Source organism: Plasmodium knowlesi, assembly GCF_000006355.2.
Source record: "Plasmodium knowlesi strain H genome assembly, chromosome: 13".
Taxonomy (NCBI): domain Eukaryota; phylum Apicomplexa; class Aconoidasida; order Haemosporida; family Plasmodiidae; genus Plasmodium; species Plasmodium knowlesi.
The window spans coordinates 1,388,364-1,609,432 of NC_011914.2; the positions used below are offsets into that span (position 1 = coordinate 1,388,364).

Here is a 221,069-nt window from a genome sequence, read left to right on the forward strand (position 1 = left end):
TGTTAGAATAATGTTGTATGGGTGTTAGAATGGGGTGTCCGGGTATAGGAGTAATACTGTATGGGTGTTAGAAGTGAGATTCCGGGTTTAGGGTGGTGACTGTTTTGAGTGTACACAGGACCAAAGTTTTGATAATTGCGAAATTAACACAAATGGCCAGGGCACCACAGGTGAAAATGTAAATAGCAAATTGCAGACAATGTTTGAGGACGAAGAAGATAAGACAGGACTGAAGGAATCTTTGGACAAAATATGTAAGTAGACACCCCAATCACAATAACCAACCAAACCCCCCAACCAAAAAAAAAGAAAAGTAAAAAAGAAAAAAAAAAAAAAAAAAAAAAAAAAAAAAAAAAAAAGAAAAAAAAGAAAAAAAAGGAAAAAAAGGAAAAAAAAAAAACTATAAGGTGGGGGGAGGGAGTGTATGATGAGGAGGAAGAAGGAGATGAGAAGGTTTTCGGGGTGTTAGAATTCAGATTCCGGGTTCAGAAATTCAGATTCCGGGTTCAGGAATAAGGTTGTAGGGGTGTTCATAGTCCGATTCCGGGTTTAGGAGAGAGGTTGTAGGGGTGTCAGAATAAGGTTTTACGGGTATTAGAAGTCAGATTCCGGGTTTAGGAATAAGGTTTTAGGGGTGTTAGAACAATGTCGTATGGGTGTTAGAATGGGGTTTCCGGGTATAGGAGTAATACTGTATGGGTGTTAGAAGTGAGATTCCGGGTTTAGGGTGAAGATTGTAAGGGTGTTAGAAGTCGGATTCCGGGTGTAGGAGTAGGGTTGTAGGTTTGTTGGAAGTCAGATTCCAGGTTTAGGAGTGAGGTGTCAGGGTGTAAGAACTTAGATTCGGGTTTTAGGAGGAAGCTGTCGGGGTGTAAAAACTTAGATTCCGCCTTTAGGACAAAGGTGTCAGGGTGTTAAGACTTAGATTCCGGGTTTAGGAGGAAGGTTGTAGGGGTGTTAGAACTCAGATTCCGTGTTTAGTATGCTGGTTGTAGGGGTGTTAGAACTCAGATTCCGTGTTTAGTAGGCTGGTTGTAGGGGTGTTAGAACTTAGATTCCGGGTTTAGGGGGAAGGTTGTAGGGATGTTAGAAGTCAGATTCCGGGTTTAGGACAAAGGTGTAAGGGTGTTTGGACTTAGATTCCTGGTTTAGGAATAATGTTTTAGGGGTGTCAGAATTCAGATTCCGGGTTTAGGACGAAGGTTTCAGGGTGTTAGACTGAAGTTTCAGGGTGTTAGACTGAAGTTTCAGGGGTTAGCTTCACCTGCTTTAGGGGGGGGGGGAGGAAAGACTCCTCGCAGACAGGGACTATATGCAACGACGACCGTATGGTATGAACCGGATGGTAGTGACCGGATGGTAGTGACCGGATGGTAGTGACCGGATGGTAGTGACCGGATGGTAGTGACCGGATAGTATGAACCGGATGGTAGGGAACCGGATGGTGGGAACTGGATGGTAGTAACCGGATGGTAGTGACCGGATGGTAGGGAAGCATCCCAGCATCCCTCCCGGGAGGGGTAGGAAAAAACTCCTCGAAGACAAAGACCGGATACTACACAGTAAACGGATGGTGGGAACCGGATGGTATGAACCGGATGGTAGAAACCGGATGGTATGAACCGGATGGTAGAAACCGGATGGTATGAACCGGATGGTAGAAACCGGATGGTAGAAACCGGATGGTATGAACCGGATGGTAGAAACCGGATGGTAGAAACCGGATGGTAGAAAGCGGATGGTAGTAAGCGGATGGTAGAAACCGGATGGTAGAAACCGGATGGTATGAACCGGATGGTAGAAACCGGATGGTAGAAACCGGATGGTAGTAAGCGGATGGTAGTAACCGGATGGTATGAACCGGATGGTAGAAACCGGATGGTATGAAGCGGATACTACACACTAACCTGATGGTACGAACCGGATGGTATTAACCGGATGGTATGAACTGGATGGTATGAACCGGATGGTAGGAACCGGATGTTAGGAACGGGATGGTATGAGCCGGATGGTACGAACTGGATACTACACACTAACCTGATGGTATGAACCGGATGGTAGTAACCGGACGGTAGGTACCGGATTGTATGAACCGGATGGTAGGAACAGGATGGTAGACGCGGGATGGTAGTAACCCTATGGTGGGAAGTGGATAGTGGGAACTGGATGGTAGAAACCGGATGGTAGGAAACCGGATGGTAGGAATCGGATGGTAGGTACCGGTTGGTAGGTGCCGGATGGTAGGTACCGGATGGTATGAACCCCATGGTATGAACCGGATGGTAGGAACCGCATGGTATGAATCGGATGGTATGGACGGGATGGCAGGGGCGCATCCCAGCATCCCTCCCGGGAGGGGTAGGTAAAACTCCTCGCAGACAAACCAAACCGGATACGACACAACAACCGGACGGTAGAAACCGGATGATAGGAACCCGATGGTATGAACTGGATGGTAGGAACAGGATGGTATGAACTGGATGGTATGAACTGGATGATAGAAATCGGATGGTGGGAACCGGATGGTGGAAACTGCATGGTGGAAACTGGATGTTGGAGACTGGATGGTATGAACCGGATGGTAGGAAGCGGATGGTAAGAACTGGATGGTAGGAATTGGATGGTAGGAACTGGATGGTGGAGACTGGATGGTGGAGACTGGATGGTGGGTACTGGATGGTGGGTACTGGATGTATGGGAACTGGATGGTATGAACGGGATGGTAGAAACCGGATGGCAGGGAAGCATCCCAGCATCCCTCCCGGGAGGGGTAGGTAAAACTCCTCGAAGACGAAAAACCGGATACTATACATCAACCACATGGTGGGGACTGGATGGTAGGTACCGGATGGTAGGAACAGGATGGTAGAGAACGGATGGTGGAAACTGTATGGTGAGAACTGGATGGTGGGAACTGGATGGTGGGAACCGGATGGTAGGAACCGGATGGTATGAACCGGATGGTATGTATCGGATGGTATGAAGCGGATGGTTATGAACCGGATGGTATGAACCGGATGGTATGAACAGGATAGTGGGAACTGGATGGTGGAAAGTGGATGGTGGGAACAGGATGGTGGGAACAGGATGATGGGAACTGGATGGTGTTAACTGGATGGTGGGAACTGGATGGTAGAAACCGGATGGTAGTAACCTGATATGGTAGTAACTGGATGGTGGAGACTGGATGGTAGGAACCGGATGGTATGAACCGGATGGTATGAACAGGATGGTGGGAACCGGATGGTATGAACCGGATGGTATGAACAGGATGGTGGGAACCGGATGGTATGAATCGGATGGTATGAACCGGATGGTATGAATCGGATGGTATGAACTGGATGGTAGTAACCGGATGGTATGAACCGGATGGTAGTAACCCGATGGTATGAACCGGATGGTGTAGTAACCCGATGGTATGAACCGGATGGTGGGAATCGGATGGTATGAACCTGATGGTATGAGCCGGATAGTATGAACCGGATGGTAGTAACCGGATGGCATGGAAGCATCCCAGCATCCCTCCCGGGAAGGGTAGGTAAAACTCCTCGAAGACGAAAACCCGGATACGATGCAACAACCGGATGGTAGTGGCCGGCTGGTAGTCGCCGGATGGTAGTAACCGGGTGGTAGTAACCCCATGGTAGTTGCCGGATGGTAGAAACCGGAAGGTAGTAACCGGATGGCGAAGAAAGCGGATACTACAGAACCGATCTACCAATATTTACTATAGGACTCTGTGTTGATTGGGGGAAAGTAGACAACATCACATCACCGACTACATAGACAACCATCGTCACCATATCATCATATTACTCATCCTTTGTATATTGTTCTTTCCTCTTATAGGTTTAGAATGTCTAGATAAGCAAAACCTATGTGAGCGTGCAGAATGTGTAGCTGGTAGATGGGTAGAAAACGGTAAAGTACAGGGTGGCGGAAGCGGGGCAACACGTACTTGGGTAAGGGAATAACCATTATACATATATACGTGTACATGTATACATATACACATACGTATTTACATCTATACATTTATGTAAATACATATTTGTATATGTATATGTATGTACATATACATATGTATATGTATATATGCATATGCATATATATATCTTTTACTTGTAGGATGATTTATGGAAGGAGAATGATGGTTTAGGGAAGGAATTGAAGGAACTCTCTGGAAACATGATAAATAAGAATGGGGAGGATGAAAAGCACTGTAAGGACCTTTCGAGTGAAGAAGAGAAGACAGTATGCAAGTTCATTGCTTCAGGTTTAAAGAGTATTTATGAAATTAAGGCAAAACCTAATGGAGGAAAGAGTACGAAGAAAGATTTAGAGGATCAATTATTTAAACGTACCATGCAATGTGTTTTATTAAATGCTTTTGCTGATAAATTAGAACAACTTCCATGTAAGGACGAAAAGAAAGTAAAGGAGGCTGTAAATGCAGCATTTGAGAAGAACGATCAAATTATGAAGGAAACTGCTCCCTGCAACAGTGATGGAGATAAGTGTTTTACGTGTAGTAGGTTTAACGACTATAAAGATTGCACAATTAAAGAAAATGGCAGCAGCGCAGGCGCAGAAGAGGAGTTAAAGAAAAAAATTGACCCTATGTTCAACAGCGGTGGTCAGGAAGAAATGAAGAAAATTCAGGAGGAAGCTCTGAGGAAAATATGTAAGTAGACACCACCATAAAATTGTGGTACGACCATAATAACTAATTCATCCACCTCTCATCCAACTTCCACCCATTTGCAAAACAGAACAAAACAAAAACAAAAACAGAAACAATTTGTTCTATATATATATATATATATATATATATATATATATATATATATATATATATTTATTATAGACGTATATATGTATATGCATATATGTATAGATGCATATATGTATATGCATATGTGTATAGATGTATATATATGTATAAATATATATGTGCATATGTATGTATATATATATATGTATATATGTATATGTATATATATGTATGTACGTGTCCATGTCTGCGTCTGCTTATAGGTAAACCTTGTGAGGAGGAGACTGGTAACAAATGTGGACGCTTAGAGTGTATTGTGAAGAAATGGGAAGGAAGGAATAAGGTATCAACCGGAACGGCTACCTGGGTAAGGAATGTGTGCTCGTGCTCTTGATCGTGGTCTGTTGTGCTGTGCTGATGTTGGAATGGAAATAACCATAACAACATCAACAACATCCATAACAATAATAATAACATCAATAACATCTACAACATATATGCTTATATATACATATGTATATATATATGTAACATATATATATATGTATATACATATATGTATACGTATGTGTATACGCATGTGTATACGTATATGTATATGTATGTATATGTATGTACATGTAAGTGTATATATATATATATATATATATATTCTTCAACTGCAGGAGCACATGAAGACTGACTTCGGGAATGACTTAACGAAGCTGTTGAAGCATATGGAGGAGAAGGCGCAGGAAACGGATTTAACGAAACACTGCAACAACAGCGACTGGAAAGATGGCGACGCCCATGGCTTCGCTAACAAGACCGCCTGCAAACTCGTCACTGCAGGATTACATCATATATCCAATATTCGACATGAATATAATCCGGATCCCAATAACGGGGATAAGAACCCTTATGATAACCAAGAGTTTAAACAAATCGTTTCTTGTTTAATGTTAAAGGCCGTCGTACAAAAAATGAAAGAGGACAGCAAAATTTGCGACATAGACCAAGGGATTAGGGTCGGCTTTTTACAGGCTTCCAAAATTAAAGGAACTTATTGCCAGAATGGTAAACCTTGCATTGTTTGCACGTGGGATGGCAGAACTAAGGACGAACTTGACACTTGCCAAATTGGCAGCAATGCCACTGACAAAGTAAAACCTAATTTAGATTCATTGCTCCAAGAGAATCAGGCCACTGTCAATGACACCCTCCAGGACGTACTTAAAACGGACCAGAAAGATGCATCCTTATGTCAACGTTTACAATGTTTAGCATCTCGAGTTCAGCTGACCCAGGGCAAGCACAATGCGGTAAGTAGAATAGAAGGAAAAGAAAAGGGAAAGGAAAGGAATAAAAATAAAAGGAATAAAAGAAAAGGAAAAAAAAAAAGAAAGAAAACTTCAGATTCCGGGTTCAGCAGTAAAGGTTTCAGGGGTGTCAGTAGCCAGGTTCCTGGTTTAGAAATAAGGTTCTTACGGGTATTAGAATAAGGTTGTTAGGGTGTTAGAATAAGGTTTTAAGGGTATAAGAGTAAGGTTTCGGGGTATAGGAGTAAGGTTTCAGGGTTTAGGAGTAAGGTTCCGGGGTTAGCTTTAGCTACTTTAGGGGGGGAAAGGAAAGACTCCTCGCCGACAGAGACCGGATACTATACACCAACCGGATGGCAGGGACCGGATGGCAGGGACCGGATGGCAGGGACCGGATGGCAGGGACCGGATGGCAGGGACCGGATGGCAGAAAACAGGATGGAAGAAGAGAAAAAGGAGAAAGAATGTATACTTGTACATATACATGTATGTATATGTATATATGCATATGCATTTATGCATATGCATATATATATATATATATATATATATATATATATATATATATTTTTTATCAACACCTTATACAGGACGACTTCTGGAACAGGAACACTGGCGAAGTCGCCACACTATGGAAAGAATTGGCAAAAGCAATGGAGGACAGTAATGGAAACGGAGGCACGGAATGTGATCAAATGGATGATAATAATAGAACACCCACCAACCCTGAAAAGACGGCATGCAATTATTTGCATGCCGGTCTAAAGGCATTGTACAATGGTTCTACGACGGCGGCGACGACGTCGGCACCGGCGTCGTCGTCAACAGGAACCAACATCTTGTCTCAACACCCATCGTTTAGACAAACGATGGGTTGTTTATTACTTCACGCCTATGCAAAAAAAATGAAAGAAGACTCAAAATGTGTCATTGATTCTGGTATAAAGAAGGCATTTAAGGCATGGAATGCAAGTATTACTAATGGTAATTGCAATGGCAAGGGACCTTGTGTCCCTTGCCAATGGAATGAAGACATCCTTGAAAGTTGCAAAATTAACACAACTGGCACAGGTGGCACCACAACCCCAACGCCAGTGAAGGAGAAGTTAACACAAGTTCAGCCCCAAATTGGTAATGACGCAACTACCACCCTAAAGAAAATAAATGATATGTCCACTTTATGCGATTACATTAGATGTGCCGGACCCAAATGGTTCAAAAACCAAATGAAAGGGACTGGTAATCCTACAATGAATTGGGTAAGTATTACTAAAAACAACACAACACTTAGTGGGAATGGAATGAATATTTAAAAAAAAAAAAAAAATTCATATTCCGGGTTTAGGAAGAAGGTTTGAGGGTACAGGAGTGAGGCTGTAGGGTATAGGAATAAGGTTTTTAGCACTATAGAAATAAGGTTTTAGGTGTATTAGAACTCAGATTCCGGATATAGAAATGACGTTGTAGGGGTGCTGGAGTAAGGTTGTTGGGGTGTTGGAATGATGTTGTTGGGGTGTTAGAATAAGGTTGTAGGAGTGCTAGAATAAGGTTGTTGGGGTATAAGAATAAGGTTTGAGGGGTGTTGAAAGTCAGGGTTCAGGGTTTAAGAGTAAGGTTGTAGGGGTATAAGAAGAAGGTTGCAGGGTATAAGATGAAGATTGTTGGGGAGTTGGAATGATGTTGTTGTGGTGTTGGAATGATGTTGTTGTGGTGTTGGAATGATGTTGTTGTGGTGTTGGAATGATGTTGTTGTGGTGTTGGAATGATGTTGTTGTGGTGTTGGAATGATGTTGTTGTGGTGTTGGAATGATGTTGTTGTGGTGTTGGAATGATGTTGTTGGGGTGTTGGAATGATGCTGTTTGGGGTGTTGGAATGATGTTGTTGGGGTGTTGGAATGATGTTGTTGTGGTGTTGGAATGATGTTTTTGGGGTGTTGGAATAAGGTTGTAAAGGTATTGGAATAAGGTTGTATGGGTGTTGGAATTAAGGTTTTAGGGGTATTAGAATAAGGTTTTAGGGTATAAGAGGAAGGTTTTAGGGTATAGGAATAAGGTTTTAGTGGTATAGGAATGAGTTTTCAGGGTTTAGGAGTGAGGTTCCGGGGTTAGCTTCAGTTACTTTAGGGGGGGGAGAGGAAAAACTCCTCGCAGACAGGAACCGGATACTACACCAACTTGATGGCTCACTAATCGGATACTACATACTAACCGGATGGCACAGCAACCGGATACTACACAACGAATTATATATATATATAACCTTTTTCTTTTTTTTTTTTTAACAGTGTAACTTTTGGGAGGAGGAAGGCGTCAAACCAACATTGCTAACAATGTTCCAGGAAATCGAGACGAAGGGAAAGGATAATGCAACCAACACTAATGATGTTGTATGCAATGATTTTGGTGATGGTAATGAACATAGTGTTGAAAGAAAAGCTTGTAATCATATCGCGGCGGGACTAAAACAAATTTCTGAGGTTAAAGGGGAGGCTAATGGTAGTTCCCATCGGAATGCCCAGGTTGATGACAAATTTTTTAAACAAACTATGATGTGCGCAGCACTTAACCTTTATGCAACTGAAATAGTTAACGAGTCGAATGATAAATGTCCCATTGATGAGACAAAAATAAATGAAATGTTCGATAAATGGAATGAAACATATAATAATAAATCTTTGTGTAATGGTGTTGGTAGTGGTAGTAATAATGTTTGTTTTAAGTGTCAAAGGGAAGAAAAAATTTTGGACGATTGCCAGCTGAGCGTCGCAGACGCTCTGGTGGCAACACAATCACAAAGTGGAACTTGCGATAAAAGCAATGCTGACGCAATTAAAGTCAAAGAACAAATGACCAAACTCCTCAACGAAGACAACGACCAATCCCAATCCAACACCAACACCATTAAATCCAACATAACAACCACCTTATCTTTTATCACTGAAATGACCTCCTCTTTCTGTACTCAACTCCAATGCGCAGCAAAAAAATACTACGTAAAAAATAACACTGGTGCAAAAAGCAGCGATGTGTCTTGGGTAAGAAAACGAACATCAATAACAACTACATATATACATATATATACACATATACATATATGTATATGTATGTATATATATATATGTACATATGTATATATGTATGTACATGTATATATGTATATGTATATGTCTATGTATGTATATATGTATGTATGTATATATGTATACACATATGTGTATACATATATACATATATATTTTTTCTTTTCTTACTTTCTTTTTCTTTTGTTCTATGTTTAGGATGCCTTGATGGATAAGATCGGAAAGGAATTAACGGCACTTTTAAATAATATGAACAACGCTAAAAAGCAGTCGGACGCTGCCAAATATTGCAAAGACGACAACCCCCCGTGGAGTGATAAGGGCCATACAGAAAGGCGAACAAATAGAGCAGCTTGTTTACATTTTGCTTCAGGATTGCAGCACATTTATACCCACGGTAATGGCCGTGTTAACGGCCCATCGTTTGGACAAACGATGGGTTGTTTATTTCTTAAAGAATATGCAAAGCAATTAATAGATTTGGCAGATAAAGAAAAAAAGTATAAGGTACATCCTGATTGTAGTGTAGATTCGGGCATAGAATATGCTTTTAGCAAAAGTAATGCCATTATGGAAGGAACACCTCCATGTGACAAAAGTAGTAATTCTTGTTTTGAATGCAAAATTGACAAAGATTATAATGATTGCAAAATTGGCAATGACAAAGTAGGAAGTGAAGTTAATAAATTGTTCGAAGACCCATCGAACAAAAACCATATGCAACAAACATTAGAGAATACAGTCTGTCCCATCCTTCTTACGGATATCCTCACCCCTTTTCTTCCTTTGGCTCCTGTCTCTATTGGCCTTTCTGCTATGGCTTATTATCTTTGGAAGGTAAGATAAAAAAATTAATGAAAAAAAAAAAAAAAATATAAAAAAAAATTAATGAAAAAAAAAAATTTAATGGACAAAATTAATGGTTAAAAGGAAGAAAAAATTTTTTAATGGTTAAAAAAAAAAAATTTTTTTAATGGTTAAAAGAAAAAAAAAATTTTAATGTGTAAGAAGAACATTTCACAATCTTCTTAACAAAAATATCTTCTCATTTTTTTTTTTTTTTTTTTTTTTGTGTAGTATTTTGGTCCTCTTGGTAAAGGAGGACCACGTTTCAGAAGATCTCCTGCTGAAATTCCTGGTTCATCGGTACAGGAACAAGTCCTCGATCATGTGGAAGAAGCCGGTTCACATGAATATCGATTGGTGAAGGAACGAAAACCTCGTTCTGTTCCAACGAGAACAAAACGTTCCGATCGGGCGAATCGCCGCACAATTATTGAAATTCATTTTGAAGTGTTGGACGAATGTCAAAAAGGGGACACACAATTGAACCAGAAGGATTTTCTGGAACTTTTGGTTCAAGAGTTCATGGGATCCGAATTTATGGAAGAAGAACAGGTTCCTAAGGAAAATGTTCTTATGGAAGGTGTTCCTATGGAAAGTGTTCCTATTAAAGAGGTTCCAAGTTTAGGTTCCGGGCTTATGGTTTAGGGTTCATGGTCTCAGGTTCACAGTTTAGGGTTCACAGTTTAGGGTTCACAGTTTAGGGTTCACAGTTTGGGATTCACAGTTTAGGATTCACAGTTTAGGGTTCACAGTTTGGGGTTCACAGTTTAGGATTCACAGTTTAGGGTTCACAATTTAGGGTTCACAGTTTAGGGTTCAGGGTTTAGGGTTCAGTGTTTAGGGTTTAGGGTTTAGGGTTAAGGTTTTAGGGTTCAGGGTTTAGGATTTAGGGTTTAGGATTTAGGGTTTAGGGTTCAGGGTTTAGGGTTCAGGGTTTAGGGTTCAGGGTTTAGGGTTCAGGGTTTAGGGTTCAGGGTTTAGGGTTCATGGTCTCAGGTTCACGGTTCAGGGTTTAGAGTTCACAGTTTAGGGTTTATTGTTTAAGATGAAGGATATTGGTTTCACACCTTTTGTCCTTTTTTTTTTTTCCTTTTTTTCCTTTTTATATTTTCTTGAAAAGAAAAAAAAAGAAAAAGAAGAAGATTTTTTCTTTCACATTTATTCCTTATTTTGTTTGTAACTTTATTTTTTTTTTTTTTTTGGTGAAAGGACAACTTTTGTTTATAGAAAAAAAAAACAAAAAACATTCTTCTTTTTTTAAGAACATTCTTCTTTTTTTTTTTAAGAACACACATTCTTTTTTTTTTTTTCCGTTTGCGAAAAATATATTTTTTTTTCTTTTTTCTTTTTCCGCTTGCGAAAAATATATTTTTTTCGTTTTTCTTTTTCTGTTTGCGAAAAATATATTTTTTCTTCTTTTTTTCCTTTTTTTTTTTGCGGAAAGCAGGAGGTTAAGCGCGCGAATAAATGATGTATGCTGATAGCGCACACCAAAGAAAAAAAAAGAAGAAAAGGACGGTGGATGATGAAATATATTACAGTTGCAAAAGGTTGCAAAATATAAAGGAATAACACACACTTATCCCGCACAAGAAAAAATTGTGTGTACATACGTGTAGGCACAAACAACCTTATAGAAATACACATACATTTTACACGAAAAATTTATACAGAATAACGAGAATATGCGGAAATGGCTTGGTTATGTGTTCCGCGGTTAAGGATAAAGTGAGTTCCGGGTTAAAAGTAAAGTTGGTTCCGGGTTAAAAGTAAAGTTGGTTCCGGGTTAAAAGTATGGTTGGTTCCGGGTTAAAAGTGAAGTGTGTTCCGGGTTAAGAGTAAAGGTGGGTTCCCGGTTAAGGATAAGACGGGTTCCAGGTTAAGGGTAAAAGTAGGTTCCGGGTTAAAAATAAGGTCGGTTCCGGGTTAAGGGTAAGGTAGGTTCCGGGTTAAAAGTATGGTTGGTTCCGGGTTAAAAGTAAAGTTGGTTCCGGGTTAAAAGTATGGTTGGCACCGAGTTAGGGATAAGGTAGGTTCCTGGTTAAAAGTATGGTTGGTTCCGGGTTAAAGGTAAAAGTGGGTTCCGGGTTAAAGGTAAAAGTGGGTTCCGGGTTAAAGGTAAAAGTGGGTTCCGGGTTAAGGATAAATGTGGGTTCCGGGTTAAGGATTAAAGTGGGTTCCGGGTTAAGGGTAAAAGTGGGTTCCGGGTTAAGGGTAAAAGTGGGTTCCGGGTTAAGAGTAAAGTTAGTTCCGGGTTAAGGAAAAGGTAGGTTCCGGGTTAAGGATCAAAGTGGGTTCTGGGTTAAGTATAAGGTAGGTTCCGGGTTAAGGGTAAAAGTGGGTTCCGGGTTAAGGGTAAAAGTGGGTTCCGGGTTAAGGGTAAAAGTGGGTTCCGGGTTAAGGGTAAAAGTGGGTTCAGGGTTTAGGGTTTAGGGTTCAGGGTTAAGAGTAAAGTTGGTTCCGGGTGAAGGGTAAAGTTGGTTCCGGGTGAAGGGTAAAGTTGGTTCCGGGTTAAGGATAAAAGTGGGTTCCGGGTTAAGGATAAATGTAGGTTCCGGGTTAAGGATAAAAGTAGGTTCCGGATTAAGGGTAAGGTAGGTTCCGGGTTAAGGATAAGGTAGGTTCCGGGTTAAGGATAAAAGTGGGTTCAGGGTTAAGGATAAAAGTGGGTTCCGGGTTAAGGATAAATGTAGGTTCCGGGTTAAACATAAGGTAGGTTCCGGGTTAAGGGTTAATTTGGGTTCCCGGTTAAGGATGAAAGTAGGTTCCGGGTTAAGGATAAAAGTAGGTTGCGGGTTAAGGGTACAGTAGGTTCCGGGTTAAAAGTAAAGTTGGTTCCGGATTAAGGGTAAAAGTTGGTTCCGGGTTAAGGGTAAAAGTTGGTTCCGGGTTAAGCATAAGATAGGTTCCTGGGTAAGGGTAAAAGTGGGTTCCGGGTTAAGGATAAAAGTGGGTTCCGGGTTTAGGATAAAAGTGGGTTCAGGGTTTAGGATAAAAGTGGGTTCCGGGTTAAGGATAAAAGTGGGTTCCTGGGTAAGGGTAAAAGTGGGTTCCGGGTTAAGGATAAAAGTGGGTTCCGGGTTTAGGATAAAAGTGGGTTCAGGGTTTAGGATAAAAGTGGGTTCCGGGTTAAGGATAAAAGTGGGTTCCGGGTTAAAGATAAAAGTGGGTTCAGGGTTTAGGATAAAAGTGGGTTCAGGGTTTAGGATAAAAGTGGGTTCCGGGTTAAAGATAAAAGTGGGTTCCGGGTTAAGGATAAAGTGGGTTCCGGGTTAAGGATAAAAATGGGTTCCGGGTTTAGGATAAAAATGGGTTCCGGGTTTAGGATAAAAATGGGTTCCGGGTTTAGGATAAAAATGGGTTCCGGGTTTAGGATAAAAATGGGTTCCGGGTTTAGGATAAAAATGGGTTCCGGGTTTAGGGTTCAGGTTTTAGGGTTCAGGTTTTAGGGTTCAGGGTATAGGAATAAGGATTATGGTTATAAGAATAAGTATTCATGTTATATGAATAAGAATTCAGGGAATAGGGATATGTATTCAAGGGGATAAGAATAAAGGTTTCAGAGTAAAGGAATTAGATTTTAGGGTTATAGGAAGAAGTTTTCAGGGTATAGGAATAAGGATTTAGTATATAGGAATAAGGATTTAGGGTATAGAAATAAGCATTCAGAGATATAGGAATAAGCATTTAAAGGTATAGGAATAAGCATTCAGAGGTATGGGAATAAGCATTCAGAGGTATAGGAATAAGCATTCAGAGGTATAGGAATAAGCATTCAGAGGTATAGGAATAAGCATTCAGAGGTATAGGAAGAAGGTTTCAGGTTATAGGAAGAAGGTTTCAGGGTATAGGAATAAGGATTTAGGGTATAGGAATAAGGATCAAGGGTATAGGAATAAGGATCAAGGGTATAGGAATAAGGATCAAGGGTATAGGAATAAGGATGCAGGATATAGGAATAAAGTTGTATGTGTGTTAGAATAAGGTTTACGGTTTATTTGTTTCAATGAGGAGGAGGAGAAGGATGGAGTGCCATTATAATTTGTGGAGTGATATTAATTGTTCGAAAAGGGGGATTATGTGGAGTATGGAATATATAGTGAATGCATATATATATGCATTCACCTGATAATTATTTTATATAATTCCTTTGATATGAGATATATATTTAGAAATAACTTATTGTGTTTTTAATCCACCTTTCGTTCACTGAAACATATGAATAAATGACATTTTTGTTTTAGGGGAGATGAGGGATCCTTCGTTATATGGAGTGCACTACATACATTTTTTGTAATTCAGTGTATATTTCTGTTAATGAATTATAATAGTTCTTATAGAAAGAAAAAAACATTTTTTTTTTTTTTTTTTTTTTGTTCTACTTCGGAATATAATGGTTCGACTATATTTGGACTAATGAACATTCTCAAATAGGAACATAGTCTTCGAAAGAATAGGAAAGGGAATAAAGGAAAAGGAAAAGAAAAATAAGGGATAAGAAAGGGTTTAAGGAATAAGAAGAAAAGGAATGAAAAGAAAAGTTATGAAAAAAGTATAGAATAAAGAAGGAGAAAAAGAAGAAAGAAATGTAAAAGAAAGGGTTTAAGGAAAGAAGGAAAAGAGAAAGAAAATGGGAAGAAACTTATTTTTTCTGTATAAATGAATAAATAAATGTATGCATTTATTATGTATGGAAGTTATAGAAAATATATAATAGTCAAAGGAAGAGGAGGAGGGGGTGGGGGAAAAGTTCTCCATTTCGATTGATAGGTTTATGGTTGTTGGATAAGAAAAAATTAATCTATATATCACATTATGTTTATATTATCATGAGGATAAAGATACATATACATAAACATAGACATACATATACGTATATATATATATATATATATATATATATATATATATATATATATATATATGTATATATGTATACATGTATATGTATTTTTTGAATGAAAATTTAGAGGATTAAATTTCAAAGAATTAACTTTTAGGAAAATATGAGTGGAAGTAGTGAAGAGGGGAAGAAACTTCAATGTAATAAGACGCTGGGTGATCTGCAAAGTTACAAGAGTCAACTGGGACAAAGAATAGAGAAAATTTCCTCAAACGAAAAAAATGCCGCGGAGGGTGTTGCCCCCGTCTGGTGTTGTTTATCTAACATATATAATTCAAGTAACGATAAGTTTGGACCTTGTCACCTTATATATTATACTGTAGGAAGCATGATATATAAAAAATTGAAGGATAAAAATAAGTTTGATGAAATTATGAAAGAAGTATACGATATATTGAAACCTCAGTTGAAGACGAGTGAATGTAACATACGGGGAAACAGTGACAGTGGGAAAAAGTTGTTCGAGTTAATGGAAAAATTCTCCTATTACAATTTGGACCGCAGGAATGTTTGGAAAGAAAGCGAAGGAGATTCTCAGAAAGTCAATTGTGAGGGATGTGCTGATTATTTAAGGGAAGTATCCAGTGCATGTAAGGTGGTGGAAGCATATTGTAAGGAGGAGCAGAATAATAAGAAGTGTGGGGTAATTGAACTGGATGAAGGTGATGAAAGCAGCCCAGGGTATGTGGCACAGTTGATAGATAGCTTCATTCCAAAAACCGAAAATGGAAAAATTACGGAGGAGGAACTACAGAGGCTGAAGGTACACTTACTCCCCTTATTTTTTTTTTTCCCCTCTTCTCAATTTAAATCTATATATAGAATGCATTATATTCACACTCCATATACATATATATACAGATATATATATATATAACACTTTATATGTATATAGAGAGCATATTATGTGAATGCAGAGTGGACAATGCGTGTATATATGTATAGGGGAATATAAATGGGAAGAACATATACATATACATATGTAAATATGTATATGTATACATTCTATTCCTCTCCATATATATATTCCATTTTATATTCCATTCCCCTTTTCCCCTCTCTATTTACATTTATAGGAAAAGCAGGAATGTTTGAAGGAGTTACCTTCAGACATGAAGCATAGGACATTCAGTGATATCAAAAATCAGTGTAGTGATGGTAATGGACGTTTTGCCGGGGTAATGAAGGAAAGGTTAAGGACATCACTGAATGAATCTGGATGTGGTGCGAACTGCGCCAATCAAATTATAAGAGGTGCATGTTCTGCACGCGGAACGCACGAAAGCAGTTCTCCCAATGGTGATCATTGCACGTCCCTATATTATTATATAGGAAGTGTAATATCTACCGTACCAGGAAGTGTCACATTGTTCAAAGACTTTATGAATTCAGTTTACGAAAAATTAGGGGAGTTCGGAATTAGTGGCGAATGTACTAATATACACCCCAAATTGGACGACAAAACCACCTTCGATAACATGAAATCAGTATATTATTACACTCGAGACTACACTACTATAAGGCCATATATACAGGTTCCCGGGGCCGGAGGATTTTCCTGTACTGATATAATTCGTGGTTATTTGGACAACGTCCTTTCAGCCTATAAATATATGGAGCAAGAGTGCCCACAGGGGGACGAATATGGGAGTAGAAATAATAAACAATGGTGCAAGAATTTTAAGAGCATGACTGCTACACGTAGTCTTACGGAGTTATTACAATTAAAGTCTTCCTTAGAACATATATCCTCCCTGTCCACCGCGGACTCTACCACCGCGGTCACCACGGGCTCCGCCGTGGGTGGTACATTATTCACGTTAGGATTACCATTAGCTGCTTTCCTTTCTTACAAGGTAAAACTACAACTACATAATTATAGGTACATAATTACAACTACATAATTATAACTACATAATTACAACTGCAATTGCATAATTACATAATTACAACTACAACTACATAACTATAATTGTAATTCTAAATGCTAATTACAAAGTACAAAGTGTAATTGTTATTGTAATAACAATAATTGTTCATTATAATTGTTCACTATAATTATAGTGTAATAATATAAATAATAATAGTATTTTATTATTTATTTTCTTCCTCTTTACCTTCAAAAAAAAACAAACAAAAAAAAAAAAAATAATAATAAATTAAGAGAAAAAAAAAAAATTTAATTTAAAAAAAAAAAAACAAAAAAAAAAAAATTAAAAATATATGTAATAGACTGTATTAATTATATACACATCTATATATACCATATTATGCCTACATATATACACATATATACATACATATACATATACACACATATATATGTAAGTATATATATGTATACACATATATGTGTATATATGTATATGTATGTATATATGTATATGTATATATGATACATATTTTTACATTCCCTTCTTTTTTTTATTCACAATTTTCTTCAGTATGATCTTTTACCATCTGGAATACGTAAATTCTTCCATAATGGCAGAAGTGGAACCAGAATGAGAAGATCAGCATTCGAACCGAATTCTGACGCAGAAATGGAAAATTTCACTGAATATTACACAGAAAACGGCTCAACAACAACAGATCCAACAGAATATTCCACAGTAGCAGGTTCATCATCTAATTTAACAACAACTTCAACAGAGGACAGTTCTATTTTATATGATGAAGATGGACCATCGCGATCACCACCATTACCGAGAAAAAAAAGGGGAGGAGGAAATAATCGAAGGGGCCAAAATATTAGTTATCATAGTATGGAACGTTGAATGTAACATTAAATAGGGTGTCCCAAAAAACCCCTTCCTGAAGGGAAGGCATACAGAACCACGCACAATTTATAAAATATAAAGAACAAAAGGACGATTCCTTTCTTCTTATTTTATTATTATTTTTTTTTTTTTTTTTTTCTGTACTAAATTGTTTATGTTCATGTGTAACCAATATAAGTGAAAGAAAACGAAAAAAAAGGAAGATTCTTTTTTCCACATTTATTTCTTATTTTGTTTGCAACTTTCTTTTTTTTTTTTTTTTTTTCTGCTGAAAGGACAACTTCTGTTTATAGAAAAAAAAAAGAACATTCTTCTTCTTTTTTGAAGAACACACATTTTTTTTTTTTTCTTTTCCTTTTTATTTTTTCTTAAAAAAAAAAAAAGAGAAGAAGAAAAAGAAGGATTCTTTCTTCCACATTTATTTCTTATTTTGTTTGCAACTTTCTTTTTTTTTTTTTTTTTTTCTGCTGAAAGGACAACTTCTGTTTATAGAAAAAAAAAAGAACATTCTTCTTCTTTTTTGAAGAACACACATTTTTTTTTTTTTCTTTTCCTTTTTATTTTTTCTTAAAAAAAAAAAAAGAGAAGAAGAAAAAGAAGGATTCTTTCTTCCACATTTATTTCTTATTTTGTTTGTAACTTCTTTACTGAACATTCAAAGTGTTCATTAAAATTTCTTTTGTTACAAAAACTTTTGTCCTAATAATTTTTTATAATTTTTTCCCGCCATTTTTTTTGTAAATATGTAAATATATCTTTGAAAAGGGTAAGGACTTTTCCTTTCTTTTTTTTTTTTTCTTCTTTCTCCTTCCGCGTCGCCTCGTTTGGGATTGTTCTTTTCCTTTCATGCAGCGTTATTCACACGTACACAAATGGAAGAAAAAAAAAAAAAAAGGGAAAAAGGAAAAGGAAGAAAAAAGAATAGATGGAAGGAAAGAAGGAAAGAAAGGAAATGAAAAAAAAAAAAAATGAAAAAAGAAAGGAATGAAAAAAAAGGGGAAAAAAAAAAAAAAAAAAAAAAAATGGAATACCGCTGCAGAAGAGTATTATATGTAGCATCACAGTAATGATGAAAAAACTTCCAGGTGGGACGAAAAATAAAAATAAATAAAAGGGGGGGAATGCATGGTCAGCTTAAAAGCGTATAATTACTCGTTTGGATGTGCCTATGTAAATGATGGTACACTTATTCGTGTCACGTAGGCACATGCCCACCTTATTGACTTTTGCTTACATGAAGGCAACACCGTTACGGTGAGAGAAAAAAAAAAAAAAAAAAGGGGATACAAAATGGGGACGCAAAGGGTAGCTGAAGAAGCGTACAAAAAAAATTTGCAGGTCGAATAAAGCATAGCGCCAAGGGGAAAAAAAAAAAAAAAAATACCACGACTGTTGCTCAACTGCGGTGCGTGTCGCCTGGGGGAGTACTCAGTTAAAAGCTCTGCATTACAAGGAAAAGCTGAAAATGAAAACGCAGCCAAAAAAACAAATAAGAACGCGCAAAAATGCAAAGTTGCTAATATTTTTGGGAGAAACGTTAAAAACATATGCTACGCAAAAATAATAATGAAAACTTTTTGAGGAGTACCACCTTCTTTGTATTATCGCGGTGCGCGCTTGAGGCAACTTTCGTGAATTGAACTTGGGCAATTACGACTTTGCTTGTTCGTTCCTCCTGTGTTCAGCATACAGCGCACAACGTTACAGTGTATGATGTACATATGCGTTTTTTTTTTTTTTTTTCTCTTTTTTTCCTTTCCACGCGCCCTCAACCTTCTGTAAGGTGTTTCCATCACTCCATTCGACGTATAGCGTACGGCACATACCGTGTAGCGCATAACGCAAGGAGCAACTTCCTTTTCGTTTATCCATTGCCCTACAATAGGCGTACATTTTTGAAACCTATCTTTAGGGGAAGTAATCACTGATCTGACCCTATACGTGCTTACGGGCAACGAAGCGTGCATTTGGATTTGCCGGTGAAAGCCCCTCTGGTGTTCCGAAGTACCGCGCCTACACGTACTTCCCCGTTTAGCCGAAGCGTCACCTCTTTCTTTAACCCCTGTCGCCCCGCGTAACGGCTCCGTCCTCTCCACGTAAAAAAAAAAAAAAAAAAATTAACCAAAAGAAATATGGAACAAACACCAGACGCTAAAGCTGAAGAGATCGACCTGGAGAAGTACACCCATTCTGGGTCCATCGCGAACACCACATTGAAGAAGATTATCGAGAAGTGTGTAGAAGGTAAGTACAGAACGTATAGCTAAGGAAGGGGAAGGAGCTCATACATTTTCTATGCGAAATTTATCCTTGTTGCATCATACTCTCCTTTTTTTTCTCCTTCTGATGACTCCACTCTCATACGTTAACCACTCCCTGTCTGTAGGTGCGAAGATCTGCGAGCTATGTGACTTTGGAGAGAAGGTCCTGAAGGAGGAGCTGGACAAAGTGTACACAAAAAAAGAAAAAGGAAATAAAGTGGAAAAGGGGATTAGTTTCCCTGTGACGATTAACGTTAACGAAGTGTGCAACAATTACTCCCCCGCACCTTCCGATAATGAAGAGACCATAAAAAGTGGAGACATTGTTAAGATATGCCTGGGTTGCCATATAGATGGGCACATCAGTATGGTTGGGCACACCATCTACGTCGGCAAAGAAAATGAAGTCATCGAAGGTCCCAAGGCGGAAGTATTAAAGAACGCGCATACTATCTCGCAGCTATTTTTGAAAAGTCTAAAGGTTGGAGTAAACGCCAGTGACATAACCAAAAATATACAGAAGGCATGTGAAGAATTAAAATGTACTGTAATTCCAAACTGTGTAACTTATCAGATTAAGAAGTACATCTTGGAAGGAAGCAAATTTATTTCGCTAAAGGAGAACCCTGAAAATAAAATTGAGGACTTCCAGATAGAATCTGACGATATATACATCATCGACGTGATGGTCACCACAGGGGATGGAAAAATAAAAGAGAGTGATCATAAGACAACCATTTATAAACGGGAGGTGCAAAAGAATTATCACTTGAAAACGAATTTGGGTAGATCCTTCATCAACGAGGTTAATAAAAAATTCCCCGTCCTTCCTTTTCATGTGAAGCATGTAGAAGATCAGCGAGCCGCTCTCATCGGTATCCCCGAAGCCTTAAGGCATGACCTAATCAAACCGTACAATGTCTATACGGAGAAGAAAAAAGAATTTGTGTCTCAGTTTAAGTACACCGTTATGGTTAAGGAAGAAGGAATTAAGCAGCTCACTGGTATCAAGTGTTCTCAACTGAATAACTGCAAAACGGTGAATGAAATCCAGGACGAGACGATCAAGGCCATTCTGGCTACGTCCCTGACGGCCAAGAAGAAGAAGTCTAAGGGGAAGCCCAACGGGGAAACGCCCCAGGATAACTGAGCCCCCCTTCCGTTAGCCCCGCCGGACCTGCAGTGCGACACCAAAAGGAGAGAAACATCTCTGGGGAGGCAATTGTAATGATAACTGAATAGCAAGTGCACGAGGAACACTCCCCTTTATCCCTTTTGACATCACGCGAGTGATAGACAATCGCTCGGTCCATTCAGCGAATAGGCAACGGAAATGGCAACAGTGGTATCCACCTTCGGTGGGAACTTCCATCTGCCCCCGACCGCAAAAATTACCAGCATATAATTAAAGCAAAACGAAAAGGGTACGTTTGTTTTATTTTGTTAATTTATGTGTGCGTATCATTATTAACTTTTTCTGCTGTTTTTTTTTTTTTTTTTTAAACTGCACATTTTTTAAAACAACAGAATTTTATAAGTTTTTCCTGAATGGAAATATTAACAAAAGTGACATAAACATATTTGTGGGGACATTTTTTTTTTTTTTTGTTCCACCCTAAAGGGTGGCCTCAAATTTGAATGCGCCTAGAGGGGGGGGCACTTGGGCACTGTGGCAACATGGACATAAGCATATACGCATACACCTGTACGTGCATGTATATGTACGCGTATGTGTGTATACGTGTATGTATTTGTGCACCCACTTCCCGGCATCTGAAATCGTGCAGACGGCCGTGTGGCAAGGCAAACTGGCGAGTGCGAGTTGACAAAAGAATGCCGCGGGGGCCACATGATTGATTGACTGATGACTAATTGACTGATGACTGATTGACTGATGACTAATTGACTGATGACTGATTGACTGATGACTGATTGACTGATGACTGATTGACTGATGACTGATTGACTGATGACTGATTGACTGATTGACTGATGACTGATTGACTGATTGACTGATGACTAATTGACTGATGACTGATTGACTGATGACTAATTGCACAGAAAAAATAAAAGGGGGTGAAAAAGAAGAGAAAAAATGGAGCAACCGGTCGGCGGTCTCTTCACATTTTTTCTTCTTCTCTTTCTGTTGTTTTTTTTTTCCCCCCCGTTGGCTAGCTGAAAAAAAAAAAAAAATTCCCCCTCTGATGCTGCAGAACACCGCGCCCCCCTAAAACAAATTGTTGTACAGCTTATCCTTCTTGTAGGTAAACTTGAGCACGTAGAGGAGGCAGAAAGATATCAACCAGGGGAAGCAAGTCAAGATTAGCAGGACGTCGGATAAAACATGGACATTGTGTTTGTTGACATTAACGTGCACGCTGTTGACATTCACGTGGACACTACCGACCTTCCTCTTGTCGATATAGTTATATCGATTGAGAAGGAAGGAAAGGAAAAAAGTGCCAATGATGGAAGACCCAATGTTCTCGAAAGCACTCATCAACGCCATGACGAAAGCAGTGTGTCTCTGTTTGACAATGTCAATTATGATAGGTTTATGTGTGCCTATATTTATCCACCCACTTAAAATACCCATAAGAAGAGAAATTATAACAAAATATATAAAAGAATCCGCTTCCTTGGGCACAAAAAAAAACATCGTAAACATTAAGATGATCCTTAAGCAGTGCGTACACATTCCTATCCGTTGTCGATTGATGTCTTTGTTTAATTTATAAATATAATCACTGATAATCCCAATGAAGGGAGAAATTAAACTCGCACAAAGCCAACTTAAGGATATTATTAAGCCACTTCTGAAATCCGATATATTACAATACTGAAAAAAATAAATCATTAAACTGAGGACATGCTTCGGGATTCCATTTAACATTCCCATCGTGATCATTAACCAGAAACTGTAATTTTTAAAAACGTATTTAATTTCGTATAGGTATGAAAATTCATACTTCATCTTTTTATCTTTTTCCTTTTCGTCATCTTCTAGTAGATTGTCCAATTCTTCTCTATGTTCGTATTTTTCTCTTTCTTCATTTCGCTTTGCAAAAATGGAGGAGGGGGACGAGGCAGAGTTTGTTCCCTTCCCTGTCATTTCATTCGCATCATCTTCCAGAGAAGTTTTTTTTTTTTTCTTCTTTTTATCTGCGTCTTCCATATGATTCTTTCTCCATTTGGAGTAGTTCCCCTTTCCCACAGTTGTACAGTCTCCCTCCCCGCTAACTGCACTTTCCCCGCTGCTACTTCTACTGGCGTCTACATTTAGCGCGGTACCCTTCAGGGAACTCCCCTTCTTCAAAGCCATGTGGCAAAGGGATCGCTTAATAAGATTACTATTTATCCTTTCGCTCGCCGATATTAAACTAATGGTGTTCAAATCATCATTCGTACTTGCGCTGTGCCTTACACTCAATTTGCTCGAATTATGCAAATAGGCTGTGTCGTCGCACGCTTTGGATATATTGGCCAGTCCTTCCCTATGTAACACATACTTGCTGTCGTAACTTTTACTCGTTCCAAGGGGTAGATGGCGATGCCCCTCTTCCTGATGCTGATGTTTCTGCTCCTCCACCTTTTCACTGACTTCTCCACAATTGCCCTCCATGGAGGGTTTACCCTGTTCTGCATTAAAAAGTAAAATTTCTTCCTCCTCTTTCTTCTTCTTCTTCTTTTTCTTCTGGTCTGCCCTTTCCTTGCTTGCACCCTGGAGATTCTCCAATTTGTTGTTTTCCCTCTTGAAGCAATTTTCCTCCTTCTCGCTCTCCTGACAGATATCCGTCATGTGGTCCAAGGAGACCAAATAACTAAAGCTGTAGTTTTTGCTTCTGCTACTTTGGAATTTTTTTTGCTTGATTAACCCTAGCAGGTATATGCAGACGAGTATCGGAAAGAAGGATATTACGAAGTAGCATATTCGCCATCCATTAAACCCCAAGTAGAACTTATTACTCAGATTGGTGTTTATCGAAATGGACACCATGTGCGAAATGGACGAGAAAAAATGAAGGAAGCCAAAAATGGTACTTCGGTTTTCACTAAAAACGTTGTTTGTGTAAATTTTCTGAATTAAGATGTATATACATGAATTGTTGATTCCCATAATAAACATAAAAAAAAAAAAGTACAGGAAGTTATTTGACAGCATGATGCCAAAAATGACTACCACGTAGACGATGGAAGAGACCACTAAAATGTTAAGTGTGTATCTGTACTCACTCCAAATTACTTCGTCGCTGACATACGTGCTATTATGCCTCTTTTTTTCCCCATTGGTTGTTTTTTCCTCTTCCACTACCTTCACACCGCTATTTACGCAGGCCGCCTTGTTTGTGCCGCTCTCCTGCTCTCCCTTGAATTGTATTTCGTATTGGGTGTCACTCACACCGCTATCCACGCCTCCAACCCTGTCCTCCTTGACCCCGTCGTTTCTCTCTCCATTGGCGTTTCCACTCGTGCTGCTGATGATGTTCTTCCCTGCGCTGGCCTCCTCATACTTCTCCAAAAATATCTTCTTAAAGGAGTAATCGAAAAAAAGCGCAAAAAAAAAATTGAAGGCAGAGTACGCCAACTTGTACATGGTGTTCATGTAGTACAATGTTTTCACATCAATGTTGAAGTCATTTTCAATGGACTTGTACAAGGAGGGAAGAGTCTGATCCAGATACTTATGTATAAAGGTAAAAAGCAGACACAATATAAATGTGTTTATGTAGGTATACTGCAGATTACTTTGGGGGAATAATTTTTTTTGGTTTTGAATCATGTTCCTGATTATTGACATGCCCCCTTTCCACCATTTCCCCGCACCCTCGTTGGTGCTTGTCTCCGTTTTTTCCATTTATTCAATTGTGTTGAAAAATGAAAATTTGTTAAAGGCTATTCTAGGGGGATGGAGGTTGGTTGCCCTGGGCTCTGAGCTCTTCCTATGGCATCTGTGACAAGGGCTTTAGGGGGCACGCATACATGTGCGTGTGCGTCCATGGAAACGTATATTTGTTCCTACACCCTCGTATGTATGTTCTTGTGTACGCTTTTCCCCTTTTGTTGCCGCAGTGGTGGAGGGGTTGCAGCTAAACTGGTCATGCCTCTTTAAGATACTGGTGTTCGCGAAACTAAGCGGTTTCCAACAGCCTGCTCCACTTACTTGTGATCAGCGCTACGTCGTGCGCATCGAATGAGTGTAACATAAGTGTAAGTGGTGAGGTATGCACAAATACGTATTCATGAGGATTGACTATACACACAGAGACGGATACGTGCAGCCATGGTCACTTCAGAACCCACCAATTATGTCCGTTCAGGCAACCTTGTGAACAGACCCATATGGCGCTATCTGTGCCAGGACTGCCTCTTCCCCAAAAATAAGGTGAACCAACTAGTTGCACATAAAATATCTTCACACTGTATACACATGAATGTATAGCAAACGGAAGTTCGTTACATGACAACGAAGTAAAAATGTAAATATCAAACGAGTAATACATAAAGGGGGGAGAGATTTCATAGAACTTCGATTTTCCCTCCCCCCTTTATGTATTACTCCATAAAGGGGATATTATATTTTACAAAAAAAAAGAAAAAAAAAAAAAATTAACAAAGGGAAAAATAAGAATACCAAATGGGGACATAAAAATGGTGTTTACAAAAAAGTTGCCAACAAATTAAAAGTACTTGGATTAACCTGAAACGAATCGACGAATTGTTATTCACCAGACGTGTAGTTAAAACAATGTCGTCTTAATCGACCAAAGTGGCAGTTGCATACTTGTGCAATGCGTACAATAGCAGTTTGAAAAAAGTCTGCTGCGCTGGGGCGGTTCATCGGATTAGGCATTTAGCAAATATAGGAAATTAACGAAATAACAAAATAACAAATTAACAAATATAACCATGTAGCCATTGTAACTCTTTCGCGTTTTTTTTTTTTTTTTTTTTTTTTTTTTTCCAAATGTTGTGCCCTGTTCAGGCTAAAAAATTAGCACCCAGTTGGAAGCATATACATTCATGTGGGGATATATATATATATATATATGTGTATACCCACTACACGTAAAAATGTGTCTCCCTGGTATGCAATAATTTGCATATATTTGTACGTAAGAATTGCCTACTTGCATGCGCATACACGCAACGTGGATGAACGGAACAATGTAAGCAGCGTTCATACGCTCAACTCTTAGTATACATCCCTACGCACGGGCGTACTTCGCAAACGCACCCATATGGAACGTACAAATTGACGAAGAGAAAAAAAAAAAATTAGTGACCCCACATTGGGTAAAAGTCCCACGCAACAGAGAGATGCCCACTGAAGAAGAACAGTTACCCATAGCGTACAGAGCTCCATAAATAAGCACGAAAAAAAAAAAAAAAAAAAAAAAAAAAATACTTCTATCCATTTATATATCTTTTTAACAAACCAATTGAGGAAAACTTGTGGAACTAGTTATTACTCTCAAATTTTTGCGTCTCCAATTTTTTTTTTTTTTTTTTTTTTTTTTTTTCAACTCCCGCCTCTCCCGTTGTTACGCATAATCTCAATTGCAGCCTCAGTACGAGATGCGTACTGCCGGTTTTATTTGATTTTTTGAAAATCCCAAGATAGGGGGGAAACATCGCACGTGAAGACTTATGTACGTGTAACCCTCCTGCACGCTTGTGGGTGTGCCATAAGACGGCAATTTGTGTCTCTTAACGTTGAAATTAATACGAAAGCTCATACGTAGGTACCATCACACGGCCGTGCCGTATGCATGGTTATGTTCGCATATAGCTCCTCCCTTCAATTGTCATGACAGATGAAAAGGCGCATAGAAAGTAGTGTGCCATCGTGAGAACGCTTCTTGGTGTACCCCCTCTTCCTGCAAAGATGAAGCGCAGCCAAATGCTCAAAGACACGCTTAAAAAAAGCAAAATTCCAACGGATGCCTACAGAAAGCAACAAAAGAAGAAAGAGAGGAAAAAAAAAAAACAGGAGTGGTCCGAACAACTGGAAAAACTTGTGAGAACAAAGAACCCACATGACGTCAAGGAAAAGTTAGATTCTCTCAGGATAAAGGAGCAGCAAGGGAAGCTCCTTCACGTGGAAAAAAAAAAACTAAAGCAGTATGAAACTTTGTGGAATTTGATAAAGGAAAAGGTGAAGGATGGGAGCTACTTCTACAGTAACAATGGGGTGGTGTTTAGTATGAGTGAACAGCACGGGGAGGGCGCTGCAGACGGTGCAGTCGGAGGTGACAGTGAACGTAACTCTGTTGGTAAAGACAACTTTTCTACCAAACAGTGCGAGGATAGCGCAGCTGACAGCGAAAGCGACTACGCCAGCTCAGATATCCAAGTGAGTTCGGAATCATCCCATGAGAATGATGGCTCAAGCAGCGTGCAAAGTGATGACCTAAGCAGCTCGCAGGGTAATGATTTAGAAGGCCCAGGGGAGAACGATCAGGAGGAAGACTTCTTCCTGGAGTCCCTACCCTCCTTACCAAAAGGACTCCCCGATGAATTTATCATACCTAACATGAATGCACACCCGAATGGGAGTTATTATCCCAATGTGAATTTAAATAGTTACCCATGTTCAAATACCTACCCAAGTTATCAGGCACCCATCCCTTTTAACGCCACAGGCCAGAACAGTTCGTGCTATGCGTACGGAAATAGTGGGTATTATGGTGGCTACCCAAATGGACTAAATTTTTATTTCGGCTCTGGGTACCCTGCCACGTATGTACATGGGGTCGAGAACAAAAGTTGTCTGGACAGACAAGATAAGAAAGAGAAAACCATTCCAACAGATGATAAGGAGCAACACGAGAACAGCGAAAATTGCAGCAAGGACAAATTTTACCCCAGTGGTGAAGACAAAGCTGATCCAAGTTCTCCAAAATTGAGTTATAATATAACTAACGTTTCGAACAATGAAAGGCAGTTACTCCCCGAGGGAGATACTACTTTATCCATTGATGGAACAAAGGATGTTAACGCTTCCATGAACGCTCATGGGGATTGCCCTGCGGTTTGTGCTAACCCTGACCATGATGAAGGGGAGAAAAATTCTACCCATGATGGTGTGGGAAACCACCTCAGCGATGCCGAAATTGATTCCAAAGCATCAGAAGAAAAGGGTGGCATAGCACAACCGCCTCCACCGGGTGCTCCACCTAGTGGTTACGGGAACAATGGCACGAATAACTCTTTTATCGCTCCCAGTTATGGTACCAACTACTACTACAATTACGCACACATGTATGGAAATTTTAATATGGGCCAAATGAATGGAGGGAATTATTTCATCCCCACAAATAACAGCATGGCCATGTGGGGCACTCCTAATTTAAGGGGGGGGCACGGGTATGTTGGCCCTTCAAGGAACTACGGAGATAGGGGAAAGAGGCATAGCAACCATAATAGGGGTAGGGGAGGGAATCCCGCATCAAAGAAGGCTCGAATGGGGGCAAACGGGGCGAACTATGGTTTCCCCGTGAGTCAGCCAGATGATTATGATCAGAGTGGGCGTAGGGGGAATGTCGACGTAGGTGCTTATGGTAAACGTGGTCAGGGGGGAAGGCGAACTCATCAGCGCCAAAGGCATCAAGAGGACCGGATAACGGAATCAAGCCATGGAAAGAAAGAGGACCCGCAGCCAAGCGCACAGTATTTCGTGCCCATCAATTTAAGACTAAAGAACAAACTAAACGATCTGTGCGAAACAAAAATTAACGAAGTCAAGAAGGAAACAAATGCCAACGACAAAAATATTAACCTAGACGTAGAATATAGTAAGTTCATAAAAGAGGTAAATTTGGGATAGAGAAAAGACCTGCCCCCTCCCTTTTTTTTTTTTTTTTTTCTTTTTTTTTTAAAGTACAAACGAATTGCAGCTTAAGTGAGACATTCATTTGGGGCCTACTGTACCAGTCGTATGTAGGTGTTTGTGCAGCTCCACATTTATACGCAGAATGTTTGTCTCCATCTACACATATATCTGTGTGTGTTTGTTTTTGTTTTTAATCTGAGAACTGCGTTGAAATGGAGCGAATACTTTTTCTGCGCAAATTTCACGCCTAGTTTTTGCGTTAGCAAGGAATTGCATTTTTTTTTTTTTTGTGGACGTAACCCAGCGTTGTTAGAAAAGGCCGGCGCAGAAGTGTACGAAAAATAGGCAAGGCGAATACCGCCGTGGTAAATTTAAATCCCAATTTTGTTTAAGAAGAATAGGAGGAGCATATTAAGCGGGATTCCGGGGAAGATGTTCTTCGCCTGCGATCGGGGGAGGGACAAACTCTTGCGTCAAAAAGGGTTATAAAAGGTAGCACATCGTCGCAAATCGCAACAGAACGAGCGCTACGCGGGGCCTAGGCACAACCCTCCTCCGGAATTACCAAGTAGGTACTTGTCGCTATCAAGTTAATGGACATCAGGAGCATTATCAGGTACTTGAGGTTTTCTGAAATGAAAATAAATTACATCACGGATGGGACGGGAAACACACAAAAAAAAAAAAAAAAAAAAAAAGGTAGCATGTTGTGGTAGTACGTAAAAGGGTCCAAATGATGTTCCACCTCCGCATTTTTTTTTTTAAATACACTCAAAAAGGAACTCCCTCTTTTACTCTCTTACTGTTAGTCCTGGTTAGAAGGATGTAGGGGATCCAAAAGAAGCAAATTTTTGTCACCAAATAGTTGAATGGTATTCCTGCAGAAAAGAGAGACAAAGATAATGACATCGATGAAATGCCTCCCCGATGAGCTTTTTTTTTTTTTTTTTTTTTTTTTTTGTTGTTGTTCAGATCGTGTTAATCTCCGTTGTGAAATTTTACTCGAAAGGACGTTGAAGTTGTGGAGAGAAATGTTGTTTTTAAACTCGTTGCTGCGTGTGGAGGAAGGGGGAGAAATAGGACTTCGTCAGTTGATCTCAAGTGGAATTTTCTTGGGACAGGGAAAGACAAGCATGTACACATATGCACGTATGTGGGCCTGCCGTTGAATGCATGCTTCCAACCGTAAGAGATCCACGACATCATAATGGAACAGTTTGGTGAAGGTGAAATTTCCGGAAAACGCGAAGGGCACGTAGTTGTTAACAAAGTAGTACGCTGCAAGCCAGATGATCTTGACGAATGTGTGCACCTGGGGAAAAATGGGGGTAGTAGAAAATAACGTGCCCAAAAGGGAAGTGAATTATCACAGCAAAAATGCGATGGAGAGGCGGTGATGGAATGACAGCGCAGCGAGGTGGACTCCTGTCCAAACCCTGTATTGTTCCTTCCCCGCCTGAGCATACCTGGAAGCTCTCTATGGCTTGCGGCAAAAATACAATCGCAGATATGATCACCGCCACGAGCGCCTTGACTTCGTAAAATTTCCCCTCATAGGTCAAATATTTCACAAAGAAGAGGAGGTGAATGTACAGCCGCAGTTCCGTGCCGTGGTAAGGATGCAAACTTCTGTCATTGTATTGAAAAACACTTAAGTAAGGATTAGTTTTGTATAAAAAGATTAAAAACAGGAAGGAAAAAATTTCTTCACCAGAATGGTCATACTCAACATTTAGAACTTTTTTTAAAAAGAACACTGGAATGAATCCCGATAGAACTGTACTTGCCAGAATGCTGATTATGAAGACGACCTGCAGTAGGGGGGTGAGGTAAGGGACAGGACCAATCGTGTAAATATTCTCGTAATTACTGCACAGATGTATTCAACTTGGGGCGCTGAAAAATGATGTTATGGGAAGACAACATTTTCGGCGCTAACTAAGCACCGAGATGGAGGGAAACAAACAGGATTCCTCGTCCCCCCCCTTCCACTTTGCAGACCTTACCCGACTGACTTGCTTCGCGTATAGAGACAAAAGCACAAATACTATGAAGGAGGTAAACACAATTTGGATCAAACTGGCATCATTTAAAAAAAATATGTTAAAAAAAAACTTAAATGAGTATAAAAGGTTAACCAAGTAATTTTTTTCGCTAATGCTGTTTTGAAACAGAGACTTGATACTTATGTCCTTGAATTTGTAGCTAAGAATCTTGTCATAGTAGTCGTAGTTGACACAGAAAAGAGACCACACCTTTTCATACTTTAACACATGCAAAATGTAATGTGATAGAAAAAAGAAGGAACAAAATATAAGAGCAAAGAAGTTGATGTTGGTAAAAATATCTTTTAATTCCCACAAAAATATCTTACTTTTAAAAAAAATACTCCTAATAAGTAAGTGTGCAGGATTATCTGTACTTATAATCATATACAAGCAGATAAATAGCACGCTGATTGTTATTGCCGGCTCCAGGAAATCTATATTAACATTCTTCCCAATGTTGAAGCTTTCCATTTTTTTTTTTTTTTTTTTTTTTTTCTTTTCTCAATTTATGACCTATTATGTCCTCATAAGTGAAATTACTGTCATGATAACAGGGGAATCAGTTGCACACAATTTTCGTCCAGTTTATTTTTTACATGTAGTGGTGAAATTTTCTCTTTATATATATATATATATATGTATGTATAGTAGCCTTTTCATGGACATTCTTTAAAAAGGAAAAAACGAAGGGGAACTATTCCACCAAAAATGAGAAAAGGGAACACCTTCCGGTCGATTTACTCCCACGCGTAATTGTACTCAGAAAGGGGGAGGTGCGGTTAACTTGCTGATCGAGTTTTTGTTTGCTTTCGCGGGTTACATCCCCCCTCCTCTCTGGGGGAAGGTGCACAAATGGGGTGCACTTACCGCGAAGATTCGTTTGACCCCCTACAATAGGGCAACTGACATTAAAAAGTGCGCCATTTTTTACGCGGTGAAATCCTTCAGGAGTGTGGAGCACAAACGAACATTCATACACATTTGCTCATTCCGCGACAGCTTACAAACGGCGTGGTTATTCGGTTATTTCTCTCCACATTTACGCTAAGGCAATATTACCCTTTATTTGGCATTTCTGATTTTACGACTACACTTCCAACGCGCCATATGGGGCTCCTCTTCGCCCTAGTACTTTTAAAAAATGGCGCTGATTTAATGCCGTTGAAATAATTTAAATGGGTGTACAGGAAATGGTGCGCAGTATTGTCCGGATGTAGAACTTTAAAATAAAAAGGGTCATACGGCTGAGCGGGTCCAAACGCGCATATGAACGCTTGGACGCTCCCACGATAGGTGTGTGGGCGTACGTTTCGCCATACTTCAGAACATGTAAGCCCCCGATTCCGCGCAGTGGTCTGTATTCGCACACACGTACATGGAAATGGGTGATACATAGATGGGTGCCTACGCAAAATGTATGGATAAAGGACGATACGTGGGGATGATCAAGTAAACACCGTGTGAACCCGCGTGCCTTTCCACTTGACGACATTTTAAAAGCTTATTAAATGGCGAGAAAAAAAAAAAAAAAAAAAAAAAAAAAAAAAAAACACGTACGGGTGTATTCACGTGGTAAGCATGTATACATGTGTGTATGTGTGCCCAGGAAAAAATCAATCAACGTGCAACGGATGAAGTGCACACATTTTGCCATTGTTCATAAAAAGGAGTAGTCGAACAAATTTAGCCATTTCGTCAAGGGGTAAAGGATTATTTTTCTTCCCTTCCCTCCATGCGGCACACCTGCTACTATGTGGTGGTGTAACACACCATGACACACTTTTCATAGGTGGACCTAAAAGGATCAACACACGTCTACTCAATTTTTGTCTTCTTGGCATCCGTTTCATCAGTAGTTTCCACAGCGCTTTGTTTTCTCTTATTCGTTTTTTCTTCCTTCTGAGGATCTTCAGTATCTTTTGTCTCCACATCTAAATCCTCCTTATCTAAATCTTCTTTCCCTAAATCATCCAACTCTTCATCCTCCAAGTCATCATCCAGTTCATCATCTTCTTCATCTTCATTGTCATTAGGAACAAATTCTTCATCTTCCTCTTCATCTTCTTCCTTAAAATCAGCTTCATAAAAATTTTTGAGTGTATTGTCTTCTTCATATTCTTCATCTTCTTCTTCATCGGAGCTTAAAACTTCCACTCCTTCCTTGTTGTAACAGTCTATTATTTTAATGTCTGGTAGGAAGGTAAATAATTCTTTGCGATAGTTGGGGTCATCTGCAAATGGGTTAAACTGCACACCTAAACGACTTAAGCTTTTTAAATCCTTCAAGACTTCAAAATCTTTTATATTTTTAAAGTGGTTTCCTCCAATTTCTAGTGTTTTTATATTAGGGAATGTCTCCACAATGTACTTCAAAACATCTACTGTGCTTAGGTGGTTGTCCGTTAACTCTAACACATTCAGGGTTTCCATTTTTGGTAGATTCTCCAAGGTTTGTATTCCCGTTTGATTCAGACTTAGTTTTTCTAGATGAGTAAATTTGTTTAGCAACTCTACGTCTTCGCTTTTTATTGCACTAAACTTTTTTCCGTCCAGGATTAGCTCCGTCAGGTTCTCATATGCGTTTTCGTTCGTCGCCTCCTTTCCATCAGCGGAGTTTTCCTTTTTCCATTTCTCGACGCGTTCTTTAATTGCCTTCTCCATGGTTCAAAGGGGGGGGGATCGTAATGTTTGATAGCGGAATCGGGGTGATGGAAAACCAGTGCTGCACAAAAAGGGAAGGGGCGGGGCATGAATAAGTTAATGGATCTCCCTTCTGAGTGGAAAAAAAGAAAATGAGCAAGTGGTACTCCACTGATGAATTTCACACGTGAACGTATAAAAACACATATATGCATATGTATGTAGGTGTGCGTCGTTGAAGTGACCAAATCCAAACGCCACGCATGCAACTATCTGCGCGCTCGAACTCTCTGAAGAACTAGCTCAAAAAAAAAAAAAAAAAAAAAAAAAAAAAAAAAAACGGTCACACGCAGAGGGCGTAATTGGGGGAACTAAAGTAGGATACTTAACATGGGTATGGACCAATCTTTCCACATTCACATTTCGTTGTGCACACATGGTCGTTTGTGATTCTATTTCTCCACAACCGTTTTAATGCTCGCTGGGAATAAACAGAAGGGTACATCTAACATTATGAACAAAATCATCCAAAAGGTGAGCACTTCCTATTCCAAGTCCAGCTTGGACGGCATCCACGTTTGGGTAATTCACTGGATGAAACGAAATGCAAGCACATAGGCACACACAAGTGGCACATCTGCGCGTCATGTGATAACACAAGGAGAATCTCTTTAAAACTGTACACTACTTAACACATGTGAACGGCGTGACCTCATAATTGCACAAACGATTATTCACGGGGATTAACGCTATGAGATGTAAAACACGGGCATGAACATAAGTTACCCTTTTGTACTTTCCCACATTGGGGTTTTCCCCTGTGCCTGTTTAGGGTACTTCGCTGAAGAATATCAGTGGTGTTTTTTACCCAACCATTCCTCTTTACAGGAGAAAATAATACGCTCATACACACATGGGAATGTATTGTGTCGCTAATGTGTACATGAGCCTATTATTTTTTCACGCGCTGCAGGCATTCAGATATTTGCCACGTAGAAGGGTACCCATCCATGCAGAGGGCGAGCTCGCGTAGGGATGCGTGAGTGCCGTAGAAAACGCGTTACACGCGAAGGTATACAGGAATATAACACGTACACAAATGTACACAAATGAACATATATGTACGCACATGTTTATATGTACGCATATGCACAATCTGCGCTGCTTACGTGTTACTGCTGTAGCCCTGGCGAAAGGTAAAGTGAGACTGGCGAGCTCCTTGGTAAGGGGTTCTCTCCTTTACGTAATAACTGTACTCTGTACTTTATTAAGCTTTAAAACTTAGCAAGCAATCAATTATTCAGTTCTGTGAAAATAAAATGTGATGTATGTGGGTATATCATTCAATAAAGCTGAATGAATTGGGAGGGTGGAAAAAAAGTCAAAAAAAAAAAAGGAACTTGTAGATATAAATTTAAAGGCGAAATTATTGCATAAGGGCATTATGTGTTATTTTTTTTTCTCCAAAAGAGCGTTTTTTATTTTAGGTACGCAGGCACGCGGATTCGCAGATACGCAAATACACAAATATGAAGGTACGAAGATGTGCACATACGAAAATACGCAGATGCATAGGTACGCAGGGGTACGCGAAATGCACGCATGCACGAGTGCACGCAGGTAGTACCATTCACATATAATAAAAGTACGGTGTGCTATTTTTTTTTTTTTTTTTTTTTTTTTTTGGGGGGGGGGAGCCCAATAAGTATTCTAGCTTTGAAGTTTTGCTTATAACTTCTCCGCCTTATAACGAAGTGCGTATTAATGTGCATCAGTTTATTCATGCATGTATGTTTGTTTTTATGTGTTCAACTTTTTAAGCGAAATTTCTAATGCGAGCAAATGTGCCTTTGTTTTTTTTGTTTTTTTGTTTTTTCCCATTCCCTTTGTTTATACTGCGCCAGCCTTTTATCCCTTACCTTCGTGCAAACTTATGTGTACCGGGAGGGGCAGAATGCCAGAGAGAAAATATCGTAAAGTCACACACGTTGAAATTTAGCTTGGGCCGGAGATGAAAAATGGATGGTACTTCTTTTCAGGCATATGTGTGGTTGGAGGAACTTTGCTTATTTTCTTATTCTTTCTCCATTTGAAGTTGAAATGAAATTTCGTTCTCACACTTTTGAGGAGCGTTATATGGATAAAGGGATGTCCCTTTTTTTTTTTTTTTTTTTTTTTTTTACGTAAAAGTTTCACTCTGTATAAAAAAAAAAAAAAAAAAAAAAAACTACGGGGGAATGCCGAATTTTTTATGGATTTAAAAATATAATTTCCCGTTTTTTCCCCATTTGAGTTTTCCCATTTTAGCTGACTGACATAGTTTGGTTTGTCTCCCCATGTAAAGTATGTCAATGACTGAGGAAATCACACACACATGTGCGAAGTACATGTGACACATAATGTGTTACACCCCTCCCTCAGGATAACTTGTTTTTATTTCACATTCAATTGCTCTTATAAGGTTATCCGTTAATGCCCCACATGTCTACCATTTTTACTTTGGCGTGCATGCATAACCTGTTGGAGTAGATACCCGTGCTTATTCACCAATTAATACGCCAATATGTGTACATAAAAAAAAGGGGGTTCTCTTCCCCTCCATCGATGAAGTGAAAGATATAAAGGGGACAAACAAAGATACGCATGATCAACCTTTATCGCATTTTGCAAACAATCTCTTTGGAGAAGCACTGCACTAAAATGATGGGATCACCCCACTTGTGTGTTTCTCTCCAGTTTTTGCCATTCATCGGTTGTCGTTCAACTTATAACTTGGGGGTGTTTTTTTTTTGTGCGTTGCCTGGATAAACGTAATTAGGCATTGCTCCTGTTTCTTTACGAGTAAAAACGCATCCCCATCCGCATGTTCTCCATTGTACAAAGAGGTCGGATGCTCTCCTGTGAAGAGTTAATCCATCGACCAAAGAATGGGTTAGTAATGGAATTCGCTACGTGCGTTCCCCCCACTTTAAGGCTATAGGAGAATTTTCCCACCCATTTAAAATCAGGGGTTCATATTTCACCATTTTGGAATCGCTTACCAATTTTGACCTTCCCACTTTTGTTCCTCCCTCTGGTGAACAGAACCAAATGCGAAGGTTTGTTTCACACCTGTTTCTGCTAAACGTGCATGCGCTCCACCGTAAATTGGCCAACCTGCGAAGGGGCTCCGTGGAGCGGTCGCTACAACTCGGCGAATATCCTCCACGCATGGTGTTTTTTTCGAATAGGAAATGATACCCTGGAGTTGTAAAAATATATATATATAATATAAAGATTCTTTTTTTCTTCTCCTTTTTTTTCCCGTTGCAAAGGAATCCAAAAGGGTCATCATCATCCATAATATGCTGCATTTGCGGGCCCCATTTTTTAAGTCAACAAAAAAAAGGGTCCTCCATAAAAAGCGCGATTCATATATATACACCATTATTGATCGCAGGGGAAAAAGCCACTTTTCTTTCCCCATTATTCCTGACTCATTTTTTTTTCTCCCCATAATAAACACGTACATGTCGGTATGCCGCTTGTGGAGTACGTCAATGAGGAGGGGTACAGACTTGACGGGAGAAAGGAAGACGAATGCAGGTTGATAAAAATCAACGTGGGGAACGAAAATATATTCACGGATGCAGACGGATTTGCATTTTACGAAATAGGGAACACAAAACTCTTGTCGTACATACAAGGACCAACTGAATTAAAGAAGTCGGAAGAAAAGTGCTCCATAAAATGTGAAGTATTCCTCTCTCCATTTAATGTGTATGAAAAAAAAAAAAAAAAAACCAAAGATAGTGTAACAAATGAAATAAGTGCGTATATAAGAAATATCTGTGAAAATATTATCCTCCTCGATTTATATAAAAATTCAGAAATAAACATTTTCCTTTACATAATAGAGCGTGATGGAGGGGTGAAACATGCTGCCATAAACACCTGCATCCTAGCATTAATAGACGCAGGTATAGCTATTAAGTACTTTATATCTGCCTGCTCAGTTCTGTACTTACAAAATCGTATCCTTGTGGATGGGAACCAGTTAGAAATAAACTCCGGTGCCCCCGAACTGACTATGGTCATTGAACTCAACACTCATAAAATTATTTTGCTAGAATTTGATGCGGAAGTCCCTATTGATATTTTCGAAGCCATGGTTCGCACTTGCATGGACTGTTGTGTCAATTTGGGCAACGTCATGAAATTAACTGTAAAGGAAAACGCCATCAAGCTTTTGTGTTTGAATAATATGTTAAATGCCTGACCGGAAATCAGGCAAAATGACATTCGTTGCACTTTGTACCAACCCCTGCGGATAAGACGCATAGCCACATGTGATGGTCTATGCCAAACCGCCGGAAATTCATTCGCACCCTCCTTCCGGGTGATGATGTTTCCACCGTATTCATTCGCATGTGTATACATTTTTTATTTTTATTTTTATTTTTTTTTTTTTTTTTATTTTTTATTTATTTTTTTTTTTTCCTGTAATTGCATGGCCTAAACTGCCTTAAATCTACCCCCAAAAGAAACGGTATTTCGCCGATCCATTTGAACCAATAAATAAAAAAAATAAAATGGAACATAATACAGTATTACATGCAGAGCGTCGCCCCTTTGCAGGATACTCCACCTGTGCGAAAGGCAAAACTTTCAGCATTCCAGCAGTAGACGGACCACCCCGTTTTGTTTCACCTGCAAGGGCAATTGCCCCCCCAAAAAAAAATAAAATAAAATAAACCCTCTCGTGGATTATTTTAAATCACATATAAAGGAAATAACACTTATTGTGCTTGGTCTTTATTTCAATGGAAAAATATGCCAATAGTAAATTGCACAAAATGCCATTTTAATAATTTCCTCTGCGTTGCATACCAAACCAAGCAAGCATCACCATTTCCCTGCTGTTTAACCGTTAGGGAAAACGAAGCGAGAGACTTACACCTCATTTCATCTGCACACGCACACGTGTATGCCACACATATGTACACCACACACACAACTGAACAAGAGGAAATGACCAACTCGCAGCAAACATCATTCTTTTTTTCTTTTTTTTTCCTTTAATATATGCCATCTCCGCATAACCTCAAACGCCTAGTGAAAACACGTTGCAAACATTTGGCCAATCATATGCTCAGTACTTTTTCGCAAATTTCTTGTGCACTCCTTTGTTGTGATCCCAAAAGAGTCAAGTTAGGATACCCTATTTGTTACCGCTCAGGGTTTCATCATAACACACGGTGTAGCAAGCCATCTTTTCCATTTTTTTTTTTTTTTTTTTTTTTTTTTTTCTTTTTAGCTACCTGAGGTTTAAGTAGGCAAGAAAAAAGTCACTCTCCCAATGAACGGCGAATACGCACAGAAGCCACCAACGTACGCATGGGATGTAGGCGTTGGCCTGGATGCTTTAAGACAAAACATTATCGATTTTATTATTTTTTGCGGCTTCATAGCAAGTATTTTGGGCTCCTTTTATTTTTTTTACTGGCTGAAAACTCGCGAAATGAGAAATATGTGCAGCAAAAATTATTAGGGGAAAAAAGTTCTGCACACACAAAATGTCTGTACGTGTAGGGGTGGTGATTACTGTGAACTTTTAAGACCACCTGGTTTTCTGATCCACGTTTTTACGGGGCAACTATAAGCGTGCGGCCGCGTCTATGATGCCAGCACACACAAACTCGTGCATGCATATGTGCGTACATACAAGTGTAGGCACATTTTGTGGAATGCATGCCTCTCCACATAAAATTTTTCACTTATTTTGTAAAAAAAAAAAAAATAAAATAAAATAAAGCACATCGCTCACACACACGTATATGCATATGCAATATGCATGTGCATAATTTTTTTTTCACCTTTTTACCAGTCGAACGACGATACAAACTCAGCTTGCGTAACACGCGAGGTGCTATGACCGATAAAACGCTCACATAAACATATGTCACAAAGTCACGAAAGAGGAAAATGAAACACAAAATTGGGACTGTCCCATATGGTTATTTTCTGCTGTTTATGTGAACCACATCGACAGCAGTCTTTCCCCACGGTGTCCACATAGTAACTTCTTTTGTTCAAAATTGAAAGCCATTTGCAACACAAATATGTACGTGTGCACATATGTGTGGGGAGGGGCCCCTAATTGGTGAACTCCCCCCCCTCCCTTTACAGGACGCACACACAGGAAAGCAAGGAAAAACTAAACGGAACGAAACAAAAGAGATGCTCGCGTTTAATGTACGCTTAAAAGGTGCCTCTAGACATGGCAATGTCCATGGCGCTAAATGTTGACCCGCTTAAAAGACATGATGACATAAAACAAGCAAAACACCGTTATGAGCATGAGCGAAAAAGCGAGCGTCCAGAATACGTACTGGTCGCTTTCAAAGCCGTTTTTCAAGTTCATCCCAAAAATTGATGCAACAGTACCAACAACGGTTATAATGATGCCATATATTTTCAACCCTAGCTCTAATTTTAGCACATTATTTCTTGCGTCGTCTAAATTGAGCTCTACCATTTGGAGTACATCATCTAAAGATTCATCAGTTCTACGAATGATTTTTAAAAATTCATCAATTTCGTGCGAGTAATATTCTAGTAACATTTCCGTGTCCTCATTATTAGGAGTAGGATCACATTTTTCCCATAATTCTGGTTTATCTCCAAAATAGGAAACCTCTAATCTTCGAACATCTTCATCATTATTTAACACTGTATGTATGGCTTTATATACACTCTGTACTTTCTCATCAATAATTTTGATCTTTCTCCGCATTTCTGTCAATTTATTTATACATTTGTATATGCTTAAATTGTTACTTATAATTTGGAATAGCTTTTCTGCTTCACATATTACGGGTTCTATTTCGTTCTTCAGTTCTTCACATATATCAACAAAGATGGCTTCTAAAATTAGTATCTCGAAAGGTAAAGAATCTTTAATTAACGAAATGACTTTTGCATTTTCAATAAAGTATTTACACATTTTTTCTTCCTTCTCTGCAACTTCAGGAATTGGATTGTTTGTGAATGTCGGAATGTACAGTAGGAAATCTTTAAATATGATGCATTTTCTATAGGGCAAATTGATAAGGACACAGTTTCTCTTTGGGGATATATCGAATCTGGTGTTGCTATTGCTCGAGAGTAATTGTCTTATATCTCTGTATTGGGCTAGACCGCTAGAATTTATCGGAGTGTTTTCTCCTTTTATTTGGTGCACTATCTTTAACAATTCATGTGTCTGTAGTGAGTACTGTACTGTTTCTCCGCTACTTATTTTATGAACATAGTGTTTTAAATATCTATTAAAGCATTTAATGCGTAACTTGCAGTCCTCATTTTTTGCATATTCCTCCATCTCTTTGCCAGAACTTCCTTTGTTTTCTTTCGAGTAGGGAAATATTTTTCTACCAAAATGGGCATCTTTACACTCGCTGCTTTCCCTTCCGTTTTCGTCCAGTGCACTCCCATACTTGGTAAATTCCTCCCTGCCGTTCCTTTTAAACCTCGTTTTGAGGTAATCCATATATATATTTTCACTTCTTATTTTCTTTTCATTCCTTCTCATTAAATTTTTCATATCGTGATGTTGGCCTCCGTGATACTTGGGCATCCCCCCTAGCGTGCTGATCTCCTCTCCGTCCTCATTAGCATTTCCCTTAACTTCCCCATCATTGTCACTCATGTTGAGCAGGGGTTTGTTCAGTTTCTTCTCTTCAGGCATCATTTATGAAAACGGCAAAGGTGAGGGACATTTGGGCAGTGTATATATATATGTATGGCATATATTTACGTGCACATGTGCTCAGGGGGTCGACGTACACCCATGTACATACGTATGTTTATATGCCATATATATATATATATACACTGGTGGCGGTAACACGCTTAACACGAATGCGTGATCACGCCGCGTAGTGACAACTCCACCTTTAAGGCGAAGGAAAAAAAAAAAATACACTCTGAAAGCAGCGCCGGGGAAAATTCACGCACATACGACCCAACTCCCTCCACTCATTTATCCCCAATGCTACACTTCTTCACAATGTAGATATGCATACATATACGTACGCTGTAACAAATGGCACCAAATTATTTGCCAACCTTTGGTACCTTTCAAAACTGAAAGAATCAATTTTGTTTAAGATTTATCATAACAAATTACCGTTAACAATGCATTTTTTTTTTTTTTTTTCTTTCTCTTTTAACCTTAATTTTTGTGTAAAACTGAGAAGTGGAGTTCAAAAAAAAAAAAAAAAAAAAAAAAAAACTGCTTCATTTAAATGTAAAACCCAAACAATATAACGCGTTTTATCGGAACTCTGTCCTAACCTTTCATAATTGTTCAGTAAATTTGCGTTAAACTTTCATAACTACACCGTTGGTTTTTAAAACGAGGGGGGGTGAAAAGCAAAAAAAGAATATGTACATATATATATAACGAAGTCGAGCGCGATAGGTCCGGGCACCTAACTACGCAACGCAACGTGCGCAATTTTGAAATTTATAAAACAAGGCAATATAGTGTAAAAAACTGAAACGCTCGGGCACCCGCCCCTGTGCAAAAATGGATAAATTTATACATACCTATATATATATATATATATCAGGGAACCCACAGGATACTCATTTATGTAAATTTAGCTTACTATTCAAATTCAAAAAGGTTCACAAAATATATATATAGCCATAATTACCACTGAGGAAGTGGAAAAGAGGAAATATCCAAGGAGAAAGGGAAAAAAAATGAAAAGGTGCCTTATAACAGAACACAAAATTAATACCTTCTTAGACACCACTCCCCAGGGAAAGTTCACAACAGGTGACAAATAAGTAAAGGGGCACAATATGAAAAAATTACCACAGCATACGTTGTTACACATATGTATTATATGTTTATATGCATACCCATGGCGAAAGGAAACTTTTCTCCTCGGACAAAAAGGCCGAATCGACCACAGCGACTGACGTTACTGTAATTCGCTTAGTGTGTCTACAAAGTTTTTTTAATCTTTTATATTGTTACTTAAATGGTGCAGAACAACGAGCAGGTTATTCGTTAAAGACTCAAACGAGCAAAATATGTGCCATGTTTTACTGTGCACATGGCCGATATACACATGTAAGGTGCCGAAAAATGACACTTGATAGAAATGACCGATGCGCCCCTTTTCTTTCTCACTAAACATAAAAAAAAAAAAAAAAAAAAAAAAAAAAATATAGAAGGCACTAGAAGCGTCAGCTTTTTAGCATTCTATGCATAATAATTATCACTGCTTTTTTTTATTATTATTATTTATTTTTTCATTCTTTTCCTAAAGAACACTTTGAAGTGCTTTTCCCTTAGTCTGCCCTTGCTCCCTCATGTGCGATGCACTTTACAGTTGGCTAAATTTTTCTTTTTTTATTAAAAATAATTTATCCAATTTCTTTTTTTTTTTTTTTCTTTCTTTTGCCTGTCTTTGTACTCTCCTACATTTTGAACCTCGCGTGGAAAACTTGAGGTCTCTTTACGCCGCGTTATATTTTCCGGGGCTCTCGAACAAAGGGGTTCACACTAAACTTGCAACAATTACACATTTCGCCATTTAACATGCAAGAAGGTGAATAAAACAATGTTAGCCACAAATTGTTGCAGTGGGCCCCTTTTCAGGGAAGAAAAAAAAAGACAACAATGTTAAAAAGTTCGGTTGAATATATTAGGCAATTTATGTGTCCTTTTTTGTTTCTTTCAAAAATGCATACTTTCAAAATGGGAAGGCAGATATTCTTCCGAACAGAATAAGTGCGCAGGGGAAGTTACGCAAAAATTGTACATTTGTATCTACACCGGGGTTGAGAGGAGGAGCAGACAAAGTGCCTCCCCCCCCCTCGATATAAGTTTGCGCCAAATACTACTAATCAAAATTTAAAAAAAAAAAGGGGGTTCACGTACAAACCGCACAGATTTTTTTTTTTTTTATGCAAATGCACGGAAATGCACGTGAACAGTTACACATATACAATTAATGGACCCACTCAACAATGCAACACATGGGAGGGGTCTTTCTCCCCCCCCCCCCCCCCCCGAACCCCCAATGGTATTTTCAGAATAACCATAAGCGCTTTAAATGGCTAGCTCCTTCAAGTAATTCTTCTTCGACATGAATCTGTCCATAAACTCACTCTCACTGGAGGAAGAAAAGAGGTAATTAATTTCTTCCTTAATTTTCATATAGTTGGAAATTTTATTTTTGTAATTTTCATTAATACTGGAGGATGTGTCAATGTTTAGCTTTTCCTTGAGGTAGTATTTATTTTCCGCTGACTCCAGTTCTTCTACTTTTTCGTAGGCCTTTTCAATCACGTCTTTTGGTAACTTGGCTATTTCAGCAACATTGACACCATAGCTTTTGTTCGATGCGCCATCCTTAATTTCGTACAAGAAGCAGATTTTTTTTTGCTTCTGATCAATGGTGGTTTCGACATGTCTGTTGATGACTCCCTCACACTGATAAGCAATGTTTGAAATTTCATGAAAATGTGTAGCAAATAAACAGAAGCATTTTATGTGGTCCAAAATGTATTTGCCAATGGACCAACTGATGCCTAGCCCTTCATAGGTAGATGTCCCCCTTCCCAATTCATCCACAATGATGAAGGAATTTTGGTCTGCATTTTTAACAATAGCAGATGCTTCTATCATTTCGGACAGGAAGGTCGATATACCCTTTAACTGAAAATCAGAAGCACCTACTCTACACATGACTTGACTAAAAACAGGAACTTCACAAACATCGCAAGGCACAAACATACCTATTTGAGCCAGGATACAAATTATAGCTGTCTGCCTGATGTACGTACTTTTCCCTCCCATGTTCGGCCCAGTAACTATTATCAATCTGCTTTCTTTTTTATTCATGTGAATATCATTTGGAATGAAGTTACTCAAGTTGTGTTGTAGTTCTAACAAAGGGTGTCTTGATTTTTTCATAATTACATTCTCCCCGCCTTCTACTACAGTTGGCCTTACATACGGAAAGGGGGAATTATAACAAACAACAGCGAAGGATACTAACACATCCAAGGTGGATACAATATCTATAAATTTTTCGATCACAGGTGTGTAGGTCGACACGGCACATATAGTCTTTTTGACAATTTCCAGTTGCAACGTGTTGTATATATTTAAACAATGTTCATACTCTTTACATAGACCTTTTAAAGTTTTCGTTGTGAAGAGGAGCTCGTTTTTATTCATGCGAACTGATATGCATTTTTTTTGGTGCTGAATTAGGGAGAAATCCTTTTTAGATACTCTAAATAGGAATACGTTTGTGTTACAATCTACCAGTCGGATGTCCTCCCTGTTGGTCCTCTTATAACGTCTGTCACATACGTCTGAAAATAAATCCTCTTCGACTTCCTCCTTATGTCTTTTAATTTTTTTCATTAAAGCATTTTTTTCGTTTGATATTTGTTCCAATTCTTCATCAAAATTTTTAGAAATTAAGTAAACTTTATTTTCTTCAATTTCTTTCAGATCTATGGTCATTTCGATCATGTCTAACAATTTGGAGAAGTTATTTAATACTTCATGCAGGGGGTTCACAACCATTTCAATTATCGTTTGCTTGTGTTTTCCTTGAATTGATACTAAGGAAAAGTATATTTCCTTAAAGTCCAAAATAGCATAATACAGCTTGACAATATCTTTTAGAATCATTTCTTCATTATATTTGGAGTTCCCCTTTAGTTCGTTATTTTGATTAATCTCCTTTAAGTAATGGTTTAGTTTATCCAACTCGGGGATCCTTTTCAGGTAATTACAATACACGTTGTTCCGCAAATCATCATCTTCTATGAATGTTTCAACGATATTTAATCGTTTATTAATTTCGGCAACACTTGTCAAAGGCTGCGTTAACCAAGACACTAACTTCTTATACCCGATGGTTGTGTTACACTTATTTAAAAATTTTAGCAAACTAGTATTGTTACTGTAACTGTTTGTGTTCTTTTTGTTGGGAAGTATATTTAGTGCGCTAATAGCCGCCTTGTCCAATCTCATGTAGAGATCCATGTTGTGTATGTTAATTCTGCACTGGTTGTGTATGTCTTTATTTTCTTTAACTTTCAAATGGTTTATTAAAACCATTAAGCACCTACATGCGTTTTGTAACTCTAAATGTTTATCGTAATTTCGAACATCGTCATTTTGTGGAATTATTAATTTTAACTCCTCTTGCAAATTTGATACATCGTATTTTTTCCTCTCCAGGGTAGAAGCCTCTATGTTGCACATTTTAAATAAATTTAGAAGCCTCTCGTCATCAACCACATCATTCATGCTGTTAAAAAAGCACTTGTATGGCCTCTTCTGTATCAACAAGGATTCCAAGGCCGTGAAGTATCCATTGTCAATAAATTCGGTCATCAAAAATTCGTACTTTAAATAGTTATAGAAGCATACACCTACTGTTTTCTGGTACTTCTTCGTGTCAATATACAGACACAATATTTGTTCATCGTTTAGTTCTACACCCTCGTGGTTTTCCATTTTGTCTTTTCTGCTTATTCAAGGGAACTGAAACTCCAGAGTTATGCAAAAGGTTTTTCTCTCGCGCGTTACGCTAAATTGCGTAATACTGTAGATGGGGATAGATATGCTAGATACGCGAATGTGCACATACGTAGTAACTACGCTTGCTTACGTTCACACTATGTATGTACTTGTGCATTTCACGTAACTACATCCGTGTGGACACAAATTGCTAAATTCCGCTTTTATGATGACACAGCACAGTGCGCCTCTTAATCCATTTATCCTCCTTACAAACGAACAATTGGAATATGTATGTAGGGGAAAGACACCCTATTCACAAGGTTCACAATGACGTGAAAGCTTTAAAGGCAAAATTGGGGGATTTAGTTTATCTCAAATTGGGGAAAAACGAAACTCCACAAATTTGATAAAAATCGAAATGGAGAAAAAAAGGAAAAGGCAGAACAAAGACCGATTTTTGTTCTCCTCAAATGTCCTTTTGGCCTTAGCACCTCACGATATTAGGATACGTGACGTGGACGAATAAACGTACAAAAAGGTGTACGTGCATATTTCACCACTGTTAACATATCCGTACAGATATACAAATATATGATTTTTGTGCACGTGGGTAGGCGTACCGTCAATTATAAACGCATTTGACATTTCTATTTATATATTTTTCCCCCCTTTTTGATGCGCGCGGAGAACCTATGTGAAAGCTCTCCCTGGGTAGTTTCACTCTTTCGAGTTGGTATTGTACAACATTATATATATATTTATTTTTATGGGTATACCTTTGAACAAAAATGCCTCCAGCGCACTTTCATAAATATTGTTTTCACAAGGTGACACTCTTTAGCTATTCAACTTTTATGTACCATAGCTAAGTCGCACTTGAGAAGTAACTTTGCAACGTAAGATGTATAAGAATATACAGCACAAAATTTGATTTTTCCTGTTAACTGAAAAAAGGATAAATGGCGAAATGAGTAATTTCAAAATTGATTATGAAAAAAATTATTTAGGATTTTTCAATTTTTTGAAAAATTCACAATGTTAAAAAGGTGTGTACGAATTTACTTATCTGCCCTCTTTAGTTGGGCTTTGTTTTTTTTTTTTTTTTTTCTTATGTCAAAATGGTACACGAAAAGTGTAATTTGCGCCAAAATTTTTAAAGAATTCATGTGTGAAAGACAATTTTGATTACAAAAAAAAAAAATAAGCAGGAAATCTCTCTTTCGAAACTCTCTAAACATATTTGCTTGATCAATTTTCATACATATGATGAATGATGCTACTCGTAATCCGAAAAAAGGTGAACATGTTAAGTACATATAACGCAGGGTGTGCATATGTACTGATCCAAACTGATATATCAAAAGGGCATAACGAATTACGCACAAAAAAAAAATCATTCTGAAATTTCTTTCATTTTTATACACTTTAAAAAACAAATGTTCCAACCCTCAAAAGGTGAATTAATGTTTGAAATTGAATTTATCAGTTCCATGGCTTACAAAAAAAAATTGTGAACTTCGGGCTCCACACTTTTTTTTTTTTTTTTTTTCTTTTGTGTATTTAAAATAAAATAGTGCTATTTTACATATGTACAAATGTTGGGGTTCTCCCTTATTTAAAGCTTTTTCGAGGAACTGTGATGCAAAAATGAAATTACCACGTAAGCCCTTAAAATTTATACGCTAAAACGAAGCTTACCTTTTCTCTTAAGCGATGTACATTTGCAACATTTTTAAAAAAGTTTATTATTACACGCAGGCAGTGTAAGAAAAATTTTCGTTTTCCGCGCTTGCTGCACTTGACAAGTATTGCAATTAATCTTTGTGCGCTGGTAAATTTAGGCTCGCATACATAAATATATGTATGTATATATATATGTATATAATATAGCGATATTTTTCCCCACGCCTTTGTTTTCGCCTTTTAAATGATTTTTTTCCCTTGCCAATTTTTTATACAATAATATATACTCCCTTGTTTTGTTAAAAATTGTATGTAACAGTATATGAAACCTTTTAAAGGATTTACATTTTACAATTTTCAACTTAAGCAAAAAAAAAAAATATATGAGCGCATAGTTTATAAGTGTACAATATCCCATTATGTGAACTATGTCATATTCGCTTTTTTCTCAAACAAAATAGAGGCGCTTTTATAAGAACAACAAAAGAGGGGAGAAGCATAAATGCGAAGAACTATTACGTTTTGTTAAGAATAATGTTTTGAGGTATTCTAATGACAAATGAAATATGTAAAAATATAGAACATACGCAATTTTTTATTTTTTTTATGCGATCTTATACGACCGTTGTTCGTTAAAGCATCACTTAATTTTTGAAAAAAAAAAATTTTTTTTTCTTCTTCTACATAATGATTTTCTTGGGATTAAATAGTGATTACAATGCTAGAATAACTTTTAAAATAAAATTTATTGTAAAATCAATAATAAAAGTTTTAACTAAGCATTTAGTATTAATAAGCATTTTAAATCTGATCATCTCACTATGCTACAACTATATTATAAATGCAGACAGTAATCGTAAGTGTCGGGAAGAGGAAAATTAAACACCTCTTTGTGCATACGCGCATGCACATATGTGTATGCATGTACAGAGTGACACTCCCACCACCTGTCAGTCTTTTGTGTCTGTCTTCTAAGGAGTGTAATTCAAATTAAATGCAAACTCCCTTATTTAACTCCATGTTAACATCCCATTTCCCCCACCCCCCTTTTTTTTTTTTTATTTAAAGACCAGCTAAATATTGTAGCACATTTATTAAGAGGAACGTTTGTTAGCTCCGTGCCATCATGTTTAACCCTATCATTATTAATATTTTTTAAGGAGCACAGCTTAAACAGTAATTACCATTTTGAGATGTTTCCATCGATGGAGATTATTTCGTCATGTCATGTTGAAATATGCCCATGCATACACATGTGTGTATATGTACACATGTGGTCAACGGCTCTTTGTTTTCTTTCCCACACAGATTACAAGTACAAGGAATGGAATTTGATAAACGTATTATGCGTAGTATTAACCTTTTATAGCATATTTTACACGAAGACTGTTTTTTCAAAGGACTATGGGAACAACATATACGATATCCTCTACGTGGCATCTATATCGTAAGTGCATAACAATCGTTAACTATTTTTAGTACATATTTTAGAAGCACATTTCGTCAGTGCATACCTATGGGGAGAAAATAAAAATGTTCATTTGCTAAAATGTGCACAAGTACCATTATTGAAAGTTTTCCCCTATTGAGCACAACAATGACACAAAATAAAACTTTGTCTTAGACAAGAACAAAACAAAACAATGTATGTTTCCAGTGGTTACCACATTCACTTTGCGCAACGCAGTAATTTAAATCCGTTCATATGTACTACACACATATGTTTGTTTACGCCACCCCCCTCCCCATCTTAGGTATATATTGCAGAAAAGGTTCAATACCAGGAAGTTGAGCATTCATAATTTCCAACAATGCATGAACACGGAAACGAAGAACATAATCGACCTCATTCAGAAGGTAACACATTTAAATGAATTTTCCATTATTTTTATTTTTTTCTGCGCCCACTCGAATTTTCAAGTGCATATGAAGTTTACGTCGCACGCAATTTGAATAAACAGCCCTATGCGCATGAACACATATAACATTTTCTTCTTTTGCAGGGAATAATTTTAAATATAATGCCACTTATTTGCTCATACGTACTGAGTTTCATTGTCGACATATTATTAACAATAATTAACAGCATTAGTTTTAATATTATCGTAAGTATACTGACCCACCCATTTGATGTGATATTGAGTTTGCCAAAAATATACAACTTATCAAATATCTACGTTCTTACGAATTTTTCTTATTGCGTTTCGATACTTTCATCAATATGGATAACGGCAATATTGGAATATCATTTTATAATTTTCAATTTTATATTTAATAAATATGACTGTAAAATACTGACGTCGCTAGATAAATTCCCAATGCATAACCAGTGTTCCTATCATGATGAATTCTTCGTTGTTACGTGCATCTACAACTACTTGAAAGATATAAGCTACAGAATAAAAGGGAATAACATTGAGATAACAAATATGGACAAGAAGACCAAGTTGAAACTACTGTTATTTAAAAAATTAATATTAATTAATGCAAGTTTGAAATATAAAGATGAAATAAGCATCTTAAGTCACTTAAGTAACCCTATAAACACAATATTATTTGAGGACAACAAATTTTGGAACGCTTACATAGATTCATGTATACTATGCATTGAAGATTTAATTGGTCAATTAAAAAAATATATAAATATTTTAAATCATAACCAAACTATTTATTCTGTTGAAGAAAAGGCAGAACTGAAGAGTGTATTAGAAAAGAACAGAATAAATAAATTAAAAGATACCATAGTATTAACATGTATATATTTAAAAGGAGTTGCCTTATGGTCAATTGCGATAAGCATTATCTGCAAAAATGTGATAGTATCAGTTATTAGGAAATTATCCTCCATCATAGTTTCCTTATCCTATGTTTTATTTGACTTCTTAAATTTCATCAAAATAAATGAATTATATGACCCACTGCACCATCTACTTTATGGTAAGCCCTCAGTTGATTTTAGCTCGTGCCCTGCGCCCCACCGCTTCCCACAGTTTTAATAAGCATAAATATAGACATGTATGTAATATATATACATATTTACCTGCGTATTTTTTTCCCCCTTTTCAGAAATGAATTCCATTGTGGACATTTTTAAATTTTATAAAGAAGATATTTTAGACAACAAGTATCAGTATTCCTACAACTTATATAAGGGATTATCGTATCTGTTCAGAAATAAATCCCTAAGATATTAATTGTTTTTCGTGGGAACAAGAGAAAGCACTTAATACTTTTTATCCGTTGTTAAAGTATGTTAAAAAATTTCCTAACATTAAACATGCTATATCAACGTGTTTATTTTTCTTTTTAGAAACATACTTTTTAAAAAGACAATTTTCTAAAAAGAAAAAAAAAAGTCTGCTGCAGCATTTTTCATGACTCTATTTTTTTAGTTTTATTTGTCTAAATATATACAAAATTTGTTCAAGCTTTTGTGTATTCTGTAAAAATAACCATGTTTTTTCTATTAATGTACATTTAGAAAAAAACAAATTAAATGAATTAAGTCGTTTAACTCTGTTTAAGTGAAAACAATTCTTATATGAAATTATCATTATGCACAAGTTTTTACATTAAAAAAAATGTATGCATATTTTTACTGTTCTTTTAAAAATGAAAACTTTCTAAAGAAAACTCTAATATTCTTAAATTTTGAATTACATTTTTTTGTAAATGCAGCCTCGTATGTTTTGTCACAAATTTAGCACAAATTGTCCCGAACTTTACATTATGTATAAGAGACAGTTATATTATCCTTTACTTCCCATTGAACGGTTGTGATAATTATATCTACTTTATTAGACTACATAAAATTATAAAAAAAATGAATTCTCCACTTAAACGTTTTGGTGTTATTCTTTTACCCCTTATTATATATTCTTTAATTTCTCTATTCATAGTATTTCTCACTATTTTTCATTTCTTACCCTTTATGGGGTTCTTACGCGTACGCTCACGATTAAAATAACAAGATTCAACATTTTTTGTTACTTAATATGCCATAGTAAAATTTTGTTCTTTACGCACGGGTACAAACAATCTTAATGTATTGCACGATTGCAAAAAATTTATATTCCCAAAATGTCTCATAAATTATGCAAAAGGCAGTAAACACTATAAAAATGCTGTAGACTTCAAATTACGCTGCAGCTCTTTTGTGAAACCTATAACACACAGTTTGTATTGATTTAATTCGAATAAGTAAAGAAAAGTAAGTGTTGTTTCTATATTTGAGAAAGGTAAATTTTGCCACATTTTATCACGCGTAATTTTAGCAAAGCTTTCTCATCCGTAATTTAGTTAATATCCTCGTCTTGAATAAAAATAAAATCTTAAAAATATTTAGGCTTATTCAATTTACAAACAAGGAATGCCTATGCATTACAAGACAAAATTACCATAATTCCGGCTTTACATAAATTAAAATTGAATTCTGTTATGATATTCGGGGGCTAATTTTACATTCTTGTACAGTTGGTGTCCCTAATATTCTAAACAAAAAAATAAATGTTGTTTGACAAATAAATTTTTTTTTTAAAGCCATTTCAGTATAATCTAAAAATAGAACATATTTTTAATATATATAGTGGTTTCTGTTCCATGTCTACAGGGTAGGTACACATCTACAGGATAAAAAATTTTTTGTTCTTAATGCTCACATGTATGTTAGTAAAAAAATTGTTTTACACTTATATGTGCGAGCATTATATTTGTTTTAAATTATCACATCATCTCTGTTATTTCTACAATATTTCCTTCTTTCGGCCTTAATCGTGAACCAGGTAATTACATATGAACTAAAATACTAAAAATAGTTAAATAAAACATAGTCCATATTCAAATGTGCTTTTATGTAAATAACTTGAGGAATAGACAATTTCAGAAATATTATGAACTTTTGCATAAGTTATCCTTGAGGTCACAACAAATATCTGTCTAGTGATAATTGGAGAGGCTCACCTGTGTGAAGACTCAAAGGTTAGCTATTTTAAGTGAAAAAGAAAAATATATCAATGGTGTGATTCTTCTATTTTTATGCGCTCATTATTAACATTTAACATGTAGTATGTATTTATACAGATGATACTGTCCATGTGCATAATATGATATTTGTAATGAACATCTATGGATTCTTATAAAATATTTCAACCCATTATTTAGTTTTTTTTTCCTTAAATGACCTCCCGTTATTCATGCTTCATTCATGTTTATATTCATTACTATTACCTGCAACTTTATTGCCCCTTTCTTATAGAGAAAAAATGTAAATTCCCTTTAAAACGGGCATAAGCTTTAAAAATATTTTATTTGTCCAAATAACATTATTCCCCTTTTTACAACAGAAAAGGAGATGCGTTTCATATGAACATAAAGTTTTAAAATAAAAGAAGACACAGATTTTCGCTACTAGAATGATTTCTGCATCTTCTAAAAATATAAAACTTTGCAGAATATTTGTAATTTCATTTTTCCTTGATTTCATAAAGAAAAAATTAATTTCTGTTTATAAACAAAGATTTGTTACTTTGTAGGATAGGGCAAAATAATGATTTTAATTTTAAGGGTCCCACATAACGAAGCAATTTATAAATCAAATTTTATGATAAACTGTCTACTTAGGAGTGAAAACGCATTTTTATATTTCAAACTATTTTGCAATATAAATATTTTTTTTAAAATATAGTTGTCTTTTTCTAATTAATTATTCAAAACATGAATAATATTCTGAAGGTATGTAAACATGAAAAAACTACTCATTCTGAGAGAATATCTTACTGTTTTAGAATTCAATATTTTTGTGCATAACTACTTGAACTTTTTTCAGGGAATAACTAATATGTCACAATGCATGTATATTCATATATATATATGTTTTCTTTTTTTTCCCCTAAAATCATTCACATTTCATCATACTTTTCATCATTATCTATGAATAAAGACTCTTTCTGTACTCATTTAAAAATTCGTCAGTATATACTATATTACCATATATAAAATATACACAAATGCACATTACTAATACAATATATATAATATACACATTCTCCATTTATTCAACAAAAACATTCTGAATTATATTTGAAGAAAATCCAGGGAATAACTTTTAAGATAATATGATATACATTCATATAAAAAGAATAAAAGTGGTACACAATATATACACATAATTAATACGTTATATAGGGAAAAAAAATTATTCATATCTTCTTTTAAAAATAAATATATTCGAATTTTAGAAAACACGAGATAAAATAATATTGAAAAGTGTATAACCCCTTATCCTTATTGTATTACTCATTTCAGAACTCAAGGTAAAATATATTTAGAATAAAACATAGGTAATAAAAAGGTCCAATCTAATATATATAAACATTAGTTCAAAAACAAAAATATTAAATTAAAAATTAAACTAAATTGACAAACTTAATATATATAATAAATATATTTTAAATAATGAACAAATTAAAATAAATAACTTTAAATATAAATAAAAATTGAAATATACTAAATATATTATTAATACATATTAATAGTAATTAAAGTAATTATAAATTAAATGAAATAAAATAAATACAGAACAACAAATCTAACAAATAAATTAAATAAACACAAAAACATAAATAAAAATAAATTAATTATTAAACATATTATTTTCATTCATTATTAATATTAATATAAATTAATATATATAAATAAATTTAATTAAATATATTAAAAAAAGAATGTTATATTAATTATTAATATAAAATATATTACAATTAAATAAAATAAAAATAAATTTTACAAATTAATTAAAATTATTATTTAATAAGAAACAAATAAGAAATATTTAAATATTATTACTAAACATAAAATAAATGTAAAATTATTAACAGGAATTATAACTTATTTAAGGCATATATAATATTTTTTAAAATAAATAATTAAAATAATTTTTTAAATATATATTTAATTATAAAAATTGAATTAATAAATAATATGTGTAGTTAATTTAGAGGTTAAATAAAAATATACTATACTAATATTAATTGTCATATAAGTTAATATAACTATTAAGAATTAAGAATATATAATTACATATTACATAAACAATATATTACATATAAATTACTTATAAATTAACAATTTATTAATCATTAAATTATGAAATCAATATAATAAAAATAAACTGCTTATATACTAATTTAATTATAATAGTTATTTTAAAATAAATAAAAACAATTAAAATAAATATTTTAATAATATAATTAATTAATAAATAATAATATACATCATATTAATAAAATAATAAATATTAAATTGTTTTATGTTAATTCGAAATAGTACATTAATATAGTAAATTAATTAAATTATAAAACAATTTAATTTATTATTAATTAACAAAAGGAATTAATTGATAACTAATATATTTTAAATTAAATGAATTGTTTCGAAATATATAAATATATTTGCTTAATAATTTTATTTCATAAATAATTACATTATAATAATATATATTTATTTAATTTATTTAACTTTAAAATATTAATATTTAATTAGAAAAATAAATATAAAAAATAATTAAATTATTATTCTATATAACAAATATACAATAATTAATAATTATATACATATATATTTAATATATTTATTTTAAATAATTTAAATTAAATTAAAAAAAAAAAAAAAAAGTTAAATAACATACAAACATGATTAACATTATAAATAATTTTCAATATATATAGTATATCATTTATATATTATTAGGCTACGAATATAATACTTAGGTATAAATAAAATGGGCATAATTAAAATTATAAATATTTAATAGGTGAATTATTTTTTAATATTATAAAATTAAATTTAATAATTAATTTAAATGTAATATATGGTACGTTAAATATATAATTAAATTTTTTTTTGATTAAAATGAACTTAAATACATTAATTATTTTATTAGAATTAATTAAATAAATAATTAATTATTGTATAAAATTTAAATGAATCAAATAATTCACTAATTTATTAAAATGTTAATACATATATATTTATTTTAACATATTAATTTTATTAAATAAATATTTATCGATTAAAATAATTTTAATAAAAATTAACTAATTAATATAATTTATAATATATATGTTAAAATAATTAATACATAATTAATTGTATTATATAAATTAATATATGTGTCTTTTGATAAAATATAAAAATGAACTACCATTATTAAATTAATTGTTTTGCTTTATACTGAAAAAAAATAATTATTTTTTTAAAATAATATATTTAATTTTTTTATGATTAATTTAATAATAAATAATTAGTATTATTTAAATTAAATTATTATTATTTTTTTATTGTATTTTAATAAAAATTGAAGGATTATTTAATAAATATATATATATATATATATATATATATATATTTTAATAATAATTTAAATTAAATAATTAACCTTAATAACAATAATTATAAAAGGTCGAAACAAAATTATATTTTTAACATAATTAAATATATAAAGTATTAAGAAATAAAATTAAAATAATGAAGTGAATAGTAAATTACCTAATTAAGACAATTATTTCCATTAACTAATTTATTTAACACATATAACTATTATTTCATATAATCATTATCTAAATGATAAATACATAACTAAATATACATATATCATCAAGTTTATTATAATATTCATGTGATATAAGCCATATTCAGATAATTTCTAATATGACTGAAAATGCAATGAAAAGGAAGAATAGGTATTATTATTTGTTCGGGGGCATAATGAAATTTGTTTGTACCATAGCAAAAGCTTCCCTCATGTCCCTTTTGTTTTTGAATATATTTTATTTTTAAAAATATTTTATTTACTTTAAATGACATAACCTCTTTTACTATAGTCCAACACTGTTGTATTTACATAATGATAAACCTTGTTTTTTTCTTTTTTTAGCTAATAAATTTTATTATGTAGTGTAACTTTTGTGCATAATAAAATATATTTTTAAAGTCTTAATTTACAATTATCTTCTGCAGAATAAACAAAACGCCATTTAATGCTTGTGCCTGCTGTTTTTAAAAAAAATCATCACAATTTTGCTGTTGTTTTAAAAGCTATATATGCAGGCTTTCAAGCTAGGTGAATATTAACGTGTAGAGGAACCTTCCGTAAACACACAAAGAATACGATTATGGAAAAGTTACATCCTTTTCTTTTTAGGGAAAATTATTTATGAATTAACCTCATAAACGTTTTGCTCCCAAAGAAATAATTTACAGTAGTAGGAATGTGTAATTGAACTCATGGTAGCTTAGATTTATGTAACGTTTTTCTTTTTTGTAATCAATTATTAAAGCACAATGTTTTTTCGCGTATAGAACTATGTGATCAGTGTGCTATTCTACATCATACTGTTGCCACATTATTAAATGAATTTATAAATTTATTTATATCCACGAAACAAAGAAATATGAGCATTATGTAACTTATATATAGAATAATTTACAATGAGACAGAATATAAGATATTTCTTTGTAGAAAATGTATAGTTATCAATTTAAAAACGAGTAAAAGACAAATATATTTCTACGTAAAATTTTATATTGATCATGATAAATACGATGTGCATTAATCATGGAACACAGTTATAATATTATGAGCTCATACAAATTTTGTTTTTCATGTAAAATCACTTCAAAGACATGCGCTATAAAGGTACTTGAACAAATTTTTATCACCTATGAATACAATGAATCAATCTTATTTTAATATATTACGCTCTGAATTCATGGAAAAACTAAATACTTCATATAAGAATGAGGCAACAACTTCATAAATTTCTACAATACTTATAAAGGGATAAGGAAAAATATATAAAATTCATGACTGCTATAATGGTAATATTTTCTCATTATTTCACAATAAGCCACATTAGTATACTGTGAAAGCCCTAAAAATTTGTTAGTTTTAAAATTTATCCAGAATAAAAAACTTCTTCATTTCATCACTCACCTAAATGATTATAAGAAAAAATCTTTACTTTTAAGTAGGAGCACATATAGAACGATTATAGATTGATATACTAAAAAGGGTATTATTATTCTATGGTTTCAATAGTTTTTCCAGAAATAGAGAAGGGTAAATGAGCTCGCTCGCGTTATTATATTTATGTATGCGGAGCGCTTTATTTTTTTCTCTTTTATATTTTATAAACATTATGTTCTCAGTGTAACACTCATAAATCAGACATTTAAAGATGTTATATCAGTTCACACACTGCAATATATTTCCTTTGTATGAACAGAATAGAAAAGAGAATATACCACAATTTACACTCAGAAAACAAATAACATTCATGTCCCCTTTTCAACTTGAGGGACACATAAAGTATTACAATTTTTTCATACAGCCTTAATCTTCCTATTAAAATAGAACTCCGTAAAAAGAGAACAGTTTTATTTCTTTGTTTTTCTTAAAGCAGTGTAGAAACAGAGTTTCCATTCTTCTGTATGTTGTGTTGCACACTATAAGATTAACTTTTGTTAGTATTTTCCTTTTACCGTAAGTCGTATATTTCTTTTAAAATACATTTTAAACTGTTGAATACATTTTCATTTTATGAACCTCATCTTAGAGATGTGTAAAAGAAGATGATCAATCAAAATGATAGTTGTGGCACTTGTAACGTTAGGGAAAAGTACATTTACCAGAATTCCTGTATTCTCTTAAAATAGATATAAAATAGGGTTATCGAAAGACATGTTCTAAAAAGTTATATCTTAGGTTATATGACTCTGCTCTTTTAAGGATTCTCTCAACTGAAAAGAAAACCTATAATTTGCAAACATTTCACAAAATATTATAGAGTACACAATATTAGTACAAATAGAAAGCCTTACCTTTTTCATCTAAAGCATGTTTCAAAAGTATATGATACGTGTTGAGCAAATTAAAATATGGAAAGTCATTCATAATATAGGATGTAATACCGAAGGAAAAAAAATACGTAGTTTGATGCAATAAAATTGCAAATAAAAGCAATATAATGGTGCTAGACATCGTCCAAAACATAAATTAAAGTAAATAAAGCAACAAAACAATTTCCTTACAATCTTTGAATAGTTGAAGGACAAACATCGTTTTAATGTGTACGACACATACTAAAGAAATGTACTATTTTGGAACGCTATATAATAAAGATTCACTCTTCACTATGGTGTGTAGAAGCCCAAATTACAAATGAGCGGCAGTTATTTTTATCTACCCTCATTTTACAAACTCTCAATTAGTAATTTTAAAATGTTTTTATTTAGGGTTTGTATTTCGTCATGAATATAATAGCTATTGCATGTAAATAGGCAAATTTTAAGAAAGGCCTAAAAGCGTAGTTATTTATGAGTTTCTTTCCGTTCTAATTTAGCGAAAGAACAAGATTAACACTACGTTCTTAAAAATACATATATTACTGAACCTTCAAAATGTCTTTTTCTTTTTAATAATAACATATAAGACCCTAAATTATAAGTTTTTCCAAATTTATAAAGTATTGAAACGTTTTTTTTATAAAAACATTTTGACAAACAAATGCATCAATGCATGTAATAATAATAAAAAAAAAAAAGTTAAACAAACAAAAAAAAAAAAAAAAATGTTTATTCATATATACAAAAGTTTTTATATTTGTATATTAATAAAAAGACTAATTGATGATAACTGATGCTATTTTCTTAAGCTGTATGTCTTTATCGGATAATTCCTGTAAAATAAAAAAAGGGTTACAAAAGCATTAGAACAGTAAAATGTGTAGAATATCTATGAATTTGATTAATATATTTATGCATGTAAATTTCAATTGTTGGGTGCAACAAAATGTATATTAAGTACAAAAACATGTTAACCTTTTCTTTGAGAATTAGCTTTTGAGTTTTTATTTCACATTCTTCATTTTTTTCGTATAGTTCTTTTTCCAGCTTCATTATTCTACTTTTCATTTCCTCTTCATTCCTGAAATAGCCGAAAAGGTGCGTATGTGTACGATTGTGTTAGTGTAATTAAAAAGGTACAAACGAATAATAAGTGCAAATTATCTGTTTCTTTATTTTTATAGTGTTAAAAATGTTCATGTATATAGTTTTTTTTTCTTATCACTTTTCATAATTCATAATGTATCTCTTTGATATTTCCAAATTCTTGTTGGCGTTATTTAATTCCTCGCTTAGGTTTTTATTCAGCCCTGTGAAGTTTTCAATTATTAATGCTTGTTCCTGTAAAAAAAAGAGTGCACATAAGTAAAATTTAATGGAACTGTTTGCATTATATTGTACGTTAAAGTAATTCCACTTGTCCATTACATATAATTACATCTACATGCGTGTCACTTTGTAAACTATAAAACGGGTTAATGTATTTTTGAAGAAGTTACCTTCAAGTCATTGTCACTTTTGTTTATTATGCTTTTCAGTTCTTGTATGTCATTGCTATATTTTTTAATATTTTTATCCTTATCATCCAGTTCTTTCTTTTTGTCACTTAACTCTTTAACGACAACAATTAGTTTCCTGTTGAAAATGTGAAGAAAAAGGAGAATGTAATTATAACAAAGAAACTACTTATTTCAGTGTGGGTGAAAAAATAAAAGAGCGTTTACTTGAATGTCCCTTCCAGTTCATTGTTTTGGTTTTCTTCTATGGTTTTCAACTTCTCATTTTCACTCTGTATTTAAAAAAAAAAAAAAAGGTGAAATAATAAAATCAAAAGTAAAAATAGCTCAAATGAAGCATAAGCCTTTATAATGCTTTTTTTTTTTTATTTATTTCATTACAGTAAGCGAGTTAATGACGTTTATTCCCTCATTAATTCTATTTGTCTGATCTGTCAATTTGTTATTTAGTGCTTTGTTTTGCGTCTGTATTTGTGTGTATTTTGTCTGAAGTGATTTTAATAAAGATTCCATTGAAACAGTTCTGTTTTTTATATTCACATTTTCTTCCTCTGCTTCCTTCTTTTGTAGGTATACCTCTTCATATTTTCTTTGGAGTCTGCAAAAGAAGAAGAAAAAAAAAGTAATGTTGTTTTTCCCCATTTATCTTTTACTGCCACAATGCGATGCATTTCTTTTATTGTAGTTCCTTTTTTGGTTGCCTACTCATCTATTATGTCATTCTTCTGCGAAATGATATTCTCGAGGTTGTTATTTTCTTGTAGTTTTCTATTAATTTCCAACTCGTTTTCTTTTCTAATTTTTTGAATTAAGGTATTGTGAGCATTTTGTTTCTCTTCTATTTCTTTGTTTAACACATTTATGACATCTTTATACCTCTCGAGGTCTTGCTTGTAGAGCTCTAACCTTGATTGCGATTCGTTAAATTGCGAATTTAGGTTTTTTATTTTATTCGAATAAAAACTAATGTCAGATGATCTCGTTATGTTATTGTGCAGTAAAATGTTTAGCAAATACTTTTTGGAATATTCATCCGCGTCCTTCGAATAAAACAGAAAATTGTGTAACAAGAAATTAAATAAATACTGTGTGTTGTATATTGTGTCAAAATAAAAGTTGAAGGAGCTCTTTCTGTTTTTTATCGTTTCGAAGAATATTTTGTCGAAATTAAGAAAAAAGGAATTTTCGTAATTTGCGCTTGCGTATTGATACTTTAAGGATGGGAACATATTTTTACTTCCTATATGTTCACTGCTGGTAATATTTTTACTTAAATTTTGGGAATAATTCGAGTTCATATGATTTGGTAAATAATTGTCATTCTTTTCGTTTAGCAAATACCTGTTCTCCTCTTCATACAGGTATTTTTTATTCATGTCTTCACATTCGTATGAATTTCTTTTATTTAATTTGTTTAGTAGTGTGTTGTAATTATCATCTTCGTGTAGTGCTAGATTTTTCTTGGCATTTCCCTTCAAGAAGCCTTTATAATCAATAAAATTCTCTGTGTAATTTTCCAAATAGCTGTCTAAATTGTAATAATGTCTAACTATGTTTAAAATGGCTATTTTCATATTTGAAAGTTCAATATTTTTGTCAAAATCTAGGATGGACTTTTTATACAATAGAAAAGATATTGAATAAACACAGTTATAAATTATTAGAGAATCTTTAGATTCGTATAGAGACGATATCAAAAAGGTTAGCGCTCCTGATTCGTACAAAGCCTTGTGTATTTTAATAATATTCGGCTGGTTGTTATAATGAATATTTTTTATAAATATACTGGACTTCAAATCTGCTGTTTCATTTAAATTATTGCTTTTTTTATTTAATGAATAATTTAACAGAAGAGATATATATCCACAAACTAATTTTATATTTTTCATATTGACACTTTTTTTCAGTTCCTCAATGAAAAAATCTATATATTCAAAAGTATTTTCATGTATCGTTTCGTAAAATTTGGTTCTCATTAGTGTAAACAGGAAATTAATAATGACAATGATATACCTTGTTTTTTCGATATTTTCTTCTACCGGAAAAACGGCACTCGACGAATAGACATCTGGAATTATATGCAGATTAATCAGTATAGCTTTGATAACGGTGTTCCTTTCATTTGTTTTTATATTGTCAAATGTCCTACAGAATATTTCTTTCTGTAATTTGCTTCCCTCGTTATCGTTATTCGACGCATAGGAATAATTCAAGTTGTTTACATTTTTCGCTAAATTGCCTACGCCTGTTGCTACATTCGCATTCTGTCCATTTGCATTGATATAAGAACTGTTTAAATTTCTTAAGCTGTAGTTATTTGTATTTAGATGCGTTCCATATGCGGAGAAATGAGTATTCGCGTTATTCTGGACATTGTCTAATTGGTTATTTTTTTTGGCGCAAAATTGACAATATAAATGTATCAGCTTGGAAAATATGAGAGAAATCACTGTAGCCAAATTTTTGTTTTTATGTATAGTTGATAAGAATAGCATGTTTATGTGTTCATTTATGTTACTAAAAATGGAATTGAATTTTTTGTCTTCATTATACTTCATAATGTAATCATTATTTTCATTTAAAATATGAAATATGGTTATGGAAACATTTGGAAATTTAATTAAGATAATGTAAAAGAGGAAGGATATGTTTGCTATTAGTTCGTATTGTTTATTCGTTAACAATCTGGACGAGTACGTGACAAAAATGAAAAGGACTTTGGTTATGTTTATGTTTTCTTCAAAAAAATAGACAAATTTTTTATCATTAAAACAGAATATAAGTGTGTCTACAATGGTTCTCATTCTTATTAAATTTCCATTATTTACGATATTCTCAAAAAGGAGCATGGGAGAAAAGTAGTTTTCTTTTTCCAATTCCTCCGGGAAAATGAATATATACGTCTTGTACAAGCTGATATAGAAATTTTTATACACCTCAATATCTTCATATTCATTTAAATACTTGTAATATTTCGATAAAAATATTTTTAACTCATTTAGATCGTTGCTTGAATTCATAATTTTCTCTCTCAGGGCGTCTAAGTTCATTAAATTGTTAATTATGTTTAAGCACTTAAGCAAAATGGTACTGTAGGTTATTCTGTTTTTTCCCAAAAACAATAGTTCTTCTTTGCTGTCAATAAAGGATGATAAATTGCTATTTGGCGTTCCATTTAGCACGTGAGAAGATGTAAGCATTTGCTCCTTTCGATTCCTGCGAACGTTACTTTCTGCGTGCATTTTCAGCATATCAGAGTATAGCAGGGATCCGTCTTTTATCATATCTTCAAGGTAAAAGTTTAAGAAATTTAAAACGTAAAAAAATACTTTGTAAAAATAAACATTATTATTGAATATTTTGAAAGAGTTATACTCCCTTGTCGTGTTTCTAACATAATTTGTCGTATTGTGAACTGTGCTATTTTGATGGAAATTTGTATTCATCTCATTTGGTGAAGGATGATTTCTGAAATTCGATGTGGAGTACTTCCTTTTGATGTTGTTTTGAAAGCTATTCATCTTTACAGGATTCGAATATGCGTAGCCATTTTTTTCATTCCCTGCTACATTTAGCTCTTCATATTCCATCTGCCGAATGTCAAATGTGACTATATTACTTGTTATATTTTCCAAACAGTGTAAGCACAGGGTTAATAAATAAATGTTATTATAATAGTTTTCATTAACATTGTCACGAAAGAAATATATTTTAAGAGAATTATAAAAGGAGGACAAATTTCCGCTTTCTGAACTTAGGGAGTATTCAATTGATCTAATAAGGTAAAACAAATATTTGATTATATCGAATTCTTCTTCTCGCTTTATATCATTGGAGGATAAGTCATCATTTGTGTACATTTTCTGGTTCTTATCAGCGTATGGGCCTTTATTCGGCAGATCGCCAAGGTTTCTATCACTAATGTTTCGATCAGAGAGATTCCCATTTGGCTTTATTCCCTGATTCGTGAATAAGTTTTTCTTAAGTGTCCTGCTTTCACTGCTCCTTTCTGGGTGATCTGGACCAATTTTATCATCATCATCATCATTCGTGTCTTTGCTTTTTTTTACCGCCCCTCGCAGCATATAAAATTTGAGTTTATCTGAAATACTTAAAATGCTGATGTTGTACAGAGCCTCTACATGTCTCTTGTTCAATAAGTCCAGCTTTACGGCATAGTTTTCATTTCCATACGCCTTCTCGCTAGGGTTGTTACTCTCAAAGGCGTTTATGACATTTTCGTAATAATTCCTGTACAGGTAATTATAATAATTTACCAACTCTCGCATACATTCTTCATTTTCGTTTATTAAGTCTAAATCGTATATGTTATTTTTGTACTCCTCCAGGCACAAATTCAAATATTCTGAGTAGTCATAGCTGAAATTTTCCTTTTTGTGAGAGAACCTTCTTGTTTCTTTGCTGTGAAGGTTTGACAGGCTGTCTCTTTTGAGCATCTTTTACTTCCGGCACATTTACAAGGGAGCGTGCGCGTGTGTACGTACGTGAGAATGTATGTACCTGCGTATGTCACGTGGTGTATGTATAAACATATACATTAACATGTACATGTGCACATATATACGCATGTACTGGCACGTACTTTTTTACAATAGGTGTGTCCCCTTTTCTTTGGGTAAAGTAAGCACGCAGGATGAATGCGTATTACACAACAAGATACATTTTGGTTTTACAAACATGGACCCCCTCACCATGTGTCTACGGTTGAGATCGAAATGGAAAGTGAAAGGTTAAGTTGTAAAATTTACAAAGAAACTCATATCGAATGTGCGAGTCGAAAATTTAACAGAAAAAATAATCGAACATTTAACCGAAAAATCACATGGAAAATTTAAATGGACCATTTAAATGGAACATAAAATAGCGCCTTTCGCTTTCCTTTTCTTTCACAGCAGAAGTGAACACACCATTTACTACGTATATAATGGCATCAATATCAGCATATGTTAAAAATTAAGGATAATTATGGAAAAGAAAAAAACAGGGCATGCATAAAATGCGCAAAGTGCTTAAAACACAAAGAGGGAAGAATAAGTACAAAGTCAGAAAATAAAGCCCTTTTTTCTTTCTTCCTTTTTTTTACTTTGTCAAATATATAATGAAGTTATACTCAAATTAAAATATATAATTTTTAAAAAGGAACTTGACAAATGGGTATTTTCACAAAAAAAAAAAAAAAAAAAAAAATGTAAATGTAAGATCAAAATATACGTGTAAACTTTTTAGATGTAAGCTAAATGCCATTAAACATTACATGTATTTTTTCCCTTAAAAAAGGATTTAAATAAAAAAAAAAAAAAAAATTTTTTTTTTTTTTTTTTGTCCCTTTTGACTTTTGCGGGTTTATAGTATGCTGTGTTTTACATATGTATAATTCCTTTTTTTTTTTTTTTTTTTTTTTTAAGTGTGTGCAATGTTCTATTTCATTTTAAAGCGCCTCTTCAGTGTATAACCCTTCATGATGCTGAAACATAGGGTGAATATATTGTTTAGGAAACGCTTCTTTAACCCAATTTTTATTAATCCTCTTTGGCATTAACTTCAAGCAGAAAAGTGGCACACGGAAAATGTGAAAATAGTTAAAAAAGTGGAAAAACCGGAAATGAAATGAATTAACCAGTTTTATGTGGACACTTGCAACATTCGCCAAGGCGATGTATTTTTTTTTTTTTTTTTCCTACACATTATCTTATGACCCTTTCCGGCTTGACAATTATAATGCGACATACTGTCAAAAAGAAGAAACAACAAAATGAAGCATTTATCACACGATGATATGATTAACTTTTTTTTTTTTTTTCCCTTCTTATTTGTACGTAATTTTAAAGTCAATTTTCTGCTTCGTAAAAAGCATTACGGAAAGAGTTGTTAAGCGTAACTGCGCATGGGAATGTATAAACAACACATTACGTATAAGCGGTTCTGCATGGCACATAAAAAATTAGTAAAATGGGGCCTCTTTCGTAGGATGCCCAAATTTTCACATGGTAGCTAAATAAAAACGTCTCATTATTCATGAATTCCGTGAAGAATTTTATCAATGAACAAATCATTAGTTTTTATTATTCTACTAAATGGGGGAATATGCGGGAGCGCGTTGCCATAGGGACGTATATGGGCATGCATATTTTCCCCTTTTCTGTATTATTTGGACGCGAATATAGTACACAGGATGAATTATTGAGCATAAAAATTTGTAGGAATAGGCGTACAGCACATGTTAATGATGCTAAAGGTGGAAATGCTCTTGTTGAGGAACGCCTGAATGGTTTTCCTTCTCTCTCCTACTTTATTTTATTATTTTTTTTATGCTCTTTAATTCATCCAAGCTATCGTCAGGAGGTTGAATTTTTGTACCTACCAAGGGGGAAAAATATAAATGGGGAAATACATGTAAATTCATATGTATATGTATGTGTATGTGTATGTGCATGTGTATGTGTATGTGCATGTGTATGTGTATGTGTATGTGTGTGTAGACTATTGAGCAAGCATGCCTGCACATATGCGTGTGCACATGTGCACTCCAGGAGGGAGAAACATCATATTTCATGTCAAAGCTTTTCGCATAACCTATTTCTTATTGACGGCCTGTAGTAATTTGATAAATCCCTAAAATGGCTGAACGACGAATTATCCTTGGAATCTGGTTTTGCTTTGTCTGAGTCTAGTGCTTTATCTTTTTTGTCATTTCCCTTGTTCATTTGTTCTCTCATTTTTTCTTTATTAACGATCATTTCTTTTTCCAATTCTTGCAGCCTTTTTTCCCTTGACATTTTCATCTTTTCATCTATTTTGTTTTTCCTCTCAAACTCTGAAACTTTCTTTCGATATTTCATGAACTTATAAATAAGTATAAAAGATGTAACGCCCAACACTAGCAGGATCACATTTTTCACGCTCAGTAAATCCACTCCCTTTGTGGGAGCATTGTTGCCCTCCCTGTCCATTTTTATCACACATTAACACAGCGAAAAAAAAAAAAGAAAAAAGAAGCATCAACATACGTGCGTCGGCATAAACGAACATATTTAATTTACAATAAAGGATACAATAAAACCATTGACACTTTTACTTTTTATATTATTGTTATGCAACATAGAGAGTAGGTTTGCCCTTTTCAATGTTCGCAGTTGTTTTTATTAGGAGAGTTTATAACTGCCTTAAAATATTTTCAGCTTTGCCATACCCATCTGTAGTTGCGAATTAACAAAAAAAAAAAAAAAAGAAGAGAAAAGGAAGAAAGTTCATATAACATACTCGAATTAAGTTTAAAAATGCAAAAGGATAAGATGTTTTATCAATGAAAAATGGCTTCACATGAAAGATTCGAATTTTTTTTTTTTTTTTTTTTTTTTTTTTTGAGGAACTTGTTCCATTTGTTAAATTTCCAAGCAGTTTTACACATGCATCACCGTTATTATAGTATTACCGTTTTAGCAATTTTTAATTTTTTGTTACGCCTTTTGCATTTATGTGTGCCTCTTTTTTTTTTTTCTTTTTTTTTTTTCTTTTTTTTTTTTTATTGCTTTATATGTACATAGGGGAACATATATATGACCTTTCAGTGTAAACACCCCTCCTTTAACCTGCACGGCATCCCCAGAATTAAGGGGAAATGCTCCCCCCCCTGATTTTATTAAAAAGCAAAAAGGAAAAGGAGAGCCTTTTAGTTAACCCTTAAGTGTTACCTGTTATTGCACAAGTGCCATCTTAAAAATTTTCAACGTAGCTGAACAAGTGTGCCCATTTTATACACACATGAGGCAAAAGTATGTGACTTCTAACACACCTTTTCCTTTCTAATGAGAACGATGCAACTATGGTGAATTGCGCACCGGTCTTTAACAAAACAAGAACAAGTCTCAAGGAGGCATAAAGCATGCCTTCGTAGGTACATTATACTTGCGTGAAAAATAGAAATTTGTTTCATTAATAAAAAAGAAGAAGCATTATTTCTGGTTCGCTTATTTTTGTGCACCCTTTGACTGCCAGTGGGAGAAAAAAGAAGTCCACCTCGTAAGTTGCCATGGGACAATCTCAAAGCACGTTGCGCAGTTATATTCGCCACTATCAGTGTAGATGAAATGGGGCCAACTAAAACCTACGCCCACATGTTATCATACATAAATAGCTCGTGCGTCTCCTTAACAGTGCCGCAATATGTACACTTTATTCTTTTTCTACCCAGTTTGGCAATATTTCTCGCTCCCTCGGGGTGTGCAATTGAAGACTTTCTTTTTAAAAATAAAATAAAAGAAATTTTTTTTTTTTTAAATTGTGCATTGGTTGTTGCCAAAAAGTAATGGAAACAAATTGTTTGTTCAGATAGGGGGCTCAAGATTGGTTATTGAAAAGGTAACTAAAAATCACTGTGTAGAACAGCGAGGGTGAGGGGTGATTATTATAAATTATACTAAAAATTATACAAATTATGCAAACTGTGCACACTGTGCAAGCGCAAAATGCGCAAATTATAAGAACTACATAAATTATATTGGTAAATGAAATGTACAAATGGGATACGGGGATGGCTTTTGAAAAAAAAAAAATAATAAATCCATAAAAAAAGGATTTGCATCCATAGATCACAGACCTGTATCTGTGAAGCACGGATATACACTTTTTTACACTTCAAGAAAAAAAAAAAAATTTTATGCCATTAAAAATTGATCAGGTGCTAAATACGACAAGTAAAATACAAAATACGGGGCTGAGGGGCATCACATAATCATCTTCTCCCCCGTAATGCTACTTGTATATACACATATATATATACTTGTATGCATACACGCGCGATGCACAGGGGACCCCGTATTTTCAGCGGCACCTAGACTACTTCTTAATGCTAATACTTCTATTCTTCTGGCTGCTCTGCAATTTTTTCATTAAATCTTCTCTATACTTTTTGTAAACCTCTTTCGACTTGATCATGATTTCGCTATGCGTGAAATCAATAATGTCAAAAAGGAAAAATGGGATCAGGAAGAAAGTTCCCCATTCTGCCTCATTAGCCCATCCAGACAGGAGAGTTAAAAACACATAATAAAAAAAGTAGTGCGTCTGTGAAATGTGTAACTCTCCTAACTCAAGAAAAACATTATTGTTAAAGATATATTTTACAAGGAGGTGTATCATAGAACGAGTTTGATTCCTTTCGTGATGAAACAGTTCATTTCCGTTGAAAATATTATCACCAAAATCATGATTTAAGGTCTTCAAGTCATTAACCTTCAAAATAATGGACAATTTTTTTTCTTCATCTGGGTCCTTAAAATCGTTCAGTGCAGGAATTGCCATAGTGAATGGTACGGGGTCATAATCAATACTGATGTTGTTACTAATGACACCACTTTTTCGGAAGTCTTCGGAAAACTGATCATCATAAAACATGGGCATGCCGAAAGTCATCGAGAGCACCTTGACTTTGGGATTATTTTTAGCCTTCAAAATTTTGGCTAAATAAAAGGAGCTCAAATGGGCCATGGCTGCACCAAAGGAGTGACCAGTGAATATAATGACATATGGATTCTCTTTGGTATACTTGGATTTTTCATCCTTTATTTCATTTAAAATATTTTTCTTTAATACGTGCAAGTATGGCTTCACTACTCGTTTGAAAATGAATAAATACGCCTTGTGCACTTTTCCCTTCGTCAAAAAAGGGTACGAAGATAGTTCGTATATCACATTCAGCATCCACATAAATGGGCTAGCTGTTCCTTGAAAAGCTACAATATTTTCCACCAAGTGAAAATTGTTCTTGTCATAATTTGGTAAGGGGTATTTTTTGCTTCTTTTGAACGATACAAAAAATTGAAGAGAATCAATATACCTGAAAAACACATACTTATCTTCCTCCAGGTGATGTAAATTCATTATTTCAGGAACTAAGGCACTTCCTACATGATCTATGTACCATGGATTGGGAATAAATTTTGATGCTTCCCATTTTTTTATCACATTCCACATTTTATTTATTAAATATACTTTATGGGTAAATAAATAGCACACATACCAAGTTTGATACAATTTCTTCTTATCTTCAGGTGCATCTGTAATGTCTTTGAGCAGGTCGATTTCAATTTGTGTTTGAATATTGGTGGGGATAAAAATGTCAATGACGTTTGAGTTCAGATATTCAAATATGGGTAAATCTACAATCTGGTCGGTAGTTATTAATTCGTTTCTTTCTTGCTCGGTTAGGAAATAATGTTCCTTCATGTACGTTATACAACCAAATATAATCATAACTATAAAGTTGATTAAATCGTACCATTCACGATTTCGAGCCATTATATTATTTAGACATTTCGCTATGTTCAGTTCTTTTTTCGATTCCTTTACAAGTTCTTCATTGAGGAGAAAAAGAACATCAAGTAAATTTGATTCTTCCACATCTTTAATGCACTGTTTTAGGGGTAACTTTTTAAACTTTTTAACTATATTCAAAAACAGACGATACAAAATAGATTTCTTCTTTCTAATTTTTATTCTGTTAATAGAGGGTTCTTTCTTCAAATGGTGTGATAAGAAACATATCTTTTCCACCAAATTACTTTTCAAAGATAAGTATTCCCCATTACATATACTAGTCCTTATGTAAAACTCTTTAAACATAATGGGATCTACATCTATTTTTGTAAAGTCAGCAAAATAATTGACATCTTGAAATGTTGCATTGTCTTCCTCATCACTGGTTGCTACAAAATTGGAATAAAAATGTTCACTTGCCTTTTGTTCATTTACAATATGTAAATTATGTAACGAAAAATCGTATCCTTTATGGTACTTCATCTTCAAAGCATATTCATTTTTGTAATTTATATCTATTAAATCTCTATTTCTTATTATTCCTTTGTAAAACTCATTTAGCTCATTTTCTTTCACCATTTCGCTGTACAATATCAAGTCCTTTTTATAATTTTGGTACACATTCACATTTTTCGATTTGTATAAGTATCGGTCTCTCTTCCCCAATTCTTTTTCTTCCTGCAAATCTTCATCATTTCCATTTACGTTCGTGTTCGCATTTACGATACTCTCCGTGCCTGTGTTGTCAGACTTGTTGCCTTCCGAGGGGGTAGTCACGTTGACGGTTTCAGTAGCACCATCTTTTTCTGCAAGCCCCAAAGACAGTTCAATTTGCTCTACTTCGTACAGGTACTGATTTATTACCTCATCGATGTCCTCCGCTTCATCATCCTCATCTTCTTCATTTTCTTCGTCTTCTTCTTCTTCTTCTTCTTCAACTTCTTCACCATCCTCCTCATCATCATCATCGTCTTCCTCGTACAGTTTGTCTTCCAAATGTACCATGTCCCCAGGATCGTTAAGAACCTTCTCCACCTGTTTGTTCTGTGTGTTGTCTCTGTCTATGACGCTATTTTCTGTGCAGGGATCTTCCTTTTTCGTACAGTCATTTTCTCCTTTCACTTCTTCCTCCTCCCTTTTCGCGTCGCCCGTTTTCTTTTTCGTATCGTCATCTTCTCCTTTCACTTCTTCCCCCTCCCTTTTCGCGTCGTCCGTTTTCTTTTTCGCCCCTCCTCTCTTTCTCTTCAACTTTGAGTCTTTCTTTTTCACTTGATTCTCCTCTCTGAATACCATATTATTCTCCACTACTATTGGCACTTGATTTTCATCACTCTTCTGTATCGTAATACAAGGCCCCATTGCCTCCCATTTTCGCACGACTTGCCCACTCAAGATGTTTAAATATTTTCCTGATTCTGAATCATCCCTCCCCATGGGTTCGTGTTCTTCTGTATTAATTATACCTTCTCCTACCAAATAAGAATTGTTTGAGCTCGTAAGAAAATCGAAGATTTCTCTTCCCGTAGTTTTCTCTTCATCTTTTATTTCCTTTTCTGTTTTGTTGTAGTCTATGGGTTGGATCATTGGGCAACTTTCGTCTATTCCTTTTATCATCCCCTCATTCTCAAATGATATTTCATTTTCTAAATTTTTCCTTTCACACATATCTAAATCACTGTTAATAATTTCCATCACGGAACATTTCCGTTCATTTAACTTCAAGTCTTCATCATCTCCTATATTAGTCTTTTTATTGATTAATGGAATTAAAATTGTTTTTTTCATTTTCCCTTTTTTCTCAACAGGTGGTGGTTTGCTTGGTTTACTTTTTTTTGAACTTCGATCCCAGTAATTGCTAAGCCAACCCTTTTTATTGTTTTCTTTTTTTTCGCTCCATTTTTCTTCCTCCAAGGTCTCTTGTGTTACGTTTCCGTAGTTATGAGTGTGTGCCTCCTCCAATGTGTTCTCATTTGATTCTTCATATGATTCATCGTTTGATTCTTCGTTTGACTCTTCGTTTGACTTTTCGTTTGACTTTTCGTTTGACTTTTCGTTTGACTTTTCGTTTGACTTTTCGTTTGACTTTTCGTTTGACTCTTCGTTTGACTTTTCGTTTGACTTTTCGTTTGACTTTTCGTTTGACTTTTCGTTTAATTCTTCCTTTGCATCCTCTTTTATCTCCCCCCCTGCGCTCCTTTTTGTTTCATCACTTGATTCTTCGATTGATTCCTCTTTTGTATCCTCCTTTGTGTCTTCTTTTTTTTTCCATCTCGCAATTCGATGCAACTTGTTTGTATATTTCCTTAAGCTCCACGATCCCACAGGTGTGGCTATATACTCTTTGGGTTCTTTTTGGTTAACCCCTTGGCTGGATGCACATTCTCCTAAATCCTTTTGATTAGCCCTTTCCATTCTTCCGTGAGAGTATTCCGACTGAACGCTCCGACTTGGTACTTCGCTTAGCACACTAGTTGATACCATGCTCTGATTATCTACTTTGGAGTATATATAGTCTGCGAGCGTCATTCGATCATCTACTTGATCCGTTAGATGATCTGATGAAACCATTTGGTGCACATTTAGGTTCGGCACGGGGATTGCCTGAACCACTTCGCCAACTTCTTGGCTGGGCGCATGGTCTTCTTTGACATTTTCGTGATTTTTTCTTTCGATCTTCTTCCCTACTACGAGTCCTCCTTCGGGTTGCAATTTGGATTCCGCATGGAATCTAAATTTCTGTCCAGATTTCTTCACCACGTTCCCTTCCTCCACCGTTGGCCCCTCTACCGTTGGCCCCTCCACCGTTGGCCCCTCCACCGTTGGCCCCTCCTCCGTTGGCCCCTCCTTCCCTGCCTTTACGCCCCCCTCAGCACCATTAACCGCACCATCAACTGCATCTGCATTCCCCTCGGGCAAACTGCTGTCCCCAGTGGGAATGACGCCATCAGGATACTCGGGGTTTGACTCTTCTAAAGCACTAATGTACTCGGACGAGCTATTGAAAGCAAAGGACGGGGCATTTTTTCGGTTAACGGTTATATTACACGAAGAACATGACACTTCTAACAGGTAGGCTAAAAACAGGAGGTTAAAAAAGCACAACAATAAGCATGGTATCATTTTTCTTTAAAAAAAAAAATATATATTAAATTCATGTTCAAATGATGACATTTTTTGGGGGTGAAAAAAAAATGTATAATTTGAACATGAATTTAATATATATATTTTTTTCCCTTGTTGGAAATTTCAGTGTGATCAAACATTCTCGCGTCTGTCATTATCTGGTACATCCTCAGCGAGAGATTATTAAACTGTACAATAGAGCGTGGTTTTACAGTGTGGTACAAAGCAGGTGTGCCGCGTACAGCGTAAGGGAGGTGCACAGAAACACCCAGGCACTTAGTAGGTATACATTGCATTCCCCAATCTCTTTAAAAGTATTTGTAATATAAGAGAAGTAAAGGCGCACAAGGCAATAACAGCTGTGACGACGATTGCAAGAGACGGGTGAAGAAAGAAACATATACACTACTCTCTACGTGGCGTGAGAAAAGTTGCAATATGGTAAACACGGCATAGCAGTGCCAAAATAACTTTACTTCCTATAATTGGTATTATGTGTTACGGAGTGCAACCACATGGAGAAAAAAAAAATAAAAAAGTAGAAAAGGTTATTATAAAGTTAGGATGATGTTAAGATAATGTTATTGCGAAGCTCACATAACATCAACGTGATGTTGGGGTGATGCTGAAATCGCGTTGACATGGAGCGAGGAACAAATAACGAAATAATACGTTTTATTACATATTATACAAAGTCACAACCATCCCACGAAGCATAAAAAAAAAAAAAAAAAAAAGAAAAAAAGAAAAAAAGTGTGAAAAATAATAATAAAAAAGAACGAAAAGGTAACTTAAAAAAATTAGGCAGGCAGAGGGGGGGGGTCCACTGCTTTTGAAAAAGGTCGTGGGTAAAAAAATATTACAAAAAAAAAAAAAAAAAAAAAAAAAAAAAAAAAAATTAAGAGAAACCGACTATACAAAAATATATATTTAAATGAACTTGCTCTATATTTGTACATCTATGTTCCTATTTTTATTCGCGTATAATACATTCGTATATATATTATATATATATATATTTATATAGTACCATATTATATGTATATAATTATACATGTACATATAATACAAGTAGTTAATAAAAACGGTTAAACGCGCAAAATGACCAACTAGTAGTTTTTTCAATGAGTCAACAAATAAGCCTATATGCTGAAAAAAAAAAAAAAAAAAAATCGAAAAAATTTGAGCTATTTCTGCAAAATGATTTCAAAACCAAGAAGACATTTTTCCATTTTGACGAAATAAAATTTGCTTGTAAAACGAATTGAAAATCGAGAACAATTATTAACCGTTGAGGATGCACCCAATTAAGTCGGTTTAATTTTGCGCTTGCAGTTAAAAAAGGCGAAAATGTTATTTTCCTTATCTGCTCATCTGTTTATTTGTTCATCTGTTTATCTTCGCATACCAATCTTTTTACCTTTCCGCGATATGCACAAACGGGTGCCATAGAATATATCCCTTCGATTTCGCTTTTTTCTGGTTCCTCTACTACAAATAGAATAGGGCCAAGGGGCGCACCAAGATGCAACGGTTGCTTTTATCTGTACGCAAATGGGTCCATATGCACCTGCGAGGCATATGCTCAAGATGAATGCGGTGCCGTGCGCCATCGCACAAGCGCTGCGCGTGGACCTACGCGCATGTATATATATAAATATATGTATCTAATATATATATACATATGTGCATAATATTTAAATGTATATGTGCACCCCTGCCTTGCGCAACAGACTTAGTTTTTCACGAAGAGGGGGGGGGGGATCACAAATTCATTTTCCCCAAAATATGTCGATGGGGCGATTCTAAATGTTGTGACCTTAATGCAAAGGGGAATCCATGGAGATACACCAAATGAGGGGGGAGAATATCTCCACCCCCTTTCCCCGAAGCTTCTTTTTCTGCTTTATATTCCTCGCTTTTTTCATTTTTTTTTATATTTTTCTTCAAAATATTTGGTATAATTTGCACCCTTTTTAAAGGTAAAATATTCCAGCTCCACTTGTTCACTATTTTCCTTCTTGTTTTCCACTACGAAATTGGATTCCTCCGTAAAGTTAAAAATTTTCAGTTTCCCCTTTTGCTGTTCCCCATTTGGTGTGTTCTCACATGTCTCATTTTTTCCCACCCTTCCTTCACTATAAAGGGAGGATTCCTGCGATGCTGATGGGCATGGTGATACCTCCCCTGTTTGTGGACCTGCTTGGGCATCCTCCAACGACTTGTCTGCATTTAGGAATTCCTCCTTTGTGTAGTCAGATCCCTTTTTCATGGTGACTGAAAAATTGACAGACGACTTGTTATTCGTTGCGAAAGAAATATCACCATTCAGAGACACAAAATCCAGCACACATTGTGCCTGGTAAATGGTATGAATTTTCTTTATTAACGACTTCACATTATTCGTTGGCGTTTTAAGTAGCGTTTTTAATACATCCTTTATCACGTCGTCGTAATTTACCTTTAACTTTGCATTTTGGAAAATTGTTTTAACAATAAACGAAAATTTCACTTGATCATAAATTTCTTTCTGTGATTTGTTCATGAATTCTTCAAAACTTAACACTTTTTCGTTTTTATCATTTTCGCTACTTTGCATTTTTTTCTTTTTCAAATAACTGCTGTACAATATTTTTCCTTGCGCGTGAAACAACGTTGTGGGTACATTTAATGATGATATTTCCATTAATTTTTTATAAGCTTCCATTCTCCTCTGGTCTACGCATTTGTTTTGTATGTCCTTCATGGCTCTCTCTTCAACTTCATCATGAAGCTCATCCATCGTTTTGTTGTACTTTTTTTTCACATAATCATTTATATCTTGTTCATTCCTTTTTCTCGACTTGATGTCTAACACGTGCACCTCCAATATACATTTCACTAAATCGCACTTTCCAAGTATATAATCATTTATCGTTTCATCATCACCTGATTCTTCACCTATGCCCCCTTTTCCATTTCCTTCTTCACATTTCTCGTACTCACTGGGGTCGTAAACGTTTAGTAGAATATCCTCCGTCTTTGAAGTTGCTCCTTTCCCGTGTATCTTCTCGTCCAAGGAATTGATATCATCCTTGAGCAGTTCCTCTAGATACTTGTCGAAATTTTTGTTGAACTGGGCTTCTTCCTCCTTCTCGCCTTCGTCTCTCCCTGGGTAGTCCTGCTCTCCGGAGACCTCCCCCTCGGGCGGCGTCTGTAGCGACTGCGGATGCGATCGCGCTTCTTCTTCTTCTTCTTCCTCGTCATCATTATCATACAAAGGGCTCTTATCGTTTAGGATAAATTCGATGTCCTCCATCCCGGGGGTTCGTCGGGAGGGGCCTTGACAACTCCCCTCCCCATTGGTAGCTTCACCAGTTGTCACCTCACCGGTAGTTCCCAAACCGTCCTGTGCCTCCCGGTCAAAGAACTTTTCCTGGTTGCTCTTCAGAATATCCTCGAGCGCCCGAAAGAAACTGCGGCTCTTAAGTTTCTTAATTTCTGTGTAAATAACTTCCCTAAACTTGCTTATGCTCTCCTTATCGATGTCCTTAACCTTGGGAGCTTCTTCGCAATTCATTTGGTTCTCCACATGGGGGGAGGAGTCAAAGTGCGCCTTAAACAGATCCACAGGGAGGTAGGCGGTTACGTTCTTTTTTTCATTTCTGGACATTCCAATAAGAGACTCGTTAAGCCCCAAGGGGTTGTAATTCTCCTTCACCGTGATAACTTCCCCATTCATGGAAATGACATCCCTCGGTAGCTGATACCCTTCTTTGAAATATTTTGTAAATTTAGAGCTTTGCAAAAATTCATCATAGTACTTACACTCATCCATACCTTTCATATTTTTATCATTAAAAAAATTTTCATCATTTTGAAGGGTATATTTCTCTGCCTTTTTTTCATCACACTTTTCTGTGCTATTAATAAATTCTTCCTCCGTTTTCTCTATATCGATGAGGTCTTTAATTTTTTCTCCGCTGTTCTTTGCTTCATTTAGTATTGTATCATCGGATATTTCTTCTTTGCTACTTTCTTCTCCGCGTCGTTCCAATTTGTTTGTGTCTTCCTTCTCAATGCCACACACATGGTTGTGGTATTCGTTACTCGCACTGTGGACCCAACCTCTGCACACATTAACATAAATATCATCATTCCAATCCACCTTATGATTTTCATCCACATTTATTATAACTTCATTTTCTTTTTCCATTTCATTTTTTATTACTTTTAGGAATTCCTTGAAAGTGCTTCCTTTTGCATATGGAGGAATTTCTACCTTCATAGGTAACCTGATATATGATTTGTTAAATTTTATTTTTGGAAATTTATCAACTGAGAAGGTTAAATACACGTCGTTAAATTTGCTAATGCTTAAGTGATTAATATTGTTTGTAAGTCTTGGTGATCCAATCAAATGTAGATTGTTCATTTTTTGATAAACCATAATTATATCCTCATTCACATGTTTTAGAAAAATATCTAGGTAGTCCTCTTTCTTAATATAATTAATTAAGTTGTTAATGGGTACGTCTTTCAAATATGAATATTCGTATTTATTTTCCTTCACTTTCTTTTCCCTATATTTTTTTACGCACATATCATAGTACTGTTCCCTCAGACTACCCTTGATGTGCACTTTCATCTGAACTTCACTGCGTTCATTTTCATCATCCACATATTCGATGCTTAGCAGTTCTTTTTGCATGTATTCCTTTAACCTTTGTCTTTTTTCATTTTCTCCAATGGACCCATCTTGATTTTTCTGGGTGGTCACATGTTTCCCATCTTCCTTATTTTCATGAATGTCCATCTGTACACCTTCCTCAGTGGGAGTATCTTCCTTGTCCTGTTCCACTGTCCCGATCTTCGATCCAAACTTCCGCTTTTTCTCCCATATCTCCCCTGTGCAGAAACGCCATTTTGTTCTCTTCCCATTTTGTTTCTCCAAATGAGTAGTTAAAAAAAATAAATTCCTTGTCAACACAGAATTCCCTACATTGCATAGGAAATGTTTAACAAATTCATTCAAGGGGCGTCCCATACAGTAAATGCTTCGACGATATGTTTTTCTTTTTCCTTTGAGAGAGAGGAAATCCATCGATGGAGTATCAACCTTTGCGTATTTCTGTCGCCTTGCACTGAATCTACTACTACTACTACTACTTCTTCTTCTTTTCCCCGTAACGAGGTCGTCCCTTCCCTTCAAACTCATACTAAGCTTACTTGTTCCCTTTTTATTATTTACGTGGAGATTTTTACTCAGGTGAAGAATTGCGTCCATGTGCTGGAGGATGAAGCATACCAGGAGGAACACCTTGGGGAGTCCTCCCAGTTTCATAACCATGTTGCTAATGGGCTTGAACAGATTTTATATAACTTTTGCGGAAGGGTGAAAGTGCCTATGTGCCGTTGCGACTGTGCATTCACCTCAGTATCTTTCCTTCCAATGGCAAGCGCATTAACATATTCGCTTGTGCATGTATGTACTTATACACCCTACTGATACATCGCATTGTTCCTGTTGGAAATGCCCCAGTAGACTACAGACCAACTGCAGTTGCGCTTCTTCCTTTGAACAAAAACAGAAATTTTCAAGGGGCCCTACACATGAGCACATACATACATACGTGCATATGCACTTAAGGAGCATACCGCTGTGCCTGATCATTTGGTGTCTGTGGTTCCACTCGTGTCGTTTTTGCAACACTCCCTCTACCTCTGAGAACAGCGTTTCGGCCAACTCTTGTGCCACCAAGCGTCTTCCACTTATGCGACTTTTCTCCCAAGTAGCTATTTTCCTCCTAATTATGGTGACGGGGTTCCCTTTCTTATATTCTACTCGAATCCCCATGTGCCTTCCCCTTCCTCTTCCCCGTGAGGTAGCCTACGACATGGCTTGCAGGAATGCACTGCTAATTCATCTCATTTTAGCTTTTCGACGCGATACAACTTGGGTTGACTTCACTCGATTTGATCCTTCTTTTAAAAAAAAAAAAATAATTTTCCATTTGCAATTTCTTCCCAGGAAGAGGGCCAAGGGTGCGTCCGCGCAAAAGAAGAGGACACTCGGTGTACACTTTGGGGGTCTGAGCAAAAGCTACGCAGTTTTGTTGGCGTGCACGTCAACACGGTTTCACCCTTTTTGCTTCGATTATAGTGCGTCCCATTTTTCTGTGTTCATTGCAATTTTTTATTTTTTGTATTTTTTTTTTTTTTATTTTATTTTTTGTATTTTATTTTTTTATTTTATTTTTTTTTTTTTATTTTTTTATTTTATTTTTTTTAGTTTTCCTTTCGCCTCTTCTTTTCTCCCCTTCTTTTCGCTTTTCAATTTACCTTTTCTTTCTGCCAGTCCATTTTTCTACCCCACCGTAGTTCACCCCCTTCTCGAAGTCACCCCAATTGCGCATCCCCAATTTACCAGCGATATCGCACAAAAAGTTGGCACACTCGTTTAAGTCACACTAGGAGACACTGTTATCAAAAGTTGGCCCCGCGGCAGATGTACACGCGCGCAACCGACGAAAGTCCAAGAGCCCCTTCTTTATTCAGTTAACCAGAGTTCCCGTCACGCAAGCGCATACAAATAAAAAAAAAGTTACAGCTGAGGAAATCGCGCAGGCACAGCCACAGACGAGCAATACCATCGTTCGAAGGGTATATACCTCCCCCCGCCGAGACAATGTCATACCCATATTACACCGAGTTTTTTGTACGATTTCCCAAGTTTAAAGAGAGGGAAGAAAGCCAAAGGACCGTGGACCCCAGGATCGAATTGGAAAAAAAGTGCCAGGCAAAATGCGTTCGACCTGTCCATGAGTATCAGAGTTGCGTAAGCAGAGTACAGGCCAAGCCAGAAATGAAGGGAAATTGTCTTGGGCAACATGAAGAAATGTATATTTGTATAGACCACTGTGTGGCCAAGGATCTGTTTAATTATCTTGCATAGCATATAGTCCCCTCCTACGGAGGGTTTACTCTTCTGCGTTCTTTACAAAGCGGGTATTTCCCCGTCCTTTCGCTGCGCCTGTTGGGCGTTTTTCCGAGCGATTTTGATTTTTTTTTTTTTTTTTTTTTTTTTTTTTTTTCACTTGGCCATTTGGTCACATTTCGTACATTTGGCTACATTTTATACCATGTGCCAACACATTTTAATTTCTTCCTCCATGTCACCAACGCACACACAAATGTTTCTTTAAATACATAATCCATAAGACCTCACGAGCGTTGGGAGAACACGGCGCACACGCACGTGTGTACGGATAAGCGGCCGCCGAAGAGATCATCGTTCGAACGGAACGGCTACAATAGTTGTGGAGAACTCGCGGACAAAAGTGCACACGAAAAAAAGAAAAAAAAAAAAAAAAAAAAAAAAAAAAAAAAAAAAGTTACGTAAACAAATGGACGGACTGCTAATGCGTAAGGAAATTCAAACATGGGTTAACATGAAGCGGGCGTGGTGCCCAATCGGTCTAACTGCCACAGGAGCATTAAGCCTCCAATAAAACGCAGTCACAAAATGGAAGTTGTTTTAACAAACGAAACGGTCGTGTCGACCGGGTTCACACTGCAGTACATGCGCGCGGGGGGGTTGTAGAGGGGGTCTCCAAAACTATGGTCGACAAAATCAATAATGCACTCCTGAATATTTTGTTCTTTATTGTACGAATGCAACAGGAGGGATAGCTTGTCTTTGTTGATAATATTTTTTTCGTCACTCGCCGTTTGGTAAGGCTGTGAATCACTCTTCTTTACTTTTACAGACACTCCCAAATTTTGATAGGGGTTATTAATCACGGGGTTCTTTGCACTACTCCCGATGTTGTCATTTTTTTCGCTTTTCTCATTCTTTTCATTCTTTTCGTTCCTTTCGTTCCTTTCGTTCCTTTCGTTTCGTTCGCTCCGTTCGTTTTTCGACATGAACGTTTTATTTAAATTTTTGGAAGTAATGGATTTGTTTATTTTGTGGAACTTGGAGGCACTGCTGCTCCACTTCTTTTCCAACGCGCTATTCTTGTTGTTTTCATTTAGGCAAATATTTTTAATAAAGTCGTAAAAGTATTTCTGGTCTTTAGGGTTAATGACAATTTCTTTTTCTTCCGACTCCAGGATGGTATTTATCAAAGAGAAAATCCTTTTTTCATTATAATTGTTATTAAATATTTGATATAGCCACGCTGCTTTGTTAAACATTTGTTCGCATGTTTCAAATAGGAGAAATAATTTTTCGTTAAAAATAATTTGATACCTTTTTCTGCATGTCCTTTTAATTTCCCTGGAAAAGTTGCTATCGCTGTATGTATTTTTTTTCTTCTTCTTTTCTGAATTGACAGAGAAATTTTTAAAATAATTTTCCTCCTTGTTAATGTTGAAGTTATTTTTGTATCCTTTCTTCTGTTCGCTACTGTCACAGAAATCTACACTGTCACTGCTGTTTCTGTCTGAGTCGTTCATATTTTCTTGTGACTTAACATGGGCAGGATTATCCCTTGACGGAGTACTCCCTGAGTGGTTTGGACTGTTTCCATTAGGAGCTCCAACGGCAAAGAGTTCCTCATTGCTTCGGTTGCTATCACTCGAGGGGGTGTTTCTTCCTCCTTGGTTACCCCTCCTTGAAACAGAAGGAAAATTTCCATCGTTACTCTTCCCTTTCTGCGCTAGGTTATCACTATAAAGGGGGTTGACACGAAGAGGGCAAAGATTTACGTGATTTTTTCTCAAGTTATGGAGGTTGTCATCATCAGTATCCTTCAAATTGGAATTGCGATCCTTCCTCCTTGCGTCATCACGAGGATGGTTCGTTGCAACGCTGTCACTGTCATGATCCTTCTTATCATCATTTCGACTATCTTTCCCATCGTGGTTTCTCTCCCCCTTTTCCTTCTTCTTCTTTTTCCTTTTCTTTTTCCTACTCCTCCTTTTGCCCCTCCTGTGAATACCTTTTATAATGGTAAACATATTGTCTAGAATATCTTGAATCTTCCGTACATAAATCAACTTGGAGTTCATCACGGAGTTTAAATAAGAAATGAAAAAAACCTTAAATGCACAATCGAGCAAATCGATAATATTTAAATTTAGGAGGTTATCGAGGTTTAGCTCTCCCACGAAGAAGGTATTGAATGGGCATTTTATTTTTTTTATATAATCATAGTTGTTCTTTACGTAATGGAACATCTTCTTTAGGTAATCATCATTCCCTTTTCTGTTAAAGGAATCATTTCTATTTCTCCTGTAGTATTTTTCATCTATTTCTTTGCATTTCTCCTTTATATAACCTACATCTACATTCACAAAGTAGCTATCCTTTATGCTCTTGTAGCATTGTTTTAAAACATTCTGAGAGGTGTATCTAAATTTCCCTATGTTGCTTCTATACCATTTTTTGAAATCGCAGTAGGTATAGGTGTCTTTGTTGTTGTTTTTTAAAATTTCATGTATGAGGGTGATCATGTCGTCTTGGTCATTCACTTCCTTTGCTCCTCCGTTGTTCTTCGTTATGAAGAGTTCCATGTTGTTTAATGGATAAGGGAAAAAGTTGGATATCATTAAGTTGCTTTTTTTGTTCGTCTTTTTTTTTTCCGTTCCGGGGTACGCGCTGTTACACATGGACAATTTGCAGGCATCTCCATTTCCGTTGCTTTCACCCATGTTGCTACTGGGGTTGTTACTGGGATTGCCACTGGCATTTCCACTAGCATTTCCACTAGCATTTCCACTGGCATTTCCACTGGCGTCGTTACTGTTATTTCTACTAACGTTGTTACTGATGCTGATGGAGGAGAGCACGGGCACGGGTGGCACCTGAGAGCCCATACGTGCAATCGACTCGGTACTCCCATTATATTCCTGTTCAAGATTTGCCGAAGTGCTTCCATTACGCACCCCGTAAAATTTCCTATTACACACACTGCTACTGCTATCGTTCATTTCACAAGAATAAAACACGCTTTCCTCAAATGTACTTTTCTTAAAAAAGTTGGTAAAGCTATTGCTACTCTTAGTCTGTGAAATACTTACAAAAGGTTCACTTCCATTTATGTTGGAAAGACTCCCATTATTTGAGCTTTCCTTTCCTAAATCATTATGGCTATGGTTGCAAAAGATACTTAGCGTTTTTTTTAATTTCATATGATTCTTCATTTCGTTTATTTTAAATTGTTGCGTTGAAATGTTTAACGCTTTTATGTACTGCGAGAGGATGGAACATCTATATGAATAAACATTCAAGGGACCATAGGACAGGAACATATGGTCGTTGAAAATGTATTCGTTGTTCTCGTACTTATTCCTTATATTATCGAAGAACTGGTTCCATATGTAGTAAAATGTTTTTAAGTTGCTTGAATGGCTGATGAGGTAAAAGAATAAGATGGTTATCCTTTCCTCGTGCTGACACAGAAAGTACTTTTCCTTAATTTTTAGAAAATCCTTCACCAATTGTTCTACTTTTCTTCCACTTCCTTGCGACATCTTCCTCCTTCCACTGCGATCACTCGCACCATTATCATCGCTCTGTTCAATATTTTCATTTTGGCTGCTCTCGTCGTCCTCCCTTTGTTGCCCCTTCTTTTGAACCTTTTCTCCTCTTACACCCACATTACACCGGAGATTCCTCCACCTTCTTTCATACATTGAGAAACCCCTCTTCTTGGGGGAGTAGTCTCCCTTCTTTAAAATGAAGTGAACCTCCTTGGCATCCTTCTGGTATAGGCTGTGATACCCTCGATTACTCCTCCGCGGAAACAGCTCTCCGTCAATTTTGCTTACGAAGAGGTTTGCCCCGATGACACTCTGATTGGCCCACGCCACACCGTTCTGATTCCTCCCTGCGTCATTATTCAAGTAGTTCTCTCCGATGATCTGTGCCTCCTCCGCACTGAAGCACTCATTGTGGGTATTTCTCCTTGGTCGCAGTTTCCCTCTAGCCCCCCGTCCCCGAGGCCATTCATAAACTTTTTTTTTGCTACTACTAAACATGTTGTTAAGAACCTTGTCGATATAGTAGCGGGTGGAGTCCTCCTCTATGTTGAAGCAACTGTAAGTACCAATTTCCCGGTCCTTCACCCACTCCTTGTTTTTAAGTGACATGAACTCCATCAAATAGTGTTGCACAGAAGATATCATATCGTTACTGCACTCCTTTCCGCTACCGTTCTTTCTTTTCTTTAATTCTAACAATTCATTGTAATATAGCCTAAGTATGTTCTTTAGGAGGAAGCTGTTCTTTCCTTTGTATTTATCGTTGTTGATGAATCTGATTTTCCAAACATTCGTCACTCGTTTTTTTCTTTTTCTCCTGTCCTGTTCTACGCCTCGCGCATTCCCGTGGGGGTTCACGTGAACGGGGCTACCACTCAAGGGGGAAATGCTATCGCTGTGAGAGCAGACTAACCCATCCAATATCTTATACTCCATGTTGTTGATAAAATTCAAGATATAAATGGAAACGAAAGGACCGCTCTCACTTTTAGAGAAATTCTTGTGATTTCTCAAATTATGGTACAGTCTATTGATTTCTTCGAAGGTGGATTTCCTTCTGGATTTCACATTTTCGTAATTTGCCTCGTAACTGCTGTTTTGGGTGACAGATGGACACGGATAAAACAGAAGAGATGAATCAGAATAATCGGGAGGGGTATTTTCATTATTCTCTCCTTCTTCATCATCTTCATTATCATCATCCTCCTTCTCCGCGTTGTCCTTCTCTTCCATCTTCGCGTCTTCAGACAAGATATCCACTAATTTTACTTTCTTTAAATCACCAAATGGATAATAAGTTGGTTTACCAAAAAGGTTATTTCTCATGCTAAACATGTAGTTCCGAATAGCTATTCTTCGTTCTTCTTCTCCTGTACGATTAACAATCAACCAATGGAGGGGAGTTGTCTCACTATTATGGTCCCTACTACCGAGGGATCCATTCCTCTCCTTCACGAAGCAACAAAGAAATATTCTTCGCCCATAAAATTTTTTTTTCTTAATATAATTATAAATATGGTTTAGGTACATGTACCGCAGAACATCTTTCCTATAGCAGTTCCTTTTGTACGTGTCCTTAAAAATGTAGATTTGTTTACTCTTCTCATATGTTTGTTTTTCTCTTTTCCATCCTCCTCCCGCACCTATTGCACTTATTGCACTTCTCGCATCTCCTTCTTTTCTCCTGATCAACCTTTTCAGAAGGTTGAATTCTTTGTTCCTCAGGCTTGTGGCCCTGAACACATGGCTGCAATTTGGCTTGTCAATCAGGTATATATTTTTAATGTACACATTTATTTTATAAATGTTTTTTCCCCTCACGTTGGACAGATAAATGAAAAGCGAGAAGAGGGCCACCAGTTGGTCGTAAGAGAAGCACTTGAAGTAGTTGAAGAATTTGAAGGAGTTGTAATTCACTTCAAACCCTGTGCCTTTGTATAGAGATACGTAGTTAGCCTTTTCCGGTACACCAGAGGGCGGGCTTCCTACCCTGTCGGTAGTTGCGTTGGTAGACCCGTTGGCAGTTACCGTTGCAGTTGCCTTGGTCGTGCCACATGCAGCCCCGGAGTCCTTCCGGTGCACCGTTATGTACGGGTGCACGCACTTAAAGTAGGTATAGTCGCTCGTGTAAAAGTGCCCGTGGTATATGTAGTAGTTCTTGTCCACAGCGATGAAGGTGGGCAGACAAATCTCCAACTCATTCAGGGCTTGCTTCAACGCATTTAACATTAAGATACTCACGGACTGGCTCTCGACAACGATGTACTGCTCTTCCTCGGGGGCGCTCCTGTCTATGAGTTCGAGTTCCACGTACTCGTTCACTGCGTAACGGGGGAGGAAGACACATCAATGAAAGGAAAAGACACATCAACGAGAGGAAAATACACGTCAATACGAGAGATGCCGCACGATATAGTCAACTGTGCAACGCTGATAAGAAAAAACGGAAAAAAAAAAAAAAATTACCGAAAAAAAAACGCTGTATAGGGAAGGTCCTCGCGGGGAAAAGCACAATCTCGGGGCAATTCAAATTCCCATGCAAACAATAAAAGGAGTTCTGCGTTTTCACATTTTCTTTATAAAGGTACGAATTTTCATTCACATTAAAGGGGATGACATTTTGGCATTTATTATGAGGGTAATATATATAATTTAACTTTATACAGTAATCCTTCTTTATGATAAATTTTTTTAAAAAATTACATGTGTCGTCCACCGTGATGAACAGGGAAAGAGGGGCCAGAGGTTTGTCCCTCAGCTCAGCGTTAGCAAATGCATACTTTTTTTCATACTTCCTCTTGGTCTCCAGAATATTTAGTTTCTTTAGGCTGACTAGGATATCCTTGGTGAAAATTTCAAAATCGCTAAGTCTCGTGAAATCTGTATAGTCGTCCTTATAAATCGTTTCGATTTTGTTCCTCTCTATATAATTCATTTTTTTACGTGTTTTGGTCAGGGGGGCTTGGCGTCTGCATAAGGTATAAGTGTGTAATAGCGCATTCCTTGTGCGAGCGTTATGATCGTATGGACTGAATCTGCGTGTTCCACCTGGTGATCGCTTCTTCTCTCTTCTATTATGCACTTCCTGCCACTGGCCTCCTCAGAGTGTGACGTGGTCTGCAGAGGGACCAACTCGTAGATGCTCAAGTTGGGCATGCACGTTGCGGTGGCCATGTGCCGACTCACAGCATTTTCTCTTCATGTTTTTAGCCAAGTGGGCAGACGCATCAATGGGAGGAAGAACAAACGGGAAGAAAAAATACAGAGGAGTGAAACAGAAATAAGTCCAAATGAAAAAAAACATACGAAACAAATGTGGCAAAAATAGCCATGCGATTAAAGAAAAAAAAAAAAAAAAAAAAAAAAAACAGTAAACTTCAAAAAAAAGAAGAAATGAATTTTCAAACTTTTGGTGAAATCAACGCCCAAGGGAAAAGGTATGGCATACCATCCAAAAATTTGTGTATGTATCTTCCTGGGGTGTGGATGGAAGGAGCCAATGAACTAAGGGCAAACACGCAAACAAGGAACATACATATATGTACATATGCCATGTCAATCAATTCTTCACCAATGGCTAAGCGAGTTATGCAGAATTTGGTGAAATACCCCTTGGAAGGATAAAAAAAAAAAAAAAAAAAAAAAAAAAAAAAATATAAATAAATAAAATAAAAAGTCGACCAAAAATTGCGAAACGTTTCACGGCAAGTGGGGATGGGTAACGAAGTTATTCATTTTTGTGTCATTTCACGGCATTTTTCATTCTCACTTTGGCGATTATTTATTTATTTTTTTATATAATTTTATTTTATTTTTTTTTTTTTTTGCTTCATTTTTGATACATGTAATAGCAACATGTAGGATGAAACGAGAAAAGCAGAAATTCTCTGCTTCATGTGCAATGAACGAATGGACGAATGCGAAAAGACCAGTTAACATTTCTTCACTTTCTCCCCTTCGTTTTGTATCCATTGCATCCATGTCTACAGGTATATGTTCATACGCTCCACAGAGAGAGAGTCCCCCTTCCAAAAATGGGCACAGCCTCCGAACCTCCAAAGAACGAATACAGCGCCATACCTGCAAGGGGGTAAATGTTATATCGCAGGTGGGGATTTGCCCAGTTCGGGTGATGAACTGCACTTTTCGTTTTTCCTCTTCCTGGACAACTAACGTACACTTCTTCCTACATGAACACATGTGTTGTAAGTGTCCTTCACCAAGCTTGGCGCGGTAGATAAATTGGCCATCCTCCTTTCCTGACACATACCCCGAAATGGCTCACTCACACCAAACAAAAGAGTAGCCACTCCATTTACGCACAAAGTCTAAAGAGCTATTTGAAAAAAAAAAAAAATTGTCGTCACAACTGGCACAGCTGCACACATTTGTTCTGTGTACACAATTCAACTGTACGTGAGAAAGACGCTACTCGCAAAAAAACTATTGACATGAAGAGGGATTTTAAAAAAAATGAGAAACGACCCCAATTTCACAACACAACAGGGTTATACCCCCCCCCTTCTCTTTCTTTTTTTTGCGTTGCAAAGTTGAAGGAGGGCCATATGCAGTAGACGAGTAGAAGGAAGCCTTTACAGCTTCACTATATTTCTAACAGGAAAAAATAAAATACCTTTGGGTGATATGCCCATCCCTTTTTTTTTCTTAACTTATCTTCCTGTGTGTATTTTCTCCCCTCCGTTTATTCATCTTCTTTTTATTTGTCTGCACATTTTCTCATTTTTATCTTGCTCTATTTTCTCTTACCTGCACGAGGGTTGTTAGGGTGCCAAACGTAGGGGGGGGGAGGGACACTGAGGGGTTAAGTACCCTTTCGTGTTAACTTGAAAAACAGTTGGGGCATGCGTACAAGTGCTCTGGACACACTTGGTTGGGGATTCTGTCTGCGCACCTCGGATAGGTAAATTCGCAACTCCGCTTAAACTTATGCAATAAAGTTGACCTTAGGTAATTGTCTTCTTTCGATATTCCGATATAGTTCGTCCGCAAAAAGGTTAATTCCCGTTCGTTAAACTTCATCTTGGGGATGTGAATGGGCATCTCGAAGGGATGCACAAATGTTACTTCTACGTAATGCGCCACAAAGAGCACAGTTTACTTTCGACGTTGTTTTTTTTTGAAATTACTATATAGTCCTATCAAGACAGCAAGATGGATGGTCGATTGTACACTTCGCACGATGGACGTAGTTTTTTTTTTTTTTTTTTTTTTTTTTTTTTTTTTTTTTTTTCTCTCTCTTTCCCTTTCGCACACATATCCTTGAGTGAGTTGGTTTAATTCAACTTAAGGCGGTAAAAAAATGGTAGAAAGGAAAGTTGGAAAAAGAGTTGACACAAAAAGGCCGAATGAACAGATCAACCGATGCTCTCTAACACCTTTGGGAGCATGCGCAAGGCGAAGTCGTGGAGAAAAAGAAGAGACAGAGAAAGGTACCGAGTGTAGGTGAACAAAGTGAGATAATAAAGTGGCCCCGTACAGGTGGCAACCAAAATAAACTTCGTGACCAAACCAAAGATCGGAAAAAAAAAAAAAAAAAAAAAAAAGGGTAAGAAAAAATAACCCCTCTGGCCATGGTACACCCCTCCGATGATGGTACGCCTCCTTCTGGTGGCATGTGTCCAGAACGAGTTAGACAGAACTGAAGGGAATTCCGACCCTACCTTTCACACAATAATGATAAAGATTTGGAAACTAATGATGACTTGTTCATGCGGGTTATGTCTGTACCGAGCGAATGATTTTAAGGACATATGTCCCCAACCTGAGAGAATAGCTCTCGTAAAATGAAAAGGGTATTATTAATATGTGCGTGGAGAAAGGCAGTTAACAAAAAAAAAAAAAAAAAAATTATATACATATGTACATGCCAATATGTGCGAGGAAAGAATTGAAACTCTTCCTTGGCAACATGACGAAACGACGATTCATCTCCACTAGCCTCGATGGAAATTCCAACCGTGGTGTAAAAAATAAGGGCGTCTTATATGCCTACATATAATATATAACATTTTCCTTCCTCTTCGGGTCTGTAAGTTCTGTCCATTTTACTTCCATTTGGATTGTCTCACATGTGCAGGAAAAAAAAAAAAAAAAAAAAAAAAAAAAAAACGCCAAAAGAACACATGGACATTTTACCAAAACGGTTTATCCTGCAAAAAAGGGGAGGTTTTTTTTTTTTTTTTTTTCGTCTGTTACACTTTTACTATAGGTGTGGATCTCCTGGTCTGTTTTTTTTTTTTGTTAACTGCTTTTCTCCACAACACCGATGGAGGTGCTTCTACCTCTTTAATTTTTGCCTCTCCGCCTTGTTGTGCCCTACGCCATATGGGCCCCCTCCTGTCACAACGTGTGTGCCGCATTTCCATTTTGGGGGATCACCCTTGACTTGGTAACTTCCTGAGTGCTGAGTTTTCCCTCTCCCCCCCTTTCTGATGACGAAAAGGAACTAGTTCCTTTCTGCTAATACGACATGCATTACCCAATGTAAGAAGAGAAAAGGTGCCCTCCTTCAGCATCTCCGCTCCGACAAAAGGGAGAGAAAATATCACACAATGTGCACCCACTGCATCCACCTCCTTACGATGTACTAGCGTCATTTTCCCCATTCAACACATTCACCGCATTTTTCTTGTTCCTTTCTCCTTCTCCTTTGCACAGCTGACAAAATGTGTGTGGGTGAGTATACATACATTTCAGGAGGAGACCCCCATTTTTATTTTCCCCCCCCCTTCCTTTCGTTAATTTACCCCTCCTGCAAGTTTTTCCACCCGGGTAGGAATATCATTTTCCACCTGTATTGGTAAAGCTCAGTGAAAACCTTTTGTGCTTTTCCGAATTGTTGGTGGTTTGAAAATCTATGCGAGTGTCCCATTTTGGGGTTCCACGTGAGTATCCCATTCTGGAGAACTCTTCGAACACATCCCGTCAAGAGAGCCCCCTTTTTTCTTCCTCCATTAACCTTTTTGCGCGAACGCTTTCCTCTTTTTAAGGCGTTCCCCTGTACGTAACTTAACCGTTCCGCATTACACATTTGGCGTTTCCCTAAGGAAGGGGAGCGCACACCGCAATAGGGGAACTCGGCACAAATGGAGGATGAGGCGAATGTCAAGGGGAAATGCACACAAGGGGATAGCCATGGTAGGAACGATAACCCGCAACATGATGTGCAACATGGCCCGAAGGATGACCATTTGAATGACCATTTGAATGATCGTTCGGATGAACGTTTGGATGATGCATGGTACCAGGTCGAGGGGGGAGACCGCTCCGGGGAGAGGAAGCTGAAGTTCCTCATCGAAGGAAAAATGGTGGAGACGAAAAATGCAGTAGATTTCATAAAGCCCCTGAAGGACGACATCAAGGCACTAGACTTCCTCCTGTTCGACATGCTCAAAGATAACTTGCCGAATAAGTTGTTCGAAACCTTATGTACCATCCACGACTTATCCGAAAAATATAGCGAAAATCAAACACAGGAAAATTTCAACTCCTTAAAAAGTTCTATATACAATTTAGATGATGAATATCTAGGAACAATTGTGAATGCCTTTGGGCACATGTGTATTTTATCGAACTTTGCAGAATGGGCTCATAGAGGAAGGAGGAGAAAAGCCTTCGACATGTCATTCACCCCGAATGAAAGAATATATGGGTCGGTGTATGAGACACTAAAAGGAACATTCCATATGTTGATGAAGAGTGGTTTTGATATTAACGAAATTTATGAGCAACTATGTAATCAGACAATAGATTTTGTATTGACTACTCATCCAACACAAGCCATTCGAACATCACTTTTAAAAAACTACATACAGCTAGCTGAACTGCTACTAAAGTTGGATAACACAGATAAAGAATTGTACAAGAAAAAAATCTTGTATGATAATTTGAAAACATATTTACTAGCCGCATGGAAAACAGATGTAATCCGAAGGATTAAGCCCACACCCATAGATGAAGCCATTTCGTTAGTCGACATAGTGGAGAATTGTATCTTCTACAGAATTCCTAACATTATCAGGTATATAGATAATGTCTTTTACGAATATAATTTGCCCCCACTAAAGTTGGAATCAAAAATTTGTCTTTTCTCCTCATGGGCAGGAGGTGACAGAGATGGAAATCCATTCGTTCTACCAGAAACTACTAGATACGTTTGCTACATGAACAAAATAAGGGGATGTGAGTTGTTCATTCCAATGGTAGAAAAACTTATCAGAGATTTAACTCTCCATCATTGCACTGAACATTTTAAAACATATGTGAAGCTCCTTGAAGATGAAGTCTCTCAATATATTTTTGATAAAGATAAGAAGTACCTAGCGCAGAAATTCCTGTGGTTTTCTCCCTTCTCCAAAACTAACAAAAACGAAATATATAGGAGCGCTCTTCTAGTCGTCTGGGCTAAACTCAAAAGTACCGTACAAGTGTACAAGGCTCTCATTTCCCACCAACCCGTGGATACAAATTTTGAAAAATTAATGTTTCATAGTTCAGAGGAGTTTGAGGAAATACTCATGGAGTGCTACAAGAGTCTGACCGATTCTGGAAATGCTCTCATTGCTGAAGGGTATCTAAAAGATGTTATTCGGAATGTTAAAATATTTGGTCTGCATCTAATGAAGTTGGACATTAGACAAGAATCAAAGAAACACGTTGAAGCCATGGATTACATCTGTGAGAAGCTACAAACTGCAAAGTACTCCCTCCTATCTGAGGAGGAAAAAATAGATTTCCTTACAAAGATACTTCAATCCAACAGACCATTAATACCGAAAAATATAGAACAGGAGGAAGATGTTCCAAACGATTTCCTAAACGTGATAAAAACATTTGATGTATGTTCGCAAATTGAGGAAAGCGCACTAGGTGCATACATTGTGTCCATGTGTAACCACGCATCGGATATCCTACTAGTGGAAGTTTTTCAAAAGGAACTGAAAAAAAATGCAAAGAGAAAAACACAAAGAGTTGTTCCTCTGTTGGAAACTATCCAGTCTCTCCAGATGTCTTGTACCATATTGGAAAACTTAATTCAGAACCCATGGTATAGAACCCATTTGAGAACCCATTTTGATAACAAGCAAGAAGTTATGATTGGCTACTCCGATTCTGGAAAAGATGGAGGCAGATTCACATCTGCTTGGGAATTATTTAAAGCACAGGAAAAACTTGTACAAATAGGAAAGCAGTACTCTGTGGAGGTGCGCTTTTTTCATGGCAGAGGAGGTAGCGTCAGTAGAGGAGGAGGACCACAACATTTAGCTATTCTTTCACAACCAATCAATACTATAAAAAACTACCTTAGAGTAACTATACAAGGGGAAGTAATCACCCAAAATTTCTGCCTAAAGGGAATGATGTTACGCTCCATAGAAACTTATATCAGTGCACTCCTCAAATGCTCTCTCTTAAAAAATACAGTTTCGGTAAAGGACGAATGGAGAGAACTCATGGATGAAATGAGTGAAATCACCACAAAAGAGTACAGACAGGTAGTGTATGAAAATAAAGATTTTGTGAACTACTTCAGATGTGCAACCCCACAGATAGAAATAGGAAAACTGAATTTAGGATCAAGACCATCGAAGAGAAAACAAGGAAATGTAGAATCACTCAGAGCAATTCCTTGGGTTTTCTCTTGGACACAGAACCGAATGCATCTACCTGTATGGCTTGGCATAGAAAAATTATATGACCATCTCATAAAAAAAGAAAAATTGTGGCTCATCCAAGATATGTACAAGAACTGGCCTTTCTGCACTAGTTTCTTTAACCTTATCAGTATGGTTATGGCAAAGGCAAGTTTGCAAATAACGGAGGAGTATGACATTCTGGTTCCTGAGGAATTAAAATACATTGGTATCATGCTTAGGGAGAAATTGAAGAAGGCAATGGAACTAACTGCTCTCGTTACGAATGAGAAGATATTCTGTGACAACGACATACTTACCAAGCGTTCCATAGAGAGCAGAACCAAATGGGTTGTGGTCTGCAATTTGATTCAGATACAGGCTCTTAAGCGACTTCGGGAGAGGCAGCGCGAGTGGGAGTTGGCACAGGGGAAGGATCTCTCTAAAAAGAATAGTGACACGCCCACAGGAGAAGAACAACAAATACCTATCCAAAGCGCCCACCCGAACAATGACCCCATCGCACCAGACGATAGTCCACTTACCCCGATACAGGGACACACGAACGATGAAGAACACAAGTTAAACAATTCATTGACGAAGGATGAGATGGATAACCAATATGGAGGTGCCATCAGTCGAAAAAAAAGTAAGCGCATTCATTCATACTTGAGCAGGAAAAAAAGCAAATTAATTAAAAACCCCAAGTACCATCCTTTGCTTGAACCATACTCCTCCGCCTACATACAAAGTGAGGGAGACAATGACTTCTTTTTAGAGGATCTAGGGGATATGGATCTGTCCTATGGAAGGCCCTCCTCCAAATCGAACGATAGTACATATGATGAGGTTACGAAAACCTACATTGATTACACCTCCCTGAATGATGCCCTCATAGTGTCCATCAAGGCCATAGCCGCGGGCATGCAGAACACGGGCTAGTATGGCAGGTCCACCCCCAACACCTACATCTTCTAGTCAGATAAACACACGTTTACCGCCTGTACCCACGTTTAGCCTGCATACAAGTACTTCGTTGCACCTACCCAAACATCCCTTATGTGTCTGCTAAATTTTTTTACACGTATGGTAGGTGGTAGTTTCGCCACGAGGAGCACTCTACTGCGGATAACCAGTTGGGGGGAAAATGAAACGTGGAAAGATTCTTTTTTTTTTTTTTTTTTTTTTGCATCGTGGAAAGATGCGATAGAGTTCCCTGTGTATATAGCAGCCCCATGCACATGCGCCTGCGTGTCGAAAAGGTTGCAACGCTTTTGCAAGAATAACGCGGCGTTTGCGTTGGCGTTTGTGTTGATGTTTACCCTGGCGCTCCCCGTTTTTTTATAAAAAAAACACCAATTTGGAGCGCACCACTCAAACCTGAACGCATAATCGTCAAAAAAAAAAAAAAAAAAAAAAAAAAAAAAAAAAAAAAAAAAAAAACAGGGTGTGTCAAAAGTTGCCTAAAAGGCTAGCCATTTCTATTACCCGCGTTGAAATCGGTATGCCCTTGGAAAACACAGAGGAGAAAAAAAAAAAAAAAATAAAAATAAGTGAAGTGCCCTAACGCATAATTCACTTACAGGTAGTATATGCCCATGTTGGTCAGGTACCTACACATATAGGAGGGTTGGTTGCGGTCCAAACCCCCAAGCAGCTTGAAAGAACGCTTTAAAAAAAGGAGCAATTGAAAGGATGGCACTGAAATGATGAACCTAGAGAAGGATAAACAGGTGCTCAAGGACAGGTTACGAGAAGAACTGCAAAGACTGAGGGGGTACTCATTAGTCCAACATGTATTCTCCTCCCTCGTACAAGCACAGGAAGAGACAAACGGAGGAGTGAAAAAAAAAAAAAAAAAAAAGGGAATTTTATACAGCCAAATCGAATCGAAATATATAGGAAAAGTAGTGTATGATACTTTCGTTCATTCCAAGGGTGCAAGAAGGTATGATAAATGTCATCCCTTCCCACTCTGTTGTGTAAAAAGGAGAATTGACATTTGGAAAGGAACCAAAGAACTCATCGTCAGGTGGACTGATGGAGACATTCCATCGGAAACGGAATTCCAACTGATTAGCAAAGAGAAGGATTTTTTTATTTTCCTAAAAATTACGCATTATGTGAAGAAAGATTCACCGCGCAGGACACAAGATGAGTCACTTTCACCGCTCTTAGTGTTTCTCTACGATGTGGCGGTACCAGGAAGGGATAGCAAAAACAAACTAGAGACGGAAAGACACGGTAGAAGGTGCACAGGTCTACTTCCCACCAAATTGGGGCGTCAGAATGGAGGGAATTCTTCCTTCACTCAGTTGGCTAACGTGCAGGGGGAAGTAGCGAACAGGAAGAGGGAATCCCCTCCAAAAGGTAACTACAAAAAGTTCGTGGATCGGTACCTATTCTTAGTTCATTACAGGAACTATCTCAAGTTGAGTCTTTCCTTATTTTTGAACTCTCTAGTGACTGCAATATTTAAGCATTCGGAAAATGGTTTTCATCCAAAGTGGATTTCTACCCAGGAGAAGCACAGGGGTAACGATGAGAGGGGAGACAGATCCTCTTTGGCTACTCCCCATGGAAGGATTAGAAAAAATAGAGGGACAAAAGGCATAAGTGAAAATTCTCAAATGAGGAGAAGGCTCAATACCGTTAAAATGAAGAACGATATAGCAGGTAAGGTGTGCCAATTGAAAAGGGATTTCCCTCCGGAAAACATGTATGATCATCCGAACAAATACGCTGATGAAGATAATGAGGGGGGTCAGGTGAAATCGTGGATCCCTCCCCTCTTCGGAAGGCAAGAAAGATGGCTCAATTTTTGTCACCTCAAAAAAGGAATGAACTTCTCAGAACAGATCTACCACTTGTTAAGGGAGCCAAATTACCACATAAATATTTTTACATCCAAAATCGAAAAAGGGAAGGAAATTTTTTTAACCTTCCACAAAATAAGTAAATGCTTCTTTTTTTTTGTTTCTCCCGTTTTGGGAATCCTTAACAGAGACTACTACCAATTTGTGTGTCTATCGAATGACCAGCGCAAGTGCACTACACCAACTGCATATGGTTTCTCCAAGGAGGGGGCTATGCCCACCGAAGTGATAACTCACTTCCTGGAGGAATTGTCCCACTCAATTCGAGCTATGTATTATCAGAAGAAAAAGTTGATAAGAAAGCTCCAAAAATATCTGGCCAACAGGACTCTGGAGGGGTACATAAACTTCCGTCGGTTCGACAAACAGGTACAGAAGAAAGAACAGATTTACTCCTACACATTCTATGATATTAGGGATAATTCTTTCCTGACAAATGGAGAGTATTCTCCAGAAGTGATCGAAGAAGGTCCCGAAAGAAGGCGCCCAAAGAATTGCACAAAGGAAATTCCCAAACTGCTTCAAAAAATAGAACCCATTTTAACTCAGTGTAGATACTTTAACCCTAAAGTAGATGTACATTTAGCTAAAAGGAAACTAGAAAAGGTGTGCACAAATGTCACTGATATGCTAACCTGGTGTAGACAATTTAGGATATCCATAAAGTGGAAGAAAAGGAGAGAGTGCATATATGTGTACTTCGTTAGGAGAAAATTCCCACCGGTAATTAACACCAAGCGGAATGGTACAAATGGTCTCTTAATGGAAAGCCCAACTGGGTTTACTGAACCCTCCCCCTTGCATAGCAATGATAAAAATACAGGAACAAGCACCCAGAAGTACAACCCTCTTCAAAGAGTTCAGTTAGTTTGTGCCTTCCAAATTTTATCCACCAGAGGAAGAATCTACAAAATGACCAAGAGAGTATGCTTTCTTCTGTTTAGCCTTATTCATAAAATGGAGAAAATTCCAAACTTGGAACTCTTGCATATGTTAAGACATATCCATCATATTGTTGTAGCTTTTCCATACCTTTACGTTTCTTATGCACAGGAGGGGGGATCCATCGGTGGGGATAACTCCACTCGGGAGAAGGACAATATTCTGGGTAAACATTCCCGTGTACACATCCCTCTACACACGGAAGGGCTGAAACGATCAAAAAGGAGAAGGAAGAAAGCCCTACGGAGGATCTTGTTGAAAGAGGGAGAATTTCCCTTTCTCCTAAAGATGCACAAATTGATTCTATATTTTTACCTTTACGTGATTGGAACATTGTGCCCGACGTGGCTGAACGGCGATAGAGGAAGAAGGGGGGCGCCCAGACAGGGGGGAAAGGTGACACGGAAAAAAACGGCATGGGAAGAAGCGGTATGCAAAGAAGCGGAATGCAAAGAAGCGGCATGCGAAGAGGCGACATGCAAAGAGGTGACATGCAAAGAAGTGATGACACCCCCCGAAGCGCTTCTGCGGAGCCGGTTCGACGAATTCATCAAACAAATTAAAAGAGAAAAGTGGAAAAAAAAAATTTATCTCCATCTTCGAAACTGCATAGGGGACTTCCTCAAGCGCGACAAAAAGAATGCCCATACGGGTGAAGAAATGAGTAACGGATCGCACACTTTGGAAGGAGGAACGAGAGGGACAAAGGGAACGCTCATAAATTCGTTTATTTTGAGGCCCATATGCATGGATGGGTATTTCTCAGCGGATGAAGAAGCCACCCCTGAGGAGGTTCGAAGAGGTAGGGGAGTGAACTACGAGGAGGATCTTTCTGTTGGCAGAACGACATCCTCTAACGCTGATAACCATGTTAACCATGCTAACCCCGCCAACTGTGCCAATATGGCCACACCCCTTAATAGCCGTAGCAACTCACCTACAGCAACAGACGATTACGTCAACTTCTTCAAACTGCGAAACATGAAAAAGACGGCCCGCATGTTGGGTCCAGCCCTGATGGACAGAATGGCTAACAGACTCTACATCGGAAGGAATGCCTTTTTGAATATGAACGCACACAGGGTAGAACTACTGAGCATAGTGAGCCAATTCGAGGAAGATGCAAAGGGTATTCTATGTGCTGTAAGGAAATCATTATCCCACCGGGGAGACATAATAACTACCAGTAAGCGTGATCAGGGTGATCCCCTACCCAACCTCAACGGAGAAGAAGAGCAAAGATTGTTACACCACATATGCAAAAAGAAGCGAATTAATAAAAATTTATCTATTTTTAACATTCGCAGTGGGTGCATGGGAAGAGGAAAACTGCGGCATGTTCGGAGGGCGAAAGTGAATAACAAAGTGGTGAAAAGTTTCTTCCGACTGGAAAAGTTCCCATGTGAAAAATTGCCCCCTGAGGAGTCACTTGGATGGGGGAGTCGAAGCGGTACCCACAAAGTTTCCCTGAAATATCTGGTCCATTTGGTGAATGGCCACATAACCTTCGCTGTGAATATTTTTTCGAAGGATCATCAAAAATGGGGGCACTCAAAAAGTCGGGTGTACTTTCTGAACGTGTGCAAAAATGATGTAATTAAAAATATGTTAATAGAAAGAACAATTCACTTTTTGGAGGATCTCCTAACCTATGTGCAGGAAAATCTCCCCTTCCTGGAGAGCGAAAAGACGCGTGATACAAAAGCCCACCACTATTTCTCCTACAATGTATGCAAAATATTTTGTTACGAATTGAAGCAAGGTAAATGTGAGATGAAAAAAATATATCAGGTCAAACCGGGGGGGGAATTTTGCGTGCACCTTTTTACCTTAACAAGTCAGGCAACTGTCTTTCTTTATTCCACAGGGGGGGGAGGTGGTTTGTGTAACCCTTTTTTTGTGAAGTTTTTTGAGCCAAGTAAATTTTACGACGCTTTTTTAGAATGTGCGAATGGAGCGATTTGAGAAGAAGTGAAGAAAAGTATCGTAGCGGTGAATGGACAAGGGGCGATGAACTCCTTGGGGGGAAATATTCTGAACGGGTCATAATTTTTCAAAAAAAAAAAAAAAAAAACAGCCATTTATTATTACTATCTTTTTTCATCATTACTATTTTTGTTGTATTATATTTTCCTTTTTTTTTTTTTTTTTTTTTTCCCGTTTGGCTACCTGCTCTGCTGCTCACGCACACATGCAGCATTGCAACGGTCCCAGTTTGCAGCTCATCGTAGGTGACATAGGGGATCCTGTTTTTCCCGAATATGTGAGGTATACATGGCGCCACGACATAAGAACAGGGAAAAAGTGGGCGAAACGTTCTTTGAGCGATGAAAAAAGAAAAAGGAAAAAAAACGTCCATAAGTTTTGTATGCATATGAAAAAGCAAATGCATACTGCTTTTTTCTTTACCTTTACGCAAATTTGCGAATGTAGAACTGTGAAGCTCTTTCGCAATTTTTTTCATCCCCAGAAATTGCTTACCACTATGTCGCAGTTAAGACAGTTTTCTTTTTTTGGTCATTTTTTTTTGGGAAACCTCACAGTAGCTATTGGTCGGTTTTGACATGTATGTGTAATTGGGGAGGTAAAAAAAAAAAAAAAAAAAAAAAAAAAAGAAGAAAAAATTGACCCTTTCGTTTTGTTCACCTACTGACGTTTCGTTTGCCGAAATAGGTGTACGTACATGCGTCTGCGTGGGGGTACTTGTCGGTAGGGGTAGACCGCGGAGGGGGTGTGTGTAACGTAAGAGCGCGCACTCCGTATACATGTGCAAAAGTAGGTGCAAGAATAGCCACAGGCACATGTATTCACGGTGAAAAGAATGTACAGCGTAACACTGTTCAGTGGAGAAAATTTAACAGTTGTGACAGAGAACAAAAGGTCAAGTAAACTTAAGGCCGAAATTTTCACCCCTCCCCCCCAAAGAAAAAAGGGGGGCGCCCCGAGAAGAGGAAAAACATAACTTGTATTTGCGTATTTTCGTGGAAGACCCAACATCCGCAACACAAGCAGATAGTACATATCAACACGCGGCGACATAGAAGGTGAGTGGAAGCGCGTCGGACAGATAAAAAGAACACGTAACGGGGGAAAGGACAGACAGGTGCCAAGCGCTTGGGGGAGGGGCACGTAAGAGCGAAACGAAAAGCAAAATTGAAAGCAGAAAGGGGAGAAAGAATTGCCCACCAGGAAGATCACCTCTGAGGGAAAAAGAGGGCACTACCGCTGTAAGAACAGTTAAGGAGCTTCAACCCCCAAGATGGAGGCCCCGACGAAGGATGTCCCAACGAAGGATGTCCCAACGAAGGATGTCCCAACGAAGGATGTCCCAACGAAGGATGTACCCACGAAGAATGTACCCACGAAGGATGTACCCACTCCGTACGACAAAATAAAGTACGAGTTTTCCGACGTGAAGTACACTGTTGATCATGGGAAGTTGGAAATTCTTCACGGAATAAAGGGCATCCTCCTTCCCCAAACGATCACAGTGATAATGGGCCCCAGTGGAAGCGGGAAGACAACTCTGCTGAATATTCTGTCAATGAAAGTGACGGAGGGCGTGGAAGGAAAATTCCTTATTAACGACAGCAACAGGAGCAAGAGTATAAAGAGCTATATGGGATACGTTCTGCAGGATGATTACTTCTTCTCAAGATTAACAGTATACGAAACGATAGAGTTTACCGCCAAACTGAAATTAGACATTAGAGATAAGGGAAAGTTACGGGAATTGGTTCACTCGGTGTTGGATATAATGAGCCTAACCCATGTAAAGGATACCATAGTAGGGGATGCCTTTGTAAGAGGAATAAGTGGAGGACAAAGAAAAAGGCTCTCCATTGCAAATGAAATTTTGTCGAACCCACCTTTACTCCTCATGGATGAACCAACAAGTGGACTAGACTCATCATCAGCTTTATCCTTAGTAGAGTGCATTCAGAGAATAGCTACCATTTCGAATACAACCATCATATCGTCTCTTCATCAGCCAAGTAGTCAAGTATTCGGGAAATTCGATAGGCTCATCGCAATAACTAATGGGTACATAATATATCATGGGAAGACAACACATTTAAGTAAGTATTTAAAAAAGGTTGGCTTCATCTGTCCTTACGGGTGGAATATCGCAGACTACCTCATGGACGTATTATGCAACATAAAATACGAATCCATCTTGTTGGAGAATTATAATAAGTATCTTCGTTATGACAAGGAAGTAGGTTACTACATGGACATCGACTCCATTGATAATCAAGTTATCCATGATGATTACGATTCCTTATTAGCTAAGGAAGGAAATGAGAGTAAGGATCTACAAAGCAACAACAAATCACCACTCTTGATACGGAAAAACACTTCAAAAATTTCTATACAAGAAATAAACAACGCAAGGGAACAGGATTTGGAAAAGCTGAAAGCAGTAGAAGTGTTAATCTCTTTGCAAGAAAAAAAAACGCCATATATTAGACAGAACTTTTTTCTGTTCACAAGAGGATTGAAAAAAATAATAATTGATGAAATAACGATAGTGAAGGTTATCGACTTGGTTGTTATTCTAACCTTGTTTGGTTTTCTATGGTCAAAAACATTTAAGAAGGATACAGAAGATGGAATCATTGATACTATTGGGGCCATTTTCTTTATTCTATCTTACTGGACATTCTACCCGGCTTATCTATCCTTGTACTCCTTCCCTTCAGAGAGAGAAGTCATAGCCAAAGAGAGGAATATGAAAACGTTCCAAGTGAGCAACTATTTTTTTTCCAAACTGTTTGTAGAATTTATTTTTTTCTTCACACTAATTGCCTTTTGGATTTTAATTACACATCTCATTTTATACGGGACGCTGAAATTAGGTGTGTATGTAAGTTATGTGCTGGTAACATTATTGAATGCACTCATCAGTAGTTCACTGGGGTACTTTATATCTACTCTTTTTGATAATTTTAGCAAGGCTGTTAGTTTTCTTTCTGTTGTTTTACTAACCATGACACTTACGAATGGGTTTTATGTAGAGATAGCGAAATTGCAAGTACCGTTTAGATACCTCCAATGGTTGTCTTACCAAACATACTCCGCCTCAGTGCTAGCTAAAATCAAGTTCGATAACGCACTTATTCAATGCTCGGAGGATAACCTTTCCACTGTCTGCCAAACGGTGGGATCTTTTCCAGGCAACGTCATCATAGAGAAGCGGTTTGCTACGTTGCACATTTCGTATTCCGTCTTCATGCTCATCAGCTTCTACGTGGTGATCAAGGCGGCAACGTACGCGTCGTTGCGTTGGTCGCATGCTCTCAGGATGAAGTGACATTACTGCACCGATTGGAGTGATAATCTTTGCGGAGAATACTTTCGAGAAAAATGGAAAGAGGGTGCTTCGTTATTTTTTTTTTTTTTTCCCCTTTTTGAAGGTGCGGGTTTATTTCTCCATTTCGCGGCCTCGCGTGGCGACGATGCGTAGCTCTTTTGTGTGATTTCCATCACAGCGCCCTGCTAAGCCCACTTCTCCTTTTTTGTATGTAAAGCGGGGTTCTTCCGCACCCCCTATTTATGTGTTATGCACACGGCACGAATTTCCCTACGCACTTGTAGCGTGTCCCCATTTTATTTATCTCTCTCCCCCCCCCCTCATGTACCACTCCCTTGGGGAATTCAGATAACTTAATCGCCAGGGCGTTTTTAAGAAAAGACACCCGGTGTGCGACGAACTTGCCATAAAAAGGGGGACGACATATATAGACATGTGATCCTCCCCACCCACCCCTTGGGAATTTCTCCGTTTTTTCACTTAAAAAGGAAGTGCATCGTAGTGAGACGTGATTCTTGAAATTCATCAAAAAGAAGAACCATACACAGGGAAAAGTACATACAAATGAGTTGGCACAGGGAGTAATGGAAAAAAAAATTTCCTCAACCCCGCTAACCGGTGAGAAGGATTTTTTTTTTTTTTTTTTTTTTTTTTTTTTTGCAAAGACGGAATAAACATGGGAAAGTGATAATAGTATCGCTTTGTCCAACTTCGGTGTGTATTTTTTTTTCTCTCTCCTCTTCTGCCCATTTTCCACCTCACGCATGTCGCAAATCGTATACTTGGACGAGAAGAAAACGAGGGGGAGGTATACCTACCCGAATGGAAACGTGTACATCGGCGAATTTAAGAATGAGAAGTTTCATGGACAAGGTGGGCCATAAATCTGTGGGGAGGGGGTGCCATGTCCCTCTTGAAAGGCAAACATAGAAAAAGTGGTTAACTTCCACTTGGTTCATTTATAATGTATCCTTGGATTTTTCTCCCCCACACACTAAACCGTACTACTTTTCACTTTACCACTGTTCCCATGGAAAATAGGTACCTTAGCCTTTAAAGACAAGGGGGAATACAGAGGGACCTGGGCTAACGGAAAACTTGTCCGGGGCCAGTACTACTATAGCGACGGATTGGAGTATGAGGAGAGGTGGAAATACCTCGTGGACTCTCCCTATTTTTTCAACGAAGAAATTAACAAGGACGAAATTATTTTAAAAGAAGAAAAAACGAATGCCTTCTTGGATGATATTTACGACATTGGTACGAATGCCTCCGCTTGGGGGAAACACTGGTTGTGCTTCGTCCATTAGTTCTCCTTTCATTTGTGTGTATGTTTGTATGTTTGTATGTTTGTATGTTTGTATGTTTGTATGTTTGTATGTTTGTATGTTTGTATGTTTGTATGTTTGTATGTTTGTATGTTTGTATGTTTGTATGTTTGTATGTTTGTATTTTTTTTTTTTTTTTTTTTTTTTTTTTTTGTCTAGCCATTCGTTTATATGTTCATGAAAAAAAGCTAGCTCGTGTGTGTGTGTGTGTTTTTTTTTTTTTTTTTTTCTTTTTATAACCATTCGCCATTCGCTGATACGTGTGCACACACACTCCTGCATATAGGTACATGTAAGTACTTATACCTACACCATTGTTCTTTGTTCTTTTTTTTTTCCGTTTTCACCTGCGGTCTCCTCCCTCCCCCCCTAGGCGACGGGTACTGCAAAGTTAAGGAGAGTCTCGTGTACAGGTTTTCAGATGACAAGCTAGTCAGGCAGGTGAACGCGCGGGAGAAGAGCTGGATCGAAAACCACTGCTCGAAGTGTTAGAAGGGTGCGTGACTGCAGGTAGAGGGAAAGAAACCCTTTTTTTCTCCTTGTGCCGTGACATTATAACCATTACCCCGTCGCACCTCACCGAGATGATCGACTACTACCATTGCTACACGAAAAAAAGGAGCGACATCGGGCAGGCATGCGGGTTCACCAAGTCCAAGAGCCAAGTAATCGGGCGAATAGAGCCAAACAGAGAGCTCCAGAAGAAATACATGTTCAAGGAAAATATATACTACAGTGATGAAAATGTAAAAAAACGCAGTGAGTGTTACGTAAACATAGAAAGCGTGAAACTACAAAACAAATTCTTCTACCACAACGAAGGAGGATGGACCAAAGACATAGATATCAGTGACCAGCAGAACAAAATAAAATATGTGAAAAGATTAGACAAAGACATAAACACAATTAACAGTGTAAAAATCTTAATGAATGAAACGACAAGAATTATTAACAAAAATAATAGCATAGGTATTTACAAAGAATATTTTCAAGATGAGGACGAAGCGGAGGAAGAATTTAAAATAAAATCTATGCTAGTCATTAAAGACAAAGCTAGAAAATACTCCAGGTATGTTACCTCCATCAAATGGCCAACAGACAGTAGCCATAAATTAGCTATCTCCTACTGTGTAAATAATTATAAAGAAATTTTAAATGACTCTCCAAAAAATTGTCTACTATATAATTTAAATGAAATAAATAATCCATACCAAATATTATTCTCCAAAACGTTTATAAAATGTTTGAGGTTTAACCACAAGAATTCAGATCTCCTTCTTGCTGGGTCATACGATGGTACAGTGAATCTGTGGGATTTACGAAAGAAGAATACGTTATGTGAATCCTCTTCCAATCATGCTAGTCACAAAAATATCGTGCAAGATGTTATCTGGTTACAGACGAAGACAAATAACCACTGCTTATCTGTATCCAATGATGGGCTCTGTTTGATATGGGACATACGAAATTTTAATGAGCATATCGAATCATTTTCCTTGCACAAAGACAGCGGAGAGGTTTGTCACCTCGTGGAGACCACCAACTTGGACGCCTCATCGATGAAGAATTCCCATGGAGGTGTAGACATCAACCAGTTCGTTACTCAAACGGCGAATCTTCCAGGGATGGGTGAAAATGGGGTGATAAATAAATCGCTCCCCACGACAGACACGGGTATTGCAGATGGTGCAGGAAACTCAATTACCCTCTCCCCTCCCTCTGCTAGCCTTTGCTACAGCGCGAACTGTCTGGAATGGAACTTGGAGGCGGGTCCATCGAAAATACTCGTTGGCACGGATGAAGGATATGTTCTCTCCCTTTCCAAGAGACAAGCAAAAAATCTAGAGATGCTCCAAAAGTATGGAGCGTCAAATGAAAAACATTTGTCCAGCATTACCAGTATCAAACGAATTCCAATAAATTTAAAATATTTTCTTTCCACAGATAAGTGGGGTTTTAATATATGGTCAGAAGATATTAAGTTCCCAATAATTTCGAATTATTACGATGAGTGCGTTATTAATAAAGGATTGTGGATTACCGACTCTTCCTTCTTCATCTTGGCAAGGAAGGATGGCTACCTGGATTTTTGGAACCTCCTTTACAATTTCAATGAACCTATTATTCAGCACAAAGTTTGTAATTCATCCATCACAGAAATAGATGGACACCTTAACAATAAATACATTTCTGTTGGCAATGACCTGGGAGATACTCACATCTTAAAGTTGGGGTCCACCTTCTGTAAAAATACCAGTGAGGAGAAAAATGCCTTAGATCAACTGTTTGAGAGAGAGTCCAAGAGGGAAAAAAATTTGGAGTACATCCGAAAGCAACTCAATTGTTTTCGAAAGAAACGCGAGTGCCTCAACATGCAGGATGTGTCCATATCGGATGTCGTGGTAGAGGACACGCAGCGCGAGTATGAGTCTCTGTTGTGACATGGTTGCCAGGGTATATCCCATTGGGAAGAAAAAAGGGGAAAAGAATTTCCCTTCTTTTTTTATTGCCCTCAGATTGTTCCTACGGGGTATACATATATTATCCTCTCGCAGTTACCCGCACCAGAACTGGTTTCCTCCCCACGTATGTTTTCCTCCCCACGTATGTTTTCCTCTCCACGTATGTTTTCCTCCCCACGTATGTTTTCCTCTCCACGTATGTTTTCCTCCCCACGTATGTTTTCCTCTCCACGTATGTTTTCCTCCCCAACCTTTTCCCCCTTCAGGGTGGCTACCCTGCGGCAAATGTGTGGGACAGTACCCACTCATATTGCACGCACATGTGGTTGCACCCTTTCCTTGTTGTCCGCTTGCAACGCCCGGTCAACGTTCCTCAAAAGAAGTCACCATATTTTAATCAGCACAACAAAAAAACTTCAAAAGGTTTGCAAAAACAAAACAGGTTCAACCCAAGTCCAATCATTACATATATACATACTTACCCCCCCTTCTGTAGGTGTGCGAGCACGCGCACATGAAAAAGTCTTCCTACATATAAAGCCCAAAAAAAAAAAAAAAAAAAAAAAAAAAAAAAAAAAAACTGCGCCGTGTCAAGTTCCACATGACTGTCGTTACTTTCCAGCAAATGCGGGCTGTGGGAAGCGGCCCCCCCCAAAAAAAAAATAAATAAATAATAAAATAAAAAATAAATGGCAGACGATAGATATATGATAAATAGATAAATAAATATAGATGGATAAATGTACATGTAAAGGCAAAAAAAAAAAAAAAAAAAAAAAAAAAAAAAAAAAAAAAATGTAGTAGAAAGGGAACAATTGTGAATGAAGGCACGCGCAGAAGAAAGGAGCCCATCTTTTTTGTAGCGAAAAAAACAAAGGAAAAGAAAAAAGAGCACACGAGTAGCAGTCGGGCAAAAGTGAAAATATATAGGGCTAACCCGCTTGACATTGAAATGGAATGATTATATAATTTTTGAGTAGCCTCTTCTTCATCGACTCCTTACTGAACTTAGTAATTTTCTTTTCTTTCTTTTTTTTTTTTTTTTTTCCTTCACATTGAGGGAAAAATTGACAAGAGAATTGGAAAAGAGCAATAACTTTGCATTGGTAGATCCTCTTTGTAGAACAACTTGCAGCTCAAACAAGTCTGTATCAACAGCTTAGCTTCCCTGTGCGTCCTCCTTTCGATTCCACCTTTTTGGTAATCCCCCCCCCCCTCTCCTTTCCAGGCGCACGGGTTGCCAGAAGCGCGTCGCGAGTGAGCCTACACTTCTACCGGCCAATCGTGCCTACCGACCAACGTGCCCATCGTACGAGGCATGGCGAACAGGCACAACAAAATGAACCAGAACAAGTTGGAAATGAGGGAGGGCGTATTCAACGAAAAGGGAGGCAAGGGCAACACCTGGGACAAGGAACCCAAGGGGTTTAGCGCAGAGGAGTTGCAAAGCTTTTTCACCACATGGAGAAAATTCTGTAAAGAAAAAATAAACGAAGTAGGAGAGAGAAAAAACTTTCTCGTATTTGACAAGGAGAAGGATCTGGATAGCGGAAACACTGAGTACTTTAACTCCTACAACTATATCCATATACATGAGGACATGATAAAGGATGAAGTGAGGACAAGGACTTATTATGATGCCATTAAGAAGAACGAGCATTTGATTAAAGACAAAATAGTGTTAGACGTGGGATGCGGAACTGGAATCCTCTCCTTCTTTGCTGCAATGTCGGGTGCAAAGCATGTGTACAGTATCGAAAAGAGTAACATCATCTATACAGCGTTAAAAATTAGGGACGAAAATAATTTAACGGAGAAAATAACCTTCTTGAAGGGACTGGCTGAGGAAATCGAGCTACCCGTCGACAAGGTAGACATAATAATATCAGAATGGATGGGTTATTGCCTCTTGTACGAAAATATGCTCGATACGGTTCTTTACTGTAGAGACAAATGGCTAAAGGAGGGAGGATTACTCTTTCCTGATAAAGCATACATGTACATTGCTGGAATTGAAGATAGTTTATATAGGGAGGAAAAATTTGACTTCTGGAGAAATTGCTACAACTTAAATTACACTTCAGTGTTGCCAATATTGAAGGAAGAAGTTGTTATAGATTATGTAGACAAAAATTTTATTGTTACTGATACATGCTGTATACTAAAATTGGACTTAAACACATGCACAAAAGACGATTTATCCTTTGCATCCCCCTTTAGATTAAAAATGACCAAACGGGATTATTTGCATGCACTGGTCATATGGTTTGATGTTTCATTTTCTGGATGCCACACGGAGATCAGCTTTACCACTGGACCGTACGGAGGGCACACACACTGGAAACAGATCGTGTTATATACGGATCACGTGCTCACTGTGGAGAAGCACGAGGTACTTCGCGGCATGTTTGCGCTCAGGAAAAATGCCAAGAATAAGAGGCACATCGATATGAAGCTGCACTACGTTTTTGAAGGCGTCCACACGCGCGCGCGCGCCACGCAGTTTTTCAACATAAGCTGATCACCTAAATAGGGCGAGTGGCCTAAGCGGCGAAGATCGTGCGAGTGCTTACGCGTGTACGTGCTTAAGTGGTGAAGTGGTTAAGTAGTGAAGTGGTTAAGTGGTGAAGTGGTTAAGTGGTTAAATGGTTGGCGTAGTTACGTGGTTGACGTAGTTACGTGGTTGGCGTAGTTACGTGGTTGGCGTAGTTACGTGGTTGACGTAGTTACGTGGTTGGCGTAGTTACGTGGTTGGCGTAGTTACGTGGTTGACGTAGTTACGTGGTGTAGAAGCGCCATTGTCGCCAGTTCCACTAATCGCCGACCGTCACATCGTTTTTACCATTTGAACATACTTGTACTACATGTTCATAATTTGCGCCCGAGGTTGAAGTTTTACCTTGCCTGTTCATAATATTTGTGCGTTTTTCATGGCTAGTCGGGAAAAAAAATAAAAGAAGAAGAAGAAAAAAAAAAAAAAATAGCTAGCCAGGTGGCTGCTCATGTATTTCCCCTTCCATTTACGATTTTCGCCTTTTTTTTTCACCTATATATATGCCACTTCGGGCGCATGTTTCTCCCCCAACTCTTTGTGTTCATCCCATAACCATCCCGGGGGTCATATCCCACTTTGTTGTTCACCCGGTCTAGCCTAGCACGTCGCAGAGGTCCCTTTTTCTGTTGTTTAACCCGTTTGTATTTTTTTTCCTTTTTTTTCTTTTTTTTTTTTTTTTTTTTCCACACGATTGACAAGTTTCGAATTCGTCTCTTCATAGTTACTCCTTTATGTTTTTTCTGTTGATGAGTTGGTCATCGCTAGTGGAGGTCCAGCGGCCAAGGCACCTGAAAGCAAATGCCAAAACTCTGCACACATTGCAAACTAGTAGAGAGAACTCCAAAAGGAAATGTAACTGTAGAGTTAAGCTACCGCATCACACAGTGTTACGTTGCGTCGCTCCCTGTGTGCGAAACGCTAAATTGAGCATCCTCCAATCGTGCATTCACATTCCTCCACCATCGGTAAAGAATGCACGTGAAAAAAAAAAATGCCCCCCGTCATACAAAACGCACACACATACACACTCCGTCCCTATTGGATCCCATCAACGCGTATGCCCAATTCGATGAACGACTTAACTGCTTCATGGAGAAAACGCCCCTCCCCTTTTTTTTTTTTTTTTTTTCATTTTAAAAAGAGCTTATGTCCCCATGTCTCGTTTGAATAATAGTTGTCCCTCTTAATTCTTATAGCCGTTCACAGTGGAGGCAATTCTCCGTAAATTCCCTCATTGTTTTGCCGCTCCTCTGACGGTGCCATGGTGAAGAATACCCTCTCTCCACATATGTGTTTACATGTGTTCGCATGTGTAGGCGAAAGAACACACCGTTAGATCATATCCGTAATGTTCATCTACCATATTGTGCCACAACAGGTGGTGGTTCCCCCCTTCGTGCTCTACATCCTTCCTCCAGATGAGTAATTACCTATTTGGCAGCGTATCCCTAGTTTAGTTTTTCCGCCAATGTAGTTACAATTTTAAAGGATGCACATGCTGGTGCTTTTATCTGATGCGTTAAAATAACAAGTGAGATGTAACAACAGGTGAGAAACATCTTTCCAACGTAAGACGTATGGCCAAGGGAACCTCTCTCATGCGCAGCCTCTGTAAGTAGAAGTGCTACACCAAGGAGAGAAGAGAAAAAAAAAAAAAAAAAAAAAAAGGGAAAAGAAAAGAAATGGTAAAGATGGGTGAAAAAAAAAAAAAAAAAAAAAAAAGGGCACAATCCAAAAGTGCGCATACGGAATGGAATAGCTTCTGGATGAACGGAACCATTTTTGATACAAATATATGGAGAAGCGACAACTAGGCCATGTTGCGTGGCAACGCTCATCATGTTTTTGTGTAATTTCAAAGAAATGTATAACGTACCCCCTCATATTGTGCCACCTTCTCCCCATATGCTCAGTTTTTCTATGCTTTATTTTATTTTTTTTTTTTTGGCTCCTTTGCACCTGTTTATGGCGCGCCACAAACAAATGTTTAGGAGGTATTCACCGCTGTTAGCAACGACTGACTGGGTGCAAACAGTCGTTTCATCGTGTTATAGGAGAATTTTTTTTTTTTTTTTTTCCTTGCCCTGCTTTCCCTGGTAAATATGCCCCGTATTTCCTTTCCCCTCCGGCGTTGGTATTATCAAACTGTCATATGCATATGTACTAATTTTTATATGCACAGCACTGTGCCCGTTTTTTTTTTTTTTTTTTTTTTTTTATTTCTGCGGGGAAGTAAACCCCACTCTCCCCCCCCCTTTTGTTCCTTCCGCCTTTTTTGTTTAGAGGAAAAGCGGTCGCCTTCCCACACAGCATCGCCGCGCAGTGATTCACATATACAAGTGCATACATCCCCATGTACCCCCCATATGCATTACTTTGCACTATACTTGTATATACCCCGACCCAATTTATACTTTTGTGCTGTCATTTTTTCATGCCCTTGCCGCCCATGCAAATGATGAATCCACCCGGGTGCCATTTTTATCCGCTCGTCGGTACGCATAATATATACTACTCTCTCTCTGTTTCATTTTTTTTTTTTTTTTTTTTTTTTAAACCTATCGCAATTTACCAATTTGTTATGTTTCAGCGTAAAACTCCCTCGGGAAGAAAAAGCATCACATCACGTCCCATTTTGCGACAGCGTTTTTGTTTGTTTGTTTTTTTTTTTTTTTTTTTTTTTTCTTTTTCTTCTTTTTCTTTAAATTGAAAAAATTATTTTTGCGCGTTCGCATACAATTGTACGTTCGTATATGCGCATGTTTTCATAACGTATTTATCTCGTTCGACGTTCGGTTTGCCCCACCCCGCATTGCGAACCACTTGATACTTCTCTGCTTCTTTGCATCTGTGCCAAGCAGGTCATCCACACAGCATAGTCACCACTACACGGATTGTTCCACCGCTTCTTTTTCCCCTTTTCTCGTTTTTTTTTTTTTCTTTCTTTCTTTTTTTTTTTTTCCATTTCCCCCGCCAAGATGGACAAAATATCGCCGGAAATTTTAGCCGCCAGGGCAAAGCTGAAGGAGAAGATGGGAGGAAACCTGAGACAAATCGGTGGCAAAGGAAGTGCAAGGAGAAAAATAAAAAAGGTCCATAAAAATTCCATGTCCAATGAGAAGAAAATAAATTTAATTTTAAAAAAAATCGGTGCCTCCTACTTCGGGGATGTTGACGAGATTTGTATTTACAAAGCAGGAGATACATACATGGAGTTTAAGAAGCCAAAGCTCTCTGCGTCCTTGCAGTCCAACACCTATGTCGTCACGGGAAAATTCACAGAACAAAAAATTGATATAAACAAAATATTCGAGGGACTCAAAGGAAACAAAAATGTAGATATGAATCTTCTGGAAAAAATTAAAAATGACCCCAACATAAAAAACCTACTCAACAAGGAAAACAACGGAAATGCGAAAAAGGAGGATGCTGTGGAGGAATCCGCTGATGTCCCAGACCTCGTAGAAAATTTTGAGGAAGTATCCAAAGAGGAGGAGAAGTAATAGCAAGGCATTTCAGTTGCAGATCTGCCAATCGTGATCTCCTGCCTCATCCATTTTTTCCTTTTTTTTTTTTTTTTTTTTTTTTTTTACACACCATGCCTACGTTTTCCGTTGGCGCAGCTGTATATATATATATACCCCTATTGTGTTCCCTTCCGTGTGCACAACACAGACCTATTAGTAAAGCTTACCTCAAAACGGACAACACCCCGCGAGCATATATATAAGCGCGTATTTTTAACTTTTTAATTAAGCCAATTGAGATACTGATACCTCATGGTGCAATTCTCCAGGGAGTTGCAAAAAAAAAAAAAAAAAAAAAAAAAAAAAAAAAAAAAGCTATCTCTGTGCATACACAGATTAGAAGTTAATTTTTTTTTTTTTTTTTTTTTTTTTGGGGTGGTCCCCCTTTGCGTACCGCCAAGCTTGATGAAACTTCACAAATGGGCATTGAGCTCGGGAGGCAGATTTAACTATGTGTTATCTTTCCCCAAAGTTGGAAAAAAGAACAGGAAGGAGTAATCCTTTTTTATTCTTTTGGCGAACAGACCAAGTGGTGAGGGAATGGACGGGTTACTACCGTACATATGAGCGAAGCGGTTGGACATGTCCTCGCTCGATGATCTAATGAAGGAACACCATCCTTTTTTTTGGCATCCTACAAAAAAAGGGATGACCCCCAAAAGGAAGGCGCTCGGCTTGCAATCCTCCTCCCAATCTGTGAGAAAATGTATGAGTGTGATTGTCCCATTTGTACAAACATAGTAAACTACTCCATAGAGAGATGTTTTTTTTTTTTTTTTTTTTTTTCTTCTTCCCTACCCCCTGGAGAATTGCGCTACTAAAAGTGTTAAAAACTAGCAGGCGGGTAGGAAAAAAAAAAAAAAAATGAAAAGGTTGAAGTTTAGAATGGGCCTTCTCAACCATCTGGTATGTTTTGGAAAATCTGGATTCTTTTTATTTTATTTTATTTTATTTTTTTCCTCACCCATGTGATGCTTAAAAATGTGGGTAGGCCCCTTTGCCCCGTTGAGTGCACCTCGTGATATTTGCGTGGGACCCCTTTTTCCACTTGGCGCCTGTGGCCGCTTACTGGTGGTAGGGTCAAACCCGGGGAGGAAAAAAAAAAAAAAAAAAAAAAAAAAAAAAAAAGTATCGGCCTAGTCCCGTGACCTCCCTGGGTCTTACCGTAATGCGTAGTTTCTTTTCTTTCGAGCGGAAGTGGCATTTTTTTTTTTTTTTTCTTCTGTGCTTCTTTGCTATTCGCCGTGGCTTGGGTATTTCGGCTCCCAGCGGGTATATTGTGCTCTCCTAATTACTTTTCATATGCTCATGTAAAAATGTAAGCGACGACTAGGGGTGGAAACTCTTCTGCGCCCACGAGTTTTTCGCACCGCATGTTTCGCGCAACTGTTCTTTTTTTTTTTTTTTTTTTTTTTTTTTTTTTTGCCACGCATATAAGAGGGAATACCGTTGACTATTTTACCATTTTACTATTTTTTTTTTTTTTTTTTTTTTTTTTCTTTTTTTTCTTTTTTTTCCAATTCATGTGTTCCAACGAAAGAGGGAAATCCCCACAGGAAGAGGAAAATAAAATAAAATAAAAAGGTTCCCTGCGCCATTTGAAAGAGAATCCTTGCATCCGGCAGAGAGGCCCACACGATTGTATCGGGAGAAGGACTTACGTACAAAAAGGTAGGTACAACTACGGTACAGCCGTGTGATCGTTTACCCGCGCGACTGTTTACCCGATCAACTGTTTTCTTGCGTGACTGCATATTTGAATAGAGGGAACAACAATCCTCCTCCCCCCCAACGCGCTTGCTCTGGTATTATATAAGTTAATATATATATATGTATATATATTTCTGCCCGTTTTCATGACAGGTAACTAACATCACCTTGCAGAACTTATATTTCAAAACATAAAAAATGGGAGGCAAATCGAAAGGAAAGAGATCTGGCACGAGGTATAAGTTTTCAAAAAAATTCAGAAAACATGGAGAATGCACAGCGAACAAATTTTTGGAGAATATCAACTACGGAGATTATGTAGATATTGTATGTGACTCGACTCAACAGAAAGGTATGCCATTCAACTTCTACCATGGACGAACAGGAAAAGTATTTCACATTACCAAAAGAGGTGTCGGAGTCTTGGTGAACAAGAGAGTTAAGCACCGAATTATACAGAAGAAGGTTTGTGTTCGAATTGAACATGTTCGTAAATCAAGATGTAATGAAGATTTCAAATTGAGAAAAGAAAAAAATGCTGAACTCATTAAGGAAGCCAAACTGAAAAAAGAATTTATTTCAATTAAGAGGCAACCAGAGGGACCTAAACCCGCGGCCATGATCAAAGTGCCCCCCACCAAAATTATCACCGTCGAGCCGTTGCCCTTCTATGAGGAGTATTAGAGGTAGGTGGAGCAGGCGCAGCGACGGGAAAAGTATCCACTTGAGCGCACAGGAAATAACGCGGAATGTTGGAGGAGCGTTGGAGGAAAGTTGGAAGAGCGTTGGAGGAAAGTTGGAAGAGCGTTGGTAATGTGGCAATCAGAGGAGGTCACTGAAGGATAGAGCAAACAGACACAGGGACATATGCAGAATATCATCACAGGTGGGGCATGACTGGACCATTTGGAGAAGAACAAAGTGGTGCACAAGCGTGACGCGTTAAATTAATAATACATTTCCCCACACAAAATATTCATGGAATTTTTTTTTTTTTTTTTTTCAAGCTCCTGTGATTGCTCTTACTTGCCTTTCGCGCGTTACTCCTTTCTTCCGCGTCCAACCCACGTATTAACTACTTTTCTTATTCATGTGAATAGTTTTCCTTGTATATCCCCTTCTTTTCTCTCTCTTTTTTTTTTTTTTTTTTTTTTTTTTTTTCGCTTCCCCTGTTGTGGATGTTTTTTCCAGAAGAGTAACTCAATCGTGGAAACAATTTAATCGAAAATTTATCTGTCGCTATAAGGTTCTGTGGCTTTTGTGTTGCAGGTTAGGAAGGGCACGATACCGTCTTTTACCTACAAAATCGCCCAAGTGGTCTCTCTTTCGAGGGTTCCCTCTACCGGTGGGGGATGAGTGGTATCTCCATCAGTCAGGCAACACATAAAAAAGGATTTATTTATCCACATGTTCGCATAATTTACAGGGTAAAAAACCCTCCGTGTGACACCATCTACGCATACGTGATTTCTTATATGTCGAATGTATATCCCCTCGGGGAGGAGTGATGAGAAGAGAAGGCAAATGGTGATGCAGACAACACCAGCCCCCCTTTGGGAAGTTATATCATGTGCTTTTGCCTCTTGGAAAGTTTTGTCCTATTTTTTTTTTTTTTTTTTTTTTGCTATTCCGTTCGTGTAATTATAGGAACTGTTATTGCAATATTTTTCTTTTTTCATTTAATAAAGCTGCTCCGTTGGGCAAATCTGACAAAACTGGCAACCTTTTCCTCCAAAAAGGATTTTCCCATCACTTCGCTTGTCAGTTGTAATAGTTAACTCAAGTCTCGAGCGAAAGGACAGAGGGCGCTTTCCCTTTGTGCCATACAAAGAGAGAATTCCCCTCAGCGAAGTGGAAAACTATCCAAACACCGCATTTCCCCATCCCCGCTTTATGTGAAGCGCCGACCGTTATTTTGCGTTTTGGGTTTGACCCCTCTTTCGGTGTTATTTCTTTTCCGTTTTTGCTTTTCCCTTTTTTTTGTTCTTTTTTTTTTTTTTTTTTTTTTTTTTTTTTCCCCCGCGTCGGAATCATTTTTGCCTGACCAAGTCAGAAGATTTTTTCAAAGGGGTCACTTACGTTACGTTACGTTACGTTTCGTTTTTTTTTTTTTTTTTTTTTTTTTTTTTTTTTTCTGGTTTTCTTGTCGCTACCCTATCCCATAGCGCGTATAAACTTTGTGAGGGCAACGAAAAGCCGCTGAAAGTAAACGTGGCTACGTCGCGTTAGAACACGTCCACTCTAAAGTGAAAAAAAAAAAAAAAAAAAAAAAAGAGAAGAAGATGGAGGAGGAGGTGAACGAGGGGAAGAATGAAAGTGTCAACCAGAACGACACCCTATATGATGAATTATTTTCTCTCATTTGTGAGGACAAGGATGTTGTTAAAAGGGAGGCCTTTAAAATTCTGTTAGGTCTGATTGACAATGAGTCTATGGTGGCATACATACAGAAGAATGAGAAAAAATGTTTGAAGGTTTTGATTTCTGGATTGAACTCCAATTACGAGGTGGTTGCTCTCCAGTGTTTGGTGAACTTATCCGCACACATCCCCAAAGGTAACTGCATCGCTCGTGCGGGTGGAAGGTCGGCAGTTGGCCCCTCTTGACCGCTTCACCCATCACCACATCACCACATCACCACTTCACCACTTCACCACTTCACCAATTCACCGCTCCGACACTGCGCCGCTCTTTCCCGCAGAACTAATAAAAAGGAACATCATCGAAATTGTGTTCGACATACTGAGGGACGAAGAGGAGACCGAGGCGAAGAGCCACACGGAGCTGTACATCATGCTGGTGGCAAACCTCTCCAGGGAAAAGGAAGGAATATATAAAATTCTGGACCTTCCGGGGGAGAAGGTAAAAGAGCAGGAACAGGAGGAGATGAAGGAAGAGTTAGCTGTGAGTTACTACCTGAACAAATTATTGCACCTTTTCTCCAAGCCTATCGTTCCATCCTCCATTAACAAACAGATAACGGACAAGTACTTTTTTATTTCTCATGCATTAATTAACGTATCTTCCGTAAAGGAGTGTGTCCATTTCTTCAAAAGCGTTTTTCTCTTGAATATGTTGAGCAATCAGATGTTTCAAGAGGAAAGATGTGCAGCTGTGCTACAGTGCGTAATAAATCTCTGCGTCAGTGAACTTCTTCATCCGTACGTATTTCATGAAGATTGCACTCTAATACCTCGTGTCCTTTCCCTTGTGTACACACGTCAAAAGGGTAGCGAAGATAATTTTTCAAAACTATCCTCCGTCCAAACTAGCCAAAAAGAGACAAACAAAGATCCAGTACATCATCTTATTCTGAATATGTCAACAACCCTCACCACCTCCACGGATATAAAAAACAGAGTGATGATTCTTCTGCGCAATTTATTCACGCGCGATCAGGCCAGGTACGTGTGCAGCTCAATCGACAGGCAATATCTTCCAAACCGTCTGCACCGACATTTTCCGCACTGACATTTCCCGCACCGGCATTTTCACGCACCGCCAGCAACTTTCCTCAATTTTCTTTTCCTCTTTCTCCCCTTGCAGGCAGAAGCTCCGCAACTACGGAATAGAACACGTCCTGACCAACTGGCTGACTTACGAGAAGAACACGGAGATCACGTAAGAGTAGCATTTGTGCATGACCTTATTTTGTTCGTCTCCCTATATGTAGCCAATTCATCGACCTACCCCCCCCACCCCCACCCATCTTCTTCTCAGATCTGACATCAGCCACCTGGTCGACATGTACACAGAGATAACTCCTGGCTGCATTTACATCGGGTGAGAGTAACTACGCAGGGGAAAATATACCATCTTTTGGGGAGTATCTCTCCTCCGAAAAGGAGTTCAATTAGGAAACTGACAGATTGACGACGAATTAGCACATCACTTGGTTAACGAATAAGTTAACGGAGTGATTTAGCCTCTCAATGCCAGTGCGAGGAAAAAAAAAAAAGAAGAAGCACAGCATAACTTATCATGACTTAGGATATCTCACCACGGAGTAACATAATGGACAGATCAATCCCCCGAAATCCCCACAACTCATCTACATTCACAAGAAAGTAGACACACGCGGACGATACAAAAGTGGCTAGATCACATAAGGGAATGAAAAAAAAAAAAAAAAAAAAAAAAAAAAAAAAAAAAAAAAAAAAAAATCAGGATAAAGTGTTTGCCACTAATTCATTGAGATGCTTAACTTGGTTCTCGAAAATATCGAACATATAGTTGTTCATCTCTTGTGATAAAATATCTACCCCTTCCCTTTTGGAGTTATTTCCATTGCATGTAAACTGTTCCTTCCCCTCGGTTGAAAAATCCTTGGGCGACTCATCAGTACATGTGTCCATGTCTTCATCATACTTCTCTCTACCTGAAGTTAATTTTTTAATTTTCTCTTTTTTAATGTCTTCATTAATATAAAAAATGTTTTTTGAATGGCAGCCCCCCTCTCCATCTAGAATACGTTCCTCTAGGGAACTCTCCCCTGAAGGGGAAACGCTTCTACAACAATTTGCTTCAGCCTCTGTTGGAAACTCTTCCCTTTTTAATACCTCTTGGCGATTTGTTTCTTTTCGTTTGTTCGCTTGCGTGTCCAAATGGGAGAGGTCCATGCTGGGGTTGCTGTCGCAGTCGGTATGTGCGCCATCATCCTGTTGGTCATTCGGTTGCTCATCCGGTTGGTCTTCACGTCGATCACCACATTTGTCATTACTTTGATCATCCGATTGGTCATCCGATTGGTACGCCTGGTCTTTCTCATGCGGGCCGGTTCCTCCATCCTTCCCTTCATTACCATCCACCCCGCTGGAGCCCCGTCCTGTGGCGCGTAGAAAGCTTCGCTTAAACTGCGCCGACGACATAGACAACGCGAACACATCTTCATTGTCTGTACTCGGACACCCTTTGCTGGAGGACGGGAGAGTTTCCCTTTGGCTATTATGAGATGTGGACAAGCCGAGGAGGGCATCATCCCTATCGTTTGGAAAATTAAAATCATCTGAAACGAAGCTCTTATAATTAAGGAGATTTGGGCTCTCTCCTTTGTGAATCCGTTTCTCCGCAATTTGCCTAGCTGCATCTACTTTTGCAAATCTATTGGGTTCTTCCCCATTACGCAGTTCGTTTTCCACACTATCGGACAATACCTCGTCCCTTGAGTAATTTAGGCTCTCACAAAAGTTCCCTCTGTTCGAGAGCTCTATATGACACCGCTTATCACGTCGCGTCCCGACCTGCGTCTTCACCTGCGTCCCGACCTGCGTCCCGACCTGACCCTCCTCTCGCTCCTCCCCCGAGTAAAACCCAAGCCTTTTTTTTATATTCATAATAATTGTCTTAACATCATGCTCAGTTATCTTTTCGCCCAGCCCGCGGTCCTCTCCACTACTTCTGTCCTTCCTCCCATTCCTACCACTACATCTACTGTTAACTTCAAGTACCTTGCCATGTTGGCTTTCCGCAACATCCTGCATGCGTTTGCACAGACTGGTATTTAAAATTTTATTATAATTAATGAGCTTAATTTTTTTGTTGTGATTTTTGTACAAGTTTTTTAGTGAATCGAATAGATGCAGCTCCTTGTCTTCGTCTAATGAATGCATTGTGTTGTCCACCTCAAGGGAGAGGTTGGTTACCGTGTGGTCAGAGTCAGTCCGACTTGGACCGCCCTTAACCCCTGCATTGAAATCAACATCGGTGGGGAACCCTTCCGCGAGATGTACCCCTAAATTATCACTTACCCCCTCCAATGGATCGAAGTTCAAATTGAAGGAGGAAAAAAGGGACTCACCAAAGATATTATTCCCTTGACCACTTACTCGTCTTGCGGGACTCTCGGCATCGCTAGAAAAATCATCTCCTCCGCTAGACAAACCATGTTGATCCTCCGCAACCTTCTCCCCCATGCTACTCGTCGAAACGGACAAGCTTAACTTGTCCACGTTAAGATAATTTCTCATGCGCCAATTGTTCACCTTGCTTTTCTCTACAGTCACATATGCCCTTTCGTCAAATCCGTCTGGGTAATAATTCAATTCCTCGTCATTATCTCCTCGGCCCACTATTCCCTTCCTGTCCTTCTCCATTCCGCTCATCGAAAGTAACTTCTCAAAATTTCTGATCGTGTCTCTCCCGCGTGTGTGCGTGGACAGGTCATACTGCTTGCGAGGTTTAGCGGGCCATTTTTTCGCGGAGTTTTTTTTTTGCGTATTTCGTACCAATACATGTTTACTATTTACCTGACCGTTAAAGTGACTGTCATTTGAAGCTTCTTTCCTTTCCCTTCCGTTGCCTTTCCCCCTTTCTCCCACTAAGGATTTGCAGCAGTTGAAGTTGTCGATCCCCTCAGGGGAATTATTCCTGTCTGTGTGGCTACTCTTATCAGTGTTGCCATTTTCAGTATGATCCAGAATATGCGAGAGCGCATCATTACTGTTGATCTGTTTTATTTTCTCTTTCTGTTCCCTTCCATCGTAGGTGGATAACCCCACCTTGCTGAATGTAAAGGGAAGGCTTTTAATAATGTCGTTTTTAATATCCCTGTGCATGTTCATAACTATGTACATGTATTGGTAAGGATCTCTCTGTGCGCAGTAAGAGTGGGGTGACTTCGTCTGCTGATACTCAACACCAACGCTCCTCAGCCTGCATACACCTCGGAGGATTCACTGAAAGGAGGGGGACGAAAAAGGAGTAGCAGGGAAATGACACTTATGCTCTGCTCAGCACCCCCTCAGTGGGCTATGCCTTTACCCTTAAAAAAATGTACAAAAAAAAAAAAAAAAAAAAAAAATGCAATACAATATTGTGTAATTTAACGAATTAAAAGTACCCTTCAGTGGAACGAACAGATCCTTCCTCATACGATCGTTTCACATTATTGTTTGTCCCTCCACCACGTATGCCGCGCTTAAAATTTACACACTGTGTGCATGCAGAGTGTGGGATCCCCCTGGGAGAATTTTCCTTAGGAAGGTGCTCGTCTGCTCCTCCACCATCACCATGTCACTGACCACTACTTCGAATTTCCTCCGTGTAATGGCTTCCTTTGATACATTCAATTGGACATTAAAATGTTTATAAAGAGAAGAAGAAAAAAAAAAAAAAAAAAAAAATCACATGCGCAAAATTTTAATCGGTATATAGTTAACTTAAAAAAAATATTTCCATTTGGAATGAACAAAAAAAAAAAAAAAAAGGAGTGTTGAAAGGAGTGTTGAAAGGAGCGTTGAAAGGAGCGTTGAAAGGAGCGTTGAAGGGGGCATCGAAATGGAGACGAAAAAACAATAAAAAAAAAAAATGGTTACCCCAGATAAATACATACACACACGTATCCGCTCATGCCTACGTGTAGGGACGAATGGCTGATGGCAAGCCAAACGTTTTAAATCCATCCCTGGATAGAGGAATTATGAAAGAAATAAAATAGAACCAACCACACAGTTTCCACATGAACAAGTACCCCGGCTAAACCTTTCGACGCTGCTTTAGCGTGGGGTGCTTATCTGCTACCCCTTTCATATCTTGTAACTCTTCCTTGGGAACCAAATCTGCTTTTTCTCGCACTGCGTTATCCACCTGGCTCTTGCCACCAGACTCCTTCTTAATATACACTTTCTCGTACAAGCCGTAGTTATGCCCTGCATTTTTCTGATTCCTCTTCAGATTTTCCACCTTCTCGTTAATAATTATAAAAATAATAACCTCCAGGATGAGGGTGACGTAGGAGAAGACAATTCCGCATATCAGTCTCTGTACGAGGGGTAAGGTGAAGGGGTATACAATGGGGTTAGTCCAGTCAGACGAACCCACAACCATGCCTGAATAACCAGACGAACCCACAACCATAAACAGCTAGCTGCACACCTTACCGTCGTAAACTTGCTGAACCCCAATAAGAGGCTCCCATAGTACCCACTCAGAAAGGTCAGAAATAAACCCAAAATTAAATTTATTCCGTACCTGAGAAGAAAGGGGGGGGGAGGTGTGAATTTTCATACACATGCAGACACAGATCGGGTAAGGGAAAAAAAAAAAAAAAAAAAAAAAAAAAAAAAAAAAAAAAAAAAAAAAAAAAAAAAAAAAAAAAAAAAAAAAAAAAAAAAAAAAAAAAAAAAAAAAAAAAAAAAAAAAAAAAAAAAAAAAAAAAAAAAAAAAAAAAAAAAAAAAAAAAGAAAAAAAAAAAAAAAAACTCATTTGGAACACGCTGACTCATTCTTACGGGTAGGTTTTCTTGTAATTGGAGAAAAAGTCATTTATGTTGTTCGTTTTCCCTATCAACCTATTGTAGGCCTTCTCTTCCTTCAATAGATTCTTGAAGGACTTACTATTTTCGTTTATGTTTTCATAGATCCCTCTATCTGCAGGGGGGGGGGGAATAAATTACGGGAAAGTACAGTCAGGATGAAACTCAAAGCAGAACCACGGTTGATCGGTTGATCGGTTGATCGGTTGATCGGTTGATCGGTTGAACGGTGGCCAGGATAAATGGCCACAATATGCTCGTCGAAACCTTACACGTTATGTAGGAACTGCACATAACACTGTGGGCGTTGATCTTTTCCATATTATTGTGGGTACAATAGAGGTTGTAAAAGTAGAGGAGGATATTGAGCGTGTCAATGTCGATACTTTCCTGATTGAGGAGGAGGTGTATGCTTCTCGTTTTTTGGAAAAACAAGTTGGTCGTTTTGTCATTTATTTTACTGGAATACAGATCCCTGTTCTTGTAACACCAGTCTATGATACGATCCCTGCTTTTTGTAAATGTCTCAATGAAGCTTTTTATTTCTTTCGTGATTTCTACGTTTATAATTCGTTTCACCCACACTTCGTCTGTTGGCATGTCGGTGGACGATCCGATTGGTGCACCGCTTAACTGGCCTTTAGGTTCTTCACTCTCCTTCCGGTCCTTCGTTTCGTCCGTTTGTGCACTCGTCACATTACTTGGCACCTCCTTGGGTACTCCGGTGGACTTGCCATGGGGAGTTGTTTCGCCTGTATGAGCATCATCCTTTCCATTGTTCACCGCCTGGACAGTACCGTTCCCTTTTTTCTTTTCCTCCGATGAACTAACCGGGGGAGTTTGTTTGTCTTCCCCTTTCACCTCGCTGTTATCCTTTTCCCCGGAATCATCATCTGCTCTGTTGGCGCATGAGTGGTCATCCTTCTCACAAGAGTTGTTCACCATTTTTTTCTTTTCCTTCCACTTGCGCTTTCCACTTCTCCCTTTAAAATGAGAAATGTAAAAATAAAAATAGAAGGAGCATGGAAATGGAAAAGGAAATGCAAATGGAAATGCAAATGGAAATACAAGTGGAAATACAAATGGAACTGAAAATTTGCATCATCCTTTTGTGTATACATAAATTTTTTTTTTTTTTTTTTTTTTTTTTTTTTTTTTTTTTTTATCCTCTTTGTTCATTTATTTCTTTCCCTCTTTAAAATTTGACCCTTCCATTTTCCTAACCTTTTTTAAAAAGGATGTACCCAGGTTGGAAAAAAAAAAAAAAAAAAAAAATTTATTTTTTCCTCAGTTTGAGTCCTTTCTGCTTTATTTTCACCTTTTGCTTTAGCCTTTGCTTTAGTTTTCCTTTTTTTTTTTTCTTTTTTTTTTTTCCACGTGGCACGCTTACGCTGTTAGGTGAGTGAGCTTATGCACATGTGCCTGCAAAAACGAAATGCAAAGAGTGACTATTCTCAGCCCCCCAAAGAAGGCGTCTGGGCGTTTTCCCACAGTTTTTTTCCTACGTTCACGGAAAGGATGTATACCGTCTGATCTACCGGAAGAGTGTGGAGGTTGTGCCTTTTCCACGTCAAGCAGATTTTCCCTTTTTGCTTACTTCGCGTCCCTTCCGGAAAAATCGTGTGTGTTTTTCTGGACTCGATCGAGTTAATCAAGAGCAGATCACACAGGGGGCATAAAATAAAAGAAAAAATAAGGCAAGGTTCCTCTTCCTCCTGCAACGGATGAAGCTTCCAACTCTTTCCCATCTGGACGAAACGCCGAAAAATGGTAGTCACCTGGGGCGTGTATCCTTTTTTTTTTTTTTTTTTTCCTTTCACCCCCGTTCAATCATCAAAATTGTAAGCAATTTCCCATTTTATTGATTCCCCCTGGTTTAAGTGACATTCATATCTCCCTACTCTCATGTGATGAAACGTACACGCTGGGTGAACAAACCAATTGGTTGCGTTTTAAAAGTGTGCACACCTCATCACGGTATGCATTAGGAGAGCGGCAAAAATGGCACAAAACGTATCACTCACAAATGGAAGAGAAAATAACAAAGTTGATCTTTTACACACACGGAAAAATGAACAAATTGGAAAAGCCAGGTACACATTTTTTTTTCTTAACTGTTCAGGTGAAACTCCGTCTCTGCAACGTTTTTACCTGCACAGTCATACGGTAGAGCCGTGTTCTAGTGTTAATCTCACCTGTTTTGGCTACCTCCTTAACGCATTAACAGCAGAAAAAAAAAAAAAAAAAAAAACTAACCCATTTTGATAAAACGATTAAAAAAGTAGCTAGCCAATTTTTCAATATTCCCGAAGGAGTAGTAATATTTCTCTCCCCTTCTGGTTCAAATCGTTCTATCACGTGCACCCCCTGGGTCAGCATAAAGGGGGAAAAATCAATCACACATACATTTGCAAACCCAGTTAAGTTGTTTACAACTGTTAAGTTGCTTCGAAGGAGATATTCTTGCTATCACAATTTCCTGTGAGCGTCTTTTTTCCGTTTGGGTGCCTAGCGTGCGCGCGATGGAGAGAGGACCATCCTTTCGTGCTCTGACATTGTAGTAATCCCCCCACATGTTAACTTTCCCTACTTTCCCCTTTTCCGAAATGTTCGCCAAGCATAACTAGGTACATGTCTCATTCATGCTCACGCTGCATTTTCCCTCGAAAATAATGCGAAAATACTTCCCAATAGGGGTACACTACCTTTTAAAATAGTTTCTGCAAGATCGTTTGTTCAATCGTGAATGCAATAGGTTGGTATGTGTGTGTGGAAGGGTCGTAACTGAGTTTATCAGAATCGCCCCTGTGAAGTGGTATTCCTCAAACTTAAATAGGCTAATGTTTCAAGGAGAAGACATCAGGCCCCACCAAGCATGCCCCGCAGACGTTGCGCGATGTTCTGGCGCAACTGAGGGTGCGTGAAGTAGGAGGCTGCGAATTCATAGATGTCATCCGGCTTCTCCCTGAGCAGGTCGCACACAAAAATGTGAATGAGGTATTTTAAAATTTTATTTTTTTTCAAATAAACTTCATTCTGTAAAACCTTCTTTATTTTGAAGTGGTTTACTTTTTCTTTCTGTTCCTCCGTCAAGTCGAAGAGGGTGATTATTTTTTTGTGTTCTCTTTCCTCGTTCACTTCTTTCTCGAAGCTGATTTCTTCACGCGCTCCTGCAAAAGGGGCAGAAAAGAAGCATTATAGGAGAGGCCATTTACTTTGGGTGAAAGGGAAGCTTCCGTTTGTTATTAGTGGCGTCTCCACCTCGTTACGAAGCGACAATCACAGCAAGGACAATGATAGGAGTGTGTCTATCTCACCGCTGCGCAAGTCTTACCTCCCTCCCCTCCTTCCCCCGCGGTTCCCCTACTCAAGTCGTTCGTTAAAAAGTACGAGGGCTCTATCTTCTGGAAATCCAACACGGAACGACTGAAGTTTGCATTCAGAGATGTCGGGAAGTTTTCTATCCTCCTGTGAAATTCCTTTTGTAACTCTTTACCCAGGTCTTTCCTTTCGCTCCTGGGAAGTCCTCCAAAATTTAAGAGCTGGAAATCCTCTTCCTGGAACATTTTCCCTTTTCATTTGTGGGGAATTGTGTGGCAGTAATAGACCAGACACGTACGTGGATAATCGGAAGGGCCAAAAAAATTAATAAAAGAAGAAAAAGAAAAAGCAGATATATCGTCACGGTATGCTCTCCATTTATATCTCTCCACATGGAGATTGTCGAAAAGGGGCAACTTTAGGGGGGAGCATTTCCCCTCCGCGATGCGAAAAAAAAAAAAAAAAAAAAAAAAATATAAGTCCGAATGATTCGCACCGAAGAAGTCCAATGGACATTGTAGATCCCCTTTAACAGGAGAAAAAGGAGGACCGATGGGGATCTCTGATGGAGAAGGAGAAAGGAGCTCAGTTTATGTTCTTCACATAGAGGCGAATTTTAAAAATTAAGCTTGAGGACAAGTTGAAAAGGAGGAATCACGCAAAAAGGAAAAAAGAAGTAATAGCAGTAATATCAATAGTAGTAGTAATAGTAATAGTAATCGTAGTGGGTAATGCACATCGGTCAAATCAGCCCCGAATGTTCCTACCAACTGGCCGAGTACCCATCAGAAAAACAACAAAAAAAAGGAAAAAAAAAAAAATTAAAAATGTGCCAAAAGGAATTACCTGGAGAGACATACCATTCGGCGGGTACACACACATACACACAAAAAAAAAAAAAAAAAAAAAAAAAAATTAAAAAATTAAAAAATTAAAAAATTAAAAAATACCTGAAAAAGGTTATCAGCACTTTGGGTCATCATGTTAATATATCGAGAAGATGTGTCGGTGCAGGGAGGAGGGTATTAATCATTCATCATGCTCAACTGGACCGTTCACGTGGACGACTCATCTTCAATTGTTGATTGCTATACCTTGTTCCTTGGTTTGGCCCATCTGAATATTCCCTGGTGGGTGGTCCTCTCCCCCCTGAAAAAACCCTTCGCGCGCCCCCCCTTGTCTTCCTCCGAAGTGACTTTACACTCCTTAAAGTTTTGAAGAAACTTCTTCAAAAAGCTAGAGATGATCCACTCGTCCAGTCGGTCAAAAAAGGAAATCAAAATATGCATGTACATGTATATGTGTTGAAGAACGGATTGAAGCACATCCTTCGTTATTCTAAAAAGAGAGCACAAGACAGAAGACCTTGTCCTCTTCATGTATAGAAAGAGAAAAATCGACAAGTACAACTTGTTATGCTTCCTCTCTAATTTATCATCATCAAAAAATTTTTTCTTTTTCTCACTCAAAAAATTATTCTGGTTCTTCAAAGAGAGCATATTAATAATATCACTGTCAAATTGTAGAACATGAAAAATTATATGTTTGGTATAATGGTCTGAACACATGCTAATTAATTTTTTCAAATAAGGGAGGTAATACGAAAAAGAAGCTATGTTCAAATTATGTGGTGAGCAAATATAGCACAGATGGAAACTGTAGTTGAAAAGATACAACCTATCATACTTTTTCACTTCAGATAATAATTCATATCCGATGGATACACTGAAATTACTGACACATAGGGATCTTAAAAATTTCGTGGGTCGGAATTTCTTTCCGTTATTTTCCACCTGAATGCACTTGTGATGGATAAGGACATTTATAACACCGTGAATTTCCTCCTTCTTTGCGTTGTAAAAGAGGCGTTCATGGGGAGTGAAATTTTCTTCGTCCACTTCGAGGGGGAAAGAACTCTGCGCCTCTGTGTGAGGTTGATTTTCCTTCGTGGGGGAGTCTGCGGAGCGGAGCAACTCTCCACCAGGGGGCTCGCCCCGGGGGGTATTCGCGGTGGACATCCCAGCCGACTGATCAACCGACTTGCCAACCGACTGACCAACCGACTGATCAACCGACTGACCAACCGACTGACCAACCGACTGACCAACCGACTGACCAACCGACTGACCAACCGACTGACCAACCGAATGACCAACCGACTGATCAACCGACTTGCCAACCGACTTCAGGGGGGAAGACGCCTTGGAGGATGCATCCCCCGAGAGAGCCACCTCCGCGAAGCAGAGCGAAAAGGATAACATTGCAACCACATCACGCACAGACACGGGGCGTTCATCCAACAGACAGAGAAATTCAATTATGTATTTCTCCATAGCATCTAAAGAACCACCATCGTTCATGTTCATGGTGCTTGTAATGTTGGTGCAATCCTCCTGAAATATTTGGAGCATCTTTTTTTCATCCTTCTTATCGACGAGGAGAAAGGAATCCCCCTTCTTCTCCCTAGCCGCTCTCCCAATCATCTGCTTATACTGTGTAGCGCTTAAAAAATTTTGAGCAATAAAAGGGGATGATATTAGAACCCTATCCACGAAAAGGTTCAGTCCAACGGATAGAGTCGACGTGCAGGTAAACAAGAAAAGCGTCTTCTCCTTGTAGGCAACCTCTAGCAAGCGTTTAATAGAATTTGAAATATCGCTATAGTAGTAGCAAATTCCGTTGGCCACTAAGTTTCTCATGTTACTGTATGCATATCCATCCAGTTCACGAATCTGTTCATTCAGTTTATTCCTCCTCATTTGCACTTCCTTCGGGGTATCATCCACAGGGAAGGTACTAAAATACTGATTAATCAACCTCACATAAACTTCGCAATTTTTCCTCGTCGAACAGAAGATAAGGGTATTCAACTTATTCATTCGACTATGTAGTGAAAAACAGAGGAGTGAATTTATCAGGTTGTTGTTCACGGACAGGTTCCTCATCTTTAGAAAATGAGAAATGTTATTTCTTGTATTCTGATAAAACATACTTATATCTTCACTCAGGTTGCATCTCTTCAAGCTTCGAACATTTGCTACATTGTATACGCACCGTAAATCCCCTTGTTCATTAGATTTATCTTCCCAAGATTCATAAAAATCGTGCACATTACAGAGGTACGAGAAGGGACACCCTTCCTTTTCCTTTCGATACACACCACAGTTGCAAATGTAATGCTCCGTTATTTCTTGGGGACGCCTATAGGGGGAAAGATATATTTTTGCATTCATCCATCTTTCCAACGTAGTAAAATTATTGATGGTTCCACTCATGCAGATCACTTTTATCTTTACTTGTCTCCTCTTCAGAAACATAATTTTGGAGATGATATTTTCAATGTATATTCCTCTTCCCTTTTCGCTGATCAGATGAAACTCGTCTATCACCACGATGAAATTCTGAGTGGAGGATCTCGCTCCGTTCGCACTAATTCCTTGGGCTGACCAATTGCCCACCTCCATCCCCTCCTCCTGACTCTCCAAATAATTCTTATTCAAAAAATTGTTCATCCTTTCGTAGGTACACAAAACGATATCATTTTCTGAAAACATACTACCTACCTTGATGTCCGTTCCACTGCACAACTTCTTAAAATAATTCATCTTCTCATTTATTAGTGCATTTAGGGGAAATAAAAAAAATATCTTCTCCGTCCTGTGCATCTGCTCAAATGCAAAAATTTCAGCTACAAGTGTTTTACCACCTGATGTTGGAGCCACGAAAATGAAGCTTTCCCCTTCATCCCACTTAACCTTTTTTAGCTCATTTAGACATTCTGCCTGCCAAGGATATAACTCCTTTATATTTTCCCTTTCGTAATTTTCTAATATGCCTCTCCCTATGCAGTACGAATCCAACTTTTGGTAGTTGCACTGCGGGGTGCTCCTCAAATGGTTTCCTTCCACATGTTGTCTCCTCAAGGGAGGACTATACTCCTCCTTCATACCATGGTTCTGTACCTTCCTTTGTGTCTTTCGCACTTTTCGGTGGTCGCTCATTTCATGACTGCTTTTCTTGTCCAGCAAAGTTTGCAGACGTGTAATCCAATTCACATTCATTTAGAGAAGGTTGTTGCGAACTTGGATGCTGAGGGTGTCGTGCCTGACCGGATGTAATCCTTTATACTCGTATGTACCTACGCGGTACCTGTTTATACGTGTGTGTAATTCTGCGTGCTGAGGTTTATATGCGCCGACGAGTACCATATCTAGGCGACTTTCACGTGTACCCTAAGTGAGTTGGTCAGCTGGACAGTGGGTCATTTGGCTATTCAGCCATTTGACCCTTCGCGCCTTAGCGAACCGAAGCAACTCGACTACACATTGCAAATCCGATATTTGGTCACTAGGCACCCTTAGAAAAATATATTCACCCATATGCGCTGTACATTTGCATCATCACGCAAAGGAGATTTCCTTTTTTTCTTTTTCTCACTGATTGCATGATAGGGTGAATGGTACGAATACAACAATGCTTTTATTTTTATTTATTTTTTTTTTTTTTATTTATTTATTTCTTATTTTCCTCTTTTTTTTTTTTTTTTTTTTTTTCTTTTTTTGAAAGTTTCCAATAGTTCTCTCGTTCTGATGAATGACGTGCGCGGGAGAAGGTGACTTCTATTACGTTTCTGATTTATTTACGTTTTATTTTGCGGTTTACTTTGCGGTTTATTTTGCGGTTTACTTTGCGGTTTACTTTGCGGTTTACTTTGCGGCTTATTTTTCATGCAATGCGTGTTACATCACATTTCATCTCTTTGCTGCGTCTTCGCTGTTCCACTTCATCTTATCACTCATTTTGTTATTTCCCCCTCGTCCCCCATTCGGCTCTGCTGCCTTGCCTGTTCATTCCCGCCGGAACAAAGGAAAACGCGAACACTACCTGATGTGAACGTGCCGCGTTAGGCAGTATGCCCTGTTCAACCAGATCGGGATGATAACTCTTAGATAGATTGAACAAGGAACAACGGATGGTCTACCCGTTGGAGAACTTTCATGCTTAACAAAATTGACAAGTCCAAAATGTTCTGAACAGGACATACATTTTTTTTTTTTTTTTTTTTTTTTTTTTTTTTTTTTTTTTTTTTTTTCGGCTAGTTGAAAAAAAAGCTAAAAAAAAAAAAAAAAAAAAAAAAAAAAAAAACACACGCACACACCAGTTATGCAAGGATGGACAAGGCGCAAAATGATAATGCGAATGAGAAAGGTTACAATTTTAAAACGGGCGCACGTGTACAAGCGCATGTGTACAAATCTGCACGTGTAGGCATACTCATGCGAGAACTAATATATATGCCTAAAATGTTCAAGCACCACTGTTAGCATATTCCCGCGTCGCTGACTCTCTCTGGTTTTTACGTATCAAGTCAACATGTCTCATCACAAATCGCTGTAGACAATGCAAATCGTTGTCCCTGTAAATCCTGAAGAAGGGGAGGGCCCCCTTTCGAATGGCGCCTCGTTCGGGTGTTTATCGAAGAAAGGGGGTTAAGGGGCACATAATTGGGAAAAAAAGTAGAAAAGTAAAAAATTAAATAAAAAAAAAAAAAAAAATTCAAAAATAACAAAATGAAACGCCCCGCCGGCTCACCCGTCGTGTGCAGAGAACAACTCTTCACATACGTTTCCTTGCCTAAATCTGTTGCGCACGTGTATAGGCGACGAAAAGTCCTGTGGCCTCTCACGACCATCCTCAAATGTGTGCACAACGACTTGCGTGCGAATGGTTTAATTTGTCCGCAAAAGGGATATACCTCGTGGCTACGAATATCTTTGCAGTTTTCTTTTTTTGTTTTCTCATTTTTTTTCCTTGTCTTTTCGCTTTTTTCTCTCACCCACCACACATACGCTCCCCCCCCCCTCCCCCAAACACATGCGTACTTCCCGTCGTAGAAATGCGAACATTCTTAAACGAAATAGAGGACCTTATTAACGAAGGAGAGGTGAAGAGAAACTTTAACGAGGCGGAAGAATTGATGGGAAACACGTGCAGAGAGTTAATCGAGAAAAAAGAAAAAATCAACAACTCCCCAATTCACGAAAAAATAAAGTTATTTCTCGAGGAAGTCAATTTTATTAATTACGCACTTGACGAATATGCCAAGGAGAACCAACGTAGAAAAGAAATTTTAGACAGGGAAAAGGAACAACTAGGTGAGCTTCCATCCCATGGAGAGTACTTCCCCTCCAAGGAGCAGGACGAAATTTTGGACGATGTAATTTTTTGGGAATTAGGCTTGAAGGAGACCTCCCCAGCTGTGGACAACGTAAGGCACAAGAGGGAGAGTGGTCATCAATGCTACAAGAAGTAGAGCAGACGTGATGCTTAACTTTTCTGCCATTAGTTTCATGTGAGACTTTTCCTATGCCTGTTGAATGTCTTCTCCGTGTACTTCACTCCACCTCATCATTATTTACCATCCGGCATAGGCCAAAAAACTGCTACTACTAATTAGCGAGAATTTTGAAAAAATCGAGAACAAGGAATTCGTACTAACCACGGAAAAGGCTCTGGACATACGAATCGTACTTTGCAAAATGAGAAGAAATGAAATTATTGGATGAGGACGATATGATTAGCATATCTCTATCCATGGATACACACCTGCAAACGAGGAAGTCGACATAAGACCAACCGAACCGTTCCTTTTCTCCCCCCCCCCTCAATGTAGGATGATTTTCGGAGGAACGAAATAAGTGCAGATTATTTTTCCAAGAAGATATGCCAGATACATGCGGATACGGTGGTAATATGCTCTGCCATGTGCGTTTCTATGTGGACAATTTTTTTTTTTTTTTTTATGAACGGGGGTCAGGCAAAATTTAGCAGAAAAAAAAATAGCTATTTTTTATTCCCTTTTTTTTTTTTTTTTTTTTTTTTACCTGACCTGTTCATAAAAAGAGCAACATATAATATAGCACATTTTTTTTTTTTTTTTTTTTTTGCCATTAGAACCAACTGGCACGTGAAGTAGAAGAGAAGGAGAAGAACGCCTTGACGATGTGCCAGGAAAACACTTCAAAGGATGGCTCAGAAACAAATCCAAATGACGAACCTTCCAAGGTGAATTTAACTGTGGTATCATCCATGGAGGAAAACCCCGCTGGAGCAGGCACAGAAGGGGGAGCACTCTCCAATGTTTTCCTCCCTCTAAATGAAAAGTCAGGAGAGGCAAACTGTACAGGTAAAGGAAGGTGCCGTCATTGAGGTCTACATTTTTTTATGGGGTGTACTTCGTGGGAAAATCTACCCCATAGGGTTGCTTTTCAACGACGTCTTTCCTCAACCACATCGCTTCTCTGTACTATCTCCCCCCACCCCCCCACAGCGCACACATCCAACCCGGAGGAAAGAAACCCCCGGCGGAAAAATCGAAATGAGCAGAAAATGGTCCATTCGAATTTCTTCCACAAAAAAAAGGTACTCTTCATGACAGTGGTGTGCAAATGGCTGTTGGGTGTCCACGACGAATTACACAAGCGAGGAGTCGCATATCATCTCGTGTGCACTTTATCGTTTCTCATCCATAGTACGAGTCTTCCCCCCCCCCCCATTACACACATGCCCAGATGAAGCTCATGGAGCGTTGGCAGAAGGTGGCCGAAGAATCCAGGCTGATGAAGGACTCTGACTCCAGTTGTTAATTTTATTTTTTTTTTTTTGAAAAGCTGTATATGCCTGGCATGATGTCCGCATGGTTCTTTGCTATCACACAGAAAAGCATTTGTGGTTGGCACTATGAAGGTTGAAGTGACAATGCACAGGGTATATACTCGCGTGTACATAATCGTGGTCTGTGGTTGATAATGTGTGGGCTGCGATTCGCGGACTGGGGTTTACCCTCATCCGTCACTCGTGCCTGTTCTGGAACAAGTTTATTTGCTTCACTTGTGCTCATTTTGTTTTTCCCCATTTTATTTTTATTTATTTTTATTTTTATTTATTTTTCTTATTTTTTTAATTTTTTTTATGTGTTTTTATTTCGGGCCCGTTTTTTAACCCCCAATGGTTCCGTCGCTCGTTTGACTTTTTAACAAAGTTCAGTTGACTGCAGCTTGGAAATGTAGTTATCCAGCTTTTCCCATTCCCACACGTGGTACCACTTCGTTACTACTCCTTCCTGTGTATTCTCTTTTTTTTTTTTTTTTTTTTTTTTTTTTTCTGTAAACTTGAAAGGTAGCTCTGCCTTCCCCCTTCCACTGCTTCTGAGCGTGACTACCGTCAACCCGGGTGTAGGTCCCTTTCCTTCTTCCATGGCTACAGGTCGATTACTCCTTCCATGGCTACAGGTCGATTACTCCTTCCATGGCTACAGGCCGATTACTCCTTCCATGGCTACAGGTCGATTACTCCTTCCATGGCTACAGGTCGATTACTCCTTCCATGGCTACAGGTCGATTACTTCTTCCATGGCTAAAGGTCGATTACTTCTTCCATTTCTTTCCTCCTCCACCGCTGTGTGCCCGATGGCAATGCTCTCGCGGAGGAGATCCTTTTCAAAGTTCCTGATGATCAAGACGACGAATGGCGTCTTTAGGGAAGGCGCCCCCAAGTTTGGCTCCTTGCCCAGGCGGTACAAAAGTACTACTACGAACGAACCGGAAGACTCACCTATACAGGAGGAGAGCAACCACCACTTCAATCACCACAGGTATGTGGATTTTTATCGTGATGAATCAATGAGCATTGGCATTGTACGTTTCAGAAATACTATCAATGGAAAGAAAAATATTTTTGGAGATTTTCTGGACGAGTTAAGGAATGTAATAGAACATGTCACAAATATCATCTCAAATGAGGAGACGAATGCCTTTTACATAAAAGAATTTCCACAGAAGGATAACTACATGGTGAAGAATTTGCGCAACAGGATTCCTTACGTGGACAACCGATTGAAGGTTCTTATACTTACTTGGGATAATGCAAAAACTCAGGGTCAGACTACCACCATTTCCAGTACGCCCGACTATAATTCCTTCCTTAAAAATGATGAGCAACTGAACATAGAACTTTCCAATTCATTCCGCTACCTGTGCAACACTATCCAACATTTGCCCCTCATCACGATAAGCACAATTAACGGCCAGTGCTACAACAGTGGAATGGACCTACTACTGTCTACGGATTTCAAATTATCAAGTGAACAGAGTACCTTTGGTTTTAACAAAACACATTTAGGGTTATTTCCCTACGGAGGAAGCACACAGAAGTTGTTCCGAACCATTCCAATGAGTTACGCAAAGCATCTCCTCCTTACAGGAGACACGATAAGCGCTAAGGATGCACTGAGGATTAACCTAATAGATATTTGTATGAATGAGAATGAAGACCATTTTATTAATACTTCATGTGTTCATTTTGACACGAAGTTTACAAAAACACAGAAGATCGAGATTTTAAAAAAAAGTGTTTTAACATTCTTTGCAGATATTTTCTCAAACGAATTATTTGCTCACAAGACGAATGATAGCTCTTTTGTCTTTTCTCTTTTCTTTGCCTTCCAGTTTTTTTTCATTCCGACCAATTCTCTACAGAGTATTAAAATGAGTATCATGGAGGGCATGTCTCTCAGCGAGCCAAACTTGTACTTGGATCACGACAGGGCTGTTTTCGAGCGCAACGTCAACGCGCCTCAGAGGGGCGAAATTCTCGCTTACTTGAAGCGCACAATCAACAACCCGACCCCTACACCCACGTAGCACGTCAAATATAACACACTACAGTATGCATGCATGTACGCATGCATGTACGCATGCATGTATGTATATACATGTATGTCTATACATATGTATGTATGTATGTATGTATGTATGTATGTATGTATGTATGTATGTATGTATGTATGTATGTATGTATGTATGTATGTATGTATGTATGTATGTATGTATGTATGCATGTATGTATTGTGTAGTACACCACGATACGTTCGTCCAATAAACCGCTAAGGGAGTAATAAAATTTTGCCCATCCTTCCTATGCCATCCCCCCTCTCCCTTCCCCAAAAAAATACTACTTGCCGTCGTGTGCATTCCCCATTTTTTTTTTTCCTTTTTTTTTATGTTAAAAAAAAAAAGAAAGATCGTTGTAAAGCATAAATAAAACTCATTACAACATTTTTTCTTTATTTTTTTATTTTTTATTACCTAGACTGATTATGATCATTTCCATTGTGTTGAAAAGATCCTGCCCGCTAGGAATATTTTACACCTGCGTATTTTTTATCGACGCGGTAGATATTGGTTTATGTAAAAATGGCACATATGGAAAAGAGTGAAGGGTGGGAGAGAGGGTGATTTTCCTTCTTCCATTAATGGCACTATTGTCGGATGTACATACCCCATGAAGCACGAATATTATTAATTCGTCTCTTACGAAAAAACTCGTAAAGTAAAACGATAAATAGACGTGGGATTATGATATGTTTTTTTTTTTTTTTTTTTTTTTATACCCTCAACCGATATGGTGTTAACATACTCGGTACGGATGGAAGGGCGATGTTTTGCTCACTGGAATTGTGGCTTCGTCCGCTTCCATTTTTCCGCCTCAAGGGTTTTTTTTTTTATAAAACTCCTTATTAGTTATATATAAAAAGCCTATAAACATGCAGAGTAGGCATCTGCAATGTATGGCTACATTTTCGTTTGATAAAACACTCTGTCACTCTTTTATAAGGATGGCTCTCCATTTATTCCCCCTTAAGAGTTTTTGCTTTTTTTTTTTTTTTCATGCTTGTGGCATTCTTACATGGCAGTAAGGACACTCGTCATGAAAAGAAATTCCTCTTACCCCTCACAATTGTACAGTTTGATGTTGCTCTCATATTTTTATCCTCCTAAGAACGCGCAATCAATCATCCATCCCTTCTCTCGTCTAATGGCTTTTTCCCTTTTTTTTCAGCAAAGCAACAATTATCATCTTAATGTTATTTCAGAAACACAGACCAAGTGCATTTCTTGTCATCACAAAAAAAAGGGAAAGCGCCAGGTAATTGTTCCTGGGTGATTGTAACTCCACCAAGGGGAGAAACACCTTCCAGGGAGGGGGGATTGGTTTATTAAATATGTCTAGAGGGGGGTACAAACACACACACATACATGCATACATACACATATACATATATACATGCATACATACACTTACATACATACATACGTACATACACACATACACTTTTTTTTTTTTTTCTTCTTTTTTGTGTGATCAAAAAACGAGAAATTGGCTTTACATGTACAGGCCAATTTCAAGCTGGATAATCAACATGTGCTCATTCTTGCAAGAAGTTATTTCGGCTATGGTTTTACATCTCCATATAGCTGAACTCAAAAAAGATCTTGCGGAGGGAGGGAAAAGGTGGGGGTAGTGGTATCCGTAGCCAGTGGTGTAGATACACATCACAGTACACACGTAACTTTGTACGTTCTTATATGATGAATGAGCCACATAACTTCGAACACTCATCCCCCCCCCTATCCTTCCAATCTGTTCTATTCGTTTGGTAAAAGAAAAAAAATATATTGGTTGGCACCCCAAAGTTTTTCAACGCAAGGGTACTTATAGTTGTTATCGCTGTCTCTCTCTATGGGTTACTCTAAATGAAGTCTCATCATCCCTCTTCTAATGAAGAAGGAAAAAATCACACACACAATGCGCAACTCTCATTTGTAAGAAAAAAAAAAAAAAAAAAAAAAAAAAAAAAATCAGTGAATCCTAATCATCATTATTTAACACTTCAGACCCGAAAGGCTTTGATATAAATGAAAGGTTTCTTATCATCCTTTTTTTTTTTTTTTTTTTTTTTTTTTTTTAAATTAGAACCCTGGCATATCGTCCTGGAACAAATACCATGGGCCTTTCTCTTTTCGTTTACAAAATTTACAACACTCAAGGGGGTGACTTAATCCGTATGATGCCTTCAGGTAAAATGAGAGGCTACGGTAACATCACGCTTAAGCACTCGTGTGGGTACAACAAATAGGAGGTACTGAAAATATACTCCTCGGCTTTGCGTACGTAGGTAGCGCCACAGTCTGCCGTCCCCGTACGATACGCGTGACTCGTTCAAAGATGAAAATAAAAAAGCAGCAGGTAAACACTCAGGTGACAGGCGGTTGAGTTGGAAAATCGAATGAATGGTGAAGTAAACGTGGCTGAACGCTTCTCCTGCGCAGAGTTTCAGCGCGTTCACAATGCAAAAAAGGGAAAAGCGAAAGAATGAGAAGCAAAGTAAAGCAAAACGGAAATGAAGCAAAACAAAAATGAACAAAACAAAAATGAACAAAACAAAAATGAACAAAACAAAAATGAACAAAACAAAAATGAACAAAATAAATTTATTTCATTCTCTCCCCTTAGCTGGGAATCGGTCGCGCAATGGTAACCTGCGGCATCCTCATATATGCATACGCAACAATCGGCGCAAATAAATTTTTTCAAAAATAAGTAAACAAAAAAATTATGAACTTCCCACGCAGTTTCTCTCTTTTTTTATTTTTTTAAATTTTCTTATTTCTTTTAATCGCGTTCTTCCTAATGTTATTCCAAAACGTGCAGGGAAAAGGGGAGCGAGGGAAAAAAAAGTGCACCGCCAACCACCCACCGTGGCGACCCCCCTATACACGCTTGTAAAAAATAAATTAAACAGTAGCAGCGGAACTTTCCCTTTTTTCATTTATGTTCCATTGGAGTGGACAAAAATATTCGTGGCTAATTTTTTAAACGCATCAAATGTACCTCTCGGACTGGGCATTTAAAAGTGAAAGGACCACGTCGAAGGGGTAGAGTCAACATGGTTAATTCACTAAATTCATGATATATGCAAGGCAGATGGAACATAACTCCTAAGCATGGCTGCAAGACTTTTCCCTCGGCCCAAGCTGTTGTTGCATATAATTTTTATCCATGTAAGGGTTCGTTAATACTTTTCTTTGTTAAAATGAGTGGCTACTTAGCTATACTTGTTTTTTTTTTTTTTTTTCTTTTTCTTATAAGGGAAGGAGTTCCATTTATCTGCTCATTTGAACAAAACCTCACCATTTCGATATGCCCCTAACCCCTTGAAAATATACTTGAGGCCTTTTCTTTAATTACCATAGAGAGGGAAGGGTTTATACCCGTACAGTATACACCTACGCGCTTATTAGTTGACCAGTATGATCAGCCCGTTTTTCCGTTTACTAGAATATCTGTTTCGGTTCCTTTCGCTCTTTTATGCTCCCGTCCGCTGCGAGAGGACTGTCAGCCCAACGACCTTCAACGCAGATATACACCCACATTTGCTCGCATAAAAAAGGTGACCGGTCGCTTTTCCTTCATTTAAAAGATTTTTTTTTTTTTTCTTCTTTCTATCGTTGCGTCAGAGAGTGGCACAACTTTTTTAACAATAAAAACACATCTTAAAACGCGGAAAATAAACGGTGCCTAAAGGCAACTCCCATAAAATTAGACAATTCAAGCCGAGTTGCAATATCGCCCGTATGCCGAACTTATGTATGTGTAGCACATATGTTAACCCCGAATGGGGACTGGTGAAAAATTTTTTACAAGTTAAAAAAAAATAAAAGAAAAGAAATAAAGGGAGAGGGGAAAGATGCGATACAATATACGATACGATAAAATAAACTAGTATAAATGTGGAAAGAAAAAATTGGGGGGAAGGGAAAGAGAATTGAAGGCAATACCAAGCAATTCGTCACCACCCAGCTACACGCGCTCAGTCGTGTCCGGGAACATATACGGATATATGTTCCTCCGAATTGATTGTTTGCGTTTTTACCCAGTGGATTCATTTGAATTTGTCTTACGGCTTAACTGTTTTCTTTTTCCTTTTTTTTGTAGCCTTTTTTTGTAACCCTTTTTTGTAACCCTTTTTTGTAACCCTTTTTTGTAACCCTTTTTTGTAACCCTTTTTTGCCATCTTTTTTTTTTTTTTTTCCTTTTTTTCAAAACCGCTTGGGAGGACACCCTAATTTATTACCTGACTGTTCAGGTAAAAAATTCCCAAACGGTTGTTAAAAAAAAAAAAAAAATCTGCACACGGTTTTTTAGCTAGTCAAACAAAAAGGATCAACATAGCAGAAAGGGAGTGGGACATTATTCGATTATTCCTTACTTGAGCAATCCCATTTACACCAAATGGGGATATATGGTTTATGTAAGTATGCTTGTGGTGCGTTCTGACATGTGCGTTCTTCTCTCAATTCCCTGTTGTTTAGTCTTTCTTTGCCATATCAGCGTTCTTCCGTTGCTTATCTGTAGTAATGAGAAGGAACAAAGTGACAAAAAAATAAAACAAGGCGAAATAAAAAAAAAAAAAGGAAAAAAAAAAGGACGGCAAAATTGTCAGCTACTCTCTCCAAGCGCATTGAAAATAATTATGTTCAGATATGTTTTTATTATCGTCAACATATGTATACTCAGACGGCACTTCCTGAAAATTTTCATCATGATAATTATTCTCAATGGCGCCTTTTTTTTTCCGGCATGTAAGAACAGTACACACACACGTTGGTTTTTGCACCTATGCAATTGGCACATGTACACGTGAGTGAGACTTTTTTTTTTTTTTTTTTTTTGTAAAGGATATATTATGCATACATGGTGAAACGCACACCCACCACGAAGGTGGGGATTAAATTTCCATTGCGCGCGAAACAAATTGTGCTCATAAATACGGCCCACTAAAAAAAATTAATCAATTCTTTCAATGGTTCCTAAAATTATGAAAATTATTTTAGCTGATTTCTAGCAGTTGACACAACATTTTCGAGTTGAAAGTGTCCACCGTGGCTAAATCAGCAGGGGTGAGCCAATTACTCAGGGAGCCGCTAAAAAGGGTATTTTTTTTTTTTTTTTTTTTTTTTTTTTTTTTATCCCCCCCCCTTTTATGAAACATAATTCACGTAACAGGCATACATGGTGCAAGGCCAAATAGGATGAACATGTTTGCGGAAATGCGCAAAGTGGACACACAACAGAAGTGTTGCACATTACGAGCAAGCAACATCCCCTTCTCCCTCTTCCATCTTTCCTATTCCATGTCTCACTTTCCTTACCTTACAACTTGGCGGAGATTTCCTTCTTCTTGGCCTCCTCAATTTTCTTCGCCTTATCCTTGAGCTTCTTCAGCATCATGGACTTGGCGCTCATTTTCTGGCCTCCCCATTTTCTTCTAATGTCTACATTGTCATTGAAATTCTCTTTGCATATTTTTGCAAAGTAATCCAATTTCTCTTGGTCCTCTTTTGAAACATTCTGTACGCAAATGGCTGTGGCAGTCTTCTTATGAACCAGTCTTCCCAAGGTGGCTTTATCTTTCACAATGCAGTAGGGAATATCTTTCAGTCGACATAAGGTAGGTAAGAAAAGTACCAATTCGATTGGAGAGACATCGTTGGCAATTACAACAAGGTTAGCCTTCTTTCTCTCCACCAACTTTGTAATGTGGTTAATTCCGTACTTTATCATCATTGGCTTTTTGTCTTTAGAAGCCACCTTGTTCAATGCATCCTTGGCTTTGCTCAGAAGTCTCTTTTTCTTTTCTGCCTTCGACTCTGGCTTGTACGCCTTGAGGAAGTTTATCAGATCTTGTGTCTGCGCGGGGAGCGGTAATACCGCGAGTAGAAGGAAATGTGAGTGAGTGGACTTAGCTAAAAAAAAAAAAAAAAAAAAAAAAAAAGAGCGGAACGAAGGGAGGGGGAGAAGTAATACCCATTTGCTTCTCTCCTCTACAGCGAGGTTCAATGTGCCCTACCTGGCTCTTCGACAACGTGTGGTTAAACTGGTTAATGGAGGGGGGGACCTTCAGCCTTTCGAGCAGAATTTTCTTTTTCCTCTGGATGCGAATGTACCTGGGCCATTTGACATACTTGGATAAGTCCCTCTTGGCACGAACACCCACACCGATTATGTTACTCTTCTTCTTTTTCTCGAAGATGAGTGGGTTGCTTCGAATTCCCTTTTTCCTTTCCTTCTTTATATCCTTCTTCACGGTTTTTTTGTTGCTCAGCGGGCAGGGCGCTGGCGTTTTCTTCGAGGGTTTCTTGGGTTGCTTTTTATCTTTCGCCTTCGAAGGAGAAAGGAAAAGAGGAAGGGCATAATGTGGAACAGAAATACAGCGCACGTATTCGTGAAGAGGCACCCACCCAACAGAATCTGAATATGCCTAAATTCGTTTCACCAAATTAGGCCGCTCAGTTCGTGTCAAGCAACACGCTTTTCTTCTCCTCTTTTTCTTTTTTCTTTTTTTTTTTTTTTTTTTTTTTTTTTGACTCCCCGCAGATAATGCCGCGGCGATTCGCTTCTTAACAATACATATTCGCCTGTATGCTTACCATTGTGTGAGTAAACCTTCACGCTGCTATGGGGAGTGAAAATATTTCGCTCTTCCTCAATTTACAAAACGTAATTATGTAGGTGAGACCAAACTGTATATAGTATACAATGAGCTCCTACAGGCGTGCGACGGCAAATCAACCGATCTCCCTTGTTTTTTTTTTTTTTTTCCTTCTTTTCCCTTTGTTGAGGAAGAACAATTTTATGTTGCGAAAATGGGGCGTATCATTCGCAAGGAGGAAAACGCGTTTTCGTTCCTTACTAGTGATTAAAAAAAAAAAAAAAAAAAAAGTATATAAAAGAAAGAAAAAAAAACTTTTAAAGAGAAAAATAAAAATTAAAAAGCAAAGTGTAACTTAAAACGGAAAAGTAAAAAAAAAAAAAAAAACTCTTTTACAGGAAATAGCCCCACAGCCGAAATGCAAAAAAAAAAAAAAAAAAAAAAATGCGTATTTATATATAGTTATAAAGAGATCGCCTGAACAGGTCAGCTTTTTTTTTTTTTTTTTTTTTTGCCCTCAAATGAAAAGCCGCGTATGAAAATATATGCAGGGATTCCAAAAGTAGGTAAAAAAATAAAACTTTTAATAGTTATAAAACGGGAAAGCGGGAATACATTTAGAAAAGGGGAAAAGAAGAAAAAAAAAAAAAAAAACGCAAACTGAGGGCGAAAGGCATATATATAATTTATATGTCCCCGTTACCCAATCAATTATTTATTGTGCGTAATAACTTTGGTCGCAGGTAGCAATCTTTAACGCGATAAATTAGCCCACAAACGTAAACTTTATAATATGCGGGAAGGGGGGGTAAATTCATGCGTATAAATAAAGTAAATATACATGTACCTCTGATGCGGTATGCGAGCTCGGTGGCTATGATGTTCTTTTTTTTTTTTTTTTTTTTTTCCAAACCTCATAGTAGTGATACAGGCGGTGCAACGGTGCCCCGCGTGGGATGCAGAGTTTTGCAAGCCAAGAAAAGATAGGCGGCAGTAGGTATACTACTATATTATGATTCATCCCCTATAGAATGAACGTAACGCACAGGTAGCCATGTCCATGAAGGCACCCATTGTTAATGTTTCCACCTCTTGAAGAAGGGAAAAAAGCTTAACGTGTGAAAACATATATCACCAAATGGTGGCGGATGTGATTATATATGTTGAAATGCCTTTTGGGTGCAGCGTGCATGGGAGAAGGAATACTTTAAAAGGCTAGCTAAAATTTACATTTGGGAGTTTTTTTTCCTCCCCCCTTTTTTTTTGGAAATATGCACCTTTCGCTTGTGCCCCGTAGGGGGGTGAATCTATAAGCATATATAATAGCGTTGGTATAGGCAGGGAATACATCATCCTGGCAGGATAATTCACAAAGTGGGGGCAGCCATTATATATAGCGTGCTATAAATATATTTCGACCCATATTCTGAGCGTTGGTTTTTATGGCCTATGTCGCCCCCCCCCCCTCCCTGTTGGTATATAAAATATAAGGGACCATGCGCGCCTGAGCGTAGTAAATTTGTTCAGGTTCACAAGTGCGTATCCCCCCGGAGCAGCATATCAACCATATTTATAAGTGGACGTATTTTTCTCACATATACCTTGTGGTTGCCTATCATAGTTGAGAAGGAAAAAAAAAAAAAAAAAAAACTTAACAAAAGAGTTTCCAGTCCATATATGATGTTTTTTTTTTTTTTTTTTTTTTTTTTTGGAGGGGAAGATATAAAAAAAGTTTACACCAATCCCATTTGTGTGGTCTCAATGTATGCCCCCTCAAATGAAAAAAACATAACCCCAAGGTTTGAATGAGTGCATTTCTTCTCCGTATGCTTGTCAAAAAGCACTTCATATGCGAGGAGGGGTAACTAAAGTGCATCGTATTTGCGTGGGTTGGTGCCAAGTCGGATTACGCCACGTATGCATTTATACGTATATACTGTACCCGTGTAACCTTTTTTTTGTTTTAACTGCTGTGACGCATATAATCTGCCCCATGTCAAATGCGCTAAGAAGAAGCCACTTTTTTTATGCGCAAAGTATATATATAAATGATACCTTTTTATATGTATATTTTTTCCCCCCCTCGAGGACGATAGTCGTTCCCCCGCAGCCGTATGCTCTTCCTACGTGGAAAAATATAAATGATCTTTGACCCTGAATCCCTGGTGAGAGGAAAAAATGGTGGTTTAGCAAGCGACGGATACGTGTTCGCGGCGCACCATACATATGGAGATAAATAAAATTTATCCAACTCTACATATGCGCAAGCTTCAACCCAAAGTTCCTTACCTAAAACGTTTTTTTTTTTAAAAAATAAAAAAAAAAATAAAAATAAAAAAAAAGGAACAGTTCGCATATACCTCCGCAGTTGCGTCATTCATTTTCGATCGATCAGTTTTTTTTTTTTTACTTCCCGCGCTAAGTTTTATTTTAAAAAAAAAAAAAAAAAAAAAAACATTTTTCCCTTTTTCACTTATTATTTTTCATTTTTCGTTTTTCGTTTTTCGTTTTCCATTTTTCTGTGAATTTCTGCTTATGCAGTATTTTTTATGAACGATTCCTCTTTTAACTTATTTTCCCGCTTGAGGCAAAAAGCTCTTTTTATATTACGTGTTTTCTTAACTCCTGCGTGGTAACCCATCGTTCACGCAGTTGCTTCACACGTTGTGTTACATCAGAGAAGGAACATAAAAATCCGCGTGAAAAAAAAAAAAAAAAAAGAAAAGCAAAATGGCATATGTTAAAGTTGTTAAGAATAAGGCCTACTTTAAAAGGTACCAAGTGAAGTATAGGAGGCGAAGAGGTACGTTCAGTTTAACGCAAAATTTGTAGAAAAAAAACACCCCCCCCTACGTGTTACTTTTTGTATGCATCCTTATCAGGGGGGGGAGAGGGGTAGTGTATTACCAGCTACCTGTAATGACACCTCGCATACCCATGCCTTAAATAAATGAATACGTTCTTAATAGCCAATGTTATGAGAGATGTTTTATTCGAGGCTAAATTGAAAAAAAACAAAAATGCCACTGATAAAACGAGTTACGCATTTTCCGCAAGTTGCTAACTCACCTGACTTTGGCACATTACCCTAACGGGAGGAAAGCTTTAACTTTTTGTCGAGGGGGGATACCTACCACTGCTCTATCTGTATCTACACATGTATACTTTTCTCTCCCCACAATTATTATTATTATTTTTTTTTTTTACTATACAGAGGGCAAAACGGATTACCGAGCACGAAAGGCCCTGATCCTCCAAGATAAAAACAAGTACAATGCACAGAAGCTGCGATTTGTCGTGAGGAAGACCAATTGCCAAATAATATGCCAAATAGCAAGTGCACACATTGAAGGTGATAAAATTTTGGCGGAGGCAAAATCGAAGGAACTAATCCGTTATGGAATCCCCGTAGGTTTAAAGAACTACGCAGCCGCATACGCCACAGGGTTACTATGTGCAAGGAGATTTTTAAAATCTCTGAATCTCGATACCCAATTTCTTGGTGTGGAGAAACTCACAGACGACATGAATGAAAACAATGATGATAAGGAAGAAGATGAAGAAAGAAAACCAATTAAAGCATTTCTAGATGTTGGTATTACCAGGACCACTACTGGTAACCGCGTCTTTGCCGCTTTAAAGGGAGCGTGTGATGGAGGATTGAATATCCCTCATGGCACCAACAGATTTCCTGGATCCAAGAATGAATTTAATCCAGAACAATTAAGAAAAAATATTCTTGGTATCCACGTGGCTGAATACATGAAGACTCTACAAGAAGAGGACATGGACAAATACAAAGCTCACTTTAATGAATACATCAAAAACAAAATTGATGCAAATAATATCGAGCAGATGTATCTGGATGCCCATGAAAAGATAAGAAAAAATCCAGAAAAATTGCAAAAGAGCAAAGATAAGGTGAAGAAATTCGTAGCGAAGCATGAGAAGCCTAAGAAACTCAACGCCAAGCTGAGAAAGATGCGTGTCAAGGAAAAGGTAAGACTTCATCTACGTGATCGACCTATTATACTTCTCTGCCAGGCCAAGCCTTTCCCCCACCCCCCCCCTACAAGGCATAATATAAACAATCGAAAGGAAAGATTTTTAATGATGAAAACAACAGACCTGATTTGAAACCAATTTGAGAATGTATTTCTACTTCTGAAAAAAATCTTTTCTTTTTTTTTTTTTTTTTTTTACGTCAAGCGCCTGGCGGGGGAGCGTCGTGGTACATATGGCGCAATGTCGAATATCTTTCACCCATGTGGTTTGGGTACCATCATGTGGTGCATGGAATTTCGCCCTCATCATCTCCTTTTATTTAACACCCCTTTTTACAGTTGGCCAAGTACGTCGAGAAGTTACAATGAACCTCATGATGAAGTGAAGTAAAAGAACCCCAGTTTTTATTAACCGTGCAGTGTGCACATATACTTATGTGTTACTCCTCAAGGGGGGGAAAAAAAAAAAAAGGGCGCATTAAAAGGAATGGTAAATCAATATGTAGTACATATGCAATGACGCCCATGTGCACGTGGAGAGTAAGCCACTCGCACCAGATGCCTGTTGTGTGTATTATCCTCCCGTGCGTGTCCACATATATTTTTTTTTTTTTTTTTTTTTTTTTTTTTTTTTTGGCGAAATATATTACGAAAGCATATTCCCAGAGGTACATCGCCGAGTAGAAGACCACCCCGAAATAGTTTAGCAAAAAAAAAAAAAAAAAAAAAAAAACTACGATTTAAAATTTAAAATTTAAAATTAAAAAAAAAAAAAAAAAAAAAAAAATCATCAAAAAGGACAAGTGCCTTATTTCTACATGGTTTGGCCACAACCATTTTAAGATGCGACAAGCCGTATCCTATTTGCAGACGACATCCATTTTTTGCAAACCCAATCCCTGCCCCCTACCCCCTGCCCCCCGCCTCCCCCTTTCCAGCGACACTACAACGCAGACGCTTCATTCTATGATGAACAACACTAAAAAATATCTTTGGGTAATTTACGTCTGAAATTCTCTGATGAATATTCCAGACTAGATCTGACGAATGAAGCATCCGCATTTTGTAGTTTCGTTGGAGGGATATGGTGGTCTAGAAGAAGTACCAATATAGTTACGCCCTTTAAAAAGAAAAGAAATATTATGTGTCTTCTCCAATTGGATGAAGCGGAAAAGGTATTTACATGTTCTTGCGATATTTGGCTTTATTCACGTGACATGTCAAATCCTAGCTGCTTCGCCTAAATTGAGGGAAGAAAAAAAAAAAAAAAAAAAAAAAAAAAAAAAAGGGGCCACCCTGTAATGTAAAATCGTATACATTATCAAATTGAAAAGGGGCACAGCAGGCAGGTGTGTAAAGCCCCCTCCAGGTCAAGAGGGGAAGAGGGTTGATATACAAACGGACCAAATCATTCTGTTCAGTTCATTTCACTTCCTGTTATCGGAGCGGTAGTCGAAACGTGTAGAACACTCCGCCCTGCACAGGTATCAATTTATTCGCAACATTATTTCAAACGAACGGGATTCAACTTCCCTGATATGTTTCCCCTTCTGTGTATGATGAGAAAAAAAAAAAAATTTAACTTTCGTTCTTCTGCATTTAACGAAATGATGATGAATTGTACTCTGACACGGAAAGGAGAAGAAGAAGAAAAAAAAAAAAAAAGACGGATAGAGGTAACCATACATGTTATACGTGGAAAGCAACTCCCTCTGATGGCAGAGTAGGGAATACAGCCTTTCCAATTCAGCATTCTGTTTTACATTCCAACATTTGAAAAATCGCTTTAGAGGGTCAGTGCCCCTATTAGTGATACCCATTTTGGCGAAAGTAATGGCGACAAGAAGAAAGAATTGATCTATTCCAACGTACACAACGAGTAGTACACACCTACGTCAAAACAAAGATAACCGCGCATGCGGAAAAAGGCGTATTTGTTTCAACTTGAAAAAATTTTTATGGTTCTCCTTTTTTCTTCCCGTGTTTGCAGAACGAGCGCACGGAAAAAGACAAAAAAAAAAAAAAAAAAAAAAAAAAAAGTGGAACGCCCCCACTGGATTCACCACCAAGCTAAAAAAAATGAAAGTGTTATTTCCAGTTCAGAAAAATAAATATATATATATATATATAGCTAATTTTTTTTTTCTTTTGCATGAACGGTTCAGGTGAAAAGAATATTCCAAATAGCGTTAAAGAAAAAAAAATATATGAACAAAAAATATGAACAAAAAAAAAAAAAAAAAAAAAACTGCATTGGGGGGTACATACCACACTACTTTTGAAGGCAGCTGTTCTCTCACCATGTTACCCGTCCCTGCGCGGTCTCCGTGACGTATACTTCTCTCCCCCTAGGGAGAATATTCTCATCGATAAACTTCCTCCTCGTACTTCTCCAAACACTGCATGTGGGTAACCACTTTGGCTGAAAAGTAAGCGAAACGTTTCTCCGCTATGGGGCCTTTGCACACCTGGCAGATTCTGCGACGAGGGTGAGGGGAAGTGAGCAAAACGAGTTTTAGTAGGAATCGTAATGAGAAAATGTGAATTGCGGTATAAGACTGGCTGCTCAAATGGGAAGGCCATCTCTTCGCCCATACCATATACGGTTTCTTCCTAGGCACACACACATGAACATATACGTGCATGTACATACACACACACATAAACATATACGTGCATGTACATACATACACACACACACGCTAAAGGTGGCTTACAGTTTATCCTTGACGAGGAGTCGCTGTTCCTTCTCCTCAATGAGCTCGTACGACGCACTCAAGTAGTTCGCCTTGATTAAATTGTGGTAGTGGTGAAGGTCCATGTACCGGTTGGTCTTCTTCTTTAACTTTAAGCTGAGAAAGTGAAGCACCTCCGACAGGGACCAATCCCTTGGAATAATTTCAAGAATATATGCGTTTTCAAAGTCGCCATGATAAGCATATTTGTTGAGTATATGGATTACGTATTCCTTGTAGGTTTTCTTGTTTTGCTCATCAAGGTTTGGGTCATTATATTTGTCCAGGCATACCTTCACAAGGAGGAAGAAAAAACCACAGGATTTATTCTTTCCGCTTCGGTACACGTCGAAGTAGTCCAACATGTCTACATCGAAATTCCTATGCTTCCTACTGCCGAATGGTTCCTCTTTTTTTTTTGCTTCGTCTTCTTTCCTCATTTTGCTCCTTTTGTTGGTGTTTTTCCCCTTTTTTTTGGAGGACCTCCTACTTGGAGCACCCCCTCTGTTTTTCCTATTCCAATCCGAACTTCCACCAGAGGGCTTCTTCCCTTTCTGTTTTTTTCGCATCACATCATCATCAACACTAGAGGAAATTTTCCCATCAGAGGAGGTTCTCCCTTCTGAGTCGGTGCTCATACCAGAGCCAGTGCTCACGTCGGTCCATGAATTGGACGACAAATTGTGGTTACTGTCAATATCTTTCACAAAGTTATCATCCCCATCATCGTAATAAACTTCACTTACATGATCATCACTTGAATCTTCCCTTTCTCTCTCCATCAAATTCAACATAAAGACATATTCGCCTTTTTCGCTGGATGTCCCTTCATCCTTCTCGCTATCGAATTGGTTGTTCCTGTGTTTTCCTCCTCTCCTTTGGTTCTCCAGTTTGGCTAGTACTCCCTTTTCCATGCCCAAGTAGACCTGCTTGTGATAGTTCCTCATCATATCACTGATGAATGGGTCATTTAGTTTTTTCTTCTTTGTTGTTTTATCCTGGCTGCCTCTGTTTATGCGGGTCTGCTTATTCTTCTGGTACCTGTCATTATATCCCTCCTGCTCCTCTGCTATCTTCCTCATTTGACCATATAAACCTTGGTAGACCTCCTTCTCATTATGGTATAAACTTGCAAAAAGCTTGTCGTGATCCTCCTTGCTCATCCTCTTAGCGGCGTCCTTGAAGAGGAGGCTGTGGTAGAGACAGTACTTCTCGCATATGCACAGGTTCTCTTGGGTTAGGATGACTAAGCTATCGCTGCAAAGGGGAAATGGAGCAAGTAACGAAATTGTTATGGTGATCATTTGTTAGTGGTCATTGTGGTTGTGGTTTCGCCCTCCTTGTTGGAAAACTTACTAGTGGAGATCCATCCGACCAAAGAGCAGCGCCTGCACAAGTGGGAACTGCCCCTCAGGTACCACCCGAGCCAAGTGGGTGACATCCAAAGGATAGCTAGATCGTAAAAATCGTAAAATCTTTTTTTGCCTGACTTGTTCAGGCATTTCCACATCGTTCAGGTAAAATTCAACTAAACCAGTATTTACCTCTTTATTCATTTTATCATATTTTAAAAAAGTAGTAATATATTTTTGCATGTATTTTTTCTCTTTCATATTTAATTTATCCCTTTCCATTTTTTTGAACATGTTAAGAATCTCTTCTGGTTTTAAAAGAAAGTTTCTGGAAGCAATAAAGTGAAAAAATGCGCTTTCGTTAAATCTTATAAGAAAAGGGAAGGCATTTTCAAACAATTCTTTAATTTCACATTTCTCTACATCCATCATATGTATACTATCGTTCAATACAATAAGGATGTTGTACATTTCTTTTAACAGTGAATGCAAGGCTGTTCCTTTAATTACATTTTTTGTAAATTTCTGTTTCTGGAAAAAGCTTGTCCATTCCTCATCCAGTTGGTCGGTGTTTCTATGCGTGTACAATGGGTGGTCACCCGTTTGTTGGTCTTCCCCCGCGTGGAGCCATCTATTGTAGACGCATAGAAACGTGGCACACATATGGATGGCCTCCTCAAAGCGCTTCATGCGTATGTACATCAGCGCTGTCTCCACGAACTTTGAATGTTTCTTTAAAAATCGAATGCACTCATCCATGTCTATGTGCAAGTTTTGCGTATTCATGAGGAAGTCGGAGAATCCAGGCCATTCATTAATTACCATCAGTTTGATTAGTAAATTGTCTATACATCGGAGTAGGTTTTTCCTTTTCCCAATCTGGGTTGTTGCACCATCGCTTGATTGCATTTCCATGTCACACCCTTGCGCTTGTGCATTCATCTCTGTAACAGTGTGCTCCTCTTCGTACATACCCATCATTCCGCCCTCCTCCAGAACAAATTCCTTTCTTTTCATCACCAAGTATTTAACTAAACAATTGTTCGCTATTTTTAAAAGTTTTTTTTTCTCTTCTTCCTTTTCCTCCGCTGACTCCCTCATAATTCTTTCTGAGAAACTTTCCATCTTCCCCTCATCATTATTCCTCTGTGAGGATAAAGTTCTGTCAATTATTTCTTCCACACTACATAGGTGGGGTACGCAAAATTTGAAAGGTTTACTGATCACCTCCTGTGGTTCATTTTTTGGAGTAGAACATTCCACGTTATCGTGTTCTGCATCACCTCTGTTGGAGAGATACATTTCCCAAAAGGATAACAGGAAAAGAAAATTCACGTCGACCCGTTGAAAGTGCACAAACGCTAGCGCAAAGTTGGCTTTGGAGAAGAGATAATATGCACATGCTTTAGTGTATTCATTGAGAGTGTTGATTCTTTCCACATCATTATCGAAAAGGTAGTTGTCTATGAGTTGGAATCCTTTGTCTATTCTGTTCTGTTGGATACACTTAGGAAGATATTCAAATAACTCCTGACACCTGACCACCTGGATGGAGCTCTTATTGAAGAAGTAGATGTAGTTGTTTTCTGCGCTCGGGTTGCCTCTTTGGTTCGTAAATTTTGTTGAATCCACTGGGGAGGAATTACAAAGGGGACCATCATGTTGGTGATTATGATGATTCCGTTGGTGTACGTTTGTGAGTGTTGCATCCAAGTCCAACTCATAGCGAGCGCGATCATTGGGGTGTTCTCCTGGGGAGTAGTCTCCCTCGAGGTAACCCCCCTCCCCGTCATGCCCCTCCTGATCCAGAAGCACCATGGAACATATGATTGAACTGCATACATCACCATAATTCACAATGGCATCTACGTATTCATCCATGCAGATCGTTTGGACATGCTGTTGATTATTTACATTGTAAAAATTGATTACCCCTTTGGAGTTCAGAGAGCACAGAAAGAAACGAAAGGAGATAAGTTTTCTTACATTATCCACCAAGGTAATTGTGTTTTTCCTAGATGGCATGGTTGTGTCAACATCGTAGAAAACTCCAACGTTCATATCACATACGATAAATATTTCATTCACGTTAATTAGGGTTATGTATTTATATGTCTGTTCATACTCATGGCTATAGAGAGTAATTTTTTCATTTTTTTTTAATCGTAAAAGGTAGTAGCTCTTTTGGACTGTTAGGAAAAGGGAGTCACTCACCCACAGGAAGGATGTTATGAATTCATTGAACGATTGTTCTTTGACAGATTTATATTTTCCATTATCCAAATGGAAAAAAATTATTTTTTTTTTTTTCATGCTATACACCAATAAATCACTTTTATTCTTCTCATTCACTGTGCATATGTTCGCGTCCTTACAAAGAAGAGTTAGACTTTCCACTTGAAAATCCTTGGCATAATAAATTCCATCATTTATTTGGATTATCATTATGGATTCTTTTTCTACCAGGATAATCTTCTCTACCTTCTGATTCTTCTTCACACAATAGTTTTCCTCCAACTGGACCTGCATGTTAGGAATATTCCCTCCTTCACCTGGTTCCCATTTTGGGTTCTTCTCGATACGCCATTTTAATACTCTGCCATCGGTAGTCCCAAAGTACAATTTTCCATTCAGGGTACATGCGTAACTTATGTCTGCGTTCAGCTCCACCGCCACCCGCTCCTCCCGGAAGAGCTCCATCCTGTGAGTGACGCACGGGGTAGTAAGTGATCTATTCGTTCCGTGTGAGCCTCTTCATTTAACATAAGTAAAAAAAGCACATAGCTACATCCTATTGAAAAAATTCACACTAAACGAGGGTGAAATAAAATGTGGTCCAATTAGAAGGGAGGGGAGGGGGGTGGGAGATACATGGAGTAATTCAAAGAAGTAGATAAATTCAACCGGAGGGGGACATGGAAAAATTATTCAATCGCTCGGCTCGACCTTCACTAGGAAAACGACGCACCATTAAATGGTATCTCTCTCCGGATGCATCCTTTTTTTTTTTTTTTTTTTTTTTTTTTTTTAAATAGCCAATGGCCCATTTTACCCAGTGGGATAATTTCAGGGGGGGGAAAAAAAAAAACGATTTTTCCGGTGCAGAAGAAAGTTACACCATAGATGAAAACTGATGACACGTCAACGGGGGAAAGCGAACAACGGGTAGTCATGCATCGAATGGTCAGGCGAGTCATCAATCAGGGGTTACTCGTCCGCGTACCCATCCCTTCACATTTGTTTAATTTTTTCCTTTCCATTTATTTTGCACTTTCTCCCCCGGAAGCCGCGTTATAACTATATTGGGTTCACCTATTTTGGAACCACCACCACGCTCATGGGGATGCCCCCATAGGAAGGATGAATGAGAGGTTGCTCACCCAAAAAAATAGTCAAGCCAAATCTTTGGACGCGTAACAGATGGGATGTAAGGAAGAAAAGGGAGTCTGTTATCACTCCATGTGCTAATGCAGAGATTGTAACAGAATGGGAGAATAACCTTTCTGCAATGTCCTATCGCATTTTTTTTTTTTTTTTTTCCCTTTTCCGTGTACACCTAAATATGTGGTGACGAATAAAATGAGCCATACACATATGTACGTGTTATGCCTTTCCCTCGGGGCAGTATTCGTGGAAGTATTTGAAAAGGATGGCTTTCCCATACAAATGTATAGTGGTCCCTATTGGTGTGAAAGAATATACCCCTCATTCGTTCTAACTTGTTAGGGTACTCCATTAATCATTTTCTATTCACATATCGTACGTAACACACTAGTGGGTATGTTTCGTTTATGCAGTTTGAATTTTTTATTTTTATTTTTTTTTTGGGGGGGGGGCATTAAGGAAGAATTCCTTACCTGCTCTGTTCTCCCTGTAGGTGAAGTGGCAGGACGCGTCACGCAGGCGCTCCTTCACATGGGAGAGTGATTTACCTCCACCAGTAGAGGGTGTAATATAGAACCACAACAAAACGTCTATATATGCATACATTTATCTCCCTATCCACATCCTTACGTGCGCTCCTGTGGCAACATCAAAATGAAATTTCCAGGGTAACCCCTCAAAACATGCGTCCACAATAACGTTCAACAGATTCCCTAAAGCGTTCGTTCACGTGGTACAGAGGAAAAAGAAAAAAAAAAAAAAAAAAAAAACGACATGGCACACCACTACCAAGTTGTATTCCCCCATTTTTCATAATCCATCACCTCCACTTGGTAGGAAGTTTTTTTTTTTTTTTTTTCACCACCCCTGAATGGAGAGAATACGCTTTTTTTTTCTTCTAAATTCCAAATGACCAATTCTGGGAGTGACGGAAAAAAAAAAAAAAAAAAAAAAAAAAGGGTGGCGTGACTTGTCACTTCTCTCATGATGAAGTGTTAAACACATGATGGGGAAAAAGGAAAAAAAAGAAAAATGCGAAAGAAGAAGAAAAAAAAAAAAACATGCGGCTGCACCATGCGTACACACATATTCGTATAATTCATATAATATTTCTTTCTCTTGTATGCCCATCCCCCCCCCTCGGGGCGATGGCGTTTCCACCCTTTTTTTTTTTTTTTTTTTTTTTTTTTTGCGAAATCCGCCAATGCGCGACAAAGATGGTGTGTCACGCGCTCCCACAAACCAAAATGGGTGAAACTCCACCACCACATTTTTACGAAGAAAGGAAGAAAAAAAAAAAAAGTCATAACGATCTATCATAGGCCTCGATAGGCCCGGTTATAAACACATTACCTGTGAAAGGAAGTCCATTCTTTCTTCGGTCCTCCTTTGCCACATCCCCCCCCCCTTGCAATTTCTGTTAAAAAAAAAAAAAAAAAAAAAAATCACGGCAAACAGTTTATATACCGCATGTAATTGTTGAATAAATATGCATGACACGCGCAGTGGCACTCGCCCCCATCCCGTTATCCCGCATGCTCATGAGCCCAACGGTAGGCACCACCATCACCACGTCGAACTCTCGTTCCCAGCCAAAGGAAAATTTTTACTGCTCCATTGTTTCCAAGCCTCCACTCTTGCAAATTTCCCCACTTACCAATTTGCGCCAAGGAAAACTGCACTCGCTTATTATTACGCTCGACAACCCTTGAGGCATGGAAGCGGAATAAAAAAAAAAAAAAAAAAAAAAATCCCTAAAGAAACAAAAAGGGAAACGAAACGGAAACAAAACGGAAACGAAACAAAACGAAAATAAAAGCTCAAAAACCAAAACAACAGAAAAAAGAGGAAAATTAAAAAAACAGAGGCAAAAACGATAAAAAAAAAAATATATCTTTACGGAAATCGTAGCGACTATCGCCACGACCATCACAAACACGCTCTCAGAGTGTACGCTTGCGAAAAACTGTTTCTGCAAAATCATGTAGCGAAAGGTTGGGAATAAGAGCCAACCCTGCAGTAACCAACGTGCACGACACAAATTTGTATGAGGAGGAGGAACGTTGATGCCTGAGCAATCCCAACGACAGTCGTGGACCACGCTCGGCTTCCATCACTCCATTCATCAATCGCTTTTATCGTCTCCTTTATATAACTGCCTTTGTTACTCCTCCATTTTTTTTTTTTTTGCCCTCCTTTGTTCACATCCCTGTGAATGTCCCATCTCGCGTGGAGGCGGAGGAGAGAAATGAAGTAGACTACTCGTCCCACCCTGGAGAAACACACCCTATCGTGTTATTACCATTGTGTAGTTGGGAGTTTGTACATGCATACATTTATATATATATATATATATATATATATATATATTTTTTTTTTTTTTTTTTTTTTTTTTTTTTTTTTGCTCAACTGTGTTAAGGAGTTCTGGTTGACCATCCCCCTATTTAATGCCACCAGAAAAAATGAATTACAGAGGCACCGACACGAAGCAATACAACAAAAGTAAGAATAAGTTACCCCTGTTCTTTTACAAAAATAAATATTCTAGTGCGAAGCAGTGTGCTGGACAAGGGAGCGGCTCTGTGAACCCCCAAGGAAAACAGAATACACAAGGGAGCCACTCCAACCAGGGACACCACCACGTAGGCGACAACGCCTGTGGCATCTTCCACGGAAATACGACGAATAATCCAGCTAACATGAACAATAGTTCCAATATGTATTACAAGAGAAGAAGTAACTTTAATGGAGGGGGCATGGTCCCTTCCAACAGTGCCAACGGATCAGATCCCAAAAACGGTAGCAGCATGGTAAGCTACAATGATGATATATACCACATGGAGAAGGGGAAGTTACTCAGTGGAGGTACCGGAGCGACGACTGGAGGCATGAACACGTATCACATGGATACTGCGCACGGGAACATCAACAATGGGGTGAACAACAGTGGAGCGAACAGTGGAGCGAATAGTGGAGCAAACAGTGGAGCAAACAGTGGGGGGCACACACACTCCGGGAATAGCCACCACGGAAAATTCTACAGCAAGAATACGTACAATGTTCACCCAAAGAAGGAAGCCAGACAAAATTATGAAGGCTACCTAAGCAATATGCACGATGGAACGAACAACAGTAGTAATGCAGAACTCACTCATGGAAACAGAAATTACAAGAACTACAACCACGATAACAATAGAGAGAATTACATTAACGTGGGTGTTCAGAAAAATGTGAATCGATACTACGGTGTAGGAGACGGGGGTTCATGTATGAACATGTCTGGACAGAAGAAGGTAAACTATTTCGATAGCACTGTTGGTGAATATCAGCATGCAACAACGCATGGGACAACACACAGTGGTGTCCATGGCAATGGTGGCAGGGAGGCCGGGGGGCAGGAGACTTACAACGTGAACCATCAGCTGAGGAGAGAACCCCCAAGGGGAAAAAACGGGTTGGAGAACCCATCCACCCTGGGTAACCAAAAGAAAGAACCCATGCTTATTATGATTAACGAAGAGAGAAACAACAACAACGATGGTGTGGGCAAGATGGGAATGAAAGTGGTGAAGGAGCAGAACCAGACGCAGAGGGGCGACGAAGAAGAAGAAGATGATGATGATAACGATGATGAGTATGATGATGATGAAGATGACCACGTTATGGATAATGTTGTTGATGATGTGGGTGATGATGACGAAGCGGATGAGGAGGAGGAGGAGGAGGAGGAAGTAGATCTGTCGTTCCGTAAGGACGCACCTAATGTTGATACCACCAGGGGAAGTAGTAACGACCGAGACGGATACAACAACGCAAAGGAGGTGCAGAGTTTTACGAAGAATAACGCACGAAAGGAAGTAAAAACACCCATCGATGGTAACAATTTGAGCAACCCACATGATGTATCCACAAATGTAGAGACAGCCAACAGAACACAAGTATCCAACCCCAGTAACCATCTCACCGGGGTTAAGAACACAAGTTTGGATCCCACCACGGGAAGTGCCTACAACATCGCCTACATGTTTATTTACCAGTACTACTACGTTCTTCACACGAAGAAGGCGATGATGCACAACTTCTACGCGGAGAACGCCGTTTTGCTGTTAAGCTTTAATCATCAGAAGGGGGTGGTAGGAAAGAAGGAAAGTGGCGCGGAAGCAATTGCATGTGAGGTGGACGCATCAGGGAACGCAGTTGGTAGGAACAGGGGAGGGAGCCTCCAGCAAGGGAACCCCCAAGACGAGCAGAGCGATGCAGACAAATTTTTCAACCTCAGTCAAATCAACGTAGAAGGTAGCGAACGAAGTGGAAATATGATAAAAATGAAAAATAAAAAAATGATATCAGAATATTATGAGCAATTAGGAATAAACGAATGTACAGTCCACATAAACTCCATCGAAGTGATAAACCTGCATGACGAAATTTACCTGTACATACATGGGAAAATAAAAAAAAATAAAAATACGAACCTGTTTTATTACTTTGTGCAGAATATACATTTGCATAAGTACACCGTGTGCCAGTACTACGTGGACGTAGACTTTGTGCATTACTACTACCTTGATGTAGTGGATGAGCAGCTGGAAGATTCGCCTCTTGCTACTAGGGGGGAGAAATCTATCACAAGGAATCGTGTTTTAGATGTAAAGGGAAAAGAAGATGGCACAAAGAGGAAACCTAAAGTTAACAAGATCAATTCTACACTTGGAGGGAAGACAAGCATCCCCAAAGTGGGAGAAGAAATTGTTGCTTGTGCATCCCGTGCCGCCACGCCAAGTAGTAGTCGTCTAAAAGAGGGCCCATACAACAGAACAACCGACGGATTGAAAAAAGGAGCAGTAAAGAAGGCAGATGTAGAACCCGTTTTGATATCTACTGAGACTAGTACCACAAAAGAGAATAAAGCAAAAGCGCCCACCATTAAAGGACAACTGAATGAAGGAAACTACCCTCCTGGACATGCCACGTATGGAAGTATTGCCAAACAACCCGTGCCCACCTTCTCAATGATGAATAAATCTACGGAGAGAAAGAACCACCTTGCAAAGTACTCACAAGCGCATGGCACCAGCACCCCCGGTAACAGATTCCATCCCGGGGACGACAACGACAATGACAATGACAACGACAACGACAACGAGCAGGATGAAGAAGAGGAAGTCGACTATCCAGATGTGGGGTACGAAGATGATATAGAAGAGGACGAAGAAGAAGATGCAGAATTGGATATTGACGAGGACGACGACAAGCACTTGCACCAAGACCTAGAACCGTTTGAAGGAGATATGGAAGAAGCATACGAAGAAGAAGAAATAGAGACGGAAGCAGACGTGGAGATGGCCCAACTGAGAAGAGAAAGCGAACGAGGGGCAAAAAAAGGTATCTACTCTAAGAAGGATGAAGCATCATTGCTTAAAAGAACACAGGGTATAGGCAAGCCTTTAAAGAAGGTTATTGGACATCACGATCCTGAATCAAGCGGAACCAATACCACCATAAAGACAAGCAACAAACTGAATAGCGGAGATGAGGATATCGACCCAAGGAACAGAAATGGAAAAGGTGTAGGAAATATAGCAGGGGAGGGAGGCATCCAAGCCCAGGTAACAAAGGATGTGTCGGCCAGAAAGGAACAGATTGCCTCTCCAGATGGTGGTAAAAAGGAAGGGGTCAAAGAGAAGGCCGATAACACAGGAGCATCTACAACCCCCGCGGCTATGTGTACGGAAAAGAAGAGCATCGAAAAGGACGGGGATGCGAAGGACCATGTTACTTCCAAAGCAGATCCAACAGCTGACGTGAAGAAGGCAAAGAAAAACAAAAGCGATGGAAGCAACAACGCGTGGAAGGTAGACAGTGAGGAGAAAATTCCAAAGATGGAAAGCATCCTTAAGGAAGAGAAAACCCTTAACGAAAATGGAAAAAAAAAAAAAAAAAAGGAAAAGGAAAAGATCAACAAAGTTGACCCCAACAGCTGGGTTTTTAGAGTGATGAAAAATAACACAAGTACCACCCCTGGGGGAAGTGGAACTCCCGCAGGTGGCAGTCAGAAGGTGCAAGAGGGAGCGAAACAAGCACAGGGGCAGAAGCAAGCGGAGGGTGATAAGGCGACCGAGGAAGGTGAAACCGATGTGGACACCCAAGGAGAAGATACGGAAGAAGTGGAAGAAACGGAAGAACAAGAAATCAACGCAAACGACAAGAAAATTATCATTCATAATATACACAAAAACATGGACAAGAAAAAAATTCATGACTGCATTATCGACCGACTCAAAAATTACAACGATGGACATGCCGTACAAGTGGACATATATCAACGATCACCCAAAAAACTCTTCCCAAATTCTTTCAGTTCTCTTAACCACGACAAGGGAAAGGCACCTGAAAACTATTCCTATGCCATCGCTGAGCTCGACTGTCGACAGAGCCAGAAACTCTTATTGGATCTTGGCCTCTACTGCAACGGTATTAAATTAAGCATTGAGCATTTTAAGGAGAAGAGAAAAATGGCTGAGCCTGCTAAGAGGAACAACAGGAAATTCAACGGTTTCGGAGGTGGCGCGCCCGTGGACGCGACCAAAGGGAAGGATGATCGCTACAGGAACTCCTTCTTCCGCGGCTCTTCGGCTACCGTGGCAACGGTGGGGGTGGCCCAGTTCAGGAGCAAGAGGAACAACATTTTCGTCAAGTGAGCCATTAGGGGGGGGGGAGGGAGGAGTTTCCACTCGCATGAGTCGTGTGTCACGTGTCGCCGTTTTTGCGGTGTCACTAACCTCGAACTAACAGATCGATTTCACGTAATAGGTGTATCCCCCTGGAGGCGCATTTTTTATTGTACGCATGTTTTTACCCTCAGCGGGGGGGAGAAGTCGTGAGGTGAAGTAGGAAATATAATCCCTTTTTTTTACCTTCCCCTTTTTGCGCTATACCCCCTACCAAAGTGCAAAAGTTATATTACTACAAAAGAATATATATATATTTTTTTTTTTTCTTTTAAATTAAATATTAACTTTTTTTTCTGATTAATTTTACCAGCCAACTGTGGGACATTTTTTCTCCCCCTGTGATGTTGGAATGGCCATATTCTTCATCAGAAGTATGAAGTTCCTGGGGGGGGAGAGGCATATTTATATCTGTCTATGTGTCCTTGTTGCACGAAGGCACATGCCGCTGGATACAACCACCTTGGCGAAGGAGGCCATTTTCTAAAGTTCTTCAATTGTGAAAGAGTCCAAAATTAATAAAAAAAAAAAAAAAAAGCAGCTAGCCAAAATGAAAGAATTAAACAAATGAGATGTTGAGAAAGTAGGCTGCTTGTAATTAGGACGAAGTGAAGGGAACAAAAAAAAAAAAAAAAAAAAAAAAAAAAAAAAAAAAAAAAAACAGCTAGCCAAAATGAAAGAGTTAAACAAATAGACGACCAAATATGGAAAACCGAATGGAGAACAAAAATGAGTCGTCCCTCACGCGACGCACAATAAGGTAGGGGTACGTGGGGGGTACATGACTGCTAGGAGTGGAAACAAAACAAATGGGGGAATAAGAAAAAAAAAAAAAAAAAAAAAAAAAAAACACACACACACACACAACGCTCCTAAAAGGTGGGCTACTCCACTTGGGGCTTGATCCACGGGTGATTGAGCGCTGCAGGGAAAGAAAGGTGTGATTTTAGTTCATCCGAATTGTCGAATTAGTTACACAGACGGTTGTCTATTTAACTGTCCGGGCCGCCAATTTGCACGCCTCCGATTGACTAACCTTGAAATGCCGTGAGTCTTTTCTTTTCATTTCTCTCCAACAGCTTTTTTAAAAAATCCACAGCCTTAAAATGGGGAAAAAAAAAAAAAAAAAAAAATAATAGAACGCTGTGTGTGCATGTTTTTTTTTATTATTTTATTTTTCGTGGCCCTCTCTCTCTCTCCATGCCAACCTCAACGGAAAGGGAGGAAAATTCTTTGCTCTTCCAGTTTATATTTTTGTTGAGTATTTCGTCCTGCGAATGTTTGAAAAGGAGAGACATGCACATTACATGGAGGGGGGGGTGAAACAATGCTGATATGCGTCTTAACGTCAACGCCTCGTCGTCACTACTTTTTGCCCGTTCGTTTATTTTTCGCTTAACTAGCTGGGCAATCATTTGTTTTCTCTCCCCCTTGGTTACCACAACTTTGGGAGTGTTCTTCCCCTCAAATGGGTATTTTCCAGTCAGCATGAAGAACACCATAACTCCCAGGGCCCAAATGTCCGACGACATCGTGTACTTCTTTCTGTAGGAGGTGTGTGTATATGTTCGTGTGTGAAGGTGGTTTGGCACTGCACGAGGTTATCTCTTTGTGTGCTCTTATTTCTACTAAAAAATTGTGCTATATTCGACTTCATTTATTCGTTCATTTATTATTTATTTATTTATTTATTTATTTATTTATTATTATTTTTTATTTTTTTTTTTTTTTTTTCCTCCTTTCACCTGATCAGTTCAGGCGAAATGTAGTGGGGGGAGCCGCACAGTTCGGTCAGGTATTCGCAGTTCACCTGTGGAAAGGGGGGAGGAAATAAATTTGCAGAGTAAGAGGGGCTTCTCAGGCGCGCATGCTAATAGTAGGGAACGCGCTGTCCACAAGTGCAAATCATCCACTCGTACAACTGGTGGTTTGCCCCTCACCTTCTTGGCCATTCCGAAGTCTATTAACTTGATGCTTTTCGTGTTTTTATTTTTAAAGAGGAAATTCTCTGCCTGCGGGGGGGGAAATGGAAAATCCTCCGTTGGGGTAACTCCTCCGTTGGGGTAACTCCTCCGTTGGGGTAACTCCTCCGTTGGGGTAACTCCTCCGTTGGGGTAACTTCTGCATGTGGGGTGTGTGTGTCCCCTCTGGCTTTACCTTAATGTCCCGGTGAATAATATTCCTGGAATGCAAATACTCCAGTGCACAACAAATCTGAGGTGGAGATGAAGTGGATAGTAAGTCAGAGAGAATTTTTTCAAAGAAAAAAAAAAAAAAAAAAAAAAAAAAAAAAAAAAAAAGCCTCACACTGGCAACTCAATTAACAAAGACCCACCTGACGTACAATCTGGATGGACTCACTCTCCAGTAGACACTTATTTTTAATCACTGTATAAAACAACTCGCCGCCCTCACACTTCTCCAAAATAATGTAGAACTTGTGCTTGTCCTCAAAGAAATCCTTGAACTTGATAATGTTTTCGTGGCTCATTACGGAGAGATATTTTATTTCATTTTTTACCATTTTTTCAAAATTTAAATTTTTTGTGTGTTTTCTTTTTTTTTTGATAATCTTCACGGCATACACTTCCTTCGTCTGTCTGTTGATGCATTCTCGCACGACTCTGTGGAGGTGTAATTTCAGAGCGCATGGGGGGTTGCCACTCAAGGGGAAACAAGTAACCACTCAAATGCAAACGAGTAACCACTCAAGGGGAAACAGGTAACCACTCAAGTGGAAACAGGTAACCATTCACATACAAACGAGTAACCACTCAAGGGGAAACTGGTAACCACTCAAATGCAAACCAGTAACAACTCATAGATAGACGCATGTAAACTCTCACCCGAAGGATCCGCAGCCCAACACCTTCCCAAATTTGTACTCGCTCTTCTTCTTCTTTTCTACATTACTGTAATGCCCAATTAGTTTATTTATTGCATTCCCCATTTTCCTTCATGCCCCAAGCGAGTGCTAGCTTTAACACAGGAAGGACCAAAAGGGGAGGGCAACAAAGTGGAGGGATGTGGAAAACAAAACAACCAATGACATGCGTGTAAGTTTGTATACACTGTGAAAATCATTTTGTAAAAATAGAATTGCGTTTCTGTCCATTGCAGCAAAACTTCTCCTTGTCCTCAATACGAATTCGAATGTGTCGACGTTATGGAAAACTGAAAAAAAAAAAAAAAATTCACTATCCTTGCGAACACATGGTTGGCATGGAGGCCACTTTGCCGATTCGTTCTTGGCCAGCGCAGCAGTGCGCCTAAAAAAAGGAAGGTGGAAAAATCGAGCGGAAAAAAAAAAAAAAAAAAAAAAAAAAAACGCCTCTCGGCGAATCCACAGTCTGCGAAATTGCTCCGTGCAAACTTTGTCACATAGGGCTCGCCGGAAAAAGACGCATATACACAACAAAGGACACACAAGGGGGGGGGGGCGATAGCAAATAACTTTTTCGTAAAAAAAAAAAAAATTAACTTGTGGACAAACAGACAAAGGAGTGACACCTACACGCATGCGTAGACGAGCATGTTCACGCGCATATAAGTGTAGTTTTTGCGTACGTAGGCTTTCTACTCTCTTACACTTTTTTTTTTATATCACATTCGAAAAAAAAAAAAAAAAAAAAAAAAAAAAAAAAAAAAAAAAAAAATAACTCAAGATAGCTGCGCTTCGATGACGTGGGATACCATTGGGATGGCATTCAAAGACGTAACAAAACGAGCATAGTTCTCTTTTCCGTTCCGACTGATAGTTGTTTTTTTTTTTTTTTTTTTTTTTTTTTTTTTTTTTTTTTTCTTCCTTTGTTCACATGCCTATCGTATAGCCACTGTGCCCTTCCCCCTTATTTGTATTGCATGCGCGTTTGGCTACGTACACTCGTGGTATGTCCTTATCGCCGCAAAGTTCCTGTGCTAACAGGGGGGGGGCCTGAACAAATTCACCCATGTCAAGCTAAACTGAGTTCTTTGCCGTCACACAGGTACGCATAGATACGCATAGATACGCATAGATACGCATAGATACGCATAGATACGCATAGGTACGCATAGATACGCATAGGTACGCATGTACGTATGTACGTATGGGCGCTACTCAGGCGGGAGTGTCGTTCTACATCGCAGAACAACGCTGGAAAAGGGAAAAGGGAAAAGGAGAAAGTAAGGAACCTTCCTCTAACGGAGTGGCATGTAGAACAGAGGACGACATGTAGGAAGTAAAATGGGAGAAGAGAGCAAACTTATGAAATGGCATAGAGAAAAAAAAAATGGCACAGAAAAGGATAACATACAAAATGCGAAGTGGTTAAAATAAATTACAGGAAAACTTGCGGGGGAAATGCACCGCCTGCGCCAGGATCCCTTTGTTTATACATTCACCGTTGCAGATCCCAGGGGAAAAGTAACCTTTACCGTCGCATGCCGGAACAAAAAAAAAAAAAAAAAAAAAAGTGTCGATGATATATATAAATATATGTAGATGAATGCTCGCAGATTACAACGAAGGAACAACTATACCCTCTTGAAAAAAAAAAAAAAAAAAAAAAAAAAAAAAAAAAACTGAATTAGTGGTGATCCAAAAAGGGGTCCAGTGATGTACCCCTAGAATAGCTTAATTTGTAATACACCTCTCCCCATGAAACCACGCAAACCATTCCGTTGTGTAACGCAGGTGGTATTGTCAAGTGTAGAACCTTCACTTTTCATACAAGGAAGGTCCAATTTGACATGGAAGAATGGAGAAAGCGTGCTATTCCTATTTCGCCAAACATAAGTTCCAACCCTATTCCACATATCTCCCCATTCATTAGGCAACCGTTAGGAAAACAAAACGAGAGAATTACTGTGAACGCCCCGTAAGGGGGGAGAGTGTTCCGTTCCGTTCAATTCACACAAACACATATGTACATTCTGATACATATATTTATGTATATATTGGGGAAGGGTCCACGATGACCCCACCGAAAAAATGTACTAGGATGGAACAGACAAAAAAAGGGAGTTAACCAAACGATACAAAGTGGAAGGAAATGAATCTCCAGCCGGAAACACAGAAGGGGAAATGATCCTTCCAATTCTTCTCCCTACATTATCTCCCTCCCCAATGCTTTGCTCATAAGTGCTAAGGCAGTTGTAAATGGAAGGTTGACGCATTGGTAGAAACATATAGACTCAAGCATGAAGGGGCCAAAAGGGGCGATTAGTTGAGTCTTACTTATTCACCCCTTGCTTTTTCATCATTTAGAAGTAGCTAAATACCAGTGGCAATTTTTCACCAATTCTTCCCCATCCATTTGAGTCGTTACACCATTTTCAAATATCAACCGTTCTACTCCCCCACCCCCCAACTTTGTTGGAAAACCCTCTTCTCGATTGAGGCTCGTGGGAACGACTACCCAAGGGTATCAATTAACCATATGCGGTACGGCGACAATCCGATAAAGGATTCACCAGTTGTCCATTTTGTTCGCCCAAGAAAAAAAGTTAAAGGGGTAGATCCGCATATGGCTACCACGAAAGTAGAAAGACGATAGAAAAGTTCTTTTTTTTAAAATTAAAAAAAAAAAAAAAAAAAAAAAAAATCATGATATGTTTATGTTTCCCCCTTCTCTTCTTTATGTGAATGTTCTTCGAGGGGAAAAAATAAAAATGTAATGAATTTTTTTTTTTTTTTTTTTTTTTCTGCCTAACTGTGCTGAACTAATAGAGGGCATACAGTGCGTGTGGGATTTCTCTTCTTTGCGTTTCTGTTTCAACTTGAATACATCCTTGATTTGCATGTGGAGTGCACCCCGATGCCATTCTACACACATGCGTGCAATGCTACATCGGTGTGAACTTCACCAAGGGGATGGAGGTTGTTGTGGTTGTGGTGATTCCCTTGTTGTTGAGGATCGGCAGGTTAGTCGTTTAGCTCCTTCATCCATTTAGAACAACCTACTTCCTGCCTTCCATGGTTTGGCACAGAGTGCGAGAAATACATGCAGTCACTTCCATCCCAGGATGGAAAGACAGAAATGGCACACAGGTTTATTTATTTATTTTTTTCCTGTGGAGGGAATGAGTCCAATCATAGGGTTTGCACTAACCCGCACGGAAAATAGGGGATACTTCCCTTTTGCCATGAGGACCTAATCATGTCGCTCCCTAATTCATGGATTAAATGTGGATACACTAACGTAGTAGTTATGTTTTCTCTCCTCATGGAGATTAAAAATTTTTCGCACCTTTCACGATTGATGGAGAAAACATGGTTACGCACCTACTCGTTGAAAGAGAATAAAAGAATGAGAACGCACTCCGCATGTGTGTATGCAAGGCGAGTTAGTTACCATTCCACCTGTATGCTTGTGGTTTACTTTTCTCTTGCCCAAAGGGGATAGTACCGTAGAACAAGTGCAAACAACACTGTGGCAGAGACACCCATCAGTTGGGTACCAAAGATGGAGGAAAGCTTGTTCATAAATCTGGATGGGAATAAAAACCTTTTGGACTTTATCAAAAAATACGAAGAAAGGTTAAAGCGAGAAAACAGCACCAACGTGGTTTTCTCGGGGAATTGTCAAGAGGAGATACACCAATTAGAGAACGGTGGGAATGAACAAAATGGATCCACACAACCAATTGAGCAGAACAGACAAAACGAGGTAAAACCAAGGGGTGGAAAAAAGAATTCCTTCATCTCCGAAAGTGACAAATTGCACCTGTTACAATGCCTCGGCAGAGCTAGTTTCTCCAAAGAAGGAACATTGCATGATTCTATAAAAAAAGAAAATATCTTTCGGTACCATTCATTCTGTATAAATGGGGGGGAGAAGGTCACGATGCAAAGGGGAGAGAAAATTGCTCTCCAAGGGAGAAGCCATGTCTCTTCGCAAAAACTAAGTGCAGCGAGGGGGAACCACAGGATGGCCAGGCAGTGGCTCAGATCTCAACAGAGGATCACCAAGTTGGTGTCCAAAAAAATATCACCGGAGGGGCCAAAGGGAGAGCTATCGGAAGAGTTGAAGGAAATGCCCAAGGAGGAAGATCCTTTGAAAGTGAAGAAATCAGGCGAGGATAGCTTGAAGAAACTCGGCCCATTGATCCCCCTCAGGACAAAAGACACACCAAGGCAACACGGTGGATGCTTACATGTTCATAAAAAGGAGCTAGACACCCAAAGGTTGGCCGGAAGTAACGAAAAAATAAGAAAACACAAAAAAAATATTCTCCATACTCTTCAAAACAATAATTCCTCCCGCTCAGTACAAATCTCAAAAGGGAAAAAAAAAAAACAAGAAGATTATTTTAAAAATAATTCCGCAATAGATTTAGTACCTTCTGCTGTACATGGAAAGAAGAGCTCTTGTAATTTGTTCCGCCGAGGGGGAAATCCTTCAATGACTAAAACTGTGCATTCAACGGAATGGATGAAGAAGACAACAGACCGGACAACAGACAGGACAACGGAGAGGACGACGGATCGGACGAGAGAGGGATTTCCTCGGGGCGCAGGGTTTAAACTCCAAAGGGGTCGTGCTCTTGTTGGGAGACCAAACTTGGTTGGCGCCCACCGCATCAACTGTAGTACTGGTAACATCGGAAGGGGACCACATCGGAGTAGGAAAGAGAAATGGGAAAAACCATGTGAAGAGGAAAAGAAAGAGCATCTGTCACCTGATGAACAGAATAGGCACGCAAGTACCTCACACGTCGAGATTGATCATTCTTTGGAAAACTCTCTTATCCTGACGGTATCATCGTCGTCAACTTCTCCATCGTTATCATCATCATCCTCCTCCTCCTCTTCATCTTTTTCATCTTCTTCCTCCTCGTACAATGTGATTTATTCTGTCTCATCGTACGACAGGGAGGAAAGGAGAAAAATCTCCAGGGCTGTGATATCTGGAGAAGATGACCACAGGGGTGGAGACACGGAGGAGACGACACATCATTGTACAGGTGTGCACGGAGAAGTGGTAAAGGTGAAAAAAAAAATTTCTCGTTTTATCCCTCCTGAAATGGATACGCCGAAGGAGGAAGAGTTAAGGAGTGATAAGGGAGAGGGGAGCCCCGTTAATGCGAACATATCCATTGCAGAAAAATACATTGCAGAAAAATACGTTGCAGAAAAATACGTTGCAGAAAAATACGTTGCAGAAAAATACGTTGCAGACAAATACGTTGGGAGGGAGAACGATGAGGGAGATGACCACGTTGATGTTGAGGATGACGGAACCAAGGAGGCCAAGACGGTTCGAAGGAAAAACGGAAAAAAAAAATCCAAAAGAAAGAGCGAAAAAAAGAGCATCGCAATCCATGGAAAGACAGAACCTGTTGATCTCCTCGACCAAATCGACCCGGTGGATGAAATGTGCCACATCGTTCGGTACAAAAAGGCCATCTCAAAACTGAAGAAGAAAATTTTAAACGGAGTAAAAAGAATTAGAGAGATTCATACAGTCAGGAGAACAACAGGAACAAATGCAGGGGAACATCCCGGAAGAGAGTTCGTGCAGTTTATTAGGAGGGCCAAGAGGGCGTTGGAGGATCGGAAGGCAGAGTCAACCATTGGAAAGACGCCTGCTTCAGGAAGACGAGATAAGCCAAAGGGAAGAGACGAATCTGAATCTTACTCACGCGAAGACACATGCGAACTATTCCTGCAAAGAAACAAAAACGAAGCGATGATTAAAAAATACCTAGAGAGGAAGATGCAGCTGATCAACCATATCAAAAAATATATTTTGATTTACCAGAGGAAATACGAGAAAGAGTGTCTACATAAAAGGAGAAGAGACAAGGGGGAAGGAAAAGACAGTGTAGGAATTTTGTTGAAGGGGGAAGAGAATAATCACGGTGTGGTTAAAAAGGAGGTGGATTCAGAGGAAAAGAAGAAAGACCAAAGGAAAGACCAACATGAGGTGGGTATGAAGGAAGGGAATTGTTCTCCCATTGTTAGTCTACAGCAGGGGGAAGAACTCCAAATGGTTGTCACTCCTCTGTTAAGCGAACCTGTGCGGAGGAGTTCGCACGGGTGCTACTTCCAGAAGACAGACTCAGCGCCAAAGGAGCCATTCATAGAATCCCATGATGGAAATGAATCCTTCCTCTCCACACAGGAGGAGGTAAACGAAAATGCAAAAAATGAAAAAATAAGAAAATTAAAAAAAAAAGAAATAAACCTTAAAGATGATAACGATATCGTCAAAGAGAGATTTTTACCTAATCAAACGATTGAATGTAAATTGTTTCATCCTGGAGAATTTTCTTCTCAACGAGTGAAGGAGTTCCTCAAGGAAAAGGATATCAAAACGAAGGAATTTGAGATGACAAATGGATGGAGTTCCATCGTAAGGAGTTCCCTTTTCCTCTCCCATTGTGATACCCTAAATAAAACAAAGCGCAAAATTAATGCAATGAAAAGCGGAAAAATGTTTCTATGTTCCAGTGAGAACAAGACACCCCGTTCAGTTCGACTCAAAAAAGATGGAGAGATGAAAATTGCACCGAACGTTAGGTTGGATCTTCTGGACAACTGCGCGGCGATTTTTTCCTTTTTGAGGAACCAACTTAGGAGGGTAAATTTGGCACTCACAGGTGGACGCTTCATCGGGGAGAACAATTCCACCTCGACCACCTCCTCAACGAAATTTCCTACAACAAAAAGGGTAGAGAATAAACGGAACTATCTGCGCATTTTACGAAGAAAAGTAAAGAGACATCTAGAGGAACTACGAAGAATGAAGATTGTAGCATTCATCCTTTCGGTTCTCCCTGATAGAAGCAATTCCTCCTGCACACGAACCTGCAGTGTGAAGAGAGTAGAGACACCGAATATATCCGCAATGCGCGTAGGAAGATCGCACATGTCTGGGAATCATGGTAAGTTACATCACACCCCTGGGTCATTGTGTTGCCACCCATTTGTGCAGTTCTGTCTATACCACCCGTTGGCGATTTCCCCTTCACTTTGCATTGCGCTGTATTGTGTGTGTGTGTGTGTGTTTTTTTTTTTTTTTTTTTTTTTTTTTTTTTTTTTTTTTTCCATTCAGTTCCTTCCATTATCTCCCCTCCTTCTGTAGGAAAACTCCTAAACTGGATTGCACCACTTCCTGCGGTACGCCCAGTCAGGTGTAGAGTCTCCACAAACGTTTTCAGAAGACGCAGAAAAGAGAAAATTGAGGATACCTCATGAGCGGCACATTTGATTCATCTCATCCGTCGAGGGAATGCAAAAGAGAAATAATTTTCCCCCCTCCTTGGAAAATTGTGTACACATCAACAGGTAGTACGCCACCTCAGTGTCACACCCTAACTCCAAAAGATGGAATGCTTTTTTCTCCTCACTACGGATAAATTTTTCCAACAGAAGGGCAAGTGAATGCACCAGTTCGGCAGTAGGGAGGATAACCCCATCCCACCACTCCCCCCCCCAAAAAAAAAAAAAAAAAAAAAAAAAAAAATGAATGAATGAATGAATGAATGAATGAATGAATGAATTTTTTTCTCCTTTCAACTTCCGCCTCGTCCCACCCGTGTACCCCCGCTAGGACGGTGGTAGGACTCCCTCTCCACTTTCATACCACCCGCAATGAAAATAATTCACCATGCGAATGAAATAAACACAGAGGACATCCAACCAATCCTGCGACAATATCTTCTCACCAAATGGAATGTGAACCATGTGAATTAACTTCTTCATCACGGAAAATATTAAAAGCACAACTAGGCAGACACAGTACATGAGACACAGAAGGATTGATCTGTCCAATAGGTACGTATCAACAACGACAAGTAGAATGACTAACAAGGAGAGTACTACCATCCATATTTTGTGCTCTCCTATCCATTCGTAAAACAGCTTCCTGTTCCACCATTTATTCAGGTAAGTTTTTTCCTCCCTTGGTGTACTCTCTGTGGAAGTGCTGTCCCTCATAATCCAGCAACATGTTCCTACTTTCCTTCGCCACCCTACTAGGAAGAATTTCTTTCTTCCGTCCTTGACATCATAAGGATAATCCTTTGTTGTAAGATTCCTTCCGGGATGAATATATTCATTATCTCTGGTACCTCTACCATGAGTGAACTCTCCCTTGCCATTGGGATGCCAGAACCGTTTCTTCACTCTCCAAGGGATCATCCCTTCGGTCTTTCCAACGTTCAATAATTCTGTCCACCCCCTTTGGTTAATAACACCCCTCCTCGTTGCCCATCCCACCTCTCTTCCTTTTTTCTTCGTCCCCAAAGGGGGTTCCCATATCATGGGAGAAACCCTTCTCCTAGGGTTGTTGCTCTGTTGGGGAGAACATTGACTTGTTCTACATTCACTCTGTTTGGATATTCTTCCACTTTGGATGGTCGACCATTCCATACGTTCATTTAGCGAACGCCCCGTCAGTTGGTCTTCCCTTAGCGTACCACCCACAGGGAGGTAAATGACATGTATCCTTGTATCCACGTAAAAATTTGTGAATCCTGTGTAAGGGAAGTGCACATCATATGTGTTGGTGAAAAGGAATGTAGAGAACACTGCACTGATTGGGGATAGGATATGATGAAGAATGGACACAAGGCCTTCCCATCACACAACTTTTTTTTTTTTTTTTTTTTTTTTTTTTTTTTTTACTTTCATGCCTTGGGTAAATCTCCTTCAAGGGGGAACCTTTACCGAGAGTACATTCATCTCCTCCTTCAAGTTGTGAAGCCTTCCTGTTCGTGTGAGTCCTTGCCTCCTGGTCCATTCTGTTCCATGTGAATATTCCTCTCCTCTCCGTATGAAGGGTGGATAACCCATGGTGGGTCACCCCCCTCATGTAGACACCAATTTCGGAAAAAGCTCCAAAAAAGTAGTTCAATCCATTTGATGTATCATCTTGTGTGATGGTTCGATCAGTGTGACAGTTTTCGTCGTCCAGAAGATAATCTCCGCGGAAGTAATCATCGCAATGGAACACATCAAAAGATAGTTCACCAACTTGGTTTTCACTTTTCCCTTCTACAGACAAAGCTACAACACTGGAGTCGTCCCCCTCTGCACACATATCATCATGGTGCATTACGATCAGATCTTTTTCTCCTCTAAAGAAATGCCAAGAGAAGGAGGAGATGATAACTTCTACACTCTGTGTGTTAACCTCCTGGTGCGAAATGAGGTGACTCAGAATGCGACTTGTTGTGGAGGAAAATCGATCCAGACATTTCTTGATAAAACAGATACCACGACAAATCAAGTTGACATTCGGAACTCCCATTTCGTCTACCAATTCATCATATAAAGTAAAGCGTGAAAATATATCTGCAAAATCATGAAGGAGTTGCATATGGACAACAGGTGCATTACCACTCAAATGCGTTCCACCCATTTGGCTACATAACTTTTCAATTATTATTGTTCTCCACAGGGGGGTGATCACTCCTTTGGGTAAGCACCCCCTCTTAATTTTTTTTTCAAACTGAGTAACCCCACCAAAATAGAACCTATTCAACATGGTCGACCTACCTCCCCCATGTGACATGAGTAGCGGGAGAGAGTGTGCCATGTAAATGGGCTCTACATGAACGAGTACCATCCTTCTGCACGGATGATGCATATCCAGAACCAATGCTGAAGCATCCCTTCGATCACTGGGTATTCCTTTTTTCAAGTTTTTTCCGTTGCTTGTTTCATTTGCCCCTTGCGCACTTCCCCCCACATCAGTCATTTCTTCCGAAGAGAGAAGATTAACCATTCCCAACTGTATCTGCTCCATTGTCTGCACGGATTTACTTACCATATGATATGTTGATTTTTTCTTTTCGTTTTCTTTTTCTGGTTCAGAATAAGGAAGCTTAATTAATTTATCCACGGAACGTTTATCGACTGTAGAAATGTCTACCATGTGGTTCAGAGTTTGCTCTTTCTCACTAGTGTTGTTCTCCGACACGCTTGTTGTTCCACCCGGAAGAGGATATTCAGTCGTGTCACTCTGAAGGGTGCACTGAATCCCACTGGACGTGTCTCGTGTTTCCTTCGGTACCAACTTTGTTATCCTTGCGATGGTAGACATTTCGCGGGAGAGTTTCGCCTGATGTACCTTCCCCTGAGTGATCCTCCCCCTGGTTTCCTTCACTTTCTCTCCCTGTGTACTTCCAGCGAAGTAGGCGTCTTTCCGTCTGACCACAAGTTCCAGTTCCTCTTTCCTTTTCGCAAGGAGAACTTTATCCGCCTCCAACAAATGAATCTTCATCCTTAATTTATGCACAACGTACTCGTATTTTTTCAGTTTATCCTTTTCCCTCCTGATATCTTCATAAGAAGCTTTAAGTTTCCCATATTCTTCTGTACACTCTTCATTCATTTTTATTCTTTGCAAATATGTTTTCACTTTTTTTTCCAATTCTTTTTTTACCTCTCTGCTTCTTTTCTTATAATCCTCAAACTGATTCCTCACATGACACATGGTGTGGAAAATTTGTTTCGTTCTGAGGAGAGACAATCCCAGATGTGTATATGTTAAATAAAGAAAGGATGTAATTAAGTGGAGAGTTTTTCCCATCACTAGGTCATCCTTCATTTGGCTAACCTTTTCCATATGCTTATAAACTTTTTCACACACTCTTTTGACATTTTCTTCTGCCAATGCTTGTTCGATATCATCCAAACTGTATTCATGCCTGTTCTCCTCGTTCAGGGTGAATAGCATAGACTTTATATCTTTCCCATGGTAATAACTCCTATTGTAGTTATTGTGAATTTTTCGGGATGATCTATTATTTCTATGTGGACCAAAATTATTTCTCCCTTTTGAGTACCCACTGAATTGGAAGTTTCTCTCCTCGTTATTGCTCTCTTCACTGGTACAGATAGAATTCGACGAAGGATCCTCCCCTCCCTGGTGTCCTTTCCAGGATATGTTTTTATAGAGGGAAGGATATTTTCGGATGGACCTGTTCAGATATTTCACTTTTCCTACATTTCTCCTCTTCTCAGAGTATGTATTTGGTGCGCCCTCCTCGTACTCTGTGGTGGGTCCCGTGCGGCTATCGCGAAATGTGTTGCATTGTCCATGCGCAACTCCGTCGGATTTCCTACCACCACTACCATCACTACTGATTTCGACACTGTGCTGTGCGTTTCCTCCGTATGAGATATCCCCCCCTCCTCCCTCCTCCCTTATTCGAGCAAATAAAAAAACTACCAAACAAATGAACTCCTTAACTACGGGGTGCAGATTAATACAGCTCTCTTGTGCCTCCTTCTTCACTTCTTCTCCAATGGAGACACAGTTCCGTAAATTGACATTTTCCTGAAAGAAGTTCGCTTCTTTTATGGGTGTCTCTCCTAGGCGGTCTCGACGTTCGGCTCTTTGGTTGCCATTGTGATTAGGTGTGTGACTAGCCGTGTGACTAGCGGTCTGACTAGCGGTCTGACTAGCGGTCTGACTAGCGGTGAAATTATCTGACGCATCCGATCCATCACTCGGGTGGCCATCACTCTCTTCGTCACCCCCACCGTAACCTTCCCCATCCACGGGCAGACCCAACTGACACCTCACCACGCGTGCACTTCCCAAATCGGAAATGAAGTCATCGCTGCTGTCTTGCCTTTGCTCCAGTTCGTCCTTCGGTTCGTCATCCTCATCATCTTCGCCATCTTCTACACCATGCGTATGCCCACTTTGAATTGTATCTATGCCTAGCTGTGTTATGTATAAAGGAAAAAACTCTTTAGTGTGATCATTTCACGCATGCAGTGGATAGAGGGGGAGTAAAACCCGTTGTTAATTTTCTCCGATGAATGTTTGCCTTTTTTTTTTTTTTTTTTTTTTTTGTCTTCCCCCTTACATCTATCAATCTTTGAACATTCCAGGGGCTTCCCCCGAGCTTGGCCTCAATGTTTTGTATAATGGACTTGTCGGCAATCCCTTTGCGAAAAGAAAGGCATACAGATTTTTTTTTTTTTTTTTTTATCTGTGCAATGACTACAAGTTCATGTGTGGTCAAGTAAGTATAGAGAGGTAAAGAACCCACATCTATTCTGTGCGCGCGGATAGACGAGCACATTCGGCCAACCTGCGCTCAACAGATCCTTCGCGTCAACAGATTCGGACCCTTTCTTGGGAAAGAGAAAGGCGGGGATGAGGATGAGTCGGTCGATGTTGGCGAAGTTCATGTGCACAAGTTGGGAGATCATCTCCACGTATCAAACGCACATCAATGGCACCATTACGACGGTTGGTAGAGTTGCCATTTATGCATCCTACACATGGTGTCTTTTTTTCTTTCTTTTTTTTTTTTTTTTTTTTTTTCATTACTGCCAAGTTCGTTAGGAATAACTTCAGCTCGTCCACCACTTCAGGCATATTTTGCAAGTTGGTTCATTTGAGTTTTCTATTTTTTTTTTTTTTTTTGCACACATTAGTTGATACGTAAGTTTCTTAAGGGAGGGAAATAAATTCCATCGAGGGGGAAGACGTCGAATAGGACATTCCTCCTTTTTTAAAATAAAAATGCAATGATATGGGGGACAAAATCATATGCCACAAATTATTATAAGTAACGTTTAACAGAAAAAAAAAAAAGGAAAACAAAAAAAACAAAAAATTTGCTACTGCGCAGTTTGCACTGCTTGGTTCGCTTCCTTCATGTAGGTACACGTGATTATGGGCCGGAAGTAAATTCGTTTTTCCTTCCTGCGGAGCTACGTAGAAGAGGAAGTGGCCCTGGAGGACTATCCCCCCCAAATGACAACTGAAGCAGAAAAACGAACTTCCCTTCCTCGTCATATGTAGTACACTGGCTTGAAGGAGTTTAAAAAATCGACATAGTCTATCTTGTCATCTGTCTCCACGGTGTAGGACAGTAGGTCGATCTGCTCGTCCGTGAGCGGCTTTTTCCTTAAGAAAAAAAAAAAAAAAAAAATATATATATATATATATATATATATACACATATAAATGTATACATATAAATGTATACGTATACATATACATATATATGTATATATGTATGCATTTGCGGAGGATCCCCCCGGCAGTGGCGATGGCAACTGCGCCTGCTTCCATCTTTAGTTACTTTTCATGCTTCTGCTCCTGCAGGATTTTGTTCAGCTCCATCAAAATATAGCGGAAGTGTATGCTCGTTATTTTCCCCTGCATGGTGTCCTCCAGGTACTTCATGCATTTCTTCAGGGCCACTTTGTTCTCGTAAATCACAGTGCATATGTGGCACCAGATCTGCGAAGGGGACGATGACGGGGGGAAAGCAGTGAAGGAGGAAGTAGTGTTACAGTGATATCACTGCTAATCGTGTCATCGGTGACCGCCCCGCTTACCTCGTCCACGTAGGAATACTTGCTCTTGTTCACAACGTAAAAGGCCTGCAGAAATTCCAGGAAGTTTATCTTGGACGACTTTGTTATGTCTATGGATTTGGCTAGCTGCAAAAAAAAAAAATAAATAAAATAAAATAAAAAATAGCTAATATTGTGTGCAAATGTGGGAAAAACTTGCCTGACCACCTGAACAGGCAAGGTAAAATTTAAAAAAGAAAAAAAATAGCTATAGAACAAAAAATGAGAATATAAACGAACAAATGCCAGAGCAACCGTGGTAGAGACCAAAGTGGACAGTCCAGCAGGTCCCTACCTCCATCAGAATTTCATCGTCCACGTCGAACTCCACCTCCTTGCTGATCTTGTTCATGTCAAAATTTTTGATCGCCCGCACGAAGTCGTCGTAATCCAGGTAGCCTACGAAGGGGTCAGCGGCGTTGTAAAGATAGGCACCAGTGTGTGAAAATATTCCGGCGAGGCACACGACATCGAAGTCGCTGCAATTCAGCCCTGTATCCATCATCCTATCCAATGTTGTATCCCTCCCCCCCGTCGGACTCACCATTCCCAAAGTGGTCATAATTCTTAAACTTCTGAAAGAGAGCAACAGACTTGATCACGCTGGATCTCTTCCTCCTCTCCGATCCACCCCTCTCATTATTTTCCTCGTAAAATCTGTAGTGGAAGTTAGCTGTGTCTGCACTGTCGGCCAGAATATGCTTCCCTATTGTCTCAATTAGCTTTCGAATTTTATCGTTATTTATGTACTCCTTGTTTATTGCGAGTCGATAACACACTCTCATTTTCCCGATGAACTCCGCCACATCTATTTTATCATTTTCCTGCGCTCTGTCCCGGTTGCACAGAGAGTTGCTGTTGATCAAACGCACCAGGATACGGATTTGTTCGTTCGACAAATCTGTAGGGGAGAATGTGTAGCGGAAAGGACAAAAGGGCAAGAAGAAATTTATGCAAAGGATTCTGTGACTACAAAACGTGGACTACAGAACTAAGTGCGGATAAACCGGTTCCGCTGAATCGGATCCGTATATATATATATGAATATATATGTATATGTATATATGTATATGTATATATGTATGTATATATGTATATATGTATATATGTGCGCGCGCGTGTGTAGCCCCTCCTTCATGCTGAACCACTTACCTATATTGAGATCCTTCAGAACCTGCTCAAATTCCGCAAAGGAAACTTTTCCATCTAAGTTCTTATCGAACACCATAAGGGTCTCACGTAAACTCAAGTCTGCCTTGAGCAGGGCCTCATACAAATGCTCGAAGCACTCACTCTTCCATTCTGTGTTAATGAAATTTTGAGTGGGTTCATAATTTATTTTGAATCTGTTGAGGATGCTGTTGTAATGCACCTGGTTGCCTTCGATCATTTTGAGCTTCTTGCACAGATATATCCACGGCACCTTCTTCGTCCCGCTCAGCTTTTCGAGCTCCTCCCTGAAGGGGGGGTGGGTGGGGGGGTGGACCAGTAAAACGATAAATCAGTGTATGGACGTATCTATGTACTGACAACAGAAATGTGCATTGGTGCAATGGCGACAGGATGATGTTGCTCCTTCATACAGTCTCATTACCTCCATATGTTTATGTGGACCTTGCCCGTGTTATCCTTATCCTTCATATAGAGATTACTCCACAAAGAGTTTTTTTCATGGCAAATTAACGTGCTCAAACAGTTTAGAATGTCATTCATTTGTCCTTCTGCAGAAATTTTATCGTTGCTCCTTTGCACCTGCGTATGTGTAGGGGGGGGGGGGGGGAAAGGGGCGATGTACTCACGCAGTGATTTATACAGCACGATAAATGTAGGCACCCCTGTAATATGTGCATCGCGGATCCCCAATGCATACATTTTTCTCCAGGTCCAATATCTTCGACGAATTAAGAACCTTCTCCCGGAGCTTCTGGTTTTCCTCAAATGTCTCGCGAATGACCTCAAGGGAGGGAGACATGTACTCCTGCACCTCGAAGGTTAGATCTTGATTGAACACGATGGCTGCCCCGAGATTCTTGATTTTATTGCAATAATTGGAAGCGGAAAACAAGGTAATGCATTTCCCTTCATGGTGACTCTCAATACCCTTCAACGTTTTAGGCACTTGATGGGATCGAATTAAAATGTCGAAATTATTTTTCCTTAAAAACATATCTGTGATATCTGGGCCGAATGTGATACAGTTATTTCCCCGTGCGTTTCCTCCAATGCCGTTTTTTTTTTGTGGGTCAGACCACAGTAAATCGAAAATGACGGTATCCTCATATTTGTCGGGGTGCAAAATTTCATGCTTTTTTCTGTCAAGCTCGTCTATCTCCTGAACGGTTAGATCCTGGTACCTACTCAGTCCACCGTGCACCACGAAGATTTGATCTACACGGAGAAGGAGAGAAAAATGCATACCGTGTAGGGGGGAAGAATCACGCATATTGTGGAAGTAACGCAGTCACCCTTTCGAATTCCATTCCATATAGTAGCAAACCAAGTGAGGAAAGCGACATGATTTTATGTTTCCTACTCTGGATATTTACGGCCAAGCCAAGTAATTCGAACACTCCTTGAAACAGGTCGAAGATGCCACTGTCGTACTTGGATAACACTAAATGGGAAAAAAAAAAAAAAAAAAAAAAAAAGGGGAAATCACCGATGGGGTAAGGGAAGTGGTGCAAATGACACCATAAGTGATGTAAAAAAAAAAAAAAAAAAAAAAAAAAAAAATAGAGCAAGGACGAGCACGGGAATTGGTACCACCCTACCTTCATTGTAGAAACCGTAAACTTCATTCATGTAGGAGCATTCGTGATTCCCCCTATTAATTATGACACTCTCGTAACTACTTAACTTGAAGACAAACAAAAGGAGGAAGATTTCCGTGGCGTTTTCCCCCCTATCAGCAATATCTCCGTTGAAGATGTAGCTACATAAGTGGGAGGAGAAAAAAACACATGACATGGAACATATGCATGTATACGTTACTCTGTAGTTATTTATTCCCGCACTCATTAATACTCTCTCACTTTTCTACACTCCCTCGCTCACATATTATTGGAGGATGGTAAACCAAATCGGTTAAATAGCCAAAGGACATCGTTCAGTTGGCCGTGTACGTCTCCAAGGATCTTCGAAGTGGGGAATGGGAAAGGGAGAGGGGGGGGGGGGGGGGAGAGAGTAAAGCGATTGTAAAGAAGACCATAAAATAATATTGATATCATAATGAAGCAATGTACCACATCGAAACACTGTGTTGTTAGTGTCTATCATTCCCTACGATCAGTTTGGTATCCTTTGATTTCTTCGTCATGTCCACATGTATCACAGAGCTCTTGATGTTTTCCTCTAGCATCTTTTGCGTTTTCGTCAGGATCTTACAGACAAGGTTATTTGGGAGGATATACTGTGTGTGTGTGGGGGGGGGTGGCGTGGAGGGAATTTGGTGATGTGATGGTGACGATGAAGCGGTAATTGAGTATCCATTTTGAATGTAGTCGGTGGTAGCATTATACCGTCAGAACGTAACGGTGTATCTTTCTACATTTCCTACATTTTTGGTTGTCAAGAAAAAGTGGAAGATCTCCATGGCGAAGGCCTTGTCTATTTTGCCTTTCAGATTTGGTACATTTTCGTTATACGTGTTGGACTGCAGAGGAGAAAAAAAAAAATTTGCAGATAATTATTCGGTGACAAACATTTGTTTGTTCTGCCTACACATAAGGTGAATAGTACCAGAGAGGGGAAGTGCATTCTATCCCTCATCCATCAAGTCAGATATCCTACCTCGTAAGAAGTTGTGGAAATCCGGGAAAACTGGTTGGAATTACTGGAAAAGCATTTGGATGTAAACTGGATCTTCCCATTTTTTATGTCTTCGCTTATTACCTTGATGAGAGGCTTATAAATTTCGCTGCGGATGGAGTGATAAGTGATAGAGTAATGACAGGTATGTTGGTGCGAGCTAACATAATGAAGTGAACTGTATCCACCTCATGGAGTTCCTTCCCCCTCCTTTCATTTTGGCAAATAATTCCTCTGGCCTACTCATGATTGTGCAGGGTCATGTTTTCGTGAAGATGTTCAAATTTTCTCCAAACGAGGGAGGAGACGAAGGAGTGGAATTCCTTCCTGGCTCTGTATCCCCTGAATACCCTCTGGATTCTTATGCATGCGCTTTCTGTTTCTGCACGAGGGGGGAGGGGGTATAATAAAGATGTTAACGTGAAGCGATGCTTAACCGGGGTGTGTAAGCGCAACGCCTAACGGGGGTATGTAATCGGTGGGGCCCCGCCAACCGAGGGGGGAATGATCTGCAGATAAGGCGAACATGCAGTGATACCACTGAAAGGTCTGATCGAATCACGCAAACAAAAAACGACCATGGATCCATCTTCCGGAGTGTACACCCTTTCCTTCCTGTACACACCATCTGTGTACCCATCCCTATTGCTAAATCTAGCTGCGTATATTTTTCTCTTTTCAGGAGAAGACTGCCCCACTTGGATCTCTTCTATATGTTCTATTGTGGCCTTGTAGCCATATACCATGACGGTGTCCTTGATTTTTACATCTTCCATTTTGGACTGACGGGCGAGATGGCAAGAAAAAAAAAAAAAAAAAAAAAAAAAAAAAGCAAAAAAAGAAAACAAAAGAATGGAAAGGGAAAGGAAACTAAACCGAATGAAACAAAATAAAGAAATATGTGATCAAACTGAAAGGAGTGAAATAACGACAAACAAAATCGCCACGTAGAATTATCCTGCGGATATGCGGACGAGCGACAGTTGCACACATGGGGTGGGCAGGCACTTCCGACATCCACTTTGTGCGTCTGCGTTTTTTTTTTCAAAAGGGAAATATGGAAAGAACAAAGGCGAGGGAGAGAGAAACAGAGGAAGGACAACTCTACTTTCCTTTCCTTTCCTTTTTTTTTTTTTTTTTTTTCTTTTTTTTTTTCACACAAAATGTGCACATGTGAATGAATGCACTTTTCTTTTTCCTTTTTTTTTTCTTCGGCGCGGAAGTTTATTTACGGTTTAAAAAAATTGTAAAAAAGGTGAAGCCGTTGCAGTGGCGCACAAGCGGGGAAACAACAAAAAAAAAATAATAATAAAAAAAAAAAATAATAAAATAAAATAAAAAAAAAAAAAAAAAAAAAAAAAAAAAAAAAAAAAGCAGAGAAGGCAAAGCGAAACAAATCATAATAAAGCAACACGAAGTAAAAGCACAACATGGACTACGTGGAAAAATGCGAAATGGGAAAAACACACATAATTACACATATACAATACATTCGCGCAAGTATACTCAGTGGTACATGCGGAGTGGATAATTATATTTTTTTTTTTTTTCCTTTTAATTTCTCTCGTTTCTTTGTCCAGTCGCTACTTCGCGGGGTCTTCCTTCGATCGCTTCTCCTTTATATATTTCTGCGCAGGAAAAAAAAAAAGAAAAAAAGAAAAAAAAAGAAGCAATAACAACGCAGGAATGGAACAACGACAACGCGCCACCCGTTGTATACATCCTATACTGGTCGTCCTGATACACACACACACATATATATATGTACATTCGTTCGTCTTATACGTTTTCTACACTCTCACGTGTAATTACCTCCATGCTGAACTTGGAATCATAGGGACGCTTGTTCTCACTGTCCATTGGATTAACCACCTGGAAGCAGGGAGAAGGAAGAACATGTATCACGCACGGGTGGCATTACACATGTAAAGTAACAAACAAAACAGGTGTACTGGCAAATTTACAAATGGAAAAAAAAAAAAAAAAAAAAAAAAATGGTGTCTCAAAACGAATGTAGAACAACGCGCGCTGACTCCAATGCGTACTTTCTTCTTTATGTCTTCATGTTCGTATGCCTTGCAAAAAAAAGAAAAAAAATATACACATATACATGTGCATATACACATGTTACGCGCAATAACAGTTTTGTAAGAAAAAAAAAAAAAAAATTTTTTACATTGGCGGAATCAATTCGGAACTTCAACCCCTGGGTGTTCAGCCAGTCATGCTTTAACGCTTTGTTGGTTTCTCCTAAAAAATGGAACACATGTAGATAAGCGCGGTGGATGTATAGTTGTTCGCGGAAAGGCACTCTTCTACATTCCTGTTAGCGAACAAAATTCGACCGGCAACCTACACAACCGTGCGGTCGTCACCCCTTGTCTTCTAACCGTCACGGGAAAAGAGCCCCTTTAGCCTGTTATCGAATTCTTCAAGTTTTTGCAGTGACTAGAAGGTGGAAAAAAAAAAAAAAAAAAAATAGTGCAGCGACATGAGGGGTCTCTATCTGTGACTGTGGCTAGGTATCTATAACCGATTGGTGGTGATCGCCTATAAACGCTACCACTTTTCCAGGACCACATGATTTTGTCACTAACCTGCTTCTCCCTCTCACGCTTAGACATCTTGTTGTACTTCCTGATTTTTCTCAAATAAGCTTCATCCTGTGGGGAAAAAAAAAAAAAAAAAAAAAAAAAAAAAAAATAGAACAGGTGGACAATACGAGGATGTACCGTCAATCGGAGCAGTCCCATCTCCGATTCATAACGCTTCTATTATTAATCTTCCATGTGCTACACATTGTTTATACATGTGTCAGCATGGGCTTGTCTCGTTTGCCCTCACTCACCAAACTACCCAGATCCCTCACAGCAGAGTCCCTTTCCTTCCTTTTCGCTTTGTCCATTTCAATGTCGTTTGTTTTTTTTTTCAGCCTATCGATTTTTTCCTCCACAATTTTGTTGTCCCTCTTGTTCCTCCCTAGGGATGTTCCCCTTTGGAGCTCTTCTTCCGGTGGGTTTCGATTTGTTATGTCTTCTGCGGTGGATCGGTCGTGGGGGGTGTCGCCCGATTGACTCTCCCTCTCCTCCTGTTCCTTTCCCCCATCGACTGCTCCTTCTTCATCATCGTTTTCCCCGTCATTTTCATCTTCTCCTTTATCGGCCATTTCCTCCTCCTTATCCGTATCTTCCGCGTCGAAGCCAAAGGAGAGCAAATTCCCCTTGAGCCTTTTCGATTCCCTATGGAGCTCCCTTCGTCCGTCTTCATGACATTTTTCCTTCACCTCCCTCTCATAATTCGCATAAGGAACAAGGTGGTGAAAAGGGTTTTCCTCAATTTTAATGTACTGAATGTATGGAGCATCTTCTATCGGTTCATCATTCTTGTTTGTCTTTATGTTGTTAAATTTTAGCAGGTTGTAGATGCTATGTTTCGCAACCTTCCCGAACAGGGTGCTCTTGTTGTTCAAGTATTCTGCCTTATCTAGGGTGATAAAGAATTGGCTTCCATTGGATGGCTTCTCTATATTTAGGTTTGCGAAAGATATACATCCCGCGTAGAGGAACTTCAATCGCCGGTTACACTCATTCTGGAAGGGTTCCTTGAAGGCATACTCGTTGTCTGTGGGTCGGTGGGTACAGGTACACATGTGTAGATATTCACAGGCACATGTATGGTCACTGGTAAACAGCTTAACTGGCCAAGTGGCCTCCCCTTACGTAGTCCCGTGTTGGTGTGGTCCCCTGTCTGGATTAAGAACTTGGGAATTATTCGGAAAAACTTATTTCCATTGTAGTAGTTATTTAGGCATAACTGGATGAAGTTCTGACATGCTACTGGACACTCGTTGGAAAAAAGATGTACCTCCAACTCCCCCAGGCTCGTGTAGATGGTTAGCTTGCCAGACGTTTTGGGCTCGATGCTGTACACCTCGGACATTTGCACTAGGGGGAGGAAAGAACATAAGAAAAAGGAAGAGGAAATGGACGGAAGGATGGAGCAGATAGAACGAGTTCGTCTCCCTCCCCCTCTGTTGGAGGATGCCCCCCACTGCTTAGCTTAGCTTAACTTATCTGTGGAAGGGCGAAGGCCGGTTCACAGAAGGAATCTCCGCGACATGGACGAGGAGAAATTCGGAAAAAAAAAAAAAAATAAAATAAATAAAAAAAAAAAAACAAAAAACAAAATAATAAAAATAGAATAATAAAAATAGAATAATAAAAAATATAATAAATGAATAAGCGAATAAATGAATGTCCTTCGTTTCCCTTCCTTTTTACTTAGCAGGAACCTACGAGGCTGTGCGTTCATTTAAATTAACTCCTTCAAGGTGCTACATTGTGGAGTTGGTATTCCTTTTCAACGTTGCTATTTCCCTACGGGGGCCTCTCAATTTTGCACTCAAAAAGGCGGGGAGAAAAGGAGTGGGAAGAAAAAACCTATTTTGCGGCTTCGATACACCCGTGGGGTAATTTTTCTCACTGTGCGTCAGATCAGTTGCACTGAGGCACCGTCCAAAAGTAGTTTAGCGCACCGCACATATTGGCACTTACAGTAGCAGTCATGGAGAAACAATCAATAGGGTAAACTTAAAATGGATGCAAAGGGAAAATACGTCCGGGTTGCTTTCCCCGCGAGGCTCGGAGGAGGAAGTGTGCTCAATTGCGAAATCCTCCTCTCCATCCCCATTGGTGTAGCCATCAATTGTATAAATGACTATAGCCTATACACGTATGCCCCAACGGGGGATGATAATGCAGTTTTTCCATCGAAGAACATTTTTTTTTTTTTTTTTTCCCCATCATGGGATGAGAATGGCCAAACGAACAGATCTCCTTTGGCCACAAGAATTGCTCTCTTCTACTTGACAGTACATTTGAACAGAGTCATCCCCAAGTGGACACGCAAATGGACGGACAAATGACCACACAAAAATTGTGAGACCAACTGCTGAATGTTTTTTTTTTTTTTTTTTTTTTTTGTCCATTCTGCTTTTGCTTATAAAAATGACTGCCTGAACAAGTCAGGTGGATTGGAAAAAAAAAAAACACACACATGCACAAAAAAAAATAAAAATAAAAAAAAATAATAATATAAAATAAAATAAAAGGAAATGGATGGCGTGGGGGCGGTAAAAACACAAACGAACTGAATCAGACGAACAAATGAAAAGATGAGCACGCAAACAAAACGAATCACATGTGAATCACCAACTGCGGGAATAGTTTGAACAAATTAAACTGATGAAGGTGAATTAGTGAGAATCTTAAAAAGGTGGCTAGCTTCCCATCGAGGGAAAAGCGGAGAAGCTCAAATGGCAATTTATCTGAACTTCCTGCGGTGTGTTTGTGTGTGCGTGTGACAAACTAAACGTGCAGGTCCCTCCCACCCTGGTGAAATGCACCAAATGAATGGGATGATTACTCGAACGTTCCTCTGCATATCCTCTGCATATCCTCTGCATATCCTCTGCATATCCTCTGCATATCCTCTGCATATCCTCTGCATATCCTCTGCATATCCTCTGCATATCCTCTGCATATCCTCTGCATGCCCTCTGGTTATGCGGCGGGAAGATGGAAAGGTGGAAGAATACGTAGATGAGCAGAAGGACCTGATACACACTCTCCCCCCCTTCTTCTTTTGAATACATTTCCACATCACAAAAATGTGCAGACATAGTAAAACGCGTCGGGGGAAAGGCGAGAAAGTACATGGGAACTCTTCCGTTGTCTAACTAGCCAAGCATTCCTCAAGTTAATTTTTCTCGATTCTTGCAAAATGTATTGTTTAATCTCCAAGTCTTCAGTCAAGTCTATAGCTAAATTGTTACACCCCGTTTTCGCATAAATGTTTGCACCTCTGCGAACTAAACTTTTTAATATTCTTATGTTGCCTGTGATGGATGCAGCATGGATTGGAAACAACTGTAATCTCACATCGAAGTAATTTGGATTAGCACCTCTCCTCAAAATGAGGTTAACTATTTTTTCCTTTCCTGAAACAATAGCACAACATAATATTTTACTGGTGAACCTTTTTTTATAAAAGGCCTTATATTTTAACAAGTAGAATTGTTCTAACGTTTTAGAATACACTCCATATTTGTGCATGGCGTTAACAACCTCTTTCATTTTTGTATCTACTGCATCTTTGATTTGTTGAAAAAGGAGGTACTTCACAATCCCTTTGTGTCCTTCGAAGGATGCGTAATGTACAGGCTCCAGGAGATTTGAATCTAGACAACTTACATCAGCCCCATATTCTATTAATAATTTTACCACCTCAAAATTGCCCATCATCGAAGCTGCATGCAGAGGAGAGTCATGCTTCTTCTTTGCTATTGTCAAATTAGGCAATGCACCATGCGTTAAAATATACTTACATACTTCCAGATGGTTTGATATGGATGCACACCATAGAGGTGTTTCGTTATCACATGAAAGAGCATTTACATCTGCATGATTTTCTATTAAAAATTTAACAGAATCTAGATCCCCTTTCGATGCAGATAGATGTAATGGAGTAAACTTTCTTCTCTTCGTTTTACTATTTATATAAGCTCCTGACTTTATCATCCTTTTCACTAATTCCATATTCCCTTCTTTCGTTGCCAAATGGATTGGATGGAAATCTGTTATGCCATCAACCAAGGTGGGGTTCTCCAATGTTTCTCTGAACGCATCCATATACGCACCTACTTCATTGCAAGTACAATCACCTCCGATATCGTTTTGACATGGGGCTCTTCCCCTACCAAAGTGTGTTTCACAGGCTTTCTCCATAGTTTCTTCTTCACATCGAGCACTGTTCCATTGGGGGGAATACTCTCCAGGGGTGAATTCCTCCTTGGCCTTCTTCTCCTCCTCCCTATCGTACATGTGGAACTGTGCGCATTCAGAGGTACCATCTGAATTCCCATGATAAGCCTCTCCCCTATCTACCTCAGACAAGCCATCCTGAAAAAAGTAGGCTTCTTTCCCATCATCCCATTGCACCCGCAAACCCACCTTCTGTTCACTCCCTCTCTTTTTGTTGTGCTCTCCACGTAGAATGCCCCTTCTCTTCTTCGCAAGATCCTCATCCCTGCGAAGGGATGCCTTTTCCGATTCTTGGTTATCCTTCCCAATGGTTAAGTGGTCAGAGTGACTCACCCCAACGCAGATGCACATAGCACCGCTTCTCCTAATGCATCTGTACTTCCTGTTGGTCTTCATTACAAACGGGCATGTGCAGCACTTCGAATGACGCATATGACGCAAAAAAAATTGATTCAGGCATGTCAACTTCTTTTTCCCTTTCTTCCTACGCCCTACTTTGTTTCTAACCCTGTTCATCACACTAGCATGGGGGGTATCTACATTGACATTGCCGCCTGTCTGGATGCATGGCCCCTTTCCACCTCCAGCTGGCAAATCAGGGCTACTTATTAATCGGTCTCCTGCAGTGAAGCAACTCGATTTATTATTCCTCTCCCTTTGGTAGAAACATATCGGAGGGATGGCATGTACACAAGTGCTCCTAAACGGAGGGTTGCGCAACTCCTCCATGTAACGCTCCACTCCGTTGCTACGACGCTGAAATGTGTCTGCGCAATCGAAGTGGGCGAAAAAGTTTCTGTTCCTTTCGATTGGGTTCTGACGGGGGGCACTCTGTGTCGCCTCCCATGAGCTTCTCTCCACCGAGCGATCATTCGGCTCCTCAATTGGTGGATCGTTTCGCCCCGTACTTGAGTCACTCCCTTCCCCCTTTTCACCAATCATATTACTCCCCCCCATTTGGAGTAGATCCTCCTTTGCACTTCTCCCTCTCCAGCCGATGTTGCATCCCTTCATCTGGTTGCCTCCTCGCCCTATTCCCAGACTTGGCGCCTGAACTCGGAGGTCTCCCTCCGCGCTCCCCCCGTTCCTGTGCCGACACAAGAACAACTTCATGGGTGACACCGATCAGGTAAAATGCTATCTTGGCAGGAAAAAAAAAAAAAAAAAAAAAAAAAATGTAAAAATAAATTTGGCTCTATTTACACACCAAGGTCATGTCACCAAATTTATTTCCACGTCAACTAGATGCGCAATTTTTTTTTTTTTTTTTTTTTTTTTTTCAAATCGATGTATCCAATTATGCGTCTACATCTGGAAGTGGAAGAACATTTCCCGGGGGGGGGGGGGTGATCTTCAAAAATGCGCTATATATTTCGTCTTATGTCTGTGTCTAGGTGATATCTTAAAATTGGGATTTCTTTGCAAACCTTTTCCTAATTTGATCAGGGCTGTTTACGATGGATAACAATAATCGGCTGAAAATAAATTCTGAGCTCTCTGATGTACTGATATGCTAACCACATGGATGAGAATGAACTACTCCGTTCGTCTAGATGTGGGTATTCTTTTAAATTTTTTTTTTTTTTTTTTTTTTTCTTCTTGTTGTTTCAGTTTGTTGTTCCTTCCGTTTGATTGGCTCTTGTGAGATAGGAGAACTACGGAGGTGTTCTCATTAAATAATGGGGTGTGTGTGAGTGGAGGAAAACCTTTTCCTATGTGAATGTTACCCTTTTAGTGGGACCCACGCAAGTAATAATGTTTTTGACTTGGGAAAAGCATTTAGAAACGCGATGGACAGACGGGCAGAAAGACGCTCTTCAGATGTAGGACTCTCCCTCGTGTTTACATTCACAACAATGGGTTCAAATAGACTCTGTATCTGATGAGGTTGTTATGGACAAACGAAACGTGAATTATCCCACATATGGAATGTAGGAAGTACCCCTTTCACTGACCTTCCCTGTTGGATTCACATGGGCGATTGCTTTGTCTTTCGAGCGTTTGTTCTATGAGGTATCAAACGGTAAGCTGCACACCCCAATCGGTCACCTGTAATTCGTGCTTGTTAACGCACTCCCGCTAGTCACATTCAAGGGGGGGGCAAAAAGTTCCGCAAGCTCAGTGTGGAAGGAAAAATGGAGAAATAAATACACGGAACATGTAAAAGGGGGGGGGCACTAACAGAGGAAAAGAAGCAAGTGAACGAAGCCACTCAACTAATCATAGCTGGGTAGCGGAGGATACTCTTAATGAGAACTCCGCGGGGTCCTCGAAAAATAAAATGGATTTCCGGCGTTTTTTTTGCCGAAGAGGTAAGCGCGGGAAATTTGGAAAATTCAGAGGCGTAATTTATGGCACACTCAAGGAGGATAATTGTGAGCCTTCAATCGATTAAAAAAGTACAGTACTTGCACTCGGAACAACTGTGTGCTACCGTTAAAACTTCTCCCTCATGGCGTCATGGCGACAGTATTCCTGCCCGTAACCACTACACCGCTTCGTTGCACACCCTTCAAGATGCCCACAAAACACCATGTGCACATGCACCGCAGTTACTGATGAGTACAGTGGCAATTTCCGCAAAGGATGCAAGAAGAATTTTGTTTCTACGTCTTTTTTCTTTTTTTTCCGATCTTATTTTCCTTAATTTTATTTTATTTAATTGTTTTTTTTTTTTTTTTTTTTTTTTTTTTTCCCTTTATTTCGTTGTTTTTTTTTTTTCTATCATTCATTTTCGTGTGGAGGAATGCCACAGGGGATGTATAGAATGCCGGGGACAGTGTTCCTTCTTTCCGTGCCCTCCGTTGGCAAACACCGGAGATTATTTTTTTCATTCATTGCGTGCATACGAACACCTGCGCATGTATGCGTAGGTGTCATTACGCAAGAAAACTGCATGTCCGTTGCGCGGCTATTATGGAAGTATCGTGCGCCGCGCGTGCCGCTCTTGCCTCTTGCACATGTTGAGTGGAAAACGACGCGTGCACGCAGTAGACACATTCTGTGCGTACACGGAGGAACATGGCAATTTTTATAAGCGAAATGCAAAAAAAAAAAAAAAAAAAAAAAAAGAAAAAAAAAAAAAGAACATATCCCTACAAAAGGTGAGAAGGAAAAATGGGGAAATAAAACCCATGTCGCCCGAAAACGTTTCTTTCCGCCATATAATTCCTTCCAGTGATGGAATACGCTAGTGGGCGAAAAAAAAACAACAGACACTTTCTTGCACAGAAGAAACTATGATTTCGCGCTTTTTCATTTTTCCCGAAATGTGCCATAAAAGTGCATGTCGTTTTTTGAAGCAGGTTTACATGTAGAGATTCCCCCTTTCCTTCCATCACACGCACTTCCTAACTGGCGCTTTATTTTGCAAAGGCGCGTTTATCTCTACCTGCCACTTGGCATACCACACAAATGGCCACACAAAAAAGTGCACGCGTGGGTTGATCACCCGTCCACTCGCAATTCACATTATTGCAAAAAAAAAAAAAAAAAAAAAAAAAATTAAATAAATAATAAAATAATGAAAAAAAATATATATATATGAACCGTTCAGGCGATTTTGGTCATTTTACCCCTTTCTGTATGAACTGTTCATAATTTTTTTTGCAGTCGGAAGTGCAAAAATTACGAACTTTTCGAAAGATACACCAGTTACAGAATTCATCACATCATTGATTCCAGTGTTTCTATTATGTCTGTTCCCCTTTTACCACTTCTGTTCACAACTTCGTCAATAACGAAATGGCGATATGCGCAAGGGGGGTATTATACCCCCAAAATATGCTCACTCCAGATTTCCTTTTTAAAATGGGAAATTTTTTACATAGAAATGGCGGTTGCTTCGCAAATTATACGCATAAAACAGAAGGAGCATCTCCTCAACTGTGGCATAAGGAAGGGTCACAATTTGGCGTTGTTTCGACTTTCATTGTTAGGGAAAAGCTTTGTAAGGGACTCTACAGTGATGTCCCGAAATTTGCAAGGTGTACCTGATCTTATTCGACCGTTTTGTTGTAATTACGTTGCAGTTCACAAACGAATGACAACATAAAAATGAATCCTCCTTTTGTGATGGAGGGAATGGCAAATAATACAACCCTTAAAATGCGCAGGAAATGAACACCACTGTAAATTTGTCTTAAGTACTCTGCTCAGGTAACTCCTTAAATAATTTCCTCCTCAAAGTTCAGGAAAAAAAAAAATATAATCTTAATTTTGTACGTGCAGGGAGAAGTCTTCCTCTTATATGCCATTCTGTGATCATCCTCGGAATGGCAACGATTGCTACATAAAATAGCTATTTTCTCAATGCGCGACATTCTACTTTTTTTTTATTTACCATGTCACGTTCAGTCGCCTCCTTCCCTTAATTCCATTTATAATGGATATGGGTATGCGCGAAGGGTCAGTCATTTGTATGTTTATCGAAATATGTAACAGGTTGGGGGGCGGGAAAAAAAAAAAAAAAAAATTCCAGCGGGGCACTCATAAACGGTATAATACGTAGTTTCTTCTAAAAAGGAAAAAATTGGAGATCGTTTCTGACTGGTGGACTGACTTCTATATAATATCACTATTTACATTGAAGCGCTTTGCTTAACTTTAGTGCGAATCAGAAGGGCGATATACTTTTCGCCAAATGGGAAAAAAAATATATACTCTTAGGAAAGGTTGTAGTCAACATTAGTTTGCAGAAAAGGAGCCCAAATTTCAAGCATTGGAGGAGTGGGCCAAGGGAAGAAGGAAAAAAGGAAAAGCGCAACATACTGTATGCAGAGCAGCCATCCTTTTTTTTTTTTTTTTTTTTTTTTTTTTCTCTCTCCTAAGCATTTGCAAAAGATTTTCAAATGCGTAGGAAGAGTCAGGGAGGCAAATACAAAAAGATAACAGATTAACGGAAGAGGACGCTTTTTTTTTTTTTTTTTTTTTTTTTTTTTTTTTTTTTTTAGCGTCATCCTACTGCTTGAATTTCTTTTCAAATGTACAAACAGGTTCACATTTTATAATCAACATAAGGGGGGAAGAAGCAAGACCACTTCTCCAAAAAAAAAAAGGAAAAAAAAAAAAAGCAGTTGTGAGAGTGGCCATATCTCAAGGGGAAGGTCTGTGAAATCTTGCAGATTGTTCGTGGGAGGTCCTCCTTCAGCGCCGGAAAAGTTTCTACAACTTTCCATCCCGCACGCAAAGATGATTAAGAAGGGGAGCCTGAAGCTGAAGAGCCTGAAAATCGGGCGCAGCTCCGTGGGAAATGTGAAAGTGGAGGGGAAGTCTATCTGCAAGGATGAGGCCAAGAGGAAGAATGACGAGAAGCAAAAGAGGCTCAAAATGTACAGGACGAAGGCGAACCTGAAAAAAATGAACGCCAAAATAAATGAAGTAAGGAGGATCGAACCAAACATAAAATGGTTTAACAACACCAGGACCATTAGTCAAAGTAAGCTTGAAATTTTCAGGGACAAGATGGAGGAAGCCACACATGACCCGTTCAGCGTTGTCATTAAGAGGTCCAAAATCCCGGTTGAGCTTCTCAGAGGGGAAGGTAGCAGTGTCGGTGGAAGTGGCGGAAATGGACTGATGTGCCCCGCCCAGTTTGAAAAGAAAAAGTACCAGAGCGAAAGCTTCCTTCGGATGGAGAATTTCCAGGATGTCTATGGGAAAAAGAAAAAAAGGAAAAGGCCCAAATTAAATGTAAGTAGTTTGGAAGAATTAGCAGATGATGCGAAAATGAAGTTAACGAATTACGAGGCGGAGAAGGACAACTCACTCATAGAGAGTAGGAACAAGGAAGTGGAAAAAAAATTTAGTAAGGATCAGTTATTGAAAATTGGACAGTCTAAAAGAATATGGACCGAATTGTATAAAGTGATCGACAGCTCGGATATCATTTTAGAAGTTCTAGATGCACGTGATCCCATAGGAACTAGATGCAGAAGGTTAGAAGAAAATTTAAAAAAAGACAGACCTAATAAACATATCATTCTTATTGTGAATAAAGTTGATTTAGTGCCAACCAGTGTAGCTGAAAAATGGATTAAAATTTTATCGAAAGAGTACCCAACCATTGCGTACCATGCGAGTATAAATAAGCCATTTGGCAAGAATGATCTGTTCAATGTTATTAGGCAATACACACAGTTCTTTCAAAATCAGAGGAAGAAGCACATTCACATCGGGTTGATTGGTTATCCTAATGTTGGAAAGAGTGCCATTATCAACTCATTAAAAAAAAAAGTCGTCTGTATATCAGCCTGTCTACCTGGACAAACCAAATATTGGCAGTTCATAAAATTGACTAGTAAAATATATCTCATAGACTGTCCAGGAATTGTACCCTACGATATTGACGATTCGGACAAAATTCTTAGATGCACCATGAGACTGGAAAAAATTACCAATCCACACTTCTACATTGATGATGTGTTCAAGCTGGTTGACAGACAGCACCTCCTCCGCATCTACAAGCTCCCTGAAGATTTGCAGTTCGCCAACACAGAGGAGTTCCTTGAAATATTGGCAAAGAAAATGGGCAAGTTACTTAAGGGGGGAGAACCAGATATTACATCTGTTTCCAAGATCATCTTGAATGACTGGATCAAGGGGAAGATCCCCTACTACGTCGATCCGGACGCGGTACAACACGCCGCAAAGGGATTGACAGGAAACTCGGGCGAGGAAGTAAAATTGACGGTAGCGTCAGATAAGGAGGAAAAGTTGGCGGCAGAGTCAGATAAGGAGGAAAAGTTGGCGGCAGAGTCAGATAAGGAGGAAAAGTTGACGGTAGAATCAGATAAGGAGGAAGAATTGCTTGAAGAGTCCAACCAGGAGGAAGAGTCGTTGGTCAATCGAGTGAACAACAATGTCTCCGTTGAGGAGTGCTAGGAGCTGGCCGGCACTATAGCCGAGTTAACCAGTGGGAGAGACCCCCTCTGATTGAGTATGGGCCGCATGTGCAAAAGTCGACCCACGGGTCTCCAAGATGCGAGGGGGACCATTTTTTTTTTTTTTTTTTTTTTTTTTTTTTTTTTTGCCTTCCCCCCTTCCTCCGTCACAGTTTGTCACATATTTACTCCAAATTTAATCTACATTTGCTCTATATTTGTTTTTTTCGTTTTTTTCTTCCCACGAGGGATGGAAACTCAGATTGTATAAACTCCACCCCGCTGAGTGGTGCAACCTTTTTTTTTTTCTTTTTGTGCTCATCTTTAAAGAGGCATTTCTTATCACCCCACTCGAAAGGGAGATCCAGAAATCACCACAACCCCCCCCTTGGGGAAGGCACTTCTTCAGCACCCGATTTATCATCCCCCTAACACACACACACGCAAACACATCTTCCATTTAGTTTTTCAGAAAATTGGATTTTTTTAACAAAGGTGTCCACTTCTGTTTGTTCTAATGCGAGAGTGGCGAAATGGACAAAAAAAAAAAAAAAAAAAAAAAAAATATCACGTTTGTTAGCCACTGCGACGATGTGCAAACAAAAATTTTGAAAAAGGAAACACGCCAAGGTGCATGAATGTAACGCCGAAGGAATATTATCAAACGAACTAGTGTGATCAAGACAGGAAACGTGGAAGCAACACCCCTTCCTGGGTTAGAAGTCCAAGAAGAGGATGCTATTCCCGTGGAGCTCCCTCGACCATCGCTTTATATTGTAGCGCATCTTGCTAAGAATCTGGAGGCACTTGTCCACCTCCCCCTCGTCTTGCAAATTCCCAAGCTCATCTGCTGTTCGATCAAACACGCCCGTGCAAATTCTGAGGGCCAACTGCTCTTGCCCCACCTTGAAATAAAGGAAGGAGATATAGCGACTAGCCAACTGCAAAAAATGTACATCTGTCGGTACTAAGTGCACTTGTGCTAACTGGAATGCCTTTTCATAAGTTTCTCTAGCTAACTGCTCATATTTATATTTCACCCCCGTCTCGGTGATGTCAGAAATTGTCTTGTACTGGTTTGCATTGAGGTGCGTATAGTATATTTTTTCCTTCTCTTCATTAATCGTGCAGAGGATACAGTTAACCACATTTATTATGGCTTCACAGTTCAGTAGAAAATTTTCCTTTATCATAGTCCGGATGCTTCTACAGAGATTTTTTCTTTTCGCATTCTGGAGAGTTTTCTTCCCGGGGGGGTCATCCCTATTGTGCGCATATTGCATGTCATCCCCATCCTGAACAACTTTCGCGTGGTCACTATGACAGTTTCCGTTGGCGCCATTGTTCTGGTTGCACTTGTGGTATGCCTTGAAGGTGGCTCGATACGTCCTTAGCGTGTGGTAATTGTACGCGCGAACAGCGTTCTCCAAGTCGTCCCGCTCCTCCAGATTCAACTCCACCTCTGAGTTGGTCAACCGATCGAGCAACAACACCATCACACAACCCACGCAGTACTCATAATCTCCATACTTATAAGACAGACGAAGGAAACTGTGCACACTCTCTCTGTTCAAGCAAACATTTAAATTTTCATTTCCACTGCACTTTACCAAATTTTGGCTCCTCCTAAAATGGTGTAGAAACAAGTCACTATACATTTTTAAAATTTTATTTTTTAGCTTTTTCACTTTTTCTTTTCTACTAATTTCGTCCTCTATACCATGGTTAATAATTTCAATATCATTCCGTGGGTAGATCTTCTGTGAGCTTAACATGGATGGACTCGGTGCACCTTGTGATTTTTGCTCTCTCAGTGGTGTCAATTTGGGAGATTTACTGTTCCCGTGGCATCCCACCCTACTTTCACATGCGGTGTCCATATTTTTTATTCCATCCTTTTCTTCATTAATATTCTTTCCCTTGTTAAAATCTGTATACCTTTTTGAGTTTTTTACTTTTCCCAAGTGGGTCGTTTTTTTTCTGCTCGATGGGATCTCTCCAACTGTGGCTATGCCGCTTCCTACTACTGCCCGTGATTCTTCACTTCGATGATTTTCAGCCAAGTGGGGCGAGGAAGACTTCACGTTTGATTTCTCCACCCACGTGTTGTTCTTTCTATTACTGCTATTGGGCTGGGTGGTTCCAGCACTGTGCATTCCTTTATCCTTCTTCTTTCCATTCATCGCTTTGTCTTTCTTCCCGTCACTTTTATGGAGCGTGATTGGGGGGTCCTTTCCCTTTGCCGCCCTACCGGTGATGTTCTCGGCGGAGGCTCTTTTAATGTTGATCTTTAGTGCTTCCTTTCGTTCTTGTGTGGTTGGTTCTTTTTGTCTGCTCTGTCTTGCATAACCAGTGGGGGTTGCTCCCTTATCATGCCCGGTGTTCACTCCCTTCCCATGAGCAGTGCTCACTCCCTTCCTTTTCGCCACCAATAAGGGAGGCCTCCGATTACTCACGTGCGCATTCCTTTCGGCGGCCTTCATAGTGGCGAAGAGACAAAGTATTCCAGACAGACTCCTTTTGCACCCAATGCATTTGGTATGTAGCTTTCCTCCTGCGCGTCTATGTAGAGCCTGGTTTGTGTTTCACGCAGAATATGTGCATATGAGTAGACGTTTTTTTTTTTTTTTTTGTCCTACACGAAAATCGTAGGTGATGCACAGAAATGATCATAAGTTTTTCTGCAAAATGGGCTACACTTTTAACCGTTTTGCTTGTCTTAGTGTTTTTTTTTTTTTTTTTTTTTTTTTTTTTTTTAATTTTACGTCAGAATGTGTACCATTCTATGCTTAAAAAACGAAGAAATATATATTTTTTTTTTTTTTACAACGTGCGCGTGAATGCGGAGGGGTTGCCTTGGGGACCTGTTCTGCCTTGTGGCCGCTCGAGCAGTCCTACCTTTGGCACCACGTCCCACGCGATGTTTTCACCTCTGTCTCGGCCGAACGGGCAGGGTTACCAAAATATGTGTCTACAACACTTGGCTCATTTGGAAAACCCTCACGTTGAGCGGAGAAAAGAAAAAACAAGCTAAGCAGGAAGAAAAAAAGAACAAACGGAAGAACAGAAAAGGGGATAGCTACTGGGGGAAGCAACCACTCCGTTGCAGACCCGTTTTATAGCTATTTTTTTTTTTTTTTTTTTTTTTTTAGCTCTTTTACCTTGCCGGGTCAGGTAACATACTGCCAAAATGGGGTAAAAAAAAAAAAAAAAAAAATTTTTTTCATAATTTTTTTTTAAATTGCAAAATGGCTACATTAGTTTTTACACACAAGGAAAACACACAAACGATAGAACAACTGCAATAAAGATTATCTCCACTTTGGGAATTTGTCGATAAGTTGAGTTCAGGTACAAACTTATTCACCTTTCCGGGTGGCGTGCCCAGTTGACAAAGTTACTTCCTCAAATGAGAAAAATGAATTTGCACAACATGTGCAAGCGGAAGCAGACAAAGGTTGAAACTTCTGCAGGACGTTCTGCCTGATATTCCCCTGATCAGACATAAGAACTTCAAAATGAATTCCACACCGCTCGCCGTGCACCTTTTTAATGTACTCCTCCAAGTTATGCAGGCATAAAGAACTCTCACATGTTGTACTTATACGGATGTATTACCACTTGGAGAGAAAAACCAACGGCAGATTTAAAGGGCGAGCAATGGGGAGTTCACCACCCATGTGAATGATATTCGATTTTATTTCAGCCAATATAGTGTCACTGTGTCTTACTTCCCCAGTGGGGGAAAAAAACACAGACGTTTTACGCGCGCCAAAGAGGGGCCCAATCAATGGTGGTGACGTGTTCCTAGACGGCCCTTCGCCCATGAGTCCGGCGTAGTTGTAAGAGACAATTCCCTTTCCCCCCCATGAACAAGATAAAATTATCCTTACGTGGTGTTAAAAACGTTGGAGCGGACGAACGTAATATATGTATTGTTATTCCCACAGGAATTGCACTCAATAGGGCACGCCAAAAACATGCATTTACAGATCAGCTCTCTTCCATCAGCGAATCTCCATTCGTTAAAAAAAAAAAAAAAAAAAAAAAAAAAACACCTGTGCCGCTTGCTGGAACAACTCCTTCATTGTTTATCCATTTCCTCCACGTACATTTGGCAAATAACTGTGGTCCCACAATGGCGAAATGGTGAAAACCTGCCCTTTCGATCGAGTACGCATTAGCTACATGTATTCGGAGAAGTTGTAGGGGGACTATATCCCCATGTTCATATACCATCGTGTGAGTACACATGTGAGGATATACCTATATCGAGAAAATGAAAAAAAGCAAAAAAGGAAGTTTGCCATGTTGGTACAATTACGAATAGGATTTTTAGTGTAGTATTTCCCCCCCACACGAGGGGGGAGGTCGCCTAACCATCATGTGCGCATCTTCCCGGTGCGCACCTGGTCACATACAACAATGCTAAACGAACAAATAATGTCGCGAAGTTTCACGAATAAATGGCTCCGTAACAACAACGCATGAGGAGTTTTTTTTTTCCCCTTCCCCCTCTTCCTTTTTGCGAAGTCCCTATAAAAAGGCAGGCCCCAAGAGGGGAAGAGAAAGGAAAATAATTTCAAATTGGGAGTTAAGCAGAAGGCAAACGATATATGTGCGTACCTGTAGCACTATACACGCAGAGGAGCTAGCTAAAAAAAAAAAAAAAAAAAAAAAAAAAAAAAAAAAAAAGAGGTAGCCAAGCATAAGAGAGTCAAAATTGCACATGTGGTAACAACTCAGTAGTGAGCAACGCTTAAGTTAGGAGTGCTTCTCCACTGATGTGATAAAAAGAGAGGTGGAGTTACCGAACTTTGCTTCCTTCCTTTCCTACGAGATGATATTAAACCAGGGGCATATGTAAAAAAAAAAAAAAAAAAAGATGAACTCGAAGAATGACGTTGCCGAAAGTCTGCTGTGTGGGGGCGAGGACATTTCGGCGCTCGTCGTCGACATGGGGTTCAGCACGACAAAAATTGGCCACAACCAGGAAGACACACCGAGGGTGTTTTTGAGAAGTACCTGTGGGGAGGATGTATCACCTGAAGGGAATACTACCCCCCCAGGGCAAGCAGGCATTAACGGTGCTGTCAACGGAAGTGTCCTTGACGATCGGTACCCGAAGTTGAAATTTCCTCTGAACCTAAATAACCCTAAAGAACACATTCGGATAAAACCTCTATTTGAAAAGAATCCAGTGGACAACACAACACACTTGAACTGTGATGTATTTGAGAAGATCCTACACTATGGTATAGAAGGAGTAGAGTCAAAGAGAGTGTTCGAATGCACGGATGAAATTGTCGATCCGATAAGGTTGGGTGGACTTAACTTAAAAATGAACGAACATCCAATTCTGTTGTCAGAAGCAAACATACATAATCATAAGATGAGAGCACAGATGACGGAAATACTGTTCGAGACATTTAACATCCCTGCATTGTATTTTGCAAAGAAAGCCAAGTTATCTGCCTTCAGCTTAGGTCGATGTAGTGCACTAGTTGTTGACATCGGGGCCAGCTCTCTCAATATAACTCCCGTGTATGAAGGATATGTCCTGCAGAAGAATTCCTTCGAATTTAACATTGGCGGGGATTACTTCGACCGCCTGATTTATGGCTTGCTCAAGAAGGAGCAAGTGAAGGTTGTCCCGTACTACCAGCAGAGCCTCAAGTGGAGAGCCGGTGTGGCTAGCTCTTCAGGTAACAGCTGGGGTAACGGTGCAACCTACCTTAATAATGTGCATACCTCGTATGAGGAAGAAGCCATTTTAGATGTCATTCGCTACATGAAGGAGAGCATCTGCAAAGTTCGCGTCGGACAAAATGGAACCACTAATAAAAAGAATGAAAGCGCAATAGGAAATCCGAAAAATGGAAAGGAGGTGGAATCCCCTGGCCAAACAAATAATGGTGCAAAAAATGTTAATGCACCCAAATGGAAAACGGAGCAAGAGGAGGAGGAAGAGGAATTTTTTGAATTACCCGATGGAGTAAAAATCAAGACAGATAAATACAGATACGACATTGCAGAAGAATTATTTCGTGCCCTTCCATCGGATCATAATTTTAATGGGCTGCCAGATGCAATAGTGAAATGTATCATCTCTTCCGATGTAGACATACGGAAGGAATTGCTCCAGGCCATTATTGTCACGGGTGGATCTTCTCTTTTCCCAGGGCTCATTGATCGACTGTACAATTCTCTAAGGGAGAAAGAATGTTTTTCTCAAACCATCAAAATGAAGATTCTAAACATGTCTTCTTCCGTGGAGAGTTTATACTCGTCCTGGTTGGGGGGTTCCATACTCTCCAGTCTGGGTACCTTCCAGCAGGTGTGGGTTTCCCGGAAAGAGTACGAAGAGGATGGTCACGCCATCGTCCTCGATCGTTGCTTCTGAACGGTGGCATGTAGACGTGGGATCGTTTTAGGTTGATGCGGTGAGTTATTTACGTGTGGTCACCCGCCCCCTTCACGGAACCTCATCTTTCTTTTTTTTTTTTTTTTTTTTTTTTTGTAGTGCCTTTTAATGCACGTTTGGATTCACCGCATAGATTTGTATACTCCCTTAACTTTATGGACCCCTCACCATATGTGGTTCTCCATATGTTCTTCGTAATTCTTCTCAATTCTCCGTTAGTGTATGTGTATGGCTATCCCTTTTATAAAAAGGGGCAACGGATATAATTCAATTGGTGCACTTTTGCAGGGGGGAGGGGGGCATTTCTTGGCTTCCGTGTAAGAAGAATCATGCCTCGTCCCGGATGATTTTTTTTTTTTTTTTTTTTTTTTTTTTTTTCCAAGCGGGGATCATATGCGACGTGGGACTGTAACAATACTGATATACACATGGGTGGAAACGTTTACGTTAGTGAGTTGGAAAAATGATAAGTTGCTTACATATTGTAGCATAAATTTTGATTGTTCCTGTGTGTCCTCCTTGAACGAATGGACGAACGGCTACTGCGCAGTGAAGGATATATAACGCAGGGAAAAAATATTTTAAAAAAAAAAGAAAAAAAAAAAAGGCGCCCTACGACGTCCATATTTCTTCTTCCACCGCAGGGGTCAAACCGAATTTAAAGAAAAAGGGGACAACAACAAGGGGAGGAAAAAAGCATGCAACATGCATGTATAGATATATGTATGGTATATGGTAAAAGACGGCACAATATATTAATTCTGGGTGCATCAGTCCACCTGTTTCAAGCATACTAGTCACTCTCCACGCCCCTGAAATCACGTAGTACACTATCTATCACGCTTTGGGGAATCTTGGATATGTTCTCGTAGTCGTTACTTATGGACGCCACAATTTTCTCCCACAAGAACTCTCCCTTGTATGCACTTCCATCGGTGACACTATCGGCGGTGTTAAAAATAATGCTTGAAAGCAATTCCTTGTTGTCACAGTTGAGGGCAATCCAATAGTTATTGTTCAGCTCGTCCATCAGCTGATTTATGTCCCATGTGGCTTTCCCGATGAACCTCTTGATGAGTTTGTTACTTTGCTCGCTTGTTTTTCCTTCCATCTTGTGGTTGTCCATTTCTACGTGCATGGGATCTGTACGCGAGGCGCTTTCTCCATCTGACAGATTCTCTTCATTATGATTACGTACTTCTGTGGTGGCGCTTTCTTTTTTCACTCCATCTAGGGGTGCAACACCCTGCTCGACCAGAACGTCTGACCTCCCATCCACTTCATGCATATCCGAAGAATTCGCTAGATTCACATTTTCGTTGTACCCCTCATATATAAAGTCATTCACGACTGTATTTTTTGAAAATTTTTTTATGTTGTGGAGAATGGTTAGTCCAGGTAGGGGGCCCCCAAGCCAGAAGAAATTCAAGGGGTTCCTCTCCAACGGGTTCCTCTTCCCTGTATCTCTCCCATTGATTGTTGCTTCTAGTTTCCTTTTGTTCATTTGTGTTCCTTCAGCAGGGGTGCAGTTGTCCATCTGCTCCTGTGTTGTATGCACTTGGTTGAGCCTGTCTCCCTCGCTACTCTCTTCATTTTGGTAAGCTTTCTCTTCCACTTCGTCATCACCATCCTCCTCGTCTTCCTCTTCCTCATCCTCATCTTCTTCATCATCTTCATCGTCCAGGTCGTCCTCATCTTCGTCATCCTCATCATTGTATTCGTCTTCCTCCTCCTCCTCCTCATCGTCGTCGTTTTCTTCTTCATCAACTTCATATTCACTTCCAGCCTGGTCATCCCCCGCTATGCAGTTTTCATCGTTCGCCTGGATATCTGCATCTACTGGTTGTTGCATAGGGCCGGATTTCCCCACCGATTTCCTTCCGTTGCTTTTCTTCCTTTGTCGTTTTTGCCTCTCCTTACGTTTATCACTTCTATCCCCTCCTTCACTACGACCCTTGCCCTCCTCTACCTCATCGTCACACAACTCATTGGTCTCCTGAAATTTCTTAATCTTTCTGTGTATCTGTTGTATCTCCTCCTCAGTAAGTTTTCGCGTCTTCTGCGTTTTTTCCAACGCACCTTCTCCCTCTATCGCATCAACACACGCTGTTTCCCCCAAATCATCATGCATACTTATACTGGAGAATTTTTTTTTTTTTTTTTTTTTCTCTTTATCAAATATATGGATACGATTATTAATCACAACAACTTTCCACTTGTTATATTTTTCAAAATATATTTTGTAGAATTCATTTAAGAACTGCAACTTTTTAATTTCCTTTTTTATGTCGATGATGGATCCTATGTTGTACGACGGCAGGAACCTCAGGTAGATGGGAACCTTATTCAATTTAATAATGTAGTGTGTAATAATATCCAGAAGATGTTCATCCATCATTACGAAGAGACTGTTTTTTCTATTTCCATGGATACCAACAGCGCTCCCATCCCCAGCTATGGTGTCCTTGTGCTTGGTCTGCCTGTTGGCATAATGTTTGGATGAGCTCCTAAACTGAATCCTCAAAAACATTTCCTGCAAATCTTTCAATGTTGGGAATTCATCACCACTGCTTTGGTGGTCACATCGTGATTCTCTCCTTGTCTGTATTTGATACTTCTTTTCTATGACATTTTTTTCTTCTTCCTTTGCGACGCACTGATTCTGCAGTAGGACAAGACCATCTTCTTCCCTCTTCGGCTCGTTGTTTTTTTCTGAGATTTCCTGCCCTTGCATGCGGTTTGCATCGCTTTCCACTTCTCCAATTGGTGGTTCTTCCTTCACTGTATGGGCCACTCCTGATGCTATGTCCACGCCACCACTACGCTCACTACTAACATGACCACCGCTACTGTCCTGCACAAACCCGTCGGCGAACTCACTCAGAATATTCCGTTTCTTCAAGCAAAGATTGTTTAATATATTTATAATTTCCTTATCTTTGCTCATCCCCATATAGCTATTGTACAGGGGGTGTTTGTTTAATATAATACCGCACACGAGGTTGCTCTTGTCTCTATGCGTTATTAGTATGATGGACCTGTTCCACAGGGTGCTAGATGTCAATGGATGGGCCACAAGGATCATGCCCTTTTTTATTTCTTGCTTGTGATTGTTTTTCTTCAAGACGATACAGTTTTTGGTTCGCTTTACCGGCGAACTCGCCATGCTTTCAGTCTTGTTGTCCGTCTTGTTGTCCGTCTTGTTGTCCGTCTTGTTGTCCGTCTTGTTGTCCGCCTTGTTGTCTGTCTCATCAACCCGGCTTACTACCTCCCCCTCACTAACCTCTCCAATCGTATTTTCCCTCTGGGACTGTACCTGCTCCCTATGCCTGTAGGCCCCTCCGCGCTTCTTCCCTTTGGCGTTGGATCCCTCTCCTGGAAAATCATCCTGGTCCACTGCAGCAAAATTTACTACGTGAAAATTCTTTTTAAACAAATCCTTCTCCTCATCACAGTGCCATATGTTCTTCTTGCTCTCCACACATACTCTACTGTTGTAACTTTGCGCTTCCGGTAAATTCCCTGTGGACGACAACGCCAACATCAACGAATTCTTAACTCTTCCTAAATGTCGAATGGCTGTAAAACCTACAAGGAATACATCCTGCGTGGGGTCCTTGCCTCCATTTTTTAAATTATGTCGAAGGTACTTAATCAATTCGCCCCTCAGCTTTTTCTTGCTTGATTTAGTGGGACAGTAATGCACACTGCTACTTAAGTAGGATTTTAAAAAATCGTTATACTTGGTGCATTTCTCGTTTTCATATCGATATACGTTGGAGAGTAGACTCTTCCAAACCTGGTTCTCATCAAAGAATTGACACAGCTTCCCTACGGTCCTCGCTAGGGACCGAAGAACCTTTTCGTTCCGTTTGCAAAGGGGCATTGAAAATATATATACGGGGTGAAAATGGATACTTCTTCGCTCTTGTTTGGATTCTCTAATATGTGGGATTCTTTACGTATCAGATAAACTGTATCCTTCTCAGTCTTCCTTTGGATACTCCTCCTGATCTCCTACGCTCAAACGTTTAACTCTTCCTCTCTTGCCTACCTTTGATAAATTTGCTAATTCGACTACACTGCAATTACCCCTTTTTTTTTTTTTTTTTTTTTTTTTCTGCTTGGGGGAGTAACATATACATATATGTGTATGTGTGTGTGGGGAGTTGTCCCTCGCTCGTTTGCCCCCCTCAGTAGTTCAAAGTCAATTGGAGGAATTGGTTGACGACAAAAATTAAGAGTGAGACGTGGGCGGGCTTTGTAATGGCTACAGTGCACAGTACTACGTCAATTGGCTAACGCCGTTTTAAGGCCTCTCGGTAGAAGAGCAAAACTCTCTCCACTGCTAAGAAAAGGAGGACTTCCCCCGCGGGTTCGTCAACTCATATACGCATCGTATACACTCATTGACACTTGTATTCACGTACGCTGAGGCATTAACATACGCATATAACATCAGCAATCACAGCAGTACGCCTGTTCGCAGTAGCAGGCACATGCTTCTGTGCTCGACAGTTTGTTACTCACAAAGGAGACTGGCTTATCCAAAGGCCCTCTCCATATGCCACGGGAAAAAAAAAAAAAAAAAAAAAAGAAAGAGAAAAAATTAAAAAATGTTTTAAAAAGAAAACTTGAAAAAAAAAAAAAAAAAAAAAAACGCTTCAAAAAAAAAAAAAAAAAAAAAGGCTTAATGAGTGCTACGCGAGCTGCCACTTGTCACGTATAACAAAATGCGTCGCGAAAAAAAAAAAAAAAAAAGCGACAACCATATAGTTTGACGTATCATCTGTAGGAGGAATGATTCATCCGTGGGTGTGTTTTCTCATCCATATGTCACAACAAGCGCCTACATTTTTTTCTTTTTTTTTTTTTTTTAATGCCAGTGATCTCTCCACAGATGCTATATAGGAGGAGATACACTTTTCCTTCCTCCCATGTGTTGCAGAAAAAAAAAAAAAAAAAAAAAAAAAAAAAAAAAGAGGACGACGAGGAGGGGAAGAAGATGGGAGGGAAACCTTACAAAGTTCTACATTTCGAATTTGATACCTTTTGCAAAGATCCTCTTAGCTTCTCCCTCTCCCCATTTGAAGCAGCCAACTCGGAAAACTTGATTTAAAATGTGGTGACCCCTTCGGAACAATGGGAACAGTGTCCCCTTTCCTCTTCGCTACAGAACGAAGGATGATGTCTTGTGCACCCTGTTCAGCGATCTGGAATTCCTAAACTGGTGAAACGTGGCATACTTCTTCTTGAGAGGCTCGCAAGCGTCATGAGCGCTTCTACTCCGCAGAAAGGCCCGTATCTCTCTCTCCAGGGATGATACGCTTCCTTTCTTTGGGGCCCCATCCAAAAGGAAAGATACTAAATCATCTTCAGTATGCACTGTCAAGAGGAGCGCCAAGGCCTGCTTCATGTACTTTTTAGTTTCCTCCAATTTGGCATTAATAAAATGTAGGAAGGGCTGTGCGAATTCCCCAACGGGTAGAGTGGCCAACTCATTTCTAGGCAAATTTTTTAAAAATAAAAAAACAAAAAAAGCTAGCTTCTTTATAATGGATGAATTTTTATTGTCTGAAAAGGAGCACATCACCCTAAGCATTTCATAGTCATTTACTCCACTGCTATATTTCATAAAATTATCGACCACTTGAGAAGCACACTCGTCCAAGAAGTGGTTTTTCGAATCCATCTTTCGAATTACATGGGGGAAAGACTTTACGAAATATCGACACACATTTAACTTATCCCCCTTAATGCTCATACAGAGATGCTTCATCGTTAAAAAACTTTTTTTACACAAACAGGATCGGGGATTCCCACACTGTGATGTTATGTATGGAAGGACAACCTCCAACTTTTCCCATACGGAAAATATTTTCGTATCCTTTGCCAATATCTGTATGTTAGTGAGGGTGATGAAATCATCAACCCAGGTGACCTCTCCTTCCTGTCGGTCCACACTGTGGCGGGGAGTTTCCGTGGTGATTACACCGTGGAAGGTTTCTTCCGTGTGTGCTTCGTTCGTCTTGTTGGTCTTGTCTGTATTGCTTTCTGTGTTTTCCATGTTTGTCGTGTTTGCCGTGTTTGTCGTGTTTGTCGTGTTTGCCGTGTTTGCCGTGTTTGCCGTGTTTGCTGTGTTTTCCTGGACGTGCCCAATGGCGCACCTCAACTTGGACCCCCTCTTCTTAATTTTCTGAACGTACTCCACTATGTCCTCGTATATGAGGGTCGCCACGAAGTCATCCCCCCTGTGCTCTCCTCCCTCGCTGGGCTCAGCATCTGACGCACCACCAGCCAATCCCAATTCGCCCGTAATTCCCAGGCCCTCACTCTTCACACTAACTTCCTCCCCCTGATCTGCTTCATTGCAAAGGTTTCCTCCAAATCGGCTACCCGCACTTTGTATGCAACTTTTCCAGAGAGCATTTTTTTCCTTACCAATTAAACCATAAGGCAGTTTGTTAATTCTTGGAATTTCCTCCCATTCGTAATAATAATTTATGACAAGGTCAGGTGGCTTTGTCTCCTCCGAAATGTCCTTACTTGAATTCAATTTTTTTAAACTCCTGTCGTGCTCGTTTCCCCATTCTGTTTCTGGACCACTCTCCAGTTCTCTTCTCTTATATGCACATTTACACTTATTGGAGTTGTCCGTCTGGGGATACTCCCCAATCGTTTCGATGTCACCGTTTGGGGAGCCCCCCTTTGTCATGTGTAACTACCCGATCGTCGCAGGGATGGGAGGGGGAGATGCGTCTTATATATATACACCTCTGTCACATGTGCGCAAATAAATGTACAGCTAATATTTCGCTATATTTACAGAGGAATTTTTTTTCTCGCGAAGTTGGAGCGGCCATAGGGAGAAAAGAATACTTTTTGTGTTAATTTGTCCTTTCCCCTTATTTGCAAAATTTAAAAAAGAAAAATTATCTTCGGGGTACTCTCAAATGTATGCTACTCTTTTTTGCATAGCTCTGGTGCACACCAACGTGCTTCTTCGCTAGCTAGCTTGAGAAAAAAAAAAAAAAAAAAAAAAAAAAAAAAAAAAAAAAAATCGCAGTCTTAAATTTGATTAAAATGGCTGATAATCGGAATGTGCCTTTTTTTTTAATCTTTGACAAAGAGGTGTGCGCATGGACCAGTGGAGATTCATACTCGGATTAGCATAACCTCACAGATGACCTTATAATGTCCCATCCGGGGAGAATACGTCTCTAAAAATGGTTGACCCGCCGATCGATACAGTACAGTGAAAGGACGAAAGGAGAAAAAGAATGCCCCACAACAAGGGTTCCTTAATCTTGTATGCTTATTCTTTTTTTTTTTTTTTTTTTTTTTTTTTGTTTCATTCTGTTTCATTTTTTACATGCTTCTCCTTCCCCTTGTCTAAAATAGGGCCCCAAAAGGAGCACTTACCAGAAGGCGCTCGGATGTATTTTTCGTCGTGTACAGGTACATATGACCATATGAACGAACATATTCATGCGCGGTGCTTTCTTCCCTCCGTGTGGACGGGGGGGTGGGATGCAAAGTAATACCCGCGGTACTGATCACTCTGCGCAAGCCCAGAGTGCACTAAACATTTGCAAAAAGGCAAGCCTATTCGCACGTAACGTTACAACGCGGATGGGTAATTAGATCGTCTTTATTTAAAACTGTTTAGGGGGGAAGGGGGGGGGGAATGTAAGTCTCTCACCAAAGGGGTAAAAAATAAGAAAAATAAAAGAAAAAAAAAAACACTTTCGAGTAATGCACTTTTTACACATAAAAAATTAACATTTTTCGAATGATTAATCATCGGGTAGATATTTTAATTTGTTTTTTGTTTTTATTTTCTTTTTCCCCTTTTGAGATGCCTACACTTTTAAACGTGGCATAAACACATAAAGACCATATACACCCCAGTTTGCACTATTCAGGGTTACAAAAAAAAAAAAAAATAAAAAATAATAATAAGAGGAAGAATATGTGTATACAAATGTGGCGAGTGAAGTAATTACGGGGTGGGTGGAATGATGCGAACAAATAAACGAAAACAAAGCGGCGCTGCACTTATTAGCCTAGACATTTGAGGATGCACCGGTCGGTGTCCATCAGTGGGCCTGACCGTCCACTCAAGCGCCAAACGGTATATGTACACACGCAGACGTACATGTGCTCGTAATAGCTCCATGAACTACATGAGTGAACAAATCTCCTTCGTGTACTTCATGTCATCGATCAGCACCCTCTCCAGGTAGCTCTTAAAAACACTCATCTGGGGTACATGCGAAATTTTCGTCAAATACTTTTTAACTTCATCTTCCTCTGCGTTGTTCAATACGTTGTAATTCAGTGATCCGTATATGTTCCTCAGCATGACATTCGCCGGCACAGCGGTATAGTTGATCTTGTCTATTTCCTTCAGGCAGGTCAGACACAACTCCCTGTAATAGTCGCACTGTGCGGGTGGTGGTGGGGGGTGGAGAAAAGTATGAGCGGTTCATAAAAAGAAAGAAAAAAAAAACTAGCCATTTAGCAAGAAAAGTATGAACGATTCATAAAAAAAAAAAAAAAACTAGCCATTTGGCAAGAAAAGTATGAACGATTCATAAAAAAAAAAAAAAAAAAACTAGCCATTTGGCAAGAAATGTGTGAACAGTTCATGTACAAATAAACCCGAACGCGCGGCGCTGTCTTACCAGGTCGGCCAGAATCTTTATGCGCTGCTTGATCTCCATATTCTCACCAAAAACTGCGCTGTCGTCCTCCTTGGGGAGAAACATATTCTCCGTGCCAGAGTCATTCAAGGAAGATGAATTCTTATCGATGGGAAGAAAAGAAGCCTTGGTAATTATTTCCTGTATGGTTAGCTGATTTATTTTCTTCTCTCTCTGTCCTTCCTCCTCTTGCTGCTCCTGCTCCTTTTGTATGGCTTCATTCTGCGTGTTTTCTTTACTGCTCTGTGGCTTTATTTCTGTTCTACAAATGGGGCAAGTCTGTTGCTGAATGAACCAAGACTTTAAGCACTCTACATGAAAGATATGAGAGCAGGATAATTTTTTGGAGCCTTCCTTCAAATCATCCCTGCATATAATACACGTGCCAACTTCTCTTAACTCCTCCTCCGTCGCATCGGGAAATTTTGTTTCGATATTCTTCGTCAATTCTCTATACCTCTGAAAAGATTTAAATCTGGATATTAATGTTTTTACAACATGTATAATATCTGCGGTCATGTGTAGTGGGAGATTACTGAAATTGTTAAGAATGAACACTAGGATGAAGACGAGGAATATTATTAAGCTCAAGATGTCGTGCAGAATGTCGAGGAAAAATAAAATGGTTGCCTTGGAGGATAATCCATTCGCTGATCTAAGGTCGATTATGTTCACAAAAAATTTAAATATCGATATTTGACAGGACTCGAATATGCTCAAGCTTTCAAAAAAGAGCCACAGGTACATGGTTGAATTTTTCAGCGAGTATTTGTAGAAGTAGGTGAACAAGGTCAGGTTGGCCACTGAAAGCAGGCACATGAATATGAATAGCTTCACTAGCACTTTGGTTCTGGGTACTCCCAATTCGAAGATCTGCCGGGATGGGGGGGAATGAGGCAAAGAATGAAGCAAAAAATGAAGCAAAAAATGAAGCAAAAAATGAAGCAAAAAATGAAGCAAAAAATGAAGCAAAAAATGAAGCAAAAAATGAAGCAAAAAATGAAGCAAAAAATGAAGCAAAAAATGAAGCAAAAAATGAAGCAAAAAATGAAGCAAAAAATGAAGCAAAAAATGAAGCAAAAGACGAAAAAAAATGAGTACGAATTAATGAAAATGCAAAAATGTGTTTTAAAAAGAAAAAAAAAAAAGGCGTGATCAATTGAACCCAATCTGTTCTACACACGAATACGTCCCTCACGTCTCCATGCACGTGAGAATCTCTTACGTGAGAAACCCGGGAGTAAAGGACCAAGTGATAAGCTTTCAAAATAACGATGATGGATAAGTATTTAATTAAAATAATGGAAGACACTTCCTTCCCATTTATTGTTGGCTTGGACAACACCAAAAATAAAATAGTGTCCATTATAAATGCCCGCGCGTTGTCTATGAGTTGCTCCACTTCCAGGTATCTCAGCTCTCCAATAAATATGTTCAACAGAAGCTTGCACAGTATAATAAAAATCATCAAAAAAAAGTTGTAAATTATCTGTATGGGTGGAGGAAAAAAAAAAAAAAAAAAAAAAAAAAAGACACATTTTTTCTTTATTTTCTGTGTAGTTATACAAATGCCAAGGAACGTTGGAGGAATATATTCGAAAATCGTACTCCTCTTGGGCATATGGAACATACATGTCTTCTGTGCAGGTCTCAAAGTTGTTCACCCCGGAAAATGGGAGGGGGTGATTTTTCCTTTGTAGCCTTTCTTCTCCCTTGCGCTTACCGTCCTTGGAAACTTCTCCGTCGACAGATACACCACAGCCGAGTAGAACTCGTTGTACTTCATGAATGAGTACATCAAAATGAAAGCCAAGCCCAGGTGGCTGAGAAGAATGTACATGCGCATGTTGACCTCCATGGTGAAGGGGTTGCGCGTTCGTTGGTAAGAATGAGGGGAAGGAAACTAACTTCTGGCATGACACGCCTTCACAATATACCAAGCGTGAATGTACGAATGAACGAGCGTGTGCCCCTCTGACGGTGACTCCTTTACCCTTTCACACGAATATGCCATGCCCTCTGCCAGGTGGTCATCCCTCCCAAATGCAAAGTTAACAAATGGTCCACCCAAGGAGATTAAAAATATACATACATATACATGTATATATATATATATATATACATATATATATTTATATATTTACAAATTAGCGTACGCACGGGAAAAAAAAAAAAAAAAAAAAACACTTCTGAGAAAAGGGAACTGGCAAAATTTCCTCCAAATGGTAGACCACCTTAAAATTCGCCAAGTGTTATATCGTACTCATGGCATGCACGTACTCGCGGGGTAGGAAAATGTACATACGTACGGTAAAACATATGCCCCTTACGTGAATAAACCTCTTTTGATTCATCCTCGCTTTGCTTCCCGTAGGGGGCGCGCGCAAGTGGAAAATTAAAAAAAAAAAAATAAATAAATAAAATAAAATAATAATAAGAGCGCACAAAGGAATATAAACGAATAAGCAAAGCGGGCAAACGAACGAGTGAACGCCGCACGGGGTGAGCACAGAACGTGGGAACTTGGTTTGGATTCCTCACGCCAGGGGTTAATCAAAATTTCGCTGTCATTATTTCGTTCACTATGTTTCTCTTCTGTTACGGGGAATAAGTATCCTTAAGACTGCCACGGTAGTATGCGAGCCTTTGTGCAGGATGTTCCTATTTTACATTACGTTAGGATGCCACTTTATATATATATATATCCCCCACTGTGTAGTGGCGCTTATGTAAAAAGAAAAGAATGGAGGGATGAATGTTTTAAAATCTTTCACCTTTGGATGAGTGTTATTCTTTCCCCCATTTTTCCTTCTACTATGTTCCTTTTTTTTTTTTTTTTTTTTTTTTTTTTCCTCCAATGTGCCCTATTTATATATATTAATTTATTACCTTGACGCACTCCCTACACATTTGAGAAGATGTTAAAGGAGTTGCTCGAAATGGAATTGCACACATGTAGATGGTGAGGAGAGAAAGAAACTACTAATGTACCTGCACACATAGTATGTTGCACCATTTCAAAGAAACTTCGAAAGTGGAGCAACCAACGTTTGTATAAAGTCACGGTAGAGGATGCTGGAAATAGACTAACCAACCAGGTGATAATTCGCAAAGTCCTCTCCCCATTATTTCCACTTCTTTTTCATCGCAAGTGGTGGGTGAACCATATGGGCATGTGTATCATATATGTGTATGCCCCTTTTGGTCGAAACGGTTTCAAGGGGGAAGGGGAGGGTGACATGAAGAACGCCCACCCACGCTGCTGCAATACATCCGGGTAAAGAAGTTAACGCAATTGATCAGTTCAATGATATTTTTGAAGAGGCGGATATGATCCAAAGATGTGTGGACGCATCGCTGATTGATAAGTTGGTGTAGCACGTGTGGTGTCATCCTTCCCCGAGGAAAATACACAACACACTTGGACGCAGCGCAGATATTACTGCGTAAAAAAAAAAAAAAAAAACGTCACAGGAGGCAAAACGGAGGAGTTAAAAAAAAAAAAAATAAACCTTTTACCTTTTCCATGCATTTCACATGCATAACAGTACCTCCTTGTAAAAGACAACCCCGCTGGGGTATTTTTCTTCTCCTCCTTTCACATAGTGGGGAAGTGAACCCCGCGAAGAAGATCCCACGCGTTACTCTTTATGTAGAGAATTAAGGCGTTAAAGTTGCTTAGTGCAAGAGAGGAATTAAGTGCACTAGGTGGGCTTTGACAAATATTTGCAGATTTGCCTGGATCTCCTTCCTCTGCATCTTGGCTCACTAACACTGGTACCTCATTCTGGGCAACGTTACTGATGAAGGAAGGGTTAAATGTGATGAATACATTTGGTCTCCAAGACATGCTTACTTTTTCATACTGTTCTGGTGCCTTACGAAGTTTTCTTTTTATTTTATTCCGGAACGAATGAATGTCCAGAATTTCGTTAAAGCATAGGGGATTGTACATCAACGTTATCTGACAAGAAAATTTCTTCTCAACGTTTTTTATAAAATGATCAAAGTAGCTCTTGTACACTAAAAGAAATTCATACTTCTGTAACCCCTTAAGCATATCACAAACTTTTGTTACCTTGACTTTGGTGATGTCGTCTAGGTACGATAGGTCGTAGGCCTCGTCCATTCTGTACATATGGTTGAGTGTTTGCGTATTGTTTTCACTCAGTACTTTTTTACTACTTGATGTTGTTACTATGTTTTCATTTTCCTTTGCATCCTCCCCATCTTCTTCCTTCAAAGATTGCTTCTTCTTCTTGTTCGATTGATTAGAGTTGGGTTGAACTCCCCCCGTTGCCGTCTGCCCCTCCGCAGTCACTTCAACAACACCCCCAGAATCCTGCGCTACCTTTATTTTCTGTTTTAACAAATTTAGGGATTTCTCGGGACTGTGGAAATTTAACACCATGTCGTAGTTCCTTCTCTGCATCAGAAAAAGTGATATCCAATTTTCCCGCTCAAAATTTATATGCAGTTTTTTTATCATTTCTAGCGACTTGCTCGCTTCGGAGAGAATTAAGTCGAATAATTGGTGGGGTAGGTCGATGAGTAGACAGTGTGGGTCATACAATGAACAGATCCAGAAGTTCTTTTTCACATCTTTGTTTTTTTTTCTCGCATGGAAGGAATTTATTAGCTTAATTTTATGTTCCTCCCTGAGGCAATTGTCATAATCCACGATGAGGGGCTTGTTCTGCCAATCGTAGCTAATCAGGAAAGACAGAAATTTCGTCAGTGCCGTTTTGGGGCATATGGAGAAGGAATCTAAGAATTCGTCTCCTATGTCAGTGGTATCTGTAGGCTCACCCAAATTGTCTGTTGTCGTTCCTCCTGATGAGGGGTCCTCCTTCTTCGATTTGCCTACCTGATGTATGTTGTTGTTTCCTTTTCTTCCCTTAGAAGTATAGAGAGTGCCTTTGGGGTTTTCCTTCCTCACTTCGGAAGGGCTCTTCTGAGAGGGAGAGATAGCGACGAGAGAGGCATCGTCTGCACTGTCACTTGCACTCGTGACACCAGCATTTGGATTTCCGTCCACGGGGATGTTCTCCCTCTCGCACAGGGTACGGTAGTAAATGCGCTCTTCCGCTTTTTCTACTCGGGAGATTTTCCTGTAAAGGCGGATCCACTTGAGAAACTGTGCATGTGGAGTATTAGTTCCGGGTAAACCTTTCTGCAAGAAAAAGGCATTCCTCTTAGCATGTCTCTTAAACTCTTCCGTGTATAAATAATATAGAACATTCTCTACCAAGTCATCACAACACCATATACCCTTACACATGAACCAAAGTTTACATATCTTCACAGACAAGTGGAAGGATGCAAATTTCGTTGCGTAAAAATAAACGAATGAAGAGACTAGCGGTCTGAAAATATAATTCTTTATCTTCTTCATATAATCTACATGCTCAATTCTTACATCGTCCAGATTTGTCACTTGAATCAGATTCCTCTCCATCACCTTACTTACAAATATATGTAATCTGAAAAGAACTAGTTTAGAACATACATCCAAACAAAAGTTCTTATTTTCCACTTTTGAAAAAAAATTCTGTCCATCCGTAGAAATCTTATTACAAATAATTCCCTTGGCATTTTCATAAATACGAAAAAAGTTCTGTGCATTTTTATAATTCACGTTATTGAATTTTATATCTACAACAACATCAATAACATTCTGTTTCTTTCTCCTATAACCCAGGTCAGTCATCTTAAGAATGTCATTTGAGCTACTCACATTACACACGGTGAAGAGTTTCTCAGTCATACTATACAAAATATTTTTCACTTCGTTATATAAATTGTTAATCTTTCCGTAGTACGTGAAGTACACATCTTTCATTAACAATGGAGAGGGAAGATACACAAAGAAGGTTTTCTTCTTCACTCTCTTTCCGCTGTATAAATGAATTCCGTCGTCCCTCTTTAGAGAATCTATTCTTTCATACAACCCCTGCTCCAAGGTGGGTGCTTCGTTGAACCTCATCATACGTAAGATATACTTGATTGCCTGTACATGCACTGATGGGTTTTTTCCTTCGTACAAATGGCTAAACAGAATCTCAAAAAAGGGATTTCCCACATTGCGATCCTCCTCCTCGCTTTCACTATCATCATGTAAACTCCTTGAAAAGTTTCTCTTCTTAGCTAATCTCGTGCCAGGCTTCTTCCACTCAACCACCTCAAAAATTGTGTTATTTTCGAATCTCCTTATGGTTGCTTTATCTCCCCAGAACTTCTTAAAAAGGGAGGATCCCTCTGGAGTGTACAGCTCCTTGGATATATCCGTCAACCTCATGACATTCTTTGTCTTTAGGAAGAAGCTCACTCCTACGAGAGTTTTCTTCTTCAAAAAAATCTTTTTGGATTTATCCTTCTCCCCAACTGTTGTCATGGGATCGGTGTTTTCTCCTTTGCGCCGCTTGCACGTGATGAAAACTTCGTGGAACAGACTCTGCGATCCGTTGCCCTGTATTATGGCGCAACCATCGTCCTCACCCCTTGTGCAGGCTCCATTCTCTTTGCCCTCTTCGTCGTTTGCTGCCTCCTCCTGCAGGCAAAAGCGCACCAGACGAACGGCCATCTCACCCAATCGATCACCCAAGCCTCGCACCAAGTTCCTCCGCACGGTCATCACCACCTCGTTGTAGTTGTGTAGGTAGTTGCTAACCATCAAGGGGAAAAACAACTCCTCTTCATAATTCATGGAGAAGCATTCATAATTCGCCGCAAACACATCGTATAATTTACCACAACGAAGAGAATATTCTGCCTTCTTCGCTTCTTCGATGAGTTCAGTCAGAGAACAAAAAATGGACTGAAACGGATCATACAGTGCATTAATCAAGAAGATGTGTGGTCCTTCTGTTGGTCCTGATGAAGAATTCCCCTTTTCTCGCTCCGAAGAAGTAAAGATTCCATTGTGGTATTCATACACATTATTACATATATCCATGCCGCTTAAAAAGCTTATCGTCTTCTTAAAAATGAGGAAGGCATCACACCTCTCCAACTTTTGTTCATGACAAACGTAGCTACAGATAAGACTCAGTGCAAAGGAGTTGATATCTGTGTAATGGACGAAATTTCCAATTCTACATTTCTCTCCCTGTTTAGGTTTTCGTTCAGTTGTTTCATCACGAGTGGAGAAGGTATGTAGTAATCTTCTGTTCAAGCACCATAACTTAAGTAATTTTACAGCCTGTCTGTACGCATTTATATTAGCAATACTCCTTTTTATTAAATTATCACACTCTATTAGGTGACATTCCGTAAGGATAAATTTTTTTAAAATGGTTCTTTTGGTGCACAGGGTTCTTATTCTTTTTGTCATTTGATCTTCTCCTGATATTTTTTCTGTACCCTTTCCACTGCCTCCCTTCTCTACAACTTTTTCCGTTCCCTTTCCATTTTTCCCATTCTTTTTCTTCTTCCCTTTTGCCTCCCCTCCTGCATTTGTTTTTTCCTCTCCCTGTGGGGGGCTCCTCTCTAACATGCCCGCATAGAACTTCCTATAAACCTGAAGCATACTCGAGGTAACCTTCTTCGAGGGGTAAAGAATCAAGTGGATATTACCGACATGCTTCTCCCTTTTATAGACGGTGAGGACTAGAATCGACTTTGAATTATTCAACCAGGTCTTTACACCCACGCTGATATCTACACTGTGAGATAAGTTCTGTTCCTTTAAATTGCGTGAAAAATCTTTGGAGAAAAAGAGATTCTTTAGCAAAATAATAAATAGGTTATGATAGTAAGGAAAATTCCTGTATTTGCATTTCCTTCCCAACATAGTGTTTAAATTATATTCGAACCCGAGATCTATGTTAAGGTGGCTATTCAACATCATGTTATTCTTGTAGCTTCCCAAAATTTTTCCTCTTTTCAGTTTAATACTTTTCGCATATGAATCATTGAATTCGTTTTTCTCCTCCTGCAATGAATTGGTTAGTTCGTTCTCCATGTCAGCCACAAAGTTGATCGTTGCATCTTTAATAAGTGAGAGCAGAGTAACATTGGTAATGTTTTTTTTGTAATAATTCATCCCTAGTAACACTTCGTTCAGGTTCTCCACGTGGTTTTCATCCTTCGTATCTTCGTAATTTCCATTATGTTCTTTCGCTAGAGTCTTCATTTTCTCGTTGTCCACATCTTTTATAGGGGCCTCCACGTTCAGGTCGAAGACCACTTCACTCTCTCCTCGGCGTGGCATGGCGATACACAAAGGGTGGGCCAGAGAACAGGAGTAGCTCTTCACGTACAGAGGGCGGCGATGCCTTCTAAGAATATGTATCCCTTCGAAGAAGGGGTTCCTACGGAAAGAAGTGTTTTTTTCCGCTTTATCTAGATTGGAAGGAGCACCCCACCCCCCTTTCTTTAATCTGTTGCGCTAGTGAGGTTAAGTCGGCTCAGTACAATATAGCCTCTTTTCCTTGTACGTACAAGGAAACTATGTAGGTGTTCCTTTTCTTTATTTAAATTTTCAAACACTCCTCCGATATATATATATATATATATATATATATATATATATATATATATATATATATATATATATATATATAGAGGTTGCTCCTTTTTGCGACTTCCTTTCTTCTCCCCGGCCATTCAGCGTTGCGCTGTTTAGCGATGCGCCCTTCTGCGGCCACGCGATAGAGGTTCCCTTGGCACATTCATGCACGGGGACACTCATTTGAAGTCGCACGCGTGGTCCTATGCAGGTGATGTACGCGTGGCCACAAAACGGAGGCAAGTTTCTTCTTCGTCCGCGAAAAATCTACACGGTGGTGAAGCGGCTACGTAATCAGAAGTCAGTTTATTTTATTTTATTATTTTTTTTTTTTATTATTTTATTTTTTTTTTTTTATGTTCTGTGGGATTACGCAGTTAAGCAGTGAATAAGTAAATGAGCGGATCCATCGGTCGCTTACAGAGCGGGGGAGTTTTTTGCCCCTCGGTCAGGAGGCGTTTTTTCCTCCGTTGTGCGGTCAAACATATGGGTGCTATCGTTTCGGGGCCAATAAGAAGTGACACCCACACATACGTATATATTCATGCATGAAGGGAAAAGGGCATATATGAAAGAAAGTAGCTTGCTTGTCACACTTCCATTGGACCAATGGCATATGATGCCACCTTGTTTTTTGCCCTCCCCCTTCTTCTTCGAGGCACCTTTTTGGAGGACACACATTAATGTCGTATGCACAGAAGGGGGAGAGGGCCATTTCCTCCCTACGTATGTGCACAGAATGAAAGAAGAAGAAAAAAAAAAAAAAAAAAAAAAAAAAAAAAGGAACACGTTGGTGAGGATCATATTGAAGCTACGCAGCTAGCCCTTCATAACTACGTAATCCTTCCGTCGAAGAAGCAACACTTGTAGAGTGATGTCAACTCATTATGGCTTATCCTCTCGCCAGCACATATCACAAAGTATCGGCGCACTTGCACGATTTAGATGAAGGGTTATGCAGCGATGTGCGCATAAGGGGGAGATGCGAAAAAGAGAGAGGGAAAATTATTACCCCTCGATTTGGCTTTTTTTTTTTTTTTTTTTTTTTTTTTTTTTCTTTTCCCTTTCCCCTTTCCCCTTTTCCATTCTCCATTTTATTTTTCTTGACCCTCCCATTTTTGAGTGATCAAACTGTGAGAGTTGACCGCGTGCATGTTAACTTTGTAACAGGTTTTCTTTTTTTTTTTTTTTTTTTTTTTCCACCCGCCTGAGGTTAAGAATGCTTGGTTACTACTCTTTCAATACGTAGGTTGCTATTGGCGTAGCCCTGTAGCGAAGAAGTAACGAAGCCACGTGGCGGCGTAGAGGATGACTTGTCCCATCCACGGGACATCACGGGGGGAAGGAGAGTGAGTCTTAGTGACAACCATGGTTGCCCACTTTCTTCAAATAACCAATGAGTAGGGCGTTCATTCTTGCCTATATCATTTTCTCTCCTGCAGTAGCTAATGCAGATAAAAAAAAAAAAAAAAAAAAAAAAAAGGGAAGGTGAAATAGAAAAGAAAAGAGATCGCTCCTCTCCTGCAACCATGGATGATGACGGGTCGTTCATCCCGAAGGAGTTGGTCGGGAAAGACATTTATCAAATTTTGGGACTCACCTTCGAGGACGCAAAGAAGGACAACATAAAAAATATAATAAGGAAGAGGTACTTGAAATCTGCGCTCCTTCTACACCCCGATAAGTTGGAGGCCTCCTCCAAGGGCACTGGTCCACATGGCACTGGCCCGCAGGCGACTGGTACAAGCGCATCCAACACGGAAAGATTCAACACTCTCAAAAGTGCATACGAATTTTTAATGAACGAGCAGCTGAGGAACAAATATAACCTGTACATTGCACATCAGAAAACAAAAAAAAAAAAAAATAATCCAAGTAGTAGTAATATCAGTCTGAGCCGCTTCTTGGACAAAAGAAAACTTGATGCACAACAGCAGGAAAAATGGATGTTCAAAAGAAAATTGGAGGCACGAGAGAGGGAGATGGCAAATAGGGGAGAACAAAAAAACAAGTGGAAAAATAATCCAGAGGAATGGGGAAGCAATGAAAAATCAGATGGTCCCACCGAGAGCAGTTACCAAAACGGGAAGAACAGTCGGAAAAAAAAAAACTCTCAACAGAATGAGGCAGACAGGGAACAGAATAATTTAGAAAAAATCAAAAAGCAGAATGAAGATTTCGTAAGAAGGCACTCCAGCCACCCATCCAGTCAGAAAAAACGCCAAAAAAATGTCTGTCAAGGGGAAGACATAGGCGTAGACGTAGACGGAGATGGAGATGGAGACGGAAGGGATAGAGTTATAGAAGTTTACCTGGATAACTATCCACACAATGTGGATCTGTTGCAAAGGTACATAGAGCAAAAAGAATTATTAACCGTCTTCCTCGACTTTAACATTCAAAAATATTACCTGAACAGGAATGAGGAACAGACTCAATGTGAAAGGAGGGTTGGCATGTTTTCCTTTAGTAATCGCACTGAGGCCATTCGTGCGTATTTACACTTCAAAAAAAATGGTAAGCACATTGATCGCCATTTTAAACTGAGGCTGGCGGTGCCTTGCAACGAGGGAGTAGAAATGCGCTCGCAGGGAGAAAGCCCTCAGAAAGGAGGAGAAAACGAAAAACCAACCAAGGACAACGTCGACAGGATGATGAACGAAATGGTGGACGAACTGGACAAAATGTTTTCCCTCTGACGTGGGCACCCATAGAAGGTGACCCCCCCACCCAAAGGGCTCCTACCCGTTGTGATGCATAACCGACGTATATTTTTTTTTTTTTTTTTTTTCCGCTCTATGCATCACCTCCAAGGGAAATCATTTGAGAAAATATTTTTCCACAACTGATCCCACATTTGTCAACTTCGAATAAGCTACATTGGCTGTATTATCAGCACATAGCACCCATATTGGCATGTATTTTTTTTTTTTTTTTTTTTTTTTTGTCAAAAATTTATCTTGCCTCCCTTGTGTGTTTGTAATTTAATCACATTTTAAAAATTATATTATTCATTTTCATTTTCATTTTTTTTTTTTTTTTTAAGTTTGTCCTTTTTAAGTTTATCCTTTTTATGTTTGTCTTTTTTTT

The 221,069-nt window shown here is 38.9% G+C and overlaps 51 protein-coding genes and 8 non-coding genes across 59 annotated transcripts in view; 28 read left to right on the forward strand and 31 right to left on the reverse strand.

Moving 5' to 3' along the window:
• PKNH_1330200 (SICAvar, type I) overlaps positions 1-10,643 on the forward strand; it is a gene marked incomplete at both ends in the record, with an annotated part of 19,178 nt that extends 8,535 nt beyond the window's left edge. The window contains 8 exons of the mRNA XM_002260704.2: positions 3,850-3,962; positions 4,129-4,684; positions 5,038-5,141; positions 5,440-6,075; positions 6,663-7,331; positions 8,358-9,107; positions 9,351-9,989; positions 10,230-10,643. Of these exons, the coding sequence (XP_002260740.2) occupies positions 3,850-3,962; positions 4,129-4,684; positions 5,038-5,141; positions 5,440-6,075; positions 6,663-7,331; positions 8,358-9,107; positions 9,351-9,989; positions 10,230-10,643 (3,881 nt within the window). The remainder of the gene's footprint in view (positions 1-3,849; positions 3,963-4,128; positions 4,685-5,037; positions 5,142-5,439; positions 6,076-6,662; positions 7,332-8,357; positions 9,108-9,350; positions 9,990-10,229) is intronic.
• A 4,361-nt stretch (positions 10,644-15,004) lies between these two features.
• On the forward strand, positions 15,005-17,678 carry PKNH_1330300 (KIR protein; the record flags this gene model as incomplete). Its single annotated transcript, XM_002260705.1, has 3 exons — positions 15,005-15,664; positions 15,978-16,757; positions 17,346-17,678. The coding sequence occupies 3 exons, from the start codon at positions 15,005-15,007 to the stop codon at positions 17,676-17,678; spliced, it is 1,773 nt and encodes a 590-aa protein (XP_002260741.1).
• A 2,135-nt stretch (positions 17,679-19,813) lies between these two features.
• Positions 19,814-21,092, forward strand: PKNH_1330400 (proliferation-associated protein 2g4, putative; the record flags this gene model as incomplete). Its single annotated transcript, XM_039113536.1, has 2 exons — positions 19,814-19,925; positions 20,068-21,092. The coding sequence occupies 2 exons, from the start codon at positions 19,814-19,816 to the stop codon at positions 21,090-21,092; spliced, it is 1,137 nt and encodes a 378-aa protein (XP_038969914.1).
• A 1,077-nt stretch (positions 21,093-22,169) lies between these two features.
• Positions 22,170-24,797, reverse strand: PKNH_1330500 (major facilitator superfamily domain-containing protein, putative; the record flags this gene model as incomplete). Its single annotated transcript, XM_002260707.1, has 1 exon — positions 22,170-24,797. The coding sequence occupies one exon, from the start codon at positions 24,795-24,797 to the stop codon at positions 22,170-22,172; it is 2,628 nt and encodes an 875-aa protein (XP_002260743.1).
• Positions 24,798-26,828: 2,031 nt separating this feature from the next.
• PKNH_1330600 (WW domain-binding protein 11, putative) lies at positions 26,829-28,769 on the forward strand (the record flags this gene model as incomplete). The annotated part of the gene is made up of 1 exon (XM_002260708.1): positions 26,829-28,769. The coding sequence occupies one exon, from the start codon at positions 26,829-26,831 to the stop codon at positions 28,767-28,769; it is 1,941 nt and encodes a 646-aa protein (XP_002260744.1).
• Positions 28,770-29,146: 377 nt separating this feature from the next.
• On the reverse strand, positions 29,147-31,294 carry PKNH_1330700 (conserved Plasmodium protein, unknown function; the record flags this gene model as incomplete). Its single annotated transcript, XM_039113537.1, has 7 exons — positions 29,147-29,218; positions 29,341-29,405; positions 29,579-29,653; positions 29,778-29,827; positions 29,960-30,087; positions 30,242-30,586; positions 30,782-31,294. The coding sequence occupies 7 exons, from the start codon at positions 31,292-31,294 to the stop codon at positions 29,147-29,149; spliced, it is 1,248 nt and encodes a 415-aa protein (XP_038969915.1).
• Positions 31,295-32,638: 1,344 nt separating this feature from the next.
• On the reverse strand, positions 32,639-33,484 carry PKNH_1330800 (uncharacterized protein; the record flags this gene model as incomplete). Its single annotated transcript, XM_002260710.1, has 1 exon — positions 32,639-33,484. The coding sequence occupies one exon, from the start codon at positions 33,482-33,484 to the stop codon at positions 32,639-32,641; it is 846 nt and encodes a 281-aa protein (XP_002260746.1).
• A 3,496-nt stretch (positions 33,485-36,980) lies between these two features.
• Positions 36,981-37,721, forward strand: PKNH_1330900 (exosome complex component RRP41, putative; the record flags this gene model as incomplete). Its single annotated transcript, XM_002260711.1, has 1 exon — positions 36,981-37,721. The coding sequence occupies one exon, from the start codon at positions 36,981-36,983 to the stop codon at positions 37,719-37,721; it is 741 nt and encodes a 246-aa protein (XP_002260747.1).
• Positions 37,722-38,801: 1,080 nt separating this feature from the next.
• On the forward strand, positions 38,802-38,993 carry PKNH_1331000 (conserved Plasmodium protein, unknown function; the record flags this gene model as incomplete). The annotated part of the gene is made up of 1 exon (XM_039113538.1): positions 38,802-38,993. The coding sequence occupies one exon, from the start codon at positions 38,802-38,804 to the stop codon at positions 38,991-38,993; it is 192 nt and encodes a 63-aa protein (XP_038969916.1).
• Positions 38,994-39,740: 747 nt separating this feature from the next.
• Positions 39,741-41,189, reverse strand: PKNH_1331100 (CorA-like Mg2+ transporter protein, putative; the record flags this gene model as incomplete). Its single annotated transcript, XM_002260712.1, has 1 exon — positions 39,741-41,189. One exon carries the CDS (start codon positions 41,187-41,189, stop codon positions 39,741-39,743), a length of 1,449 nt encoding a protein of 482 aa, XP_002260748.1.
• Positions 41,190-43,571: 2,382 nt separating this feature from the next.
• Positions 43,572-46,004, reverse strand: PKNH_1331200 (DNA mismatch repair protein, Msh2p-like protein; the record flags this gene model as incomplete). The annotated part of the gene is made up of 1 exon (XM_002260713.1): positions 43,572-46,004. One exon carries the CDS (start codon positions 46,002-46,004, stop codon positions 43,572-43,574), a length of 2,433 nt encoding a protein of 810 aa, XP_002260749.1.
• Positions 46,005-48,380: 2,376 nt separating this feature from the next.
• On the forward strand, positions 48,381-50,887 carry PKNH_1331300 (conserved Plasmodium protein, unknown function; the record flags this gene model as incomplete). The annotated part of the gene is made up of 6 exons (XM_002260714.1): positions 48,381-48,549; positions 48,762-48,869; positions 49,002-49,140; positions 49,448-49,550; positions 49,697-50,630; positions 50,760-50,887. The coding sequence occupies 6 exons, from the start codon at positions 48,381-48,383 to the stop codon at positions 50,885-50,887; spliced, it is 1,581 nt and encodes a 526-aa protein (XP_002260750.1).
• An 8,484-nt stretch (positions 50,888-59,371) lies between these two features.
• Positions 59,372-64,569, reverse strand: PKNH_1331400 (conserved Plasmodium protein, unknown function; the record flags this gene model as incomplete). Its single annotated transcript, XM_039113539.1, has 7 exons — positions 59,372-59,428; positions 59,571-59,676; positions 59,821-59,936; positions 60,095-60,230; positions 60,320-60,384; positions 60,494-60,710; positions 60,818-64,569. 7 exons carry the CDS (start codon positions 64,567-64,569, stop codon positions 59,372-59,374), a joined length of 4,449 nt encoding a protein of 1,482 aa, XP_038969917.1.
• Positions 64,570-66,462: 1,893 nt separating this feature from the next.
• On the reverse strand, positions 66,463-67,083 carry PKNH_1331500 (selenoprotein, putative; the record flags this gene model as incomplete). Its single annotated transcript, XM_002260716.2, has 2 exons — positions 66,463-66,490; positions 66,707-67,083. The coding sequence occupies 2 exons, from the start codon at positions 67,081-67,083 to the stop codon at positions 66,463-66,465; spliced, it is 405 nt and encodes a 134-aa protein (XP_002260752.2).
• Positions 67,084-68,968: 1,885 nt separating this feature from the next.
• On the reverse strand, positions 68,969-73,567 carry PKNH_1331600 (lipase, putative; the record flags this gene model as incomplete). The annotated part of the gene is made up of 1 exon (XM_002260717.1): positions 68,969-73,567. One exon carries the CDS (start codon positions 73,565-73,567, stop codon positions 68,969-68,971), a length of 4,599 nt encoding a protein of 1,532 aa, XP_002260753.1.
• Positions 73,568-75,494: 1,927 nt separating this feature from the next.
• PKNH_1331700 (conserved Plasmodium protein, unknown function) lies at positions 75,495-78,899 on the reverse strand (the record flags this gene model as incomplete). Its single annotated transcript, XM_002260718.1, has 1 exon — positions 75,495-78,899. The coding sequence occupies one exon, from the start codon at positions 78,897-78,899 to the stop codon at positions 75,495-75,497; it is 3,405 nt and encodes a 1,134-aa protein (XP_002260754.1).
• Positions 78,900-80,237: 1,338 nt separating this feature from the next.
• Positions 80,238-80,504, forward strand: PKNH_1331800 (cytochrome b-c1 complex subunit 6, putative; the record flags this gene model as incomplete). The annotated part of the gene is made up of 1 exon (XM_002260719.1): positions 80,238-80,504. One exon carries the CDS (start codon positions 80,238-80,240, stop codon positions 80,502-80,504), a length of 267 nt encoding a protein of 88 aa, XP_002260755.1.
• Positions 80,505-81,067: 563 nt separating this feature from the next.
• On the reverse strand, positions 81,068-86,972 carry PKNH_1331900 (conserved Plasmodium protein, unknown function; the record flags this gene model as incomplete). The annotated part of the gene is made up of 2 exons (XM_039113540.1): positions 81,068-86,358; positions 86,504-86,972. 2 exons carry the CDS (start codon positions 86,970-86,972, stop codon positions 81,068-81,070), a joined length of 5,760 nt encoding a protein of 1,919 aa, XP_038969918.1.
• Positions 86,973-91,143: 4,171 nt separating this feature from the next.
• Positions 91,144-94,632, forward strand: PKNH_1332000 (phosphoenolpyruvate carboxylase, putative; the record flags this gene model as incomplete). The annotated part of the gene is made up of 1 exon (XM_002260721.1): positions 91,144-94,632. The coding sequence occupies one exon, from the start codon at positions 91,144-91,146 to the stop codon at positions 94,630-94,632; it is 3,489 nt and encodes a 1,162-aa protein (XP_002260757.1).
• Positions 94,633-95,396: 764 nt separating this feature from the next.
• On the forward strand, positions 95,397-99,473 carry PKNH_1332100 (conserved Plasmodium protein, unknown function; the record flags this gene model as incomplete). Its single annotated transcript, XM_002260722.1, has 1 exon — positions 95,397-99,473. The coding sequence occupies one exon, from the start codon at positions 95,397-95,399 to the stop codon at positions 99,471-99,473; it is 4,077 nt and encodes a 1,358-aa protein (XP_002260758.1).
• A 1,294-nt stretch (positions 99,474-100,767) lies between these two features.
• Positions 100,768-102,822, forward strand: PKNH_1332200 (ABC transporter G family member 2, putative; the record flags this gene model as incomplete). The annotated part of the gene is made up of 1 exon (XM_002260723.1): positions 100,768-102,822. The coding sequence occupies one exon, from the start codon at positions 100,768-100,770 to the stop codon at positions 102,820-102,822; it is 2,055 nt and encodes a 684-aa protein (XP_002260759.1).
• A 764-nt stretch (positions 102,823-103,586) lies between these two features.
• Positions 103,587-104,642, forward strand: PKNH_1332300 (MORN repeat protein, putative; the record flags this gene model as incomplete). The annotated part of the gene is made up of 3 exons (XM_002260724.2): positions 103,587-103,695; positions 103,864-104,082; positions 104,524-104,642. The coding sequence occupies 3 exons, from the start codon at positions 103,587-103,589 to the stop codon at positions 104,640-104,642; spliced, it is 447 nt and encodes a 148-aa protein (XP_002260760.2).
• Positions 104,643-104,734: 92 nt separating this feature from the next.
• Positions 104,735-106,591, forward strand: PKNH_1332400 (dynein intermediate chain, putative; the record flags this gene model as incomplete). The annotated part of the gene is made up of 1 exon (XM_039113541.1): positions 104,735-106,591. The coding sequence occupies one exon, from the start codon at positions 104,735-104,737 to the stop codon at positions 106,589-106,591; it is 1,857 nt and encodes a 618-aa protein (XP_038969919.1).
• A 1,339-nt stretch (positions 106,592-107,930) lies between these two features.
• PKNH_1332500 (protein arginine N-methyltransferase 1, putative) lies at positions 107,931-109,133 on the forward strand (the record flags this gene model as incomplete). Its single annotated transcript, XM_002260725.1, has 1 exon — positions 107,931-109,133. One exon carries the CDS (start codon positions 107,931-107,933, stop codon positions 109,131-109,133), a length of 1,203 nt encoding a protein of 400 aa, XP_002260761.1.
• Positions 109,134-112,144: 3,011 nt separating this feature from the next.
• PKNH_1332600 (transcription factor BTF3, putative) lies at positions 112,145-112,669 on the forward strand (the record flags this gene model as incomplete). Its single annotated transcript, XM_002260726.1, has 1 exon — positions 112,145-112,669. One exon carries the CDS (start codon positions 112,145-112,147, stop codon positions 112,667-112,669), a length of 525 nt encoding a protein of 174 aa, XP_002260762.1.
• Positions 112,670-114,601: 1,932 nt separating this feature from the next.
• On the forward strand, positions 114,602-115,087 carry PKNH_1332700 (60S ribosomal protein L21, putative; the record flags this gene model as incomplete). The annotated part of the gene is made up of 1 exon (XM_002260727.1): positions 114,602-115,087. The coding sequence occupies one exon, from the start codon at positions 114,602-114,604 to the stop codon at positions 115,085-115,087; it is 486 nt and encodes a 161-aa protein (XP_002260763.1).
• A 1,748-nt stretch (positions 115,088-116,835) lies between these two features.
• PKNH_1332800 (conserved Plasmodium protein, unknown function) lies at positions 116,836-118,190 on the forward strand (the record flags this gene model as incomplete). Its single annotated transcript, XM_002260728.2, has 4 exons — positions 116,836-116,959; positions 117,105-117,807; positions 117,950-118,024; positions 118,124-118,190. 4 exons carry the CDS (start codon positions 116,836-116,838, stop codon positions 118,188-118,190), a joined length of 969 nt encoding a protein of 322 aa, XP_002260764.2.
• Positions 118,191-118,566: 376 nt separating this feature from the next.
• Positions 118,567-120,975, reverse strand: PKNH_1332900 (conserved Plasmodium protein, unknown function; the record flags this gene model as incomplete). Its single annotated transcript, XM_002260729.1, has 1 exon — positions 118,567-120,975. The coding sequence occupies one exon, from the start codon at positions 120,973-120,975 to the stop codon at positions 118,567-118,569; it is 2,409 nt and encodes an 802-aa protein (XP_002260765.1).
• Positions 120,976-121,876: 901 nt separating this feature from the next.
• PKNH_1333000 (conserved Plasmodium protein, unknown function) lies at positions 121,877-123,599 on the reverse strand (the record flags this gene model as incomplete). Its single annotated transcript, XM_039113542.1, has 4 exons — positions 121,877-122,161; positions 122,281-122,371; positions 122,631-122,769; positions 122,927-123,599. 4 exons carry the CDS (start codon positions 123,597-123,599, stop codon positions 121,877-121,879), a joined length of 1,188 nt encoding a protein of 395 aa, XP_038969920.1.
• Positions 123,600-125,513: 1,914 nt separating this feature from the next.
• On the reverse strand, positions 125,514-126,220 carry PKNH_1333100 (conserved Plasmodium protein, unknown function; the record flags this gene model as incomplete). The annotated part of the gene is made up of 2 exons (XM_039113543.1): positions 125,514-125,824; positions 125,989-126,220. 2 exons carry the CDS (start codon positions 126,218-126,220, stop codon positions 125,514-125,516), a joined length of 543 nt encoding a protein of 180 aa, XP_038969921.1.
• Positions 126,221-127,063: 843 nt separating this feature from the next.
• On the reverse strand, positions 127,064-130,036 carry PKNH_1333200 (DEAD/DEAH box helicase, putative; the record flags this gene model as incomplete). The annotated part of the gene is made up of 1 exon (XM_002260732.1): positions 127,064-130,036. One exon carries the CDS (start codon positions 130,034-130,036, stop codon positions 127,064-127,066), a length of 2,973 nt encoding a protein of 990 aa, XP_002260768.1.
• A 1,835-nt stretch (positions 130,037-131,871) lies between these two features.
• PKNH_1333300 (conserved Plasmodium protein, unknown function) lies at positions 131,872-133,621 on the forward strand (the record flags this gene model as incomplete). Its single annotated transcript, XM_039113544.1, has 6 exons — positions 131,872-132,243; positions 132,407-132,502; positions 132,649-132,723; positions 132,930-133,161; positions 133,306-133,397; positions 133,547-133,621. The coding sequence occupies 6 exons, from the start codon at positions 131,872-131,874 to the stop codon at positions 133,619-133,621; spliced, it is 942 nt and encodes a 313-aa protein (XP_038969922.1).
• Positions 133,622-134,230: 609 nt separating this feature from the next.
• PKNH_1333400 (enoyl-CoA hydratase, putative) lies at positions 134,231-135,676 on the forward strand (the record flags this gene model as incomplete). The annotated part of the gene is made up of 1 exon (XM_002260734.1): positions 134,231-135,676. One exon carries the CDS (start codon positions 134,231-134,233, stop codon positions 135,674-135,676), a length of 1,446 nt encoding a protein of 481 aa, XP_002260770.1.
• Positions 135,677-136,037: 361 nt separating this feature from the next.
• PKNH_1333410 lies at positions 136,038-136,190 on the reverse strand. Its single transcript, XR_005506395.1, has one exon. It is a non-coding gene; the product is annotated as a small nucleolar RNA snoR31 (small nucleolar RNA).
• A 676-nt stretch (positions 136,191-136,866) lies between these two features.
• On the reverse strand, positions 136,867-136,945 carry PKNH_1333420. Its single transcript, XR_005506396.1, has one exon. It is a non-coding gene; the product is annotated as a small nucleolar RNA snoR30 (small nucleolar RNA).
• A 725-nt stretch (positions 136,946-137,670) lies between these two features.
• Positions 137,671-137,758, reverse strand: PKNH_1333430. Its single transcript, XR_005506397.1, has one exon. It is a non-coding gene; the product is annotated as a small nucleolar RNA snoR29 (small nucleolar RNA).
• Positions 137,759-140,351: 2,593 nt separating this feature from the next.
• On the reverse strand, positions 140,352-140,426 carry PKNH_1333500. The gene has a single exon (XR_005506398.1). It is a non-coding gene; the product is annotated as a small nucleolar RNA snoR28 (small nucleolar RNA).
• A 202-nt stretch (positions 140,427-140,628) lies between these two features.
• Positions 140,629-140,773, reverse strand: PKNH_1333600. The gene has a single exon (XR_005506399.1). It is a non-coding gene; the product is annotated as a small nucleolar RNA snoR27 (small nucleolar RNA).
• Positions 140,774-141,029: 256 nt separating this feature from the next.
• PKNH_1333700 (ribosomal protein L7A, putative) lies at positions 141,030-142,309 on the reverse strand (the record flags this gene model as incomplete). The annotated part of the gene is made up of 3 exons (XM_039113545.1): positions 141,030-141,566; positions 141,727-142,038; positions 142,307-142,309. The coding sequence occupies 3 exons, from the start codon at positions 142,307-142,309 to the stop codon at positions 141,030-141,032; spliced, it is 852 nt and encodes a 283-aa protein (XP_038969923.1).
• Positions 142,310-145,038: 2,729 nt separating this feature from the next.
• On the forward strand, positions 145,039-146,681 carry PKNH_1333800 (60S ribosomal protein L5, putative; the record flags this gene model as incomplete). The annotated part of the gene is made up of 3 exons (XM_002260736.1): positions 145,039-145,111; positions 145,523-146,307; positions 146,652-146,681. 3 exons carry the CDS (start codon positions 145,039-145,041, stop codon positions 146,679-146,681), a joined length of 888 nt encoding a protein of 295 aa, XP_002260772.1.
• Positions 145,288-145,389, forward strand: PKNH_1333900. Its single transcript, XR_005506400.1, has one exon. It is a non-coding gene; the product is annotated as a small nucleolar RNA snoR26 (small nucleolar RNA).
• Positions 146,415-146,481, forward strand: PKNH_1334000. The gene has a single exon (XR_005506401.1). It is a non-coding gene; the product is annotated as a small nucleolar RNA snoR25 (small nucleolar RNA).
• A 1,183-nt stretch (positions 146,682-147,864) lies between the features above and the next one.
• PKNH_1334100 lies at positions 147,865-147,949 on the forward strand. The gene has a single exon (XR_005506402.1). It is a non-coding gene; the product is annotated as a small nucleolar RNA snoR23 (small nucleolar RNA).
• A 726-nt stretch (positions 147,950-148,675) lies between these two features.
• Positions 148,676-153,099, reverse strand: PKNH_1334200 (vacuolar protein sorting-associated protein 3, putative; the record flags this gene model as incomplete). Its single annotated transcript, XM_039113546.1, has 3 exons — positions 148,676-148,790; positions 149,030-150,304; positions 150,404-153,099. 3 exons carry the CDS (start codon positions 153,097-153,099, stop codon positions 148,676-148,678), a joined length of 4,086 nt encoding a protein of 1,361 aa, XP_038969924.1.
• A 3,131-nt stretch (positions 153,100-156,230) lies between these two features.
• PKNH_1334300 (conserved Plasmodium protein, unknown function) lies at positions 156,231-160,484 on the forward strand (the record flags this gene model as incomplete). Its single annotated transcript, XM_002260738.1, has 1 exon — positions 156,231-160,484. One exon carries the CDS (start codon positions 156,231-156,233, stop codon positions 160,482-160,484), a length of 4,254 nt encoding a protein of 1,417 aa, XP_002260774.1.
• A 914-nt stretch (positions 160,485-161,398) lies between these two features.
• PKNH_1334400 (calcium-dependent protein kinase, putative) lies at positions 161,399-163,464 on the reverse strand (the record flags this gene model as incomplete). Its single annotated transcript, XM_039113547.1, has 9 exons — positions 161,399-161,436; positions 161,551-161,614; positions 161,723-161,785; positions 161,954-162,059; positions 162,260-162,324; positions 162,455-162,526; positions 162,672-162,728; positions 162,850-163,138; positions 163,361-163,464. 9 exons carry the CDS (start codon positions 163,462-163,464, stop codon positions 161,399-161,401), a joined length of 858 nt encoding a protein of 285 aa, XP_038969925.1.
• A 3,496-nt stretch (positions 163,465-166,960) lies between these two features.
• PKNH_1334500 (conserved Plasmodium protein, unknown function) lies at positions 166,961-170,697 on the forward strand (the record flags this gene model as incomplete). Its single annotated transcript, XM_002260740.1, has 2 exons — positions 166,961-170,384; positions 170,585-170,697. 2 exons carry the CDS (start codon positions 166,961-166,963, stop codon positions 170,695-170,697), a joined length of 3,537 nt encoding a protein of 1,178 aa, XP_002260776.1.
• Positions 170,698-171,048: 351 nt separating this feature from the next.
• On the reverse strand, positions 171,049-175,843 carry PKNH_1334600 (conserved Plasmodium protein, unknown function; the record flags this gene model as incomplete). The annotated part of the gene is made up of 5 exons (XM_002260741.2): positions 171,049-171,977; positions 172,129-175,180; positions 175,326-175,405; positions 175,554-175,596; positions 175,796-175,843. 5 exons carry the CDS (start codon positions 175,841-175,843, stop codon positions 171,049-171,051), a joined length of 4,152 nt encoding a protein of 1,383 aa, XP_002260777.2.
• A 419-nt stretch (positions 175,844-176,262) lies between these two features.
• Positions 176,263-181,415, reverse strand: PKNH_1334700 (serine/threonine protein phosphatase 7, putative; the record flags this gene model as incomplete). The annotated part of the gene is made up of 16 exons (XM_002260742.1): positions 176,263-176,377; positions 176,556-176,716; positions 176,815-176,919; positions 177,128-177,231; positions 177,377-177,733; positions 177,985-178,289; positions 178,427-178,584; positions 178,703-179,220; positions 179,366-179,446; positions 179,604-179,764; positions 179,887-179,966; positions 180,116-180,241; positions 180,389-180,484; positions 180,622-180,748; positions 180,883-181,021; positions 181,178-181,415. 16 exons carry the CDS (start codon positions 181,413-181,415, stop codon positions 176,263-176,265), a joined length of 2,871 nt encoding a protein of 956 aa, XP_002260778.1.
• Positions 181,416-182,222: 807 nt separating this feature from the next.
• Positions 182,223-184,578, reverse strand: PKNH_1334800 (peptidyl-prolyl cis-trans isomerase, putative; the record flags this gene model as incomplete). The annotated part of the gene is made up of 8 exons (XM_039113548.1): positions 182,223-182,267; positions 182,452-182,511; positions 182,685-182,714; positions 182,816-182,889; positions 183,030-183,087; positions 183,237-183,302; positions 183,488-184,260; positions 184,359-184,578. The coding sequence occupies 8 exons, from the start codon at positions 184,576-184,578 to the stop codon at positions 182,223-182,225; spliced, it is 1,326 nt and encodes a 441-aa protein (XP_038969926.1).
• A 1,721-nt stretch (positions 184,579-186,299) lies between these two features.
• PKNH_1334900 (ankyrin-repeat protein, putative) lies at positions 186,300-188,573 on the reverse strand (the record flags this gene model as incomplete). Its single annotated transcript, XM_002260744.1, has 1 exon — positions 186,300-188,573. The coding sequence occupies one exon, from the start codon at positions 188,571-188,573 to the stop codon at positions 186,300-186,302; it is 2,274 nt and encodes a 757-aa protein (XP_002260780.1).
• A 4,077-nt stretch (positions 188,574-192,650) lies between these two features.
• PKNH_1335000 (nucleolar GTP-binding protein 2, putative) lies at positions 192,651-194,342 on the forward strand (the record flags this gene model as incomplete). Its single annotated transcript, XM_002260745.1, has 1 exon — positions 192,651-194,342. The coding sequence occupies one exon, from the start codon at positions 192,651-192,653 to the stop codon at positions 194,340-194,342; it is 1,692 nt and encodes a 563-aa protein (XP_002260781.1).
• Positions 194,343-195,057: 715 nt separating this feature from the next.
• On the reverse strand, positions 195,058-196,824 carry PKNH_1335100 (14-3-3 protein, putative; the record flags this gene model as incomplete). The annotated part of the gene is made up of 1 exon (XM_002260746.1): positions 195,058-196,824. The coding sequence occupies one exon, from the start codon at positions 196,822-196,824 to the stop codon at positions 195,058-195,060; it is 1,767 nt and encodes a 588-aa protein (XP_002260782.1).
• A 2,402-nt stretch (positions 196,825-199,226) lies between these two features.
• On the forward strand, positions 199,227-200,744 carry PKNH_1335200 (actin-related protein, putative; the record flags this gene model as incomplete). Its single annotated transcript, XM_002260747.1, has 1 exon — positions 199,227-200,744. The coding sequence occupies one exon, from the start codon at positions 199,227-199,229 to the stop codon at positions 200,742-200,744; it is 1,518 nt and encodes a 505-aa protein (XP_002260783.1).
• Positions 200,745-201,558: 814 nt separating this feature from the next.
• Positions 201,559-204,651, reverse strand: PKNH_1335300 (conserved Plasmodium protein, unknown function; the record flags this gene model as incomplete). The annotated part of the gene is made up of 1 exon (XM_002260748.1): positions 201,559-204,651. One exon carries the CDS (start codon positions 204,649-204,651, stop codon positions 201,559-201,561), a length of 3,093 nt encoding a protein of 1,030 aa, XP_002260784.1.
• Positions 204,652-205,935: 1,284 nt separating this feature from the next.
• PKNH_1335400 (conserved Plasmodium protein, unknown function) lies at positions 205,936-207,480 on the reverse strand (the record flags this gene model as incomplete). The annotated part of the gene is made up of 1 exon (XM_002260749.1): positions 205,936-207,480. The coding sequence occupies one exon, from the start codon at positions 207,478-207,480 to the stop codon at positions 205,936-205,938; it is 1,545 nt and encodes a 514-aa protein (XP_002260785.1).
• A 1,467-nt stretch (positions 207,481-208,947) lies between these two features.
• On the reverse strand, positions 208,948-211,328 carry PKNH_1335500 (ERAD-associated E3 ubiquitin-protein ligase HRD1, putative; the record flags this gene model as incomplete). Its single annotated transcript, XM_039113549.1, has 4 exons — positions 208,948-209,211; positions 209,453-210,343; positions 210,696-210,959; positions 211,194-211,328. The coding sequence occupies 4 exons, from the start codon at positions 211,326-211,328 to the stop codon at positions 208,948-208,950; spliced, it is 1,554 nt and encodes a 517-aa protein (XP_038969927.1).
• Positions 211,329-213,068: 1,740 nt separating this feature from the next.
• On the reverse strand, positions 213,069-217,682 carry PKNH_1335600 (conserved Plasmodium protein, unknown function; the record flags this gene model as incomplete). The annotated part of the gene is made up of 1 exon (XM_002260751.1): positions 213,069-217,682. The coding sequence occupies one exon, from the start codon at positions 217,680-217,682 to the stop codon at positions 213,069-213,071; it is 4,614 nt and encodes a 1,537-aa protein (XP_002260787.1).
• A 1,826-nt stretch (positions 217,683-219,508) lies between these two features.
• PKNH_1335700 (DnaJ protein, putative) lies at positions 219,509-220,678 on the forward strand (the record flags this gene model as incomplete). The annotated part of the gene is made up of 1 exon (XM_002260752.1): positions 219,509-220,678. One exon carries the CDS (start codon positions 219,509-219,511, stop codon positions 220,676-220,678), a length of 1,170 nt encoding a protein of 389 aa, XP_002260788.1.
• Positions 220,679-221,069: the final 391 nt, after the last annotated feature.